The 288,358-nt window shown below is 34.3% G+C and overlaps 1 protein-coding gene and 1 long non-coding RNA gene across 14 annotated transcripts; one reads left to right on the forward strand and one right to left on the reverse strand.

The window, feature by feature from the left end:
* Positions 1 to 281: 281 nt before the first annotated feature.
* ct (homeobox protein, cut) lies at positions 282 to 172,835 on the reverse strand. Of its 12 annotated transcripts, XM_074143029.1 has the most exons (18): positions 172,350 to 172,488; positions 171,986 to 172,018; positions 109,040 to 109,092; positions 44,650 to 44,820; positions 17,066 to 17,247; positions 16,840 to 16,940; positions 15,981 to 16,139; positions 15,185 to 15,701; positions 14,058 to 14,329; positions 13,053 to 13,222; positions 12,401 to 12,564; positions 11,472 to 11,833; positions 10,306 to 10,541; positions 9,948 to 10,206; positions 8,356 to 8,717; positions 4,843 to 5,031; positions 1,538 to 1,803; positions 282 to 1,020 (listed from the first exon to the last, which is right to left on the reverse strand). In XM_074143029.1, exons 3-18 carry the CDS (start codon positions 109,040 to 109,042, stop codon positions 432 to 434), a joined length of 4,002 nt encoding a protein of 1,333 aa, XP_073999130.1. In that variant the 5' UTR covers positions 109,043 to 109,092; positions 171,986 to 172,018; positions 172,350 to 172,488; the 3' UTR covers positions 282 to 431. The 12 variants fall into 12 exon arrangements, with proteins under 12 accessions (XP_073999130.1, XP_073999131.1, XP_073999134.1 ...); XM_074143030.1 differs by lacking the exon at positions 171,986 to 172,018 and having other exon boundaries at positions 172,350 to 172,835; XM_074143033.1 differs by lacking the exon at positions 109,040 to 109,092.
* Positions 172,836 to 221,337: 48,502 nt separating this feature from the next.
* Positions 221,338 to 225,948, forward strand: LOC141461858 (uncharacterized). Of its 2 annotated transcripts, none has more exons than XR_012463040.1 (7): positions 221,338 to 221,555; positions 221,638 to 221,947; positions 222,070 to 222,257; positions 222,331 to 222,622; positions 223,014 to 223,203; positions 223,636 to 223,836; positions 224,921 to 225,948. It is a non-coding gene; the product is annotated as an uncharacterized lncRNA (long non-coding RNA). The 2 variants fall into 2 exon arrangements; XR_012463039.1 differs by having other exon boundaries at positions 221,641 to 221,947.
* Positions 225,949 to 288,358: the final 62,410 nt, after the last annotated feature.

Genomic DNA, 288,358 nt, shown 5'->3' on the forward strand with positions numbered 1-288,358 from the left:
TTACAAACCAATATCAGTCATTCTTTTAACAATTAAAATAATAAGAAATAAATCAACAACAAAAAACGCAGTGTAAAATTATCTGGCATTTATCTGGCAACCCAAAACAGCTCGTTCTTTTTTCAACTTCTAATTTAAAATTTAAGAAATTCAAAATTTATAAAGAACTTATGTTCATACCGATTTCAATTCTTTATTACTTTTATCATTGATAGAATTTTAAAAATTCATAAACTATTTAACATAACTTTTACACTATAATACATAAAGCATTTTTTTATTTCACTTTTGTCTTTTTATTTCTATTATATACCATCAGGTTTATTATAAAGTCTTGGCACCTTACACATATATATAAATATATATATTTAGTGGAAAAAGATGTCACGAATTTAATATATATTTAAAATTATATATTACATGAATTGTCTTTAATATGGGTTTTCCCATTTTTCATCGCGTACTTCTTGCTTAACTGGAAGCGAAGGGTTAAGAGACTCATCGGTCGGAGTCTCAGGGGTGCGTTCCGGAGTTGCTCGTTCCTCAGGTACCGGTGTCGGTTCCACTCTTACTGTTTCTTCGCGTCCTTCTCGATCGAAATCCTCTGTTCTCATTACGCAGACTCCATTGATTATGACCTCTGGTTCCTGTTGTTGCCAATCAGGATTTACCCACTGTGGAGCGGCCGGCTTACGTCGCGAAGCCCTAGGCTCAGGATTTACACGGCTTGACGATTCCGTCATACCAGAGAAAGAATCTTCCGAACCAGCTTGACTTTCCGTCTCTTCAGCTTCATAGTCGTGCTTGAGCGATAGGTCCAGTCCTTGTGGTTCACGCGGACTTCCAAGTTCACCACGGGACATGGCACCTGATAGTTCGGCAGTTGAATGAAAGAACGGTGCTGGAAAAGGAAGAGGAAGACCCAGACGTTGGCTCAGCAATATCCTAAACTGTACTGGGTCAAAACCCGAGCCCTGACCTTCTCTAGACAGAGACTCTCCTTGTGGGCTTTGCTTCAACCTGGAGACACAAACACACATTTATTACTATAAATGCGATATAGAACAGTTAATCTTATATTAACCTTATATACTATATATATATATATATATATACATTCTAAATGAGATTTATTTTTGAATTAATAAGTTCATATTTTTTGTTTTGTTTTTAACAATCAAATTTTACTTTAAATTGTTATTTATTATATTTCTGTTTTTATTGGCACAGTCTAATTTTTTCATCCTTGGTTTACTTGTGTAATGAGGCATCCGTAAAATGTGTCCAATAGATCTACCGTAGGCCCCTACTAAAAATCAATGAGCTTAATAAAATATTAAAATTGGTTTCTTATGGCATTTTTGGTGTGCAAATAAAGGGAATGACAAAGAAAAATATGAGTAAAAAAACAATCATGAATTATAAACATAATGCAATACATAAGAGAACTCAAAAGTCAGTGTTGTCTTCATGCACAAAAAAATTTGTAACCATCTTTTTTGATTGATTAACAAAATTTAAATGAATGAATATTTACCTCATTCTATGGTTGTGGAACCAATTAGTGATGGTCCTAGAGACGAGACTGAGTTCGTTGGCAAGAAATTCAATCGTTGCCAAACTTGGGTAAGGATCCAGGGCAAATGCCAGTCTTAATGCTTCTTTTTGTTCCTCCGAAAAGAAGACCCTGTGCTTCTTGGCCGACGGAGGACTACCGGCGCCTCCCCCACTGTGATAGAACTCTGAAGTATCGTTAGACGAGGTATCACTACTGTTGTCTTGCTGACCAGAACCTCTCCGCCGCTGGAAAACGTTTGTTTTTAATTCAACAAAATTATCATTTAACATATGCTTCAATTTTAGTATTATTGACAAACAAGAAAATGTAACGAGAAGGACAATTTTAAATAATTTGAACGCTGAAAAATTTAGCCTACAATCAAGATCGTCTGGAGAGTATCTAGTGTAGATACTAGGTACTAAACTAGAGAAAATGGTGTAGAAGAAGTAAAAAAAGAGCTAAAGGCAAGATAAGATATAGGCGTGGAAATTAAAGGAAAACTGGCATGGCTGGGGCATGTATGTTGTAAAGTAAAAAAATTGATGGTTGTGGAGAAAGTCTTAAAAAAAAAAAGGTCGTGTAAAACCCAACTAATTGGCAAGTTACTTGCAAATTATAAATCACAATTCAAATAAACGTTATATAATAGGAATATCTGTTGCAAATTAAAAATAATTATTGATCGAAGATCAATTTGATAAATCCAAAAGTTTGACCCCTTGAAAAAGTGCTGTATGACCTTCAATTAATTAGTTAATTGATAATATTGTAGATAGAAAAAGCCAGAAGGCACAGTCCATGCCATTCCATTATTTATTCCATAATTTATAAAAGAAGAAAATATTGCAGAAACTAAAAAATATATTTCTTTGTCAAGTCATTTTTTACCAATGTGTTATTTTTTCTCTTTAAAATAATTTTAGCTGCGAGCTTTGAAACAGCATTGTCTCTTTTTGTCTTGTTTATTAAAACTTTACCTGTCACTGCGAAACAATTTTTATAATTTATATTAAACTGAGGCGTTTATTAAGAGTTTTTTTTTCAATTGAACATTGTGGTCTGCTACCAGGAATCTTAGTGATGTGAGGACTTAATGGAAGTAGTTGCTCGAGATATGAGTTTTATTGTACACTTATTGTTGATTCTAATGCTCCACACTACCTTGCTGGTCAAGATGTTGTGTGTGACGCCAGAACATTGCACATGATGGTCCAGCTCGAAAGAGGTAAGAGAAAATGATTGGAGGCGTTAATGACCGCAGCAGTCGATGCACCCGAAAAAAAAAAATTGTTAATTTTAACCTTCTCTCCAGAATGAATATGCAATTAGGTACCTCCGCCACTTGAGGTGCCTTATTCAATAGTATCAATTGTAACCCTAATGTGGGTGGTAACGTCTCTGAGCTTGGCCTGTTCTTCACAAGCCATCATCATCCTAGATCCCGATGTGTTGCAGAAAGTATCTCTTTATATGAGACAGCTTTTGTAGAATTTGTGAAACAGAGAGGGAAATACGTCTATCTAGCTTTACTTATATGATGACTGTTTAGGTTGTGAAGAGATTAGGCTAGATGAACCTACTGTGGAAGAGTGGTTAGACTGTTCCCTTTAAGATGTTGTCTAGTTTGTTACATGTATTTAAGGGCATTAATTCTGGTCTGGACTCAGCATAGCAGTCCAGCAATAGTTCTTTTTTGGATAGCTATACAAGCTCTAGTGGGACACCATCCAAAGATGGCGTAGGGCTAACTAAACTTTCCCGCATAAGCGAACAATGATAACATTAGTAAAAATAATTTAAAAAAAACATTAAGTGTTCAGGTTTCAACTGAATTTATAATAATTTGTATTTTGTAATCCAAAATCTCACCAACAACAAACGTAAAACGAATTTCAATGCTGAATAAATTCGCATATCTAACTTAAATTCTATAGTGTAAAGCAAATATTTTTTTCATTCATTTCAGCATGCAGTGCAGGATAAATGTACAGTCTAGGATAAAAGTGACTTGAGAATTGCAGATTGAAAAGGAGGGATGGACAAAATAAAATAAAATATTAACGCCTACTGGTTATTAAACAGAAATTATGCATGCTATGTGGTATTTATGAAATTAATTTCAGAAATTATTAATTTACTATGCTATAAATGAGTCTACTTTGGAGACAAATTTATTTTTAAAATAAATCTCAACGTCTTACGACTTGCAATATAGTATTTGATTAAAAGTGGAAGTCCTCTGCACAAACCTGAAGAACTATATAATGTTTGAAAGGAAACGTTGTTAAGTGGAAGCCATTCTACACAAAGTTTTTGAACGCAATTTTTTGAGAGTAGTGTCTTACTGAAACTGTATAAGCAACTCTACACAAAATCTAATGGATACAATTTCTGTAAAGAATTTCAAAGAAGAGAAGACTTGCGAGCTTCGTTACCACTGCTTAACTATATCACATGTATACGAGCAGGTAAATTTGGCGACGAGTAACTAGATTTAGAATAATAATAATAATAATAGTAATAAAACAGAGGAAACGTCCCGTTAAACTGGCAACAAAAATAGATCCGGACAAGCTACCAAAGTGATACTATTGTTATTGTCGTCCTATATTAGTTAAACGGCTTACATCCTTAAACAAAAACAAACATTGCTAATGCTTTAGACTCAACAATACCCTACTTTTTACTTATTTCCAGCAAAAAAAGAAAAAACAAAACAAAAATAAGCTACCATGTTTTACCTAACTGGAAACCACTTATCAATGCCGCCTAACACTTCAACTAATTAAGCGAAAATAATATTACTGACGACTACCTTTCTGGCTGCGATCGACTCTTATTGACTTTATTGAGTAATCCTCATAACTTAGCCCATCAAAAAGGGAGCAGAGAAATAGTTTGACAACGGACTCCTAATTATTGCGGAAACGGTGGAAATGAATCCGATTGAATTAAATCAAAATATATCAAAAAGAAAGAGAAAAAGACGAAAATCGCCTATTCGTCAAATTACCCTCTTGCACAAATTGGAAAGAAATGTCCTTTGACAGAACACCGACATGAATGTTTTTTAATTTCATTATTTTATTTACAAATTAATGATTTAATGAAAATAAAATAAAACTTTTGCTCGTAAAGAAATGATACAGAAGTGAGATACTATTTTTGCAAAAATAAATAAAATAAAAAAAATTCTAAAACATATGATTCTAAAAAAGTAATAATAATCAAACAAAGAAGATAAAAGATAAAGCTGCTACCGCAAAGAAATAATTTAATACCTTATTGAGTTCTCTCCTCTCTGTTTTGATGGCCTGTAGTTTGTCTATGTTGTTCGAGTCGGACAGCCACAACTGCATCCTAATGAATGGTTCACGGCCTTTGATGCTGAGCATATGCCATGGCTTCGGTTTGGAAAGTAGCTCACTGACAGAGCCCTGAGAAAGGCCCAACACTGCCTCACCGAATATCTGGTAGCGAACAATTATAACCTTGCCATCACTAACATGCATCTAACGTTTGTTTTATTTATTTATTTTTTGTATCTATTAATAAGAACCCTGAACGCGTATATAATGTGAAAATTTTAATAAATGATCGCTATTATTAAGATAAAATACATATCTGTTTCTAAAAAAAGAGATATATACTTCTAATGGAAAAAATAAAATAAAATAATGTAACTTTTTTACCTTTTATGAATTTGTTAATAATACTTCATCACACTTCTCACGTAGAAAAGTCACAAACGAATAAAGCAAGAAAACAGTAATACGACTGATCGAAATTGACAAATAAACTGAACACTAAATGGAAACAAAGTTTTTCAATTCAAAATGACATTGTGATTAGAGCACGTTTCAACTATCCTATTAGCGAGCCTTCAGATCCTCAATAATACAAAGCAGTAATCACCATTGAAATGGACAACTTCGCAAGTGCAAGTATATTGGAAAAAAAGCCAGCCTATAGTGTAATTTTGAACATTCAGGCTTCATTTATTCGTAGAGCATGTTATTAAAAAGAATAAGAAGAAAAAAAACCTTTTATCACAGCTGTTGTTATCTGTTGTAAATTATTTATTGCTGCCATTTATTTGTTGTAATTTTAGAAAAGTCTATAGCCTCCCTTAATTATCTTTTCCACATAACAGACAAAAATAGTTTTTTTCGGTATAGCATTAGAAAATGATACAAGAAAAAACAAAAAATTAAGAAAGGAATTCTATGATGGATTTAAAACACCTATTTGATAAGAGAAGGCTAAAATTGTAGAATAGGCTGTGTGGCTAGCAGATAACCTAAATATCAGGAAAACTAAGAAAGTTCAACGGAAAGAAGCATTTGAACAAGAAAAACATTTTTTTTTTTTTTTTTTTTTTAAAAAAGTCCTAATGCCTTTCAAGAGAAACCACAAAAATTGTACGTTTCATTCTGAATATTTAAATGTTTTTGTAGTATTTTCTTATTAATACTTGATATTCTATAATGAAAAAAACATTTAAGAAGGGATATAATTAATTTTTTTTAAAGCAAATAATATGACTAATTATTGTGCAAAAGCAGGCTTATAGTGCAATTACTACCATTTGGTATAGTGTAGGAGTTATGTAAGTTTTTCTTATCTTTGAATTTAATTTTATGAAAAAGGAGGGCCAAAGGATTGAATTGGTTACTTTTCTTTATTTATTATACAAAAAAATGTATGTATTATTTAGAATATTATATTCCACCCTTCTTTGTAAATGTATTCTATATGTACTTATAGTCTTAGGATAGTTAAAAAACTCAATTTGGTGTTATTTACCTCTTGCTCTTGTTCATGACTATTATGAAATTATTCTTGGAGATCAAAATAATAATGATCAAAGTAACATTTCAATTACTTATTATTGATAAAGTAATTATGTGTAATAGTAATTTATTACTTTAAAATTTCAAGTAATAGCCAAACTTTTGTGTTAATCTTTAAAGACCATTTGAAAACAACATGCAGAAGAACTGGAACCTTACCAACTAACATCAAAGATTTAATAGAATCTGTGAATAACGGTCAGTAAACTTTAGTGGTGTGCTATAGCTATAATTCTCATCTGATTGGTTGAAATCAATCAGCTGATAGATTAGAAATATAATAGGAAAGGTTGTTGAGACCATCCTAAAATGGATTGTTTGTTGAGTGCATGATGAACCACAAATAAGGGCGAACAACATGAAGAAAAGTCTAAAAGTTTGTTAACTGAAGGAAACTTCTAGTTATTGGTGGAGAGTTGCAGAATTGTGAAAGGGATTTCCTGGCGAACCCTGAAAACAAGCACAATCCATCTTCTTGGCAAAACGAAGGTTGAGGTAACGAGGACCTGGTTACTGGGCACTATCGTTTAAGGAAACATCTACATAGATTTGGACTAACTGCGATACTCTATTCTATCTCCATGGCCATTGCCTAGATTACGCACGCTTAATTAATTATGATTAAATTAGAAGAATAATATATATACTCGTAAAATAATAATAATAGTTTAGAGGAGTTGTGGTAACCGAGAAAGCGCGGCACGCAAAGCTAAGTTGTATTTTGGTAATGGGCAATTCCCAGTCTTGACTTTGGATTTCATTTAATATGATAATAAGAGAAATTGAAGTTTAGTATGTTAACTATCAGCCTCCGTGCGAAAACGACAACTAATCGGAATTTGGACGTAAATTTCGCCTGTAAAAATAAGCAGGTAACTTGTTCTTTTTATAAAGAAAGGCACCGTTATAGTGCGAATCTTACTCTATATTGAGACAATTAGGATCCCCAACGAACCAAAACAGTCTATACTGAGTTAGCTGCCAAGCACAAAGCCATTCGAGGCATCGAGTAGGCCAACAATTTGGAGAATGTTAATGTCCAGACCTAAAATGAGAGTGATTCTTTTTAGTGCCTCCCACTGTCATTCAATCCGTAATGGCCTTAGACTTCAAAAATGAAAGCTTTGAAAGTACCTGAATGAAAGAGATTAATGACTTTAAAAATAAAGGAGAAAAGATTACAATAGATACCTGGCAAAAGGAGAGTTCCTGCAATGAATAGCATGGAACCATCTGCGTTCCCCATCCCTTTAAGAAATATTAAGGCACAAGTGAAGGCTTAGCGTAAGGAAGGATGGACGTTTAAAGAAAAAGAGATGGGAGTTGGAAAACTTTAGGTGAAATGTTTGAGGAGAATAGGAAAGGCTGAAAAATTGGCAAAAGAAGGGATCTTAACGCCGCTTACATGCTTTGAAACTGCATCTCGTGCGGAACTGCCTGCGAGACTATTAAAGCAGTGGCTCAGAAGGAAACATACCCTAACTAGAGTGTTTCTGGAGGCACCAAGTACGTTCCCGCATACTGCACCTCCTTTGCAAGAGTAAAAACGAATAAAGAGGATTCTAGAAGAGATACAGCGCCTGCCTCCTTAAGGAACACTCAATAGTATGGGCCTCGTGCAGGATCCATTTAGTTGATGAATAAGTTCTTGTTTCGCTCCTAGATAGAAACTGAGACAGATAGTCTTTTTCCTCAATGTTGGCACACATAAACCTTGACCGGATTATAATAAGATAAAAGCAGGGGTGCAAAAAGAGCCTACTTGTGGCGGTCCAAGTGTACACAACCTTTTGTGGTGGCCCCAGTCTTTAGAATTAGTTTAGAGTGGAGTACGTTAAGTCAAAATTGAAAGCTGTACAAAATCAAACTGCTAGAAACCATTGTGGTATTACTAATACCACAAATACTTATCATAAACACCAAATACCATATTTAATTTACCTTTTGGCCGATATTGTTGGCAAGCAGTGCCTCCTTGATTTTAGTGGTGATGGATTGTGTATCCAGATCTTGAGTTAAGGCAGCCATTTCATAAACCGAAGGTGAGACTTGTGGTAGACTTTTTAAGGCTGCTGGCGCACCAGGATACTGTTGCATGCTAACTGGCGTATGACAGGCCGTACTCTGGCTGCCTTGTTGCGGCGGTAATATACATTTTTTTACATCTGGTGGTGTAAGAGGGGAAACGGGCGGAGGCGCCGGTGTATGCTGTTGTGCAATGTGCATACCAGAATTGTGTAGGTATGCTTCATTTCCTCCAAACTTTCCGCAGCCACTTGGCATTCCTTTTGAATGTGGCGTACCTGTTTGGAGAAGTTTATTAATGTTAGCAATATTCCATAAAATTATATGAAATGATAGAAAATGTAATTAATTTGTTTATTTGGTAGAAAAATACAAGGTTGAGTAAACAGCGCAGGAATTGTTGAAGACTTATTGTTTTGGACCAAGCCAAGAGTTCCATCATGCCAAACCATGATCTAGCTGGTCTTGATGATCTTTGAAAATTGATTATAAGCCTGCGGGCCGCTTATAAAGTTATATAATATGTATATCTATTAGACTGGACCAACCATAAAAACCTTTTGCATTGAAAATTCATAATAGAATTAATTATTACTATTATTGTTTTAATTATTATTCATACCTATAAACATAGATAATATAATAATGACCAATTATGAGATGGTCGAAAAATATTTAATTTATTTAATTAGTGAGGTATTTGTTCCTCAACTCATTCACTTATCCGTTGCAAGTCGCTTTAAATTTGTTGAAAGGAGTTGCAGGTTTTCATCCATTATGTTCAAGCGTGATTTATGTTTGGTTCGGTAAATTTCATTTTCTAAAAAACTATTCGCAAAAGAAAAGTAGATCCAAAAGCGCTCACAATTTTTTGGGCCAGATTTCTCGAATTAGAAAATTTTTCGTTTGTGACATACATGTTACATTTGTGATTCTGATGTTTCGAAAATGGGTTTAGTTCATTATTACATTGTAAGTCAATCCGTTTGGAGGTAATAAACAAATTTTGTAAAATTAGGGTGAATCTCGCCGGCCATAAATTTATTCAAGGATGGCCATATATATGATTTCACTTTTAACAATGTGATTTGTTAGTACCAGTCTGTTATTGAGACCAATTTTTTTTATTGAATGGCTAAATTTGTAATATCCTAAGCAATAAAACTGAATTAGTCTACAATTATGTTGCTACAGCTTTGCAATCTATCAAGTTAATTCGTCTGTCCTTAAATTACTTAATTTTTATTAAACGGATCTTTGACTGTATCATCTATCATATTTTTCCTTTTTTTGATACTTTATTTATTCTACATTTCATAATTCGGGGCTGGTGTTGTTTCATAGTTTAGTCGCGGTTGTTTCACATTTGGAAGAAAAAGTAAAAAGGCAAAATCTCTTTCACATGTGCACGCTGGCACACAAATAGATCTGGTTTAATTCAAATTTATTGGATACCTGAAAACGTGATTTTCTAGTAAAAAAAAAAAAAATCAAATTGAAAGACTTACTAGGATTAATACCATAACCACCAGTCCTCATTAGTTTTTCCGGAGCAATCTTGTATTGAGATGCTACCAGTTTATGCACAGCATTTTCATCTTCTAAAAACATTTTCATTCTAATAAATGGTTCTCGGCCTTTTTGTGTGAGCATATGCCAAGGCTTCGGTCGCGCCAGCAAGTCAGACACACTGCCCTGGGATAAACCTAATACTGATTCACCAAATAGCCTTTGGCTGATGGAAAATTGACTTAGTTGTTCTTTTACCTGTAAAAAATAATGTTAAATTTTTTGTAAAATAAATAAATATGTTTAATAATAAAAAAAAAGTAGAAAGTGTTTAAATAAATGATTTACTTTCCATACCTTACGAACAATCTCTTCAGTGTTTAGATTATTAAACTGATCAAATTGTTGTTGTGTTATAGGTGGAAGCACAGCTTTCAGCGGCCGTTGAGATGGTGAATGATGGTGCTGCGAAGGAGGTTGCGAAATGAGGGCGTTTGTTATGGATGCCATCCTCTGTAGGGGACTAACGGCCGCTGCTCCTGATCCGTTACCCACATCTTCCGGTGGTAGGATAACATTACCAAGAGGTGAACCTTCAAAATTTACTGAATTAAAAAAAAAAAGAACCTGCATTTTCCATTATTTTGGCAACCATGTTACCCATTAGTGTCCCAGGACACAAGTCTGACAAAATCTCCCCATTCTAGACTTTGCTATTCAAACTGATACATGTAATTGGATGCGTGTTATTTTTTATTCTAAGAACAAAGCTCGTAAGAAAGACCTATTTTTATTAGCATTTCTTCGGTACGCACAACGGAATTGTTCGTTATATGTAAACCTATCAATCAGATGTACACAAGATTTAGAACCTGGATGTTACTATGTTGGATTCAATCTCGCAAGATGAGTTCTTGTAGATGATAAAGCACCCAGATGATCTACTATGAAATAAATGAAGTGATCTTAGGAATAGCAATTTGTTTGGAGATGACTGAAAGCAAGATAAATTTTGTACGGATCAGAGGATGATCTTAAAAAAAACCAAAGATATGAAAAGAAGAATCACACAAGAGATTGGGCTAAAGAGAGATAGCTGCACTACTCAGCTGTAGCTACAGAGATGATAAGGTGGGAGATCATTCTTCCAGTATGGACACAATAAAGTCCATCTTGTTGAATGGGTTATTTGGTCCTATGAATTTACTGCAAGATTTGATTGAGACTCCGTAAGAGATTTTGCCCTCTTTTTTGACCATGTCAAAAGAGAGATTTAAAGCCTGATCATGAGAGGAATCGAACGATGTACGTTACGGGTGCTTTTTTATTACATCCATACTTTTAGATATAAGTACTTATATTGCACAATGTAGGCTGCATAATTCCTACAGCACTATTTGGGACCGGCAACATGGTCGTACCCCTGTGAACGAACACTCTTGGGCAGTAAGTATAAATAAGCAAATGTAATCTAAAAGACTAAGTATCATCTTAACAAATTTCTAATACTTCATTAAGTTTACCTGGTTCCATTTTGGGTCTGACAAGCGAGAATGCGCTGCCACTGCCGCCGTGCCTTTGATCCTCTTTCTTATCATCATCTATACAACCACCACCACCTCCTCCTCCTCCTCCACTTCCACCATTACCGCTACTTCCGGTCGCACTTTTCTCTCTTTTAATTGGTTTAGGCAAGGATAAATCTTGCGCAATTCCGTTATGCGCAGCCTGTAAACTTTGCGCGTGTAATGCTGCAAGTGGATGGTGTAACGGCCCGCCCGGTGGACCAGCGTTCAATTTCGCTAGCTCTCTTTGGTATGCGTCCATTGCTATTCTTACATCTTCACCCGAGCCACCGCTACTCAGAAAATGTGGAAACACTAATCTGTAATTGTTATGTCAGCATTAAAAAAAATAAATAAAACAAAACGTATACAAACTAAATCCAGGAATTAAAAAAATCTGATTGACAGTATAAAACTTAATTATTTTTCATTCGCAATTATAATTAGTTTTGTTTTTAAGAATAAATATTTCATTCATTTTATGCCAGCATAAATTGAACTCCAGAGTGAGTAAAAAAAAGACTTGCAACCTCTTCAGGGTGTGGTATTATGTTTTTGATATCAGATTTGAAGCTGTATGAAACATTTCAGTTGCTTTATAGGGTAACCTTATAACATCTTTTATGGTGTATCACCTTGTAAGATACATGATATTTACAAATACTGCATATGAAGTGGTTTTTTCTTTTCATTTTAATTCTTTTAAAAGCGTTACTTCTGTGAGGATATTGATGAAAACCTAGGCTTCATTACAACTTCTTTTGTATGATGAGATTCCAGTAGCCAGACTAATTGAAGAGTGCTCTTTCATTTTTTTTTTTACTCAACCCATCATTCTAGAATGATAATTATATTATAATTAGAAAATATAAACAATTTAATAGTACTTTAGGTACCCTGGAAATGGTTGGTCTTCTAGCCGTCGACCCATTAATTTCGCCAGTTCTTCTTGATATATTCTTACTACTTGTTCTTGTGATATGTCATCGTTCTCGTATTTTTTCAGCCGGCGATTTTGGGAATTATCTCGGCCAAGAGGTGATTCAGAGCTCTGGAAAAATATATTTAAAAAAAGTGAATAATGATTTTTGAAGTGGCCACGTATAGGCTCGTGTAAAACTTTAAGGTGAGAGCACTGTGGTTTGGTAGAGATGAACACAGTTTTCTGTTTTGTGTAGGCAAGGACTACTGCTAGGGACGCTCATAATCGTCCAGTTGTTGACAATAATGATTTATAGTCGAATTTACACGTCTAACGTAAATCCTGACCAATGGATTATGTAATAAACTAGAACAGCTCGATGATCCTACACTCCTAAAATTATGGCAATTTGATTATAGGGTACGTGGTTTATCTGTCAACCTGATGGCACCAAGAAGGAGCCAACTCTGTGTCCTAGCTTGGCAGCAAGGATTGTGTATAATTTCGAAAACTGTGGATCCTATGACTACCACAGATCGAAATGTTCATTTTGACCCAACCGCTCAAAGGAACCCAAAAAATTAAAAACAAAAACAAAAAAATAAAATTTATAATACCTGAGGATGATTTGGTGACTTTGAATCATCATTACTGTGGGTATCCTCAGGATGTTGTGGTTTCATCATATGACTGGCTTCGCTCAGGATGTGCGCTATCCTTTCCTCAGTCATTTCCGCTTCGGCGCCACGTCCAGCGAGCACACTGACACCTCCACCGCTATCTTTACCTAGCACACCAGTGAGGAGTTTCAACTGGGTAAAGATAATTGAACGAGCCTCATCTGCTCGCGTTTTATGATTTTTTTAAAAAAGTTATTTTACTTCGAACTTGAGATAATAGTGAGCAAGATGCATAACTTTCAAAGAAAGTGAAATAAGAATGTAAACATTTTTTACACAATTGCCTAAGTCATGGACTAGAGCCTTAAACGGTATTTCTGTGTGAAATTAGTACTGGTTATAACTACCATTGTATTATTGTTAGGATTACTAAACGAGTTTCGCACAGGTTTTAAGAGTCTGTTCGATAGGGGAAGATACAGAAGCAAAAATCGTTTGGACAGAAAAGATGAAATACTACATTTCGTTTCAGGTCGGTTCAGTTATAGATAAGAAACTAATGAGCTGTTATTTTTGAAAGTGGTATAAGTCCAATTATTAAAAAAATGAGTTAATGGTAATTTCAGTAAGATATAGACACATTCTTTCCATATTTATAATAATACATTCAATAGAATACGATTTTTTTTATAACGTCAACAAAAGAATTTTGACTATAAAATGTTATCACAAAAATTTTTTTTTTTGAAAGTGGAATAAGCCCATTTCTAATAATTATAATTATAATTATAAATATCTCGATACATGGAAAAATGGACTTATACCACTTTCAAAAATAACAGCTCAAATAACTAAAACCAACTAAACTAAAGACACTGTTATATCGCAACAAAGCCATTGAAGTAGCCAAAATGCCGAAACGTTTGACAATTTCAACTTTTTTCAGTTTATTAAATTTAATGTTAATTTTAACAACAAATTTGTTAAAAAAAAGAGAGTCACCTTTTTTTGGTATCAAGGATTTTAGAAGCAGCACCGCATTCTCGTCGCAAGCCCATGCGTGCATCTTCCGATAGGAATCTCTGCCTTTTTCAGTCAGTTTATCCCAAGGCTTTGGTTTAGACAGAAGTTCCGAGACAGTACCTTGAGATAGGCCGAGCACATATTTTGCAAATAGCCTTTGACCAACGTTGTGTATGGATAACAGTTCTCTTACCCGCCTGGCTATACTTAAGGTGTCTAAATTTTGGTTGGCGTATTTGTCCATATTGTACCTGAAATGGTAATAATAATATATTAATAATAATAAAATGGGCGCTAATAACCTAAGAGGACTACCTACGGTAGTACAGATTGCCAGGGTACAAAGGATGTTCGATATTTAATATAAAAGTCATATTTAAACTGAGACTAGCCTCAGTAGATTTGGAAACAAAAGCTTTGTACAATACATTTGATAGAACATGAAAGCTAATTTGCAATATCAGGCTGAACCATAGTTCGCGTTTGACTGAAGTAAAATTAGCAAAATTGGACAAGACTTTGCCCAAGATTAAGGTTGATTCACTGATGTTTGGCGTATTGTCTCAAAACAACGTATTAAAAAATGCGATTAGGTTGAGAGGGTTTGTCACCACATAACCAAAGCATTGGGTGACATAATTGAAATTGCACCAATAACATCAGATGTTGACGCACCATAAATCATAAAGACAAAAAAAGGTTGGAATTGATGACAAAATTGCAGTTGATAGCTGCTTTGGATTTACTATTTGAATTGAATTAGATGTAACATATAATTGTAACAATTCTTCCTTGCATTTATTTCTTACAAGTAATGAAATAATACCATATTTAGGGAAGGGATTAGCTATGAGGTTAGCGTATTGGATTCCCCGCAAGGGTCCCGGGTTCGAATCCAGCAGCTATCTCTTAGATTTTCTCTTTTTAGTAACTTCTTACAGTTCATGTCCAGTGATGGACAGTGTTGTCTGTAACAAGAGAACACTGTCTGGAGGCCATCAGTGCACTGAAGAAAGCCACGGGCGCCAATAACCTCAGCTGTTTACGCGCCTTAAATCATAAAAAAAAAATTATTTAAGTTTAAAATTATTTAAATTGTATTTTACCTAAGCATTTCCTGGAGTCTAGCCTCCATTGGGTCTCCTTTAGGTATCAAGGATTCCCCAAATCTGCCAACCATACAGCCAGGATCTTCTAATCTAAAGGGCGATCTGTCGTCAAATCTGAATGGACTTTTTATCACATCGTTCAGATTAAGCGGACCGCCAGCTGGTAGGACATTGTTGTTCAGTCCTACACTCATATTAGCACACATACCATTAGCCAACAATGGATTGTTGTTATTAGTTGTATTATTATTATTGTTGTTATTAGTAGTGCTGTTATTATTGTTATTGCTGTTGTTATTGTTGGTGGTAGATGTGTTACTGTTGTTGTTGCTTCCAGAGATGCTATTATTACTACTCTTGTTGTTATTACTGCTGCTGTTGATGTTGTTATTATTGCTTGGCTGTTCTTGTTCATGGTTTGTCGGACTGGAGGTGCCGTTCACTAACGGGACATCTCCTGCTGGTGAACCTTTGTCGCCATCCCTTTCCCTCGGCTCTTCAGATTTCACTTTACCTAAATGAAAAATATTAATTTATTAATATACAATTTTGATACAACATTTTGCTCCCAAAAGAATATTAAGGTCTGAGTAAGCTTAAAGCAAATTATCTAAGTTTTAAATATTTTTGAACAATTTTAACCACTAATTGCAATGCGATAATATTAATTATAACACCTAGCTAATTGCTTCCATCAAGGCCAACTTTAAAAATTTGAATTGCAGAGTAACCGGTTAGATTTATTATTTAAACTCAGAAGAATTGAAACTCGTCCCTTTTATTTTCAGCCTACCTTCATATTGGCCAGGCCAGGTATTTGGAGGTGGGGTAGGCCTAGCTGACTGCGAGACGATCGTCCTTTCGACGGATCTCCTCCAGTTGGCCACTATCTCCTCTCCGAGAAATGAACCAAAGGTTTCCACGTTATGTAGAGTGGGAACGTCGCTACCTGCTACAAACAAATAAATAAAGAACAAAATTACTTAAATGAGACATTAACCTACCACCTCTATGCCCTAGTTAACTTCATTTCCTGAAGCCCTACTAGATTTTGTTGGGTCAAGAACAATAACTAATCATTCATTTTTTTTTTTATCTAGAGACCATTTGTCGGAAGGATCCAACGCTGAACTAGGTTAATAAAAAATTTGGAAAAGCGATCAAATCTTTTTTTGTTTTACTTTCCAGGTTACACTACTACTAACTGCCCATTTCAAATACCATGGTTCACCCTCCAATTTCTTGGTTTTCAGCGTTAAATTTGTAAACCAGCTGCTTCAGCTTCTTTTTTAAAAAAAATCAATCGAACATACTGTGGTCAAAGCATAGCATTTACTGCTGGGAATAAGACATCAAAATAAATGACAACTCATGAAATTTTTAGACGATTTGTGGCCCTAACCAGCCGGCGTTAAGATTAAATTGTTGTTCAGGTTGATTGTTTTTTTATTTTCGTTTTTTTTTCTACTCCAAAAATTCCCTGGTAATGACCAACTCAAGTAGTGATATAAGTTACCTTAGCTCTGACACACTAGGGTCTGTGTGACAATTTGAATTTAATCTTTCTACGGAAGAAAGTGCATGGTATGGATTAAAAGAATTTGATGATTATGCAATACTGTCCGATCTAGATATTAGGTAAATTTTCTTACTCTGCACTTCAGACGGCGTTATCGACGGTGGAGGTTTAGCTAGCTCCGAAGGGCACTTTTCTGGTTCCTCCTGCTTACACATGTCTTCTCCTCTTAGATTACTGGAATAAAAATAATTTTATAATTAGCTTTTTTCTTAAAATAAAGTAAAAACACGTGAGAATAATGAAACAAGCAAGGATAAACAATGGAAATTTAAAAAACAGAATCCATCAACCAAACTTACCTAACTTGCCGCTTGAGTTCGTTGTAATCTTTTTGGGCTTCGAGGCGAGCTTCCAGCCTACAGATATGCTGTCGTTTATGCTCTAGTTCTTCTTCAAGCCTAGCTATTTGATTAGCAGAATTTTCCTGCAATTTTCCAATACTATTTTGTAATCTTTGTACGTCTTCCAAAAGTTGGGAAATCTGAAACATAAATTAAAGATAATATTTTTTTATTTATTTAATTTTTTGCTAAAAGGAAAAATATGCATGGGTGAACTTTTAAAATGTGGTTTACATCTTGGGTATCAAAAAAACATATTTTGACTTTCTCTAAAGCAAAAAAGTAATTCTGTTTTATTATATTTTTTTGAAACTCAAGATTTCTACTAAATAGATGATTGTCGTCAATACTAATCAACCTGAGATCAGAACATTGGCTTTTACATAGTGATTTGTATGCGTATCTGTCTATAGAGTGTCTGGTGAGCATAAACTCGATAAAAATCTTCAAATTTGATGTTGGTACTGTTTTAGCGTGCCACTAACGAACCCTGACAATAAGTATTTTGACTAAATCAACCAATTGGAAGTGCCATCTTACTAAATCGATTTATCTAGTTTTTGAAATTTTCTTTAAAAAGAAATTTTGCTAGAAAAATTTGAGGACACTTCAAAGAGTGGGGCTGAGAGGGGGTATTAGTGCTTTCCTCTGTCTAGTGGGTGGTAAGCACTCTGAAGATGACTAGAGGTAATTATAAGAATCTTTAATTCTGTATTTCATTAGAAGTATGAAACCGGAAATATAACGTTCAAAACACGTTTATTTGGACATTTTTACGATATCAATTTTTATTGCATTATTCAATAATTTATCAAATACCTATGGGGGAAAAATTAGTAAAAAAAATTTAAATAGTGTTTTTCCTAGAAATAATTACCAAAAACGATTGGCTAATCTCATTGGCGAACGGGATGTGTGGAGTAGGCGGGCTGTAGCTGATGACGTAGTGACACCGTAGCCACTCCCTCACCAATAAAAGCACAGTTATCCAGCACATAAAATGGTGCTCTTTCACTTTCATTCAATCATCTAGATTTTACTTTCTTTTACTTCAGGAAAATATTTCGTTAACGTTTTTGATTCTGCATTACATTAGAAGTATGAAACCGGAAATATAACGTTCAAAACACGTTTATTTGGACATTTTTACGATATCAATTTTTATTGCATTATTCAATAATTTATCAAATACCTATGGGGGAAAAATTAGTAAAAAAAATTTAAATAGTGTTTTTCCTAGAAATAATTACCAAAAACGATTGGCTAATCTCATTGGCGAACGGGATGTCTGGAGTAGGCGGTCTGTAGCTGATGACGTAGTGACACCGTAGCCACTCCCTCACCAATAAAAGCACAGTTATCCAGCACATAAAATGGTGCTCTTTCACTTTCATTCAATCATCTAGATTTTACTTTCTTTTACTTCAGGAAAATATTTCGTTAACGTTTTTGATTCTGCATTACATTAGAAGTATGAAACCGGAAATATAACGTTCAAAACACGTTTATTTGGACATTTTTACGATATCAATTTTTATTGCATTATTCAATAATTTATCAAATACCTATGGGGGAAAAATTAGTAAAAAAAATTTAAATAGTGTTTTTCCTAGAAATAATTACCAAAAACGATTGGCTAATCTCATTGGCGAACGGGATGTCTGGAGTAGGCGGTCTGTAGCTGATGACGTAGTGACACCGTAGCCACTCCCTCACCAATAAAAGCACAGTTATCCAGCACATAAAATGGTGCTCTTTCACTTTCATTCAATCATCTAGATTTTACTTTCTTTTACTTCAGGAAAATATTTCGTTAACGTTTTTGATTCTGCATTACATTAGAAGTATGAAACCGGAAATATAACGTTCAAAACTTGTATATTTGGACATTTTTACGATATCAATTTTTATTGCATTATTCAATAATTTATCAAATACCTATGGGGGAAAAATTAGTAAAAAAAATTTAAATAGTGTTTTTCCTAGAAATAATTACCAAAAACGATTGGCTAATCTCATTGGCTAACGGGATGTGTGAAGTAGGCGGGCTGTAGCTGATGACGTAGTGGCACCGTAAGTCACTCCCTCACCAATAAAATTATCTAGATTTTACTTTCTTTTACTTCAGGAAAATATTTCGTTAACTTTTTTGAATCTTCATTACATTAGTGATATAAGTGTAATAATTACAATTAAATTTTCAGTCTCCAGCGGTAAATACGCACTATGAAGAAAACTGCAGGTAGGTATAAGATTTATTTGAGATTTACATTTATTTGTTAGTTATCTTTAAAACATTGTATTCCTTGTAGTATTAGGCCTTAGGCACACAGAAAGCTGTCGGGCAGCGATCCAGCGGTAGTCGCGGCGTTCTGCGATATGGGGACGTCACACAGGACGCGATTATTTTGTTAGAGCGGTCCACTTTGGAAGCTTTCTTCTTGAGAAGTAGTAGTGCGTTTTTTTTTTTTTTTGTATTAAAGCTATTACAGAATTACAGCTATTTGTTAATAGCTGTATCCTTTACTTTACACATTCATCTCTTCAGTATCAATTTTTCTCCATCTTCATCTACCCTCCATCTTTTGTTTGCCCTCTTTATGGCCCTGGCCCTTCTGGCCTTGACCCACGCCTTTGCGCGCTCATAATAAGTGTAATAATTATAATGAAACTATCTGTGTCTAGTGCAGTGGTTCCGAACCTGTGATCAGCGGACCACCATGGGTCCGCAAGAACTAAAATATGGTCCGCAAAAAACTTAACATTTTTAAAATAATAATTATTTGACATGCGTCCACGTGTGCGGCGACGGCGCGGTGATTGGGACGTAGAGCGTCTAAAAACAAGTCCAGGAGTCGACTAAAAAGCAAATGATGATGTGCGTGTCGCTTTAAACAATCTCATCAATCCCCAGGATTACCCATCTTCTTGTTAAGAAAATGAAAGCTCAAAAAGCACAATAATATAACTGAAAACATAATCACAATGTTAATTGAAGTTTATTTTTAAAATCTAAAAGTAGTTTATTGTGATATTGAACCTGTGGTCCCTGATAACAACAAAAATATTATTAAAAAGATCCCTGGTCTTAAAAAGGTTGGGAACCACTGCTCTAGAGTGATATATCAACGTGTGGCGTAAAACGTGTAAAAGTTAAATAGTTAATCGAAATTCCAAATTTGGAGCAAATTGGTTAAAGAGAACCATTCAACTTAAGACTTTTATTAACTTTTTAGTATTATTTTTTTATATACCTTTAAAGTGAACAAGTATTAATAGTGCACAGTACGGCAGTAGTATAAGATTTGATTGTCAAAAACTACTCGAAAAATATTATTGCTGAAAACACCCAACTAATATTGAAGTGAACTTCTTTTCATCCCAAATTTGTAAGATTCAAAATAAAATAAATTACGTAATCTGTGATAAAAGAAAGACAATGTGATTGTTAACCAAAAAAAATGAATTCCATCAATATATCTTGATGCAAACTAATTCTAGATGTAACTATTGTTACATAAGTCGTGAATTTTTATTAGTTAAAAAAATAAATAATAATAATTAATTAGGAACTGCAGATTCATTCAGTATTTATTTAATTACTGTCGCGTAACCAACACGGTTACAAAATCCTTAGTGTGCTATATATAATTATAGGAGTTACTGATAGATAAAAATTATAAATACTTTGTAATGAATGTGGTAATTAACTGGGAAATAATTCGAGCATTAAATTTTAATTAAAAAAAAATAAAAGAATTAAAAATCCATAAATCACATCAAACTATGTTCAACTCTCTTTATTAACAAAACCTTTTCCTTGTTAGATATCCAAAAAAATTTGCTATTGAAGACTTGCATGACACACTTAGTAATTACTATTTTTTTTTCCCCAGATGTCTAAACTACCAAATTAGATGTCGTGAACGAAACCCTGGTTCACTTCATCCTGGATATAATAACACAAATTATTGTTACCCATGTTAATGTTATTCTTTTTTTCTGCAAGCAAAATAGAGGTTTTTAGATGCTCGGGATATGTTACATATTCTTTACTGAAAGCCTAACCGTATAACTCCACCACAAAAACTGCCGAACATTTGAGTCTTACTTAATCCTTACCAATATTTTCTTTTAATCCTTACCAATATTTTCTTTTAATCCGTAAGTTAAACTATCCTAAAATGAATTTTATATAAGTCAAAATTATGAGAATCTATGTATAAAGAATGTATCTCTTTAACAAATAACTTTCAGTTTAAGAAGTCAAGTTGTAAGGGTTTATTAAAACGAGAAAAGCTAAATTAATCAACAATTCATAGTTCATCTCGTAATTTTAACCATTTAGAAACCTTCGAAAAAGCTTATGTGTGCACGATAAGTAGATTAGAAATAAATGAAGAAATTTTCAAAAAAACACAAACTTATTTCTATCAATTTCTCTTCCTTGGAGCTTCTTACAGCTTTCTGTCCGGTGATGGACATGGCTGTTTACATCGAGAGAACACTGTATGAACAATAAATACTCTCTAGATCAGATCTCCTGGATTATAAAAGCGAGAGGCGAACTTATGTATCTTAATTATAGAGTTTTTTTTTAGAGATGATGAAGGTTTCCCTCTGATCTTTGTACGATATGTCCTTGCCAGAGAATTACTTATCATTTTCTCGCTGAGTGTCCCGACATTTAAAGAGTTTCGCATTCGCTTTTTTGGAAAGGAGAGTTTCACAAAAGAGGAGCTAATAACATATCTAAATGGTTAACCAATCGTAAATTTTTGTAAATATGCGTGGAATTTTCGTCACAATTATCTGATTCAATTAAATTCTAATAAATAATGGTATAATACAATATATTCTGTAATATTGTAATTTTTGTGGGCCAATCGTGGGCGTTTTTCTTGCAGCTCGGTTTTCAAACGGTCCAATAACGATGAATAATATGCACCTGTAATAGTTTTACCCTTTTCCAGATAGTCGATGAGGATTATTCCTTGCGAATCCCAAAAGACAGTCGCCATAATCTTTCCGGCCGAAGGAACGGTCTTCGCCTTTTTGGTCACTCCGAAAATTTTGAAACCACTTATAAACTGTTCTAATCGAAGGTGCAGAGTCACCATAATGTTTATCAAGCTTCTCTTTAGTCTCCTGAGGCGTTTTGCCTTTCATAAAGTAGTGTTTAATCAACACACGAAATTCTTTTTCGTCCATTTTTTGAAAATCACTCGACTTCCTCGATTCAAACGAATGCCAAACACAAAGAAATAGACCGATCTGGCTGAAACTTGGTGTGTGTTCTTCCAAGAGATGCTACTAACTAAACATAACCTCGATACGCGCCAGTAGTGCTATCTCTCTGACTTTGCACGAACTTTTCAAACGACCCTCGTACTTCTCATAAAAATCTCAAAATATAAAATCTTCAAAATTACAATAGCTTCTGTTATTATACTTATTAAAATAGTGTAAGAGGTGACCCGGGATTTAGGTCTGTGAATCGGACGTTAGAACGTCTCTCTAAAAAAGAATCGAATTGGTCTAGTTAAAAAATAAAAAAAAAAATGAATTGAACGGTAGACTTGTTTTTATGAGCATCGAACTTGACAGCAAACATTTTTTGTAATATTCATTTTCTTTAATTTATTAACTTCATCAGATTTTATTTCGTTCAGAATTAACATTCATTGTAAATATAAAGTAAAAGTAACGTAAAGTAAAGTAATTGCCTATTTTTTCAGGCGGGCTTAACGTCCAACTACCGAATTAGGTGTCGTGGACGGAGGCGACTCATACTTTACTGTAAATTTCTTTTATTAACCATTAAATAAAAATCCAAGGCCTAAGACCGGGGAATCGAACCCAGTACCACAATGCATATTAGCTTTGCAGGTCTCGCCTCTAACCGCTCGCCTATATTGTAAATATAACTTTTAATAAATGTTTGATTTCAGTTTAAATTAGTTGGATTTTTTTTTTTTTTTTTTTTAATTAAGTTCTATAAAAACGACTTGCCTATAGTAGATGAAGGATTAAAGATAGTACCAGACAGTTAACCTCCTAACTTAATGCTTTACTTCGATTTACTTTGCTTTACATTACAATACTCAACACATCTTTGGTGTAAGTCTGGTGGAAATTAGAAGTTTACAGCTGAAAATCATTTGGGAATTACATCCATGGAACTATTTATGGACACAAGCGTGAACACTTCACTTTATCAGGCAGGAGGTACTCCTGAAGTTTGAATCCAAATGTCTGCGTAGGTTGGGGGAATTCTGTGATTTTCTATCGCTGATTATATTCCAGACATTCCAGGTTATTATTTGTCGCATCAACTTTTTAGTATCCTTTATTCTAGAAATAGCACTTATTATAATCGTAAGAATTTGTTTTTATTTATTTAATTATTTTTTTTTGAGTGTGCACCGAAAATATATATCTTTTAAGTCATGCTTAATAAAATTTGATCGGGGCGAGTGTTAGTGTAGTGATCACGAGCGAAGCTTTGTAACTGAGAGATCACCAGTTCGAATCCTAATTGGTCGTTAAGCCTCGCCTGGGGAGGAAAAAATTATAGACAATAACAATATTTTATTTAATTCATTTATTTTTAAAGTGGTGCCTTAAATTCTCTAGAAATAATCGCTTAAAATCAATTCTCTAGAATAAAGAGTTTTTTTTTTACAATTTTCTGTAACATTTTTTAGCAATTTGTGCCGACAAAAGGAATGTTTAAATCTGTGTAAATGGATTGATAAAGTGACAGATAAAGGGAACGTTAACTATGGAGGGAAGGATTTAAGATTGTAAGAACTGGATCCTTTAGAGGTTAGAGCATTTAGTTGAAACCCAAAGTTCGATGTCATAGTCACAGATGGGCTTTAAATAAGTATTTTGTTGTACTCAATGAGTTTTGATCTGTTTTCTAGACGGTAATATCTTGAAATCAACAATCTGCAAGACTACAACTTTTTTTTCTCTTTCTCTTTTTACTAGCTGAACAAGAGAAAGCAATATGGGGGTCTTATTCGATGGATAATTCGAAAAGTATACTGTTAAAAGCAGTAATGAAGTTACTGCTGTCTCTAGAACCATTTAATGAGCTGAAAAATAATTTTCTTCTATAATCAACTTCTTGGAAGATTAAAAGAGAACAAATTACCAAATTATTGTTGGTTTTAGAAATAGCTTAAAAAAAAAGGTTGCCTCAAATAATGTATTATTTTCTTTTGATGACAACTTTTTATTGTTATTTACTTCTTCAGGGAGAATAATGAAAGAGAAGTTGGATGATACAAGTTGAAAAGTTAAAGCTAACTGTGAAGAGTTGGCTCTACGTAGAGAATGCACAAGACCTAGCCCACTGCTAGCCTCTTGGAATAGGACCCTCGCGAAAGGGGTTGACAGTTAGAATCTAAAACTGGGTGCCCAACCCGTTTCCTATCATACAGCCCTCTTAGATCCATCATCATATACGGTCCTTCCACCAAGGGGAATATTTAATCGATAGATTGGGAAAGTTGGGGTGGTGTTCGGTTGTACGTACTGAGGACGCCGCGGGGATTTTAGTAAGAGAAGTAAGTAGAGAAACGCCCGGAGAACCTCCCCCGGATCTGCCTAATTGTGAGAGGGTGTTCCAACCCTGCAAAGACTGAGGAACCTTAATCATCCACGCACCCATCGTATAGAACTCATCTCTCTCCCTTTGTATATATATAATTCCACCCCTTCATCTTTTCGATCAATCAATAATAATTCTCAAATAAAGGGCACATTGTCTCCGGCAGAAAACCAAACAGAACTAAGTGTAATTGCATACTGAATTCCCTAATCAACAATTCTTAACAAAATAACGCAGCTTAACAAAAAAAATCTAATTGCGAAGAACAATGTCAATAACAAGCGCATCTCTGTCCATCTTTCTTGAGCAGAAGTATACTGGGACCAGAATGTGGAAGCAATGGGCTACTCCATAATCTTGGCCTGGCTCTGTTGCTAGTAAAGTCACGGCCCTGACCACTTCATACTTCAGATTTCCAGATAAAGGCTTTTTCAGAGCCAAAAAGAGAAAACTTGATCATTTAGAGAACGTCAAATCTAATTGCGAAGAACAATGTCAATAACAAGCGCATCTCTGTCCATCTTTCTTGAGCAGAAGTATACTGGGACCAGAATGTGGAAGCAATGGGCTACTCCATAATCTTGGCCTGGCTCTGTTGCTAGTAAAGTCACGGCCCTGACCACTTCATACTTCAGATTTCCAAATAAAGGCTTTTTCAGAGCCAAAAAGAGAAAATTTGATCATTTAGAGAACGTCAAATCTAATTGCGGAGAACAATGTCAATAACAAGCGCATCTAGGGAAGGGATTAGCTATGCGGTTAGCATACTGGACTCCCACGCGGAGGTCCCGGGTTCGAATCCAGCAGCTGACCCTTAGATTTTCTCTTCCTAGGAGCTTCTTACAGCTCACTGTCCGGTGATGGACAATGTTGTCTGTAACGAGAGAACACTGTCCGGAGGCCGGCAGTGCACTGGAAAAAGCTCCGGGCGCTAATAACCTCAGCTGTTGATGCGAAAAAAAAAAAAAAAAAAAAAAAAAAAAAAAAAAAAAAGCGCATCTCTGTCCATCTTTCTTGAGCAGAAGGATACTGGGACCAGAATGTGGAAGCAATGGGCTACTCCATAATCTTGGCCTGGCTCTGTTGCTAGTAAAGTCACGGCCCTGACCACTTCATACTTCAGATTTCCAAATAAAGGCTTTTTCAGAGCCAAAAAGAGAAAATTTGATCATTTAGAGAACGTCAAATTTAGTTGCTAAACTTTACACAATTTTAATCCCATTCCTTACTTTTAACAAAAAAAATTTAAGATGCAAGAAGTAATGGATAAATCTATGACAAAAATCAGAATGAAACTTTAGAAACAATACAAAATTATTTTTAGGTTTTCTGAAAGTCAGTAAGGAGTTGGTTTCAGTGTTAAAGTTACAAACAGCCTTATTTAATTTAAAGTTATGCACCAGTTTTTGATACATTAAAAATAAATGCAGCACTGGCATGTTGAAATTAAAATAAAGTAATACAATAAATTGAAATCAGAGTTTATAATTCAGGAACCCGCAGCCTAAACTCTCTAAAAATAAATTTAAAAAAAGAGAAAAATAATGCTTTTAATGTACTTTATAAAGGTAAATCTCAGTGAAGAATTACCATCATCAGTCATAGTCATCAGTGAAGACAATCATTACAAAGAGATGTAGAGAAGGTTGGAAATCCACTTTTGGCTAACGAGAGGTCATCCAACTTAAAGCAGACAGAATGGTCAGTCTAAAATAAGTGAATGCGACTAAATTATGCGTATCAAAGCTGCAAAGGTAAAAAAACGCAGTTTTAAAAAAATAAAAGAAAAAAAGCATTCAATAGCCATAGTTAAAAAGTTCTACATAAAATGAATTCAAAGCCTGTAAGAGAATCTTCTGTGATTAAACAAATTGGTTTAATATTTTTTTTGAAGATCTATTATATTCTTTATTAGCAGAATAAAAAACATAATCTCGACCAAATCAGATAATGTTACCTTATTATTTGTTTCTAGTTCTCAGAATATTAATTTATAATTAAATATGGTTATTTATACACAACTATTTGTGGAGACTTCTGGCTTTCCTAAGAAAGCTTGCCTCGAAGCTTGGAAGACTTTTCCTTGCGGTAGCCACTCTTTCACTTATCTCTTCATTCAGAGTATCTTTTTGGGACAGAAGGGCGCCCAGATACTTGAAGGTATCAACATTAACCTGTACCTATATGATGATCTCATTCCTTTGCTATCACCATGGTCTTAGTTATCTCTAGATTAAGCTGTAGCTTAACTTTTCCCAGCTCTTCCGTCAAAATTGCCATGTTGTACTGATGGCTATATCTCGTTGTCTGCGAGGATAAGGTTATCATCTGCAAAGGTAAACAAACTGTGCCCTGTCTTTTGTAGCAACCTATGTTCTAGTAGGAATTACTTCATTCTCTTGAAGCATTTAATTAATTACATTGGAACTCAGAGCACTCTGTATTAGCTGCTCTCAAAATATTTCTAGAGTTTTCTAGTGCAAGTCTCAGTCCAGTATTTACAACCTTCCTTCCTGAGGATATCCCAAAGTTCCTGCCTATTTACCACATCAAAGGCCCATTACCAGGTCCATAAAATACGATATAAGACTGTGTTCCAGATTCTTACCTATTTCAGCAAGTCCTGGACCCTGATGGAAAGGCATAAAAGCACTATCCAAGCTATGGAAATGCGATATTTGAGAAAAATAGAGGGAAAAAAAAATAAAAAACAGACATAGTCAGGAATGTGTATGTTAGGAGGAATATTAAAGTAAAGCCTGAAGTAGAGATTGTAGCAAGAACACCATGGAGAATTTGGAAATAGTATATGCAACAGAGTTTCCAAGGATGAGGTGTTGGAGACTGGAGAAGAAGTAAAGAGTTGGCACGGTATTGGGACGGTTGGAGAAAGCTCTGCAGGACCTCATCACCGCTATAGTCGTAAAAGAGGAATAAAGACTAAGAAGAATTAAATATGGTTGATAGTTTTGGAGTTTTAAAGAAATATATGAGCTTTAGCCATAAGAATTGAGTAAGAGAAAGCTCACATTAGATGTAAGAAGAAATGAGAAAAGATGAAAAATATAAACCTACTAAATTTTACTAAGTTAGAATCTTAAAAACTACCTAAAGGTACCAAACGGTTGTTGAGAATAAGGGGCTTATACAAGTCAATAAAGTGTAGTACTTCGTTTGTTTTTACTATTTTCTCTTTTTCCTGAACCTTTAAAGATGTGTGACACAAACAGTTTGGGGCAACACAATAAGAGAAAGAATTCTCAATATACAGCCAATCATATTACCCATTTAATGCTTTAAAATACTATTTATTTAATTATGAAATTAATACTTACATAGCGAAAATATTTAAACATATCATACGATTTCCCTAGTCGGCTATAAATCTGCCAAAGTATATGACAGTGAATGATGTCAGAATTTACTTAAGTTATATAAGCTATGTATCAGAACACTAGTATTACTGAAACAGTTTGTTTAAGTCATTCCCTTTAATGTAAAATAACTCACAACAATATTTATACAATTTTTAGATGCACTTGTATTCATCACAAGTGCATCTAAAAATTGCACTTTATCTATGGGATGCATCAAAAAGGAAATAAATTCATTATTCGATTTGGAAATTGCTAATGTTTATTCTTAAAATATAAGTACTATTTTGAATCACACATAAATCTAAATAAATTCTAAAAATTTTTTTGCATATAATAAAACAGGCGTAACTAAAAATGTATATTTTCTATATTTTTATTTTTATAATTGTATTATTATTATTTTAGACACCTAATTTTTGCCACCTGACAAGCCAACTTTCAATTCTCCGCACCAGAATAATAATAATAATAATAATGAAAAATGCTCCTCCTTGCTGTGAGAATATTCATCTAATGGTTGTGAAAAATTTGACCACGGCATTTTCCATTTTACAAATACATTTTTAGGGTGCCTTGAGTAGGTAAAAAAAAAAAAAAAATAAGAAAAAGAAATATTATTTTGAAATAATCACAAGAATTGCTTCAGAGTGAATCAATTGTAATTCCATCCTCATTTAATTTCTTTGAGGGCAAGTAAATCAACAAAAACACAAATTAATTATAATAAAAATAATTTCTGTAAAAAGGAGTCGTGAGAAATTAAGAAAAGAAAACTTCAAATATTTAATTGTTAAATATAATTTTAATGTAGTAAGGTTGAAGAAATTACTCTAACGGTCACACTGCAAACCAACTAAGTCCGTACCATTTCCAACAGATAGCACGCAGGTTCTCTAAACTGTAAACCCTATAGCCATATGTTGACGGTAATTAGCATAAAATGGAATTACAAACATAGAAAAGTTTTATTTAAAATACTAGTTAATGGAGTCGAAGGCATCCTGATAATCTATGAATACTGTACAAAAGATTTGTTGGTAATCTTCATGAACAATCTGCTAACAGTTGAAATAATAAGGTCTATAATTAGCTGTATGTCATGTAGGGGTCTCTTGTTTTTCTACGTAATAGTATTATAACTGAGACATCCTGGGTCCAGGATAATGGTACCTTCTTTTGCCACTAAAATCTTATTAAACAGTACTAACCACGACTCATTTAATTTGCTGAAAATGAAATCATACAACAATTCATTCATACCTGCCATTTTTGTTTTTATTTTTAAATTTGTAAACTGCTTGGTTTTTTTTTTTTTTTTGGACGATTCAGGTTATTGGTACCCGGAGCTTTTTTTTCAGTGTACTGTCGGCCTCTGCGCAGTGTTCTCTCGTTACAGAAAACACTGTATATTAGCGGACAGTGAGCTGTAAGATTGCTCCTAGGAAGAGAAAAAAATTAAGGGGGTCAACAGCTGGATTCGAACCCAAGACCTTCGCATGGTAATGCGATACGCTAACCGCATAGCTAATCCTATTTCCTGACTGCTTGTTCAATTTAAGATAAAGTTATTTCGAAAATTGCGTTGGGTGTTTCTTTTAATCATATTATTAATTATATTTTTAATTTAATCTGATGGCTGTTTAAAATACTGTGATGCTATATTTACAGTTATTTTTTTTTCTCGTATTCTTTTTCACATATTTATCTGCAGTTTTCTATGATGTTCCGGTAGTCTACGGTTTTTAGTACAGTTTAAGTTTTCTATTCCCCATTCTATTAATTAATTAGTATTAATTTATTATTATTTTTTTTTTGTACAATTAAATCTTTTCTTATATTATCTGGCAGCTCTACTTATAATCTTAAATTTTACTCTATCTTATTTTGTTTTGTTTTTCTCTTTGTCGAATTTGTTTCTCAGTATGTGATGATATAGCATCTTTTTCGGTTTTTAATCACGGTAAACTCGAAAAAAAAAACCGTTATAAATATGTAAAAATAAGGAATATTACTGCCAATTTCATTCGTAATTTTTAAATTATTGTTTACCAAGCTTTCGACCTAGAGACTAAGTAATCTTTAGGGCTAATACTTATGGACAATTATAATAATTTTTTTAGATTGTTACACCTAAAGTTGCTGTGTCTTTTGTCCTGACTGTTTAAGTTCTGAAGTAGTAAATGTCAGTACTATAATTCAAAATTTAAGGAAAATGAGTAATGGCGATTTTACAGAAAGAATTTTGAGTTTTTTGTGAATCTTCTCTTAAACAGAAGCCAACGATCATCGTTTAACTTGGTATATTCACTTCATTTGTAGGATTAAACAAAAAGTATTCCTTTTAATATGACACAATAAGGTATTATTTGATAAGTGAGCCTAGAATTAACTACCTCGCTATACTTTTTCAATGCTCTTATACTTATCACGGAAATTCGGAAAATTTTTCTCATTGCTCGAGGCTTTGCCGTGGAGTTCATTAGACAGTTGAGCTAAAAAGGGGTTACAATCGGCTAGGATGACATCTGGGGTAATAGCCCCAGATGAGGAAGGATATCCCCAATAAAAGTTCTGAATGGCTAATTAGTGGTGTTTGCCCAACCTACATTGACGAGTGGTATCATGTTGAATGTTGATTCAACTTCAAGTGTTTCTTTTCAATAACTTTTCTTTATAAGATGGCTTCCAGTTATACTGTAGTTATTGCATCCCAATTCTTCTATAGCCTAGCCCAGGGGTCCCTCAAACTACGGCCCGTGGGCCACATGCGGCCCTCGACGCACTTACGGAAGAGGCATCTCTTTCATTGGTGGTCAAGTGAGAGGAGCACTGTATATGCCGGTGCCGTACAGTACTACTTCCGATGAAGCGGGATGCACGCGTCACGGCTCCGAAAACAGTGTAAAAATCAAACAGCCAGAAGTAGGAAGAAAGGCAAAGCACTATAACTAAACCGGACATTGGACCATCTCATTAGCCAAAAGCAGGTCCCATAATTCCCACAGAAATAGTGGGCAGTTTGGTGATTTAAATTTACTTGTTCTTTATTTGAAATATTCTATTTGTTCCCATTTTGTTTTGTTGTGGTTTTACTTTAAAATAGTTTGTTTTATACTTCGGCTCTCCAACGGTCTGAGGGACAGTGAACTGGCCCTCTGTGTAAAAATATGGGGATAATAATGCCTTCCATACCAGGCACACAACATTATATCTAGAGAATGGAGAGACATTGATGTACACTTTTTCTTTTTTCGGTACCAAGTCAAAACCAACCAAAATCTTCAAGATGTCCTCAGGAGCTGAGCATTCTTCCTCGTAAATGACCTAATTTATCGGAGGATCTCTTTCTTAAACATTTATACAGAAGAAGTTTGTGTTTGGAGAGAGAAGGCAGGCCTTCAACTTAATGTACTTGTACCTTCTGTTCTCTACAAGGCCCTGCTAAGAGAATATTTAATCCAAAAAAGCACGCAACTAAATATGACTTGGATAGACAATATTTACTGTCAAAACTTTAACATTCAAGCACATTTCGTAATATCAGTACTATCCTAACCACGACTATAAAGTAAAATCAATCATAAATTGAAGCGCATTTATGAATCAATCAAACCATTCAGTTATGCCGGAAATTAATTTGTGGCAGACCTGCTATACCATAAAAGAAGAAATTAATAATTTATTAAATTAACTCAATATTAAAGAAAGTTTTGTCAATTAAACACCACTATAAAGTAAATTCAATCATAAATTGAAGCGCATTTATGAATCAATCAAATCATTCAGTTATGCCGGAAATTAATTTGTGGCAGACCTGCTATACCATAAAAGAAGAAATTAATAATTTATTAAATTAACTCAATATTAAAGAAAGTTTTGTCAATTAAACACCACTATAAAGTAAAATCAATCATAAATTGAAGCGCATTTATGAATCAATCAAACCATTCAGTTATGCCGGAAATTAATTTGTGGCAGACCTGCTATACCATAAAAGAAGAAATTAATAATTTATTAAATTAACTCAATATTAAAGAAAGTTTTGTCAATTAAATTGTAATATAATGCAATAAATGAAAGCTGGTTGAGTTCACTCTTTTTTTATATTTTGTTAAATCGTAAAAGAAAAAAAATATATATCATTTGGACGTACGTCAAACTAAAATTAAATGCAAGAAATATTAATACAGCAATAAAGATTGCAAAACTTGTTTATTTATAATTAGCTTTTGACGTTTCATTTTTTTTATTATTATTATTTCTTTTTTTGTAAGAATTTTTATTTCTTATTATTTCAAGAATTACGTAAAACTTGATGAAAAGGATGATTTATTGCATCAGTGAAAGAATGTGTATCACATTAACTGTGTCACAGAAATTGTATCATTATTTATTGTTCATTTGGAAATCTGATAAGTTCTGTACAACTTCTCTTGATAAAAAGATACTCCCAATTACAATAATTCAAACATTTGGGTTAATGATAAATTGAGAGTAGTTTTATTGGCTGATTTCTCGCAAATATAATCCCCAATTTTTTGTTTACATGTTAGCTAAATTCAGCAGGGGTGGATGAACCCAGTGTGGCCACCTTGACCATGATTGTAAGAGCTTATAGTGAGATTTTTTGGTACAAAATTGGCAGGTTGGCTGTCTGAGAATAGGCAATAAAAAATCAATGCATTAAAAGGGAAAAAAAAGAATCAGTAAATACGATATTGAAATAATAATATTCAATTGCAGAAAGATATAATTAGAAAAAGGTCGTCACGATTCACTTACTCTGCCATTGTCCGCTCGCCAAGAGGAAAACGGCTAATTGAGGCCTAAACTATAAACTTCCGTTCGCCTCTCGCCTAATAACGCTGACCGGTGGTGCGTGCGAACCAAAGCGTTTGCTTAATTTTTTTTACTTAACGTTCATTATTCAACTTTTTTTTGTAGATGTATATGTAAAGGGGGGATGGAATCAAAGTATGAGCCTTACCACGATCTTGCTCCTTTTTCAATAATTTAATGATACCTAAATTTTCTCATTTATTTCCCTTTAAGTATAAAGGATACTTAACTCGTAGGCAGTGTTTAGGCTCTAAGTCCGAGCAACCAGAAAAAAATTCCCGCAAATAATCCTCTACCAATAAAAAGTGAGTAAAGTAATCGTCTTTTTTTTTTTAGGCGGGGCTTAACGTACAACTACCAATTAGGTACAAGTTGACAGGGGAGCGCGGAAGCTTATACTTCACTATAAACACTTTTTTCTAACAAATAAATAGTAGCCATACGCGGGATTCGAAAGTGGGGGATCTCTCACTTACAAAGCCGCACTCATGACCAGTAGATCTGCCCTACCAATATTTTAACTTATAAAAACACAGAGCTGTAATAATAATAATAATAATAATAATAAGGGAAGGGATTAGCTACGAGGTTAGCATACTGGACTCCCACGCGGAGGTCCCGGGTTCGAATCCAGCTGCTGACCCTTAGATTTTGTCTTCCTAGGAGCTTCTTACAGCTCACTATCCGGTGATGGACAGTGTTGTCTGTAACGAGAGGCCGGCAGTGCACTGAAAAAAGCTCCGAGCGCCAATAACCTTATATATTGACGCGCCTTAAATAATAAAATAATAATAATAATGATAAACTATTCTCTTTATACGCTTTACTAAGAAATGAAGCGTAAACGTTCAAAGAATTTTACCGAAGACTGGCTACTTTTTTTTTTGCAGCCATCTGCACATGCGCAGTTGTCCAAAAACAAGTTGTTGCTTGATAGTAACTGATTGTCCCGAAAGTAAACCTTTCGGTTAACTTCGGTAGTTTTCGGAGTGTTGTGGCTCTCTTATAAAACACGCTATCATGTTATATTAGTCTTAATTCTCTCTGTTTCATCTCTCCTAGATCTTTTCTTCCTTCATAGTGCAAACATTCTTTCCAGTTGTTTAAAAATAATTATTTCGAAGCATTATCTATCTTCATAAATTTTATACTATTTACATATTAATTTATCTAATTATGACTCGTTATTTCTTTTTTTTTGTTTTTAATATAATTTATTAAACGGGTGACGCCGATGTGTGTCGAAAAGTAAATAAAATTTTTTATCGAGGTTAATAATTTAAATTATAGATAAGGTTGTAGAAATTTATTGTGGAGCTAACATCTTTGCCTTATCAAGCGCCAAGATATTGTAAGCAAAACAACATGTCTACCTCTGCTCTCCAACACCATAGATAAGAGCCATATCATAATTAGTATTATTGTGTACATTTTATCCTACAATTAGCTAATTGTGGTATTTTTACAGTGATTTTTTTTTTGGTTATTCAATTAAAATATTATTTAATTTTGTTGCTCGAAAATTTAAAGCGAATTAAATGAAAGCAAATTAATTTCAACAAACAGCAATTAAATAAAGTCAAACAAAATGATAAAAGGCTGTGCTTTTTTTTTTGTAATTTTAAATTTTACTGAAGTAAAATTTCTTTATTAGGTGCCATTTTTAATTTTTTTTTTAAATTTACACGTAAAAGGCTTTTACAATTTTTTTTCTAGAGAAATTGCTGTAATAATTGCTCATAAATATAGTTCAATAACTTTCATTTACATTTTGCCGGGAATTTTTCTTTTTAAGGCCCTCTTTTGGGCAAAGCAAGTGATTGGGCTCTCGAAGATCCATTTAAGTAAATGATTTTCTAAGGAAAAATACTCAAAAAAAAAAAATAGAAATAGTTAAAATTATGAGTATCAGTAACCCTGGACCAAGATTAACACAATTTCAAGACAACACAAATTCGCCTGCTTAGTACCCATAATGCATTAAAATAAACTGTCTCATCAGATTTCTTTATGACAATTTGATAATCTTAACTTCAAAAAGAAAACAACAAATTGTTAGACTCAATAGCTAAGTTAGTAACTAGTGTTAGAGAGGGCTCAGAATAATTAAAATATTAATGACAACCAAGTGTAGAAGTTTGGGTGTTTAGGTAGAAAAAGGGTGCATTCATGTGCACCACACATGGCCAAAACCTGAACGGAAATGTCTGGTCATAATTTGAGATTATCGGCTGTAATGGAAGCGCTTTATGGTCGTTTCCTTCTTCTATAATAAACTGTTTAGACTAATTATATTTCTTTATTTGTTAATAATATTTTCTTATATACAGAATTTAAGATTTAAATACTTAGAAGAAAAATTATTTTAATGAACTGGATTTGAAGAATATTTAAATGGTAGGTATTGGATAAGTTTGGTGATTTATTATAAAGAAATAATAGATTATTAAAACTGTCCGGTAGGACAGTTGTATAATGGTTGATCGTCAAAAAGTGCACGAAAAAGCGTAACTTTGAAAAACACCCAACTTTGACAATTTTTATCTCTTTTTCTACAAAAGATAAAATTCCCAAATTTTCTTTAAAATATTGGGCAAATCCTTCTTTATAACTGTAATTTTTTTACAACAACTCAGATCAAACAGATTTTGGAAAAAAAGTTGTTGAAAATGAGCAAAAACGGTATTATCAAAAATTGTTCTTGTTTCTTGTTCTTGTTGTTGTTTTTCTTCTTGTTCTTGTTCTTGTTGTTGTTTTTCTTCTTGTTCTTGTTCTTCTTCTTGTTGTTGTTGTTCTTCTTCTTGTTACCTTTTTTTGTAAACTGCGTATCGTAATATGAACTGGTAAAGGAATGTAATTAATATTTTAACAACAATTTTTTATTTTAATTAATTATTTTTTTTCAGAGATTCATTTTGTTTTATGACTATATTCCATTATGAATTTACATCATTTTATAAGGCGCGTCAATATCTGAGGTTATTGGCTCCCCGGAGCTTTTTTTTCACTGCAGTACCGGCTTCCGGGGCGGACAGTGAGTGAACTGTATGTAGATCCTAGGAAAAGAAAAATCTAAGGGTCAGCAGCTGGATTCGAACCAGTGATCTCCGCGTTGGAATCCAGTATTCGCTAATCTCTTCCCTGTCACTATATACATGTACAGTCGAACCTCTCAATAACGGACACTGGCTGGGGAAAACAAAGTGGCCGCTGTTTGGAGGTGGTCGTTAGAAGGAGGTAGGCAAGTTTCATAATGAAAAAATATGGGTTTTTTTCAAACATCTATTTAAAAATTGTTTATTGTTAATTGATTTAAAAACGTAGATAATTGCATAATTATTGCAGCTATATGATATGCATCAAAGTTTTCTTAATTATCCAAAAAATTTATCAAAAAACTACATATTATTGACTTAATTAATAATTTTTATAATAATCATCACATTTATTCATAACAATAATAATTTATGGTAAAATTATCATCATACTATCATCTATTATTAGAAAAATAGAACAAACCTTTCGGCAAGTTGAGGATGGCTCGATTTGGTTTTTGCAAAATCTTCTAACACCTTTATTTTCTCTTCTAGAGTTAACCACTTTCGGATAATTATTTTGATCACCGCGACAAAACGAACTTTTAAGAATAAGTTGGTCGTTGGTGGGAGGTGAAATATTTAATCCGTTCCCCAAAATCAATGCCCGCGGTCGTTATGTAGGAGTGACCGTTAGACGGAAGTTCTTTTATATAGAAAGTGTTTAGGGGTAAAACGGGGAAATCCAAAAACTGTCCGTAAATGGAGGTGAGTGTCCTTAATCTGAGGCTCGACTGTACATATTTATTTTTATTTTTTCCGTAAGTCAGTGACTAACCAATCAGGGACTTTATTATTATTATTACTATTTTGAGAGTGAAAGAAAGTAGTGCTTATGTTTCATGCTGAGTTTCATTTAAATATTTTTAGTTGAATATTTAAGGGTAAGATCATTAGGGTGCAGAAGGCTCAGGGTAGTTGGTTCGAAACTGAATATTTAATTAAAAACAGATAGTATGTGTATATATCATTCTTTCACACTGAATACATTAAGGTTATGTCGCCGCAAACAATGAAATGATATGAGAAAGAGTTTTAAATAAAGAAAAAAAACAACAACAACCGAGTGAGCATTAAATTATAAGAAGAACGAAGGTTGGCGAGGATGCGGAGATGCTGGGGTGGTAGAAGACACAACAGAAACGGGGTAGAGGTTGCACACACTGAGGACTGGTCAGCAAAACAAAAGCAATCCCCATTAAAATTCCCATATTGATCCTGTAGAGAAGAAACCTTTATTACGCAACTTTAGGACGGAGACGTATGGGTGAGAATTGGGATTGGCAAAGTGGGCAACGGCCGGGGGGGGGGGGGTTAGGTTGAGTGAAGGAGGTGTAGAGTTTTAGAAAATGGTAGAGGGCGAGATGACGGTCATATCGACTTGAGGATGTCGGTGAGTGAGGGGGCTAACGTACGGACTGTGTAGAAAGGAGGTACGACCGGCGAACGCCCCGGCCACATAGAATCGGCTTCGTTTTAAATGAGTCATCCCCCGTGGGAGAAGGGCTTCCAGAATCCTGGGGGTAAATCAAGCTAAAATATCTCCACCTTATAATCTTATACAAAAAGATATAAATTCTTATTTTTATTAAAATAAACTCAAAAAACAATTTTTGAACACAAAATTTTACTTTAATAATAATAAAATTTTAATAGAAAGACCATATTCCAGAGAGTCCTTCTATCCTATGTAGGATAAACAAAAATTTAGAGGCTATAAACTAAAACCAATTCGGCCTAACAAATATCTATTATGGGCACCCTAATGCATAAATGTAGGCGTCTGTTAAATATGTAAGTTGCGAATGATTGTATGCAAAATGGAGGGGCTAGTGTGTGTAGCTGGTGGGTTTGCTAAAAACACAAATACATTGTTACACACATATATCCAACTATCTGTGTAAATGTAGGTAGGCGTCACACGGATAGCCGAGCGGTTTAAAGGAGAGTGCTCCGCACTAAGATGTGTTTGTTGGTTGGTGGTGGTAGTGGGTTCGATTCCCTGGGTCTTGGCATTAAATTTTATTTAATGATTAATAGAAAGAAAATTTACAGGTAAAGCATGTTTTGCCTCAATCGCCACCGTCTACGACACCTAATTTTTTGGTAGTTTGACGTTAAAGCCTGCCTGAAAAAAAAAAAAAATAGGCAATAATTTTACTTTTTACTGTGCAAATTTTTGGGTTGTCAGTGGCCAATTTTTCGAGTTTTTTGGCTCGGATAGCCACAGGGACACCCACAAGATTCTTGAAGAATTGGCTTGTCCATCTTTCCCCCTACGGGTTTCGACTTTGTAAAAAAAAAGAAGTAGAAGTTGTTGTATTTTTCGCAATTTCGTTAAAAATAGAAATAAATGGGATCCCTGAATTAAGAATTAAAAAAAAAACACTCGATATAACCAAAGTCAAATGAAGATTATTAGCGAATGAAAGGAAATGGATTAGCTATGCGGTTAGCATACTGGACTCCCATGCGGAGGTCCCGGGTTCGAATCCAGCTGCTGACCCTTTGATTTTCTCTTCCTAGGAGATTCTTACAGCTCACTGTCTGGGTGGTGGACAGTGTTGTCTGTAACGAGAGAACACTGTCCGGAGGCCGGCAGTGCACGGAAAAAAGCTCTGGGGCGCCAATAACCTTAGATGTTGACGCGCCTTAAATAATTAAAAAGAAAAAAAAAAATTATCGAATGAAAACAATAAATGGCTAAATCGAAAAAGCCCTACTTTTCATCAATTAGGCATTACTATTTTCTCTTTAACGAGAAGACAATGTTCGAGAGCCGGCAGTGCACTGAAAAAAGTCTATTGAATCAAATACTGTTGCGCCTTAAAACAAAAAGGAAAGAATGTAACCAGTTCATTGTTGTTTTAATTGTTTTGAACGCCATTAATATGCAATGTAGAGAAAAGATTAGCTTCGAGGATAGCGCACTGGATTGCCTGGCGTAGATTCAGGGTTTTGAATCCAGCTTTCTGCCTTTAAATTTCCTCTTCTACGATATCTTACAGCTCACTGGATAGTGTTGTTTGTAACGAGGGATAAGATAGAGGTCTCCTGATAGAGTAGGCTCTACGCTTTGAGATATCCTTTTCGAAAAACGAGAAAGTGCCAGCAATGCATTGAAAAAGTTCGTCCGATGCAAATGACATCACATGTTGTCGCGCCTTTATTACAAAATTATAATAATACGCAATAATTAAAAATCAATTATTGCTAAACATAATCCCCCTACAGAAATAATCTTCACTTAGATAAACATGGAAACGTTGCGAACAATACTATGACTTTGCGTACCTAAGTTAGATCGCGTGACTCTATAGGACTGCCTAATGTATCAACTCCTACTTATTCTTTAACCTGTTCTTTCATTTACATAATTCTCCGTGACTCCACTAATACAACCAATTGTGACTGAATCGAATCATGGGCGATATCAAGGCTAGTTATCGATCAAGAAACTAAAGACGCTCTTATATAGTTCAGTTACAAGTCAATATTTACTATTTGCCACTACGAACAGTCTAGTTCAAGTTTAGTTATACTAAAATATTACACAGCCCGTATTGAAAGCAATTAAGCTAAAAATATTATAATTGTCCCATGGGAACATGATGGTTCATCTATAAATATTACTGCAAAACTCAATAGTTCTCTGGTTTGATTGCACGTATATATATTATTTTGATAGCAACTCTCAGCTCTATATTAGTGAACTTCAGACACTTATTTATCAGTTTTCACGAAATGAAGTTTTAGAAGAATAAAATACTGAATGAACAATCATGTCAATTCAAAACATTCAATACTGAAGACACCACATTACAAAAAAAGAAAGATTCATTATGGTAGACATTAAAAAATGGCTTCTACAGCACAAGATGCAGTTAAAGTTGCAACCAATAACGCTTCAACAAGGTCATCTGAACTAGGCTGAATTAATAAACCATGAACGAACATATTCACATCATTAATAATGTATGTTTCACAAGGTATACTCAAAAAACCCTGGAAAAAGGTGGAATCCCGACCTAGATTGACTAGAAAAGAGTAATTTTAATCTCAGACAACCATTTACTAGACCAGGGCTCGATGTTACACACTGGGTCGTCCTTGTTTCACAATGTATGCTCAAAAAACACTGGAAAAAGGTGGAATCCCGACCTAGATTGACTAGAAAAGAGTAATTCCAACCATTTACAAGACCAGTGCTCGATGTTACACACTGGGTAGTTCTTGTTTCACAATGTATGCTCAAAAAACACTGGAAAAATGTGGAATCCCGACCTAGATTATCTGGAAAGGAGTAATTTTAATCTCAGACAACCATTTACTAGACCAGTGCTCGATGTTACACACTGGGTCGTCCTTGTTTCACAATGTATGCTCAAAAAACACTGGGAAAAGGTGGAATCCCGACCTAGATTGACTGGAAAAGAGCAATTTTAATCTCAGACAACCATTTCCTAGACCAGTGCTCGATGTTACACACTGGGTCGTCCTTGTTTCACAATGTATGCTCAAAAAACACTGGAAAAAGGTGGAATCCCGACCTAGATTGACTGGAAAAGAGCAATTTTAATCTCAGACAACCATTTACTAGACCAGTGCTCGAGGTCACACACTGGGTCGTCCTTGTTTCAGAATGTATGCTCAAAAAACACTGGAAAAAGGTGGAATCCCGACCTAGATTGACTGGAAAAGAGCAATTTTAATCTCAGACAACCATTTACTAGACCAGGGCTCGATGTTACACACTGGGTCGTCCTTGTTTCACAATGTATGCTCAAAAAACACTTGAGAAAGGTGGAATCCCGACCTAGATTGACTAGAAAAGAGTAATTCCAACCATTTACAAGACCAGTGCTCGATGTTACACACTGGGTCGTCCTTGTTTCACAATGTATGCTCAAAAAACACTGGAAAAAGGTGGAATCCCGACCTAGATTGACTGGAAAAGAGCAATTTTAATCTCAGACAACCATTTACTAGACCAGGGCTCGATGTTACACACTGGGTCGTCCTTGTTTCACAATGTATGCTCAAAAAACACTTGAGAAAGGTGGAATCCCGACCTAGATTGACTAGAAAAGAGTAATTCCAACCATTTACAAGACCAGTGCTCGATGTTACACACTGGGTCGTCATTGTTTCACAATGTATGCTCAAAAAAACTGGAGAAAGGTGGAATCCCGACCTGGATTGACTAGAAAAGAGTAATTCCAACCATTTACAAGACCAGTGCTCGATGTTACACACTGGGTAGTTCTTGTTTCACAATGTATGCTCAAAAACACTGGAAAAAGGTGGAATCCCGACCTAGATTATCTGGAAAGGAGTAATTTTAATCTCAGACAACCATTTACTAGACCAGTGCTCGATGTTACACACTGGGTCGTCCTTGTTTCACAATGTATGCTCAAAAAACACTGGGAAAAGGTGGAATCCCGACCTAGATTGACTGGAAAAGAGCAATTTTAATCTCAGACAACCATTTCCTAGACCAGTGCTCGATGTTACACACTGGGTCGTCCTTGTTTCACAATGTATGCTCAAAAAACACTGGAAAAAGGTGGAATCCCGACCTAGATTGACTAGAAAAGAGTAATTCCAACCATTTACAAGACCAGTGCTCGATGTTACACACTGGGTCGTCCTTGTTTCAGAATGTATGCTCAAAAAACACTGGAAAAAGGTGGAATCCCGACCTAGATTGACTGGAAAAGAGCAATTTTAATCTCAGACAACCATTTACTAGACCAGTGCTCGATGTTACACACTGGGTCGTCCTTGTTTCACAATGTATGCTCAAAAAACACTTGAGAAAGGTGGAATCCCGACCTAGATTGACTAGAAAAGAGTAATTCCAACCATTTACAAGACCAGTGCTCGATGTTACACACTGGGTCGTCCTTGTTTCACAATGTATGCTCAAAAAACACTGGAAAAAGGTGGAATCCCGACCTAGATTGACTGGAAAAGAGCAATTTTAATCTCAGACAACCATTTACTAGATCAGTGCTCGATGTTACACACTGGGTCGTCCTTGTTTCACAATGTATGCTCAAAAAAACTGGAGAAAGGTGGAATCCCGACCTGGATTGACTAGAAAAGAGTAATTCCAACCATTTACAAGACCAGTGCTCGATGTTACACACTGGGTAGTTCTTGTTTCACAATGTATGCTCAAAAACACTGGAAAAAAGTGGAATCCCGACCTAGAGTATCTGGAAAGGAGTAATTTTAATCTCAGACAACCATTTACTAGACCAGTGCTCGATGTTACACACTGGGTCGTCCTTGTTTCACAATGTATGCTCAAAAAACACTGGAAAAAGGTGGAATCCCGACCTAGATTGACTGGAAAAGAGTATTTGTAATCTCAGAAAACCATTTACTAGACCAGGGCTCGATGTTACACACTGGGTCGTCCTTGTTTCACAATGTATGCTCAAAAAAAACTGGAGAATGGTGGAATCCCGACCTAGATTGACTAGAAAAGAGTAATTCCAACCATTTACAAGACCAGTGCTCGATGTTACACACTGGGTAGTTCTTGTTTCACAATGTATGCTCAAAAACACTGGAAAAAGGTGGAATCCCGACCTAGAGTATCTGGAAAGGAGTAATTTTAATCTCAGACAACCATTTACTAGACCAGTGCTCGATGTTACACACTGGGTCGTCCTTTTTTCACAATGTATGCTCAAAAAACACTGGAAAAAGGTGGAATCCCGACCTAGATTGATTGGAAAAGAGTAATTTTAATCTCAGACAACCATTTACTAGATCAGTGCTCGATGTTACACACTGGGTCGTCATTGTTTCACAATGTATGCTTAAATAACACCGGAAAAAGGCGGAATCCCGACCTAGATTGCCACATTACTTTATCGGAAGGTACTGGTTTATTAGGTCCAATTTAAATAGACCCAATAACTAAAATATATAGTCTCGGTTATCAAACGGTAAATGAATTTAAAAATATTTGGTGCGCCTATTAAAATACACATTTAAAATTTAATTTAATTTAGAATAAGTATTGTGATAATGATCTTAAGGCAGGTAACGACATCCATAATTTTAACTTCAATACACATTAAATTTTGCTTCCTAGCTCATCTATTGTTATTATTCTTTACTTTTCTTTGTTATTGCAAATGTTTCGACTTTAATTGCTTTTTTTTCTGCTGCTTGACTATACACACATGTTTTTTATTTTCTCTATTTTTAAAATAGTTACGTTATTTATTCCTTCTTCTGTGATAATCAGAAGTGTAAGCCTTTCTTTTTAGATTCATTTTTCATTTTGAGTTAATATTTTAAATAATATGTAGTAGAGATTTGAATTTTTATATCTTATAACGTTATCTTTATAACGTTACACACTGGGTCGTGCTTACTGCACAAAGTATGCTTAAAAAACACTGTAAAAAGGTGGAATCCCGACCTAGATTGACTAGAAAAGAGTAATTTTCATCTCATACAACCATTTATAAGACCAGCTAAATAAAGGACTAACTCCTTAATTTTTGTAAAAAAATGTACTTTTGATTTTGATATTTTATTGTCAATTTAATGTTGTTATAAGGTTACACTAATTGTGATTTTAACTTATGCACAAAATGAACCAAACATTAATTAAGTTAAAATAAATGAAACTATATTGACTGGTAAAGGTGACTGAATGAGGTACGTATAAGGGTTGATCGACAGTGATTTTGTCGTTTTGGTCAGCATTGAGTTAGTGACAGTGGTGCCGATGTCACAAGTTATCGACAGGCTTCTTTAAGTGCTCACTCTCCCCTAACTAAGGCTTACCCAAAGAGCCACAAACCTATCAATAAGAGGGGGAAAGTGATTCATTCTCCCCCAAAATACTATTAGTAATTAGTGTGAAGAATTTCTCGCATGTAGATTTAATATCTTGCATCTTATATGTGGAAGTTCTATGATCGTGTTGAGCTTTAATTTTTAGTTGCCGACGGAAATTTCTCTTTCGTGGAACCTTGAGTAAAGTTTTTGTGTTGTGTTCGAGAGCCTGCTTGCCGCTCTTTGTTCAGTATAATTCAAAAACATAACTCTAAAAATATTGCAAGTAGTTCATATTTGATCATAATATTTCAAAATCTGTAGTGAACACTCACTCGACTTTCTCTTACTACTATTCTCAAGGTTCTAACTCATTAATATTCTCCAAACTCGGAATGTGGAGTGAACACTCACAAGACTTTCTCTTACTGCTATTCTCAAGGTTCTAACTCATGAATATTCTCCAAAACTCGCAATTTTCGACTCATATTAATTCTCACCTACATTATAGTTTGTAAAACTGTATATTACACTGATCCTCTTCTTTACCGAGCTAATCCATTCTCGCTTCCGCCATTTCCACAATAATCTAGAACCCATTCTAATTCCACTCCACGAACCCTATCTACCCCCATCTATACCGACAATCCTCCATGTCGCCTATAAAGACATTTAGCCGCACGATCTTCTAAAAAATCCAGCTTCTAGCTTCTCTCAAAACACGCTCACTGATCGTTTGGTTGAGTTGAATTAGTTTCCTAACCTCTGATATATCATTTTAAAGTTTAAACAAAAAAATACCTCTTTATCCTTAGCCGAGAGTTCCAACTCTATGGACGACCTTGTTATCACCTCGTCTGAGCCCTGGCTCAGCTGAGAGGCCATCTTCGCGTCAGGTCCAGCTTGGCCACTGCTTGCCACAGCGAGCTGCTCCTTCAGTGCCGAGACTTCCTTCTCGGCCAGGGTCGCCCTCTGCCAACATAAGGAAACATCAGTGGTCAAAATAAGGAAATATTTTATTTTTAGATAAAATTATTTGGTGGGATATATAGTATAATCAAAATTAAATTATTACCAACAGTATTATGGGTAAAATATTACTATTCCTACAAAACAACGTACCTGCATTTTAATTTGTTAGTAATTCAAATGAATTATTTTTAAACGACATCTTTACAGCGCAGAGTCTTGTAATACTTTGGAAGAAATACAAGAGTAAAGCCGTTGTTTATAAAGCAAATAATTATCAATAAATATAAAAAAAAAAAACTATATTAATCGTTATCTCTAACGTGATTAGATATTATCGTTAAGTTCATTTTAAAACTATAATAAATAATGCTAAAAAACTATAGTTACAAAAACTAACTAATCAAAAGAGTTTGATCGATAAATTAATCACCAAATTGTGTTCATATTGAGTCATTTTGCTAAATATGAAACTAATCATTTGATTAGTTTTACTAATATGGCATATACACTGTTGATCAAAAATTGAAGATTAAAGGTGTTTTTTCTTTTAAAGGAAGTTTTTCGCTGAAATTTTTGAACATTATTTTGAGTACCTAATCTTATTAGATATATTGTTTTATCTTCAGAACTCTGTTCATCTCAAATTCATTAAATTTTATGACCAAACTCTCTGGCCATTACTTTGTCAAACTTACAATCACTTTTAACCTATAAAATTAATCCAAAAAAATCGCTGCCTTTTAAGTTTTTTTAATTGTACCAGAAACATTAATACAAATATTTTTATAAAGTGTCCATTGTATCAGGTATTTACAATACAGTTGAATATAACTGTAAAAAATGATGCTAATTCTGATTTTTGAAATCCGTTAAGTAATACTTGTGCATACTATGTACTATAACTATGTTTCTGGTTTTTCGTTTTTGTAAAAGCAGAATTATGTTATGTGTCATACAATTATTTAACAAAAATCTATTTGTAACAGGTTAAACATTTTTTCATATAATAATAAATAAATAATAAAAGTAAAAAAATAATATATTATTTTATGTAGCCATTTCTTCAGTGATCAAGTTGTATCTGCAGGTATCCCAGCCAAACAACACGCAGCGATACTGCGTTTTATATCTGTTTATGCCTGCAGAGATAGTTGGTTGTAGGCAACACTTTTGAGTTGGACGGAATCCCAGGCAAACTCTTAGCTAAGTCCAGTTTAATTGCCAATTGAGCCTACAAGGCACCCAGTGAGTCGAAGAAAGTGCCTACGAGGCACGAGGCGTTCTTCACCAGTGTAAATAAATATCTATGTTTGTTTCTTAGCATTTTTATTATAGCCATTTTTTTTCCCAGTTTAAATCCTTTTATTATTTAAAGGGACGTTTCGGATCATCCTGGGTATAGCCTCAGTACCTGATAAAGATATGTGAATTAGTGTATCAGTAGGCGCCACGGTAGCCGAGCGGTTAGAGGCGAGACCCGCAATGCTAAGATGCATTATGTGGTACTGGGTTCAATTCCTGGTCTAGGCCTTGGATTTTATTTAATGTTTAATATGAGAACTTTATAGTTAGGTGTGTTTGCTAGTCGCCTCCACCTAATTGGGTAGTTGGACGTAAAGACCGCCTGAAAAAATAGGCAATTTGGGAAGGCAATTATTACTACTTAGTAATAATTGAATTTTTTAAATGGTCTTGCGAATAGAGTACAGTATTCATTAACTTTTGAAAATATCTGTCACTAGGAGTGATTTGTGGTGCCTGTCAATTCAAACACATTGAAAGACAGAATAGTGGAATTGATTTTAAGAAAAACTTTGTCTTTATTATAAAAGGAAATATATTCAAAAACATTCACGATAAAATAAATGAAACCTACCTCCTGCCCAAAAGAGAGAAGATCACTTATCTTTTATTGTATTGCCGACATTAAATAGATCTCTAAAGTTTTAAGACATTTCACTAAGACAACTATATTGATCTTGCTAATACTTCGTAGCATTAACTACATTTCTCACAAAACAGACGAACATACACCTTTATAAGAAATGAATATAGATTTATAGTTGCGTAGCTGTACACCGATCAAACCAGTCTTGTACAAATCACGGAATGTAACCCTCTATCCTCGTACAGACTAGAGGTCACGCTAACTATGCATTAAACTTGTAAGTAACAAATAAACAAAAATAAAAGAAAATTGCATAGACCTATAGTGCAATAAGTCAATCAGAGAATAATTTGTATATCTATATCTGTTTTAGATAAGAATATAGAATTGCTAGGGGAAGGAATTAGTTAAATGGTTACGAGTACTGGAATCGAATGCGGAGATTAAAGGTTTGAATCCAGCTGCTGGCTCTTAGATTTTCTCTTCCTAGGAGCTTCTTACAGTGTACGGTGTTGGACAGTGTTGTCAGTAACGAGAGAACACTGTTCGGAAACCTGCAGTGCACTGAAAAGAGTTCCGGGAGTCAATAACCTGAGATGTTGTGACGCGTCTTAAAGTAAATAAAATATACATATATTTTAAAGGAAGAAAGAGAAAACTAAATTATACCCATAATAGCTGAATTAGATAACAGCGCATCTAGCTACTGTTGATTTAATAAGCAGAAAATTAAAATTTATTATCTATTGATTTTAAGAAAAATAATTGGATTGTGTGAGAGAATTTCTGAGTTAGTGCGTTGAAAATTTAAGTAAAGAGAAACCTTTATGAGCGAGTTTAAGTAAAGAGAAACGTTTATGAGTGAATTTAAAGTAAAGAGAAACGTTTATGAGTGAATTTAAGTAAAGTGAAACCTTTAGGAGTGAATTTAAGTAAAGTGAAACCTTTAGGAGTGAATTTAAGTAAAGAGAAATCTTTATGAGTGAATTTAAGTAAAGAGAAACCTTTATGAGTGAATTAAAGTAAAGAGAAACCTTTATGAGCGAGTTTAAGTAAAAAAACCTTTATGAGTGAATTTAAGTAAAGAGAAATCTTTATGGGTGAATTTAATTAAAGAGAAACCTTTATGAGTGGATTTAAGTAAAGAGAAACCTTTATGAGTGAATTTAAGTAAAGAGAAACCTTTATGAGTGAATTTAAGTAAAGAGAAACCTTTATGTGTGAATTTAAGTAAAGAGAAACCTTTATGAGTGAATTTAAGTAAAGAGAAACCTTTATGAGTGGATTTAAGTAAAGAGAAACCTTTATGAGTGAATTTAAGTAAAGAGAAACCTTTATGAGTGGATTTAAGTAAAGAGAAACCTTTATGAGTGAATTTAAGTAAAGAGAAACCTTTATGTGTGAATTTAAGTAAAGAGAAACCTTTATGAGTGAATTTAAGTAAAGAGAAACCTTTATGAGTGGATTTAAGTAAAGAGAAACCTTTATGAGTGAATTTAAGTAAAGAGAAACCTTTATGAGTGGATTTAAGTAAAGAGAAACCTTTATGAGTGGATTTAAGTAAAGAGAAACCTTTATGAGTGAATTTAAGTAAAGAGAAACCTTTATGTGTGAATTTAAGTAAAGAGAAACCTTTATGAGTGAATTTAAGTAAAGAGAAACCTTTATGAGTGGATTTAAGTAAAGAGAAACCTTTATGAGTGAATTTAAGTAAAGAGAAACCTTTATGAGTGGATTTAAGTAAAGAGAAACCTTTATAAGTGAATTTAAGTAAAGAGAAACCTTTATGAGTGAATTTAAGTAAAGGGAAACCTTTATGAGTGAATTTAAGTACATAAAAACCTTTATGAGTGAATTTAAATAAAGGGAAACCTTTACGAGTAAAAAGAGGAATTTTATTTAGTGTTGACATAATACTGAAGGTGATTATTATTTAATAAAAATGCTAATCATAAAGAAAATTTATTCTGTTTAACTGAAGAAGAGAGAACCAATTTAAGTAATTCAATCTTCCTTTTTCCTTTACGATAGCAATAAGCGATCTATAAGAGAAAGCGGAGAATATGCTATAAATAGATCTCTTTGAAGGAGCATAAGATACATAGAAGAAACATGTCTGAATGAGAAACTAGAATAGTCACCAGTTTTGGATGCAATCCAGAAGTATCGTGAGAAGCTATTATACTTAATTCTGAATGCATTGAAATCCTGGCCTTGAGATAGGTCATCTTCGGTAGTATATATGAGAAATTGTGAACATAAATACTACAAAAAGAGTAAATACTCCCTTGATATTATTGTTGGTGGCAGAGAGGGAGGTAAGAAATCAGAGAAAATATTCTTCAGGTAAATTAGTTTTAGGGTACTTTTAAGAGAGAGGGTTTTTTCCATATTCTGATAATCCAGTTTATCCATTTCAACGAAATACCACGCCACGAGAACTTTAAAAGTGACGAATAAAGGTAAAAAAATGGTAAATTCATTAAAATAAATTATTGCGATACGTGCACAAAATATTTTGGACCTTCACTAAAATAGGGCTGGGAATATTTCAACTTAAAGACCACTAAAATTTTAATAAAAATATAAGATTGTTAGAAAATATATCAGTTAAAAGAAGAAATATGGGAAAAGAGTCCCATTAAAATGGAGATTCGTTCAATTGAAATTGAAAATTAGAGAGAAAAAAATAAAATAAAATGTGGGATGATTGGAATACAGCAGTAAACAGACGATGAGCAGTGATGAACCAGTTCTCCTTGTGTGAACGAACATACACACTCGCTGAGGTAAACGACATGAGCTAGCCAGACAACCATTGCTAGCATTTAATGCAATAAATAAGTAGATTTAACTATATTTTTATATTTAGACAGCGCGTTGTCGTTCTTGTTTTGCTTACACCCAAAGTAAGAGTAAATATTGCATTCACGCATAGTTTTCATTTGGTTTTGGCGGTCCATCTGTGAGTATATGGTTACGAACCTAGACTAGAAATCAGGAGTAATATTTTTCATGATGAAAACGGTAACAAATAACACGTCTTAAAACAAAAATTAAAAAAAAGGTACTGTACTTGTTAATGAGTTACAAAGAATAAGGAAACACGAGGTATGGCTATTAAATAACGAGACTATTGCTGAAAAACATTTTATTTTAAATTTAAAAATATTTAGTTATTGTCATCTTCAATATACACCCCTCCCCTATCTCTACAACGCTCCATGCGAATTTACCATTGTTCGAAACAGTGCTGGAAGTCTTTTTTCTGTGAGCTCCTGCATGACGCGTGCCGCTTTTCCTTTCACAGCTTCAACGGACTGAAATCGTGTTCTTTTTAATGTAGATTTGATTTTGGGGAACAGATAAAAGTCACATGAAGCCAGGTCAGGCGAATAAGGGTGGATGGCCTAAAACTGGGATGTTGTACTCTTGGCTAGAAACGTCTTGACAGACAATGCAGTGTGAGCCGGCGCATTGTTTTATGGAGAACCCCATGACTTGTTCTTCTACAAATCGGGTCATTTTTTCCTTACTCTTTCACGGAGTTGAGCAAGCACCTCACGGTAGTAATGTTGATTAATTATAATCGATATTTTCATCCGTTTTTGGACGTGGAAGGGCGACGTGGGCGGTCATCATCTCCGACGTCTTCTCGGCCATCTTGGAAACGTTTGAACCACTCAAACACTTGCGCACGTGATAAACATTCATCGCCATAAACTTCTTTTAATAGAAGATAAGTTTCAGTAGCGGTTTTACCCAGTTTCATGTGAAATTGTCAATTCGTTGCTCTACTACAATGTGTAGTATCATGTTTTCGGCAAAACGAAACTAACACCTCTTACACAAACGACGGTTCCGGTCAGACAGATTTCTCTACAAACACATGAGACGCTGCAATCGAAAGAGAAGGCTTTACGCTGCACAGCTGTCCGGTCGTTAAGATTTGGTGCATGCATAGTTCTTCTGTAGCAGCATCAGTCTCGTTATTTAATAGCCACACCTCGCATTAGTACATTGTTAATAGTGCTTTCACATTTTTACACTTGAGAAAAATTGGCCAGTTACTTAATTGATTTCATATTGAATGCGTTACCATAGATAATCTGTTCCAGAATTACTATTTTGGATTTAAAAATGACGCAACAGCAAAAATAAAATCGTAAAAAGTACTTAGTCATGCAGGAAATTTGATTTTTTGTGAATCCAAAACCAAAACGCGAATGCGGTATATTCCGGACTTTGAAACATCTCAGCCAGGAAAAAAAAATATATTCAAAATAACGATTTTACAGATTACTGAAAAATGTATTCATTACTTTAAACATGGTGAAAATGTTTGCATATTGACAGCTTTTGATAATTACTGTTTCTTTTCTGGCCATAGCAATAAAATTAATAGAATTTTACATTCTTAACAATAACTGAACTACGCCTATTTCCTAATTTGATAAGTGGTTCAACTACGTCTAGGCTAGTCAAAAGTAGACCGCACTATTGAATCAGAGCTTGTCTTTTAAACTGACCTAAACTCAATAATACTTCAATTTTCTTTTTTTTTTGAATTTCAACCAATATTCAGTTACTTTCCCAAAACTTTTTAATTTCAGAAAATATTAGAACCGTACCCAATTTACAAAAAAAATCACATAAACATTCACTTTAAAACAGCAAAAGACAAAGTTAAAGTTGGTTACTGTTTAAATTTGAATCACAGAGTTAAAACAAAATTTGAATCTTCAATTCGTCTTATATCGTAGAATATAATGTTGACAAGAATAAAATAGGCTAGGGAAGGGATTAGCTATGAGGTTAGCATACTGGACTCCCACGCGGAGGTCCCGGGTTCGAATCCAGCAGCTGACCCTTAGATTTTCTCTTCCTAGGAGCTTCTTACAGCTCACTGCCCGGTGATGGACAGTGTTGTCTGTAACGAGAGAACACTGTCCGGAGGCCGGCAGTGCACTGGAAAAAGCTCCGGGCGCTAATAACCTCAGCTGTTGATGCGCCAAAAAAAAAAAAAAAAAAAATAGGCTAAATTTTTGAATTTAAAAAACAACCGTCTGACTGAAGTGACAATTAAATGAATACATTTTCCAGTATTTTGAGTTTCTCTTTCAAAAAAAAGACCCGCTGCAATTTTATTGAAACGCCGTAGTGCATTTTTAGCGTTTAAAATTTTATTAAGGGTACTTCTCTGTGGGGAAGATGAATAAGTATCTCTCTAAAGTATCACTTTTTTGTGCAATTTACAATTCCTATCTCTTGTTTACTGATAAGGAAGGTCATATTAAAATTCCGATATGGAAGAACATTCCATAATCTGGATTACGATGTCCTGGATTATGTTACTTACTTTTTGGAGATTTTCTGGTGTGAATGTCCATCACTCACCAGATTTTTCTCAAATCCAACCACTTATCTGGTGTTCTGCTTAGGAAGGGGTTGATTTGTGGCCATGACTAGAAATTGTATCTAGTATCTTAATACATCTTAGCTATACGTTCGGCTCTCTTGTTAAAACTAATTATACCAGAAATGTAAGTAAATGTTTACCAGAATAGATTTGTATCTACAGAAGATTTGGTTTATTATTATTATTATTTTATGATTTAAGGCGCGTCAACATCTAAGGTTATTGGCGCCCGGAGCTTTTTTCAGTGCAGGGCCGGACAGTGTTCTCTTATTACAGATAACACTGTCCATCACCGGACAGTGAGCTGTAAGAAGCTCCTAGGAAGAGAAAATCTAAGGGTCAGCAGCTGGATTCGAACCCGGTACCTCCGCGTGGGAGTCCAGTACGCTATCCGCATAGCTAATCCCTTCCCTTATTATTATTATTATTTCTTTCTCAAAACGCTTCGAGATTTTCCGATAAAGCCAAATTATTGTTCTATTCTGGCATCCGTTTGTCATCTCTTCGCAGTACAGTTACTTAATCATGCTGGCCAAAAATATCATTTTTCCCCCCTTTATTTGTGATAGCCTATCATTAGTACTGTCGCCGATGAGGCAACCCATATTCCTAACCTCCAAATACCGTCATATAAAGTAAACAGTAAAGAAATACCTATTTTTTTCAGGCAGGCTTTACGTCCATCAAATTAGGTGACTATAAATTACTTTACTATAAATTCATCATATTAACGATTAAATAAAATCCAAGGTTTCTAGAACGGGGATCGAACCCAGTACCTCTAGCTTTGCAGGGTCTCGCCTTTAACCGCTCGGCTATCTTGATACCTGTAAATATCGTCATATTTATACTATCGTTCAAGACAACTAATACACCCTTTTATGACTGAAATTTATTATTGAAGCAAAGCATACCAAAAAAGATGGGACTTCAAAAAGAGTTGGTATAAATAATTTAAAATGGACATATTGATAGAATGTTATTGAAGATTTCAACCATTCTTTTACACACTTATAATACTTATAATATATGCAAACATTCTAACATGTATAATATAAAACTGGACTAAAGGGAATATTTGGAAGTTAGTTGGGGACATATTATGAAGTAGTAGCAACCATTCTTATAAGAAAGTGAAAACAATGCGACCCGTCTGAAATCCCTGACGTACTACAAATATTACTGATGGGCTTGAGAACGAGGCCGTTATGAAATAGATAACACGAGGGGAACTGTTGTATTCTTACCAAAGGGTGACCCTGCCTAAGAATAGACTCCCGACAGTCAACAACTATTTGATGTCAACACTTATAATACTAGATGAATTTATATTATAGAAATGTGTTATAGATAAAAAAAAGAGACAAAATCTTAAAATAAAAAATATTCGATAAAGTGGCAATTTCGGTCAATCGATTTATTGATCAAATTTGGAAATTCTGTCTCGCATTTGATTCATATTAATATTATATAGGTGATAAGCAAGTACACTGAGACAGTACTGGGACTTTAGAGAGAAGCATAACCATTCCCCTCTCTCACAGAAATGCCTTTTTCAAAGGATGTGATTGAAGTAAAAGTTAAATTAATTAAAAAGATTAATTATTATTTTACTTTATTATTAATTATTTCATTAAAAATTATTATTATTATTATTTTAATGATTTAAGGCGCGTCAACATCTGAAGTTAGTTACAGACAACATGGTCTATCACCAAACAGTGAGCTGTAAGAAGCTCCTAGGAAGAGAAAAATCTAAGGGCCAGCAACTGGATTCGAACCCGGGTTTTTCGCTTGGGAATCCAATACGCTAATCGCATAGCTATGCCCTTTCCTCTTAATTATAATTCAAAAATTATAATTAACGCATTAAGTTAAAAGAAAATTGTAGGAGCCATTTTTTAGAAAATTCTTTTATAAAAAAAAAAAAAAACTTTAAAGCTTATTTAGTAAAGCGATATTTTTGATTGGACCAATTGTGAACAAAATCTTTTTGGAGCTTACTCTGTTCGTACCTAATCTAAATATCAAATTTGATTTTTCTGCTATTTTTTTCGGTTTTTTGATTTACCTTGAATACTTACTAACACAACTATATACACAGACAGACACACACTGACTAATTAAAAAAAAAAATAATCAGATTTAAAAGATCTAAAAAACGGACACTTTCAAAAGCAAAAATCTGCATGATTACGGCACCATCTTTTAGTAGAGTAAGAGAAAGTAAAAAAAGGTATTTTTTTTAAAGGATTATTGTAATTAAATGATAGCCGTTAATTATAGCCGGGTGTTGGTCTAGTGGTCAAGAGTGTGGCTTTGTATGTGGGAGTTCACCGGATCGAATCCTGCGTATGAATTACTTTTTATTTGTTAGAAAAAATTGTTTACAGTCAAATATGTGATTACGCCTCTGTCCAACGACACCTAATTTGGTGGTTGGACGTTAAGCCTCACATGAAAAAATAGGCGATTACTTTATTTGATAGTCGTTAATTGTATTCACCACTTAGACTCATTTGAATCATTCGCAAATAAAAGTAAGTTAAAGTAAAGTAATCGCCTAGTTTTTGTCAGGCGGAGCTTAACGTCCAGCTACCAATTAGGTGTCGTGGACAGGGGCGGCGGAAGCTCATATTTTACTGTAAATACAATTTTTTCTAACAAATAAAAAGTAATTCATACGCAGGATTCGAACTGGTGATCTCTCACACACAAAGCCACACTCTTGACTACTAGACCAAGCTCTCATTGCTCGTAAATAATATTATGTACGCATACAATACACAAATCTTGTATTTTTTCCTCTCCTATATCCTCAACCAAACAATGTTTAACAAACGTTTTCCTATTAGTAGCTACCCTCATTGAAATCTGTAGGATTAATAATTTTAGTCTTAAGTCTCATACGGGGAGGGATTAGCTATGTGGTTAGCGTACTCGATTCCCACGCGGAGGTCCCGGGTTCGAATCCAGCTGCTGACCCTTAGATTTTCTCTTTCTAGGAGCTTCTTACAGCTCACTGTCCGGTGATGGACAGTGTTGTCTGTAACGAGAGAACACTGTCCGGAGGCCGGCAGTGCACTGGATAAAGCTCCGGGCGCCAATAACCATAGATGTTGACGCGCCTTAAATCATAAAAAAAAAAGAAAAAAAAAGTCTCATACGATCTAAGGTTCTTTTACTAAATTGTCAACATTTAAACCTGTAAATTTTCAACAATTACCGAATTTCAGAAACGATAAATTCTCACTAAAATTTACAATTTTTTTTTTTAAACTGTACATAACTTTAAAACCCACAAGTGTGGATGAGGAGATTAAGGAAATTACAGGTGCCGTAGGTAGGACGTTTTTGTGTGTTCAAAAAGGACTTTCCCAGTACCAAGTGAAGTGTCAAAAGACTACAAAACTGGCTGTCTATAGGGCGAAATTTCCATCTAAACTCACATACTTCAACGGAGTACTTGGACATAGTCGTAGAAACATGAAAGCAAAATACAGGCAACTGTGGTATCTTGGAAAGATACAGGGGAAATAGTTAAGGAAAGGAATCCATTTCAAAAGGCAGCTTCGAAATTTTTATTTTTTACACATCTTTTTAAAAATAATATCGTCCCAAAAAAATGTTCCCGACAATTTGCTTCTGGTTTAATAAAAGGATCACTCTTATTTGTAAAAATTTGCACAGAGATTAATTTGTAACTTTCAAAATGGTAACGAGGTTTTGTTAAGTTAAAGAATACACAGTACATTGAACATTTGTTTAATCCAAAATCCTATCATAGACTGTTCCAATTTTATTATTACTATTGTGGCTAAAAGTATGTCGCTTACAATTTTACAATAATTGTTGTAAAAGTGACTAGTTTTTCTACTTTGATGTGTCCGAATCGTTTAATACGCCAAATTTTTTTGTTTTTGCGAAATTTCGGTCATTTCAACGAATTGAATGAATAAGTTTTCCAGTCTATATCCTAGTTCCCCCACATTATAATCACTTAAAAGTGCCACAATAAGTGCAGAACTAAAATAGAGAGATACACTTTAGTATTATAAGTATTATGCGGTGAAGAAGGATAGCAAAGGTGTTTGTACTGATGTCTGTTAAGAACATTTTTAAAAGCATCATCTTGTCTACCCTTTAGTATAGCTCAGTTCTGCGAGTCAGTGTCCTCATTCTGTATTGTGTACGGACAATCTTTTGTTGGTTGCCTCTTATTCAGATTATCTCACAACCAATCATATTTCCTGCCTTTTAATACCTCTTTTTTTTTATGTCACTTGATAATTTTTGTTTTAGGAGTATTATTTATTTATTTATTTTTCTAACGTAATATTATTGATTTTGTAATTTACTATATATTCAGTAGCGTTGAGTAAAATTTTTATCTGGGGATACTTGTAGGTGATACTGTATACTCGTATATCATCCAAAAAAGTTGCAAAAATATGCAAAAGGCAGACGACGTCAAGGCCAACAAAAAGAAAAACCAACTAAGGGAAACGATAAAACAATGGAAAATGCAAGTGAATTTAAGCTAGATGAACTTAAGCTTGAAGTTCAAGGTCACATCAACGATACTATACTCCCCCACCCAATGAACCTGAAACCCAAAGGTAAACCTATAAAAATGAATTAAATTTATTAATAATGATTAGAATTTCAACTGGCGGCTGCCTAAATTTTATTTTACCACTTATTTTTTGATTTTCAAAAACTAACTCCGTTTCAAATATGTCCCCCAAATTTAGGGTCTTTATTAAACGATCACTTTTTCGTATAGGGATAAATTTGTAAGTTGGGTGGGAATATTTTAAAAATATATAATAACAGCGGGTGCACAATTTATCGTACTAAAAGAACAGTATTTGTAATTAATATACAGGGTGTTCATTTTAAGACGGCTCAAATGCATTTCATGCTTAAACGGTTGATCTGAGCAAAAAATGGTAGAGGAAAAATTTGTTGCCCGTCACCTCTAGTTTCAGAATATGTAAAGTTGAGTAAAGTGCATTATTTGATAAATTAAGGAATAAGTTTGATCCTTTACATGAAAGATATTGATCACTTAAATATGTGGCAGGAGGTTTCCAATTTTTTTTTGGTAATTAAACGCAACTCTCCCAAAATTACCAAACCTTCTTGTTTGTAACAGATGTAAAATTAATTTTTAGCCATTTTGTGTATGCTTGAGAACATCTAAAGCTCATAACATTTGATTTTTCTTAGAAAAATCACTCGGAAAACGATTTATTTCCCGATATTAAGAAAAATACTAGCTTTTCTCCCTTGGCAATATTTTCAGTAGAAAGGGGATGAAAAAATACATAAAAATGAGACCTATTGTGTGCTCTTCTTTCTCTTTGATAACAAGTTAAAAAATTAAAATATGATTAATAAATACCAGATTTTGAAATGGCCTAGCACCTTTAATTTTGAAGATATCAAATTGCAGTTTCCGGTTTCTTTCATATAACTTTTTATAATCTTTAAAACGGTGTATATGAAAATGGGGGTCAACTGCAAACCCTTACTTTTGGTCGCGTGTTAGCTGCGTATGCGGGCAGGAATCTAAAGTCAAGTCACATATTCTGAAACCAGAGGTGACGGGCAACAAATTTTTCCTCTACCATTTTTTGCTCAGATCAACCGTTTAAGAATGAAATGCATTTGAGCCGTCTTAAAATGAACACCCTGAAAAATACGTATTTCTGTAAAATAAAAAAAGTCGAAATCTTGGCCACCATTGATTTGTAAAAAGAGTAATTTTAATCTTGGAATGACCATTTACTGGAAAAGAGCCGGATGTTTCATTCTAAGTCCTTTATTTTAAAGTAAATATTTGAAAAAACTGCAGAATAAGTCGAAATCTTCGTTATGATTGAGCAAAAAAAAAAATAATTTCAATTTAAAGTATTAATAATCATTTACTAAAACAATTTATTTCTTTATTTTTATACTCTCTAGATTCCGGAAGTGCTTACTTTATCTGTGCGGTAGGTGCATGATGCGATGTTACCAGATTACTAGAACGGTGCAAGGATTTGTTCAAGGTACAAAATCCAAATTTAGGTTATTCAGTCCTCCGATTGAAATGAAATATTTCTAATTTAACAAATGAACTGTAAAGAAATTAATGAAGGTATATTAGTATTAATACAAAATTCAGTAATGCATTTAATAACACAGGAAACAAAAAAAAAAGAAAAAATTACAGATCTGTCAAGATATTAAATATTCCATAACTAAACATACGGGAATGGTTGCGTGCGATCGAAGGCCTTGGAACTTCTATCTATTTCACCTTCCAGAACGCACAATTACAGTATTTAGTCATTTCTATTTTTATTTTTCTAATACATGGATTAATAATTCGTCTAGTTTTTTGCCTTGTTAATCATTATTAACAAAATTATTCACTTTTTAGGGAATTAGCTACATACTTTTATCGATTAATAAAAATTACAGAATCTGTCAACACTTTTTAGTTCCTTTTCTTTAAGTAAGCAGAAGTGTGGCAATCGTTTTAAATGTTCATTTGATTTTCAAAAGAAATAAGTATTTTAAGTGTCCCGTGAGTTCGAAAAAAAACATATTAGAGCATGTTTAGAGAAGAATAAATTAATTAAACTTAGCTTGTGGATTTGATGACCTCAATTGACTGAAAAAAGGGTAATTTTGGACTCAGACAACCATTTACTAGATCAGTGCTCGATGTTACACACTGGGTCGTCCTTGTTTCACAATGTATGCTCAAAAAACACTGGAAAAAGGTGGAATCCCGACCTAGATTGACTGGAAAAGAGCAATTTTAATCTCAGACAACCATTTACTAGATCAGTGCTCGAGGTTACACACTGGGTCGTCCTTGTTTCACAATGTATGCACAAAAAACACTGGAAAAAGGTGGAATCCCGACCAAGATTGATTAGAAAAGAGTAATTTTAATCTCAGACAACCATTTACCAGATCAGTGCTCGATGTAACACACTGGGTCGTCCTTGTTTCAAAATGTATGCTCAAAAAACACTGGAAAAAGGTGGAATCCCGACCTAGATTGACTAGAAAAGAGTATTTGTAATCTCAGACAACCATTTACTAGACCAGTGCTCGATGTAACACACTGGGTCGTCCTTGTTTCAAAATGTATGCTCACAAAACACTGGAAAAAGGTGAAATCCCGACCTAAAGTAATTTTAGTTTTGGTAGCAGATGTTTCTTTGTTATCTTTTCATATTGTCTAAAAAACGATCCGAAAGATGTTTCTTACACGTTCATCATTTCTAATATGTAAGAAAACCTTCTCTAGGCCACATAATGTACCAAATTTAAATAATCTAAAATTTAGTATCATTTTTGGAAATGATTTTAATTTAAAAAGGGTATGTATTTTGAGCGGTAAGTAGGTTTCATTCTATGTTGAGAAATAATGTTTCCACGCTGTGATGATTTGCATTATATTCATCTTTTTGTTTTTTTGATATATTGAAAAGAATACTACTAGCAATTTTCATTTCCTTTGCGAGATCCTTCTCATTATTGTTGCTAAATTACCTCATCCAGTTTATTTAATTCTTCAAATTCTAACTCTAAATATGTTTTATCCTCGTAGATATTACACCATTTGGTTTATTTATTCTAAAATTTTGATCAATAATGTTGAATCTTCTAAGTTAATTAATTCTTAACTAGCAATTTTAATACTAAAATTCTCTAGATCATTTTCTTCAAAGAATGAAGATATAATAATTTAATAAATAACTGGTTGGCTCATATACTAAAAATATTAACGCATACATGAGCTAAAGATATTCATAACTATCTGTGCGTTTGTTGATCAAAATTACCAGAATCACCTGAGCGTAGATCCTGGATTTCTTGTATTGGTTCCTCAACTCAGCTTTTGATCTAATTCCTCTCCAGTTCAAATCACCTTTTCTTCTCTGGCCCGAAAATACACAAATATTCTTCACCTAGACATTCACTGCTTTCTTTGCTGTACAACACTTGTGTTACAGTTCACAATTGCCAAGTGCTGGTCTAATAATTGTCTTTTGAAAATAATATTTTCACACTTTGGGAAGGTTCTAGATAGAGATACGAGGGTCGTTTGAAAAGTCCGTGCAAAGTCAGAAAGATCAAAGCACCACTGGCGCGTATCGAGGTTATGTTTAGTTAGTAGCATCTCTTGGAAGAACACACACCAAGTTTCAGCCAGATCGGTCTATTTCTTTGTGTTTAGCATTCGTTTGAATCGAGGAAGTCGAGTGATTTTCAAAAAATGGACGAAAAAGAATTTCGTGTGTTGATTAAACACTACTTTATGAAAGGCAAAACGCCTCAGGAGACTAAAGAGAAGCTTGATAAACATTATGGTGACTCTGCACCTTCGATTAGAACAGTTTATAAGTGGTTTCAAAATTTTCGGAGTGGCCATATGGGCACAAGTGACGCTGAACGTTCTGGACGCCCTGTTGAGGTTACTACTCCAGAAATCATTGATAAAATCCATGATATGGTGATGGATGATAGAAGAGTGAAGGTGCGTGAGATTGCTAGTGCTGTGGGCATCTCGAATGAACTGGTACATAATATTTTGCATCAACATTTGGACATGACAAAGCTATCCGCAAGATGGGTGCCGCGATTGCTCACGCTTGACCAAAAACGAAATCGTGTGAAGTGTTGCAAGGACGGTTTGCAGCTGTTCCAGAAGAATCCGCAGGACTTTAAGCGTCGTTTCGTCACTATGGATGAAACATGGATACATCACTACACTCCTGAGACCAAAGAACAATCTAAACAATGGGTTACCAAGGGGGAATCTGCGCCAAAAAAGGCGAAGGACCGTTCCTTCGGCCGGAAAGATTATGGCGACTGTCTTTTGGGATTCGCAAGGAATAATCCTCATCGACTTTCTGGAAAAGGGTAAAACTATTACAGGTGCATATTATTCATCGTTATTGGACCGTTTGAAAACCGAGCTGCAAGAAAAACGCCCACGATTGGCCCACAAAAAAGTCCTTTTCCATCACGACAACGCACCAGCTCACACCTCAGCAGTTGTGGTCGCAAAATTAATGGAAATAGGGTTCCAACTCGTTTCACATCCCTCCTATTCTCCAGACTTGGCTCCCTCGGACTACTATTTGTTCCCTAATATGAAGAAATGGCTGGCGGGAAAAAGATTTTATTCAAACGAGGAGGTGATTGCAGAAACGAATGGCTATTTTTCAGACTCGGACAAATCCTATTATTCGGAAGGGATCAACAAACTAGAGCAGCGTTGGACGAAGTGTATAAGGCTAAAAGGAGACTATGTTGAAAAATAAAAAAGGTTTACCCCAAAAAATTAAGTAGTTTTTATTTTTGCACGGACTTTTCAAACGACCCTCGTATCTCTATAGTACTAAGGGCTGGCAATATTAGTTAGCCATTCTTTGGCAAACAACACAGCTTCTTTAAAAGCTTTCCACAGTAATTATGAAACAAATTTGAAAGTGCCAGGTAATTTACGCGTATTTAAAGAAACATTTTCTGCCATTTTTGTGAGAAAAAAAAATTGAGTGTTTGGCTTATTTACAGATCCTAGAGGCCTGATCAATTAATAGAACTGAAACGATGTTTGTTTTGTACATAATTATAAAATATAATTCATTTGAGAAATGTCAATACATACATTTTTTTTAAAGCAATAAAGAACAAAAATCATAAAAATATGAACAAAGGAGTCAATTTAAAGAGGTAGGAAGACAAAGAGGACACAAAAAAAATCTGAATATGTGATATTGAAGTCCTAACATCGCTTCGACCCTTCTCACATCCGCCGATGAGTGCAGACATGAAGTGCCATCGAGGGTGTGAAGCGGAAAAAGAAGGCATAATAGTAATAAAAAAAAACGAAATGCACACGGGCGATGTATTGATACAGAAGCCCCATTGTTGGCCCTGATAATAAAGAAGTTTGAAAATGGTGAAAAATTATTACCCCCAATAGTGCGGATGTAGAAATGCAGAAGTACTAGGGCGCCCAGGCGTATTCGCAGTGACATCTATCCTGTTTTTATAGGACATATTTCTGACTGAGCACACATATTACCATTTCTATCATTTATGGAAATAGTGCATTAAAGTACAGTATAACAAAATTCTGTGCATCTTTTACCTTAAATTTTTAAAAATGGTTTATTTTTACCCATCTGTGAGCCAAAAATTCCATACTATACGAGGTCTGTAAATTAAGTAATGAGACAGATTTTTTTAAAAAAATTGTATTCAAAAAGAATAACAATTCTATATTGTCACCTTCAAAATAACTTCCTTCTGAAGCCACACAGCGCTGGAGACGTTTCTTCCACTCCTCATAGCAGTGCTCGAACTCCCGATACTGGAATATAGCCTTCAGCTGGTCGGTTACAGCCGTTTGAATGCTTTCGACTGTCCCAAAATGAGTTCCCTTGAGGTGATTTTTCAACTTATGGGAAGAGAAAAAAAGTCACAAGGACTCAAGTCAGGCGAATAAGGAGGCTGGAGGAGCCACAGGAATGTTTTTACTGGCCAAAAACTCTGGTTTATTGAAATTGCTGTGTGATTTGTTTTTTCAATATCCACGGAAATCGTCCACAAAGAGTTTCTACCTCAAGGTCAAACGGACTCAATCAACACTTTTACCGAGAGGTTCTTGAAAAAACTTCGAAAAAGGGTCATTCATTGTGAGACCAAAACATCAAGAACAAGTGGGTATTGCATCACGATAATGCTCTTTGTCACACAGCAATTTCAATAAACCAGAGTTTTGGGCCAGTAAAAACATTCCTGTGGCTCCTCAGCCTCCTTATAGCGCCTGACTTGAGTCCTTGTGACTTTTTTTCTCTTCCCGAAGTTGAAAAATCACCTCAAGAGAACTCATTTTGGGACAGTTGAAAACATTCAAACGGCTGTAACCGACCAGCAGAAGGCTATTCCAGTATCGGAGTTCGAGCATTATGAGGAGTGGAAGAAACGTCTCCAGCGCTATCTGGCTTCAGAAGGAAGTTATTTTGAAGGTGACAATATAGAATTGTAATTCTTTTTGAATAAAAAAATCAGTCTCATTACTTAATTTACAGACCTCGTACTAATAACAACCGCGCTAAATACTTCGGAACAACATTTGCTTCTGGTTTCAATTTGTTTTTAAAAAATACCCCCCCAAAAATAATTTTTTTAGCCCAAACTGTCAAACAAGGTAAACTTAGTAGAGTTCAAAAGTAAACATCCTAAAATTTTGAACCTCCATGGACACCAACAATAATTTAAATACCAAAAAAAAAAGACCCTAATCAGTGTTCTTACTGAATGGTTGCGGGAGAAACGAGTATGTGGAATCAGAAAGTGGTCTTGTGTGACGGTAATATAGGTGAAGTACAATTTTCTACACTAAACTGATTAATTACCTCTGATGATGCTTAAAACTACGAAACAGGTCAAGAATAATTTGCGTACTACGGACGCTAAAATCAAAGATATTATTCAACACTACGGATTTAATCACATTTTCACAATTAAATTAGTAATAATTATTTTGAACGGGGCCTCACATATATGGGGCTAACTCCTCTCCCATTCGATTTACAGCGTCGTGACCTCCATCTACATAAAATTCCAAATCGAATGACACCTCATTCATGAAAATCGGTTTAAGCGTTTAGGCGCTACGTTGTTTACAAATAAGGTAACAAGAAGAACATTTTCTGAAAATGCCGTTTTTACCCATTTTCAGCAACTTATTTCTCGAAATCTATTTAATCTATGCGGTTGCAAAAAAATTACAGTTATAAAGGAGGATTTGCTCTATATTTTAAAGCAAATTTGGGAATTCTATCTTTTATAGAAAAAGAGAAAAAAATTGTTAAAGTTGGGTGTTTTTCAACGTTACAGCTTTTTCGTGCAGTTTTTGACGATCAACCCTTATACAAACTGTCCTACCGGACAGTTTTAATTGTGGTTGCTTTCAATTTTTTGAGTATTTGTCACCAATCTGTAAAAACTTATTTTACGTACTAACTAGTTTCACTAGTTTAATAAAAGAATATCATCAATTAGTAACGAAAATATTAAAAAGTAATTCTACTGTGAGTACATTTGTTGTTTAGATCTTTTATCAGATTATCTGTGAGGCGTACCCTCATGTTTGAAAAATCGATAATTTAATTAACATTGTGCCATTTGTAAAAGAGATTTATTATTTCGATTCCCTTAGGGGTGAATTTGGGACCATGGTTCTCACTTTAAAATACGATAGAAATCAATAAATTTCTAGATAACTTCTTTATGAATAAGTTACTAAATGTAAGCAATTCACTATGACTCATACGTCGAATCTCATAGTACCATTCATAAAGTTACAAGCTTTTTTATAAACTATGCATTTTCATTAAAATTGTATATTGCTTCAAGGTCAGTATTACAAAAAGGCTCATAAAGTTTTAATAAAAAATGACAGCCTGATATCTCTTCCTAACATCAATTGTCCTTGAATCAAAGGCAAACCCTAGAATACATCCAAAACGATAGTTATGTATCTTTATCAGCAAAAAGACAGGGACAAATTTAATATAAAATTACATAAAGACAATTTTGGAACTCCTAACCAAAACCTATGCATCTATAGTGTAGCTCCAGTTAGTTCTAAAAAGCCTGTTTTACTAAAAATAACAGTAATATTAAAAAATTAAAATTATAAGAAAACTAAATTTCAAAATTCTCATATATTTTTAAGTAGAAAAGATATTACCTAGATGAGGTATTCATGGACAAACTGTTATGCCAATAAAATCTGTACATAATTATGTACACTTAGCACAACAAAATTTGAAAACCACTTTGAACTTTGAAATTTTGTTCTCATATACACTGCATTTTTCTCAGTTATAAGCTATAGTTCTTTTGTGTACACATCCATAAATATAGAAAATATAAAGGGTTGAAAATTTTTTGGGTCATGAAATTCTGTAAAATTACGGCCGTTCTATATCTCCCACTGCGAACCACGTATTCGTATTAAATTTTGTTCCCTTATACACTTAGTTTTTATCAGTTATAAGCTATAGTTATTTTGTGCACAGATCTATAAATGTAGAAAATATAAAGGGTTGAAAATTTTTTGGGTCATGAAATTCTGTAAAATTACGGCCGTTCTATATCTCCCACTGCGAACCACGTATTCGTATTAAATTTTGTTCTCTTGTACACTTTGTTTTTCTCAATTATAAGCTATAGTTATTTTGTGCACAGATCTATAAATGTAGATGATATAAAGGGTTGAAAATTTTTTGGGTCATGAAATTCTGTAAAATTACGGCCGTTCTATATCTCCCACTGCGAACTACGTATTCGTATTAAATTTTGTTCTCTTGTACACTTTGTTTTTCTCAATTATAAGCTATAGTTATTTTGTGCACAGATCTATAAATGTAGAAGATATAAAGGGTTGAAAATTTTTTGGGTCATGAAATTCTTTAAAATTACGGCCGTTCTATATCTCCCACTGCGAACCACGTATTCGTACGAAATTTTGTTCTCTTGTACACTTTGTTTTTCTCAATTATAAGCTATAGTTATTTTGTGCACAAATCTATAAATGTAGAAGATATAAAGGGTTGAAAATTTTTTGGGTCATGAAATTCTGTAAAAATACGGCCGTTCTATATCTCCCACTACGAACCACGTATTCGTATTAAATTTTGTTCCCTTATACACTTTGTTTTTCTCAGTTATAAGCTATAGTTATTTTGTGCACAGATCTATAAATGTAGAAAATATAAAGGGTTGAAAATTTTTTGGGTCATGAAATTCTGTAAAATTACGGCCGTTCTATATCTCCCACTGCAAACCACGTATTCGTATTAAATTTTGTTCTCTTGTACACTTTGTTTTTCTCAATTATAAGCTATAGTTATTTTGTGCACAGATCTATAAATGTAGATGATATAAAGGGTTGAAAATTTTTTGGGTCATGAAATTCTGTAAAATTACGGCCGTTCTACATCTCCCACTGCGAACCACGTATTCGTATGAAATTTTGTTCTCTTGTACACTTTGTTTTTCTCAATTATAAGCTATAGTTATATTGTGCACAGATCTATAAATGTAGAAGATATAAAGGGTTGAAAATTTTTTGGGTCATGAAATTCTGTAAAATTACGGCCGTTCTATATCTCCCACTGCGAACCACGTATTCGTATTAAATTTTGTTCTCTTGTACACTTTGTTTTTCTCAATTATAAGCTATAGTTATTTTGTGCACAGATCTATAAATGTAGAAGATATAAAGGGTTGAAAATTTTTTGGGTCATGAAATTCTTTAAAATTACGGCCGTTCAATATCTCCCACTGCGAACCACGTATTCGTACGAAATTTTGTTCTCTTGTACACTTTGTTTTTCTCAATTATAAGCTATAGTTATTTTGTGCACAAATCTATAAATGTAGAAGATATAAAGGGTTGAAAATTTTTTGGGTCATGAAATTCTGTAAAAATACGGCCGTTCTATATCTCCCACTACGAACCACGTATTCGTATTAAATTTTGTTCCCTTATACACTTTGTTTTTCTCAGTTATAAGCTATAGTTATTTTGTGCACAGATCTATAAATGTAGAAAATATAAAGGGTTGAAAATTTTTTGGGTCATGAAATTCTGTAAAATTACGGCCGTTCTATATCTCCCACTGCAAACCACGTATTCGTATTAAATTTTGTTGTCTTGTACACTTTGTTTTTCTCAATTATAAGCTATAGTTATTTTGTGCACAGATCTATAAATGTAGATGATATAAAGGGTTGAAAATTTTTTGGGTCATGAAATTCTGTAAAATTACGGCCGTTCTATATCTCCCACTGCGAACCACGTATTCGTATTAAATTTTGTTCTCTTGTACACTTTGTTTTTCTCAATTATAAGCTATAGTTATTTTATGCACAGATCTATAAATGTAGATGATATAAAGGGTTGAAAATTTTTTGGGTCATGAAATTCTGTAAAATTACGGCCGTTCTATATCTCCCACTGCGAACCACGTATTCGGATTAAATTTTGTTCTCTTGTACACTTTGTTTTTCTCAATTATAAGCTACAGTTATTTTATGCACAGATCTATAAATGTAGAAGATATAAAGGGTTGAATATTTTTTGGGTCATGAAATTCTGTAAAATTACGGCCGTTCTATATCTCCCACTGCGAACCACGTATTCGGATTAAATTTTGTTCTCTTGTACACTTTGTTTTTCTCAATTATAAGCTACAGTTATTTTGTGCACAGATCTATAAATGTGGAAGATACAAAGGGTTGAAAATTTTTTGGGTCATGAAATTCTGTAAAATTACGGCCGTTGTATATCTCCCACTGCGAACCACGTATTCGTATGAAATTTTGTTCTCTTGTACACTTTGTTTTTCTCAATTATAAGCTATAGTTATTTTGTGCACAGATCTATAAATGTAGAAGATATAAAGGGTTGAAAATTTTTTGGGTCATGAAATTCTGTAAAATTACGGCCGTTCTATATCTCCCACTGCGAACCACGTATTGGTATAAAATTTTGTTCTCTTGTACACTTTGTTTTTCTCAATTATAAGCTATAGTTATTTTGTGCACAGATCTATAAATGTAGATGATATAAAGGGTTGAAAATTTTTTGGGTCATGAAATTCTGTAAAATTACGGCCGTTCTACATCTCCCACTGCGAACCACGTATTCGTATGAAATTTTGTTCTCTTGTACACTTTGTTTTTCTCAATTATAAGCTATAGTTATATTGTGCACAGATCTATAAATGTAGAAGATATAAAGGGTTGAAAATTTTTTGGGTCATGAAATTCTGTAAAATTACGGCCGTTCTATATCTCCCACTGCGAACCACGTATTCGTATGAAATTTTGTTCTCTTGTACACTTTGTTTTTCTCAATTATAAGCTATAGTTATTTTGTGCACAGATCTATAAATGTAGATGATATAAAGGGTTGAAAATTTTTTGGGTCATGAAATTCTGTAAAATTACGGCCGTTCTATATCTCCCACTGCGAACCACGTATTCGTATTAAATTTTGTTCTCATGTACAATTTGTTTTTCTCAATTATAAGCTATAGTTATTTTGTGCACAGATCTATAAATGTAGAAGATATAAAGGGTTGAAAATTTTTTGGGTCATGAAATACTGTAAAATTATGGCCGTTCTATATCTCCCACTGCGAACCACGTATTCGTATGAAATTTTGTTCTCTTTTACACTTTGTTTTTCTCAATTATTAGCAATAGTAATTTTGTGCACAGATCTATAAATGTAGAAGATATAAAGGGTTGAAAATTTTATGGGTCATGAAATTCTGTAAAATTATAGCCGTTTTATATCTCCCACTGCGAACCACGTATTCGTATTAAATTTTGTTCTCTTGTACACTTTGTTTTTCTCAATTATTAGCTATAGTTATTTTGTGCACAGATCTATAAATGTAGAAGATATAAAGGGTTGAAAATTTTATGGGTCATGAAATTCTGTAAAATTACGGCCGTTCTATATCTCCCACTGCGAACCACGTATTCGTATTAAATTTTGTTCTCTTGTACACTTTGTTTTTCTCAATTATAAGCTATAGTTATTTTGTGCACAGATCTATAAATGTAGAAGATATAAAGGGTTGAAAATTTTTTGGGTCATGAAATTCTGTAAAATTATGGCCGTTCTATATCTCCCACTGCGAACCACGTATTCGTATGAAATTTTTTTCTCTTGTACACTTTGTTTTTCTCAATTATTAGCTATAGTTATTTTGTGCACAGATCTATAAATGTAGAAGATATAAAGGGTTGAAAATTTTATGGGTCATGAAATTCTGTAAAATTACGGCCGTTCTATATCTCCCACTGCGAACCACGTATTCGTATTAAATTTTGTTCTCTTGTACACTTTGTTTTTCTCAATTATAAGCTATAGTTATTTTGTGCACAGATCTATAAATGTAGAAGATATAAAGGGTTGAAAATTTTTTGGGTCATGAAATTCTGTAAAATTACGGCCGTTCTATATCTCCCACTGCGAACCACGTATTCGTACGAAATTTTGTTCTCTTGTACACTTTGTTTTTCTCAATTATAAGCTATAGTTATTTTGTGCACAAATCTATAAATGTAGAAGATATAAAGGGTTGAAAATTTTTTGGGTCATGAAATTCTGTAAAAATACGGCCGTTCTATATCTCTCACTGTGAACCACGCATTCGTATGAAATTTTGTTCTCTTATACACTTGGTTTTTCTCAATTTTAAGCTATAGTTATTTTGTGCACAGATCTATAAATGTAGAAGATATAATGGGTTGAATATGTTTTGGGTCATGAAATACTGTAAAATTATGGCCGTTCTATATCTCCCACTGCGAACCACGTATTCGTATGAAATTTTGTTCTCTTTTACACTTTGTTTTTCTCAATTATTAGCTATAGTAATTTTGTGCACAGATCTATAAATGTAGAAGATATAAAGGGTTGAAAATTTTATGGGTCATGAAATTCTGTAAAATTATGGCCGTTCTATATCTCCCACTGCGAACCACGTATTCGTATGAAATTTTGTTCTCTTGTACACTTTGTTTTTCTCAATTATTAGCTATAGTTATTTTGTGCACAGATCTATAAATGTAGAAGATATAAAGGGTTGAAAATTTTATGGGTCATGAAATTCTGTAAAATTACGGCCGTTCTATATCTCCCACTGCGAACCACGTATTCGTATTAAATTTTGTTCTCTTGTACACTTTGTTTTTCTCAATTATAAGCTATAGTTATTTTGTGCACAGATCTATAAATGTAGAAGATATAAAGGGTTGAAAATTTTTTGGGTCTTGAAATTCTGTAAAATTACGGCCGTTCTATATCTCCCACTGCGAACCACGTATTCATATGAAATTTTGTTCTCTTGTACACTTTATTTTTCTCAATTATAAGCTATAGTTCTTTTGTGTACAGATCCATAAATTTAGAAGATATAATGGGTTGAAAATGTTTTGGGTCATGAAATTCTGTAAAATTGTGGCTGTTCTATACTCCCACTGTGAACCACGTATTCGTATGAAATTTTGTTCCCTTATACACTTCGTTTTTCTCAGTTATTAGATATATTTCAATTCTGTTTAGATTTATAAATTGAGCTTGATCCCTCAAATAAAAAAAAAAAAATCAATTATCAATTATTAATGCAGCACTCGTCGTGTGCTTGTTTGAACTATAACGATGTGCAAGGAGTGGCTACATTTTGAAGGAACCAAAAATCTTTGAAACCTATTTTCTCGAAGGAAACTCATTTTCAAATCCAGCACTGATGTTGTACTTTTCTTTATTGAAATTGAAAAGATCAATTCTTATTTTCGAAGTGTTTTTGTTTTGTTTTTCATCTTGTTGTAAGTTTCTAGAAAATCTGTGCTTATTTGTACTTACTTAAAGTTGAATACCTCATTGATTTTAAATCCAATTTGTTAATTAGATGACAAAATCATCAGAATGATGGCCTGTGATTATTTTAATTCATCCCTTATTGAGGCCAAATCTAAACGAACTTATCAAAGGGAACTTACAACTTTTTATTAGGGCATTACATTAATTAAAATTGGAATGAAGTGAAGGGTTTGGATGAATACAAAAAAAAGCTCCCGCCCTTCAAGTAAGACGTCTTCTACACTTCCTGCGTTATTCCTAACACTGTGTTGCTATTAACAAAAGAGCAGATAGGAGTGTTTGTGCAAGAAATGCTATTGTCTCAAATAATTTAATCCATTTATCTTAATTTTAAATTAATAATCTTATTTATTGTGTTTAAGATTTTAATTGCACTAGTGCCATTATTATTTTATTGTGTTTAACCAAAATTTTGTCGCGAATTACCCCAAAATATGAGAACTTATTGGATTGTAGAAAGGGTTTACGATTTATTTGAATCACTTTGTTTATCAGCTCTCTTTTAAAAACCTCAGAAATCTATTAAAATCCGAATTAATCTATTATGTTCGATAAAACTGAGTTTAGTGATGGCCAGCATTCTTGCTGAATCCATCATGGCATTCTGAATCTAAATTATTCTGAATTGGTTACTGTTTCTTCTTCTTTTTGCTAGACAATACTTTGATTTCTTGCGCTAAACATGTCGAATATCTTTTAACGCTGGACAACAAATTGTGCTTATCAATTCATGTTATAAGTAGCAAAGAACAGTTGAAATAAGTTGCACAAACGATTGTAGTCAACTACTGCGTTTTAATGCTACTTTATTTTTTACTTCCGTTTTATAAAATAATAATTGTTCAAAACTAAAATGATTACTTCTCTTTTGGTTCCTTCTCCAAAAATTGACATTTGGGTAAATTAGTAGTGAAAAGTCGGTTACGCAAAATCCCAGTTTTCTGCATTTACACCCCTCTGTTCGGGGTAGGGTTTTATTAAAAACAAAAAAAATCCATATGGTCTTGAAGCTCAATAAATGCACAACTTCTTCTGTGATTGGGTGACTCCTTGATTCATTAATCATTGAATAAATACAGTTGAAAATTTTATCAAAAATCATCGAGAACGAATTTTATAGGCATTAAAGTAAAAATTTCATTGTTATAAGAATCGTTTTGAGGCTCTGTATTGAGCAAATTTATAGGAAATTTAATGCTCTTTCGTTTGGAATAAGCAGATTTGTTGTAGGATAAAGGATAGAAAAGTTACGGCCATTTTTATGGTGGAAAAAACGCGAATATCTACGGAAAAGTTAAAAATGCAAATATCTTGGGACACTATTGAGAATCGGGCCAAAGTGAATACTTTTTGTTGCATTTGAGCTGTTGAATCACCTCCCGAAGTTTCGACCACTCCTCCGTGTACACATTGTATATTACGTACTTTAGCAGCAACTCAGAGGAGAAATATTTGTTTTATTAAATTTATGTACTTTTTGTTGTCCTTAAGGGACTAATGTCCCAGGACATTAATAAACGTATTTCTATTTCTATTTCTATTACTTTATAATCTTGACAAGAAGATTAAGACTTGTGAGTGATCAAACATATTTCTACAGTCCAAATAAAATAATAATAATAATAATAAGACAACCAGGAAAAAAAAGGCAAAGTTTAAAATTTTGATAATTGTACAAATTGAGCAATGACTTAACAAAATTTTAGCAATAGCTTTTGTGTCAGTTACCTTTACAAAACATCATTTGCGATGATAGTTGCATTTAATCAAATATTACCTCCAGAATAGATCTTATTATGTAAAAAAAAAAAAAAAAAAAATGGGCAAAGTAAATTACTTAGTCCTTGCGCTTTAATAGAAATCATTGCTTGAGGCAATATAATCCAGAAATAGATTAGTCCATTTATTTGGTACAAGTTTAAAATTGGGCAATCATATGGACAGGCTCCATTAAAGTTAATATAATTTACAAACAATTTCAAAATTTGTAATCTACAATTTACTTTTCACTAACTAACTATTAATAAAAAGGAAGAATTCAAATTATTAGTTTTAAGTTTTTTGTGTGAATGCTTATATTATTTTAAACTCGGCCACATTATTTGAGTCGCTAAGGTTTTTAGAAAGCAACTAGGAACAGCTTATTAAAATAAAGAGCGCACTGATGTTGCAATCGTACGCGAAACGCATAATTTCAAATTAAGTTTCAGTATCACTGCAGATTTGTATATAAAGAAAGAAAATAAATTTATTATCCTGGGACTATTGTCCCCTAAGAATAAATACAAGTACAGTTTGGAGGCCCTATTAGTTAGGCCTAACTTTTAAATATTTATAAATAATGATTGCAAAACTTCCCCTTAGTAGATGTAAAAGAGCACAACGTGGCTTTAATGGTACGTAGGGGAGCCTTAACCCTTTCATCCTGCCAAATTTTATCAAAATCGGGCTAAGATTTACAGAGTTATTAGTAAATAATAATTTTGGAGGGAACCTCACATACATGGGGCTAACTCACCCCTCCCTTTCGATGTACAGCGTCGAGACTCCCAAAAAGGCACATCTACATAAAATTCCGAATCAAATGACACCTGATTCATGAAAATCGGTTCGCGCGTTTAGGCGCTACGCAGTTTACAAAAAAGGTAACAAGAACAACAACAACAACAAGAACAAGAACATTTTCAGAAAATGCCGTTTTTCCCCATTTTCAGCAATATATTTCTCGAAATCTATTTAATCTAGGTTGTTGCAAAAAAATTACAGTTATAAAGGAGGGTTTGCCCTATATTTTAAAGAAAATTTGGAAATTATAACTTTTATAGAAAAAGAGAAAAAAAATGGTCAAAGTTGGGTGTTTTAGAATGTTACAGCTTTTTCGTGCAGTTTTTGACGATCAACCCTTATACAACTGTCCGGACAGTTTTATATAATAAAAATAAGTATTTACAAAAATGAAAGATTAAAATTCATAAATTAACGGGATACAATTATAATTTAGGAGAAAGCTGGTTTAAAAGGAGATAGTTGAACACAAGGGACTTAAAGATGGAAAGGGCATGGCGGACATAGTAAGGAGTTCCAGAAAGAAGTAGCGCGTATTAGGAAGGATTTGTCGAAGGATGAAGTACGGTGTGAGGGAATATAGAGATCGGAGGAACAAGATCTAGTATTACGGGACTAGATATTTAGATCAAGTTCACGGAATGCTATGGTGTCCTCCAGAAAAGCCAATAGTATGCTTGTGGCTGACGAACTGAGATGGTGAGATGGTATTTAGAAGGCTTTGACTTACTTCAGGCGGCACCTATTTAGACTTAGAGTAGCCTCAGTAGCCGTATTTACCCACAATGTCTGCAGCAATGGGGGGACGCACATTACATGCGACCGCGGGTAGAATAGTCAAGATATGCTTCTCAAAACAAACTTACGGCCACCAAAGCTTCGCAAAATTACGAGAGTGTTGCGAAATGCTGAATAGAATGAATTTCATTGATGTTGGAATTATTAAAACGAAAATGACGTATACAGGATTTAAAATTATATTTTCAGAGTGAACTGTAAAGCAATATTTCTTACCATTAGTGTGTTTTTATTTGGAAAGCTTTGTAAAGATGTAATTGGCGTCCATTTCCGAACAGCGTTGAAATGTTCGGCTAGTAGGATGATCCTTACAAACCTTATTGACGGACCGACCAGACGACGGGTACATGTTGATGTAAACTACATGCAACAGGTTTCCTATCTCTACATTTAACAACTCAAACATACATTAAACCCAGTGTGGTTAATCTCTAAATCAATAGTTCACTCAAAATACATAGATAATGAAATTTCAGATTAATAGAAACATCTGCTTTCAGGTATAAGATAATTAAAACTGTCCGGGTAGGACAGTTGTACAAGGATTGGCCGTCAAAAACTGCACGAAAAAGCGTAACGTTAAAAAACACCCAACTTTGACAATTTTTTTCTATTTTTCTATAAAAGATAAAATTCCCAAATTTTCTTTAAATTATAGGGCAAATCCTTCTTTATAACTGTAATTTTTTTAACCACAACCCAGATTTAATAGATTCATTAATCGCGTTTTATCCAAATTTCGTTTAGTTCATTTGATCAAACTATTGATCTAGAATCAGCGATGGGAAATACTTAAATTTAGTGTAAACAGTCAGACGAAATTCACTTACTATTATTCTCAAAATTAATTCTAACTCACACATTTTATTCAAACTTCAAAAATTTGGGCCATATTTAATTTACATTATACAGGGTGGCCCAAGGTACTCGTATATGGATAACGACTTTTTCTCGGAAACTAAGATAGCTAGATAGAAACTAAAAATTACGTGTTCCCTTAGTTTTTTGTTAGAAATCCAAATTTACTTTGTAAATTTTTTTCGGTGCTTCCAGAAGCGAGATACAGGCACCAACTTCATTTTTTCAAATGGGAAGGTGCGGTTTTTAGTTAAGAAATAGATTACTCTATTTTTTTTTAAGAAAAATTTACTTGAACGGTTTTTTTCTGTGAGCGATATTTTACAAGTTATGAATGAAAACATGATTCTTATAAGAAATTTCAAAATGATAATATTATAACGGTTTTTTTGATTGAATAAGAAGAAAAGTACTATTTTATTATGAATTTTACTCCTCATTAATGTTACAGATCATGCTCGAAATGGCCTCCACCATTACGAGGGTCGTTTGAAAAGTCCGTGCAAAGTCAGAGAGATAGCACCACTGGCGCGTATCGAGGTTATGTTTAGTTAGTAGCATCTCTTGAAAGAACACACACCAAGTTTCAGCCAGATCGGTCTATTTCTTTGTGTTTGGCATTCGTTTGAATCGAGGAAGTCGAGTGATTTTCAAAAAATGGACGAAAAAGAATTTCGTGTGTTGATTAAACACTACTTTATGAAAGGCAAAACGCCTCAGGAGACTAAAGAGAAGCTTGATAAACATTATGGTGACTCTGCACCTTCGATTAGAACAGTTTATAAGTGGTTTCAAAATTTTCGGAGTGGCCATATGGGCACAAGTGACGCTGAACGTTCTGGACGCCCTGTTGAGGTTACTACTCCAGAAATCATTGATAAAATCCATGATATGGTGATGGATGACAGAAGAGTGAAGGTGCGTGAGATTGCTAGTGCTGTGGGCATCTCGAATGAACGGGTACATAATATTTTGCATCAACATTTGGACATGACAAAGATTATGGCGACTGTCTTTTGGGATTCGCAAGGAATAATCCTCATCGACTATCTGGAAAAGGGTAAAACTATTACAGGTGCATATTATTCATCGTTATTGGACTGTTTGAAAACCGAGCTGCAAGAAAAACGCCCACGATTGGCCCACAAAAAAGTCCTTTTCCATCACGACAACGCACCAGCTCACACCTCAGCAGTTGTGGTCGCAAAATTAATGGAAATAGGGTTTCAACTCGTTTCACATCCCCCCTATTCTCCAGACTTGGCTCCCTCGGACTACTATTTGTTCCCCAATATGAAGAAATGGCTGGCGGGAAAAAGATTTTATTCAAACGAGGAGGTGATTGCAGAAACGAATGGCTATTTTTCAGACTTGGACAAATCCTATTATTCGGAAGGGATCAACAAACTAGAGCAGCGTTGGACGAAGTGTATAAGCCTAAAAGGAGACTGTTGAAAAATAAAAAAGGTTTACCCCAAAAAATTAAGTAGTTTTTATTTTTGCACGGACTTTTCAAACGACCCTCGTAGAGATGCATAGACATGCTCTTTCCTGCCAATTGTCCCTTACTGCCGAAGAAATAGATTCGAATTTAACCGAGTTACAGGCATCTATTATTCTCTGCTTTAGTTCATCTACAGATGCAATTCCGGCTTGATTGTGATACACCTAGATTTAGAAATGCTTTTAGGTAAGCAGAAATAAGGAAAGAAAGAAAAAAGTTATGAATAATCACCTTGTTTTTCAGGAATCCCCAAAGGAAATAGTCCATAGGTGTCAAATCCGGCGAACGAGGTGGCCACTGAATCGGCCCCCCGTGTCCGATATAACACGCCCATCAAATTGCCTATCGAGATATCTCTTTACATGGTGATGGTGTTATATCGATACGGGGGGCGATTCAGTCGCCACAAATTTACAAATTAAATTTGGATTTCTAACAAAAAACTAAGAGAACGCGTATTTTTTAGTGTTTTTTTTTCTAGCTATCTTAGTTTTCGAGAAAAAGTCGTTATCCATATATCTTGGGGGACACCCTGTATATATTTAACATAAAGATTAATAGTTTTGTGAAAGATGATAGAATAAATTTGTAACGTCTATTTTGAAAAACCAATTACTTCTCATTTTAAACTATAAAATTTTGTTTAGATTTCGGTTAAAAAGTTATGTAAGTGGTCAGACCAGAATGCTTTTTTTTTTGAAATATTTAGTTCACACGTATACCGAAAATCTACTTTATAGTGAAAGCAATACTTCCACCTTTTTTTGATTAAGAAAACATTAATTACCCAAATGTTTAGCTGGCTATTGTTACAAGATTATGAAAAGATAAAAAAAAATATTCCATTTAACATTCTTATTCCTGTACCAGCTGCTAGTGAATGTTTGGGATTTTACTAACCCTTAGGGCATTGTCTCCATCCCATCGAATTTAGATGCATTAAATCAACCCCTTTTGCTTGATTTACATTATTAGTTAGTCGTAAGAAACAAGATCCATTTTTTTTGTATCTTTCGGCATCTTTACCGAGGGAAACTTCTACAAATTCGGCAGGTGTTACAGTCGTAGAATCGAGTGGCCTACATGCATTGTTATACATATATGCATATATTATGACAAAAAAATGAAATAACCGTTATAGGCATATATTACCAACTGAAGTTATGGAAATTATTTCAAAGGGGTATTGTATAGTAAGGTTGTCCTATCGGGAAATCTTTAAAGGGTACGTTTGGATACAATTCAGTGAATACATGAGACCCTGTCACGATTATTTTACAGCAATTAATTATTATTGAATTATAATGTTCATTCAATTGTTCAAAAATCATTCTAAAATTTCACACATAACAAAGATCCGCTGTGAACACTTTACATAACTTTATCTTACTTCTTTTCTCAAACTTCTAACTTATTAATATTCTTCAAAATTGAATATTTAAGATATAACGCTTGAGAAACAAGCTTCGCTCTCAAAGAGGTACCCTATATCTAGTTTCTCTCTAATCTAGTTTTATTATTTAAAAAAAATGTTTCTAATAACAGTAATAGAACAATAATAATTTGAAGAAAAGCGTCCAAAAATTTTTTTGGAGATCATTTCAAAATGAAAAACTGAAAAAATTGTTGTAATACTTCTGGTAGACGTTATATTGAGTAAAATCTATAGTGGCATCCTCTGCTGGCACCTAAACTAAATATCAAATTTGAAATTTCTGCTATTTTTTGTTTTACGATGGATACTTAAACATGAGAAGGCTAGGAAATTTTTTTTGAGAAATTCCGTACCCCCCAAAAAAAGGTAACACAGCGATTAAGAGTTTTTGTAAACTCATAAAGCTTTGCTCGGTTTAAATGTTGGTAATTAATCACAGCTAGAAGAAGCCCATCTAGCTTTCTTGCTTTATTTTTTGGAATTTACGAAATCATATTTCTCTTTGCGAATACTACTTTTTTCTTTTTTTCAAAAAAAAAAAAAATATATAAAAAGCTAGCAACCATTAAAAAAGAAATAGTAAAAGCGGAAATAAGCTAGATGTTCATTTGATGACGTGTGTGGTGACGTTCTATCTAGAAAATGGGTAACGTTCAACGGTGTTTGTTCAGTGCTCTTTTTTATAGATAGATGAGAACCTAAAATGGGTAGAATTACGAAAAATTTTTGCACGCTAAGACGTACAAAAAATCCACTGGCACTTCTGTAAAGAAAAAAAGTCCATGGCAACTTTACCAAAACTTTTAAAAGGTCCTATGGAACAATAATATATTTTTTTTTTAGTTTTCCTGCTTTAGAGGAAAGCTTCAAAATCCATCTCTTTGCTCCACCCCTAAAACAGTTCAAAGAAAATGGATTTTCCTAAGTGAACATAAAAATAAGTTTCGAGAAAAACAGAAGGATACATTTTGGTGAAAATCAGGAATAACAGAAAAAATTCTTTAACAAAAGCGATCATTTTTAAGGATTCACTGCGTACGGCGAAATATACGAGTATTCTGAATTGGATTGGATGTTTTTGAGTTTTTTGTTGATCCCCCTCCGCGATGGACACAATGAAATCGAAATTCCATATATTTTGAAAACTCTAAATAAATAATCTGGACGATAGCGAATCAAATTTTTTAAAAAAAGGAGTGAAAAATATGATGGAGAAAACTACCAGAACTTTCTCTTGCTGTAATTATTTTAAAGTTTTAATTGACTATAGTTTTCCTTACTGCTTTTGTTAGCTGAATAATTCTAGACCTGGCTGCTACCTACTGGTAAAATGGTAAACCAGAAAAATATGGAGCAGTCTAGACTCTATTCCCCACTTAGTACAAGGAGTCTTTATTAAACGAATCATCTAACCATGACGAACAACGTACCAAAATTAAAAAAACAGTACGAGTAATTTTTAAACGACTGATTATTCAGGTTTTTTCAGTACATAATTTTCAGCTTTGTGTACTCAGAATGATGGTTTAAGTATAGTTTCTATTGTTCAGTATATAATTCAATGGGTATGGTTATTTCAAGACTACAATTTCAAGAACAGGCGCCAATAACCTCAGATGTTGCTAAAAAGAAAAAGTGTTCTAAATATGATAATGAAATATGCCCAAAGTGGGATTAACTCGGATTGACTGGGTGCTCTAATTTCTTGCGAAGAAGTTGGCCAGTCTTTTTTTTTTTGGCAGGGAAAAACGTTCCTCGAGTCTTAAGCTGTCCGCTAGACGCAACATTTCTACGAAGAAAGAAATGCGCATCTCCTATCATAAATCCCATTTTCGTCAGGGTTAACCAGCTCACGGCCCTAACATGGGCTGGTTCATCTGAAACGTTATTGTAAAGCAGTGCTTTCCAACCTTTTTTCTGGTCCAAGGCACATTAGTTAAGATACGAAACAGTAAACGGCACACTGGTACTGAAACGCTTCCATTTCATTTTGAAAATGACGTATTATGCTCTCAACTAGTGCTGTAATAACAACACTATTACAATCCTACAAAAATACAAGTTTTCGTGGCAGGCTGTAACGTTAATAACAAACCCAATCATTCACCCGTCTAATACCGTTCTCTGTCAATACAATTAACTACATGTATTCAGTAGCAATTCTTTATTTTAATGCCACTATTGATGTCAAGAAGTGCCTGTATTCATGTAAAATTGTAAATCCCTAACTACAAAGAAAGTGATTAAAAGCCCCTCTAAATGAGATTAAAGTTACCAAAAACTAAACAGTCAATAAAGAAGAACGAAGAAAGCTATGACGTATTTTACTAATTCTCCATCTTGAATCCTCTTGAAGCAAGTTAACTCCAGTCTTCCATTGGTCAAGCTAGATAATGACTAAACTGCATTGCTTTAATTTTTAATATTTGACTAGCCTATTTTTGTTACGTTGTTAATTTTATATTTATCAGAGCAATTGGTAATTAGGGATAGTACTTAATGTTTGTAAAAGAAATATAGTTTTCTTTCTTCGAACCCCCACACTAGACTTAAAAGAATAGAACTAAACAGACGCTATCGACTACTTAAAAGACTCTTAGACGATAGATCAAAACTCTCTCTGGACAACAAAAGACTGATTTATACTTCTATTTTGAAACCCATCTGGGCGTATGGAATAGAGCTATGGGGGTTCAACCAAACGCTCCAATCTCTTCAATCTAAAATATTTCGAACTATTGTAAACGCTCTATTTTATGTCTCCCAACCTGGACTATACACACTGACCTTAACATTCCTTTTGTCACACAAGTTGCTGAAAACAAGATACAGAAAACTCCACTTCAGCCTGCAATCTCATATAAATCCTCTAGCTCAAAATCTTTCTACTAGAACTCTTCCTGACAACCCGGACAAGACGTCTTAAAAGACAGTGGTGGCCTCGTGATCTCCTCTCTAGTGAAGAGATGTGACTAATAGTCTAATGTTTTGGAGTGTTACCACTGGGTAACTTCTCCACTCATTACCTTATCATTTATTACTCTATTGTATGTTATCATTGTTACTTATAGCGCTAACGCTATAAATATAGTTTTGTTATTAACTGGGAAAGCTATCTTTTAATGATATATTTTAATAAATTGCGTGCCATTTGTACCAATGCGTTGGGTAAATACAGAAACTGGAATCAATGAACGAGTTGTTGGAATCGATTCCAACCCTGGAACTGATTCAAATCCAACGAATCCAAAGGCGGACTTGTTCTGCACATAGTGATACCATGCTGTGACCACCCGCTATTGAAATTGTTATGGAGCGCCACCGCCAAGCAGAACTGATGAAGTGAGGTTTGTTTTGTGTAGAAACTAATGGTATTTCCGCATCATTTTGTGTTTTATTTCATTGTAGGAATATGAGGTTATACTATTTTGACTTATAATTAATTTTAATGCAACGCCATTATAATTTTATAATTTTTTTTTTTTAGTTTTTGCCACGGCACACTTCTACCGTAGCTGCAGCACATACCTTGAGAAACAATGTTGTAAAGGCTACAATAATTACCTCTCTTAACCTGCAACTATATCGGCATTGGTCCATCAGTAACGAAACAGTAATCTTCATGGCAAATGTAAACCCTCATTTTCAACAGCTTGCCAGAAATCCAATGTCTTCACATTGTGGCGATAATAAATAACAGTATGTTGTATGGAACACTGCTCTTTATATTTTGTTCACATACCATCAGAAAGTTGCAACAATAAATTTTAAAAAAATATAAAATGAGAACTTACAGTTTTTACTGACTCGATTAATCATCCTCTTTTAAAGAAATTATCGAACATGGCTCCTGTGTAGATCTCCAACGTAGATATTGAATCAGTTTCAATCAGGAAAAATTTAGAACCTTACCGTTGTATGGAGTAGAGTGGTTATGTTCTAAAAGTACTATCGGAGCATAATTTACTCAAATAAGTTTATAAGAACAGCGAACATCATAACTTTCTCTGAATATTATCTTTTTAAAATTGATTACTATGAATTCGTGCACATTAAAAACTCTTTTAAAGGTAGCTACAAACTGATGTCCATGAAAATTCTCATTTAAGAATGTTTTGCAGGAGAAACTACATATATATTTTAGACATGCTTCTAATGTGATGAATTTAGGAAGAGGATATTTGAGGCGCTCAGCGCAATAGTGGCCCAATCCACAAAAATGTGATAACTGAGATATCAACTTGTTTGCACTCACCATATGCTAATCTATGAGTGTAATATTGGCCCAACCATCCTTCTCAGTCTACTCAACAGATGACATGGAAAGTGTGTTATTGCACAGAAGAAAATCACAGCATCTGGAAGGCAACTAGAGAATTGCAAAAGTTCAAAAAGAACTTCATTTAAGAAAAGCTTGAGTCCACCAGAGCTGGAATGAAGGCCGATGCTGGAAGTAGGCAAACCAGTGAAATGTCACAGTTATAGCGTTTGATCTAATGCAGCATTTCCCAACCTTTTTTTTGGCTCGCGTACCACTTGGTAGTACATCATGCTAAATTGTACCACTTCGTGCAAATGATTGTATTTCGTGAAATTTATTATTCCAAGTGTGTTATTTTATTATTATTATTATCTTTATTTGCAGAGAGATACAATGTATCTGTTTCAAAGGAGTTCCAAGTTTATGTTCACTTTATGAACTTTGTAAAGTGTACGATCTTAGTTTTAAAACTTTTTTAAATTAAATTTAATGTTGCTTGGATAGAGCTTACTCCATTACAATCAGTCTCTTTAAGCAGATCTTTACACAGTTATCATTTAAGTTCTGTCACATGATAATTCTATCAAATTTTCTTTATCATTTATCGATAATGATGTAGCTTTTCCTAAATTTTCTTAATAGAAGGGGTGTTTGAAATCCAATTATCATTTGTGTATTCGGGTTTTGGAAAATACTCGCTTAAAAGACAATTTTAATCCTGTTAAATGTGCTATTATATTTTCTCGTATATCTTGAGACAGACTTACTTTATTACTGTATAATATTATTAATTAAAATAATTTTTATGAATTATAGGAAAAAACGTATCTATGATTTTTTTTATGATTTAATTTTTTATGTCCGCCATTATTGATTATTTTTCGCGTACCACAGGTTGGGAAACGCTGATCTAATGAAAATTTTGTCTACACCAGTTCTCTCTGTGGGTATGTACTATTTGTAAAAGACAGCTCTGGCTCACGTATTGTCTAGGGATTCACAATATCAATAACCAGGGATGCTTGCATGTATGTCCAAGGATGAAGGCTTCAAAGGGGTCCTCAAGAAATACGGTCTTGCACCTTTGTACTATAATAAAAGCATTTGTAAAGACAAGCAAACTTATATATGTACAGTGATCAATGTGGAGGTCATAAAAGGGAAAGAAGTGCAGCAATAGAAGACCCTGGTTTATTACTGGGAAGTTCTGATGAAGAAGAAGGAAGTGGATACGATGTGAAAAGTATTCATAAAGTAGTGCTGCACGAGAGACCGAGACCGAGACCGAGACGAGACTTGAGCAACCGAGACCGAGACCGAGACGAGACTTGAGCAACCGAGATCGAGACATGATATATATCTCATCGAGAAATCTCGGTCTCGTCTCAGTTTTTCAAATATTAATTTTTAGCTACAAAATTATAAAATTGTGTTCTTCATTAATAAATAATCATTACAGGTATTGAATTAATTAATAAAAGTTACGATTTTATTATATATTTTCAATATTACTACATCTATTTGACTTCGAATTACATAAGTAAAGTAAGCAAAGTAAAGTAATCGCCTATTTTTTCAGGCGGGGCTTTACGTCCAACTACCAATTAGGTGTCGCGGACGGAGGCGACTAGCAAACATACTTTACTGTAAATTGCTCATATTAACCATTAAATAAAATCCAAGGCCTAAGACCGGGAATCAAACCCAGTACCAAAATACATATTAGCTTCGCAGGTCTCGCACCGCTCGGCTACCGTGGCGGCCCCCTTCGAATTACATAATTTTTACATAAATTCACTAAATTTCACTATTCATATCATTCATTCATTCAATTTCATAAATTTCACTATTAATAATCTAATACTTTGAACTTTGATATCATTTGAATTATATTTTAGAATTTTGGAATTAGTGAATTTGAAAAAAAAGACTATCTATGCACCTAAAAAATATTGCCACAAATTTTCGTTTTTAAGATACACTTTGCCCAAGCATTGATACATAAAAGAGCTTTTACTGAGACAGAAGTTAGAGAAGATCTTCTATTGGTCATTATCATCTTTCCGATGGCACTGAAGTTGCACAGATACTAAAAATATCTTTTGCCATTCTAGACAAATTTTTGAAGGAATCCTCAAGTGTTTTCCACCATTCTAAAATGTCAACGTCTACTGGTGCTTGGTCTAATTTGGTGTAATTAATTATTTCTGTCTTCCATGCTTCGGTGATATTTGCTGATTTTTGAGCAAATGGTGCAAAAATATTGTTGCAGTCGTTGTCGTCGTCAAAAGGTGAATCATCAGATTCTTTATCTTCACCAACAGCCATAACTAATGGAGCGGGAAGTTTGTTGGGAGGTGTATTTTTCATTTCACGAATCGACTTGTTATAGGAGGCAGATATGTTATTTGGGTCTTTCATTTGGCGCGTTTTTAACATCTTTTTGAAATTATATAAAGATATATAACAGTAATAGTAATATATGATGCATTGAAGTGTAAGTAGTTGTCTTCTTTTACACACATTTTCATTACCAATATATAAATAAAATAATTATTAGAAAATAATAACATTTTTTGAAAAGATTATTAATAGCAAACCGCTTTTAATACTTAAACAAAAATTCAAAAAACCGAGACCGAGACCGAAATATCTCGACGAGACCGAGACCGAGACTTGAGCGACCGAGATCGAGACTGCATAAAGTCTCGCCTCGTCTCGGTCTCGTGCAGCACTATCATAAAGAATATAACGTATTATCTTCTTATATTACCGGATTTTTTAGCATTATAATATGAGCCTATCCCACATGTACTAGCAAGAATTGTTTGTTTTAATGTACCAATTTAATGTATAAGTGAAAACTAGGTACTTACACTGCAATGTATAATAAAGTTTTGGAATTTACTTGAAATATCACTGCCATAAATAAATCGTCAAACTTTCTACTATCTACTTTGCCCAATAAGTACTTCAGTGGGCTTTGGGCCAGTATTGCGCTGAGCGCCTCATTTATGTTCTATTATTGTGCCATTTAGATTCTAATATTTTTTTATTAAAATTAATTTCGTGAAAGTAGAATTCAATGAGAGTTCTGGGACACTGAAACATCACGCCACCTTCTGAAATACTGTTTTATTACAATAAACCTATATTAAGGCCAACTTACTGTCTTTAAACATTTGAAGTTTGAAGATTGAGTCAGATTCTTGAGAATTGTGCTTACAGAATGTTGTGTAATACAGTATTAATTTATTATTATTATTTTGATAAAGTTTAAAATATGAAACAAGGTGAGAAAAGAAGTTAAAGAATAATACATTTCTCTTGTGATTTTTAAAAAGGTTGAATCTTTCTCCAACCCTATTGGAAAAAGTATTTATATATACATCATATACATATATTGGAGTGGAATACCGATAAAAATGGGAATAGATTTTTATTGGCCGGAGAGACGCCAGTGGGTCGGTAAGTTGTGCCGAATTGGTGGGGAGTAAACCACGCCCAATCGGAGTCACTCACCAGCTTCGGGGTGGTGGGATAAAGCACACATTCACACACAAAAAAAAAAACTGGTAATAATAACATATAATACGTATACACACGTATTGTCTGTGTGCAGATGAATATTTTTTTTTTTTGTATCTTTGTATGTGTTTTATATTTTGTTTTGTATATGTGTATTTGTTTGTGTGTCTGTATATGTATATATAAAAGAAATACGTAAATAGGATGTATACGTATGCGCGCGTGCATAATCTTTGTGTTTGTATGTGTATGTGTGTGTGTGCGCGCGCGCGCACGTTGTATGCGCTCGTTTGTATGTTGCTACCCACACACAACCACAAATAACTAAATTATCGAATCCATTTATCTGTAATGTTTTGTATGCGTTCTGTATTATTTGTTTCATTTTTAAATGTACATGTATTAACAATCCAATTTTGAAATAGCATTTAAATAAATTTTTAAACGGAAAATTAATTTCAAGTAAATAATAACCGAAGGAACAATCCATTTCATAAATTTTTTTCAAGTTTTCTTTCATATTAAGATAAATTCGGAGCGTTGTCATACAAGTCATAGGAGTTTTTGTCAGATCTATTGCGATAGTGTCAAATTATGTTAAAGGTTTTTTTTTTTGTTAGCATGTCAAATAATGTATTTTCAAGAAGTATACAAAATTTTGAAGTTCTCATGATATTAAGGATTCAATTTAGCGAGAGGAATCGGTCCAGAACCAAAACACGGCCAAAAAAAGCAAAAAGAACGAGTTGTTTTTTTTTGTTCTGGACCGATTCTCAACTAAATTGAATCTATAATATAAATATTTTACGGTCACTAAAAGCTAATATAAATTCCATGTTCTCATGATAAAAAAAAATTCTTAATTTTTTAAATAGAATATCTACAGATATAAATCCAGCAACCGTAAGCGCAATTTTTCTTTTAGGATTTAATTAAGTTGTTTATAAATTTGGGGGGGAAGGGAAATTAATTTCTTAGAAACGGTTTTTCAGGAAAATGGCCGTGTGGAAGCTTCCCCAAAAAACAAAAAAAGATTCAAATTTTTACATAAAAAACTAAAATATTACTGTTTAAATATTTTCACGCAGCTTTGTTAATATAGAAATAATTGTTGTTCATTCTTTTTGGTGACTGATTCATAGTTTCAATAGGATGAAAAAATAACTGCCATTTCAGTCGTGATACATTTATTCTGCCGAGCTTTCGACCTAGGGACTAGCGTCACACAGACCGATCACGCTCAGTCCATGAACAGACAAGACAGAAGACACACCAACCCTGTAATGTAAAAATATTATTTTGTAAACTAGTTAAATAATTTGTGTAAATTTCATTATATTATACATATTCATTTTAATAGAATCATTGTTAACAATCTGTAAACATGTTCCACAGCCCTGAAGATGGACCTAGTCCCTAGGTCGAAAGCTCCGGCAGAATAAATGTATCACGACAGAAATGGCAATTATTTTATCATCCTATAGAAATAATATTGTTAAAAAAGAGGTTACCAATATTCCAAATCTGTGGATAAATTGGGAAAAATCGTGAGTGCGATTTTATAGATTGGAATCTCCTCGTCCTTTTTTTTTGGCAGACGATTTTTGTGAAATAAACGATTAAATTTAATGTGGTAATTGCTTATATTAGAGAAACAAAATTGACAATGCTGGTTGTCTTTTACCATTACGCTATTTCGTGCAGTTTTTGACGTTTAATTCTTACTTTAATTTAGTTTTATTCTATCGCTTTAATTTGCCTTCTTTTTTTTTCTGAAAAAATGATTCAAAAGTTGTTCTAGTAAACAACAGGTAACCTGAAACTATATTGTGATGTACGAGGGTCGTTTGAAAAGTCCGTGCAAAGTCAGAGAGATAGCACCAGTGGCGCGTATCGAGGTTATGTTTAGTTAGTAGCATCTCTTGGAAGAACACACACCAAGTTTCAGCCAGATCGGTCTATTTCTTTGTGTTTGGCATTCGTTTGAATCGAGGAAGTCGAGTGATTTTCAAAAAATGGAAGAAAAAGAATTACGTGTGTTGATTAAACACTACTTTATGAAAGGCAAAACGCCTCAGGAGACTAAAGAGAAGCTTGATAAACATTATGGTGACTCTGCACCTTCGATTAGAACAGTTTATAAGTGGTTTCAAAATTTTCTGAGTGGCCATATGGGCACAAGTGACGCTGAACATTCTGGACGCCCTGTTGAGGTTACTACTCCAGAAATCATTGATAAAATCCATGATATGGTGATGGATGACAGAAGAGTGAAGGTGCGTGAGATTGCTAGTGCTGTGGGCATCTCGAATGAACGGGTACATAATATTTTGCATCAACATTTGGACATGACAAAGCTATCCGCAAGATGGGTGCCGCGATTGCTCACGCTTGACCAAAAACGAAATCGTGTGAAGTGTTGCAAGGACGGTTTGCAGCTGTTCCAGAAGAATCCGCAGGACTTTAAGCGTCATTTCGTCACTGTGGATGAAACATGGATACATCACTACACTCCTGAGACCAAAGAACAATCTAAACAATGGGTTACCAAGGGGGAATCTGAGCCAAAAAAGGCGAAGACCGTTCCTTCGGCCGGAAAGATTATGGCGACTGTCTTTTGGGATTCGCAAGGAATAATCCTCATCGACTATCTGGAAAAGGGGTAAAACTATTACAGGTGCATATTATTCATCGTTATTGGACCGAGCTGCAAGAAAAACGCCCACGATTGGCCCACAAAAAAGTCCTTTTCCATCACGACAACGCACCAGCTCACACCTCAGCAGTTGTGGTCGCAAAATTAATGGAAATAGTGTTCCAACTCGTTTCACATGGCCCCTATTCTCCAGACTTGGCTCCCTCGGACTACTATTTGTTCCCCAATATGAAGAAATGGCTGGCGGGAAAAAGATTTTATTCAAACGAGGAGGTGATTGCAGAAACGAATGGCTATTTTTCAGACTTGGACAAATCCTATTATTCGGAAGGGATCAACAAACTAGAGCAGCGTTGGACGAAGTGTATAAGCCTAAAAGGAGACTATGTTGAAAAATAAAAAAGGTTTACCCCAAAAAATTTAGTAGTTTTTATTTTTGCACGGACTTTTCAAACGACCCTCGTATTCTACGTTCAATATCCTACCTAATTTTCAGCGGGTAGCCTTCGTTTAATTTAAGAGTTTTATCTTTTAAATAATTGGAACGGTTGCATAAAATAATAATTTTATAAAAACTTAGGGAAATATCTAGTAACATCCTCGTTCAAGAGTATTACTTTTAACTTTCTTAACTTGTTCAATAAAGTGCTAATTTTTTCTCTCTGAACGAAGGGAACACAAAACTTGTTTTTAATAAAAATAATATTAATAAATGTCCTAAATAGTGCGCCATATTGATTTATCAACGATAAAAAAATAAAATAAGAATACAAAAAAAGAAAATAGAAAAAATAAAAAAGTAAAGTACGGCGTGTTTGGGCCCTAAGTAGGACAAATCAATGAAAAAATGCACCTTATGGTGCTAGAGGACGAGTGAGGTGATATGATAACGCGAACTGCCACAAGACTGCAGCAGTAGCTACAATTCCAGGCTAGGTGGATGTACAAACTGGCCCGCTGTTAAGGCCATATACCCTGACTGAGATCCCAGTGCCTCAATTAAAACGATAAAAATACTTGTATTAGAACCAGTTATTTTAAATTATTCTACTTATTCAATTTTAGACTATTTTTTTTTTTTTTTTAATTTTCTACAAGGTATGATTAATATGTTAAACAAATTACCATTAACAGTTTTTGGATTACCATTTTTAAAAAAATTAAATGTATTATGAGAACTCAAACGACTTCTTGTAACTGCAATATTCGAAGTTAACATCACCCTTCGCTCTGAACTTAACTAAAAATTACTTGTAGCTGGCATTAAATATTTCAAATAATATTGGCTTTTTCACATGTGGCCTTTAGGCTTCAAAAGGCTAGCCTACACCTAAAATATTTTTTCCAAAAACATTGCTTTTATTAAGTATTGCTATAAGCATGATCAAGTATAATTTTGTTTATTTTTGAGCATACAAAAAAGTATGCTACGATTAAAAAAAACGAAAATAAAAGATTTAAATTAGGGTGGTTCTGCGTAATAAATGAACTTTGAACGCTTAGGAATTATACTAAAGGTTGACGGTTTTCTTTTAAGCCTCCTGCAATTTGTGCAGTTGCCCAAATTGCAGTTCTGATCATTGCTTTTCAGTAGTGAGAGCCTGAAAGATACTTCCGGACAACTTCAAAGAGTTGTCGAAGTTATATAGTCCTAATTTAATGACATTTTGGACTAAATGTAATCTAACTAAATGTAATGACTATGTAATCTAAATGCTGTGTTTATAATAATCAGTTAGTATAGTTTAGGGATGGCGAACCTTTTTGAGACGTGGGTCAAATTTTGTTCATTTTTGTTTTTGTTTTTTAGTACTAGCTCTTGGGTCACTAATGCCTATTTGCACAAGAGTTAAGTTTAAAAAATTTTAAACTGAATATTTTCAAAACTAAACATCTTTAAAATTCAGTTGGCTTAACGGGGTAAAACGGGACGAAACAAGTGGCTATGGAAGCTCTTTTTACAAACATAACTTGAACAAAACCTTGCAAAAGAGTGTATTTTATCTGAAGAAAATTCTGAAAAATATGGTTATTTGCTTTGGGTTGTCGATTTTTTTTAACAAACAAAATATGAGAGTAAAATTATACATTTTATTTGATATTTTGTAAACACTTTTGCTTTATTTCAAATACTACAAAAAGCATTTGTCGTCATTTGCGTTTTAGAACTGTAATGATCAAACTAAAGTTTATAGATAGCATTTAAATTGCTTTTGTATCAATGCGTGATTGAAAAAAATACAGATAGAATATAAATTATCCACAACAATTAGAAAATCTAAATCAAACCGCGTAAACAAACAAATGGTTGCCTAGCAATTGTGGGTCAGTGAAAAAGCTTCCAGTGTCTGACCCACGGGTCATAGGTTCGCCATCAACTGGTCTAGTTAGTCTGTTAAATTTCGGGAAAGGGTTCTTGCTATTATTTTGGATTAGTTGTTTGCTTTGAGTGAGTCCGAAAATTTGGTGGATACTTTAATTGAATCTCCTTCAACATGTTCCGTATTTTATAATTCTAAGTCTGAGATTCAGAGGAATTGATTAGAAGTTTTACTGACATAAAATTAAAGATTCATCCTGGCTACAGGCTATCCAAATAAAATAACTATGCTACACTAATGCTTATGTGGTCTGTGGTCCTTCGGGTAATAATCTAAATTCTTGAACAAAATTTAGGAATAATTTTATATGTAATTAATACTTTCTTCAAATCGAAGCTACCCACAATTTGATGCGGAATTTTTAAATCTACTGCTTAATATATATATATATATATATCTGAATATATATTATATTGAGTGCAGAAGTTCTAAAACGAAATGTCTTTTGATTTGTGATCAAATCCATTGACTGCCCACCTTTTTTTTTTAGGATTTCTCTATAATGGAAATCCATTTCTTATCACATTTAAGATAATTTTGTTACACTATCTTATATCATAATCTTCATCTTACCTTTTTGCCATAGTGTATACAAACGGTGGCTAGCCATGTCTTTAACTGTTCTGCAAATTTCTGCAGCAGCTAAATTAGGATTTTGATTCAGTAAATCCTCAAAAAAAATTTCATTTATTTGCCGCTCAGAATTTGTCTTTAATTTTAATTGTCCAAACACAATCTTGTAAATTATTTAAAACAAAACTGAAAAGTAAGTGGCCAGGGTATGAAGATTAATGTAAAAATCATGTTTTGTAAACATTGGACTTGGAATTTAAGCTCCATGAACTGCAATTTTTGATGCAACTCTCTGTTTAAGTTAAAAACTTCTTTAAATTCACTACAATACGCTTTCTCGGTTACCATTTTTATTTCAATCTGATAACTGAAAATAATGCAAAATTAATTATATTCCTTAGAAGATAATAGTAAATACGTCAATAGAAATTAGGTGCATCAAAGAATGAATTGCATTCTTTAGCGTGAAAAAGAAATGAGCTTAATTTTTTTTTTTTTTTTATAAGATTCAACAGTTCCAATGTCTATAGCACCTGGCGTAAACGGGACAAGGTTGTGGAAACGAGGGTGGTCAGCCCCCAATTTAGGACACGCTACTAATTGTAGCCACAAAAATGCTGATAATTTTGTCAACCTCCCCATCCCCTTACAAACTTAGGAGGGGACCTGCACGCGCCAAAGGTTACTACAATAACCTTTATGGGCTTTATGACTAAATGCTGATCGAATATCATGATAGTACCTACTGTAGTGTAAATATGCTTCATTAGCGCTCTTTAAATGAAATCCAAGCCCCTAGACCTGAAACCGCTCTCGTACCCACAATGCATCCTAGCTTTGCGGATTTCGTCTCCTTAATTGTCTCCATTTAGAATAGATACATCTAGTTTCTGGGACTGGGTTCGATTCCCGGTCTTAGGCCTTTTTATTTAATTTTAATTAAATGGATTTTAATTAATGGCTAATAAAAGAAATTTACAGTAAAGTATGTTTCCTAGTCGCCTCCGTCCACTACTCCTAATTTGGTAGTTGGACGTAAAGCCCCGCCTGAAAAAATAGGCGATCACTTTTTATTAGTATTATTTTCATTGTTTCTTTTTTATGATTTAAGCCGCGTCAAAATCTGAGGTTATTGGCGCCTGGAGCTTTTTCCAGTGCAGTGCCGGCCTCCGCACAGTATTCTCTCATCCATCAATGGACCGAATGCAATAAGAAGCTCCTAGGAAGAGAAAATCGAAGGGCCAGCAGCTGGATTCGAATCCGGGACCTCCGCGTGGGAATTCAATACGCTAACCGCATAGCTTATCCTCTCCCTTATTATTATAGTTATTATTAATATTATTATTATTATTTATAACTTAGAAATTAGGCTATAGGGAAGAGGTGATTATAATTAGAGGTTGCCAGGTTTGGACTGTTGGCTAGGGGTGGTAGAAGCCCCAAAATCTTCCATTTATGAGCTAGATTTGACGCAACATGTTTTGAGTTCAAGAGGATGCTTCTATATATGTATTGTAAGAAATGGTTTCTACGAATTTGCCTGTTAGGACATGTCCGTTTATTTGTCTGTAGAGGGTTTTGACGAAATCAGCCAATCAGAAATAGCACTTTAAGACAATGATTTCTTTTTGTATTTTTTTTTTTTAATTTGTTGATACTTTTGGTGATTACACGATGGGAAAAGTATTATTTTGGCGAACGAACTTGTAAAAAATGCGGTAGAATGTAGTACTCTACTATTATTTAATTTTCGTAGTTTAAGGCACGTCTATATCCTTAGGTTATTAGCGTACGGAGCTATCTTCAGTGCACTGCCAGATAGTGAGCTACATAAAGCTTTTTGGATGTGAAAATCTGAGGGCTATCAGCTGGATTCGAACCCACAATCTCTGCGTGGGACTCCAGTATTGAATCCCTTTTTTGCCGCTACTATTAATGATAGAAATAAACCTTTATTCTCAATAATTAATTTTAGGAGGTCTTAGTCCCTCAAGTCAGCTCCTAGATCCACCAATGTCACTCCTATATACTCCTATGGAATTGCTAGTTTAACGTGGGGTCTCCCAAGGACACATTATTTACTGTTTATAAAGAAATCGACAGAAGGTATAAATGCATACGCCTTCATATCTATCCATGCCCAAATTAATTTGTTTAGATTATATACGCCAACTTTATCGGCTGATGATGGAGTCTAATTATATGTTTCGTCACCAGATAGACATCGTTGCGTAACTTGGATTTCTAATTATCATTTTGCAAAGTAATTAATCATTTTATAACTAGGAATAAAAATTTCTTTTATTTTTTTGCAGCTTTTATATTATATGGTTGCAACTGATAAATAATTCACTAAAATTCAAATATAACTGTATCAGCTTTACCGATATAACTTAATAAAAATAGAAAAAGATCTCTAAAATTATGCCAATTTTAGGCAAAATCTTTTTATTTACTTTTATTTTTAGTCAAGTTTTTTTGACCTAAGGACTACGTCATCTTTAGGGCTTATACTTATTAACTATCATAATTTGTTTTACAGTATTAACATTAAAGCCCTCCTGTTCTGACTGATTAGGTACTGTAAACCTAAGCAATCTACAGAGTCCCTATGAGTCGAAAGCTTGGCAAAAATTATGCCTGAAATTGGCAATAATCTTTCTACCCTTTGCATTAATGAATCAGTCACAAAACAACAAAGAAAGATAAACAATGCGCAGAAATTTTGTCCCCCAAACTCCCAAAATTCGAGTCATATTTTAATTCTTATCATTTTAGAAAGCAATCTACCCATTTCCTTTTTTAGAAGTCTCGGTTTTTTGAATTTTTGTTTAAGTATTAAAAGCGGTTTGCTGTTAATAATCTTTTCAAAAAATGTTATTATTTTCTAATAATTATTTTTTTTTTTTTTATGATTTAAGGCGCGTCAACATCTAGGTTATTGGCGCCCGGAGCTTTTTTCAGTGCACTACCGGCCTCCGGACAGTGTTCTCTCGTTACAGACAACACTTTCCATCACCGGACAGTGAGCTGTAAGAAGCTCCTAGGAAGAGAAAATCTAAGGGTCAGCTGCTGGATTCGAACCCGGGACCTCCGCGTGGGAGTCCAGTATGCTAACCTCATAGCTAATCCCTTCCCTCTATTTTCTAATAATTATTTTAATTTATATATTGGTAATGAAAATGTGTGTAAAAGAAGACAACTACTTACACTTCAATGCATCATATATTACTATTACTGTTATATATCTTTATATAATTTCAAAAAGATGTTAAAAACGCGCCAAATGAAAGACCCAAATAACATATCTGCCTCCTATAACAAGTCGATTCGTGAAATAAATAATACACCTCCCAACAAACTTCCCGCTCCATTAGTTATGGCTGTTGGTGAAGATAAAGAATCTGATGATTCACCTTTTGACGACGACGACGACTGCATCAATATTTTTGCACCATTTGCTCAAAAATCAGCAAATATCACCGAAGCATGGAAGACAGAAATAATTAATTACACCAAATTAGACCAAGCACCAGTAGACGTTGATTAACGTTATTAATAGTGAAATTTATGTAATTGAATGAATGAATGATATGAATAGTGAAATTTAGTGAATTTATGTAAAAATTATGTAATTCGAAGGGAGCCGCCACGGTAGCCGAGCGGTGCGAGACCTGCGAAGCTAATGTGTATTGTGGTACTGGGTTCGATTCCCGGTCTTAGGCCTTGGATTTTATTTAATGGTTAATATGAGAAATTTACAGTAAAGTATGTTTGCTAGTCGCCTCCGTCCGCGACACCTAATTGGTAGTTGGACGTAAAGCCCCGCCTGAAAAAATAGGCGATTACTTTACTTTGCTTACTTTACTTATGTAATTCGAAGTCAAATAGATGTAGTAATATTGAACATATATAATAAAATCGTATCTTTTAATAATTAATTCAATACCCGTAATGATTATTTATTAATAAATAACACGATTTTGTAATTTTGTAGCTAAAAATTAATATTTGAAAAACTGAGACGAGACCGAGATTTCTCGACGAGATATATATCATGTCTCGATCTCGGTCTCGGTTGCTCAAGTCTCGTCTCGGTCTCGGTCTCGGTACCGAGACCGAGACCGAGATTTGTCTCGTTTCTCGTGCAGCACTAAATTTAAATTCTATACATGATTCTTATTAATGTTATACGAGTATAGGAGGTTAGACCGTACAATGTACAAGAAAAATGACACGTTAGAGGGTTGTATAACTATTTTACTCTTCTTATAAACTTATTAAATTAGCAGTTTTCAATTTACCAAAAAAAAAAAGAAATCTCAAAAGTTGAAAACGCTTGAATTTGTACAAATTTGGGTAAATTTAATTTTGCGTTACGGTGAATACACCACACCTTTGGGAAGCTTTCCCAAAAACAATATTATTTTTGGCACTAAGGTTATTTCAAAACGGATGTACAGTACAACCTCGATACAGTACAACCGGGGCTGACCTCCGGCTGTACCCGTCCCGGAAAACTGAAATCCCGGTTAAACGGAATACACAGTATTACATAGTAATACGTACATTACTGTTTCGTCCCAGAGATCAACTCCTATCTTAGACGGCAATCCTTTTTTCAGTATTAATTGCACCATATTTTGGGTTTTTACATACATACATACATACTGACCCTTCAAGAAAATCAGGTATAAAAGAGTTACTGCCACGCCTACAATTATGTTACATCGGAAGACCAAAAAATTTTTCTGCCGCCACCGAAAATTAACTTTTTTTTCGGCGCCGATCCAGGTGTTCTTATGATGACTCAATATGATCCCGCGGTTAATCCGAATCCCGGTTAATCGAGGTTGTACTGTACAAGATGAAAATTTAAAATCCAAAATCTGCGCACTTAAAAAAAGATTTGAAGTTTGTTTGCTTTTGTTTTGATTTTTTCCTACCCAGGGTAACCCCCAAAAACGTGTAATGGCATTTCAATACTTTTTTTGACAAGCTCGCAATATTTAAACATAACGATATTTATAGAAAATTTCTCGCATTATAATCTATCTATAAATATATACCAGATGAATCACTGTAATTAACATAATTCGCTAATTTTATGTAAATGAATGTATTTATGTGGTCATTTCTCATTACATATTCATTAAACTGGATAATACTATAATAGCAGTGCGTGTACGACGCATGCTTGGAATAAAAATTTATTATTGTAAAGGTACTCAAGATAAATTGTACAATTTACAGCTATTTAGCAAAAAATTTCGAAATAAGCTGCAATCAAAAATTTAGCTTCATTTTATTTAAAGGAAAAAGTGACCTACATATAAGAGTTTTTGTCCTTATTTAAATTATTATATTAGTTAAAAGAAAAAAATTATAGGGAAGAGGTTAGCTTAGTGGTTAGTGCATTGGATTCTCTGACTCCTCAGTCACCAATGATGGACAGCGTTGCCTGTAACGAGTCATTTATTGGATCCTAGCGAAGGAGGTTGCTCAGCTGGGATGTATCCGATTTCAGTCTTAACACACAGTTATTATTTACTGCCTGTGATGAAGAAAGAGTTCTGAAGCAGAAGTAATGCCCAATTGTTCACTGATATATAATCGAGCCTGCTATAAAGGACACTCTCACTAGCGACCACCTCCATTTACGGACAGTTTTTTGGATTTCCCCGTTTTACCCCCTATACACTTTGTATATAAAAGAACCTCCGTCTAACGGACACTCTACATAGCGACCACGGACATTGATTTTGTGGAGCGGATTAAATGTTTCACCTCCCACCAAAGACCACCTTATTATTAAAAGTTCGTTTGACGCGGTGATCAAAATAATTATCCCCTCTCAAGTTTTTGTTTTTTTTCTGGGTTTTTCCTAAAGTTTCCTATATAAGCTCCATACATCTTGTACCCATTTTAATCATTTTTCAATATAACTTTGGACGAACAATATTATTTTTTCCGATATGTCTCTCAAACGAAAGTGGTTAACTCTAGAAGAGAAAATAAATGTGTTGGAAGATTTTGCAAAAACCAAATCGAGCCACCGTCAACTTGCCGAAAGGTTTGTTCTATTTTTCTAATAATAGATGATAGTATGATGATAATTTTACCATAAATTATTATTATTATAAATAAATGTGATGATTATTATAAAAATTAATTAAGTCAATAATATGTAGTTTTTTGATAATTTGTTTGGATAATTAAGAAAAACTTGATGCATATCATATAGCTAAATAATTATGCAATTATGCTCGTTTTTAAATCTATTAATAATAAACAATTTTTAAATAGATGTTTGGAAAAAAAACCCATATTTTTCATTATGAAACTTGCCTACCTCCTTCTAACGACCACCTCCAAACAGCGGCCACTTTGCTTTCCCCCGCCGGTATTCGTTATTGAGAGGTTCGACTGTAATAGGAAATTCCATTTCATTCAGGAACAAAGATAAATTGTTCAGATTAGACTTGAATCACGATCGCAACGAACGAGTTCCTCATTTTATATTTAAAGTTTTTTTTTACATAATCGTATTACAATATAATAAAACAATAATCATAAATATTATACTTTCACTTTTCTTGAAATGTTCCAAATCGTTGCACTATTATCTTTAATATCTTCGCGCATTCATTATTGATATTGTATAATTTGAGCCTCAATTACAAGTAGACAAGAAAGTATTCTTTCTTTTTAGTAATTTTTTCTTACTAAGTAAGCAAAAGTGAAGAGTAAAGTAATGGCTATTTTCGCAGGCCAACTACCAAATTAGGTGTCATGGACGGAGGTAACTAGCAAACGTATTTTACTATGTATTTCTCATATTAACCATTTAAATAAAATGCAAGGCCTAGAGACCGGGGAATTGAACCTACTAAACCAACAATAATAATTCTTAGTTTTACAGGCCAAGCCTCTAACCTCTCGGCTACCGTGGCGCCTTAATTTCCCTTACTAATAGTAGACGAATCAATTCAAATTGTGATTTAAAAATACGCATGTTATGAACTTTTTTAACGCTTCGTCGTTGTGTAGTACTAGTTAAAGTATTCGGTTTGGACTAAACGTAGTTTAAACCTTCGATTGTTGTACGAGGGTCGTTTGAAAAGTCCGTGCAAAAATAAAAACTACTTAATTTTTTGGGGTAAACCTTTTTTATTTTTCAACATAGTCTCCTTTTAGGCTTATACACTTCGTCCAACGCTGCTCTAGTTTGTTAATCCCTTCCGAATAATAGGATTTGTCCAAGTCTGAAAAATAGCCATTCGTTTCTGCAATCACCTCCTCGTTTGAATAAAATCTTTTTCCCGCCAGCCATTTCTTCATATTGGGGAACAAATAGTAGTCCGAGGGAGCCAAGTCTGGAGAATAGGGGGGATGTGAAACGAGTTGGAACCCTATTTCCATTAATTTTGCGACCACAACTGCTGAGGTGTTAGCTGGTGCGTTGTCGTGATGGAAAAGGACTTTTTTGTGGGCCAATCGTGGGCGTTTTTCTTGCAGCTCGGTTTTCAAACAGTCCAATAACGATGAATAATATGCACCTGTAATAGTTTTACCCTTTTCCAGATAGTCGATGAGGATTATTCCTTGCGAATCCCAAAAGACAGTCGCCATAATCTTTCCGGCCGAAGGAACGGTCTTCGCCTTTTTTGGCGCAGATTCCCCCTTGGTAACCCATTGTTTAGATTGTTCTTTGGTCTCTGGAGTGTAGTGATGTATCCATGTTTCATCCACAGTGACGAAACGACGCTTAAAGTCCTGCGGATTCTTCTGGAACAGCTGCAAACCGTCCTTGCAACACTTCACACGATTTCGTTTTTGGTCAAGCGTGAGCAATTGCGGCACCCATCTTGCGGATAGCTTTGTCATGTCCAAATGTTGATGCAAAATATTATGTACCCGTTCATTCGAGATGCCCACAGCACTAGCAATCTCACGCACCTTCACTCTTCTGTCATCCTTCACCATATCATGGATTTTATCAATGATTTCTGGAGTAGTAACCTCAACAGGGCGTCCAGAACGTTCAGCGTCACTTGTGCCCATATGGCCACTCCAGAAAATTTTGAAACCACTTATAAACTGTTCTAATCGAAGGTGCAGAGTCACCATAATGTTTATCAAGCTTCTCTTTAGTCTCCTGAGGCGTTTTGCCTTTCATAAAGTAGTGTTTAATCAACACACGAAATTCTTTTTCGCCCATTTTTTGAAAATCACTCGACTTCCTCGATTCAAACGAATGCCAAACACAAAGAAATAGACCGATCTGGCTGAAACTTGGTGTGTGTTCTTCCAAGAGATGCTACTAACTAAACATAACCTCGATACGCGCCAGTGGTGCTATCTCTCTGACTTTGCACGGACTTTTCAAACGACCCTCGTACAATATAGTCTTCTTCTAAGCGACAACTTCTGAACAACTTAATGTAAGACTTTGCAATCAGCTAGAAAATACAATAGGATATAACGTGTTTAGGAAATGACGCGTAATTACCATTTAACAAAAATGGCGAAATGGCGAATAAAAGTTAATATTTAAAAAAAAAAACGTGCCGTACCAAATTTTAGTAAGTTATTTTATTCTAAGAAGGTTTTGAACTCACGTAAGTACTTATGACGTTAAGAATTTATGATTTGAAATCACAAACTACTGAACTAAGTGAGGGTATCTGTTGAACTTATTCCTGCAAATTTTCTTTAACAGTGTTTTTCAACCATTAATACTGTGCAAGTCTACAAACTGTATACCAGTAGTACACGACTTCTTATTTTATAATCTATAATTTCGTCAGGATACTGTATATACTCGAGGATCAACTTGGTTGTACATTTAATGGATATATAACTTAAAAAAAGTTACGTTTAGCTACATATATTTATTTAAAAATTTTAAACACCTGTTGTTAAAAGGCATCTGTGATAAATGCAACCAAAAATTATAAAACTACATTATTCAGAATAAATGTTCGCTTAAATATAGAGATAGACTACTTACCACTAAATATAATCAAAAATAGTCCAAAGAAAAGGTATATTGCTACTAAATTTCAGGACAACATAAAGTAATGACTGTTACTAAGTATTAAGTACTAATCTTTACTAGTTACTAGTTATAAAAGGGTTGATCGTCAAAAAAGGGGCACGAAATAGTGTAACGTCCCATAACACCCAACTTTGACAATTTTTTTCTCTATTTCTATAAAAGATAAATTTACCAAGTTTGCTTTAAAAATATAGGGCAAATCCTCCATTATAACTGTAATTTCTCGAAAAAAATCCAGATCAAATAGATTTTTGAGAAAAACGTTGCCAAAAAAAATTGTGAAAAATACTAGCATTTCCAAAAATTATTCTTGTTTGTAAAACAAAGTAGCGCCCCAAAACGCGTGGACCGATTTTCATGAATGAGGTGTCATTCGATTCTGAATTTCATGTAGTTGAGTCTTTCGGGGGTCTCAACGATGTACATACTATGGGAGAGGGGTTAGCCCTATTTATGTAAGGTCCCCCTTCTTCTTAAACTATTATTATTAATAACTCTCTGTAGATCTTTAGCCCCTATTCATACAGGATTTCTGTAGACAATTTCGTTCTTCTTCATCTTTTGAAACCTTGGCAGTCCTTTATAAATTTAATGCGGCCTTAAGATTGTAAAACGAGGATCAGAATCTTAATAGCATTTATTTGAAGGGAACTAAAAAGGTTTGTAGATGATTTTTCCACTTATTTACCTAATAATTGGAGTTCAAGATGAAGGGTTATTTTTTAATGGTGAATCTATAATATATTGAGAGTAAAAAAACTATTTATCAATTAGAATTCTTAAATTAAAGAAGTAAAAGTCAAATCAACAAATAGTTATCTTGAGAAAAAAAAAGGAAAATTTAAAAAAAACAAAATAGTAGTTTGAAGGCATAATTAAAGGAATAATGAAGTTGGTTTGGTGTTCATCTGGCGAGATTACGAAGTCCCCCCTCTTTGGATGCTGCGAGGGTTCTTAACCTTGGGGCTGGTGAAATGCCCAGCTGACTTAAACCAGTGCTATCTATTCACCCCCCCACTTCTCAGACTAACTCTAATAGTCTTTCAAATGCAATTGTTGCTTGTCTCACGTTCTTAACAAAATACTAGTTACGAATATTACTTTTCAAAAACTAAAAAATTTAATTGACTAAGGTGTAAGAAAATGTTTTGGTTATCTCCCACTGTCTTAATCATCACCCTTACTTCGCGCTGTTTACTAAAGGTTATTTATTAGATTCTTAAAACTTAATATACTTGAACCAGGTTTTGGGATAAACGTATACATAAGAATAATTGGTTAGATCTAGCCCAATGATAGAGCAAACTACGGCCCGCGAGCCAACTACGACCCAGTGAAAGGTTCCATCCGATCCGTCACATATTTTATAATAATAATTAAAAATAGCAATTACACTTCCAATGTAAACTTTCCAAGTTTTTAAGGCGAGTTGAAAAACTGCGAATTTAAACTACGAAGTAGTGAAACCTTACCAGCAGCTTGAATTAATTGAACTCCAATCTAATAAACTTCTTAAACAATTATTTCTGAATGTTCCAAAATTATAGTTCTACAAGGTGAGCTCATAGAAGCTTGGTGCAGAACATGGAGGATTAAACTTAACACTACCAAATGTATACAGGTGACATTCACATTACGAAGACAGACCTGCTGTCTCCACTAACTATTAACTGACCTACCGACTTCCACAAAGGTTCGTTATCTAGGGCTCTACCTAGACAGCCGTCTAACCTGGAAACCCTCACACACAAGACTTAAAAGGATAAGAACTGAACAGACGTTACGGACTACCAAGGAGTCTCCATGAACGTACAGAAACAAACTTACACTTTACAATTACGACAAATATGGGACATATGGAGCAGAATTGTGGGGCTCCGCTAAAACCATCCAACATCCAACCTATCAAATCTTTCCAGTTTAAAGCCCCTCCGCCGAATCGTTAATGCACCATTCTATGTGTCTCCAACCGCACCCTCCATCATGATCTCAATATTCCTGTATGTAAATGAAGTTAATCCACACCCCGATTCCTGAAATTTCCACAGCAAACTCTCTGTGATCACCCCCAAATCCTCTGGCTCAATCTTCTATCCACATCGTCCCATCCTGACAATCCTCTACGTCACTCTTAAAACGGCGTTGGCCACGTGACCTCATTGCCTCCTAAACCCCAGTAAGTTCCTAGAGAGTTCCAGCGCTGGCTGGTTTCTCTCATCCCGTCATCCTGGTTGTGGTACTGAGCCAGCTCAGTGGCACAATCGAATGTTTCTTTGTACTACACATTTACTAGATGTATTTTTTGTACAGTTGCAATTTAATAAATAAAAAATGTCTACAAGGGCTTATCGAAATCCAGTTTTTCAAATTTAATATCTTATGCTCGATTTGTGCAATGTTTGCATCTTCATATTATTTGTGAGCAGCTTTTTCCCAATAATGAAACTTAGAAGAAGCTGTGCCAGAAATAGATTGACGAATGAACCACAAAGTTCACTCTTAAGAATATAACTACGTCCCCCAAATTGGACCAAATTATGGCGGAACTATTATTAAAACACTCGCAGCTTCATGCTTTGTAATAGTTTAATTTTGATTTTATAAAAACGACTCACTTACTGCATTTGTTTTTTTAAATAAAAAAAAAATTATTATGGCCCGCCAAAATTGTGTTCCTTTTTAGTTTTTGGCACGCACCTACAAAAACATTTGCCTATCACTGATTCTAGTCAAACCAAGGTGATGAATCTCGTGCTGAAAAATATGATTTGTGGGAGTGTATGGTAGAACTACGAGAATTACAATTACATTAAAGTACGTAGTTCCTGAAGGCCTGCAATTACATCCAAACTCTCGATTACAATTCCATTTTTTAATTATTTTCTGTAATTTCCACAACTTGCATTTAAATAGCTTACAACTACTTTTTTTTTGTAACTTACTCTACTAATAACATGAACAAAGGTTTATCAATCTCATGACCAAAATAAAGGACCAATCGTTTATTCAGTGTGACAATTATATGATGAGAATTACGAGACCTAGAATTTATACTTTTGAACCACAAATGTCTGAAAGTAAAGGTAGCCAATACTTTTGGCCCATGGTGAATCTGTTAATGCTAATTCATTAAAAATTGTAATTATTTGGCAAATTAAGTAAAAAAATCGTGATTTGGAGAAATTCCCTGCTAGATAAATATAGGAATAAAGAAAGACTAAAAAATATTCAACTTTCTCCATTATTCTATTAATTCGTAGTTAAATAACCAATTGTGAAAGTAATTTATTAGAAAGGTAATTTAGTTGACAATTTCATTGTCATAGGAAAGCTTATTTATGGTGTAATGCACCAATCATGCTCTAATTAAACTCTTCTTCGCAGCGTGTCAGGCGTAGGCAATCAGGCGGCCGAGAAAAAGAAATTTCAGCCCATAATGCTGGGGGAGCTGCTCCCCCTGAATACATGCTGCTTGCCGACACCATAACTATTTTTTTTTGAGGAGATATACTTTTGCCCGGACGGCACAGATGAATTGACGTGAGTATACAGTCATATTGGCAAAGTTGCGTTGATCTTAAGATCCAGGCAGGTGAAGTTCTTAAAGGGACGACCTTGAACAGGAAAAAAACCTGTCGAAACAGAGAGTGAGAGCCAGAAAGAAAAAAAAAAAGAGGGGAACATCTACCCAGAGTATAGGTGCTTGCTTCTACAAAAAAGAGAAGTTCCTTATAAGAGGAACATGGGCTGGTTGCTCGGCTCGAAAGAAACCACCCCGAAAAGAACCTACGGATAATCCACAAGCGTTCATTTTAGTTCATTGGCTCTACTAATAAGGCAGTACACAATATTTTAGTCTAGTGGTTAGAAGAGTGGATTTGTAAATAGGAGATCCCCAGTTCGAGTCCCGCGTATAGGTACTTTTTATTTGTTAGAAAAAATTGTTTTTAGTAAAGTATGAGCTTCCGCCCCCCGTCCAAGACACCTAATTGGTAGTTGGACGTTAAGTAATCGCCTATAACAATAGGCGATTACTTAACACTATTAACTCCAATAATCACAATAATGAATGACAATTTTTCTTTACACATTCACAGCCTTCTATACAGGGTGTACTCGGAGGAGAAGTCGAAACTTCAGGAGGTGATTCAGCAGCTCAAATGCAACAAAAAATATTCTCTTCACTTTGGCCCGTTTCTCAATAGTGTCCAAGATATTTGCATTTTTAACTTTTCTGTCGATATACGCGTTTTTCACCATAAAAATTGCTTTCTATCCTTTATTCTACAACAAATCTGATTATTCCAAACGAAAGAGCATTAAATTTCCTATAAATTTGCTCAATACCGAGCCTCAAATCGTTTCATATAAACAATGAAATTTTTACTTTAATGTCTACAAAAATTCGTTCTCGATCACATCAAGGAGTCACATAATTTCAGAAAAAGTTGCGCAATTATTGAGCTTCAAGACCATATGCATTGCTACTTTATTTTTTACTTCCGTTTTATAAAATAATAATTGTTAAAAACTAAAATGGTTACTTTTCTTTTTGTTCCTTCTCCAAAAATTGAGATTTGAGTAAATTAGTAGTGAAAAGTCGGTTACGTAAAATCCCAGTTTTCTGCATTTACACCCCTCTGTTCGGGGTAGGGTTTTATTAAAAACCTAAAAAATCCATATGATCTTGAAACTCAATAAATGCGCATCTTTTTCTGAAATTATGTGACTCCTTGATTCATTATTTATTTAAAAAAATGCAGTTGAAAATTTTAACGGCAATCATCGAGAACGAATTTTTTAGACATTAAAGTAAAAATTTCATTACTTACAAGAAACGTTTTAAGGCTCTGGATTAAGCAGATTTATAGGCAATTTAATGCTCTTTCGTTTGGAATAAGCAGATTTGTTGCAGGATAAAGGATAGAAAAGTTACAGCCGTTTTTATGGTGAAAAACGCGAATATCGATGGAAAAGTTAAAAATGCAAATATCTTGGACGCTATTGAGAATCGGGCCATAGTGAATAGAATATTTTTTGTTGCATTTGAGCTGCTGAATCACCTCCCAAAGTTTCGACCACTCCTCCGTATAATCCCTGTATAATATCCAGAAAAACCAAAATTTCCACTGTGTAAATAGTATAGAAAGTTCAAGAAAAATAGATTGATGGTAAAAAAATTGAACTGAAACTTAATTAACAGAAACGACGACATAAGCAAAAATGGTTATCTGGAATTGCCCTGGATGAAAGGTGTTGTATCAGTGGATTTGCTGTGAGATTGAAGACACGAACAATTTAAACAACATATACGCAAACTTACTACAAAATACTTGACAATTGGCAACACTGACTTTCACACAACCTAACACATATTACAACACAGACCGATCACACTCAGTCCATGAACAGACACGACAGAAGACACACCAACCCTGTAATGTAAAAAATATTACTTTGTAAACTAGGTAAATAATTTTTGTAAATTTAGTTATATTATACATATTCATTTTAATAGAATCATTGTTAATAATCTGTAAGTATATGTTCCACAGCCCTGAAGATCACCTAGTCCCTAGGTCGAAAGCTCCGCAGAATAAATGTATCACGACTGAAATGGCAATTATTTCTTCATCCTATTGAAACTATGAATCAGTCACCAAAAATAATGAACAAGAAAAAGTGACAACTTTATATCCGCAATAATAACGCGGTATTTGTCGTAGTGTAATTGCGATATTAACAAAAAAATATAAATAAAATAACGCTATTTCAAACTGTTTTTATTATTTTAATTTTAACTAATTTGACTAAAAATTTAACATACATATGTGTTTAACAGACCGATATTTTTGGGTTACAGAGAATGCTTTAGCATTAGGATGGTACTGTCTAAACAAATAGAATGCTTTGTTAACGAAGACAAGTCAAGGCGAACTTGTCTTCAGACGTGGTTGTTGCCTACAGACGGCAGATATAAAGCAGTTCCCTTACCGGCAGAGTATCATTAGCTCATTTTTGCTAGTAATTTAATGGCAATTAAAAGACGTATGGTACAGTTTTTCTTTTGATAAAAAGAAAGACAAAAAGAAAGAGAATAAAGATTCTTTTTATCTTATGTTTCACTGACCGTTTTGTTTTTTATTTTTTAATTTCCCTTACTTCTATTAAGTGGAAGTCTTGCGGTCGTATCAAATTTTCGATATTACGTTTTGAGGTTTTTCTACTTTTTATGTTACCTTGAATCAAAAAAAAATTTATAAAAAAAAGATGTGCGAGTCTACAATGCTCTTTTATTAGTCTTTTAGAAGTCTTTTATTCTACCAGTGGACTTAATACATGAAGTGCCGGCACTTAACTAAAATACTTTTTTGTTATAAGTTTTTGTGTGAGCGTTTCACTATACTTAATGAATTTTTAAGTTTCCTCACTTAATTGCCATTTCGGTGAATTGTCTGGGTTAATTTAATGAAATTAACATTTTTATAAAGATAAAAAATGAAATATGTAGCCTAAATTTCGCATTTCGTAGAAATTCCTTAGATTTTATGCGTGTAGCTTTCAGGGCTGCCAAAATCAGAGAGTGGTGATTACAAGAAATGGTGGCCAACTTAACTCTTGCGGCCCAATCGAAGAGATTTTTATAGAAAAATGTTAAACCTAAGGAGTCTTTAGAGATATTCACGAGATCAGCAAAGATCTAAGGAACATTATATGTTAGTTGTTGTTCATTCTTTTTGGTGACTGACTCATTGTTTCAATGGGATTGAAAAAATAACTGCCATTTCAGTCTAGAAAAATTTATTTTGCCGAGCTTTCGACCTAGGTCATCTTCAGGGCTAGTTTAGAAAGTAATACTATTACATTTCAGGGTTGGTGTGTCTTCTGTCTTGTCTGTTCATGGACAGAGTGTGATGTGAGTCCATGAACAGACAAGACAGAAGACACACCAACCCTGAAATGTAATAGTATTACTTTCTAAACTAGCCCTGAAGATGGCCTAGTCCCTAGGTCGAAAGCTCGGCAAAATAAATTTTACTGGACTGAAATGGCAGTTATTTTTTCAATCCCACTATATGTTAGCTCTGATTACTGGGACATCCAACCAATCAATGGCTTGCCACTTGTTCAATATAAAGATAATTCAACGGGCACAGGATCAATGTGGAATTGGAAAAGAGTATACAGAGTTGATAGCCACCATTTTTGGGAGAATGGTGTTCAGTTTGACAGAATCTACAACCAAAAAAAAACCTCTCCCTGGACCGGATTTGTGAAGGAATATTGTAATGAGACTGAGGAGCGACGGTAGCCGAGCGGGTTAGAAGAGTGGCCCGCAAAGCTAAGAAGTATTGTTGGTTTAGTGGGTTCGATTCTCCCGGTGTAGGGCCTTGGATTTTTATTTAACGTTTACAGTAAAGTATGTTTGCTAGTCGCCTCTGTCCACGACAATTAATTGGTGAGTTGGGCGTAAAACTCTATAATATCCCAATAAAATATTGTTCCTCTGTGAAAAACCTTGGTATCACTTTTGGACCAAAACCTATCCTGGAAAAAAACCATGTTTCCCCTAACCTCTCGCCGCTCAATCCACATCCTAAACCAGTTTAATAGTTCCAGTCACCAATTAAGGACCCAGCAACTCCTAGTTTCCTCTCTTATTTTCCCCCCATTTCGGACTATGGTTGCTTAGTGTATGGCCGGTCTTTCTGGTGATCTCGAAGCTAAGCTCAAGCGCCTCTCATGAACTGCTTTATAAGATTTATTTTCAGCATTTCCAGAGACTACGATGAATTGAAGTGGCTATTTCCTGTCTATCGCCGCCAGTATTTTTTGGGCTTCATTCCTTTTTCAAGTCATCCAGTCTCAAAGAACATCCTATATTTTCCAACTCTTTAAGTTTAAATCCTCGGTACAGTCCCGTAATACTAGATCTCGTCCCCTCTGATCTCTATATTCCCTCTCACCATACCTCATCCTTTGACAAATCCTTCCTAATACGTGCTACCTCTCTCTGGAGCTCCTTGCCATCATCTGTCCGCCATGCTCCTACCCTTTCTATCTTTAAATCCCGTCTATTCAGTTATCTCCTTTCTATTCAGCTTCCTCCGAAATTTTAATTGTTTTAATTTATTTCCTTAATTTCTGCTGTTATTTTGATTTTCACTTTTTGTAAATACTTATTTATTTATTTATTTTCTGTTTAATCACAGGCCAAACTATTAAGGCCTCTATTTGTACCTGTATTTATTCTTAGGGGACAATTGTCCCAGAATAATAAATTTCTTTTCTATTCTATTTTAAAGCCTGCCTGAAAAAATAGGCATTTATTTTACTTTTTTGTTTTACTTTAACGAGACTGAGTTTAGAAGTAAGTTACTAGTGTGAGCATTGAATATGAGAGTTGCATGTCATTGAAGGTTGTCAATCAGGTAGAATAAGGGTCCTAAATGCACACTGTGAATTGAACATTTTTCTCCCCTCTCCTGCAGCTTTTAATTGCCAATTTTTTAATCAACAAAACTAAATTCCGGAAGTCGTTCTACGTTCATGCTTTAAACATTCATGGTTTGATGACAAATTTGAGGATTATAATTATTTTTTTGTTTAGTTTTCATTATAATTAATTTTTTTAAAATTGCTTACGAACATAATTTTTCTTGAGCATTTTTTTAATTCCTAAAGAAACAAAAAATAATACTCGCATAATCACACCTTCTTGCACACCATGCACAAATTTAAAATAATAAAAGTAAATAAATAGCTTGTTTGAAAAAAAAAAAATTATATCTTTACCATATCTGTACGGCTAATGGTAGAGGTAGGAACCGCAGCGTACTGTCCAATCTCTGTAGACAATTTTTGCAAAGTTAAAATAAAAGTATTTATTTATATAAATTTGTTTTTTCTTTAAGGTATTCAAAATAAACAAACAAAAATTAAAAATTAAAATAAAAGAAAGGGAGAGATTATTGGGATAAGTGAAAATCAAAATTGGGTCTCGGTCAATTTAGATAAGAAGGATTTAAGGATATTGGATGGAAGATTAAAGCAAAATTTTTAGATCAAATTCCTGGTTCGAAACCCTTTTTATTACTGTCTCGCTTTCAGTACCTTTTCAAAAATAAGCGTAAAACTTTTCTCTGTTTTTTTTTTAAATTAAAATGCTTTTCATTTTCTCCGACAACTACCGGAGATAACCGAACGACTAGCCATCGAAGAACCTTGTGACAATATTCATGTAGTTATCGCATCCGTCCTTATTTTACGGCGTATCCCCCAATTCTTTCGAGTTATATCGTGTCTACCAGTCCAATGCATAGTATAAATCTTTTAGATGGAGACACGCTTTCATTATCTACCACTATTTTATACTAAGAATAAAAACAATGTCTTAGGCAAAGAACACTGGGCACTAACCCAAAAAATCTAAGGTCTTAATTATATTTAAATTAAGCCACTGATTAGGCAAAGTGGTTACACAGTATCTTGAAAGATGATCGACCATTAGTGCTGGCTAAAGACAGCAAAACAGCAATCTTAAAAACTGTTCCAAGTTCGCAGCGCCAGCCCTTTATAATTTTCGAACGTTTAGGTTTAGGTTTAATTCGCAGCTGAATTTTTGAAAAAAGTAATAAGTGATATATTTTTTCAAAATATTTTGCGTAGGCTAAGCTTACTTTGTGGAGCTTAAAACTACTAACTGGAACTAAGTGAAACTACATCACAGATTATACACAGATATCTTATTCATTAAAATCGGTTTGCGCATTTTGGCGCTACGCAATTTTCAAAAAAGGTATTGTGTGACGGTAATATAGGTGAAGTACAATTTTCTACACTAAACTGATTAATTACCTTTGATGATGCTTAAAAGTACGAAACAGGTCAAGAATAATTTGCGTACTACGGACGCTAAAGTCAAAGATATTATTCAACAGTACGGATTTAATCACTTTTTCAATTAAATTAGTAATAATTATTTTGAAGGGGGCCTCACATTTATGGAGCTAACTCCTCTCCCATTTGATGTACAGCGTCGAGACCCCCAAAAGGCACATCTACATAAAATTCCGAATCGAATGACACCTCATTCATGAAAATCGGTTCACGCGTTTAGGCGCTACGCAGTTTACAAAAAAAGGTAACAACAACAAGAAGAAGAAGAAGAACATTTTCTGAAAATGACGTTTTTGCCCATTTTCAGCAACTTTTTTCCCAAAATCTATTAAATCTAGGTTGTTGCAAAAAAAATTACAGTCATAAAGGAGGATTTGCCCTATATTATAAAGAAAATTTGGGAATTTTATCTTTTATAGAAAAAGAGAAAAAAATTGTCAAAGTTGGGTGTTTTTCAACGTTACAGCTTTTTCGTGCACTTTTTGACGATCAACCCTTATACAACTGCCCTACCGGAAACAGTTTTAATTATTTTCATCTGAAACCTTTTTCCTGTCAAAAAAGAGATTCTTTTTTTTGGCTTTTCAGAAAATTAGTTTGTGAAACTTCGGATTTAAATTGTAGAAGGTTAGACGCATGGATCAGATTAGTGGTTTCTGACATAATAAATGCGAGAGAAGCAACTGTAAACCACAGCTTGTGCCTACTTTAAGGAAATAAAACGCTAGAAAAAAAAAAAAAACAACAACGAAAATTATAACTACAATAACCTAGAGGAGTCAAAGAAAATAGCTTGTGAAGTGCTGCAAAAAGATATGTATTTCTTGTCTTTCTAAGACGGCTGTCTGAACTTAACATTAAAAACGTGCCGAGAATAGTACTGACCAATTAGTTTCTCGTGAAGTTATAACGAGTAACGTAAAGTTATGGGGACAGATAAAATGACAGTGTAAGGAATGGGAAACGCTAGTTGTTTAGTCTGCAGTTAATTGACCAAACCTATGAGAATACATCGCCTAGCCTATTTAAACCATCAATAGATTGCTATTTGGATGGATAACAAAACATCAGTGATCTAGTCGCACCAATAATCACCAACTTTTTGCTAACTACAATCATTGTAATTCTAAAATTTACAAATTCTCGTAAAACTAAATTCTCAAAAAAATTGTAAACCACGTAAATACAGAGACAGGGTATTGTATAATAGTTAATGGTACCTCAAATTTATTAATGGTGTAGAAGTTAGCAGGTAGCAAGGGCGCTCTATATAATCTGTCATTCTCTTGAACTTATACGTCACCTAAACAAACCCAGAACTCCCCAAATTTTTACAAAATAATTATCAAAATTATCAGAATAATCAATTTTTTTGTAGAACTTAAAATTTTGTCAATATTTGTAATGTCCAATAGATATTGTGTAGATGGTAGAACAGTAAATTATTCTAAAGCAGTACTTTAGAGTAGTCTTTCCCAAAGTGGGCGCTGGTGGCCTACTGCTGGAGCGGTAAAGGGCCCAGAGAAAATTTGGGGGGGTGTTGAAGCGGTTTAAGGGGGGGCGAAATGGCTGATTTGTTGTTTTTTTCTAATATTTTAAACTAAAATCAAAACCAACCTACTACAACTACCATCGATTATTTCGTTGTTTTTTCCCGCTAATTTTGGGCTACAAAAGCTAATTCCGCGATTGTACCCTGAATTGCGGTCGATTTGTTCAACGTTTACTTTTTTTGATAGCATTCCCATCGTCGTATTTATGTGACCGTGGATTTAGTGCTGTGGCAACGCTGCTAACTAGAAAGATAAATCGTTTACATGTTACCGAACGCGGTGACTTACGGCTGTTTTTTGAGTAAATTCGAGCCTGATATTAATCAAACTTGTTAAAAATCATCAGACTCATCCTTCACATCAGATTAGTTTTAAAATTTAAATTGATTTTTTTTTTTTTTTAATTTGAATACAATTTTTTCTAAATATCATTTATAAAGTTTCCTTTTATTGCTCTCATTAGAACAGTCTCATCTAATATGTAAGGTTTGAACTCAGAAACAGGATAAGACTCATATGGTACGCTATAATTAAATTAAAGTAATGATTGCGATTGTGATTTTTAAGGTGTGGTAAAGTTAAAAATTTTAGGGAGCGCTAGAAAATAATTCGATTCTCAAAATGGGCGATAGATGAGATAATTTTGAGAACCTCCGCTTTAGAGACAAGCATTAATATAGCTATACATTATAGGCCCACAGAAAAACCAATTTAAACGAACTATATACAGGAAAAACAAAAAAACAGACTAACTTAGTGCATAAGATTTAACTGCAACTTCTGCATAGACTCTTGTACTGTGGACAGATTTCGCAACATTTGGTGAAAAGAAAACAAAAAAAAACATAGCAAGTGAAACTTGAAAAACAGAAAGGAAAATTCAGTCATAGTTTTTCACACTCAGCTCAACAACAATCCTAGAATTATGGACAAAAAAATTAACAAAAATCTAACTTCGATTAACTGTAGAACAGACTTGTATAAACCCACATTATCGAAAACTTAATCAAGAAGGTGCATGGCATATGCCATTACAATTATCTAATTGTAACCACAAACAGTTAATAACCATCATTCTACTTCTTATGTGTAGTACAACACCGTATCATATCGGCACATCACTGATGACGGTACACATCATCCTGTGCCGATAACCGGTTGGCATATGGGGGAACGACGGCTATTTACTTACACCTAACAAACCAGATTTGAAAGCTTCTAAGAAGAAGAATATAAAATGAATTCAAGTAAGCAACCATCATTAATAGCATTGTTAGAATTCTAAATTTCAGTGAGATCGGTTAAACCAATGTTTGCAAGTTTACTGAATTGAAGAGATTGACCAGTTTTTTTAGTTGAATGGGATTTCTTTGATAGCAGCATCCATCTCCTATTAACTGCGCCATGTCTCACACCTTCCTTTGAAACATTCTTTGCTGCAAAACCTATTGCAAGAGGTACTGGAGAATGTTTTTAAGTGTTATCTCAAAAAAAGATACAGGAAAAGAGACAGGGGACAGCCGAAGATGCTAATACCAGGGTGTGATCATATCGATAAGCTTTCGGTAAACTGGCTTTTCAGGCATGGCTAATCGTAATAAAGGCTGCTAAGATTATAAGAATCTTCTCAAACATGCAGGCGGTTTTTAACTGGCCATGAAATCGTATGAAGTTAAGTAAACCATGGCGAGACTTTCTGATTAAGGACAGTTCTGATAAGTCCCACTTGTCTGGATGTCCAAGCATTCAGAATGAAAGCGTTAAAGACCATGATTTGCCCAATACTTTTACGGTCTCATCAAAAAAAGACAGGAAATGGGAGAAATGCTCCGTCTTGGCGGTGCCACCAAAAAAATTCCTGGGTCACGATGGAATATACTGTTCCAGCCAACCTAAATCCAATTTTTAAGGCACCGCGGAAGCCGAGCGGTTTAGAGGCGAGACCTGTAAAGCTAATATGTATTGTGTGGTACTGGGTTCGATTCCCCGGTCTCTCTAGGCCATTTTTAAAATTAAAGAATTATTTTTATCGTACAGACGGATAGATTCATCTTTCAACAGAAACAATTTCTGAAAATACCGTTCTCACCTATTTTTGGATACTTCATCTTTTTTTTTTATTTTTTTGAAATATACTTAATCTGCGTTAACCACAAAAAAAATTACAGTTATAAAGGAGGATTTGCTCTATAATTTAAAGAAAATTTGGGAATTTTATCTTTTATAGGAAAAGAGAAAAAAATTGTTAAAGTTGGGTTGTTTTTTAACGTTACAGCTTTTTCGTGCATCTTTTGACGATCAACCCTAATAATAATAATAATAATTGTTATTTACTTTCAGCTATATAAAAGCAGCCTTGTCCAAGTCGAAAGCTAGAGCTCAGCTCCCTCAACCCTTATGATATAACCGATGTAGAAGAGTTAGGCAATCTTGAAAATCCGAAATAATGTGTGCAGTCTACATTAAAATTTCATTTGTTTCAGCCTATTATTGAAAAAATAAAAAATATTTATTTCCAATAATATCTATTTAGAAGGGGAGGATCAACCCATAAAACTCCCCCTGGTTGCGCCTATGCCTGCTGAATAACTAAACGTAAAATTGAAATTCCTCATTTTTAATTGTCTTTAAATTAATTATAAAAATGTAAAATGAAACAAAAAGAAGATTAAATATCTAAATAAAGATGAAGTTAAATGAAGGAGTTTTTTTTTTTGAGAAGAGGACTCCACCCAACAGTAATGTTGTACGTTTTCTATAAAGACCAGGAGAAGGCGGGCTCCATAGTTTTTGCTTCGGGTACCAGCCTTCTAATATCTTGTCTAATGACAAACATATGTCTCAAACTCACACAGCTGTTACGAATCATCCAAGGGGTCCCCTCCTGACTAACACATGAACACTGGCTACATAAGCACACGGTCCACAGTACGTGTGATAGTAACTCTAAAACCAAATAGAAAATCTAAAATTTTAATTATGGAAATTTATATATTCTATTTTAAATTATAGAAGCGGGATAGATCCTAAATTTTGCGCTTTAATTTGAGACAATTAAAAAAGTTTTAAGGTCTCTCAATACGAAAAAAAAATGGGTTTCACAAAGTAAGTCTCCCAATTTGAGAAGCATAATTCAAAAAATAGGTAATCTAATTTGATTTATCTTTTTTAGATGCTAACATGGTCGATCTTTGGAATAAGGTTTTGATTAAAATCAACTTAGAGGAATGGTACCCCTTATACCTTGAAACGGCACAGTTTTCCTCAGTATAATTTGTGTTAGAATAATAAGGTACCCAGTATTCTGCGATTTAGCAAACCTTACTTCTCTCCTCGTTTCTTTCGCACAAACTAACTGTGGTTCTTTGTGATAAGGTCCACCTGATAAGAACCTTTTCTTTATTTAGATAAGGCTGATTATCAATTATGTCCCAAGAATTTTAATTCGAATCTTATTTCTCATCTATTTCTTGACACACTAGCCATTGGATCAAAATTAGAGGATTTCCGTTTAGATTGTTATTTTAAAAAGAATTCTTTTTTAGATTACACTGGAGGTGGTTTGTATAAGCTAAAAAGAATAACCAAGTGAATAAATATTCTTTAATAAGTAGAGTAGTGCTCATCTTTTGATGACTTGATTTATTAATCCAAAGGGAAGACAGATTATGGCCAATTTGAGGCATTATTTTTTGGCCAAGCCTCCGACCTTGACTAGGTCATTTTCTGGGATTAATCATGGTGAAAATTATAATTTAAAAAAAATATTAATGGTTGTTTTGTCTGCTTCGAGACTCCCTTTCAGGTGATCCTCAGATCGAGGACAGAATGGAGGGTAAACTGGACAGAACAGTGCTGGAAGGGAGTCATGTGGTTTAATGGATGGCTCCAAGATGGCCTGCGGGACCGGAGCTGGAGTGTATGGAGTTAAACCTAAGGTACTCATTGAGAGAGCACTTGGGAGATACGCCACCGTCTTTCAGGCCGAGGTTTTTTGCCATTAAAACTAGCGCTGGGGAAAATCTGGCGAATGAATCTTAGAAATAGGGAGATTTGCATTTTTTCGGACAGTCAAGCGGCACTGAAGGCCCTCTCTTCCTTCAGAACTACCTCTTCCCTGGTCTGGGAATGCAGAAAGGCCATAGAATGAACTGGCCGTACAATAAAGTACGGCCGGAATGGGTGCCGGACCATGTGGGGATTAAGGGGAACGAAATAGCTGATCAACTGGCCAGGAACGGAGTACTCCTTTCATTGGCCCGGAACCTGTCCGGGGATCACCAAGAGTTGATTCGTACGGCTCTCAGAGGCTGGATCTGGAGAGAGCATGAAAAGAACTGGGTGATGCTTCTTGGGGTCAAACACAGTAAGAGTATGATGCCTTGGCTGTGTAAACAAATAACCGAAGAGACTCTAGACTTGGGCAGAATGCAGATTACTCTGATTACAGGCCTATTCACAGTGCACGGTAGGTTCAGAAAGCACCTGCACAAGATAGGGCTTATCATCTCGGAACCGTTGTTCAGATTGTGGTCAGGAAGAGGAAGAAACGGCCTCTCACCTGTTATTCGATTGCGTTGCAATCGAGCGGCTGCGCTACCGATATCTTTGGTACCTTGAGACCAAAGGAGATTATAGCGCAGAAGGAACTGGGTAGGGAAAGCCCTCAACCTTCTTAGAAGGGGAGGTTTCATCTGCTAGACTTAAAGAGGAAGGCACAATAAGCCTCTGGTGGCTGCGGTGCCGTGGGGCATGGGTTCCGTCCCGCCGTTCAAAATCTAAAAAAATGTAAAAATTTTGTCTGCTTAGTTTAGGTTAACGATACGTCTGCACTCAATGGATTCTTGACATTGAAATTTCCATTAAAATGGCTCCTAAAATTTTTCTGAATCATTTCTGTATTAAATTACATACAAAAAAAACAACCTTTTTTGGAGTTTAGAACCTCTTTGGAGGTGTAAAAAAATGTCAAATTTCTCTTAAGCTGACTTTTTAGTTTGCGATTACTCTAATACGAGTAATCAGAGTAAAAGTAAGAGTAATAAGAGTAAATTAAGATGGTGTCATATTTTGAAAATTTACTTTTTTCTCTGACATATTTGGTTCCTTCCGACAGCAAAAATTGATCTATTTGCGCGTGTATTTTACCACCACAAAAATGTATATAACTGGAGGTTCAAATACTTTTATTTTGTTTAGATATAACCAGGGACGTAATAATAAATTTTTAGTCAAAACCGATCAAACAAAAGTTGCTTAAAAAGGTTCACAGTTAAACAAAATTAATAACAAAAATTGAACCTTTATAGAAATAATTATAAGAATTCAATGTAAAATTAAACTTCTAAATTTGATAAAAATCAGTTAACAAGAATTTGCCACTTTATAGTAAAAATATGGCCAATTTTTCCGAATAAAAATTGGTTCAAAAATGTGCAAGTTAAATGTAAATTTTTTTTTTTGAAATTTTCAAGGATATTTTGAACTTGGACGATAAATATGTTAAAGTTTATCGCTTAAAACTTGTTCTCTCTTACGCCTGTTTCGAATCATTTTATTATAGGAAATATTTTTTTAATATTGAGAATATTTTTAGTAAAAATTCTAAATTGCAGTATAAAAATATTTAATTACTAATATTAAAGTTCTAATTTTATTAACGATTAATTTATTTTGAAGCTGACGTCATTTATAGTATAATTTTATTTTGGTTGTTTTATTTAGCGAAGCGCTCTATTAATTTTTAACTTGAACTGTTATGTCAGTTAGGTGTATTCATTTTAAAATTTCAATGGAAAATAGTAAAACCATCTCAACGGCTAAGGGCAAACGAATCCCTCTTTCTTATAAGAGGTCGTTAAAATTATTTTTAGTCGTTCACCGTGCCAAATGAACTATACAAACCACAAAGTATCAACTTAGAATGTTTTTTCTCTAAAAACAAATGAAAAGAATATTTTTTCTTTTTGAACAATTCTTCTGCGGTAATTTATTAGTTATGGTTTATTTTGTTAAAAATCTAATGACAACTTTGAAAATACCACTTAGAAGTTTTAACTACTTTTCTTGTTACTTATTTTTTGTTTTTAAATTAGTTGGCTTCATTATAATTTAAGCTAGTAATTTTGAGAGTACATGATTGCCTCCCTTTCTAGCCCCCAAAAATCTGTCATCACTTTCGATTGTAGACCTAAATCGATGTGTATCTTTCATACATCATCATTTCAAAAATCATCTCCAATATAGTCGGCCGTAAAAATGATTTTATTGTAATTATTCTCCGCAATTAGACCACATTCTTGAACAATAACTAGCTTAATGAAGCCTTCTAATGTGAGATAATCTCTCTATTACAAGATTGGCCTAAAATTGATTGGCCTTAATCTTTGAACAAATTTTTAAGAGACGCAAAGAACAACGCCTATAGACTTTGTAGTTTAAATTATGTTCTTTGAACATGGTTCGGTTATATTCTATCGTTTATGAACAGCTCTTTGTACCATGAATATCAGATTTTATAATTTGATTACACTAAATCAAACCGAAATAAATATTTGTGTTTGCGACTGCCAGGTTCTACGATAAAGTATGGCTGTGTACATTTTGAGAGTAAGTAAAGTAATCGCCTATTTTTTTTTCAGGCGGATCTTAACGCCCATCAACCAATTAGGTGTCGGGAACAGGAGGGTGGAAGCTCATACTTTACTGTAAACAATTTTTTTTCTAACAAATAAAAAGTAGCCGTACGCGGGATTCGAACTTGGGATCTTCAACACATAAAGCCAAACTCTTGACCACTAGACCAACACTACACAATATTATAGTTGAAACTCCTGTCCTATCTTCATAATTTGAGAAAGTTGTTCTCGTTTTTGCAGCCATATTTTTCACTTCTTGAGTTCTCCACTTTTTTTTTTGTTCATCAGCCATCATCATTCTTTCATTTACTTCTGACATTAAGTCAACTTAAGGCCAAAAAAAAAGGGAAAAAATGTAATGAAAATCTTATATAGCTAGTAAAATCATCACTTCCGGTCCTGATGTAAATTCATGCTCGTTCAACTAAGTTGTACAGCCTCACTCACGTTTGGACAACCTGTCTTAACATTTATGAGCCCCTTAAGCTGAAATAGCTGTCCAGTCGGCTGTCCAGAAGGAGGCTCCAGGGCATACCAAAGCTGGAAAGATCTAGACTTCTAAGTGAAAGGCAATGCTGCATGTAAGCAAATTAAAAAAAAAAAATTATTGGTTCTAGAATTGGGCTGCCACTGCAACCTGGCTAAGTGACTGGCCAGTGGATTAAATAATAAAATTCGAGCCTGGGAAATGTCCCAGATCATTAAATCACTAGTTACCATCAAGAAGACTGCAGTGAACAGTAAAAAACATCTTGCTGTTACGCTAAAATAAAATAGTTCTTAGTCTTTCTCAGAATTATAGTATTCTTAATAATATAAACATGAGTGTAACCATCTCTAGTCTATGGCGGAAGTAAAAATTATGTAGAGGAGCTACATGAATTTAAGCCACAGAATTCAGGTGAAGAAATGGCATGTAACGCGTTGCGGACTTACTGGAGAAATTGCTTTGCAATCAAATGGCACTCTGTAGAGCCAAACTTAGCCCTGGCAATCACGAAAAACGATTTAGTAACAGCATTGTCATGTCAGGAAGTAGAGGAATTTGGAGAGATTCTAGAATGGAAATATTTTCAGGCTAAGAGTTGTTATAGATGTTACTGGCTAGATCTGGGTAAGGAACAGCGAAAAGAATTCTGGTGTTGATGATGACTGTACCATGCTTGAGTGGCTGGGCACCCTGAATACCATCAAAAAAGGGAGAGGACGAACGCCATCTGTTCATGCGGGAAACTATGTATCATTATTTGGCACAACTCGTTTCCTGCTGGCCAGGTTCAGGATATTTGGTCAGATATTTTTTTTTTTTTTTTTAGGAGGATCTCAGCCAGTTGGTGAATCAGTGAAAGACTCGAGCCCCTAATTCCAGTGTTTTTGCACCAATAATAATCGTCGCCATTATAGTGTTTGAACCAGTTTAAGTCAACTAACATTTAAATAAAACTTTTTAAATTAAAAAATATTCAAAACAAAAAAGGCTGTTAGTTACATTTTATTGAAAAAAAATATGTTGAGGGTATAAACCACATTAATAATTCCGTTTTTGATATTTATAAAGTTTATCTCTGAGAATTCAAAGAATATCTATTTTGTTATTAATCTTAAAAGAGAACACAGTTAAGAGTATACTTTTTGACAGAATAATTACAGTTGATGTCCGTTCTACAGTCAAAGTAATTTATGCAAAAATGAGATAGAAAATAAATTAAATCCTAATAATAAATAGAATAAAAACTAAATCTAAAAATTTAGTCTGATTTTAATTTCTCTGACTAATGATAAGAGGAATTATTGCAATCGTATTCAATTTTCAATATTTAGTTTTCACGTAATAATAATACTATTCAGGGCCCTCTAAATCCAAAACCTATTTAATTTTAAATAACATTTCAAATCTCACAAAAAATCGTTCCATTATGTAGATCTATAATTTCTATTTGACACATTTTTTATAGAAAAAAAACAAAAACTAATTAAGGTAACTTTTGGGAGAAGAGAGGAGGTTAAACATTCATTTAAAGTGCCATTACTCATTAATTGCACAGTCTTGCCAACTAAATAATGTATTAACAAAAAAAACATTAAATGGGTAGATTCCCAAATTAAAACGAAATCAAGTCTGACCAAAAACGCCACACATTACTTACTAGATTTTCCATTATTTTGAGTTTTTAATTAATTGTATTTTTAATCAAATGTCGCTGGTTTCGATTATTTATCGATAGATGTAAAACTCGATATACAGGGTGGAACCGGATAAGTGACGAAAATTTTTTTCTGTTAAACTACATTCAAAATGTAGTACAACGCCGCCTGAACGAGTGTCCTATCTCTATCTGTTAGAAAGTTATGATTTTTTCAGGTTTTTTTCGACTAAACCCGACCTTACGTCATAAACACACTATTTCTCAACTTGTGCCTCACTTATTTACATTTTTCACCTCATTTTCGGATTCAGCATTAAATTTCCTATAATAATAGATTATTTTCGTAGTTATTTAACTTTAATCAGATTCATTTATTACAATAAGAACGTTAATTTTTTTAGGAATTTAGAATTTTCATGAATTTTCAAAAATTAGCCTCCTCGACAAAATTGGTCTTAGAGGCTGTCAAATTTCACAAAAAACTGCTCCTTTTAATACTCTTTCCAATGGTATAATAATCAGTTTCAATAATAGCTGTTTTCTTTGGTCTATTACTGAGAAAGTGCTGAAAAACACAGAGTTAGCGAAGGAAGCAAAGGGGACTGGATGAAGCGTACTCGCATATCAAAATTATTATTTATTAACAAAATCATTTCTTTAAGCGTGTAAAATACATAATTACTTAGTAATTATTGACGTATCATGTTCTCAAAATGCCGACCTCGATTCCTGACGCATAACCGAGCGCGTTTTCGCATTGCTCCCACTGTTGCTGAAAATGATAATCGTTCTTTCAGTTTTTCTGAAGCAGCAATTACCCGTCTTCTCACCTCTTCTTCACTGTTGACCTAAACCTTATAGACCTCACTCTTAAGAAAACCCCATACGAAGTAGTCCGTAGGGTTGAGGTCAGGAGATCTCGGTGGCCACGCGGTAGTTCCACCACGCCCAATCCATTCAGGAAAACGTTGCGACAACCACAGAATAATCACCTGACGTTCGCCGAATAATGAGGTGGAGCTCCGTCTTGTTGATAAATTAAATTTCTGCTAACGTTGTGAGGAAGATTCAACAACTTCTAGAAGATGAGTTGAATAAATTAACCTTTAATAAAAAAGTATCATTTTTTGTGTGATTTACAGTTCATTATCTCTTACACGCGACGATAGCCGAGCGATTAAAGGCGAGGCCCAGCAAAGCTATTGAAGTTGGTACTGGGTTCAATTCCCGCTCTCTAAGCCTTCGATTTTTATTTTAATGTTTAATATGAGAACTTTTTGGTAGTAAAGTATGTCTTTGCTAGTCGCCTCCATTGACGGACCCATAATTTGTGTTTAATTGGACTTAATAAAGCCCGCCTTAAAAAGAAAAAACAGAATAGAGGTATTAACTTCTCCCTTGGTTCTTTTACTTGTTGACTGTCCAATCAATTGTGTACTGGATAAGCAAGGTTATTTAACTGCTGAATGTATAAAAAAAAATCCTCAATCTAAAGTCCGTCCAGAAAATGTGATTACATCGATAAAGTTAGCGATACGTCTTTAAACAATCGATTGTTCACATTTTTTGTTTTGAGATTATCTCGAAAATGGGTCCTTAGATTATTCTATTCAGCAAAATTCGTGTATAAATTACATACATTCATATTTATAAGATTCACTGTGTAGTAGATTTCCAGTAACGCGTCTGTCTAATGTATTACAAAATTTATGATGTTGGTAAAATAAATAAATATAAATATTGTTTGATTTTAAATATATGCTCAATCGTTTCTCTACGCGGACGATGTAGTACTATTAGCGAGTTCCAAAGAGCATCTGCAGCATTCAGTAGCTGAATGGAATGAATGCTCAAAGAAATGGAAAGGAATGGCGCTGAACGTGAGTAAAAGCAAGGTAATGCACGTTGGAAGCACACAGGAATCAATTCGGGTGGAGTGTGAAGGGGCATTCATGGAACAGGTAGAGGAGTTTAGGTACCTAGAGAGTCTTGTTTAGCTGGGATGGCCGGAATTGATAAAGAGATGCTGAATCGGGTGGGTGTAGCCAATAAAGCCTACGGTCTGATCAGGAATACTGTGGTCGGTAAAAGAGAGGTCAGCAAAAAAAAAGTGAAATTGACCGTCTTCAAGACAGTATGGGGCAGAATCGTGGACTATGGGTTACAAGCTGCTGAAATGTGATTTCTCCGCCGGGTCGAAGGGAAAACTAAGCGTGATAAAATTAGAAATGAAACAATAAGGAGCAGCTTAAAGATAACCAAGTAGGAGAATCGGCAGTTGGGGTGGTTTGGCTACGTCTGCAGGAGAAGCGTAGAGGAGAAGATTAGGGGTGCTTGATGGAGGCCAAAGCTGAAGGCCGCAGACCAAGATTGGGCTATTTGGATTACACAGGGCGATTGGGACAAAAGCGAGGTCAGACTAGGTCTTCTATCCAAAAATTGGCCAACAACAGGGAAGAGTACATCCGTTAGTTAAGGGCCTAAGTTATCTAAAGCTCGACGCTGGAAGGCATAAGACCATTAGACGAAGACAAAGAAGAAGAAGAAGTAAAAGAAATAAATATAAATATTGTTTGAAAGAAATTTGGTAATGTTAGAACAAATTCTCTGGAGAGTTAGAGACACGTGTGTGTTCACATCAGATTTGATTTCGATTTTTTGTAATTTCCGATTGTAATTGTGATCAATAATGGATTATAATATGGCCTTGCTTTTCCACAGAGTAAAGAAGATAGATCCATTTCTTTCTTTCTCTTTTTGCTAGATGCATTTGTTGCGTGTAAAAAAGATTTGGTATACTATGTTATATTCTTTTCTAAAAGAGAAATGAACAAATTACTTGCTACCAATCACTCCATTTTGTTCAAAATAATGATTCTTCTTCTATGTAATCAAAATATAGCCCAACGAGTTTCACCATAGAGCTATATTCTCTCCTGTTCAAGTATTCAATACCTCGTTATCTGGCAACTTCTACACATACGCGCCACACTTTCTTGTGTAGAAAACATAGAAGGCATTAGCCTGTTATCATTTTCTATTATCAGGGCTCATTCTAAGTTCTACAGCGAGAGGGAGTGAATAGTAACCGACTGTACTAGACAAGGAGTTCAACTCCCCAGCAGTTCCCGTCTCTTTTAGTACTGCGTTCTAAACATTTCAGCAACAGCTGGTTCTCTCAAACCATTTCCACAAATGTCGCTGGTATCCAATTTATCGATAGATGTAAAACTCGATATATCTAAGATTAACCGGAAAGAGATACACTTCGAAAATCATGTTTCTTATTCCTAGTTTTATGAAAAGTTGATCGTCTAAAAAAAACGGCACGAAAAAGCTGTAACTTTGAAAAAAACACCCAACTTTGACAATTTTTTTCTCTCTTTCTATAAAAGATAAAATTCCCAAATTTTCTTTAAAATATAGGGAAAATCCTCGTTTATAAGAGTAATTTTTCCGAACAACTTAGATTCAATAGATTTCGAAAAAAAAGTAGCCAAAAAATGGGCAAAAACGGCATTTTCAAAAAATCTTCTTCTTCTTGTTACCTTTTTTGTAAACAACGTAGCGCCTAAATGCGTGGACCGATTTTCATGAATGAGGTGTCATTCGGTTCAGAATTTCATGTAAATGAGCCTTATGAAACTCACAAAGCTCTACATGCACTGGAAGTACTTACTGTACTGCTTATTTTAATTCTTGGGTGTCGGGTGTTAGTCTAGTAGTTAAGAGCATGGTTTTGTAAGTAGGAGATTCCCAGTTCGAATCCTGTGTATGACAACTCGTAGACTAAAAATGATTGAATACGTATTTTTTTATTTTTTTGAAATTTCCCGCCGTTAAAAAAAAAAAAATGGGTGGAGCATATAACTCTGGTCACCCTATATAGTGGGGGTACTTAAGAGAATTAGCAAATTTTTAGGGCTCGATGACCAGAAAAAGTTTGGCGGCCCCTGCGCTAACATCAAGTCCTTACAATTTAGACAGTAAGTTTGGTCGTTTGTTTATTCTATACAGGGTTTATGTGGAAGAGTGGTCGAAACTTCGGGAGGTGATTCAGCAGCTCAAATGCAACAAAATATATTCTCTTCACTTTTGCCCGATTCTCAATAGAGTCCAAGATATGTGCATTTTTAACTTTTCCGTCGATATTCGCGTTTTTCACCATAAAAATGGCCGTAACTTTATTAACACATTGCTACTTTATTTTTTACTTCCGTTTTATTAAATAATGATTGTTAAAAACTAAAATGGTTACTTTTCTTTTTGTTCCTTCTCCAAAAATTGACATTTGAGTAAATTAGTAGTGAAAAGTCGGTTACGCAAAATCCCAGTTTTCTGCATTTACACCCCCTCTGTTCGGGGTAGGATTTTATTAAAAACCAAAAAAAAAATCCATATGATCTTGAAGCTCAACAAATGCGCAACTTTTTCTGAAATTATGTGACTCCTTGATTCATTAATCATTGAATAAATGCAGTTGAAAAGTTTAACAAAAATCATCGAGAACGAATTTTTTAGACATTAAAGTAAAAATTTCATTGTTATAAGAAACGTTTTGAGGCTCTGCATTGAGCAAATTTATAGGAAATTTAATGCTCTTTCGTTTGGAATAAGCAGATTTGTTGCAGGATAAAGGATAGAAAAGTTATGGCCGTTTTTTGGCGAAAAACGCGAATATCGACGGAAAAATTAAAAATGCAAATATCTTGGACACTATTGAGAATCGGGCCAAAGTGAACAAAATATTTTTTGTTGCATTTGAGCTGCTGAATCACCTCCCGAAGTTTCGACTTCTCCTCCGTGTACACCCTGTATAGAAGGCTGTGAATGTGTAAAGAAAAATTGTCATTCATTATTGTGATTATTGGAGTTAATAGTGTTAAGTAATCGCCTATTGTTATAGGCGAAGCTTAACGTCCAACTGCCAATTAGGTGTCTTGGGCGGAAGCTCATTCATTGCTATAAACAATTTTTTTCTAACAAATAACAAGAAGCTATACGCGGGATTCGAACCGGTGATCTCCTATTTACAAATCCACTCTTCTAACCACTAGACCAAAATATTGTTTATAGCATTATTAGTAGAGCCAATGAACTAATATGTACGCTTGTGGATTATCCGTAGATTCGTCTCGGGGTTGTCTCTTTCGAGCCGAGCAACCAGCCCATGTACCGCGCCCAGAACTCTTATAAGGAACTTCTCTTTTTTGTAAAAGCAAGCACCTATACTCTGGGTAGATAGTAAAGTATGAGCTTCCGCGCCTCCGTCCACGACACTTAATTGGTAGTTGGACGTTAAGCTCCGCCTAAAAAAATAGGCAATTACTTTAATTTAGTTCTGCAACATTTATTTAAAACATATTGCCCCAGAAAAAGTTCGATTACGCGAACTTCTGAACGAAAGTAGGTGATAGCGGCCATTTTAATATAAAATATGGATTTGACCCTTATTAAATATTTATAAAAAAGCTTAAATATGCTAACAAAAATCGCAAATTTTATGCCAATTTCCTGAAAGATTTTTTTTTTTTTTTAATTCGCAAAAACCGTACATTGTTCGGAAGTGGCAAGTAAGTGGAATGCTCAAGATTTCAAACCTAAAAACAAGTATCATTTATAAATATTTTAGGATAAAAAAATGATAGGATTTTAAATAGTTTAATTATAATTAAATGTTAACAATAAAATTGCGTAAAACTGGTAGAGTAAAATCTCGAATAGTTACAGATATTGTTATTCCAAAACTTACTGCATATCGACAAACTCTAATTAGTTTGTCTTAACAACTCACTAAACAGAAGAAAATAAAAAAAATACAAACTATAAAAATAGTAGAGTAGCTCAAGTTGAAGGAGATAGCCCATAATTAGCTAAAGGTTTGCTGTTATCGGACATATGTAAACACTTCGCCACTAATTATCGCTCCTATTACCGTAATTACCGGGTATTTAATATGTTAACTAATGAATTATATGGTTGCAAAAGTTGTGGGGATTTTGCACTCTCTTTCATTTTTTTTTGTGCACTGAATGCATCCTTTCTTTATTGCATCTGTGTCCATTTTTTTTTTTTTTTTAATGTTTTTCGTTTTTAATAGAACAAGTTTGCAGGAAGAATTATTCACACCTTGACCAAGTTTTATCCTTCCATTTTCGCGACTAAGGAATTTGTGATGTCACGGAAAATATTGCAAGAATAAGTTTTCAACTGGAGGAGGGTACGGCTATGTGTGGACTGCGGGTCCATGAAGAAAAAACTAAGTATATGGTGACCACAAGAAATGGAAGAAGGCTCTGCGACCTCGAGGTCGGGCAACACCGTTTCGAAGGAGTGGGGGCTTTCAAGTATCTTGGAACTACCCTCACATCCAAGAATGAGGTAGGCCAGGACATTAGGAGCAGACTGACGGCAGGAAACAAGTGCCTGGGTGCTCTGAAAAGAACGCTCCGGAAAAAAGATGTTTCCAGGAAGGCCAAGATCACCATATACAAAACAGTGATTAGACCTGTAGTGATGTACGGGTCGGAGACTTGGACCCTGACAGTGGCAGAGGAAGCCAGATTGGACTGTTGGGAGAGGAAAGTGCTACGATGCCTATTCGGCCCAGTGAGCGAAGACGGGGTTTTCCGGATTCAGAAAAACACGGAGCTATACCAACTGTTCGGAGAGGACACCTTGGTTTCATGTGTAAAATTGAGAAGGCTCCAGTGGTTGGGTCACCTGCACCGGATGGAGAGGGAGAGATTGCCCCGCAAAATATATGAGGGACATCCTGGAGGGAGAAGGCCAAGGGGTCGCCCGAGGCTGCGCTGGCTGCAGGATGTGGAGGCAGACCTCCAAAGACTCCGTATTGGGCAGTGGAGGAGGAAAGTTGGGGATCGTTCCGAGTGGAGAGATTTGTTGATGGAGGCCAAGGCCCTTAATGGGCTATAGCGCCAATGATTAGATTAGATTAGAAGTTTTCATAGCTGTTTGCTGTGGGAAACCCGGAGCTTACTATGATTGGGGCCGCTGTGGATGGCCTCTTGGGCGATCATTGTTCGGCTTCCAGCACAGGGCGTATCCACTCGGGCCTAGTGTCATACTCTTGGCAGCTGTTCTGTAGGACTTCACGTGTTTTGAGCTGAAGATAATTTCTTAAAGAGGCGCCACAGTAGGCGAACAGCAAAAAAGACGGAGACCCGGAAAGCTAAGAATTATAGCGGTACTGGTTTCGATTTCCCGGTCTAGATCTTGGATTTTTATTTAATGCTTAACCCTTTGAGTTCCGGGGAACACGATCTAGCCCCTCTTAAATTTTTTTTTTTATAAACTTTTTTTCAGAATGTGCCCTTTTCTATAAGGTTTGAAACTTAATATATTTTGCATCCCAAATTATACTCTAATATGTTACGTATAATATGTATAAATTTTCTAACAGAATTCTTCAAAATTCACTTTCATAGAAAGTATTTCCGTACCACTGCCAAAAGGAATAAAAACGGTCGGTATTTTTCCGCGTATGTACAGAAAAAATATCTGGTACTCAAAGGGTTAATAAAAGAAATTTATATGAAACTACGTTTGCAAATAGCTTCCGTCCACAACACCTAATTTGGTAGTTGGACGTAAAGTTCGCCTCTAAAAATAGGCTATTACTTTACTTTTAATTTCTTAGGATCAGCAAACGGTCGAAAATTTCTTCAATCTTTGCTGCCAAAACAAATGAAGCACTTCCAAAGCCGATTCTGCTGGTAGCTGTTCGCTTTACTTGACATGAACTAGGCTGACTGTCAGCCAAACCTTAGGAACATCAGGCGTTTATTATTTATTGGAACCATAGGCTCAGGATCACCTCCTCAGGGTGGTGAATCAGAACGAGAGGAATACGGCCTCGTTTAATCTCGAAGTAGAAGTTATTTAGCCCAATTTGTGCGAACCCTATTAGTGATACCCCCAGTTGTTGAATAGATATTAAAGGTCAAAGAGAAAAATTACAATTTTTCTGGTCATATTTGAAGACAATTTCTTATTTCATTTTTTACTTTTTAAATGTAATAGCTTTCTCAATTGCAATATGAGACCCTAGATCACAAATAAAGGAGATATTTTTTCCAACCAGACTTACAAACGGTTCAGTGTCTGCTAGACTTTTCTCACAATTTTTGGCAAAGGAAATAATAATTTAATTATTAAAGGTATTAGATAAGTGCTGGAGGGACTCAGAAGAGATGCATGCAAGTTGAAAGGGACTTAAAATGAAGAAAAACTGAATATAAATTGTAGTTTAGCAGTAATTGTTTGCAACGATGAACTGCAGGACCAGCTGAACATTGTTGCATACATCAATTGAAGAGCATGATGCAAAAAGGAGTTATCTACAGTTTTTTTAAAATTTTTAGTAGGGACAAAAAACTAAATATGCTTGAAGATGTATTCCTTATGTTGTGTCTGCTGTAAGGATTAGTTAATATATTGTGATGGGGGTCATTTGGGGCTCAGTTTTGAACTTTCTAGGGCATTTCTTTAAGCTTGCTATAAGCAAAAGTTATTTTGCAGCTAAAACTCTTTTTTGCGCACCAAAAAGTCATAATTTTCAGTAAAACTTGAGTACATATTAAGTACTTTAGTCAACAGATTTCTTGTTTTTTGAGCTTTTAATAGGCATTTTGTGTCTTGTCGAAGCGAATGTTAAGATATATTATTATGCCTGTCAAAAAGAAAAATAATAATATCTACCTAATATAAACATTTTGGTTTGATTGATTGTGTCATCTTTTCTGTTTGAAGCAAAAGAAAGTTATCTGCAGTAGAAAACTCATTTTTGCTCCAAAATCTAACCTAGGTTAGAGAATAAGTAATAATAAACGAGTCTGCATAAAGACTCGTTTATGCACCAAAAGATGTAGAATTGAACATCCGCAAGATGGGTGCCGCGATTGCTCACGCTTGACCAAAAACGAAATCGTGTGAAGTGTTGCAAGGACGGTTTGCAGCTGTTCCAGAAGAATCCGCAGGACTTTAAGCGTCGTTTCGTCACTGTGGATGAAACATGGATACATCACTACACTCCTGAGACCAAAGAACAATCTAAACAATGGGTTACCAAGGGGGAATCTGCGCCAAAAAAAAGGCGAAGACCGTTCCTTCGGCCGGAAAGATTATGGCGACTGTCTTTTGGGATTCGCAAGGAATAATCCTCATCGACTATCTGGAAAAGGGTAAAACTATTACAGGTGCATATTATTCATCGTTATTGGACCGTTTGAAAACCGAGCTGCAAGAAAAACGCCCACGATTGGCCCCACAAAAAAGTCCTTTTCCATCACGACAACGCACCAGCTCACCACCTCAGCAGTTGTGGTCGCAAAATTAATGGAAATAGGGTTCCAACTCGTTTCACATCCCCCCCCTATTCTCCAGACTTGGCTCCCTCGGACTACTATTTGTTCCCCAATATGAAGAAATGGCTGGCGGGAAAAAGATTTTATTCAAACGAGGAGGTGATTGCAGAAACGTATGGCTATTTTTCAGACTTGGACAAATCCTATTATTCGGAAGGGATCAACAAACTAGAGCAGCGTTGGACGAAGTGTATAAGCCTAAAAGGAGACTATGTTGAAAAATAAAAAAGGTTTACCCCAAAAAATTAAGTAGTTTTTATTTTTGCACGGACTTTTCAAACGACCCTCGTACAATAGGGGGGCGCCACTAAACACATTTTCTGGGGAAAAAAAAATGTAGATAACTCCTTTTTGCATCAAGCTCTTCAATTACAAGCAAGCCTTATTTTTTGTTCATGTAATGTGTGTGTTTTTTCAGGCTGGAATAACCAATAGATACGCTAAGACCTCTGAAATAGTATCTAGTCCATTTCTCACATCTTTTTTTTTAGCAAGGATTACAGCTAAACGAAAGTGGATTTTTTTAGGACGTGCTTGGCGAAGAAAAGACCCGAGTTACTAGGGCAAAGGGATTTTGCCTCTTATCTCAGCAAAATTCTGTTTAGGATGTACAGGAAATGACAGCAATTTAAAGGGTAAATAACATTCGGTGACTATCTTATGAGACAGTCCAACCAACAAACTAATGTTCATTTATTTTTGCTAAAAAAAAAAGTAATGCTATAAACTGTAAACGATATTAAAAAACAAAACAATATAATTTTCATAACTTTACAACTAAAGACAGTATTTATTAAAAATAAGAACTAGTCTCATTATGATTAGTTCTTATATTTTATTTTGTATTATAAATTATGGATGGATAACGATCTGTGTTTACAAGACGCAACACTCGTATATGATTTGATTCTATCTTAACACATAACTTTAAATAATATTTAAGATTTTTTTTTTGTATTTATTTTTTTAATAATAGAAATAAAATAGAATTAAATTTAAAAAATGGAAAATTTCCTATCATAATATTCATCTATTTTGTTAGTGAACTTAAAAAATTCTTCCACAGTTTTATAAGTAAGTTTAAAATAAATAATATCATCTCACATACTGTGGATATCCCTACAGATATTTTAATACTTTACAGAAATATTAAAATGCATCAGAAAAAGTTAATAAAAACCAAAAGCTAGGAAGAGAGTAATTTTCTTCTTTGTTGGCTAGTCTTTTTATTCAATATTTAAATCTTTGTATATATTTTATAGATAAAAAGTCTAACTTTAATTTATTTTCTATTAAAATGAGCAAAGTTTTCTTCTTCATCTTTACTTTTAGTTATTTATTTTTTTTTAGATTTTTCTCCCCCATCAAAACCACAAATACCAGTAAAGCTGGTTTTATTTTTTTTAAAAAAATGTTATTGAACTATTTTTTTTATTCTTTACTATCATCTTAGTGGAGATCTTTATTTTGAGATAGCTCCTTGCTTCATTTTTGTGTAGACCATCGACCGGTTTCTGGTTTCTTGAAAAAATAAAAAAAAAATGGTGTGCTTAAAAAAAAAAAAAATGTAAGCTTAAAAACTGTCTGAGTATAAAAAAAAAAAATTATTTGAAAAAATTCGTTACCTCTCTCCCCCCCCCAAAAAAGAGTTATCGTAAATATTGTAAAGAAATAATCTGGTATATAACAACGAATCACACGGCTTGCTCTTAATTGAAATTATTACAATTATTCGAAAATTATGGTTCCTACAAAGTTCATTTTTATCACAACAACACTGGAGATTGATTCAACGAAAGAGAAACTGATGTTAATTAAACAATTTGATGTAAGTGGAATGTTTTGATATGAACATCCAAAAATGTTGGCAAAAATATGGAGAACCATCAAAATGGTTAGAAATTGTTGGTTAAAACGGTAGCGAATAAAATTAAAAGATGTGAACGAGGAGGAAGAAATCGGTGAAGATAAAACAGGAGTTAATAATAAAAAAAAAACAAAAAGATGCTGAAAAGGGATAATTGGAAGAATATGAAATTGAATGACATAAAGAAGGTGATGGATTAGCTATGCGGTTAGCGTACTCGTTTCCCACGCGAAAATCCCGGGTTCAAATCCAGCTGTATGGCCCTTAGATTTTTTTTCTTTCTAACTGCTTCTTACAGTTCACTATCCGGGTTTTCTGTAACGAGAGTACACTGTACGGAGGCTGGTAGTGTACTGAAAAAAGCTCTGAGGCGGTCAAATAACCTCAGATGTTGGCGCGCCTTAAATCATTTGAACAAAACAAAAATAGTACAATAACCTATAGAGTAGAACAGGGATGGCGAACCTTTTTGAGACGTGGGTCAAATTTTGTTCATTTTTTGTAGTACTAGCTCTTGGGTCACTAATGCCCATTTCACACAAGAGTTAAGTTTAAAAATTTTAAACTGAATATTTTCAAAACTAAAACATCTTTAAAATTCAGTTGGCTTAACGGGTAAAACGGGACGAAACAAGTGGCTATGGAAGTCTCTTTTTACCAAACATAACTGAACTAAACTTTATAAAAGTGTGTTTTATCTGAAGAAAAATCTAAATATAGTTATTTGCTTTGGGTTGTCGATTTTTTTTGTAACAAACAAAATATGAGTAAAATTATACAATTTTATTTGATATTTTGTAAAACAATTTTGCTTCATTTCAAATACTGCAAAAGCATTTGTCGTCATTTGCGTTTTAGAACTGTAACGATCAAACTAAAGGTTATAGATAGCATTTCAAATTGCTTTTGTGACAATGCGTGGTTGCAAAAAAAATACAGATAGAGTATAAATTATCCACAACAATTAAAGTAATCTAAATCAGCTCGCGTAAACAAACAAATGGTTGGCTAGCAATTTGTGGGTCAGTATAAAAAGCTTGCGTGGGTCATAGGTTCGCCGTCACTGCTATAGAAGAAGGACGAATATATCCAAAGATGCAGTGTTGACCTTAAGCTTAAGCAGGATGCAATTGAACTATAAAGCTTTTGGGCCTAAAGGAAGCATGAGTAGTTTGGGGAACTCGATAACCGCAAAGCTAAAACAACAGATGCCAGGGAAATTGGTGTTTAAAACCAAAGTATCACTGCCATCAATTTTCAAACTAACAGAGAGAAATGTTTTATTGATTTTGTTCTAGATATAGTTTTGGGCATTTTACTGACTTAAAATAAAACTATTAGCAAATAGTTAGGGTTATTTAAGAGGGATTATGACCGTAGAATAACCTGAACAGATATAACCTACGAAACACCAATAGTTAACCCTCTGAGATTAACTTTTAATTAAATATTCTAAAGAAGTGGCTAGTTCAGTTCATCCCTAAACGATACTTACAGTAAGAGACAGTCGTGTAAGTTTGTTTACACCAGATTTGGGTTTTTAATCAGTTGAGGTAAAAACAAAAAGTATTAGTAAATATAAAGTTAAAAATAAAAACGGATGCATGAAAATTGACTTTAATAATTCTCTTTTATTAATTACAGTTGAATTACGTTACATTGGCTCATTTCTTTTTTTTTAGTTTCAATTCTTTGTTGAGATAAATTTACTGAATTGATTCTTTCTCATGATAAATTCAACCATTAGCTAGTGTTTTCTTCTATTTTTCTCATTCTTCAAAATAATTCTTCTCTGTATTTTTAATTTCCTTGTAGATTCTTTTAGTTGATAAACTGTAAATAATTCTGTCTTTTATGTTTCTTTATAATAAAGTGAAGTTTCTTCATGAAGAAGAAATGAATGGCTTTTTTCAGTGACATTGAAATAAAATCATTATTTCTTAATATTTAAGTAACTATATCAAATTATATAAAATAATTTTTGCAATAATTATAGAAAAGACAGAAAGATATTGCAAAATTTTATTAAACGAAATTTAGCTTTATTTTTTCCAAAACTTAAGTCTTTCTTGAAATCTTCAGATGTGTAAATTTTTTTGTTTGTAACTAAAATCAATTAATGAAATATTGAATTTAACAAAACAATTAATTTAATTTACTGAATTTCTTGAGTTCTTCCAAGCTGCATCACAGCGTACCCTTGGGACAAGTTCAACATACCAAGGCGAGTCAAAAGGTTAAAAAAGAGGCTATTTTTTTATTTTAATTTTTCTCAATATTCTTATTGTTCGTAAGACTAAGGATTATTCTAATTAGGATACAATACTTTGTTCATTTTTAACAGAATTTATTATTATAAATTAAAGTGTTCATAAGTGTTCATTTTAAGACGGCTCAAATGCATTTCATGCTTAAACGGTTAATCTGAGCGAAAAATGGTAGAGGAAAAATTTGTTGCCCGTCACTTCTAGTTTCAGAATATGTGACTTGATTTTAGATTCCTGCCCGCATACGCGGCTGACGCGCGACCAAAAGTGAGGGTTTGCGGTTGATCCCCATTTTCATATACACCGTTTTAAAGAGTATAAAAAGTTATGAAAGAAACCGGAAACCGCAATTCGATATCTCCAAAATTAAAGGCGCTAGGCCGTTTCAAAAATCTGCTATTTATTAATCATATTTCAATTTTTTTAACTTGTTATCAAAGAGAAAGAAGAGCACGCGATAGGTCATTTTTATGTATTTTTTCATCCCCTTTCTACTAAAAATATTGCCAAGGCAGTAAAGCTAGTAGTTTTCTTAATATCAGGGAAATAAGTCGTTTTCCTAGTGATTTTTCTAATGTTAAGAGCTTTAGATGTTCTCAAGCATACACAAAATGGCTAAAAACTAATTTTACATCTGTTACAAACAAGAAGGTTTAATAATTATTTGGTAATTTTGGGAAAAATGGAAACCTCCTGCCACATATTTAAGTGATCAATATCTTTCGTGTAAAGGATCAAACTTATTCTTTAATTTATCAAATAATGCACTTTACTCAACTTGTGAAGCATGTACTGTGCCTTCAAAGGTGTCTCCTCTGGCTCGCAAGCCAGGTTAGCCTGGAGTTTATCAACTGCTCTCTGTATCTGAGGAGGCAACTGCGAACCCTCACTTTTAGTCGCGCGTCAGCCGCGTATGCGGCCAGGAATCTAAAATAAAGTCACATATTCTGAAACCAGAGGTGATAGGCAACAAATTTTTCCTCTACCATTTTTCGCTCAGATTAACCGTTTAACCATGAAATGCATTTTAGCCGTCTTAAAATGAACACCCTGTATACGAGCCAATATTCGCGAATCTCTAGTATAAAAGAAGCTCTAAAATATTATTTGCGTTTAGAAAAGCAATATTTTCTTAAAACCAAAAATGGCACGCGCTTGAATGACCGCAGTAGTAATTTAAAAAAAAAAATACCAAAAACGGAAAATGCGATTAGGACCGCAAAAATTGTTATTCATTTTTATCTGACATGAGGTGTTTGATTTTATTTTTTTTTAAAGTTTCTGACCGGTTTCAGATATTCACTGATAATCAGTGATTTGATACATCAATTAGTTATAGAAAATTTCACGTAGAAAACAAAAATATCCTAAACTGATAAATTAATCTCTGGTGATGGTTGAAAATACACTCAGCAGCAAAAAAAACCGGACACTTAATATTTTTTATATTAAAAGCTGATTATCAGTAATGTGTTTGCTTTTGTGGGTAATCTGGTTATTACAGAGAAGGAAGGGTCTAAGTCCATTGAACTAATCCCGTCAGGAGTAGTAGGGCATGAGATAAGACTCAGATGTGGCTTATTTGTCTTGAGGCTGCTTTACCTGACGGAACTCTTCTAAACTGTAAGCAGGTTTTCGCACCTTTAAAGATCTTTAATTTATTAAGCACGCCTCTTCTGTCATTAATAGACGTGTATTTTTTAATTTTGGTCCAGAATAATGGTTCTTTCGAATGTAGACGTTGCCCGAGCTGATGCCTTGGTAAGAGAAGGCCGGAGCGTCCGATCTATCGCAGAAACGCTTGGAGTAGCGAAGCCCACCATTAAAGATGCACTCCGGCGTTTCCGGGAGACTGGCAGTTACGAGCGGAGGGCTGGCAGTGGCCGACCAAGGGCCACAACTGAAGTGGACGATCGATTTATCACGCTATCAGTATTAAGGGACCGCCATTTAACTGCTCCTGAGGTTCGGGACAGGCTTCAAGTGGCGCGAAATACGCGTGTTAGCTCGGACACAGTACGGCGGAGACTGAGGGAGCGTGGACTGGAAGCAAGGCGCCCCGCGACAGGGCCCCAACTCCTGGAAAGGCATGGTAGAGAAAGGCGATTATTTGCCGACCAGCATTTTCATTGGACTGTAGAGCAATGGGGAAAAGTTTTATTCACAGATGAGTCTCGCTTTGGTCTATACCACTCAGACGATCGAGACAGAGTGTGCAGACGATCAGGGGAGCGATTTGCTCAATGCAATCTTCGCGAGTCACGATCTTTCGAAAGGAGATCAGTTATGGTTTAGGGTGGAATCAATTTCCACGCCCGCACTGAATTGATTTTCATTGATAATGGCTCTGACTGCTCGGAGGTACATTGAGGAAGTGCTCCTAGAGGCTGTGATCCCGTTTGCTCCATTTATTGGTGACCAATTCATTTTGATGCAGGATAAAATGCTCGCCCACATACCGCCAGAATTGTTACCGAGCAAGTGGGAATCACAGTTCTGGGACTGGCCTGCACGAACTCCCGATATGAATCCCATAGAACATTTATGGGATAATTTAGGAAGGCGTGTTAGACATCGTCATCCTCTTCCTAGTGACTTTAATCAGCTCCAAATTGCTCTTCGTGAAGAATGGGATGCTCTGCCGGTGGAGTACGTCCCAAATTTAATTTCATCAATGCCTGACAGGGTTAGGGCCCTTCGCCGTAGAAGAGGGAGAAATACCCGCTATTAGAAGAACATCCTTTGTCAGAAAACCTGTTAAAAATGAAGAATAAAGTTTAAAAAAAAGGTGTTAATTTCTTATTTTTACTTTATTTTATAATTTTTTGTAATTAATTAATAAAACTTATTCATTTGTGGCAGATTTTGTGTAAATAACTTATAAATAAACCAATTCTTACCATAAATTAAAAAGATTAACGTATTTAACAAAATTATGAGACCAAATCTGAGTGTCCGGTTATTTTTGCTGTTGAGTGTACAAAACTAGACAGAAACTGGACAAAAAAAAATCGAAAACTTTTTGACTCACCCTGGTAAAAATAAAATTTATTTTCAAAGTTCATAGAAAATAAATAAAATAAATAGTATAACTAAACATAAATATTTGGGAAGCTAGGTTATTTGGTTTAGAAATCTTTCGAAGCTATAGGAGAATTGTTGAATATGGAAAGCATAAAAAATAAATAATAATTATAATAAGGATGTTACATGCATTGAGTAAATAGAGCAAAAGGATTGCTGCAGAACAAAGTTAGAACAATATCGGACATTAACAATAAGTGAAAACAATAACAAGGAATGTGAATCAACAATCATCATGGAAGATTTCTGGGTCCAAATAATGGCAATACTAAATTTTGGAGAGAATGAAATTAATTTCTCTTGCTGCAATCTATAATTTACTAAATTTCTTTGTAAGTTTAGGGAAGGGATTAGCCGAGTGGTTAGCGAATCCTGGATACCAACACGGAGTTAGTGAGTTCAAATCCAGCTGCTGGAACCTTAGTTTTTTTTTTCTCTCTCTCTCTCTTCCTAGGAGCTTCTTACGGCTCCTCTGTCACCGGTGGATGGACAGTGTTGCCTGTAAAGAGAGAACACTGTACGGAGGCCGGCAGTGCACTGGGTGCCAATAACCTCAGATGTTGACGCGCCTTAAATCATTAAGGAAAATAAAAAAAAATACTGTTATCGATATATTCAGTTTGTACAACATCAATCGATACTTTAACTGGAATCGCGCTTTCCTATTTGAGGGAATACTAGACTGAAGATACCAAAGCTTAACGGCCACTGCGTCTTACTAGTGATTAAAGCGAAGACACTCGTAACTATCTTCGATTATAACGAGATATTTGACCAAATTTTATCTATCGATAATACTAAAACAGAAATGAATAAGAAACTTTCTAGTTTATAATACCTTTCTTAATTTATGAGAGGCACAAAACCAAATTCTAAATTAAAACTATATTATACATTTTTATTTTACGATTCTTAGAGACTGTATTCGTGCAGATACTCGATTTTTTTGAGACCTCACTGGAAACAAACCGTTTTAAACGTTCCCTTCAGTCTGAAAAAAAGTGTCTTTTTATAAATTTGTCTATGTGGGTTCTTTGTTTGTCTCTGGTATGTGCACATAATTGAGCCGTACACTGCACAACTCGATTATTAACTCCATAAAACCATAAAAGTGGAGAAATGCGATGAAATGATTGGTACATTATCTTTTAAAATTCCTGTTTATAATATAAATTCAAATAAAGTTACTGATATCATTCAAGCGCCTGCTACATGAATCTGAGTTGAATTATTACAACGATTTACATTAAAGCACGGAGTTAATCAAAATGGCTTCTGAAATAAATTATTTATTATTTTAATGACCCAAAAATTGTTTTATCGTTTACCGAGTGTTTTAATACTTTTAAGATATTTCAAAAAGTGGAGTTAATCGATTTGTGCAATAAACGGCTCACAAAGACAAAAAAACTCCCAATGAAATCCGAATTTCATATTTCGCTTAAATGCTAAAGAACTTACACTTCACCCAAATAGATTAGTTATAAATAAGTAATAAGTTAGTATGGCACTAGTTGCATTTACGTAGATCAATAAGTTTTATTTGGAATATTGTTCTGTGATACTTGAATTAAGTGCACTACTTAGAAGAGTATAGGTAGGCTTTCTCTATAAAGTGACATTACTATTTATTGTACTGTTCTTACCACCTGTACGAGGGTCGTTTGAAAAGTCCGTGCAAAGTCAGAGAGATAGCACTACTGGCGCGTATCGAGGTTATGTTTAGTTAGTAGCATCTCTTGGAAGAACACACACCAAGTTTCAGCCAGATCGGTCTATTTCTTTGTGTTTGGCATTCGTTTGAATCGAGGAAGTCGAGTGATTTTCAAAAAATGGACGAAAAAGAATTTCGTGTGTTGATTAAACACTACTTTATGAAAGGCTAAACGCCTCAGGAGACTAAAGAGAAGCTTGATAAACATTATGGTGACTCTGCACCTTCGATTAGAACAGTTTATAAGTGGTTTCAAAATTTTCGGAGTGGCCCTTATGGGCACAAGTGACGCTGAACGTTCTGGACGCCCTGTTGAGGTTACTACTCCAGAAATCATTGATAAAATCCATGATATGGTGATGGATGACAGAAGAGTGAAGGTGCGTGAGATTGCTAGTGCTGTGGGCATCTCGAATGAACGGGTACATAATATTTTGCATCAACATTTGGACATGACAAAGCTATCCGCAAGATGGGTGCCGCGATTGCTCACGCTTGACCAAAAACGAAATCGTGTAAGGACGGTTTGCAGCTGTTCCAGAAGAATCCGCAGGACTTTAAGCGTCGTTTCGTCACTATAGATGAAACATGGATACATCACTACACTCCTGAGACCAAAGAACAATCTAAACAATGGGTTACCAAGGGGGAATCTGCGCCAAAAAAGGCGAAGACCGTTCCTTCGGCCGGAAAGATTATGGCGACTGTCTTTTGGGATTCGCAAGGAATAATCCTCATCGACTATCTGGAAAAGGGTAAAACTATTACAGGTGCATATTATTCATCGTTATTGGACCGTTTGAAAACCGAGCTGCAAGAAAAACGCCCACGATTGGCCCCACAAAAAAGTCCTTTTCCATCACGACAACGCACCAGCTCACACCTCAGCAGTTGTGGTCGCAAAATTAATGGAAATAGAGTTCCAACTCGTTTCACATCCCCCTATTCTCCAGACTTGGCTCCCTCGGACTACTATTTGTTCCCCAATATGAAGAAATGGCTGGCGGGAAAAAGATTTTATTCAAACGAGGAGGTGATTGCAGAAACGAATGGCTATTTTTCAGACTTGGACAAATCCTATTATTCGGAAGGGATCAATAAACTAGAGCAGCGTTGGACGAAGTGTATAAGCCTAAAAGGAGACTATGTTGAAAAATAAAAAAGGTTTACCCCAAAAAATTAAGTAGTTTTTATTTTTGCACGGACTTTTCAAACGACCCTTATTATATTAATAAGAATCAAACGTGGAACTGTTTCCAGATTTTAAAGAAAATCAGTGCCAACTTTTTGCCCGTTTCCCGTTTTTTGGAAATTTTCTTGCAAATAGCGTCCAAGACTTTTTTTTTAAAAAAACTATAGTATAGTGATTAAAAAAACAAAGAACAAACATAAATTTACTAAATCTAAAACATTTTTCGCGTTAAATATCGATTAAGGTTACTTCTAAAAGAGAATTTACATCGTACTTTCCTTCTTAAGTGATTATAATTAAATATGACTCAAAATCTCGAAGTTTGGAGAATATTAATGAGTTAGAACCTTGAAAATAGTAGTAAGTCAAAGTCATGTGAGTTCACCGCAGAACTTTTTTTTAAATTATTAATAAAAAAAGAACAAGAATAGTAAATTTAAATAAATTAATATATAATTGGTAGTTGTAAATATTAAAGATTTATCAGTTACAACTAATACAGCATCAGTACTCAAAAGTTCTGTGAGTAATTCACATTAGATAAATTTTTATTTGTGGGCTTGGAAGGATTTCAAATCCTTGTACAAAACTTGATGAACTTATATTGTGAAAGCATTCAATTTGTGAAAGATATAGAGGCAAATAAAACAGAAAAACTTATTGATAAAAGTTTGTTGTATGGTTACAAAAGAATAGAGGAGAACAAGGAGAAGTTATTGAAGCAGAGTGAGAAGATATGGAAAGAGGATGCTGTAAAGGAAGTAAGTAAGGAACTGATGGAACTGAAAGAAGCAAAAAGGATTGTAAGGAACGCAGTTAGACAACAAACCTCTCTTCTACTGACCGTATCAAAAGGTCCTTGCACTTTCTAACAAGCCTGTGCTAATTTATGGCAAATCGACATCTTTGATTAAGCAACAACACTCGAATGACAATTAAAGCATTATGCAATAAATGCGTCAGATGTTAATAGGTATGGTAATGAAGTCACTTGAGCAATAAAGGATTGATTATATTGTCATGAATGCCAGGAAAGGTGGAACAATTTAAAGGATTTGGGGAAGCCATTATCACTGATAAAAAAAGGCTAGATGGAGGTGGCAGTTGATCTAGCCAAATCCCAGGTACATCAAATTCCATTCCTGACAATACAACCCGCTTATACCGGTCCCAAACCGCTCTTTACTCGTATCCTTCAACTGATCACATAATACAGAACGGCATCCTTCGAAATCATTGTCGGCCCTCTCCTTCGTCGGTTATCATGTGCTAGCCAACTCAATCATGATGGTCAACGTTAGATGAATCAGTTCTTTCATTATCCACATTCAATTCTTTCAAGCCATTTACTTATTTATGTATTGTAACCATAATTGTTCCCTATAGGCTGGTGTAAATTAAATAGAGTTAATAATAATAATAATAATAAGGGAAGAAATTAGCTATGCGGTTAGCGTACTGGACTCCCACGCGGAGGTCCCGGGTTCGAATCCAGCAGCTGACCCTTAGATTTTCTCTTCCTAGGAGCTTCTTACAGATCACTGTCCGGTGATGGACAGTGTTGTCTGTAACGAGAGAACACTGTCCGGAGGCCGGCAGTGCACTGGAAAAAGCTCCGGGCGCTAATAACCTTAGATGTTGACGCGCCTTAAATCATTAAATAATAATAATAATAATAATAATAATTGTATGGAGCACTTTAGCAGACCCAGGCTCCACCCTACCTTGTTAAGCAAGGTGTAGTGTATGGAAGCTATGGGTCTACACGTGTCTTTCCCAGTTCGTGTAGTATAAGGAAATTAGAAGAACCATGATAGTGGGCGCTAATGACCGTAGAAGTCGATGCGCCGGGGGAAAAAAACAAAAAATATTTGTAGAAGGTACCTCACAAATATGGGGCTAACACCTCTCCCATTGCATGTCCAGCTTTGAGATCCCCCCCCCCAAAGGGCACATCTACATGAGATTCCGAATCGAATAACACCTCATTCATGAAAATCGGTTCACGCGTTTAGGCGCTACGTTGTTCGCCAAAATAAGGTAACAAGAAAAAGAAGTAGTATTTCCAAAACTCCCTTTTTTGATAGGCTAATGTAGAAAAATGAGACTAATAAACGAGGATTTGCTCTATATTTTAAAGAAAATTTGGAAATTTTATCCTTTATAAAAATAAGAAAAAAAATGGTTAAAATTGAGTGTTTTTCTTCAACGTTACAGCTTTTTCGTGCAGTTTTTTTGTGACGATCAACCCTTATAACAACTGTCCTACCGGACAGTTTTAATCTTTCCACATCACTTGTTTAACATTTAATTTTATAATATACTAATAATATCAGTAAAATATACGTAATACGAGAATATACATATTTTTTTTTTGGTATTAAGTACGTCAAATCGTGTATTTCGTGAGAATTAGTCACAATCGCAATCCTTCCCCTTATTACGAGTAAGACAAGGGTAATATAAATGAAATTATACTTAATAATAAATGTGAGCCATTCATTTTTTGTTTTGTTTTTTAATTAATGAATTCATAAGCCAATTATAAGAGCCACATGTGGCCACGTTTGACACATAACGCCACATGTTTGGGAAGGCTACATAGCCCCGTCCACTATCTACAACTTTTAATACAAATAAAACTACATGCAACTAACTCCTTAATACCTATCCCTAACAAACACGCCAACTACCGTCCTCTGACCTCATCTACAAAACTCATTCATTTTAGCTTTATGGGTTATACAGTTTTCAGTGAATTTTTCACAAACACAAAAAAAGAAAAAGAAAAGGAAAATCTGGTATTAACACTCCAGTAGTTTTTCCTTATAATACGTAATTTAATTTTCTTCAATTTTCAACTATTTCAAAACAGTAATTGACAACAATATTAAACATGTCCATATTAAAGGTACCATTTTCCACCAAATCACTAAAAAAACAACTATAAAAATCTTTTCAGTGAAATGATGCTTTCATCCAGCCAATTTTCCCTAATTTAGGAATTTTATATTACGTATTTAATCTTTATTAAAATGTATTTGATATGGATTAGTCCATATAACGTTACTTTAGACCAAAGACCAGCCTAGAAGTGCCTAAAATCGAATATCCCAAAGAATATTTTAAAATAAAATTATCGAATTTTCTACAGTAAAATTAATAAAAGACAACCGGATAATCAAACGTTTAAGATATGGCATTTCCTGTTTTAAAAATTATAGGTAGTTGTTGCGAGCATGGACTTAGAGGCATGCCATACAAATCACTACATTAATTGATAAAAAATTAACTTAGCTTAGGATTCAAGATTGGCAAGGAATCGGTCAAATAAAACAACTCGTCTTTTGTTGTAATTAGTCTATTGTATCTGTCCCATTGTCATTACCAAAATTCCCGTGTAAGTCCCGCTATATCTGTATACGAGGTGTGTTCAAAAAGTAACGGGAATTTTTAAATTTCGCGGGTTTGGAGAGTCTGATTGTAAAATTTTTTTTTTTATTATGTTGGTACACATGCCCCTGAAGTACGATAAAATTTTCAGTAATATTCATTGTTTACTTCTTAAGTGGCAGCCGTTAAGGTTAGACGTGTTTTTCGAGCTTGGGGATTTTTGTTTGTTAAAAAAAATGGATCAAAGAATTTGTATTAAATTTTGCGTAAAAAATGAAATAAAGTGTAATAAAGTGTGTGAAATGTTAATAAAGGCATATGGTGAGTCTGCTATGAGTAAAACAAGGATTTACGAGTGGTATAAGCGTTTCCAAGATGGCCGCGAAAACGTTGAAGATGACGAACGACCTAGACGTCCAAGCACATCAACAACCGATGAAAACGTGAAAAAAGTGAAAGAAATGGTTATGAACGATCGCCGAATCACAATCAGAGAAGTCGCTGATGATGTTGCCATATCAATTGGCTCATGCCATGAAATTTTTTCGGATGTTTTGGGTATGAAACGTGTGGCAGCAAAATTTGTTCCAAAATTGTTGAATTTCGAACAAAAACAGCGGAGAATGGAAGTTGCTCAAGAGTCACTCAATGAAGTCGACAACGATGCGGATCTACTGAAACGTATTATAACAGGTGACGAAACATGGGTTTACGGATATGATGTCGAAACTAAGGCTCAATCGTCCCAGTGGAGGCATTCTGGATCGCCAAGACCGAAAAAGGCTCGACAAGTGCGGTCGAATGTGAAGGTTATGCTCACTGTGTTCTTCGATTTTAATGGCATAGTGCATCATGAATTCTTGCCACAAGGTCAAACAATCAATAAGGAGTACTACCTACAAGTTCAACGCCGTTTGCGTGAAGCAATCCGAAAAAAACGCCCGGATTTGTGGCAAAACAATTCATGGATTTTGCACCACGATAATGCACCTGCTCACACTTCATTGCTTGTTCGTGAATTTTTGGCCAAAAACAAAACTTTAACGATGCCCCAGCCTCCATATTCGCCAGACATGGCTCCATGTGACTTTTTTCTATTTCCAAACATAAAGAGAACATTAAAAGGCCGTCGTTTTACAAGCATAGATGACATTAAAAGCGAATCGCTGAAAGAGCTGAAAGCTATCACAAAGATCGAGTTTCAGAAGTGTTTCGAGGATTGGAAAAAGCGCTGGCACAAGTGTATTGTATGCGAAGGGGACTACTTTGAAGGCGACAATATTAATGTAGATGAATAAATAAATATTTTTTTCAAAAAACGAAAATTCCCGTTACTTTTTGAACACACCTCGTATATATATGTACCTGTTCTCCAGTTCTGGCTCTCAGTTTTCTGTAACTCAACCAACCCGCATAGCCACGTAAGTTTTCAATAATTATAAAGAATTTATTGCATTTTACTGTTTATTTTTTTAGTATTACTGATTTTCTATGTTACTGACTCTGTTAATTGTTTTATATTTGTAATATCCAGGCCCTGAAGAAGACAATATATTTGCCGAAACGTTGGCAAAAAGACGAGTTTGTTTTTTATTTGACCGATTCCTCGCCAATCTTGAATCTTAAGTTTCAACTATTTACGGTCACGAAACCTATATATTCAATTAACTTAGCAAGAAAATTTGAATGAATTACTCAAAATTACGTGCTAAGTTTAGAGTAAATCATTAGAAATTTAAAAAAAAAAAAATGCTTCTGCCAAAATTTTCACTGATCAGATTAAAACTATTCAGGTAGGACAGTTGTATAAGGGTTGATCGTCAAAAAAAAGTGCACGAAAAAGCTGTAACGTTAAAAAAAACACCCAACTTGGACAATTTTTCTCTCTTTTTTAATATATAAGATAAAATTCCCAAATTTTCTTTAAAATATAGGGAAAATCCTCCTTTGCAACATCGCAGATCTTATTAGGGCAGTCAATGATAATCAACCTGGTCGAGATATTAAAATAAAACAATACAAAAAATTGAAAAAACAGCTGAAACCATCATATTTATAGATAAATATAATATATATTCTCTTGAAGAAGCAATTAACCGAGCTAGAAATTACCAAACGGATAGGGTAGTGGTTATGCAAAGCCGGACAATGTGGAGTAAGTCTCGTTTCGTTAGGTAACACATATTATTGTCTAGAATTTCGTAACCGCATCACAATATCTTTCTTCTTCCTTTTGTGACTTGTTAGCATATGCAAGAGTGCATCCCATTTATTATTATTGTTATTAAAACTCCCCTATAGGGCTACCAATTTTTATACCCTACGATTGCATTCTAAAGATTCTTGAATTCTAAAGTATTCTTGATTTGGTTACAATTTATATTCAGATAACATTTAAACCGCTCTTCTTTAATTTTAATTTTATCAATTTAAAGAATTTTTATTTAATTTTTATAATTTACAATGCTTACTTTCTTTTACTTAATAAAATGCAAAAAAGTAGCGTAATTATTTAATATTATGGCGCCACAGTAGCCGAGCGGTTAGAGGCGAGACCTGCGAAGCTAATATGTATTGTGTGGTACTAGGTTCGAATCCCGGTCTAGAGGCCTTGGATTTTATTTAATGGTTAATAAAAGGAACTTTACATTAAAGTATGTTTGCAAGTCGCCTCCGTCCAGGACACCTAATTGGTAGTTGGACGTTGAGCCCTGCCTGAAAAAATAGGCGATTACTTCACTTTACTATTATTTGATATTATTTAATCTTGCTAAAAGTTAGAGCTGAGTCTAATCTCCAACTTTAGATTAGTAATCTTCTGATCTGTATCATGGTAGAAAAGTACTAGTCATGAAAACATGGTGGCAAATGTCTCACTGCAAAATAACTCTCAGTAAAATTTTTAATTTATCAGAAAAAGCTGAATAAAAGTTTTTCAATTTCCCGACAGAACTGCACAAGGAAATGTTTTTTAAAATTAGAGTGTTAATTTCCCATCAAGTCCCCTTAAACGAGAGATAACAGTAGATCTTAAGTTTTTTTAGAGAGTGAAGTAAGTCAGAGATTTTATTAAAAGAACAGTTTTCAAGTAAAACCAAGATCTAATACAGTAAGAACAAATTTTCAATTTAAACGAGAACTTTGAGTGCAAGTTAATAGCTAACATAGACAAAAATTAAGCTAGAAAACTTGTCCACAACTGACGGAAGAACTAAATTTTAAAATTTAGAGAATATCGGCTGACCAAAACTATAATTAATAATAGATTACAAACAACACATAAATCTACAAATTTATCTGAAATATTTCCATTTCGGAGAGAGGGAAGTGGGTGGTTTAGATTCCTTCGAAAATGACCAGAATTAAATTGTAACTCAAACATTTTTCGAGTTAAAAGAGAATTTTGTGAGTTAAAACTTCGAAAATTGCAGTAAGACAAAGTCGTATGTGTGTCCACGCCAGGTTTTTTTTTGTACCAATAAAAATGGCGTTAAATATGTTGTTTTAAAATTCAGTTCAGTTGAAATTTTTTAACCAAAATTAACCACCCTTTACTCAATGGATTGTCCTGTTCTCTCAAAAATAACTTCTAGGCTTTTTTTTTTTAAAGTTTTGTAAATAACTTTTTTTTGTGGAAAAATTCGTTTGTTTTTTTAATTTTTTTAGAGTTGTTCTTGGGGGTTGTCTTGCCTGTAAGGATAGATTTCGGTGTAATTTATTGTTTTACAAAGTTTGTAGTAAAGTAAGGTAGGTAATTGGCTATTTTTTTTTTTTTTAAGGAAGCGCTTAATGTCCAACTACCAATTAGGCGGAAGCTTATTCGTACTTTACTGAAAACAATTTTTTCTAGCAAATAAAAAGTAGTCATACATGGGATTCGATCCGGCGACCTTCTTCACACAAAGCGAATATTATAACCACTAGACCAGTAGCTACCTCTGAATAGCTTATATTGTTGGTAAGAATTAAATATAGCTCAAAAGTTTTAAGAGTATTTGTATGAGTATTTTCACTAGTTTTTTTTATTTATTTCTGGGAGAGAAAGAGATATTGTAAAAGAAAGCTTATTGTAATGAAGCAGTAGTATAATTAGATGTTACAGAGTGTAATAGCTATGGAGGGGAGATCAAGCGTCTCCCCACTGCTGTTGCAAGTTGGAAAACAAACGAGCAAGGATGTTTCGATTGATGAATTTCAGAATCTTCTGTTTCATTCTCATTTGGCTATACTTTACCCAGCTCATGTGCCCGTTAAACTGGTGGAAATGCGGCCTGGGGGTGATGGTTGGGTTTATAGTTACCACCATGCCTCATCCAAAAAGCCTGGGCGCCCTAAAATATGGAAGACGTATTGAAGAAGAGAGAGCACGATAATGCAAGAGAGTGCCTAGGCTAAGGGCAGATTTCCCACTATCAGATAGCGTGGAGGGCATGTGAAGGGGTTGAATGGGGGTGCCTTAGAAAATAAGGGCTGGCGAGAGAAGTATCAAAGTGAAGAGAATGCGTATGCCAAGGGAGATAATGTGAACAGGGCGGAGATGGTATGATTGAAGCTGTTAACTGTGGCAAAGTTAATCAATATCTTTACTACACAATACCAAATGAAACATTATATTTATATATATATATATATATATATATATATATATATATATGAACACATTTTACATATGCGATCGTGTGTGTTTGTGAATATGTAGTGTGTTTCTTCAGAGATTGGTAGAGCTGTACTCTCTATCTGCGAGCATTTCTCTTTATAATTTCGCTTCTCTTTGTGCCGACCCTCATTGCAGTTCTAATCCACCTCGAACAAAACCACTTTTGCCCAACACACTACTAATAAATAAATTAATATAAAAAAAAACCTTTAAGCAAATCGAACTGTACACTTTCATAATTTTAAATCATCATCCGAATGCACATTATTCAACTTTATTCATCAGTCTAAAAATCTGCTTTGAAAACACACATGACTTTTTAAAACCACAGTTTACGTGTAATTTGTACTTTTAAAAAAAAGGGTCGTTGAATTCAGTATTACAAAAGTTTATTTCAAAGAAAACATTCTCGGAAAAAATCTATTAAAAACTAAAAATATAATTTCAGTAAGTGGCCCTACTGTCCTCCCAATAATCTCCAAATTTGGCATTTGGCAGCTACATAATTACAGTCGGGCTTCCCATAAAGGACACTCTCACTAGCGACCACCTCCATTTACGGGCCAGTTTTTGCATTTCCCCGTTTTACCCCTATACACTTTCTATATAAAAGAACCTCCGTCAAACGGACACTCTACATAGCGACCGCGGACATTGATTTTTAGGTAACGGATTATATGTTTCACCTCCCACCAACGACCACCTTATTATTAAAAGTTCGTTTGACGCGGTGATCAAAATAATTATCCCCTCTCATTTTTTTCTGGTTTTTCCTAAAGTTTCCTATATAAGCTCCATACATCTTGTACCCATTTTAATCATTTTTCAATATTACTTTGGACGAACAATATTATTTTTTCCTGATATGTCTCTCAAACGAAAGTGGTTAACTCTAAAAGAGAAAATAAATGTGTTAGAAGATTTTGCAAAAACCAAATCGAGCCATCGTCAACTTGCCGAAAGGTTTGTTCTATTTTTCTAATAATAGATGAGATAGTATGATGATAATTTTACCATAAATTATTATTGTTATGAATAAATGCGATGATTATTATAAAAATTATTAATTAAGTCAATAATATGTAGTTTTTTGATCATTTGTTTGGATAATTAAGAAAAACGATGCATATCATATAGCTGCAATAATTATGTAATTATGCACGTTATTAAATCTATTAATAATAAACAATTTTTAAATAGATGTTTTGGAAAAAAACCCATATTTTTTCATTATGAAACTTGCCTACCTCCTTCTAACGACCACCTCCAAACAGCGGCCACTTTGCTTTCCCCCGCCAGTGTCCGTTATTGAGAGGTTCGACTGTAATACTTGGCAGATGATTATGTACATATACCATAAAGTTTCGAATCGAATGATACGTCATCCATGAAAATCGGTCCCACGCGTTGATAATTTTAAAACGATTGCAATACTTCCCCTTAGTAGAATGTAAAAAGCATGTTGTTGCTTTAATGTTTACAGGTAAGGTAGCTCTAACGTACTTCATTATGGCGATTTTTTTTTTTTTTTTTAAAGCAAAATTGGTCTAAGATTTACAGAGCAATTAGTAAATAATATTTTTAGTAGGGGGCCTCAAGTACATGGGACTAACTCTTCACCCATTGGATGTACAGCGGACCCGAGAGACCCCCAAAAATGGCACATCTACAAGAAATTCTGAATCACATGATACCTCATTTACGGAAATCGGTTCACGTGTTTAGGCGCTACGTTGTTTACAAAACAAAATGGCGACAAGAAGAAGGAAAAGAAGATTTTTTGAAAATGCCGTTTTTGCTCATTTTCAGCCAATGTTTACCTCGAAATCTACCCAGTGATAGCCAGACCTATTTCTCAGTACAAACCTTCGCTCCGGAGAAGGTAGTCACAGATTATAGCATACACTGCGGAGATCACAGAGAGCTATGAAAGAACTTTTTTGAACGGTGCAAGGTGCGTATGTAGCATTAATGCTCGCAAAAATAAAGTACATGGTGTCAAGTTGTGAGAATTTCTTAATGGTTGGCCCACAACATCTTCGAAACCGTAGAAAAGATATCTTTGTACTGGCAGAAGCTGTTGGAAGAAGGGACAGGTTGCAGAGATGGGTTAGTATAATAACAGCAGTTACAGCAAGTTAGGAATTAGCGAATACTGGATTCCCATACAGAGATCCCGGGTTCAAATCCAGCCTACTTAGATTTTCTCTACATAGGATCTCCTTACAATTTACTGTCCGGCAATGGAAAATGTCGACGGTGCATTGAATAAAGCTACAGGCGCAAACAACCTTAGAGGTTGAAGCGCCTTAAAAAGTAAAAAAAAAGAAGTGAAAAGTTGTCAGTAACAACACGTTTGGGTTCTTCTTGCGTTTGTAAGAAAGAAGGACAGTATCTTTTGAAAAACAAGCCAAACACGCATCTCTCATCTTGTTCGCCCTTTCACATTCAAAACACGAAAAAAAATACTGGTATCTTTGATAAAAACAACCCCCCCAAAAAAACAGAAATGGAGGCCCCACGTCACTACAAGGGAACCCCCCACTGTTTAAATTTTCCCGAGTTATCAATCAAGGATAATTAAGCACGATCGATCCGAACATGAACAAACATGTATCATCCTGGCTTTCCATTGTCTGAAGACTCAAGTTCAGCCTAGACAAAAACTTATAAGAAAAATATTAAATTGTAATATAAGTTACACGCAAATTTAATATCTTCCGAGGGAAATGAGCTCTGAGACATCACTTCCGGGTTGATGCAAATGAATATATAATATTGAGGTTACCATATTTTTTGTATTGATTACCTGTGAGCAGGAGATACAAAGGAAGCTTTTAAACTAACTCTCAATTCCGGATAAACGATTATCTCAAAATACATTTTTTCGAAGCTTTAAATATATAGAAAAAATATAAAATAACGCAATTAGAGAAATATATATACATAAAAAATTAATTACAAGAAATATAGTTAATGATTAATAAAATCTCGTGTTATTACAGTTCGCAATTAAAAAAAATAAAAAAAAGATGAAACTGACATAAAAGGATTTAACCATTACTGCCGCCTTGCGGATATACTTGGAACTAAAGCTCGCCCCATAACTTGTTCAGAAGCAAGGACCCATCAGTTGAATTCACTTGACTTAGTCGAGAAGTGTTTGAGGGACTTCAAACCAGTTACAAATCGATATTGTTACTTTATTCCTTCTCTGTGAATTAATAAATAAATAATCGATTAATAATTTCAATTTTGTTTCATAATAACTTCTAAAATGAAACAAAACAAAGCAAAAAAAGTGAAATTTTTATTTTTTTAATTGCTTAATGAAGACATGGAAGTTGGATAGGATTTCCGGTCCACTGGTGACATGTCCAAGCAGTTTAACCATGCAGAGCAACACCAGTTGCTCTACTCATTTGTTCGTACGTTCTTTTTAGTTTTTTATGTCTGAGTAAAATAAAAATTAAAAATGTTATTAAAGTGGATCGTTTCTTGTTGTTTGAAAAGTTTCAGATGAAAATTGAGAGTCATTTACGAAAGTAAAGCAAAAAATAACTCGAAGTTTCATTATTTTGCAATTTATTTGTTCTGGTTTTTAACCATTCTTCAAGCTTTAAAGTTCTATCAACGATTTTAATGCCGCATAATATAAAAACATATACCATTTTAGAAGTTCAGCTATTTCTCGAAATATTAAAAGAGATCTGTTAAGACCGTATTCATTTCTAACACATACCCTAGAAACCCAAAAACCCTAAAATAAAAAAAAACGTGAAGAAAATACTAACTTGAGACCTTTCTAACTTTTTTGATTTTTCAATGGTTCTAGTTTTAGGTAAAATTGGTAGTGCTGCACGAGACCGAGACGAGGCGAGACTTTATGCAGTCTCGATCTCGGTCTCGGTCGCTCAAGTCTCGGTCTCGTCGAGATATCTCGGTCTTGGTTTTTTGAATTTTTGTTTAAGTATTAAAAGCGGTTTGCTATTAATAATCTTTTCAAAAAATGTTATTATTTTCTAATAATTATTTTAATTTATATATTGGTAATGAAAATGTGTGTAAAAGAAGACAACTACTTACACTTCAATGCATCATATATTACTATTACTGTTATATATATTTATATAATTTCAAAAAGATGTTAAAAACGCGCCAAATGAAAGACCCAAATAACATATCTGCCTCCTATAACAAGTCGATTCGTGAAATAAAAAATACACCTCCCAACAAACTTCCCGCTCCATTAGTTATGGCTGTTGGTGAAGATAAAGAATCTGATGATTCACCTTTTGACGACGACGACGACGACTGCATCAATATTTTTGCACCATTTGCTCAAAAATCAGCAAATATCACCGAAGCATGGAAGACAGAAATAATTAATTACACCAAATTAGACCAAGCACCAGTAGACGTTGACATTTTAGAATGGTGGAAAACACTTGAGAATTCCTTCAAAAATTTGTCTAGAATGGCAAAAGATATTTTTAGTATCTGTGCAACTTCGGTGCCATCGGAAAGATTATTTTCGCAAGCTGCGATGATAATGACCAATAGAAGATCTTCTCTAACTTCTGATTCAGTAAAAGCTCTTTTATGTATCAATGCTTGGGCAAAGTGTATCTTAAAAACGAAAATTTGTGACAATATTTTTTAGGTGCATAGATAGTCTTTTTTTTTCAAATTCACTAATTCCAAAATTCTAAAATATAATTCAAATGATATCAAAGTTCAAAATATTAGATTATTAATAGTGAAATTTATGAAATTGAATGATATGAATAGTGAAATTTAGTGAATTTATGTAAAAATTATGTAATTCGAAGGGGGGCCGCCACGGTAGCCGAGCGGTGCGAGACCTGCGAAGCTAAGTGTATTGTGGTACTGGGTTCGATTTCCGGTCTTAGGCCTTGGATTTTATTTAATGGTTAATATGAGAAATTTACAGTAAAGTATGTTTGCTAGTCGCCTCCGTCCGCGACACCTAATTGGTAGTTGGACGTAAAGCCCCACCTGAAAAAATAGGCGATTACTTTACTTTGCTTACTTTACTTATGTAATTCGAAGTCAAATAGATGTAGTAATATTGAACATATATAATAAAATCGTATCTTTTAATAATTAATTCAATACCCGTAATGATTATTTATTAATAAAGAACACAATTTTATAATTTTGTAGCTAAAAATTAATATTTGAAAAACCGAGACGAGACCGAGATTTCTCGACGAGATATATATCATGTCTCGATCTCGGTTGCTCAAGTCTTGTCTCGTTTCTCGTGCAGCACTAAAAATTGGAGAATTTGGGATTTTTCAATTATAGTTTTGTTTAACAGTTTGATTGCAGTCGATGATGTTTATCAATGTATTCGTTTGCCATGTCTTTTGTACTGAAAAATAAAAAGATACTTGTCCGGAGATTCAACGGTCTCGAGGAGGTGATCAGAAACAGTTAGTGTCTCGACGAATATCTGTAATTCTTATAGTGTAATAAACAAAATGAACCCAATTTCGCTGATAGCAGTTTAGGTATCCGTGCCAAAGCGTTTGACACTTTCTTAAAAATTAAAAAAATCCTAGACAAAGCAATTATTGTAGAGAAATAGAAGGCATAGAATAGCTTTTAGAATATTTAAGTCAATCAACAAAAAAAATTCAAATCAATAAAATTAAAAAGCTGCACTTCAGGACTGAAGTAATTGGTGTCTATCCTTTTTCTTTTAATTGCTTTCAAAAGAAACAAATAAACTACAATTAAAATTGATCTAACGAGATCCCAATTAGTATAATTAGTTTAGCTGAAGCTACTTTGTGAAAAAAAAAAAAATAATAATTAACTACTGTACCAAAAAGTTAAACAAATATAAGTGTGTAACCATGAATTATGTATGTTGATTATTATTATTTTGAGCAGAACTGCACTTAATTCGCATTTATTGTGGAAGTGAATATCTCAAAATATAGAACTGGCAGAAAGTTGTAACAATTTTTACACGATTTTGGTATTAATAATAATAAAATTAGTGAAGGGCTATGCGAATAGCGCAATTGGATTCCCGTGTGGAGGATCCCGGGTTCGAATCCCAGCTGTTGGTCCCTTAGATTTTGTTTTTTTTCTCTATTTCTTCCTAGGAGCTTCTCTTACATAGCTGCACTGTCCGGTGATGGACAGTGCTTTTGTCTGTAACGAGAGAAAAAATTGTCCAGATGGCCGTGAGGGAAGTGTTTTAGAAAAAGCTATGGGCGCCAATAATCTCTGATGTTGGGCGCCACGGTAGCTGATCGGTTAGAGGCGAGACCTGTATTGTGGTACTGGGTTCGATTCCCCGGTCTAGAGGCCTTGGATTTTATTTAATAGTTAATACAAAGAAATTTACAGTAAAGTATGTTTGCTAGTCGCCTCTGTCCACGACACCTAATTCGGTAGTTGGACGTTAAGCCCCGCCTGAAAAAATAGGCGATTACTTTATTTTTACTTTAATCTCAGATGTTGTATGCGCCTTAAATCATTTAAAAAAATAAATAAATAAATAAAACAAATGATGACCAAAATTGGCATAATCTTTCTCATTTTTGTATGAAAATTACAACTCTGTAAGTACTGAGTGAGAGAAATTGGACACTAGTGCGGAAGCGATTTTTAAGGTATGAGATATTTTATTAGGACTAGAACATACACACGTACAAACATTTAAAAAAAATGTATATATACATCATATTCGCTATACTTAAAATATACAGGGTGTTCATTTTAAGACGGCTCAAATGCATTTTATGCTTAAACGGTTGTTCTGAGGAAAAAATAGTAGAGGAAAAATTTGTTGTCCGTCACCTCTAGTTTCAGAATATGTGACTTGATTTTAGATTTCTGCCCGCATACGCGGCAGACGCGCGACCAAAAGTGAGGGTTCGCAGTTGACCCCCATTTTCATATACACAGTTTTAAAGAGTATAAAAAGTAATGAAAGAAACCGGAAACCGCAATTCGATATTTTCAAAATTAAAGGTGCTAGGCCATTTCAAAATTTGGTATTTTTAATCATATTTCAATTTTTTTAACTTGTTATCAAAGAGATAGAAGAGCACGCGATAGGTCATTTTTATGTATTTTTTCATCCCCTTTCTACTAAAAATATTGTCAAGGCGGTAAAGCTAGTATTTTTCTTAATATCGGGAAATAAGTCGTTTTCCGAGTGATTTTTCTGAGAAAAGTCAAATGTTAAGAGCTTTAGATGTTCTCAAACATACCCAAAATGGCTAAAAAATAATTTTACATCTGTTACAAACAAGAAAGTTTAATAATTATTTGGTAATTTTGGGAGAGTTGCGTTTAATTACCAAAAAAAATGGAAACCTCCTGCCACATATTTAAGTGATCAATATCTTTCATGTAAAGGATCAAATTTATTCCTTAATTTACCAAATAATACACTTTACTCAACTTGTGAAGCATGTACGTTGCCTTCAAAGGTGCCTCTTCAGATACAGAGAGCAGTTGATAACCTCCTGGCTAACCTGGCTTGCGAGCCAGAGGAGGCACCTTTCATAACACAGTTCATGCTGCAAAAGTGCATTATTTGATAAATTAAGGACTAAATTTGATCCTTTACATGAAAGATATTGATCACTTAAATATGTGGCAGGAGGTTTCCATTTTTCCCAAAATTACCAAATAATTATTAAACCTTCTTGTTTGTAACAGATGTAAAATTATTTTTTAGCCATTTTGAGTATGTTTGAGAACATCTAAAGCTCTTAACATTTGACTTTTCTCAGAAAAATCACTCGGAAAACGACTTATTTCCCGATATTAAGAAAAATACTAGCTTTACTGCCTTGGCAATATTTTTAGTAGAAAGGGGATGAAAAAATACATAAAAATGAGACCTATTGTGTGCTCTTCTTTCTCTTTGATAACAAGTTAAAAAAATTGAAATATGATTAAAAATACCAGATTTTGAAATGGCCTAGCGCCTTTAATTTTAAAGATATCTAATCGCGGTTTCCGGTTTCTTTCATTACTTTTTATACTCTTTAAAACTGTGTATATGAAAATAGGAGGCAACTGCGAACCGTCACTTTTGGTCGCGCGTCTGCCGCGTATGCGGGCAGAAATCTAAAATCAAGTCACATATTCTGAAACTAGAGGTGACGGGCAACAAATTTTTCCTCTACCATTTTTCGCTCAGATCAACCGTTTAAGCATGAAATGCATTTGAGCCGTCTTAAAATGAACACCCTGTATAAATATGGTGAAAGTAAATTATAAGTAGACTTCCATTTTTTAAAATTTTATTTATTTTTTTAGCGAAGAATGTAATACATATGTATATATATATAAAAAAATATATATATAGAAAAAAAAGAGAAATATTACGTGTTTTTAGATGTTATATATACAATCTAATATCACGGCCTTTATTAAATTTTGATTTTGGCTAGATTCCATAAGGAATTAGAATCAAAGAGCGTCCAGTACTAGACCGAACTGTGGAGGTAGGTCACCCCTCCTGTATATACCATCTCTATTTCACTCTGTCTGTGCGCGTTTGTTCGTAGTGGTTACACTCAGTTGGACGAGTTAGTTACTATGTGATGTAAACACAAAAGAAATGTAGTTTCAAAACAAGAAACTTAACAATATGTTCCGGCGCTGTTACTCGAGCAACTGTGACTTTTAATCTTTCCCTACTAAGTTGTTAGAATATAGTAAATGATTACAAAATCACTCATTGGATTTTGTTCCTATTTACTTTCTACTTAGTAAGGTAATTGTAGCGATTTCTATATAGATTTACCATTTACAAAAAAAAATCCTTTGTAAGGATTCCTTGAGTCCAAGAAGCTGAGTAAAATATGTGGATTTTTGTTTTTTGTTTTCTAAATTTTCTTGAATGTGGATTTTGTCGATTTTCTTTCAAAATTGTAGCACTCATGATTTTAATGTTGTTCTTTTAACATATTTGTAATATTTGTTTCTTTTTATTGTAATTTGTTTTTAGATGCCACAATAGCCGAGCGGATAGAGGCGTAACCTGTAAAGCTAATATGTATTGCGGTATAGTGGGTTCGATTCCCGTTCTAGAGGCCTTGGATTTTTTTTAATGTTTAATATGAGAACTTTACAGTAAAGTATGTTTGCTAGTCGCCTCCGTCCACGACACCTAATTGGTGGTTGGGCGTAAAGCCTGCTTGAAAAAATAGGCAATAATTTGTTTTTAAATTTAAGGCCCGTCAACATCTGGGATAATTGGCGCTTGGAGCTTTATTTAGAGCACTGCCGGCCTTCGGACAATATTCTCTTGTCACAGATAACATTTTCCACAAACTGTAAGAAGCTGCTAAAAAAGAGTAAATTCAAATGCCAGCCCCGCTAGTGTTGTTCAAGAGCTGAGCTATAAGGTTTGAGCCTTGAGCGCTCGAGCTCTCAGGGCTCAGCGGGTGGCTCGAGTCAGAGCTGGAGCTAAAGCCTCACAGAGAGCTCGGTGAGCCTCTAAGGCTCGGCTCAAAAGGCTCGAACTTTTTTATATGAAGCATTTTATTTCTAATTATTAATAAATTCATTTCTTAACATAAAATCAAGTTATAGCAGCAGCTAATGAATTTTTCAAACATATTTTTGTATAAATTAATACAATAATTTTTAAAATGTTCGTTAATCATTGATTACTAGTCATTCCTTAAGAATTTAAAAAAGGCTTGCACTTTGTGAGAGCCTTCAACTCCAGGTTTGTAAGCCTCCAACTTGAGCTACACGGCTCGAACTTCGAGGGCTATAAGGCTCAAGCCGTAAAGGCTCGAATCGAGGTTGAACCCGTTGGATTCAAACCAAGGATCTACGCGTGAGAATCCAGTATACGCTAACCAATTGGCTAATCTCTTACCTACTTTTATTATTATTATAATTACTATAGTAATTTAGGTTATCCTTTACTATTAAGGGCACCAAAAAAAATTTCTTTGCATAACCCCTTTTAATAACTGTCTCCGTCCCCCTATTCGGGGCATCTTTCTCACGCAATCCATTTCTGTGAATACTTTCAATGACTCTCAGATCTCCACTTAATTCTAAATCTGTTTTTTTTTCCGCATCTAGTTTTAGAATTGATTCTTTACCCATTCCTCTTGAATGACTTCTTTCTACAGTCTGCTGAACATTGCATTTCATTGGCGTTTTGTTCTCGACTTTCTGGTATCTCGAAATCTGTGACATTGGTAAGCTATACTCCAATTTCACTGAACAGTAATTCTTTTCCAGTTCATTATTTTTTAATAATTTTTTCCATGCCTCCACTGCATACAGCATTATGCCCTTGTTAACAGACTTGTAAATGAGGTGTTCTTTTTGTATCTCATTATATTGCAACTCCACAGGACCGAGTACAGCAATGCAATCACCTTCTGTACCAGGGTCATTCTTAGCTCCACTTCATTTTTTTTTTGCTTTTGTTTTTTTTAATGCATTTATAAATTCACTTCTTACAATTTGTGTATACTTCATACTTCTTTCCTCACTTGCCCGTCTTACAGAATTTCACTTATTTTAAACCTAAGCTTCTGTTCTACGGCACAATGGTACCGTACCAGAAATGTACAGAAATAATAAAACTTTGTGAAGTAAGCTAACTTTTCACTGTCAAATATTCAAAAATAATGTTCTATGTAATTTTAGGCTTCAGAAAAAAAGGTTTTAAAACCTTGAAGGCAGACAAAAAGGTACTATCAAGAAAAGTACTTAATTTTTTTTAAAAAAAAGTTATGGTTGTAGAGTATATTCCAATCAAATTGAATGTTTAAAGTAAATAGCCTAGAAATACGATAATCAAAGAAGGTTAAAAAGTCATTTATAAATACGTTTTCTTATTAAAAAAAAAAAAAAATTGATACCCAAATGGGAAAGTGGACTAGCCACTTTTTTTATGGACTTAAGCACCACAATGGTTATTATCAAACACTAACACAATAATACTCATACGAGTCTACAGACTGTGTTGTGTTATAACAATTTGGGTTTAGCGACCCACAAAGAAAACATTTATCTAATTAATCATTCACACTAACATATTATGTTTTTTAAATATTAAAATAGTAATGTTTCATTATTATTAAGTTTTCCAAAAATCTAATGTAAATAGCCTAATTAATTTGTCCTAAAATCTATGGTAAATAATCTAATTAAGTTGTCCTAAAATCTATGGTAAATAATCTAATTAAGTTGTCCTAAAATCTATGGTAAATAACCTAATTAAGTTGTCCTAAAATCTATGGTAAATAATCTAATTAAGTTGTCCTAAAATCTATGGTAAATAACCTAATTAAGTTGTCCTAAAATCTATGGTAAATAACCTAATTAAGTTGTCCTAAAATCTATGGTAAATAACCTAATTAAGTTGTCCTAAAATCTATGGTAAATAGCCTAATTAATTTGTCCTAAAATCTATGGTAAATAACCTAATTAAGTTGTCCTAAAATCTATGGTAAATAATCTAATTAAGTTGTCCTAAAATCTATGGTAAATAATCTAATTAAGTTGTCCTAAAATCTATGGTAAATAACCTAATTAAGTTGTTCTAAAATCTATTGTAAATAGCCTAAAATAGGATTATCAATGCTAGGCTTCAAGTGTTGATTTAGGCTCATTTATTTTGTTGGTTTTTTATGGAAGTTCTAATAAGAGAATAGATAAGGGAAAGTGGAGTAGCCACTTCTTCAGGAATACTAGTATTTTTTTTTTCTTTAGAATATCAATAGCCCCATCGAATCCTAAGGTGTTTGTCTCTGACACTCATGAAAATAAGACATTTTTGGCACTAATTACCTCAAAAAAAAAAACCTTATCAGCATTTTAATACTAAGTATACTTTTAAATTATATACTTAAAAGGCGCCACGGTAGCCGAGCGGTTTTTGGGCTAGACCCGCAAAGCTAAGATGTATTGCGGTACTAGTCTAAGTCTTGGACCTTATTTAATGGTTAATATGAGAACTTTATAGTAAAGTATGTTAGGCTAGTCGCCTCTGCTCGCGACTCCTAATTTGGTAGTTGGATGTACAGTTCGCCTGAAAAAATAGGCAATTACTTTACTAATTTTAATTTATACTTGAAATAAAAACTAAACATTAATATAACTTTTGAGTGATACGAAAATTTTACTTAGTGCGTTACAGTAAGAAAAAGACGCGCTAGTATATAATATTAGCTTTGTCCAACTCTTAATTGTATAATCTAAATAGTAATTAATATCAAAAAAACTATAATAAATACATCGATAAAATTATGTTTAATAATTTTGAGATAGTATATTTCTAATTTGGGAAATCCATTCGATACGCCGACAGCTTCAATGTTTAATGGGCTGAATCTAATTATTGAGCAATTTCGTCGTAGTAATGGGAGAAGGGCATTGGAGAAGCAAGAGGGCCGCATTATAATGTGATTTTGATGAGGAGTAGCTTGATCGTATTGCCTTAAGGTCAAATCTATCCAACTTACCCGCCACTGAACACTCTCCCGCGCGCGCGCTCACAGCTACAGATATATATATATATATATATATATATATATATGGCCAACAACTTCTATACAAGCGCAAAACAAATCACAGCGCTTAGATCTCTTAACAATCTAGACAACTTGATCACATTTCTAATGCTAGTCTACCCCCCATTCTAGCCCCAATTTACCTCATTAACAAAATAAAATGTATTGATTATTATTACTTATTTTTGTTTTTTTTTATAAATAATTTAAATGCACCAAGATTTGAGGTCACTGGTGCCCATAGCTTTCAGTCAGTGCACCAATACTGGCCTTATTCTTAGTGGTGCAAACAACACTGTCCATCAACGGGCAGTGAGCTGTAAGAAGCTCCTAGGAAGATAAAATCTAAGGGGTAGCAGCTGGGATTCGAACCCATGATCTCCGCGTTGGAATTCTGAAGTTTTAATCAAAATTTAACAAAATGAAAATGTATTAAATTTGAAGAGAAAAAAAGAGAACGCATTTTCGTGCCTACATTTCTCATAGTATTCTCTATGATAATGAATTTTTACTAAATGGTAATTGCCTTTAATATAAGTTCATCATAATAGAACATGACATCACAGAATTTATCATTTCTTGAGGAGGCTTTTACCTGAATAAACGGTATTCGGAATCTAAAAATGGTATCGTTCTATAGATTTACATTCAAAATCAAGCGATTTTCTTAAAAATTCGAAATTTTAGCAGCAAAAAGTAAAGTAAAGTAATTGCCTATTTTTTCAGGCAGGCTTTACATCCAACTACCAAATTAGGTGTTGTGGACGGAGGCGACTAGCAAACATACTTTACTGTAAATTTCTCTTATTAAACAGTAAATAAAATCCAAGGCCTGAGACCGGGTAATCGAACCCAGTACCACAATACATATTTGTAATCAATTGATTTATTTAACATTGAAATGTTTGAGTTTTGAATTGGGGCTTCGAGTTTGTCTTTAGGCATAATTTGAGATTTTTTCGCTGATGGCTAAGCCATATAACGGACCTAGGTACACTTGCGACATATCGGAGGACCCTTTTTAGCAGCTAATTTTTTACTAACATTACAGATCAAACATGTGAGATGTAAGAAAGATGAACTCCTCATAATTGCCCTAATTATATAGTGGCAGTACAAGCTAGGATTAGAGTAATCAGTAAGCATAATGGTTTTTGTAGAAAATAAAGGTAAAATAATCGCCTAATTTCTCAGGCAGAGTTTAACATCCGGCTTACCAATTAGGCGAAAGCGGTTGACTGGCGAAAGCACATACTTTACGATACTATAAAATATTTTTGTGACAAATAAATGTAACAACATTCAGGATTTGAACTCAACAACAGCTACCATAAACTGCATTTCAAATCTCACTATATTGACATTTTAACAATTTTCGTTAAGTATTATAACAAAAGTACAGTCCAACTAACAATTAGGTGGCTTAGACGAGGGAAGAAGCACATGCTTAAAGTAATTAGTAAAATTTAATTCCGATTTCGTTTGCATTGTCCTAAAAACGGGAAGATGTCAGAAATACTAGATATTTTAAGCTATAAAGATGCCAACGGTTGAGTTCCTAAGCATCATTTGAAGAAGCTGTAAATGAAGAACTCAAAATAAAATAAAAATAAAAGAAATCGGATCCGGGAAGCCATAATTCAATTTAAAGGATTTTATTCAAAAAACCATTCGATCACAATCGATTATACTATCAAAATGTTGAAGCTTCTAGCGATTTTTTTTGTTTCGTGGTTATTTCAGTCCAAAAATAAGTATACTCGCCGTCTGTTAGCGATAAACATTATCCCACAGTCATGTATTTTGGGTGAAAAAACTCAATTTAAAAAAAAAAAATTTGACGACTCTTTTTTTTAAAATACTTTCACTTATATAATAATTAAAAATATATTTGTCTAAAATATTTTTAGATCCAGAGTTCTGCAAGGTCAGTTCTTCCATATATGAACGTATGTGTGTACGACATTCCACAATTTTATACAGGTCCCAATCATAATTATGTCTGATGAACAACGACGAATGCGGCCGCATATTTTTACTATCCTTAACTCAATCCTGATTGCCCCCTTTATGTAATTCAAAACCTGTTTGTTTAAGATATCCTTAGAGTCTAAAATGGAAGCTACGAATCTAGAAGCTAAAATTAATTTGGTGAAGCTATGATCTTCACACTAAGTAGATCCGAATTCATCTAAAAACAGCCAACCATGGCAAGATGAACGATTTAAAGTGCCCGGTTGAATCGCTAAGATATTCAAGAATATAGAGCGTCTTATTTGGAAACCAGTCATACGCATTGTCACTTCTAAATGTATTAAGAACGTTGATACTTGGGTCTTATTATTGCAGCAAGATCTATGCGGAATTAACAGCTACACCTAAAGAACTGAAATCTTCAAAAAAAATTAGCAGAATACACCCCGTAATCTCTACAAAAATCTCGAATTCTTAAGCAATAATTTGATCTATTGAATCGATTGTGTTTGGTGAATATTAAAGAGCTTACTAGAACTTTAAGAATCGTGTTTAATTCTAAATGAAAAATCATGCATTTACTCGTACTATGAAAATAAAAAATAAAAGCTAAAATTTAATAATTAAAATAATATAAAATAAAAATAAATTGTACAATTTTAGACTCCCTCTGAAGAGTTTTAATTGTGCATATTGCGAGTTTAGAAGGTGTTCAAATGACGAGGTAAGTTTGATTGTATGTGATTCACTTTCCAACTCCACATAAGCCCCAATTGCACATCTCCCCAACTTTTAATATATCTTTTGAGGGTTCAGTTCATCAAGTGAGTTGTGGCATTGCTTTTTATTTTTTTGTTAGTATTTTTTTTAGACCCTTTATTTTTTTAGCTTTATTTGTTAAGAAGGGCTCTTTATTGGAGTGTTGTCTTTATTTAAGTTTTAAAGTGAGTGCTTATTGTGTACTAATATTTGTTAATTCCATTGTTTTCATTTTACTTAATATTATTATTAAAGTAAATAGTAAAGTAATGCTTATATTTTCAGGCGAGCTTTACGTGCGACTACCAAATTAGGTGTCGTGGACGGAGGCGACTAGCAAACATACTTTACTATAAATTTCTTTTTATTAACCATTAAATAAAATTCAAGGCCTTAAAGACCGGGAATCGAACCCACTAACACCAACGCTTCATAATCATTGCTTCTAAACCATTTGGCGGCTATCTAGGCGCATAATATTATTATTATAAATTGTAGTAAATAAAAATAAGAGAAATCCACAGCAACCTGAATTAGCCCTATTTTGGCTAATGTTTTTTTTTAAAGTACTTTTTAGGCTGGGATACCCACAGAAGCGCCATAATCTCGGGAGAAGTGACTACTAGCCCTATTTTCTATTTACTACTTATTTTCAAGGTTATTTACTCACGAATTTTCTTACAATTCCGAAAGGTTTTTAGTAATATTTAATTATCATTCATTGTAAAAATTGGAATCTACAACGATAATCGTATTTCTGGGCAAAAACTGTTTAGTTAATTGTTATTGACAATATAAATGGTTTTATTAAATTTAATAATAATGATTGGAAAACAAGTACAAAATAGCTACATCTAAATGACATTGATGAAGTTCTTGCGCAAAATTGTTGAATTCAAATTCCAACCAAAACATATTCGTACGTTTGTTTTCAGTATTGGTTTTGCCTAACCGTACCATGGGGAAACATAAGAGACAGATGTAAGGGTTGAGTCACATGAATGGATGGATTATTGCCAACTTGTTTTGGCAAAAAATAAAAAAAAAAATATACTAACACACGCTTCTACAAAAGAATATTAGAATGAGATCAACTGGGATTTATTTCGCAAAAATCCTATGGCAGGTGGTCAATTAGTTGGATCTCTGTCAAAAAAAAAACAAAAAAAAAACACCATTTCTGGTTGGTTGCATGAAGAGAAAGCAATAAAATTGTTAGGAAGAATTATGAATGCACTTAGAAGTAATTTCATCTCAAATGAGCTTAAAAAAAATCTTTCCAACCTAAGTGAAGTCGAATTTCTCTTTAAACTAAACTTTAACTCTGAAAATGGATGAATATCAGAAACCTGACAATGATACAATGGCTATTAACCAGCACTATGAACCTAACCACATATTATCTAAATATAATTTTCTTAGGAAGGTTTTTTTAGGATTAGGATAGAGCAAGTAGAATTGTTTTGGGGATTGCAGAACATGGTAAGATCGCAGGTGGCGGCTATTTCAAGGAAGAATGGGTAAGAAGCAAAGTAAGGAAGGACTTCGTATGGGATTCGATCGATTCCCTCTCCTTAGCATAACTTCAAATAGTCAAATCAATATTCCTTTAAAACATAGAATTGGTTAGCACATTGGATTCCCACGCGAAGATCCTGGGTTCGAATCCCATCTGCTGGCCCCTTAGATTTTTTTCTCGCACTAAAAAGTTTTTTTTTTACAACTCACTGACCTGGTGATGGACAATGTTGTCTGTAACGTGAGAATACTGTCCGGAGGCTGGCCAGTACAGTGAAAAAAAAAAAAGCAAAAAAAGCTAGAGGCGCTAATGACCTCAGATGTTGATGCGCCTTAAGTCATAAAAAAAAACAAACAAAAAACTTAATCGACGATCTTTAATTTTAATCTATAAACGATTTCAAAAAATTTAAATGACAAAACAAATTGTGTAAAGTGAAAAAATTTGATTTTAAGAAAAATCTTCGCAGATGTTTTCAAAAAATAACCTGATAAATAAATACATAAAGTGGTAATTTTTGGATTTTGATGGATTTTTAACAGTCCTATTCACTGGTTTACCTTTTTTGATTTATAATGAAAGAGTGGTTTGATTATGGTTGAGTATTGAGATCATAAAACTCAATTTTTCATATAATCAATGGAGAGCTTAAATTGAAGAAAGGTACAAAGAAGATAAATCTCGAGATTTTTTTAAAAAAAATACACTTAGTTCTTTTTAAAGGAAAAGTAAAAAATATAATTAAATTTGTGCTTTTTTAAACCCAAAAACAAAAAAAAAACGAAGTAACGCGTATATATTTTCAGCAGTTATCAAAAAGGTTTCGAACGAAGGTCCTTTCAGATATAAATCCATTCCTACAAATACTAAACAAAACTTATTCCGAAATTGCTGCAAATTAAATGGTGTAAAATAAAAAATATAAAATCCTAAACTATAAAATAGAACTTATTCAAAAATAAAAAGATATTTATATCTGCGAAGAAACGAACCATTTTCTCTCACTAAAATTATAAGATTAGTTTAGTCAATCTACTTTCTTTAGATAAAAGTTGTGTTTAATTACTCAAAATTACATTTAATATTACACAAATAAGAGAGACCCTTTTTTGCCACTACTGCAGTACATTTCTGCAATAAGTGAAGCTGGGACAATATGATAGATGGTATAAACATGGGTAACGTGAGGGGAGAATTCATCCATTGGTGGAACTACCAAAGAAGTACAGTTCACTAACGTCTTGGAGGATTTCCTGGTTGAGTAGTAAGTTGGGATACTAGAGGATGAGAATGTGTGGTAATTGAAGTGTAGAACTTAGCGCTACAGGATCTTGCAGCTTCAGAAACTTAGGAGAACAAAGAGATCTCGGTGCAAGGTAGAATTAGAAACAAAGTAAGGAGCATTAGCAATTGGACGGAGTATTTTTGGATTTTTGTAGATATTGGAAGCTTTGGCTGAGCCCCAAAGTTCCATTCCAGTAAGTCCAGGGGCAGGTTTCAGTATCATGGTGTAGATAAGTCGTTTGTTGTTTAATGAAAGTTTAGATCGTTTGTCGAGAAGTCTAGAGAGAAGTTTGAATCGTCTGTTTAGTTCTTTCCGTTTGAGTCTAGTATGTGGGATTCTCCAGGTTAGGCGTTTGTCCATGAAGAGTCCTCGGTACCTAAGACAATCAGGAGTGAGGTTTAGGTTAACGGGTGGCTTTAGGGAAGAGAATGTAATGTAATTAGATTTGTTTTCATTTATTTTAATTCTCCATTTCTTTAGCCAAGGCTCAGGAGGTTCTATATGGGATTGAAGGGAGCGATTGGCAAGGACCGGGGTCTTTATGAGGAGAGAGGATTGCCTTATCATCGGCATAAGTAAAAAGTATGAGGATTGGTAGGAATACCAGCGGTGTATATGGTGCAGAGTACAGGCCCAAGGACACTTCTCTAGGGAACACCTGCACTCGTAAAGAAGAGCAGGAATTACTAAAGACGACACTAAAAGAAGCGTCCAGAAAGATAAGATTGGAGGATGAAAAAATATATCTTAGGCAGGTTGCTACTTTAGTTTAGTTTGGTCACAAGAGAGACCAAATTAAAGCGAAAAATAGCACCTCTGGATGGTTATGTTAACCAGCTACCTACCGCAAAATTGTTAAAATCAATTTTCCCGCCAAAAAAGAAAAGAAAAGACAAATTTTGACCAAAAACAAAAGATGTTTTATCTTTAGTTCTCGGGAAAGTCAATTGTATTAAAGGAATTTTTGTTCTCGTCTTTACTGAGAAAAACCACTAAAAACGAAAGCTTATAAACCAAAATTACTTTAAATTGAAATTTTCTTTTATGAATATTTTTTTAGTTTTTGAGAAATTCTTAAATTTTTGAAAATTCTACTCCATTTTAAGTAGGCACTTCCGTGCAAAAAGTGTTACTTACTAAATCCTAATTCACTAATTTTGGTAGTACCAAAAATATATTAATTTAAAATTTGAGTAATAGATTGGGTAACCACCGAAATCTGACTACTGGAGGAGGTCAGCAGCAGGTAGATCCAGAAGGGAAAAAATCCGAAATGCGGACATTAAAACAGGACTTGAACGTCCAACAAAATATCTTACAATTTACTGAGGAGCATAAGCAGCTAAAATGATTGGGGCTTTTGTTAAGGATGTGGTGGATACAGAATCCCAAAGGCAGAGATGACGGTTGCAGGTAGAAGAAGAAGGGTAAGACCTAGAACCAGATGGAAAAACTCCGTATTAGAGTCCCTGGTAGGATACGGTTAAACGGGAGGCCGTTCCCGCGAAAAAGCAGAAATGGAAGAATCGGCTCATTAGGTTGAGAGTAATCTACTAAAAAACCTCAAAAAAAAAAAAAAAATTGAGCTTCCTTGTTTTGAGCTCATCCTACAAATAAAAGGTAAAATTTTTGGTTCTCAGGAGCCCATAAAACCCTGATTTTCTTGCTAGCAACTTATTACCAAAAATTGACTTATCCGAAAAGTAAAGATAACGTAAAGATTATTTTCTCACAAGTTTATTAGAGTTCAAAATTATAACTTAACGACAAGAATTTATCGCTAAATATTGCGATAACTTTAAATTATTTATTATTTCACAATTAATGAACATTTAGGATCATTTTATGTGCTTTTTTATGATTGAAAACTTTTGGTTTTTATCATTTGAGTATTTGAAAAAATAGCTATTTAAATTACCTAATAAAAGTGATGAAACAAATAATTCTTAATAGTACATCGTTTTGTATACTTCGCTCTTAGTTTTATGTGTTTCGCTATCAAACTATTGGAGCTTATGATTATTACCATTTTTATAAAAACTGATACATATATATGTGTCTCAAAGGATCAAGGTTAACAAATGTAACTAACTGAAGGTCTCTTAATGTAGGGGAATTTTCAAATCCATCCACATTGTTTTAGAGTATTTACAAACATGATTTTTATAATCATCTTAAAATTTTTAAAGAGAGTTTCTTTAAATAAATGCACAACATCAAATAGTAGAACTGAATTTTTTTTTCTTTTAAAAAATCTAAATGCTAAACGTTTGCTTTAAAGTAGAATCGTAGAGAATGACGTCGTTGAACTGCCACACTGTCTGCCGATAATTTCTACAAGTTCAAAAATGGTGATCAACTGAATGAAAAGCAAAAAAAAAAAAAAAATTCAGGACGTGGCTATCGTAAGGAAGTTCAGGAGATTTATTAGAAGCAGCTGATAAGTGAAAACTAATCACAAATATTCGGACATTTGCAGTAAAAACTTGGTGTCATCTCCTTAGTCAGCACTGAGAAAAAGAAGCCAAAATCAACCTCTTCCGCTTATGTCTTGGACTTCCGCTTCTAATAAATGTAAAAGAATAACGTGTAGTATAGATAAAACTAGAATTTATTAAGACAAAATTCTGAAATCAGGTGATCACTGCTTCGACAAGAATTCAACGCCAAAACTCGATGTTGGTGTGTTGTGTTAAGCTGGAATTGTAAAAACAAAATAATAGAGAAAACGCTGGTTAGCAAAATTAACACTTGACCAAACATACGTTTTAGACAATAACAACAACAACAAAGCAAAAAGTTTGTTGAACGTTTAAACGCCACTTCTATAAATTCCACTTCAGTCAAAAGTGCACTTAACACAATCCAAGCTTGCAGTTGTATTTCTACTATGTACAAGAAAAAACTTTTATCTTAAAAGAACCCATTTAAGGAGAAATCATTTTTGATGATGAACTTGAAAATGAACTGAAACAGTTTCTTAAAATGAAAGTTCTCCCAAAAACTTTAGAGTAATGGGCGAATTGAGCGAAGGATGATAACAGCTGGCCAAAAATTCAGTCTATGGTGTTAATAAAAATAATTTTCAAAGTAGTGAAAACAAATAATCTCAAAATTATCAGTCCAGATATTGTTAATTAAAAAATTTAATCTACTTAGGTTAACTGTTTTTAAATTTTACATGTAGGGTATACAAAGTTTTACAATGACTCCTTCAGATTTAAAAAACTAAAATCATTTTTCAAAATTTTAATAAATAAATAGAATACTTGGGTAACATTCTAAGTTGTGCGCAGTTTTTGGAAAAAAATTCAATTGTCAATTTTAAATCGAAATTCAAAATAAATTTTCGTAAACTTATGAAACAATTTCAATTAGAGAAAAGAAAAAATATAAATTACTAGCAAAAATAAGTGGTTAGATCCGCTTAGATAAATTTTGAGTTTTTTTATTTTTTTAAATTCAAAATAAACTTTTTGAAAAAAACTTTTAAACTGTTTTCTGTAAGTAAATAAGGCGCCACGTTAGGCCTTGCGGTTAGATTGCGAGACGCTGCAATGTGGAATATGTATTGTTTGGTACTGGGTTCGCGATTTCTAGTATTTCTAGGCTTGGATTTTATTTTAATGTTTAATATAAGGACATTTTGTAGTAAAGTATGTTTTGCTAGGTTGCCTCAATTTCTGACACCTAATTTGTTTGTTGGACGTAAAGATAGCACGAAAAAAAGAACAAGTACTACTTCACGGAATGTCCATTGTTATTGTAAAATTTTTACTAAAATCCCAAAATTATAATTTAACTGAAGTGCGAATGAACAGAATAATTTGAAACCCATTTTTTGGGGGGGGGGGTGAAATTATTACCAAATATAATAATAACTGCCGTGATTTCTTTTGATTTTCTGATATACCGATAATCTACGAAGGCGCTTCACTTTTTTAAATAAAAACTTTTGTCTTTTATAAAAAAAAAAAAAACTACATTTTCAGAACGTTTTATTGAAGCAAGGATAAAAGTAAATTGCAGTCAGAGAAATCCCTGAATGTATTATACTTTAAATAAAGAAATAATCAAACATCTATTTATAACAGAACCTGAAGAAGGCACAAAAATACGTGCCGAAACGTTTTCAACCATAAACAAAATTCAAAATCTCAATACCCAATAAAGATCAAACCTTTTAACATATACAAAAAATTTGGTTATACAACCGATAATTTTTTCGATGCTTTTTTTCCTTTATTTAATGTTTTTTGAAGCAGTTCTGGGGCAGCATTAATACTTGATAACTATATAATTTTGAGGAAAAATCGTAAACTTGCGTAAAGTTTAAATTGTTATTGCAAAAAATGGTTTTTTGTTGGGTATATTTTGGGTATATTCATTTTAATATCGCGCTATAGAAAAAGAAAAGTAGTTATTTTCACTTAAATTTTAATGTAAGATTTATTTAAAATTAAGAAAATATGAACCGATTTGGTTGTAGGTTGAATTATTATTACCATTTTAATGAAATCATTAAGAATTTTTTTAAAAAATCTTCAAAGGAAACAATATCAAACAAACACAAAACCCAACCGGCTTGTCTTGTTTACTGGGTGTTTAAAAAAACAAACAAAAATCTTCATAAATTTGTTGGTGCTCGTGATTTTATTCCCTAACAATTCCAATAGATTTAGAGACATTTCGAGAACATTTTAAAAATGAATGAGAAATGACATTTGGTTAAAAAAAAACTGGTCGTGATGATTTATGAATTACTAAGTGTAAATGTAGCTGAAAACATCAGTTCAGTTGTTTAAAACAAACTTAAATCATCAATTCATTTGCAAAGACTGTCCCATCAAACAACACGAAGTTAGAATTGAATACAGATTTACAAAAATGTAATAAAGAATAACAGATTCAACTGAGATGAACACCGAATACCTATTTTAGTGAATTTTTTTTTAAAAATGGTTTAAGGCGCGCATCAACAACTGAGATTATTTGGAGCTTATTTTTTGCTTTTCAGTGCACTACCAGCCTCCGGACAAGTGTTCACTCGTTATATAGACAACATATTGGTCGCATCACCAGTGACAGAGTAAGAAAAGCTTCTAAAAAATCTTAAGGGGCCACAACAGCTGGGGATTCGAACTCGGAATTTCCGCATGGGAATTGAGAATACGCTAACCGTATAGCTAAATCCCTTTCACTGCCGAATACCTATTATTGTTATTATTATAAAATATATTACTTGCCGGAAATACATTAACAAAGCATGTATATTTTAAGTAGGCAAACCGTGATTTCATTTAATACGTAGCTGTATAAAAGTTTTGGGTTATTTTGAATTTGATTTGATTTTTTTAAATTTAATTTTGGGTGACCGAGAAAAGAAATTTGAGTGGTTAAAAAAAAAAATAATAATAATTTAGAAGTGCGGACACATGAACTTAGTTTGAACGTTCACGCACTTCATTTAAAAAAAAAAAAGAAAAAAAAAATTAAAAATAAAAATATAAATATAAATGGAAAGCCAGCGCAGAAATTTGTACGTCCAAATTAGTTTAACTTCTCGTACAAACGTATTTTTTTTTCTTTTTTTTTTCTTTAAATTTATTTAATTGGGAGGAAAGCGCGATTTTTTGGGCACATTATGCGGGTGTTAGTGTATTTTTTTTTTTTTAATTTTTTGAGTGTGGGTCATTCACATTTAAAAGACACTGGGAAGGATTAATTTGAATAAATAATAAATTGGGTATAATTCGAAATTAAAGAAAAATAAATAGCGAAGAAGTATGAATAAAATAGAAATAAAGAAAATTTAAAAAAACTTAAAACAAAAAAATAAAATAAATAAAATGATAATACCTTTTCTTTTTCTGATTAATCAGGAAAATTCGTCTTGAAAACAAAAATCAAAACAAAAAATTATCACATGCACTGGAAGAATTTTCTTTTTTTTTAAATTTTATTTTGGTTTCACATGGAGCACTTCACTTGTTCCAGTCTTGGACGAACCAACTCTTCGACTTAACACGGAACCACTCAACATTTGTTATAAACAATTTTAAAAAACCCAAAAAAAAAAAAACAAAGAAAAATTAACAAACTAAAACAGGAAAAACTGAAAACAAGAAATAAATACACGATACACCGTTCAATTTTTTTTTGGTTTAATTCAAAAAATTTGTTGTTTGCGATATGTTTTGTTTTGTTTTTTTTAGCCACTCACCTGCTGCCAAAACTGGGCCAATAGATAGATTCTTTCTTTCTTGAAAAGCCAGTCCATTGACTGCATACCATGGATATCCATAGCTGGGAGCAGCTGGAGGCAGAGGGGCTGGTTATATATAAAGGGTATCAGTTCGGTCAGGTCATGGTGTGTCCATAACTTGTTGTTTTCCGGCCAAGAAATCAAATTTTGGTTGTTGCGATGAAAGTTGAACGTATCACGAACCGATAAACACTTCCTTTTTTTTTGTATCAATTAGTTATGTTGTCGTTTTACAATTGATGGAAGAAAAACAAAGTTGAAAATATTGTGAAATTAATTGAATCTTTTTTGGTTTTTATTGCTTGATTGATTAGTAATTTTATAATTAATTAAGAGATCAATTTTAATTAATTTGTTACGATTTTTTTTTTTTTTTTTTTAAAAGACGAACCCGAATTTTCAAATATATTTCTCTAAATGGCTTTCACACGAAGCCAGTTGGAGCACGCCCCGTGGTCGCTAGCGGCAGACTGAAGGCTAACTCCTATAGCCGGTTTTTACTCACTCCCCTCCCCTAGTTTACAAAGGGGTTTGGCCCGAACTCTGACGGCTTTATAGGTAACTAAAAGTTTGTAGCGGCGCTGTAGTATACTGGCACGCCAGTTCCGCCTCCAAGGCCCCCTACCACTACGGCCTTTTTTACCCTTTCTTCTTACATGTACTAGGTGCAGAGGGTATTTTGTGGCCCACGCCTCCCGACGCCAGACGCGCAGGACCCCCTGTAAAGGACCCACTGCCCCCTCTCGACTCTTTCTCCGTCTCGGCTGATCTCTGTCTCTTAGCCCGCTTCTCTCTGGTCACTCTTCGATACCTCTCGATCGCACGCCCATTTTTCCTCCTCCATCGTTCCCTTTTTTTTTTTTCCCCAGAAAATGTTTCTTGCTCACACAGCGTCCTCTGGTACACAGGAGCCAGCGAGAGTGAGGTACCCCCCGCGAATACAACTTCTCCAAACTCCCATACACAAACCCCCCCTCTAAAAACCCCGCCAACTCCCTTTCTCGCAGGTTTTTCCCTAATTTTAAAATTGTAACAAAAGGAAAGTACCGCTCAATACCCTCTTCACCAAGGCGGCTGCCTTAAAATAAAGAAATCCAATACACTACCCACTCACATCCATATATCAGCCTCATTTAGGCATCAAGGCTGGCCTGCTTCACAAATATACCTATCAAAATCACGTTCTCCTGATTCATTACTTCAATTTATTTAATTATACTCTCATAATCATAATGGGCGCCGGGTCATGTGGGTATTGAAGGGAATGAAAAAGCTGATCATCTGGCCAGGAATGGAGCTAACACTCCTTTCATCGGACCGGAGCCTGTCCTGCGGTTCGTGTGGCTCGCAGAGATTGGATCTGGAGGGAGCACGAAAAGAACTGGGTGATATGTCCTGAGGTTTAAACACAACAAGACCATGATGCCTTGGCTGTGTAAGCAAAGAACCAAAGAGACCCTGTTCTTGGGTAGAAATCAGATTACTCTGATTACAGGCCTATTCACGGTAGGTTCAAGAAGCATCTGCACAAGGTGGGGCTTATTAGCTCGGAACCATTGAGCAGATTATGTCAGGAAGAGGAGGAAACAGCCTCTCACCTGTTGTTCGATTGCGTTGCAATCGAGCGTTTGCGCTATGAAACCTTTGGAACGCTGAGGCCGAAGGAGATAGTAGCGCAAAAAGAACTAGTAGGGAAAGTCCTCAACCTCTTTAGGAGAGGAGGGTTCGCTTACTAGAACTAAGAAGGGGCTGGCACAATAAGTCTTCTGTGGCTGCGGTGCCGTGGGGCGTAGGTCCCGTCCTAATCATACAGAAAAAGAAAAACCAAGACTGGAAGATGGACATAATACAAAGAAAAGTACAGACTGGGTGGCTAAGAGATTGAAAAAGGAAGAGAAGTAGTCAGCGAGAGCCGATGGGATGCAGAGATACAGAAGATATTTGGGAATACAGTGGTCAAAAAAAGTATTCATACACTAAGTTTTCTTACTTTAATCTACTGAACTTTTGTTTCTAGGATGACTATTTCTTCAGCACTGAAATCGATGATAGAGAATTGATAAAGAATTGATTAAAAAGCAGCAAAATAATTTATTGTATGCAAAATAAGTATTCAAACACTCAGTCTGAATGTTATAATTAACGCAAAACTAAAGACCTAATATTTTGTAAGCAATCCCTTTGCATTTGTTATTGCCTGAAGCCTCCTTGGCATAGATTCCACCAGGTTTAGTGTCTCTTGAGATGTGATTTCTGCCCCATGATTTCTTTAAATTGGTTATGAGCTCTTTTCTGGAAGAACATTTCAATTTTCGAATTTTTCGCTCCAAACAAGACCATGAATTTTCAATAGGGTTTTATTTTTCTGCTTTTTATTCAATTCTTTATGTTTATAAAAGAAAATGAGAGCATTAAATTCATTGTCACTATCTTCGATTTCAGTGCTGAAGAAATAGTCATCCTAGAAACAAAAGTTCAGTAGATAAAGTAAGAAAACTTAGTGTATGAATACTTTTTTCTGACCACTGTATGTCGTGCTCTACAGAGTCTAAAGTGGTAGAAGCTAGTAGGGTGAATGTCCCAGTTAGGGTAAAACGAGTGCGTTTCAGACACCATGCATTTAAAAACTGAGACAGAATTGGACATCATATCGAACAGTGTATTCCTAGAAGGTGCATCTGAACGTGAACTATACAAAAAAAAAAATATATATATAATAGGCGACTCTAACGAAAGGTTTTGATGGCAGAGAGCCATTGTGACGAGTGTTCATGTAATTTAGTCAGCCGACTCCATTCTCCGTCTGACAAGAAGCATTGCCCAGGAACAAGTACTTGGCCCTCAAGACCAACTGCCAGCCTTCTTTACAGGACGAAAAAAAACTCTTAGCATCCCGCAATCTACGTCCAGCTCAAATCCCACATATCACAGCAAGAAACTGGTAGTTGCTACTAATTCTCTGCTATCTTAGAGACAGCATTGTTATCCAGTAAAACCGAGCACTTCTTCAGCAGTCTTTTCCGCCCAGATTTGATCTGAATTATAGACTTCGGATGCCCACTCTATAGCAGCTTAGCTTCCGTAACAGAGGATTTCTCGCTTCACAATTCCAGTTACTGAGGGGAAGATCCTAGCACTTAAAATTAACTACTAAAGCTGCTAAAACTTCTACAAGGAATGACATTTACTTCTATAAGAATGATTTTGTGGACTACTTCCGGAAATCTAATCCCGATTGGCTGGACATTTTAAGCTAACAGAGCTAAGCCCTGGAGTAACAACCTCAAAGGACTGAGCCAGGAGTAAAGTATTTGTCCTGACGATTACAAATCAAAAAGTTCATACAATGCCTTGATAAAATTAGGCTTCCAAAACTATTGGAACAGTTTTTCTCGCGGGCGGCCGAATTGGAAGACAGGATCGTTACCATCTGTGTGAAGAGAGTATAATCTTCATAGAGCCCTAGAGGATTTAGTTAGAGAATACTATGCTGCTGAGTTGAATTTGAAAAACTGTAAAGGATGTGATCCAATCAAAAGATGTACGATCTGTATGACAAGATTTACTTAGTCCAATAAATCATAAATCAATAGATGGACACATTGCTTACCTTAGAGTCATCAACAATTAAACTTGATGGTAATGTAGATAGAAGGAGAACAATTGGAAGTCCATAGTTATGATAAAAGGATGGAGCCAAATCGCTGCGAATGCAGCTGCATTTTCTCGGAGCGAGCGATAGATGTACTGACAAGTAATGTTCGGCTTAGACTATCCTGATGCCCTGTATTTCAATTTCAAAATGTCCTGATTGTCAATAGATTTCAAAGCAGAAAACTAAAAAATCAGTCGAAAACTTTTACCTTGTAAACAAAATGATAGCTGACCTTTATACATGAAGCAAGACTCAGCTTTCCCTTTAATAAAATCCATATTCACTGAGAAGAAGTTTCAATCCAAAGTGATAAGCCTAAGAAACGTTTATATGAAGTGTCCATTTCTGAAAGGATGTTCACCCAAAAATGTCCGAAATCAATATTAGTAATCACACTAATTTCAGAAAATTCTCCTCTAATTATCCAATTAGATTTTACAGGACCGAAACTAACCAAATCTCCTAAATATAGGAATGAACCTGGCCATTTCCTGTCTGATAAATAATAAACCTTTTATTAAAAAATACTTCTATTCATTCTAGAAAATTCTGTTCTCTTTTCATAACCATTTCGTAGCAATATCGACACTTCGTAGCAAAGTCCACAGTACAAGTATTCAAAAAAAGGTATACTTATCCAAGTAAATAGCTCAATTTTTTTCGCAAATATTATCGTTATGGAGAAGGGATTAGCTAAGTGATTACCGTGAACTGGATTCCTACGCGGAGATCCCAGGTTCAAATCCAACTGCTGACCATTAATTTTTTTTTTTTTACCCTAATATACAAGAATTTCGTAAGAAACAATGTGCCCATGTTTCGCATTTAAATTATTCATTTGTTTATTTAAATAATAAGTTTTCCCGCATTTTGAACCACACATTTCTACAAAGTTAGGTTTCAAATTTCGGGCTATTTTCCCCTAATTTCGAGAATTAATGAACGTATAGCTTTGACTGATAAGCTGGGCTCATTTCTTTTTAGATCACTAATTATATATTTTTAATACAAAAGATATAATTTATGATACATCAAAAAAAAAGTTTAATAAAAAAAAAAGAGATTAATTGGATTAATTAGTTATAACAATTCCAAATTCAACAGCTATTTCTAGGGAAGGGAATAGCCATGCGATTAGCGTATTGGATTCCCACGAGGAGAACGTGGGTTCAAATCCAGCTGCTGACCCTTAGATTTTTTTCTTTTCCTAGGGAGCTTCTTACAGCTCACTGTCCCGGTGATGGACAGTGTTGTCTGTAACGAGAGAACACTGTCCGGAGGCCGGCAGTGCACTAAAAAAAAAAAAGCTCTGGGCGCCAATAACCTCAGATGTTGGTGCGCCTCAAATCATTTATAATAATAATAATAATAATGAATTAATAAAAAGGATATTTTAAAAAAAAATGATTCTAGTGAAAATTGTAACGTAGTAGAAAATTTCTTTTTTGGGTTCAAAAATTTAAGCTAGACGAAATTTTTTGCAGTTACACATTGGATTCGCATTGATTTTAATCGGTTACAAAAAAAATCAAAATAACTTCTTTAATACTTGTGAATTTAAATTTGAAATTTAAAAAATTCATTTCTTAGCCGGAACACGTATTTTAAATGTAACTCTTACAAGTTTTGTGAATATTTAATGCAAGATTTTTGTTTTCAATGCCCTATTATTGTAAATATAATAAGAGTATAAACGAAGTATTAGTAGAGATTGCGCGGAGCTGAGTGGTTGACAGCCACTAGTATTAGGATGTGATGAGAGCATTAAGAGAGGAGTTGGTGTGTTTTGTTATAGGAGTGCATGAACCTCCAGACAAACCCAACAGCAACAAACCTCTCTTAGACCTCGTCCCATTGCAGCGCAAACTTTCACTAAATCCTCTCTTTTAAATGTACGTATTAATTGAGGTATTGTACTTAACTTCTTTATTTTTTATTTTAGCACATTTTAATTTTGTTTCATGTTTCTCTAAACGTGTCAAAAAGATTTAAAAATGATCGTATTTAGCCTATTATCTATTAATTTAATCTCCTTGACAAAAACTTACAGTTTAAAAAGTAGATTAAACGCCAAAAGGTACACAAATCAGCAAGTACCCAACATTTCATTAATACTTCTAGTATCATAATTTCAGCCATTTAGAAACGTACGTAAAAGATGGTATTTTATTCAAATTTTATAACAATTGATATTATTTAAGTAATTTTACTGCATTAAATTTCCATTAATATTTTTTAGCATTTATTAGATGTCACACAGACCCTTATGCTGGCCATTTTCAAATTCAAACCATTCAAGAAGATACAGAACAAAACAGATCAATCAGGAACTGTGCACTAGTGCTGCACGAGACCGAGACGAGGCGAGACTTTATGCAGTCTCGATCTCGGTCTCGGTCTCGGTCGCTCAAGTCTCGGTCTCGGTCTCGGATTTTTGAATTTTTGTTTAAAAGCGGTTTGCTATTAATAATCTTTTCAAAAAATGTTACTATTTTCTAATAATTATTTTAATTTATATATTGGTAATGAAAATGTGTGTAAAAGAAGACAACTACTTACACTTCAATGCATCATATATTACTATTGCTGTTATATATCTTTATATAATTTCAAAAAGATGTTAAAAACGCGCCAAATGAAAGACCCAAATAACATATCTGCCTGCTATAACAAGTCGATTCGTGAAATAAAAAATACACCTCCCAACAAAACTTCCCGCTCCATTAGTTACAGCTGTTGGTGAAGATAAAGAATCTGATGATTCACCTTTTGACGACGACGACGACTGCATCAATATTTTTGCACCATTTGCTCAAAAATCAGCAAATATCACCGAAGCATGGAAGACAGAAATAATTAATACTATACCAAATTAGACCAAGCACCAGTAGACGTTGACATTTTAGAATGGTGGAAAACACTTGAGAATTCCTTCAAAAATTTGTCTAGAATGGCGAAAGATATTTTTAGTATCTGTGCAACTTCAGTGCCATCGGAAAGATTATTTTCGCAAGCTGCGATGATAATGACCAATAGAAGATCTTCTCTAACTTCTGATTCAGTAAAAGCTCTTTTATGTATCAATGCTTGGGCAAAGTGTATCTTAAAAACGAAATTTTTTGGCAATATTTTTTAGGTGCATAGATAGTCTTTTTTTTCAAATTCACTAATTCCAAAATTCTAAAATATAATTCAAATAATATCAAAGTTCAAAGTATTAGATTATTAATAGTGAAATTTATGAAATTGAATGAATGAATGATATGAATAGTGAAATTTAGTGAATTTATGTAAAAATTATGTAATTCGAAGGGGGCCGCCACGGTAGCCGAGCGGTGCGAGACCTGCGAAGCTAAGTGTATTGTGGTACTGGGTTCGATTTCCGGTCTTAGGCCTTGGATTTTATTTAATGGTTAATATGAGAAATTTACAGTAAAGTATGTTTGCTAGTCGCCTCCGTCCGCGACACCTAATTGGTAGTTGGACGTAAAGCCCCACCTGAAAAAATAGGCGATTACTTTACTTTGCTTACTTTACTTATGTAATTCGAAGTCAAATAGATGTAGTAATATTGAACATATATAATAAAATCGTATCTTTTAATAATTAATTCAATACCCGTAACGATTATTTATTAATAAAGAACACAATTTTATAATTTTGTAGCTAAAAATTAATATTTGAAAAACCGAGACCGAAACCGAGATTTGTCTCGTTTCTCGTGTAGCACTACTGTGCACAGCAAATAACCTCAGACAGAAACTAAAAAAGGACAATCGAATATGAACTTAAGCGAACAAAGGCAACTCTACGGTCATTTTAACACGCTTAGAGTATGTTAACAAAACGATTTCATAAATAAAAACGGACAAACCCAACTTATAGGACGACCCAACAACACGAGTCCCAATAGCTAATCAAGACCGAAACCGAAACTACCTTCAAACAAAATTGCTTTAGATTTAACAATAACTTCTACCTTGATAATGACAAATTAGGAATGGGACACTCCTCCATCGGCAATATTGTCTGAAATATTTCTGCAACATGAAGAAAGACCTCTGTGTAACATTTTACGCACGTTCTGTAGACAATTTAATGTAGTCCATTTACTGATCATACTCAAACTAGATGTAGACATATGAAAATTATTTTCTTAACCATACAGACATCGCCCTAACATAAATTTCACACATGAATATGAGAACGACAAATCTCTTCAACTTCCTAGATATCACACTTACTGTAAGAGACAACAACTTAGAGTTCGAAATATTCAGAAAGCCCACGTCCACTAACACTATTATACCGCAACAGTTCCTACCATCCTATTCAACATAAACTGGTCGCTCTCAGACACCTGATAGATTAAAACTAAACATCTTGTACTGACCCAACTATGAGTGAGCACTCAACAACATTCGCACAAATAGCCACAAATAACAGTTATACCACCAACATTACTTATAAATTGCCAAGTACAAGGAAATAATAAACTACCCAACATATTCGCCACTTTTACTTACATCGGAAACGAGACATACAAACTATGTAACCTTTACAAGAAACTAGGCCTCAAAACCGTGCTTAGTACCAACAACAAACTGGGAAACAGTATACAAATCGAAACTAGCAACCCTTACGACAACAGCGGTATTTACAAACTAGTTTGTCCAGACTATGATAGTACCTATACTGACCAGAGCGGGAGCGAAATCCAAGACAGATACAAAGAACACATCCGCTCGTACACACACAACTTACGTAAACCTCCTTATCAAACACAGTCATCAACTGGACAGTATCAACGACACAATGACTCTGTTACATTCAGGAAAAAAGGAAAACTTACGGTCATCTTAGAAAGAGTAGAAATATACAATTAGAAAGCCACTTACGAAAGACCAAATTAACTATAACTCTGATACACTCTTTAAAGTCATTCCGCACCGAACACACCGACACAGCCGAGACAACCTCACAAAAAGAAGCATGAATGTAACCAGCGTGTGGCATGTTCTCTACTATTCAAAGTATTCTATCTAAGATTTTATTTATTTACACATTACTTGTTAAACGACTAGAATCAATATTCATCGATATTTAACTTAACAACAATCATTTCCCAATACAAATGAACTACATAGGTATGATTCAGTTTTTCCTGCTTACGTTCTCACATCATCCATTTTACAATTCTAAAACATTGCCAACGCACAAAACACGCATATCCCTTAAATATTACCTACTAGGATTCTGTAATATTATTTCACCATTTGTACAAAAAAAGACGTTCACATAGAAGGATAAAGTACCAACTACTTCCGTCGTGTTCAAGGATCGGAAATTATTTATTTCAGGCATATCGAAAATCTGCACGATTGTACTACTTCCACATAGAAAGGGTGAGACAAAGTAAAAAAACTTGAAATGGTTAGAGTAATGTAACCGACATAAATTGCTCCTTTCGACAATCACTAGTAACTCAAACATTGGATATTTATGTATTAATTTAAATAATTACGGTTGGACAAATTTATCTGCTAACAACTATTACCTAACTGGACTGACTCAGGCAAACTACCATCTCCCCAAATCGAGCTCAGGTCAAAGCATTTATCAATAACATCAAGTTAAGAGAGTTAATGAACATATCATGAATAAAGTAGAAAACAGAAAGTACACAGCAGCTATATATCTTGATTTAGCTGATGTATTTGACAATTTGTACATGCAGGACTACTTTACAAAATTAGGTAGACTTACACTCTTAATTACGTTATTCAAATCATACGATCCTTCCAACAAGACCTAACTTTCTGGGTAAGATTCAATAACATTTACAGTACTCAACGACAATTTTCGCGAGCCTGTCTCAGAGGAGCAATAAGTCCTATACTCTTCATTTTCTACCCTATGAACAGAACTAAACCTAGCATAACAATGTTAGCAACTTACGACACAATATCATTAACAAAAGATAACCATATAGACATTAACCAAACCAACACTGACTCACAGACATCAACTAATTTTATAACTAACTGGTTCAAAAAATAAATGGAAATTGAATTTAAACCAATCGAAAACATAAACAAAGACCTTCCCTGTAAAAAGGTTACGAAATGAAGATCTAAGTTCCCTATAAACAACAGAGAAAAGATCAAGGAGGGTGCTAGTCGACATAACTCTGGACTTCGACACAACACAAAATTGCAACAATCATAACCCAAACTGAGTCAGTTATAGCCACTCATTAACATAAAAACAAACACTAACAATAACGTACAAGACATTACTAAAACCTATTCTGGCATACCCCTGTCAAATTTGGATAATAACTAGCAAACGACTGACCAAACAACTAAAGACATTACAAACAATAGTTAAGTGATTGTCTCACCGTTGACAAATTCAAGTAATAGATTTCGTGTTGTGTTAGACAAGAACACTGTTTTATAACAATTACACAGTTGCATTTTTACAAGAATTACACTTAAAAGAAACTGATGTAATTTAGTAACTTGGTTAGCAGTGGTTGACTTGATTGACTTGTTAGTAGTTACTTCTTGTAAAGTTTAAGGTGATGCACTTGTGATAAGATTTCTCGACTTGTTACTTACGACATTAATATATCAAAAAGGTTCAGACATCAAATTCAAAAAAGGATTTGAGGAAAACCATAAATATTAATTTTAAACTTACAGTAGATCAAAGAGAAAATATTAAAGAATACAAAAATGGCTAATAAATCAATTTGTGGAAACAAAAACGCTATTTTAGAAGTTATAGACGATTAAAAAGAAAAGATTAACATCAAAAACGTTTAGAAATAAATTCCAAAAAACCACTTCCAAAAAAAAAAAGTTTAAAGAAAGCATCAAAAAAGCTAGAAAAACCTTTTAGGATACAAAAAATTGCAAAGATTAATTAAAAATAAATCTAGAAACCAATTTCTTAAAACAATTTGAAGATACAAAAAAATGATTATTTTGAACTTAAAATCTAATAAAAAAAAAGAGATGGGAGAAAAATTAAAAAGTTTTAGAAATTCATCCCAAAAAACAAATTGAGGAAACAAAAATGCTAAATTAGGACATATAGTCGATTAAAAAGAAAAGATCAATGAAAACGGCTAAGAAAACGATTTTAGAAAACAAAAACACTAATTTTGAACATATGTTCTATTAAAGAGGAAAGATTAAAGAACACATCGAAAAGGTTTAGAAATCAATTCCAAATCAGTTTAAATACTTTTTGTGGTGTTCAAAATTAAAGAATTAACCAACACTGAACGTAGCCAAGACAAAGCATTAATATTAATTTGTAAGAAATAATTAAATGGTAACATGCTATTTTCATGCAAGAATAATAAAAATATAATTGACACTTAAAATAAGTAATTGATAATAAAGTCTTACCTTGTTTAAAGTATATCCAAGTCCATCAGCATCTCAGTAGATCACCAGTACAATAGCACTTGACACTTGACACTATTTAAAATAATTCACAACACTATTCGCACTATAACTGTATATCACGTACTAAGTATAACTTAAACACAATTTATAAAACCGAACTTCACTTTAACACGCACTAATATTCACTTAAAAAATCACGTTAATAAAGAGACACGATTAACGAGTTAAAGATGGCCGCCGGTAACTGGTCAGCTGATCAGCTGGTAAAGGAAGGTTATCTAAACAGATGACCATCTTTTTTTTTTTTTATTCTTATCTTCAAAAATAAAATTTAATGATTTAATAAGGGATTTCGTTATATTGATTTATTTTAAAGTCGACTTTAAAATATCAAAGACGATTTTTATTAAATCAATGCAAATAAAGAAGAAACTGGTCTGTACACTCACTCGATTTAAATTTTATTTCAGCTAAAAATTTTGTAATTAAAATTCTCGGATTACATTTTATTTTGGCAGATTTTGAATTGTAAACAATGGTCTCAAAATAAAATATGGTCACTCTGCCTAAATAACCTTAATTTACCAGCTGATCTGCCTAGCCAGTTTCCGGCGGCCTTTTCAAAAATCTTTTTGATGCATTTTCTAATTGTTTCTCTTTAATCGTCTATAACTTCCAAACTTATCAAGTGGATAAACCTTAAACCTTAAAATTTTGGTTCTACAATAGCTTCTAGGTGGCCATTTAGTGACATGTGGTCATAGCCACTAAATCAGTTCCATATTATTTTTAATACAAAATATAAGACTTCCGAGCAGTAATTGGTCATTTAATATAGAAATATTTAAGATCTGTTAATACAGTTTACTCCAAAAATTGGTTACAGTTAGAACAGTGTTCACTTAGGCGAAAACAACGTTCGGGTAACACAGTAACAATCCGACTGCATCACCACAAAAGCTCCCATCATTGTATATTGGTAGATTATTTTCGGCTAAGAAACAACCAATCAATGAGAGTGTATATCAAGACAGCAACTTTTTTTTATTCTAAACAAGACACCAAGAACAGGTAAGACATACAAGACTTATTTTATACGCAGTAATAAATAAATATTAAATCTTGACAGTAACATACAACTCTATATGGTGAAATTGACAAGTAACTGTGTTAACAAATAGATTTAACATCAAAATGAAATTCCATTGTAGCAAATAAGATATCCAGTGACGCTAATGGTATAACTGGGTAGAAATGTAGAATAGGGTTGGGATACTGAGGAATCATGCAATGAAGGGAGGAGTGACTGCAGTAACTAACATAGAACACTCGATTTGTTATTGTCAGAGCACATAGCCCGTATCAATACAATTTCTTTCGCTATATCATCTATATGTGCCCAACTATCATATAAATTGCTTCGATCATTAGTATTAATTTCCAGATTTTAATTTGATTGATTAACCGCTATCAAATATTTGTCATCATTCCTATATTCAATCATCCAATTTCTTAGCTATTAGATTGTCCAAAAAATAGCAGAGGTTCCAGAGCAAGAAAAAAAAAAAATTAATCAAATATTAATTAAATTAATCAATCAATTTAATTAATCAATTAAATTAGTCAATCAATTTAATTAGTCAATCAATTTAATTAGCCAATCAATTTAATTAATAAATTAATGTAATTAATCACAATCAATATAATTTTGCCAACGTATTCAAAGCTTTTCCATACCCACTGAATGAAAATTAATAACCTTAGTATGCGTGAATTCTAAAAAGGCTTTTTTCTCCGCTTTTTAATCATTAATTTTTTTCTTATGAACAAAATTTTTGGATTCTGATTTTATGCGATGTTCTAAAGAGTGAAAAAAACACAGATACAGGCAAATTTGAATCGATTATTTTTTTGATTTCTTGTGAAAATTCGAAACAGAAAATTTGACGTAGTTCTTTAATTTTCATTTAGTATTATAAGTGAAAGAAAGACTAAAGTAAGACTTTAGTGGTAAGACTATGATTAATCTAAACAGATCGAAAACGGCTTGAAAAAAAAACAAAAGACAAATTAAAAATTAAGTAATAATTCGGATAATATGGCTCCGCACGAGCGCGCGATGTATATTTGTAAACATTGATATATATGTATAAAATGAAAGAAAACTTTGAGGCAGATAATTAAAGATGGCTTAAACATAAATAACAATATGTTCACATACTGTGCCGAGGACAATACAGAAGAGATGTTGGCACAGTTCATATATCACCCACAGTCGCCATATGGCGCGTCCTAACACATTATTAGCTATATATATATATATACACCTATACATCGCTACACACATCAAATATCACAGTAGACTCGCAACATCAACGCACAAGCGATTCTTCAATGGTTATACTTTTGGTTACTGTCTATAAGTCCTCGTTAGAGGTAAGAGTTGCAGTCGAGATTTTTTAATTTTAACCTTAACGCCAGAAATTAGACTATTTATTATTAAATTGGTCTGTATATGGTATAGTCTTTTAGTGCTTGTTCAGTATAATTTGGCTCACATTATAAGTTTAAATTAAAAATATAATTTGTATATTTTTGGTGTTGTTGAGATATATATATATATATTTTTTTTAAATGCATTTTTCAATAATTCATGTAAATACCTAAGAGGAAAAATTATTAAGAACAATTTTAATAGCATCTTTCATTGAAATAATTAACAATAAAGATTTGACCAATTACAGTAGCGTATTGGAAGCATTCTATTGGACGAATAGAAAGACGGCCATAACTTCTTTTAATAGGCCACGCTCCTACCAATCAGAACACAAATCTAGTAAATAAAATGGTGGTTTACTTTTACTATTCTTTCAAAATTCATAATTTCTAATTACTCCTGGAAATTTGAATTTATACAATTTTTGGGAACAAATATATTAGAAATTGTGAACTCTCAATATTTTTTTAAAATGATTATTTTATTTGTAGTAACTTTTAGTGACCGCAAACTATTAATATTTAGGATTAAAACTAGCGAGGATTCGGTCAAAAATTAAAAAAATCAAAACAGCAACTCCGTCTTTACGCCAAAGTTTCGACAAATTTATTTGTCATCTTCAATCCATTGTTACGTGAGTTGGTTTTGAGTTACAAATAATAAAAAAACTGACAGTTCACTGCTGCAGCAGTGGGATCCTTGCATCAGCATAACCCTACTTTCTAGTTAATTAGGCGTGACGCCACTCAAGGTGGCACGTGCGAGCTTGCTGCTAGAATCATCAGGAAACCATATATGACCCAGCAATAGCAACTGTCCACGGTATGGAAGGAAATTTAATTACTCAAAGGTTATATGAGTGTTCACAGGAAAATTTTTAGATATGGGTTGACGATGTGGACTTATGTAAAGAGTTAGGATTTTTTTGTTTTACTTTTGTGGTGAGAAGAATGCAAGAGGTGCTGAAGAATTGCAACGCTTGTGCATTGCCTTCTAAGGCTGCCTAGCATGCGTAACGTGGTCTAAGCTTAACGCTTCTTTGGTCAGATAATATCATTCCATTTTATTTCCCTAGATCAGAAGATAAACATGTGAAATAATAAAGTTAAAAGTTAAAATTATTTCCATTTTTTATTACTACATTTTTATTTATTTATTTTTTCTATAAAGTTTTTATTGACACTTACTAAAACCCATTAACTAAATCAAGTGCTCATTTTGTAGCTCTCAGCAGTGTCCGATGTTCTCGGAGTAGTCCGGAGCAGTTTACTTCAAGGTCAGCCTTACTTTACAAAAGCAAACTTTAGTCTTTAAAAAAAAAGAAGAGTAATGAACCTTTGTCTGCTTCCTTTTTTTAATTTTGTGGAATTTATTAAATGGATTTTTTACATTTCTTTGTTTTTGAGATTTTCATGGCTTCTAATATTTACAATTAACTGTTTATTTGTAGATATTATAGATTATAAAAATAATGGAAACAAGCCAAATACATTGTGACTTAAAAAAACCTATTGTGGCTTTCTATTGTGTCGATGTTTGTGCAAAAATCTGTGGCTGAGTGGGTTTTGGGATTAGTTAAAGTTTGTCAATAGGTTCGTTAATCCTAAACAGTTATACACAATAACTGCACCAGGAAAGGGTAGCTATGCGCTTAGCATATTGTATTCCCACGCGGAGGTCCCGGGTTCGAATCCAGCTGCTGGACCCTTAGATTTTTCTCTTCTTAGGAACTTCTTACAGTTACACTGGATGGACTGTGCACTGAAAAATAACCTCAGACGTTGACGCGCCTTAAGTCATTAAAAATAATAATAATAATGACTACCTTCTGTGGAAGGTGTTGTATGTGGAAGCTAGAAGGTTAGGCGTGTCCATCCAGCTCGAGTGGCCACAGGAAGCGATAAGCTTAAATGATTAGAGGCGCTAATGATCTAAATAGTTGATGCGCCAAAATCAAAATCCAAAAACTATCCTCGGCAGGCGCAGTATAATGTTTAGGCTGGGATTTCCGCAGGAACGCCAAGATTCCTGAAAAAGTGGCTAGTCCACTTCTCAGTATAGGGTAATAATAATAATTATAATGCGGGGGATTAGCTATGCGGTTAGGGCATTGGATTTCCACGCGGAGGTCCCGGGTTCGAATCAAGTTGCTGACCCTTAGATTTTCTCTTCCTAGGAGCTTCTTACAGCTCACTGTCCGGTGATGGACAGTGTTGGCTGTAACGAGAGAACACTGTCCGGAGGCCGGCAGTGCACTGAAAAAAGCTACGGGCGCCAATAACCTTAGATGTTGACGTGCCTTAAATCATTAAAAATTAAAAAAAAAAAATAATGATAATAATAAGCACTATAACCCATTGCTGAGCCTTGGCCTCCTCAACCCGCGTCCGCAAGTCATCTCTAATTGTTGCAGAAATCTAGTTTTTTTTTTACGTAGAACAGTTTTCTGGCATCCCATCCGACGATCTAAATTTGGGTCTGCCCACTCGCCTAACCCATTTGAACTGCCTCTTCCATGCGCGTTTTTGGGCGCTTTCTCATTCTAAGTGACTCGCCCATCTGATCCTGCTAGATTTGATCATTTTAACCTTGTCTACTTTGTGGAACGTAGAGTCTCCGAATTCTTTTTTTTTTAAGGCTTGTAGCATCTTTTCATTTTTTTTTTGACATTACCCTAACCTCAGAACCTAACCGGCCGGATTAGTGTTTTATAGTGGGTAACTTTTGTCCTTTTTGAAAGTAATTTGCTCTTCGTTTGCCTATTCAACCCAGACTAGCTCCTATTACCTAGCATCACCCTTCGTTTCACCCTGTACAGGGTAAAGATCTATAATATTTATTTGAAATATGAAAGACTCCTTTCTTAATTGCCATTTTTATGGAATCAATAAGTTTTCTGCAAATATAAAGCGTTACTATTGCGTATTAACGCTGGTGTTGCAACAATCCGTTAATTAAAAAAAGGACAGAGGATTAAATAGGGGTTGTGCAGCCATGGAGCCTAAGCTCGAGCCAAATTTAAATGGTTCTTAACATTATACTAATAACATTCAATTTTAGAAGAAAACGTATGATTGCAACAAGAGAATCTTGCGAGTGTAACTAGCCAGACAATTTTCTTGAGTAACCTTTGGAAATATTTGTAAGAGAGAGATGGAGTCAAAGTATTAGAAAAAGAAAGAAACTCCAAAAGTGGTAGAAAGAAAAGAATATAAATAATTAGTGGAGTAGAGAAACCGGAGGCCTTAATTTGAGATGTCTTGTTAGGGAAGTCGCAGGCGTGCGGATTATTGTTTGCGATCCTTTCAAGTTGAGCCCATGGGCAGTGCAGCGAGAGGCCTGCAAATACGCTAAGACTACTTCTGCTTCTAATTATTGCCAAGCTATGTACTGTAAGTACGCCTGAGTGCTTCATTTTGCCGGAGGTAATAATGAGTAGTCTAATACTTGACAACTACCCCAACACTTCTCGACTTCACTGTTATTACATACCTTTCCTTTATCTTAGAAATAATCTGCTATGAACACTCTTCTTAACTTTCTCTTCTGTATTTCTTGAACTTGGAACTTTTACTACATACTAATTGGAATTAACACATATTTTCAATAAATCGACTTTGGTAAGAAGCGCCACATCACGGAAACCCACTTTAAAGTCTGTTTTTATCAACAAGAAAATCGACAGACCATAGATAGATTCCAGTAAAGCGGCCTTCAAAACCTACGCCAACGCGACCCTGTAGATCTATTGTGGCTCCCACCACTCTAGAGCTTGCCCTACAGACCTGTCCTTTTAATCAGACTCCGTATCCTGGAGAGCGGCTCCTGGGTGTCGCTCGAAGGCCTTGTTTTTCTTTTTTTCCTCCCCGACTAGTAACATCCATAGCCAAACTACGTAGCCCTTCACACTGACACAACATATGCAGAACCTACAGATGCTATCATCACATGTAGTAGAGCAACGAATTGTCATGAAATTTCACATGAAACTGGGTAAAACCGCTACTAAAACTTATCTTTTCTTAAAAGAAGTTTATGGCGATGAATTTTTATCACGTGCGCAACTTTTTGAGTGGTTCAAGCGTTTCTAAGATGGCCGAGAAGACGTCGAAGATGATGACCACCCGGGTCGCCCTTCCACGTTCAAAACGGATGAAAATATCGATTATAATTAATCAACATTACTACCGTGAGGTGCTTGCTCAACTCCGGAGAAAGAGTAAGGAAAAAACGACCCGATTTGTGGAAGAACAAGTCACGGGGTTCTCCATCAAGACAACTGGCGCCGGCTCACACTGCATTGTCTGTCAAGAAGTTTCTAGCCAAGAGTACAACATCCCAGTTTTAGGCCATCCGCCCTTATTCGCCTGACCCTGGCCCTCATGTGACTTTAGATCTGTTCCCCTAAAAGTCAAATCTACATTAAAAGGAACACGTTTTCAGTCCTATGAAGTTGTGAAAGAAAAAGCGGCACGCGTCATGCAGGAGCTCACAAAGAAAAAGACTTCCAGCACTGTTTCGAACAATGGAAGCTTTAAAATAAAATGTTTTATAGCAATAGTCTCGTTATTTAATAGTCACACTTCGTAGTTATAGTCTAATGCAAATCAGCAGCTGGATTCGAAACCCTGATCTCCGCGTGAGAACCCAATACGCTAACCGCATTGCTAATCCCTTCCTTTTTTTTTGAAATTTATTATATGTATATATTATATATCATTATATTACACTTTATTAATTATATTTCATTGTAACTGGGTGATTGCCCGTCTTGTAAATAAATAGATGAATAAATAAGATACCTGAGTTGGACGAATCGCTGACTCCATACAGAAGTGCAATATATAAAGTATACTGTTCATTAGAGACTTATAAATTAAAACTGTCCGGTAGGACAGTTGTATAAGGGTTGATCATCAAAAACTGCAGGAAAAAGCGTAACGTTGAAAAACACCCAACTTTGACAATTTTTTTCTCTTTTTCTATAAAAGATAAAATTCCCAAATTTTCTTTATAATGTAGGGCAAATCCTCCTTTATAACTGTAATTTTTTTGCAACAACCTAGATCTGATAGATTTTGAGAAAAAAGTTGCCGAAAATGTGCAAAAACGGCATTTTCAAAAATTGTTGTTGTTCTTGTTCTTCTTGTTGTTGTTGTTGTTGTTGTTGTTGTTGTTGTTACCTTTTTTGTAAACTGCGTAGCGCCTAAACACGCGAACCGATTTTCATGAATGAGGTGTCATTCGATTCGGAATTTTATGTAGATGTGCCTTTTGGGGGTCTCGACTCTGTACATCGAATGGGAGAGGAGCTAGCCCCCTTTATGTAAGGCCCCCTACAAAATTATTATTACTAATTACTCTGTAAATCTTGGCCCGATTTTGATAAAATTTGGTAGGATGATAGGGTTAGGGCTCCCCTACATAACATTAAAGCGACGATCTAATCTTACACTTGTTAAGGGGAAGTATAGCAATCGTTTCAAATTATCGACACGTGAACTGATTTTCATGAATAAAGTGTCATTCGAATCGAAATTATGTACAGATTTGCATTTTAAAAGTCTCGACGCTACGCCTCATAAGGAGGGGAGTTTGCCCCACCCAAGTAAAGCCCTTTCTAAAACTATTATTACCAATATTTCCATAACGCTTAGTCCGATTTTGATAAAATTTAGCACGAAGAAGTGATTAAAGGTCCTCTACGTGGCAGTGAAGGTGCCATCATGCTCTTACACCTACTAAGAGGAAGTCTTGCAACTGTTAAAATTATCAATGGGTGAACCGATTTACATCAATGAATTGTCGTTCGATTCAAAATCTTTGCCTCTTTGCCTTTTTGGGAGAAGTACTGTATTCGCAGTTTGTTTTTCTTACTCCTCTTGAAAGGAAGTACTGAAATCGCAGTTTAATTTTGCTAGTTACGTACAAATACCTTCCTATTTTATTCAAAACGCTTCCTCAAAAAAATTGTTATTGAGGATGGCAACTATAATCATTTTTTATAAAGATCTCTCCAGTGGTAGTTACAGTTCCGACTTAACACCTTTTCAGGTTATAATGATAGAATTCCTTATTCCAAATTTTAAACAAATCTGTAAAGCAGATATGTAACTTTGCAAAATAGACAAAAATGAAAATCTATCCAAAAGGTACAAAAATCTCCTTAACAAAAACTTACAGTTTTAAAAGTTAAGTATAAGGGTTGATTAAACGCCAAAAGGTACACAAATCAGCTAGTACCCAACATTTCATTCATGCTTAGTTCATATAATTTAAGTAATTTTGCTGCATTAACTTTTCCTTCACATTTTTTAGAATTTATTAGATGTCACAGACCCTTATGCTGGCCAGTTCATTCATAATATTATTTTGTTATAATTATGATAAAATGTATATTATATCCGTTTTTAAATAGGAACTTTATTTTAACTCTATTCCGAATTATTCTTCGGATTTAGCTTTAATTTGCCCTTTATTCTGAGATGTCACATATATATGCAAAAGTAGAAAAAGACAAAGTTAGAGTCGGCTACAGTTTAAATTTGAATCACGGATTTAAAAGAATATTTCAGTGTTGAATTCGTTTTACCGAAATATTCGTGAGCACAAATAACACACAGTTAATAACAAGTAGATTATTCAACAATAATGATTCATTTCTCAATTGTAATTTAATTTAGACCCCCTAATTTTACTTATAGTAAAATACTGGAATAATTAGATGTCCTAAACGTATGCATATCTCATTTATTTTATATTACATGTATACAACATTGTGGGAAGAACACCTAGATTGAGAATGTAATTGAAGAAAACCATATTACTTGCGATGAAGCCAGATAATTATTACCTTTAATTATAAACGTTTGGCTACTACATAAAATAACAATTACTTTAATCGAAGAATGAACTTAAACAGACGATTTAAAAAAATAAATAAAATAAAATAAATAAATAAAATAAACAATATCATTGATGTATGTTGATGTAAGCATTTTTTTAAAAAAGTTTTTGAATTTTTTAGCCTCATAATTTTTTTATAATGTTTTCTTTTTAACCTGTAATTAATAGTTTGATTATTATAGATTAATAGATATTAAAGTCAATCTACAGTGCTACTTGAACAAATATTTTGTAGATAAATATGGCCAGCATAAGGGTCTGTGACATCTAATAAATTCTAAAAAATGTGAAGGAAAAGTTAATGCAGCAAAATTACTTAAATTATATGAACTAAGCATGAATGAAATGTTGGGTACTAGCTGATTTGTGTACCTTTTGGCGTTTAATCAACCCTTATACTTAACTTTTAAAACTGTAAGTTTTTGTTAAGGAGATTTTAATATAGGGTTCCCAGTATCTCATTTTGAATTGCCTCCTAAGTGGTATTGTGGAACTAGTGATTAGCCACTTTTTATTGGAAACTACAATTTTTTTAAAGGCAGTTCTGAGAGAAGCTGGATTAGGTTTCCCCCTCTACATTACACTGAAATATCTCTGGTGATAAAATGATAAGTCGTAAAAATATTTAAAAGAAATTTCTTTCTTAGAAAATGGTTTTAAAAAGGAAAATTTTTGAAAGCTTTCCTTGTATGGAAATGTTAATGTCAAATATGATCTTAGAAGTACGAATATAGTACTTTACATTTCTGCCGTCCTGAAAACAACCTTTCCCCATGCCAAGATCTCTGTGCCTTCATAGGAATGCCCTACACTGGAACGGCGGCCCCTTTCTAGAAAATGTGCAAGGAGTGAGGCCGAATAGTACAAGGTACAAGGCAAGCACATAGTTTCCCAATACATTTTACTGTACTGGCAGGAATATACTTCGCTTTCCTTTCTGGCTTTTCCCAGAGAAAACCCATATGTACGTTCCTGGTAAATACCATTGCTCTTACATAGCTTTCTTACCCATATACTAACACATATACAAACACATATTTGCATTTAAAGTTTACAATTGCTTCTTACATAACAAATACCTGCATATAGATTAGATTTGCTTACCAGCGTTATTAATTTACACAAAACTCTTGAAAATTTTAGCCTAAACTCTTAACTACACCCAGAAAATCTTATTGTATTGTTGCCTAACAGTTAGCTACGCTCCCCAAAACGTTTATAGACCCTTCTATCAAAAAATGAGGGATTATAGGAATCTAATTAAGTAATTTTCAGAGTATTTATATTGTGTACGCTGCAATGCCAATCCGAAGTCACTTTGACTCCAAAAAAATTAGGAATGGTCTCCGTTTCCCCACATCTCATAGCTATCCCGAAATGCTCTTAGATATGCTATCCCCACTCTCTCACCATTTGATAGTCACGAGCTGAAGACCGTGGAATTCTTAGTTTCCTTTTTGCAGATTAGTTTACTTCAATCATAGAAGTCATTTTCAACTCCAGATTGGCATTACACGTAAATATATCGGAGTCATTTCAACACTTGATTAGTAACACAAGTAGATTTTCTGTTATTAACTTGACTCCAGATTATTGCCTAAATGCTTATTTGATAAATTTACATAATTTTCATAGAAAGTATCAAGGCACAAAAAAAAAGCCTCTTTCTAGAATTGATTTTCTATCCGAATTGCAGCAAAAACTTGCAGCGAATTGAGTAATTTCCGATCCGTGTCAATAGCGCACAGTAATTAAAAAAAAAAATGAAAAAGTCCCTGATCAGAAGGAAGTCCAGTCAGGGTTCTAGAAAATACTGAAATTACTGCGATCCTTAGTTGAAATTAATTCCTTCTGCGTGAAATGTTGAAGCCGATTTTGTGGACAAAATTTGGTTTTTCATTCTTAATTCCTATTCTTTCTCATCCTTTAATGCAAATTTTATTATTAAAATTGAAATCAATATAAAAATAAATTCTCAAAACAGCAGTTGATTACAGTTTTGAGAAGAGATGATATTACAATTACGCTGAGTAATTCAGTTAATCGTATACACAAAATTCGGTCTACCCATGTTTAATCAAATCCAAAATTCCGGTGAAATATAAAAAAATCTGCAGTACTTTTATTAAAGTGCGTAGAAGGTAAAATTGTGTAAGTTAGGAAACATTGAACGTGATTATTGTGTGGTTAGTCGAAAAGTTATGTTCTTTATAAGAAAATTGTTTCGTATTCAGGCGACCACAAAAGTTTGATTTACTGTAATTATCTTAATTTTGTAAGATCTCAAATACTAAAGGAGTAGGAAAAAGTAAAATAAAACAGAATAAATATTAATCCAAAAAAAACAAGATGAGAATATAGAGGCTAGAATACAGAGGGTTGGATTATGCGTTATCTGGGACGAATAGCAGCAACTTCTCGGCATGCCGCTATCTTATCTTTACATTTATCTTTTCCTGCAATTGATTTATTCTTATTTACACAATTATTATTACAAACAATGCTGGTTGCTTGGGTTGTCTAGCTTTTTGTGAGTTGTCTAATTTGTTTTTTCTATTTTTTTTTTTTTTTATAAAACAAATTTCCTGGTTTAAAAAAATAACGTTACAGGTGGAGATAGTTTGGCGATAAATCACTGGTTACCAAAAAGAAAAATGATTTGGTGTGAACAACTATTCTCAATGTTCTAAAACTCACAAATTCTCTACGGATTTCGAACGTTTTGTGTCAGTAGTTGAGAGGGAGGCACATTTGAACAGAATTTACATTTTCTGTTACCGAGTGCACCAGAATCGTATTATTGAACCTTTCTATTTTGTTTTCTACAACTTTCAAGTCTTCTTAACAGATCTATATCAATAAACAGTTGGTACTTTACATACATATCCACATTTTTTTAATTTAAAAATTTTGTGTCAAATGTTAATATCTGCCCCACTGGTGGGGGTAGCTTTGAACACAATATAAAATAGAAAGAAATGATATTACTTTACTCTGAATCTACCTTCTATCAGTTATTTCTCTCGCTACTACATTACTTTCTCTTTTAAACCACTGAAATCTAGTTCAAAAACCAAGTGTACCCTAAGTGATGGGTGAACAAAATATTCGGTTTGTTGCGCTTCTTAATGTAGGTTCGGACCACTTTCCCCTTCTCTGCAATTGAACCAAAAAAATGTCACAAACTTGCAGGTCGGTAGGGGCAAATTTTAACTGGTGATGTTGAAATGTGCCCCCTCTCCTTCCATGTTCCGAACAAATTAATTTACTGTCGAACAATTTCCGAAGGAACTTCACAGATTTACTAATCTGGAACACAAAGTTCAGGAGATGAAAGATATTAATCCTGAGATTCTAATCTAGAACACAAAGTTTAGGAGATGAGAGATATTAATACTGCGATTCTAATCTGGAATACAAGTTCAGCAGATGAGAGATATTAATCCTGCGATTCTAATCTGGAATACAAGTTCAGGAGATGAGAGATATTAATCCTGCGATTCTAATCTGGAATACTAGTTCAGAAGATGAGAGATATTAATCCTGCGATTCTAATCTGGAATACAAGTTCAGGAGATGAGAAATATTAATCCTGCGATTCTAATCTGGAATACAAGTTCAGCAGATGAGAGATATTAATCCTGCGATTCTAATCTGGAATACAAGTTCAGCAGATGAGAGATATTAATCCTGCGATTATAATCTGGAATACTAGTTCAGAAGATGAGAGATATTAATCCTGCGATTGTTCCTCTATGACTAAACAAACAACTATGTCGGTCTTATTAGAGTAAAGAGGCGATTCCTTTTTCCTATGTTCAAGTAATTTAATTATGACTGAATGTATCCCCACCTCAACTAAATTTATATTAAGAGCAAGTAAACGTTAATATAGACAATATCTACATTTGTTTATTTTCTTTTTTGTGTGTTTTTTTAAAGTAAATGATTCCTAAGAAATATTTACCTGGACCATAGCGCGTGGGATCTAGAATGAGGCTGAACGACTGGATGGCCCCAAGCGATTCTTTGTAATGAATTTTACGACCGATGGTTAGGCTCAAATATAAAGTTAATGACGTTTATTTTCCTGCAATAAAAGCCGTGAACTTTTATTTTGTTTTTTAATTTAGGCCTGTTGATGAGGGGTGAGGTTATTTTGGCTAAACCTTCCTCGAGTGGATTGTGGATTTCCTGTAACTGGATATACTCACTGTACAAAAAGTAGTGCTACAAATTTTATTTGAATAATTTGCAAGGGAAAATCCGAAAAATGGCATTTTGTGGCTGAAGGGAACTTTAAAGCATTCTTCTTAAATCCATATTTCATTGTACTATATGGATTTATTAGGATTAAATATTTACTCAAAATTCCATCTTCAAAGAAAATTAGCTGGGTGCGAGTCTCATTTCATTGAATATATATCTATAATTTTTTAATTTTAGTAATCGCCTATTTTTTTTAGGCGGAGCTTAACGTTTAACTACCAATTAGGTATCGTGGACGATGGCGGAAGCTCATACTTTACTGTAAACAATTTTGTTCTAACAAATAAAAAGTAGCCATACACGGGATTCGAACTGGTGATCTCCCACACACAAAGCAACGCTCTTGACCACTAGACCAACAGCCGAAGATAAGTTTTTGAACACTGGAAGTGCCACTTTTCCATTTTCTATTTCAGCCACTGAAATCGTGGATGCTACGATTAAAAAGAAATTAGGGTTTCATCCAAACATTGAAACTGAATCAGCAAGTGTTCATCCCCAAGATGTAGACTAGTCGTAGGGTTCGCTTGCTTGAGATATCGTTTTTAATGGAAGGTTTATACCAATCTGTACAAACAGATCGCTAAATTTGCCAAGCCAACTGAATACCAAGCAAATACATTGAATATAGTTTCAAACTTGCAGGTAAGTAACCTACTTGTGCCTCTCCTGCATCGTACCAGTAAGTTCAAAAAACAGTGGAAAAAGTCGGATTTCCAGTCTTGGTTCACTATAAAAAGCAATTTTTAATCACAAGAAGTCATTTACAAGAACAGGGCTGGATGTTACAGTCTGGCTCGCCCTTATTTCATAATATAAGTTAAAAAAGTAGTGGAAAAAGTCGGGATTCTAGCCTAGATTCACTGTAAAAACTGGTTTTGAATCTCATATAGCCATTTACAAGGGCAGGTCTGGATGTTACAGACTGGGTCGTCCTTATTTCATAATATAAGTTCAAAAAGCAGTGGAAAAAGTCGGATTTCCAGTCTTGGTTCACTATAAAAAGCAATTTTTAATCACAAGAAGTCATTTACAAGAACAGGGCTGGATGTTACAGTCTGGCTCGCCCTTATTTCATAATATAAGTTAAAAAAGTAGTGGAAAAAGTCGGGATTCTAGCCTAGATTCACTGTAAAAACTGGTTTTGAATCTCATATAGCCATTTACAAAGGCAGGTCTGGATGTTACAGACTGGGTCGTCCTTATTTCATAATATAAGTTCAAAAAGCAGTGGAAAAAGTCGGATTTCCAGACTTGGTTCACTGTAAAAAGTGATTTTTAATCTCAAATGGCTATTTAGGAGAGTTGGGCAGGATCTTACAGACTCAGTTATCTTTATTTCATAATCTAAGTTGAAAAAATAGTAGAAGATATTGAAATTCCAGTATTGGATCACTGTAAATAGTGATTTATAATTTCAAATAACCATACACAAGAACAGGGCTGGATGTTATGGACTGGATCGTCCTTATTCATAATATAAGTTCAAAAAACAGTGGAAAAAGTCGGATTTCCAGACTTGGTTCACTGTAATAAGTAATTTTTAATCTTAAATAACTATTTTCTACTGGTGGTCTGGATGTTACAGATTGTTGTCTATACTTTGTAATATAAATAAATGAATAAGCCATTTTTTATTGAGCTATACAAAAAAGAGCGCATACATTTAACAATAAAAATATCATTCTTTGACTCAAATATTAAAGCCTTTACTTAGGCTAAGAGAATATAAAAACGCTTGGTAAACTATTTCTGATTGACGGATTTCGTTTCTCTTATCGCTTGATCAGCAATAAGTTTGCTTGATTTATTAAGCCAACAATGAGAATCAAATAATTATGTTTATCAATCATAGGATTAACTATGATTAACTTTCATTAAATAAACACTTTACCAAGGGACATAAATAATTTACTACCATTGTAAACAATTACAATTAAATAAATAACAATAAACAACATTGTAATAAATAAACAGGGAATATTCATAATTATAAATAATGTTTATGAGGCTGAAGGATTGATTATGAAGATTTCGGATATCTGATTCAGGAATTAATTGTTTAAAATTTTTAATAGCAAATTTTATAACCTACAAAATTTCTTTGAATAATCTCCTTATTCATTGATTTTTTTACTTAAAAAGTTTGACTTCAATTGGTAATAACCTAAATTGGCTGTAACCTTCTATTTACACCGTCTTTTGTGTGACAAGTGCAAAGACGAAATTAATTGAATATTAACTGAATCTCTAAAAAGTAAAGTAATGCCTATATAGGACAGGCTTTACGTCCAAATACCAAATAAGGTATCGTGGTCGGAGGCGAATTAGTAAACATACTTTACTACAAAAGTGAATTTTATTTAAACATTAAATAAAATCCAAGGCCTAGAGACCGGGGAATCGAACCCAGTACCAGCAATACGTATTAGCTTTACAGGTCTTGCCTCTAAAAGCTCGGCTACCGTGGTGTCTTACTGAACCCTCTGTTTTATTAAAGGGAATTCCTCCAGAGAGGATATTTTGGAGCCGAGCGGATCCATCTTGGAGCTACGGATCTATGTGACTCGAGGATTTTTAGTTAATGGATTAAGCCTTTTTTCGATAATTATTTTGAGCCTCGATACTATTTTTCTTTCGGCTGTGCAGCCAAATACTAAACGAAGACTACAAGCCGTTCATTCTGCTCTGTAGCAGATCAAAAACTAATCTCTTCCCCCAACACTATTGGTCTGCCTGGAGCAGAGTGTGGGAAATCGAAGAAATCGACATGAGATAGCGCCAACTTAACTCTCGCGCCCAATCAAAGAGCCTGTTGAAAAGTACTAAGCCTACGCATTGTCTTGAATTTATAAAAAAATGGATCAAGAAAAATCTGAAGGAAAATTATAGCGCTGATAATGGGCATTGGTGGCCCCCGCCACTGGTTCCAACATGAAGGTAAGTCGGGATAACTCAGGGTGGAATTAAAGAGTGTACAGAGTCGATGAAGTATTTGTTTGGGAAATGACCGCAATGTAGATTGTGAGAGCCAGTGGACTTGCGGCGATTCAGAAGGAATCCAGCTAACTGTCTTTAGCTTTTCTCCTTCTAAATGGTTCTTACAGGTCACTGTCAAGTGATGGATCCGGCCAATGATTTCAGATGTCCAAGAGCTTTAAAAGTAAATAAATAAATCGAATAAAAGTTCATGACAGTAAAGCGTAACTATTTTACAAGCATTGCGGTAAACAGTCAATGGTATTTGCAGGATTATTTCTTAGATTGATTAGCAAGCTGAAACCATTCTTAGGGTTGCATAAATCTATTACAACAAAAATTATGAAACGTTGTAACGAGTTACATGTTACATGAGCCTTGATCTGATAAGAGGAATTGACCTAAGTGTTCCGAGAACTCTGCCACACATAGAATTATCATCTTGCTAGCTAGAGTTAACTTATTATCACAATCCTAATTCACAAAACTATCTGTTGTTAATGTTAAATTTTACTGAACAGTCAAAAGTCAGTTGAACATTGAAAGAATCGTTTTTAAGATGACTATATTTCGTTGCTTACATTATTACCATATTCAGCGCTACCATAAAATCCTGGTTAAAAAAGACTTGTTCAAATTAAACAAAGTTGCTCTAGGAAAGACAACTTAAGTCTTTCTAATTGTCCTTTCTGTTCAACCTTTCAGACTATTATATTTCCTAAAAATAAATAATACCAAAAATTTCTTGCTCTGTTATGAATTGATATAAATTGATATTATTGGTACCTGATATGGAGAAGATATGGTTGCAGTTTTCAGAAGAAGTTTCAGGCTGAAGTGGGTACTTAAAGCTTACTAAAACAAAAAGAAGATTTCCAAAAGATCTACAGGAAATCATCACTGCTTAAGGGGGATGCCTGATGTAGAAATGTAGACGTCATTTCCGCAAATAGTTTTATATAATAAGTAAAAACAATTGACTGTATTCCTGCCAAGATATTGTAAAATGTTATTTAGATTTCTTTCTGTTAAATTAAAAAATTTATAAGGATACCTCCTTGATAGTTCCAACCAAGTTTTCATAGACCAATGACATACGAGGTGTGGCTATTATAATAACGAGACTGATGTTGCTACAGAAGAACTATGCATGCGCCAAATTCTAACGACCGGACAGCTGTGCAGCGTAAAGACCTTCTCTTTCGATTGCAGCGTCTCACGTGTTTGTAGAGAAATCTGTATGACCGGAACCGTCGTTTTGTTGTAAGAGGTGTTAGTTTCGTTTTGCCGAAAACATGATACTACACATTGTAGTAGAGCAACGAATTGTCGCGAAATTTCACATGAAACTTGGTGAAACCGCTACTGAAACTTATCTTTTATTAAAAGAAGTTTATGGCGTTGAATGTTTATCAAGTGCGCGAGTTTTTGAGTGGTTCAAGCGTTACCAAGATGGCCGAGAAGACGACGGAGATGATGACCGCCCGGGTCGCCCTTCCACGTCTAAAACGGACGTGAAAATATCGATTATAATTAATCCACATTACTACCGTGAGGTGCTTGCCCAACTCCGTGAAAGAGTAAGGAAAAAAACGACCCGATTTGTGGAAGAACAAGTCATGGGTTCTCTCCATCAAGACAACGCGCCGGCTCACACTGCATTGTCTTATCAAGACGTTTCTAGCTAATAGTACAACATACCAGTTTTAGGCCATCCGCCCTTATTCGCCTGACCCTGGCCCCCATGTAACTTTTATCTGTTCCCCCAAATTCAAATCTGCATTAAAAGGAACACGATTTCAGTCCGTTGAAGCTGTGAAAGAAAAAGTGGCACGCGTCATGCTGGAGCTCACAGAAAAAAGACTTCCAGCACTATTTCGAACAATGGTAAATTCGCATGGAGCTTTGTAGGGATAGGGAGGGGTGTATATTGAAGGTGATAGTAACTAAATATTGTATAAATTTAAAATAAAATGTTTTACAGCAATAGTCTCGTTATTTAATAGCCACACCTCGTACATAAGTATAGTAGTTGGTGGAGTTATTTTTTATATAAAATAACAAGATTTACCCCCAGCTACACAGATAAAATAAAGACGCTACGGCTACTGGTTGTTTTATGTATAATCAGTTTGGTTCTCTCTAGTTACCAGAGGACCTACTCTGTTTTATTTTTAAGAGGATAAAATATTTTCAAAAATGCAGTCCTGGGAAAACAGACTCTGCAAGGATCGTAAATATTCCCTCACACCAATCTTAAGAGAATTTAATAACCGAAGTAGTAATGGTTTAAATAATTGCAATTATAAAACTAGGTAGGGATAATACAAAAAAGAAATGCAATTTAGTGCTTTCATTGCTTATAATGGATTCATTTGATTGTAAAATAATAATAATATAAAAGTGACGGTAAATGATTTATGGTTAGCTGTATGGAGATAGCAAATGAAACAGAGTGTATATATAGATATAATAGAGTTCGGTGGGAATAGAAAAACGTGGACTAGCTCAGAGCGAGGTGTTCAAGGTTGCCATTTCCTTTAGCAATTAGACGCTACTAATTATCAATTCTATTGCCTACAGATGCGTAACGCAACTCAGTAGGGCGGAACCGCATAGCATCACAATATAGTTGCTCTGGCACCTTTACTCTTTACAACTCTTTGCAAACATGCTTTCGCTAAAAAAAAAAAGAAAAACCAAATGTAAGCATTTTTTTTTTGATAGATAGATCTTTGGAAGAAGGTTCTGCGTCCATTTTGGGTAGATGAAGGTTGTGGGCAAAACTTTTTTATCTGTTGTTTACCCAACACATTGGACTTAAAACAAGTTGCAGGTCTCATCAATAAAAACTAAATTAGATTCTCGGATATTTGAGAAAAAAACTGCAAAAAAACTGAGAGATAGCACCACTGGCGCGTATCGAGGTTATGTTTAGTTAGCAGCATCTCTTGGAAGAACACACACCAAGTTTCAGCCAGATCGGTCTATTTCTTTGTGTTTGGCATTCGTTTGAATCGAGGAAGTCGAGTGATTTTCAAAAAATGGACGAAAAAGAATTTCGTGTGTTGATTAAACACTACTTTATGAAAGGCAAAACGCCTGAGGAGACTAAAGAGAAGCTTGATAAACATTATGGTGACTCTGCACCTTCGATTAGAACAGTTTATAAGTGGTTTCAAAATTTTCGGAGTGGCCATATGGGCACAAGTGACGCTGAACGTTCTGGACGCCCTGTTGAGGTTACTACTCCAGAAATCATTGATAAAATCCATGATATGGTGATGGATGACCGAAGAGTGAAGGTGCGTGAGATTGCTAGTGCTGTGGTCATCTCGAATGAACGGGTACATAATATTTTGCATCAACATTTGGACATGACAAAGCTATCCGCAAGATGGGTGCCGCGATTGCTCACGCTTGACCAAAAAGGAAATCGTGTGAAGTGTTGCAAGGACGGTTTGCAGCTGTTCCAGAAGAATCCGCAGGACTTTAAGCGTCGTTTCGTCACTGTGGATGAAACATGGATACATTACTACACTCCTGAGACCAAAGAACAATCTAAACAATGGGTTACCAAGGGGGAATCTGCGCCAAAAAAGGCGAAGACCGTTCCTTCGGCCGGAAAGATTTTGGCGACTGTCTTTTGGGATTCGCAAGGAATAATCCTCATCGACTATCTGGAAAAGGGTAAAACTATTACAGGTGCATATTATTCATCGTTATTGGACCGTTTGAAAACCGAGCTGCAAGAAAAACGCCCACGATTGGCCCACAAAAAAGTCCTTTTCCATCACGACAACGTACCAGCTCACACCTCAGCAGTTGTGGTCGCAAAATTAATGGAAATAGGGTTCCAACTCGTTTCACATCCCCCCTATTCTCCAGACTTGGCTCCCTCGGACTACTATTTGTTCCCCAATATGAAGAAATGGCTGGCGGGAAAAAGATTTTATTCAAACGAGGAGGTGATTGCAGAAACGGATGGCTATTTTTCAGACTTGGACAAATCCTATTATTCGGAAGGGATCAACAAACTAGAGCAGCGTTGGACGAAGTGTATAAGCCTAAAAGGAGACTATGTTGAAAAATAAAAAAGGTTTACCCCAAAAAATTAAGTAGTTTTTATTTTTGCACGGACTTTTCAAACGACCAATCTCAAGCTGGCTGAACGATTAGGTCAGTTCAGAAAGCATCACTTTATGTATACCTAACGTACAATGTACTCAATAAAAAGTTTTCTATTGAATCAGAATCATTTTTTATTGACTGTAAACTATAAAAAATCATTTATTGTGATTATTATATGATTTTGTTTTTTTTTGAATACTTTTAAAGTAGGCTATTAAAAACCCCAGTATTTTTTTAGACTCAAAAAAAGACCACATATTCTCGAAATTATTAAAATAGCGAACTCTCATTGAGTTGTTATTTCCCTCTCTCTTTTTTTTTAGTGCATTGATGCAGCCTGAAGGAAGATTTTAAGAAAGATATACGGTGCCAAATTGGTAATGGGAGAGTGGAAAATACGAACGAACAATCAGCTTTATGAGATGTATCAGGAAAATGACATAGTGGCAATTCATTAAAGCAAGAAGAATAGAATAGAAAAGAAATTTATTATTCTGGGACAATTGTCCCCTAAGAATAAATACAGGTACAAATAGAGGCCTTAATAGTTTGGCCTGTGATTAAACAGAAAATAAATAAATATTTACAAAAAGTGGAAATCAAAATAACAATAAAAATTAAGGAAGCTGAGTAGAAAGGAGATAACTGAATAGAAGGGATTTAAAGATGGAAAGGGTAGGAGCATGGCGGACAGATGATGGCAAGGAGTTCCTGAGAGAAATAGCGCGTATAAGGAAGGATTTGTCAAAGGATGAGGTACGGTGTGAGGGAATATAGAGATCAGATGAGCGAGATCTAGTGTTACGGGAATGTACCGAGGATTTAAACTTAAAGAGTTGGAAAAATATAGGTAGGTCTTTGAGACTGGATAACTTGAAAAAGGAAAGAACCCAAAAAATATTGGCGGCGATAGACAGGAAAAAGCCACTTCCACTCATCGTAGCAGTGCGAAATGCGGCAGAGTCTCTGGGAATGCTGAAAATAAATCTTATGAAGCAGTTCATGGAGGCGCTTGAGCTTAGCTTCAATATCACTAGAAAGACCGGCCATACACTGTGCAACCATAGTGCGAAATGGGGGAATATAAGAGAGGAAATTAGGAGTTGCCGGGTCTTAATTGGAAAAAGGTGACGGGAACTATTAAACTTCTTAAGGATATGGATGGAACGACGAGAGATTTGGGAAAAAAACTGAATGGTTGGGTCATGTGGTGCGAATGCTGGACAATCGGATGCCCCCCCCCCCAAAAAAAAACTACTTTTCTCCAAAATGGAGTGTACAAGAGGTACAGGGCAACCAAGAAGGCGTTGGATGCAGGATGTGGAGGCTGACTTGCTGAAGCTGAGTGTGACTGATTGGAAGAGGAAGACGATGGACAAAGGGATAGGTGGTTCGAGGTTGTCAGGGAGGCCAAGGCTCGATTAGAGCTGTAGAGCTATTTAGTAAAGTAAAGTGATGCAGCCTGAACACGCAACGATTACAAAAAAAATAAGACTATAATTGATCGAAAAGAAATGGTCAATTTGCTAAGACTTGTTTACTGTAATTTAAAAGATAATAGATGTAATAAAACTATTGTAAAACGTCACTTTAAAGAAAAAACTGAAATCTTCTTGGAAAGCGTAAAGAAAAACTAACAATAAAAGACTCAGTACAGATACTGAATACTTCATTATAGTATCCAAATTATATTTGAATTCACTTTATTCAAATTAACTGAAGCTTTATTAAAATACTTTACTGTAATTTAATAGATAAAAGATATAACAATCTTAAAACTTCACTTTTAGAAAAATTAAAAGTTCTTATCAAGTACTCGTATACAGGGTGTTCAGCATAAGACTACCGTAACTTTGGGAGGCGATTCTGGGCATCATTTGCAACAAAAAATTCCATATAAACTATGGCTCGATTCGGCTCCGTTTTGTAGATATGTTTAATTTTATGTTCTTTCAAGATACTACTACTTTTTAGCAAACAGTTGTCTATATTTCTCAAACTATTATAGCTGCAGCAATTTCAATTAGCTCATTAGAAAGAAGGTTAAATTTCCTTTCAAAATAAGCTAATTTATATTTCAAAATAATAATATTAAGTATTTCAAATTGTAGCCCAAACATAAGAAATAATAAGTTTCTAATTTTTTCCTCAAAACTTTGACTTCATTTTTCTCAAAAACATTTTATATGAAAAAGTCGTGCACTATTCAGGAGAAACATCTACATACAATCACCTTTCGAAAGGTATACAATGCATTTGGGTTATTTTAAAAATTGATGCAGAAATCTGTGATTAATTGCAAAAAAGTAGGCCTCAAAACGGCGTCGGCATTATGAAAGGAATTCACCTACTATAAGAATATTATTGATCAGAATCATCAAATCCAGTACGATTTTTTGCAAACGTGTAATTTAATAATTTATTTATTTAAGAACTATATTCAAAAATATATAATTTACATTATAAATAATAAAATAGAAAGAAGAAATTGGTGTATGATGTTAGATGAGCGTTAGGTACCAATTCCAAAAGAAAGGATTTTCCTTTAACGAGTTTAGGACTGTGTGCTTTTCTTTAGTTAATTCACAAATATGCTAAATAATTTGAATAAAACACAGATTTTTTTGAACTACTCAAACAAACGTTTGGAACTAGGCGGTTGTGGAGAGCTAATAAATAGTCGTGAAAAGTCTAAAGATAAATAGTAAGTCGTGTTATTAATACTTGATTAAATTGATCAACAAGTAATTGTCTATATGCTGAAGCTTGCTTAATGTAATTTAAAAGATAATTGATTTAATGCAACAATTGTAAAATAGACTTTTAGAAAAAAACTGAAGTTGGTTTAGACTGGATAATAAATACTTTTTTTGGGGTTTATTTTTATTTTTTTTCTTAACTAGTAAAAAAAAGTTATTTGCTGAAATAACAATATGTATTAAAATAAAAAAAGTTCAGGAAATTAACACTTGAAAAACTAATGAAAGTCAAAGTCAAAATATAAACAGGAAGTCAGTAATTAATAATTAAATTGATCGGCAAGAAGTTCTTTGTTAACTAGAGCTTCTTTAAAGCGATTTATAAAACTGGATTAATCACAACTATTCAGCAAAGCTATCAAATTCTTGTTTATTCTAAATTAAATACTTTTATCCTATGTAGCAATAAAATAAGACAACGACCAAAGAAGTGAAAGAAGTCCTCAGCCTCTTTCAAATTGCAAATATAACAGATATACGAGGTGTGGCTATTAAATAACGAGACTATTGCTGTAAAACATTTTATTTTAAATTTATACATATTTAGTTATTATCACCTTCAATATACACCCCTCCCCTATCCCTACAACGCTCCATGCAAATTTACCATTGTTCGAAACAGTGCTGGAAGTCTTTTTTCTGTGAGCTCCAGCATGACACGTGCCGCTTTTTCTTTCACAGCTTCAACGGACTGAAATCGTGTACCTTTTAATGCAGATTTGACTTTAGGGAACAGATAAAAGTCACATGGGGCCACAGGTCAGGCGAATAAGGCGGATGGCCTAAAACTGGGATGTTGTACTTGGCTAGAAACGTCTTGACAGACAATGCAGTGTGAGCCGGCGCCGGTTGTCTTGATGGAGAACCCCGTGACTTGTTCTTCCACAAATCGGGTCGTTTTTTTCCTTACTCTTTCACGGAGTTGAGCAAGCACCTCACGGTAGTAATGTTGATTAATTATAATCGATATTTTCATCCATTTTGGATGTGGAAGGGCGACCTGGGCGGTCATCATCTCCGACGTCTTCTCGGCCATCTTGGAAACGCTTGAACCACTCGCGCACGTGATAAACATTCATCGCCATAAACTTCTTTTAATAAAAGATAAGTTTCAGTAACGGTTTCACCAAGTTTCATGTGAAATTTCGTTGCTCTACTACATGTGTAGTATCATGTTTTCGGCAAAACGAAACTAAACACCTCTTACACAAACGACGGTTCCGGTCAGACAGATTTCTTTACAAACACGTGAGACGCTGCAATCGAAAGAGAAGGCTTTACGCTGCACAGTTGTCCGGTCCTTAGGATTTGGCGCACGCATAGTTCTTCTGTAGCAGCATCAGTCTCGTTATTTAATTGATACACCTCGTATTCCGTATACATTTTGGACATCTCGTGAAGGTGTCGAATTAAGTGTTAGAGAGGGATAATCGCAGGGACGCTAAAATCTCTGAAGAAGAAACTAGTTCCAATTTCCAACAATTCCGTAAACATAAACTAAATGAACTTGTTTTGTTATTATTATTTATTTTACTGCAGTCTTAATGTACTCTTTTCCTGAGGGGGACATTATTGGCTGATATATTTGAAAAGGTGCCAAATTGACTTAGGGGTCAGCAAGGGTTGCGTAGTAAAAGCGTTCACCGTAGAAGAGTAATGAAGTACTACGCGAGTGGAAGGCAAACAATAATTGAGGCTAATTGAATGGCCGATACTGTTTAAAATATCCGGAAGGAGTTTAGTTAGCTGCAGGTGGGTTAGGTGTGGTAACCTGGAGGGTCAGGGATGCGGTTGCTAGTGGGTAGATGGCCAACGATGGAGGTGTAATTAATTGGTGGTGAAAGATAGGGAGGGCAAAATACAGTGGCTTGCCGGAGTGTTGCTAGGGGTCCCAGGCGCTGGGCTAATTGTAGTCCAAGGGATCTATTGTATCATCGGACCGATCTGGGTCCGTCTACAATGACCTTAATTGTGACTCCTGCTCGTGCAGAGTCTCGGCTGACCCAAACCTTGCCTAATTAGCCTCCCCGCAAACCCTCTACTCGGGCATGCCGATCGTCTATCCACAAGAATAACTTGCCAACTTACAGTCAACACTTCCAAAACTCATCGCTCTATTAATAATCCCTCTTAACATGAACTGAACACTTAGTACTTAATCAACTCCCACACAAACTTTTCTCAAATGCCTCTACATTCTTCTTTAGCATTTGGATTGTTTGTGTAGCTCCGCAAACTAACTAGCCATAATTGAGCAACTTTAGGCACAAACATCATCAATATAATCGGATTTATAAAGAAAACTATGTTGACATGTTCTGCATTAAAGATCTATTGTGGATTTCCTAAAATATCTGTGATTTATATATAAAAGTAGACGTTTTGAAAACGTTGACTGTGAGATTGCTAGCTCGAATTAGCCTATGGGTTCGCTCGCTCGTGCGTGCAAACCCTGCCTCGCGTGAGGAAAAGTACTACTTTCCACACTTGTTAAATAAATAACTATTTTTCTGCAACCATTAGGATTATTAACTAAAATAATTAAAAATTTCATTTTTACAGTCTACAAAAAGTAATTTATTTATTATAAACATTTATTGTTATATTACAATTATTTACATTACTTACGTATTTACATTACTTATTACATTTTCTGCTGTTTCTTTTATTGATGGAGGAGTGTTTTCTAAACAGGAATCACTAGAATCCATTTTAAATTTCTATAAGGTAACACTATAACCTTTTTAACTGTTATAATTTAAAATATCTAATTATTTATTAAAATATTATTTTTATTTCTATATTCCTTTCAATTTTTATTTTATTTTTTTAATATTCGTTTTTTAATTATTTAGTTACGTAAAATAAGCTTATTAAAGTTTTACAGAAAATATTTAATAACAAAACTTCTTATATCAAGGAAGCACAATAAAGTTTTTCCACTCACTAGTGAGGAAAGTGACACTAATGGGAATTTTTCCCCACTAGTGTGGGAAGTTGGGCATTACACAGCTGATTTTAATTGAGTAATGAGAACTTCCCTACATGGTTGCAGAAAAATATAATATTTAACTCGAGTGTAAAGTATTTTCCTCACACTCGGCAATTTGCACTTGCACGAACCAGCGAAGCGAACCCTGCCTCGCGTGAGGAAAAGTACTACTTTCCACACTTGTTAAATAAATAACTATTGGACACATGAGGCTACACAAAAAAAATGTTACTAAGTTTAAACTACATTCTCCATTTTAAACAAATTTTAGAAACAGTAATTTGGGGCATTAAATCCTAAAAACATATTGAAATAAATATTTATCTCTTTGAGCAGCATATTTTAGGCATTCAAAAAATAAAATGAAACAAATCATCAGCCATTTTTAGCGAACATAGCAAGTATTTGTAGGGTTAAATTCATATCTTCCTTTTTTAATTATAATTCTACCACATTTTTTACCCATTAGACGCATTTGTGCTATTCTAACTTACTTTTTATAAGTTCGAATTCAATAAGAGGTAATTTTCTATTGGTAAAAACGAACAAATGTTTCTGAAAAATACAGTAAATGAAGAATTGTATACAAAGTCATTATCTGTACTAAAAAAAAAAGTGATTATCGAATGCCTGAATTATGTCATTTACATGGTAAGAAAAGTAGAAGACGTTGTTATTTAATAATATAATGGTCAAAGCTGGTCGTGGAAATGGTTCAACGATTATAAAAGTGGTAATCAGTTGAAACAATGAAGCGCTCGAAGAACTCTGGGGATTTGCCTTCGACTTTACTCAGTCTTAGGCATTGGCCATCATTGTTACCTTCACCGATTCGACCAGTAATGTCTGGTGATTCCAATTAATTAGTGCAACTTGTGCAGTCGATGTTTATTTTTTCCATCTTATTCAAGTATAATATGATTTAGACATACCGGAAGAAAATAAGAAGAATTATACGTACATATAACTTATATTATTTCTGCTTTTTGTTAGGATGATGTACCTTGAGATAATGAACTATAATTACACTTACAACAAGAGATAGTTGCACACTAATGACTGAGTGAAAACATTAATTTCTTTTTTATAGTACTTTTTTTTTAAAAGTATAAGTCTCTCTAGCATTCCCCTCGCGTTTGCCCAAACTATAATGCTTTAGAGCTACTGTCAAAACAATCAACAATGTTTAAGGAAGACTGAACAGTTATTGTAATTAACCTGATAGCTCTTTGGTTCCGTTCTTATTTGCTGGGTAACCATTGTGTACCCTACCCAGTCACAATGAAGCCAAATCTTAGTTGTAAAATATTTTGCCAAAATTTAGCCTATTTTGTGCGTTTTAAAAGAAAATTCTTTAGTAGCTGCGTGGCACCAAAATTTTTAGTATTCACGTAGTTAGTGATGTGATGTTAAATTTTAGCAAAATTAATTTTTTTTTCATATCCCATCATTAGGGTTGCCAACTGCCCTTTTTTATTGGAAAGGACAACCCTTTTTTAACACCTAGTTGTCCTTGTCCTTTCTTAAATTAGGAAAGGACGCCTTTTGTCCTTTTTTTTCAGATATTATTCACACAAATCTAATTTATTTTATTGTATTTTTGATTTAAGTTCTGACTTCCGAGACTTCTTCATTTGGCGTGTTGTTTTTCTGTTCTAACTGAACTGAATAGGTCAACAGGTTATTGGATGTAACGATGAACAAAATGCAAAAAATGGTACTGGATTTGATGTTTCTGATCAGTTATATTCTTATGGTAGGTGAACCCCTTTCATAGTGCCGACGCTGTTTTGAGGCCTACTTTTTTGCAATTAATCAGAGATTTCTGCATCAATTTTTAAAATAACCACTATTCATGGTATATCTTTAGAAAGGTGTTTGTATGTAGATGTTTTTTATGAGTAGTGCACGTTTTAAACTTATATAATATTTTTGAGAAAAATGAAGTCAAAGTTTTGGGAGAAAAAATTAGAAACTTGCTATTTCTTATGTTTGGGCCACAAAATGAAATACTTGATATTTTTATTTTGGAATATAAATTAGCTTATTTAAAAGGAAATTTAACCTTCTTTCTAATGAGCTTATTGAAATCGCCGTAGCTTTAGTAGTTTGAGAAATATAGGCAACTGTTTGCTAAAAGAACCTCTCGGTAAAAGTGTGGACCGTTTGACCTTGGAGGTAGAAACTCTTTGTGGACAATTCCGTGGATATCGAAAAAACAGATCAGCATGCATTTGATCTTCGACTTCGCCATCCTTGCTTTTTTGGGCCTTGGAGAGGTTGAAGTGTGCCATTCCATGCTCTGGCGCTTGGTTTCTGGGTCGTACTCAAACACCCAATACTCGTCACCAGTAATGGACACGTTCCAGAAAATGGGTGTCATTTTCAATTGAATCCAAAAAGTCAAGGCACCTTTCCTTCCTGATGTTCTTCTGGTCTTGCGAAAGGTTTTTTTGTAACCATTTTTTTGCGCAGATTTTTCTCATCCCCCAATTCATTGGTCAAAATTTGATGACCGTCATTCGTGTGAGACCAAAACATCAGGAACAAGTGGGTGTTGCATCACGATAATGCTCCTTGTCACACAGCAATTTCTATAAACGGAGTTTTTTTGGCCAGTAAAAACATTCCTGTGGCTCCTCAGCCTCCTTATTCGCCTGACTTGAGTTCTTGTGACTTTTTTTCTCTTCCCGAAGTTGAAAAATCACCTGAAGGGAACTCATTTTGTGGCAGTCGAAAACATTCAAACGGCTGTAGCCGACCAGCTGAAGGCTATTCCACTATCGGAGTTCGAGCACTGCTATGAGGAGTGGAAGAAACGTTACTTAATTTACAGACCTCGTATTTAAAGCGCATGCAGTTCAACCAAGACAAAATAAAAAACATAAACTGTTTAATGGGCCTCCAAATGTGTATTACTGGTGATTCAAACTAAATTTCGAAAATCTGGCACTATTACAGCTAAATTTAACCAAGGGAAACTTTCTGTTTTTTGTCTGTAAATCCTACGAGCGACAATTAATCAAACAATCAGAGATAAAGTTGTTTTGTCAACGGTAAACTAGAGTTTTGAAATGAAAAAAATGGTAACTAAGTGAAACCAAACTTAATTTCAAGGATTCATTGTTGATTAAAACTTACTGAGTTCTGATAGCACATTGTACAAACCAGAAAAAAAATTGAAATTGTTATTTTAGCAAGAGCCACATTGCATGGTGTGCAGCTCAACAGGGGTTCCGCCTTTAAGTAAACACAGAACAGCAATTTGTGAGCGACCCCTCTCACTTGGCCCCCTTTTGCAGTACCAGAAAATTTATAGAAAATTATTTTCACCAAAAATGTATTTGTTCCTTTAGAATTAGAAAAGTTATTTACAGTTGATGAAGAAGCGAACCGCTTCTATCTGCTTTTATTTCTGCAATGAGCCGTGCTCAGTTGATGACGTAATAACGTGAAGACCCCCATCCTTACTTATAGTCATTCAGTTAACAACGCTGTATACCAAGAGAGAAGAGATTAGCTTGCTGGTTAGTGCCTTCAATTCTTCCACAGAGATCCTGGGTTCGAATCCAGCTGCCTCGCTTTAGATTTTCACTTAAGAGTATTTTACTTTATTTCGTAACTGAAGACGAGTAGTAAGGGTGAGTTTTATGGCGATTGCCTGGTCTATCGGTGATTTTTCAAGATACTGCCAGCAGCTAGTTGATAACGCTAAGATTGGTAAGGAGATGGTATTGCAAAAGATTAGATAAATTGGTCTTTGTGATTAAGATGCATTTTAAAAACACTTTTTTTGTGTCTTTTGTCTATTTTGGTGTCCTCACGATTGCAGCAAAAACAATGTAACCTGTTTGAAAATCAAAGAAATGCTTGCATTACGGTGGCCGTTCGCTTAGGTGCACTTTATTGTAAACAACGTAGCGTCTAAACGCGAGATCCGATTTTCATGAATTAGAATAGAATAGAATAGAAAAGAAATTTATTATTCTGGGACAATTGTCCCCTAAGAATAAATACAGGTACAAATAGAGGCCTTAATAGTTTGGCCTGTGATTAAACAGAAAATAAATAAATAAATATTTACAAAAAGTGAAAATAAAAATAACAGCAGAAATTAAGGAAATAAATTAAAACAATTAGAATTTCGGAGGAAGCTGAATAGAAAGGAGATAACTGAATAGACGTGATTTAAAGATAGATAGGGTAGGAGCATGGCGGACAGATGATGGCAAGGAGTTCCAGAGAGAGGTAGCACGTATTAGGAAGGATTTGCCAAAGGATGAGGTACGGTGAGAAGGAATATAGAGATCAGATGAGCGAGATCTGGTATTACGGGAATGTATCGAGGATTTAAACTTAAGGAGTTGAAAAATATAGGAAAGCCTTTGAGACTGGATGACTTGAAAAAGGAAAGAAACCAAAAGATATTGTCGGCGATAGACAGGGGAAAAGCCACTTCAACTCATCGTAGCAGTGCGAAATGCGGGAGTCTCTGGAAATGCTGAAAATAAATCTTATGAAGCAGTTCATGGAGGCGCTTGAGCTTAGCTTCAATATCACCAGAAAGACCGCCATACACTAAGCAACCATAGTCGAAATGGGGGAATATAAGAGAGGAAACTAGGAGTTGCCGGGTCTTAATTGGGAAAAGATGACGGGAACTATTAAACTGTTTAAGGATATGGATGGAACGACGAGAGATTTGGGAAACTTGGTTTATCCAAGATAGATTTTGATCAAAAGTGATACCAAGGTTTTTCACAGAGGAACAATATTTTATTTGGATATTGTAAAGGAAAAGATTAAGGAAGAGGAGCCAATGATTTAAGGAGTGGGTTGGAGCCAATAACAATTGCTTTGGTCTTTTCTATATTCAGGGTAAGCTTATTGTTCGTGGCCCATACTGAGATATTATTGAGGTCTTCTTGAAGTTTAAACACAGCTTCAAACAAATCCGACGGGGAAAAGGATAGGTAAACCTGAAAATCATCAGCATAGAGGTGATAGGTATTAGTCTATTCAAAATTTTATCTAGATGCACTTTTGAGGAGACTGGACGCTGAACATCTTATGGGAGAGAAGATAGAATAGTATCTATACAATTAAATATTTTGTTTTCTACAAGAATGCAGAGGTACGCGACAATTTCTTATGAAGGTGTGGAAACTGCAGAAAGTTTTGACAATCACTGGTTTACAGTTAGGGTATTGCAGTGATGGTACTTCAGAATCAATGAAATTAGGGACATGAATAAGTTCTTGGCAGATAGTATCACATAGCAACAAATACCCATGGATACAATAGCAGTGAGACATTGGTATTTGTTATTAGTGAGTGACCTTAGGGACAGAGTCGACATTTCAGTGCGGACAAATGGGCTGGAAGAAAAGAGCAAACTATGGAAAGGGCAGTGTGTGTCCGGGGGCTGCATGCCGATGATGCACACCAGGGTGGTGCCCTTCCCTAAAGCTAGCCATTCACTTATCAAATGCCGAGTTAATTTTTATTGTCTTTTTATTTCTTCCCTATTTTGTAAACAACAGTTTAGTGAATTTACTGCAATGCTACCACCATTGCATTATACAGGAACCTGTGTGAGTTACAGTTGGACTGCCTGTTAAGTAACCTCGCTTAAATCTGCATCTTTTCGGACAGCCAGGCTGCACTGAACGCCCTTATTTTCTTCAGAATCACCTCTTCCCTAGTCTGGGAATGCAGAAAGGCCCTACTAGCTTTGGCTGGAATGGGTGCCAGGTCATGTGGTGATCAAGGAGGAATGAAACAGCTGATCAACTGGCCAGGAATGGAGCTAACACTCCTTTCATTGGCCCGAAACCTGTCCTAGGGATCACTGTTCAACGTTCAGAGACTGGATCGGGAGAGAACATGAAAAATAACTGGGTGATGTGTCCTAGGGGATCAAACACAGCAAGATGATGCCTTGGCTCTGTAAACAAAGAGCCAAAGAGACTCCTGGGCTTGGGTAGAAATCAGATTACTCTGATCACAGGTCTATTCACAGGGCATGGCAGGTTCAGGAAGATGGGTGTCAGGAAGAGGAGAAAACGGCCTCTCACTTGTTGTTCTATTGCGTTGCTATCGAGTGGTTGCGCTATGAAACTCAATTATACCAAAGGAGACAGCAGAGGAAAAAGAACTACTAAGGAAAGTCCTCAACCTCTTTAGTAGGGAAGGTGGCACAATAAGCCTCTTGTAGCTGCGGTATCGTGGGGCATAGCTCCCCTCCCAGTTCAAATCTTAATCTTAACCTCGCTTAAACACTTAAGAACACCCCTGCAGTCCAGTTCTGCGGTAATCTTATGTTTTGGAACTTAAGATGAGTTTAAGAAACTAGCGAACACTGTACTGCATGTGGCAGTCTCGTCGTTAGTCATCCATCCAGGCACCACGGTAGCTGAACGATTACAGGCGATAAGCTAATAACTGAGTTATTGAGTTCGATTCCCCGGTCTTAGGCCTTGGATTTTATTTAATGTTTAATATGAGAACTTTGTAGTGAAGTATGTTTGCTAGTCGCGACCGTACAAGACACCTAATCGGAAGTTAGACGTAAAGCCTGGCTGCAAAGAAAAATAGGCTTTACTTTTACTAATAATCCATCTTGGGCAGCAAGACCTCACAGGATAAAGGCACAGATTATTACCTGAAGGCGTGATTTATGGCAAACCCACACCACCTTTAGTTAAATTGTAATAACAAGCGAAGAATATAAAAAAAAAAAAAAAAATGAAAAGAAAAAGTTAGAGCCCAAAAGTTAGAGCAAGTTACCCTGAGGTCAGAAAGAGTTGTCCGCCAAAGGAAATGGAGGTATTTATACCTACTGGGACGGAACTTAAAACTAGGCCCCGGTAACCGTCTGCTCTGCAACTACCCAACAGCATACAATGGGTCTTTCGCATGAAGGCCCGACAAAAGAGGAGCTAATCGAATTAACAGTGGATAATGCGCTGAAAGAAATGGTTAGAAAATAAATATCACAATTAAAAAAAACGCGTTTTTTAACAATGTATACAAGAGTACACAAAAAACTTTTCCCTTTTTTTTTAATTTTTATTTTGGCTAGGGTTTTAAGGTTACTAAAAATGAAAAATATTTTTGGTTACATGATTTTTCCGGATGAGGAAATACTAGGGGTCAGCATTTTCTTACCCTCGAGGAAGCGATAAATTGCCCACCTGACTTCTTTTCAATTTTTTCTTATTATTTTTAACAACGAAAATTTCATTTTAGTTTTAACTTCCGTTTCAGTTTTTTATTTAACTTTTTAAAAATAATTTTTCTTCATTGCTTAAACTACCTTAAAATTTTTAGTATAGTATAGGAAGTGGTGATAATGTGGAACCCTGCTGGTATTATGGAACCCAATAATATTTTGGGCAGCAAGTGATCTTGTATTAACAGTATCCGGCTCAAACTGTAGCTAGATAGCGGTAGTGTGCAAAGCAGGGTGGTTGGTTCAATTGCTACTGTATGTTCATTTTGAAATTTTCAATTTTGGTTTTTATCGATTCTCGAAAACTTTAAGAAGGCAAGTTTAAACTGTTATTTGTTGTTTTGTTATCAAAATAGTGGTAGTTATCCGCACTATACAGGGTGACCAAAGTTATATGCTCCACCCACTTTTTTTTTTAACGGCGGGAAATTTCGAAAAAATAAAAAACACGTATTTAATCATTTCTAGTCTAGTTTATTTTCAGTGATTGACTCATTTTTTTAAACCCTTGTATCTCGAGATACAGCATCCAACTTTTGTTTTTCAAATGGAACGTTATTTTTTGTTGCATATTTTTGTAGTATTTGAGCTCCTAAAAACAACAAAAATTTTTTTTTTGAAATCAGTTAGGTTTTTCAAAAGTTATGGGTATTTAAAATATGAAAAACAAATTTCAGTTTACTGTCAAAATTACGTTATTTTTTTTTAAAGAATCTATTCAAACTGGGCACAACCAACGGATAGGCAAGCCAAAACTCTGGACTCCCACGCTTTGCTTGTAGCAGCACTTATCGTGGCGAAGTCAAGATCTAGGCAGGCTAGAGTAATACTTCTAAATTTCCCGCCGTTAAAAAAAAAAAGTGGGTGGAGCATATAACTCTGGTCACCCTGTATATTGCTTCAAAAGGGATGTATTGCAGCGACTTTCATTTGTGAATCAGTTCTTATGTCTCCCAATTTTTTTTTTATGACAAATCAAATCCAAGATAGTGATGCTTGCAATATGGAACCCCATGGGTGCCTGTCCCACATTGCATACACTCGCAGTAGAAAAATTTCATGGTGTTCCTTATTGCAAGCATTACAAGCAAATCACTTATATTTCTGGCTGGAAAAATGGAGAAGAATCTAAAATGGAGCTAAAAAAAAAAAGCTGCAAAAATATTCATTGTACCTAAACCCCACTCTACGGCGACTTGCAATGAAAACACTAAGGTGTTCCATATTACCCGCTCCTCAAGACAGAGGCACCACTTTCCACTTTTTTCCATAAAATTGAAGGTTGCTCATCTGGTGGTTGGAGGAGAGTGAATTTGAATACAATAGTGCAAGACTAATATATAAAGCTAATAATTACCAGAGAAAGCAATACAATTTTTTGGAATGTCTAGCATTGGTAAGTCAAAAACAAAGAAGGCTTCCATATTACCACCACTTCCTCAACAGTGCAGGGGTAAGGATATTTATCAAAATTATAAATTAAGTATGAAAATAGTAGTTTTTTGAATTGTAGGGGAGAAGGGGGTCACATTTGAACAGAATTTACATTTTCTGTTACCGAGTGCACCAGAATCGTATTATTGAACCTTTTTATTTTGTTTTCTACAACTTTCAAGTCTTCTTAACAGATCTATGTCAATAAACAGTTGGTACTTTACATACATATCTATATTTTTTTAATTTAAAATTTTTGTGTCAAATGTTAATATCTGCCCCACTGGTGGGGTAGCTTTGAACACAATATAAAATAGAAAGAAATGATTTTACTTTACTCTGAATCTACCTTCTATCAGTTATTTCTCTCACTACTACATTACTTTCTCTTTTAAACCACTGAAATCTAGTTCAAAAACCAAGAATCTAGTTCGGGATGTTGTACCCGAAGTGTGATGGGTTTAGGAAGTTTGAACAAAATATTGGGTTTGTTGCGCTTCTTAATGGTAGGTTCGAACCACTTTCCCCCTTCTCTGCGATTAAACCAAAAAAATGTCACAAACTTGCAGGTCGGTAGGGCACAGTTTAACTGGTGATGTTGAAATGTTCCCCTCTCCTTCCATAAAGGAAAATATAATATCCAACATTTTTTGCAAGCAAATAGACTTTTGTAAATACTAGATTTAAAAATACGAATTCCAAATGTGGTAATATGGACTAACAATACTTACACCTTGTCCACTACAAATCTTCATAATACGCTTCCAAAGCTGCAACAAAGATGTTTACTTCCACCTTACAAAATATAACATTCCTCAATTCTGGACTTTACCAAACAATGAAAACGAAGGGAAACTCTGTCAATTATACAACAGGTCTACCACCAAAATATGGAGAAAATTACCAATCATAAATGTTTAATATTTGGCGAGAAATTAAAACTGTTCAAAGGTGCCCACCTCTCCCCTATATCTTTTAAAAATTGTTTTTAAAGGCTCTTTTTTTTTTAAAAAAAAAGAAAAATTTCATTGTTAATTAAATCCATCGGTGTAACTTATTATTCACCTGTATTAAGAAGAGTTTAGAGTTAAGGATTAATTTCTATTGTGAAAGAAACAATTAAAAGTTAAGTTTATTACAGCAGACAGGCAACTGGGGCCCCCTCGATGTGTCCAAGACCGGTAATTGCCTTGAGCTCGTTTCCTCCCTATTGTTTCAATTTACAATCTACAGTCGAACGGACGGCAGCCGATGCGATAAAGCATACAGGATGTTCTTATCGGATTGAAATTGAACCGGAAACAAAACTCTCCGCCTACATTGATTATTGTAACATTTGGAATGAGCCCGTCGCCCCCACCATCACGGGCACAATCTTTGACTAGTTCCTAATCTTTGGCTTTGCTTCCTCAATTTATCGAAACTGTAATTATCAATTTTCGATTATTCAGTAAATTTGTTCTATTATGGTTAATAATAGGAAGGCTTGTGATAACTAGAGACAAGTGTTTTTAGTCGTAGTATTCTCAAGAAGCCCCCTCCAGTTTTATTTCCTTCTCCCCTCGTTTAGGAGCACTGATGTTGTTTTATCTTTAAACATCTATTAGCTAAAACAGCGTTTCCAATAATGGTTAAATCATAAAAATACCTTAGATACATTTTTTCCCCTATAATACTGTACATAAAAATTATTTTAATTAATAATATTATACAGTAAAGTTATTAATATGTACAGTAATAAGGTTAGTCTTTCTCAAGATATACCAGAAAATACAATAGCACATTTAACAGAATTAAAATTGTCTTTCATGGAGTATTTCCCAAAACCCGAAAACACAAATGATAACTGGATTTCATACCCCTTCTATAAAGAAAATTTAGGAAAAACTACATCATTATCAAAAAAAAGATAAAGAAAATTTAATAAAATTATCACGTGACAGAACTTAAATAATAACTGTGTAAAGAGACTGGATTGTAATGAGTAAGCTCTATCCAAGCAACATTAAATTTAATTGGTACTTACAGGTAGTTGAAATGCTTAAAAGAAATTAATTTAGAAGATTTGGGCACAAATATAATAATCCTAAAGAAGAACTCTGTAAATTAATTAATAATTTAGAAGAGGAAAATATGTACGCAATTTTTAATTATTTAAAAAGAGTTTTTAAAACTATGATCTTACACTTTCACAAAGTTTAAAAAGTGAACATGAACTTGAACTCCTTTGTTACAGATACATTGTATCTCTGTACAAATAAAGATAATAACAATAAAATAAGACTCTCGGAATAACAAATTTCACGAAACACAATCATTTTTACGAAGTGGTACAATTTAGCATGATGTACTACCACGTGGTACGGGAGCCAAAAAAGAAGGTTGGGAAACGCTGGGCTAGAACATTCTGTTGATACTCACCGAATATATAATTAATAATCTATATTTATTATTATTAATAATAATCTATTATTTGAACCATTGATGTAGAGAAAACTCGTTTTATGCATTCCTGGGGAACGGTTAAAAAGATAGATTTCCCTCCAAAATTGGCATTTCAATTTAAGGCGCGCTTTTTTAAAAACAGTATTGTTGGTGTGGGGAAAAAAAAGAAGAATAAAGAGGAGCGTCGTATTTGGTAATGTAACCTGCAGCGAAGGAAGGTTATATAGTTGTTGGTGTAGACGTGGATTTAGAGGTTAATTTTTTTTTTGTCTTTTTAATAATTAAATAATATTACTAATTGTATGTTGGATTACTTTGTGTTCTTCTTTCACCAAAGATAGTAATGTTCTCTATAATGTTAGTAAAATAGAGAATTTCGACAACTTTGTGGGAATATTAGAGTGTTGACTCCAAAAAAAAAACCACATTTTCGAAAGGAGCTGTGAGTTACAAAATTCTGTTGCTGTAATTTTTCAATTCTTAAAAAATTATTTATCTGTCACATTAATGAATAATATTATTAGCAGGTTCATGATCAGCAAATATAACACATGCAATTAAGATGCTTCAAATGTGATAACGCAGCAATCAGTGGAGTCATCAAAGAGAACTAAAACAAACTGTCCATCTAATCTTTTGTAGAATTAAATCCATTGAGAGACAATTGTCACAGTTCTGATTCAAAGTTTTTGCTAAACGTTAGTTAACATCAATGTTTTATACACTCATCATTTGCTCCTTTACTGTCCAGTATTTTTATGACTTGGCCTCATCAAGAAAATCAGCAAGGTTTCCCTGTTTAAAGAAGTGTATCTTCACTTTTTTTGCTTACAGGTAACTCATTTGTTTTTCAGAAAAATTTTAAAATTTAATTTCTTATCACCAGTCACATAATTTGACTAAAAGTCACGTAAAAAACGAAGAAGAATAATGTTCATATCTAATATTATGTCTAGTGTTTGTTCATGAGAATGAAGACCGATTGTTTGCCACTAAGAAATGCTTTAAGAAGAACTAAGCAGAAGAAGAATAATATGCAGGTTCCATCTTCAAGTGGCTCTACGATCTAGAGAAGTGGTTCCCCATCTTTTTATGACCAGAGGGACCATTTTAATAATTTTTTTTTGTTAGCAGGGACCACAAGGTTCAATATCACAATAAACTACTTTTAGATTTTAAAAAGTAAACTTCAATTAACATTGTGATTATGTTTTCAGTTACAATGTGCTTTTTGAGCTTGCATTTTCTAAACAAGATGGGTAATCCTGGGATTGATGAGATTGCTCAAAGCGTTACGCATATCATTTGCTTTTTAGTCGACTTCTGGACTTGTTTTTAGACGCTCTACGCTCGCTCGACGTATCACTCATCGCGCCGTCGCCGCATGTCAAATAAATATATTATTACTTTAAAAATCTTAAGTGTTTCGTGGACCATATTTTAGTTCTTGCGGACCACAGGTTGATTCAAGAGGAAGCAGATGCAAGGAGCTGGCATACCACTGATTTGGTGAGCGACTAATGGTATATTTATAAATTTTTGTTATTTCATTTATTTATTTTGCCAGTACACAGTTATAAAATGTAAAAGCCGGTTAAACATACTTACAAAACTTGTAGAACAGATAATGCTACATATTCTTCAATTGCTGCGATATTTAAAATAGTTTTTGAAAAGAAATACCTTCAGTTCATTTAGATGATGTTCAGCATTCAGAAACTCAAATTTTCCATACTCAAATTTGACTAATTACATGTGGGACGTATTTTGGGCAACATTAAGTTTGAACTTAAATTTGACTTAGCCAATGTTAAGGGTTAAAAGTTGACTTAACTTTTATTTCGTATATTTTATATGAGTTGCATATATCTTATTCCTTTGTGCTAACTTTTTGTTTCAGAGCATGCTTATAAATACTGTTGCTCCTGCATTCAATTTCTGAAAAATTGGCATGCAGCAAATCAAAAATTATTTTTGAATCAGTTTAGAGCTCTCCACAACTAAGTACTGTAGGTCATCTAGCATAGAATGAGCCAAATAGTGTGATGGTTTTTAATACACAAAGAGGGACGTCTCAATTTACTCCTAAGGTGAGTAAAATTTGAGAGTTTACTCGGCTAATTCATGGATATGTTTTCTCCATCTTTTTTTTTTTTGTGTATCCAGAAATAATCCTAGGATTATTACAGCTTTCTCATCTAATTGTGTCTACTGATTTTTGGTACTGATTACTTGATTTCTAGTATTCTGTTGATTTAATAATTAATTGGGCGCCAAGGTAGCCGAGCGGTTATAGGCAAGACCCGCAAAGCTAATATGTATTGTGGTACTGGGTTCGATTCCCGGTCTAGAGGCCTTGGATTTTATTTAATGGTTTATAAAATAAATTTATAGTAAAGTATGTTTGCTAGTTGCCTCCGTCCATGACACCTAATTCGGTAGTTGGACGTAAAGCCCGCCTGAAAAAGTAGGCAATTAACTTTACTTTAAATAATTAAAAATTTTTTGTTAAAAAATTTCAGTCTTCAAGAAAAGCATTATTTTCATCGGCAAGTTCCGTAACCTCTTCAATATTCTGGCATCCAGCTGTGGGAGACATCTCATCCTCAACAAGGTGCACATCCTGTAACATTTAATGTTTGAAAGAAAGAGCAGTAACGGTGATAAACGATCCTCGTGGCGCATTTCGCTCCGTTATTAATTGAAGAGACTCCTAAGACCAGGTAAGTGAGTCAAAGGATTCGTTAACCCAACTTATATTTAGCCTTACCATTTATTGGGCACCATTCTGCTTTGAAAATGATGCCTTGAAATCATGGCGACCTTTAACACAACTATTTGCACTTGTTCATTATGGACAACCATTTAGGTTCCAACTGTGACCCTATCCAGAGTGTCAAATTAAGTTAGCCGAGTGGTACAAGCAAGGCCAACTAAACTAAGATGTATTGTGAGACTGGGTTAGATTCCTCGTCTAAGCCTTGGAATTAAATCGTTAACATTAGAAAAAAAGTAGAATTTTCTTACTGTTGTTGGGATTACAAAACAATCGCAGGTCACATGTTAATAAGCTTTTAGAGACTGCGCTGCCAAATTATGAACTCTGCCATGCATTGAGAGCAGAGCACCCGCCATTAAGAGACCAGGTAAGTGAATCAAAGGAGTCAAAAGGGTAAAGGAGTCAAAGAATAACCAGTCAGACTGATTAAAAATGCGTGACAAAACTATAGTGAGCTGCACGGCAAAGAATGGCTGAAATACCTAAGTCGTGGATGCAGGATAAAAATTTTAAAAAAAAAAATGAAAAACTTGCTCTAGAAGTACGAACCTCGCTTTACTCTTCAATGACGGTTCAACCATGTGTCGTGGGTCCGGATTTGATAGTTCTTCACGCCTTTCTATCTAGCAGCCATTGTCCAGTTAAAGAATCTTGATCCAGTGATACTCCGTTTGCCCATCACCTCCTTTCCTGTCTGCTCTTTCGATCGGGAATTTCTTGTAGCAACTTAAAATAGCTTTCGTTCCAAAGAATCCGACCATTCCAGTATAATCAATAAGCGCAAAACCACTATTTTGTAGTCTATTGACGTCTCTTACAAAAAACGAAGTACAATTCCTGTTTCTCTAAGTGTATTCGCCTTTCAGATACAGAAAAATCCTACGAACCCTTTATTCAGTACTGGACATTTAAGCGTTTCACAGTGAAGTAGCTTCTTTTTTTAGGCTTCAAGTCTGAGAATACCCTAAATTTTTTAATTATCAAACATTTTTAACTTTATTAGCCTTTAATAATTTTTTATGTTTCAGGGAACCAATGCATGCACTACGAATAGACGTACAAGAATTAGCCCAAAGAATGGCGTTTTTCACAAATTCCAGTTTTACTACTTGGTAGTATTGAAGGACTGAAGACAATGCTTTTGGCTCCCAGCAGGAGATGTCGCAGAGATTAGACTTACAAACCACACTGTCATTTTGGACTGAAAAACGTAAAGACAATAAATAAACTAATTAGGTTTTTCAGTCTAAAATAAAGCAAAAGGACATTTAAATAAACTAATTAAGTTTTTCAGTCCAAAATAAAGCAAAAGGACATTTAAATAAACTAATTAAGTTTTTCAGTCCAAAATAAAGCAAAAGGACATTTAAATAAACTAATTAAGTTTTTCAGTCCGAAATATAGCAAAATAAAGCAAAAGGACATTTAAATAAACTAATTAAGTTTTTCAGTCCGAAATATAGCAAAATAAAGCAATAGGACATTTAAATAAACTAATTAAGTTTTTCAGTCCGAAATATAGCAAAATAAAGCAAAAATAAAGATAATAAATAAACTAATTATTTTTGCTTTATTTTTAGTCTGTAATTTTCTACTTTAATTTTTACTTGTAAAACATGATCAGGTAGAAAATGAAAATTAGTTGTTAATAGATAGTTGTCTTATTTCTGTATGGCCAAAATTTTGGCTTTAATTGAAAAGTAGAATTTAATAGATATTTTAATAGAATTATCATTGTTTTTTACACACTAAGTAATAAGGATAATAATAAATAGGGAAGGGATTAGCCGAGTGGTTAGCGAATGCTGGATTCCAACGCGGAGATCGTGGGTTCGAATCCAGCTGCTTGCTGGAAAAAGAAGAGTTCCAAAAGATCTATTAGCAATCACTCTTTAACGTCATTTCCGCAAATAGTAAAAACGATTTACTGTATTTCTACCAAGATATTGTAAAATGTTATTTAGATTTCTCTTTGTTCTTCTCCTTAACTGGCGCTACAACTCATGCAGAGTCTTGGCCTCCTCAAGACGTGCCCGCCAGGCGTCTCTTTCCTGCGCAGCCGCCCTCCAGTTTCGGAATCATACGGCTATTTCATTTTGAGATTTCATGATATCGGCCCTCAGCATCCGAGTTCGATGGTAGGGCTGCTACCTTAGAGCCTTCGAACCGACTCCCCCGTCCGGGGTGGTTTCCTAGGGGACGGTGGCCCTAGGTTGTGTACTGTCCATGAGCTTGTCTGTAGCGTAGGGTGTGCTTGTAAAAGTGTGTAGTGTACTGTCCCGATGAGCGAACATGTTGTACTGATCTGTGGTGACCCGTGGGGGCGCTGCTCCCCAGGTGGTTGCATGCATCAACCACCCCTTGCGGGAGAGATTTCTCTTTGTTAAATTAAAAAATTTACAAGGATGCCTCCTCGATAGTGAGCCATCTTCCAACCAAGTTCTCATAACTAGACTAATGTTTTATGATCTCCACACATGTAAGTCTGATATTCGGAGGAATTCGTTTCGAAAAGTTTCACTAAAATGCAAAACTAGAGACTACAGCCAACACAGATTGCTATATTACTGCGACCTACCATTGATATGCAAAAAGTGTGATGCGAAAATGTTTTCTAGCATATAATTTATGCATCTTGTGCATTCATTGTAGTGTATCAATTAAAAAATTTGCAATAATCTAAATTCTTTAAATAATCCTATTCTATTGGTTCCTTAAATTGTTTATCTCTTAATTGTTTTCCTAAAATTGCAAAAATTAATGTTTTTTATGTCACAATGTAATAAAACATTTTATCTACAAAAAGGTGTAAATTTTTGCATAATTATTTAAACTAAGCACAAGATTAATTGACTTAACACTCCTACATCTGTGTGTAAAAACATAAATCCATCTGTTCTCTTCATTTTAAACATTTTTTTTTTCTAATCTAAAAAAAATTAAATGTAAGTTTAGATTAGAGGAGATTCCTTGGGGAATTGACGATGAGGATCTGTTGAGTTTAGGGTACTATTCCTGCCATGGTCTGTTTAATTAAACCGACGTTCAGAGCTGGACTCAAAGTATAGCTTGAAGAGCATCAGTTTTCTGTTCCTAAGAGGCGAACTTCCGAACACTTATTCGAAAAATGTTTATTTTCTTTTTCTTCCTAGCAAACGATCAGAGGCAATACGTTGTCATATCCAAGTGATGCATCTAATTTTACTCAGACTACAATGTCCCTGTCATTTGGCATACAAATAATCTGTGGCCTATCCGATCTTTTTAGGCCTTTTTATCTTAGGTAAGAGCACTTCTTTTTCGTGTGTTCATTATAGTGACATAATCATTATAAAAGTGGGGTTCAAAAAAAAAACCCAGAGCAAAAACAAAAAAAACTGTGTGCTACCAAAAGTCTTAATGTTGGTGTAAAGTAGATCGAGTAAATGGTGAAGGTACTTTTTGCCTTTGTACTTTTTTGAGTAAATGTGTGTTAAAACTGTCCCGATTTGGACCGTCAAAAAAAAATTGCACGAAAAAGCGTTATATTGAAGAAATACGCTCAACTTTCCCATTTTTTGGTTTTTCTTTCCATTAAAAAATCAAATTCCCAAACTTTCTTTTGATATAAAAAGAGTATATCCTCATTTTTTGGCTGTCCCAGAAGATGGACTTGGAATTGATTATTCTTCTATTATAATCCCCAGAAGTAGGAGTGTATTTGGATTTTACGCTATCTGAAACCCTTAAGCGTTTTCTTGGCTTACATCTTATCGGATTAGCGCTCTAAATAACGGATGCAACCTCTTTTTCTGCTTTAGAGCGGTCTAAGAACTACAAAAATCATAAGGTAATATTCTGACTTAATTGTTAGTGACTATTATTATTATATAGCACCGAGGAGTGGATCAATTTAAAAACACTATTGCTTACAAGTGTTTTTTTGGACATTTGCTTAGAAACGTTTGCTTGGCTGTAGCCAAAATGGAATTAATAGTTTTTAAGTACAAAACAAAGTTATGCATTAGTTTCTCAAGCACAAAACTGCATAGGTGGGCCACTGATTAGGAATATAGCCTAAAATAAAATAAACAGAATCTAATCCATATTTTTTAAAGAATATTATTGATTGCTACTAAAGATCTTCTAAATGATAATGAAAAATAAAATACGAGAGAGCCCGAATAAAATTGTAAAAACTGGGGCCATTTCTATTTCTATACAGCATTTCTATTAATTTTTCAATAATTTACTAATTTTCAATGAATTGATAATAAGATGCAATTAATAAATTTTAGATGCAAATGAGAATAGAAAATTGCAATTTAAATAATTTTTTGAAACTAAAATATAATTTAAAGAAATTTACTGTAAATTTCCAAACAATAGCCTAATGTACGAGCAAATTTTTGAAAAAATGAAAAACATTTATTGATAAATCGGTATTTCAATTAGTTAATTTTAACTAAAACCAATGTCCTGTAGTAACAGAATTATAAAAATCTAAATTTGCTAGTTTTTTCTGCTACAAAAAAGAAATAATCAATATTTCGATTCGAGTAGGGGCCTTTTTAATATTGCAACCATTAATACAATATCTATTTAATACTATATAATTTCCTACTTAAATAAGAGATTATTACTATATTTAATTAAATAAACTTAGTTTATTTTTTCTGCACAAATACAATGTTTAAATTTTTGAATTTTTAATTTGGGGAAATAATTTTTTTTTGTATACTACATGAAAAAGTGCGTTTTTTTTTTTAGCGCTTAAGTAGTGGCAGCCATGATTGATTAGATGAACATTTTTCAGAATTTTTGGCTAGCACATTTGTTCGTCCTTTTCTACTTCAACTATTCACCAGGGCAGACCTCTCCTGAAGACTTCCAGAGCTTAATCTTATTCTAGATTTTTTATTTTTAAATATTTAATTTTTGTGTTCATTATTTTTAAACAGTGAATTCGAGTAGTAAAATAGATTTTCGGTTTTTTGCTTTGTTCTTTTGGTTATAAACTGAGCTGAAGATTTTTTTTTTTGTTCTGTAAAGGTAAGTGGAATTTCCAAAAATATTTTTAGCGTTACTTCTGGCCATTTTGTTTTCTTATTAAAACTCTTTTGTTAAATTTTGCCATAAGTTTTGCTATTTTGAAAAATGCATGCTTTTATCTTCTTTTATAGATATTTTTGAATTTTCAGTATGTACTATTTATCTATTTTTTTAAATTTTGTTATTTATCTAACATTGCGCAATAGCTAATACATTTTTTATAAGGTGTAAAAATTTTTTTTGAATAATAATTTTTAGCGTCTTGTAGCGGGAATTTATTAAATGTAGACATTTTTAAAAGATCTTAAAAAAAATAAATTCTAATTTCGTTCTAGAGTTAATTTTCTAGAAAGCAAATATTTAAAAATTTGTCAGTTAACTTTAGCATTTCCCTTCATTATTTTATTTTTTTTTATAGACATTTTTATGTTTTCCATTTTTTAAAAAATCATTAAATTAGTTCAGTAACGTTAAATTATTTTATTTTTTAAATGATTTATGAACATTTCAACTTTATGCTTTAAACAGCCATTTTTAGTTCACTTAATTTTGTTTTAATATTTTATATTTTTGAATTCGGACACCCCAATTTCACTAAGCTATTAAATTTAACCCAATACTTATTAATGTTAAAATTACGCCATTAATAAAATGAGGCTATCCACTTTCTGTCTTGGTAACGGTTCTAAAATTTTATTATTTATTTTTTAAACGATTTAAGGCACGTCACAACATCTGAGATTAATTGTCACCCGGAGCTTTTTTCTTTTTTAGTACGAAAAAAAAAATTTAAGGGGTCAGCAGCTGGGCTTCGAACCTGTGATCTCTGCGTGGGAATCTAATATGCTAACCGTATACCTAATCCCTTACCTGCTTATAATTTTTTTTTTTGGCGCATATACAGCTGAGGTTATTAGCGCCCGGAGCTTTTTCCAGTGCACTGCCGGCCTTCGGACAGTGTTCTCTCGTTACAGACAACACTGTCCATCACCGGACAGTGAGCTGTAAGAAGCTCCTAGGAAGAGAAAATCTAAGGGTCAGCTGCTGGATTCGAACCCGGGACCTCCGCGTGGGAGTCCAGTATGCTCTAACCTCATAGCTAATCCCTTCCCTTATAAATATTATTAATTTTTAATCTGTGTGCTGATTACATTATTTTATTTTAGTATCCTTCATTTATTTAACCCTCCATAATTAGGTGGTAAAATTTTTAGTTTTTACAAGAAATTGGCGTGTTCGAAAGTGGGGCGAAATTACTTGCAATTTTTTGTTTTTTGTTTTACAGGAAATAATTTAAATTGTTTCATTTTGAACACTAATTTTGCCCCCCCCCCAAAAAAGGTGGCTATTAGTTTTCTCTAATTATTTTTTGTTGTACAAATTTATTTTTAGAAGGGAGTTTTGAGTTGGAGATATTTCTGCATTTAACTCTAATATCCTATTTCCATGTCGTTTGTACCTTTTAACGAATCTTTTTTGGTTTTTGTCTCCTTACTCTTTAAAAGCAGGAAATGGTAAATGTCAAGAATAGCGCACCAGGAAGTGTTGGCCTAATTCGAAGTGATTCTTATTCGCTGTTACCATTAATTACCCGCCATATTCAAATATAAATATAAAAATATTTTTCTTTATTTTATATTTACATTTAAATCGAATAAGCGTTCCAACTCACTACGCCTCCTGGCATTACAGTCAAAAATACTTCGAAAACTTCTTAACGCTCCGTTCTATGTATCTAACCTCACTATCCATAATGACCTCAAAATCCCTTTCATTACAAGTTCTTGCTAACACTCGTTTCTTCAAATTTCATTCCAATCTACAGCAGCTCGTCCCTAGCCCTCTCATAGAACCACCTATCTTCCTCCCACATTACCAGGTAATCCTCTAAGGAGATTGAAGAGAAGATGGTCTCGTGATCTTCTCTTAGCGTGAGAGCAAAGCACGTTACTGGAGTGGGACCACTGGGTGACTTCTCCACTCATGATCTCTTCTATTTCTTTTTTCTTATACCATATTTGCTTGTTGCAACAACTGTTGCAGTGGTAAATTACAGTAAACGATTAAAAAAAAAAAAAAACATTTAAATATGGCGGGTTATATGGTAACAGCGAATCAGAATCATTTCGAATTATTAATTCAAGATTGGTAATTTTATTTAAAAATTTTTTGTGTGCGCTTTACCACCACGCCCCCTGATCTATTTTTTATTTTTATGGGGGCTTCGCCCCCACAACCCCCTCTCTACCCAACTGATCCACATACACAACTCTAATTTGTAATTCAGTCACATGACACATTACATAACGAAAAAGAAAAAAGTAGCCTATCTTATTCAGTGCAATTCCTATCCTGTTTGTACACTTTATTCGCTCCCTCAAATAATGCTCTCATGTGATCGCCCATGGAAGAATGACTCCTTTTCATACTTATCATCTCTCCATCCTCACTTCAGACTACATTCATGCTTTAAATAAAAGAAAAATTGTAAATTCGAAACGCTCATCTTTTATGTAGTTGCAAAAAAAGGCAACTAAAGTAATACCCAGGTCACTGGCGGGAACTGATAAATACAATTGAAAAGAGAGCAGTGTTACTGTGCCAGTAACTGTACTGCGCAAGCGCGCTAAACATAGGTAAAAAATTCAAAAAAAAGTAAAAAGTATATACAGGGTGTCCCAAGCTATATGTATAACGACTTTTTCTCGGAAACTAAGATAGCTAGAAAAAAACTAAAAAATACGTGTTCTCTTAGTTTTCTTGTTAGGAATCCAAATTTACTTTGTAAATTTTTTTCGGTGCTTCCAGAAGCGAGATACAGGCACCAACTTCATTTTTTCAAACGGGAAGGTGCGGTTTTTATTTCAGAAATAGATTCCTCTATTTTTTTAAAGAAAAATTTACTTGAACGGTTTTTTTCTGTGAGCGATATTTTAGAAGTTATGAATGAAAACATGATTCTTATAAGAAATGTCAAAATGATAATATTATAACGGTTTTTTGATAGAATAAGAAGAAAAGTACTATTTTATTATAAATTTTACTCCTCATTAATATTACAGATCATGCTCGAAATGGCTTCCACCATTAGAGATGCATAGACATGCACTTTCCTGCCAATTGCCCCTTACTGCCAAAGAAGTACATTCGGCTTTAACCGAGTTACAGGCATCTATTATTCTCTGCTTTAGTTCATCTACAGATGCAATCCCGGCTTGATTCTGATACACCTAGATTTAGAAATGCTTTTAGATAAGCAGAAATAAGGAAAGAAAGAAAAAAGTTATGAATAATCACCTTGTTTTTCAGGTATACCCAAAGGAAATAGTCCATAGGTGTCAAATCCGGTGAACGAGGTGGCCACTGAATAGCCCCCGTGATGGATATAACACCATCAGACATGTAAAGAGATATCTCGATAGGCAATTTGATGGGCGTGTTATATCGACACGGGGGGAATTCAGTGACACCTCGTTCTGAATTTGACACCTATGGACTATTTCCTTTGGGGATACCTGAAAAACAAGGTGATTGTTCATAACTTTTTTCTTTCTTTTCTTATTCCTGTTTATCTAAAAGCATTTCTAAATCTAGGTGTATCAGAATCAAGCCGGGATTGCATCTGTAGATGAACTAAAGCAGAGAATAATAGATACCTGTAAGTCGGTTAAAGCTTCTTTGGCAGTAAGGGGCAATTGGCGGGAAAGAGCATGTCTATGCATCTCTAATGGTGGAGGCCATTTCGAGCATGATTTGTAATATTAATGAGGAGTAAAATTTTAATAAAATAGTACTTTTCTTCTTATTCTATCAAAAAACCGTTATAATATTATCATTTTGACATTTCTTATACGAATCATGTTTTCATTCATAACTTCTAAAATATCGCTCACAGAAAAAAACCGTTCAGGTAAATTTTTCTTTAAAAAAAATAGAGGAATCTATTTCTGAAATAAAAACCGCACCTTCCCATTTGAAAAAATGAAGTTGTGCCTGTATCTCGCTTCTGGAAGCACCGAAAAAAATTTACAAATTAAATTTGGATTCCTAACAAAAAACTAAGGGAACACGTATTTTTTAGTTTTTTTCTAGCTATCTTAGTTTCCGAGAAAAAGTCGTTATCCATATAGCTTGGGACACCCTGTATACAGCAAATTAAGCGGGAAGTTGAGAAAATTTAAAAAGAATATATTGAACATTGGCGGGAAGTAGTTTAAAAAGTTAACGGTAACTGCGCTGAAACTGCGCATGCGCTAACAATAAACAGGCCACACTTCCCGGGCGCCTATTCTTGTCATTAGCCCCGGGAAATGTTACGATTTGACCGGGAATGCCCCGATTTGAGGTCCTCTAAGTTCGATTTTTTTTTAGATAAAACAGAAAATTTTAGGAATTGCAGCTCATGTGAGATAATGTTTTTGGTTTTGTTTTGTTGTTTGGCCTGTTTCGTTTTTTTTTATATTGTCAAAAATTTGTTTCATTTGTTTTTTTAATCCATATCTATTGTTAAGCTAGGTTTAACTTTTCAGTTTTTTTGATGTTTTTGATATTTTTTACATTAAAAAAATGTGAAACTTCTTTTTTATTCCTTGGATTTGTTTCTTTTTTTAAACTTAAGAATTCTTTAATCCTTTTGTATTTCTATTTTATTATTTTTTTTTTTTTTGTTAAGGATTAATATTCAGTTTAGGGTTACCTTATGTTACAATACTTAACCGAACTTAAATTATTGGCTTTATAAAATTAGATATTTATTTATTTTTTGTTTTCTACGATTTTTGCTCAGACTTTTCCTTTCTGTTTTAAAAATAAAAATTATGAATTATTAACTATATTTTCGAAATACAGTTTCCATCGGTAATATCTAGTATTTAAGGTTCCCTAAGTTCGAAAAAATGAAAACGATTTTTTGTATGGGTAAAAGAAGTAGTTAAACTTAAAATCACTGGAATTCACATAATTAACTTTAAATTTTGGCTACGCTAGCCTTTTAATGTGACCTTTTTGAACCCTCAGCCACCAAAATTTTGAGCTTCTTGCGCCCAAATCTCGTAAATCCTGCTCAATACCGTCGTGAGCCATCTCTCACTCATTGCCTAACTCTCCTCCTAGCCCTTCCCTAGATGTTATTTTGAGCCCAAGAAAGAGAGACGAATGGTACCAGATTTTACTGAGGCGGCAAACAAGAAGAAGACATTTTGAATTTATAAACAATTATGTGACCGGATGTAAGATTTTCCTTTTGTAGAGTTCTTTAAATTTTTCATAAGTTTTTCCCCCAAAACCACTTAAATTGATTTATTTTAATCATAATATACAGGGTGAACCAGTAAGTATTGTCCATAGGCCTACTGTGTATAGTACATCTAAAGTGGAGTTCAATGACGTATTGGCCAACTTCATATTTTCCACTGTTCTTGAGTGACGTCACTTTACATTTTTTTTTTCTAAAATCATTACTTTTTTCCAATAAAAATGTTATTACTCAGAAAGTTTTAGTCCGAATCCGATTCTGATGACACGGTTAGAAAGACAGATAAATTTTCTAAAAATTGATACCATTTTGAAGCATAAGTTATTCTCCAAACAGCCTCAATCTCCCTCCGAATGCTGGGAAAATAAAAGTAATCGCAATTTTAGAAGAAAACTCATTAGGCCCTTACGTGATCATTATCAGACCTAGGTGCTGGCACTTTTTCTTAAAAGTTTCCTTGTCTAATGGGTTTACAAATGGTATATCATTTTCCAGGATTCCTTTTATCTTCGTACGAGAAATTACGTTTGTTTTACAAGAAAACATCTTCACGAGCATTCAACAGTGTTAGTTTATCAAGTTGTTTAATTCATTGAAAACTCTTTTAGATGGACCAGTAGTCAATTTTTTAAAGTAGATTGTCTAAAAATAAGGAAGTCAAAGGTTACAAATTGTACTTTAAACATTTACTTCTGAAATATTTGAGAAAATGTTAGGAAATATTTTTTCCCAGTATCCAGAGGAAGATTGAGGCTGTTTGGAGAATAACTTATGCTTCAAAATGGTATCAATTTGTAGAAAATTTATCTGTCTTTCTAACCGTATCATCAGTATCGAATTCAGACTAAAACTTTCTGAGTAATAACATTTTTATTGGGAAAAAAGTAATGTTTTTAGAAAAAAAAATTAAAGTGACATCACTCAAGAACAGTGGAAAATATGAAGTTGGCCAATACGTCATTGAACTCCACTTTAGATGTACTACACACAGTAGGCCTATGGACAATACTTACGGGTTCACCCTGTATACGAATTCCTAATTTTATATTATACACTGGAAACAAAATAAGTGCCAAACTGGATTCATGATTATTTATCTTGCGTTTTCATTTCAATTTTGTTTTATTTTTACCTTTTAATTCTGAAATTTCCTCTTGAGGAGATGCACCTCACACTTTAAAAAAAACAAAGATACTCCGAAAGCTGAGCAATTTTTTGGAGTGAGTTCAGTTTTTTAATTTTGTCCAATATGTCTTTTTGGAGCAATCATTGCTAGTGACTTTGTCAAAGGAAACCTATTCTTGAAAATGTTATTTAGATTCGTAGCGCTGGAGATAGTATCTTTGATTTTATTTGTGGTAACACATATTTTTATTGTTGCCCAAACCATTTTTGGAATTTTATCCATCAACAGAGTATAAGATTAATTAGTTTGGAGTAGAGATTTCTAATTCATTTACCTTTCCATCTCGCACTGATTTGAGTGAGTGATGTAAAATTAATGAAATCTAGTAATTGTAGTAAGAGTTCTTGTACGTTTATTTTAAAGAAATAATATATTGCAAATTAAAGAATATTTCAGTTAATTTCTATCGTCAGCTCCTCCTCTGTTCTCAAATGGTGTAGAACATTTTTTTTGTTCTCAAAAATTGCTCTGAATAAACACAGTCCTTTGAATAGGGTGACAAAGCATTTCTTTTGAGTATAATTAATACACCAGCTAATCAGTCTCCAAACTAACTATATATATATACAGATACTTGAGAAAGAATCTTCAAATGTTGCATCAGCATTACTTCCTTTTATTTAGAACTAATGTTAGCTCTAATAAATTGGGCTGTGTTGAAATCGTTCAAGCTCTAGATGACCATCAATGACTTAAGTGAATCTTATTTTGTATCAGTATATTGAAAATATGGTCAGTTCCCGCTGTGTTGGATAATTAGCAAGTCTTCATCCACCATCAGAGGTAGATTTATAATGTACCTCGTAAAATGAGTCAACCGGAAGTACGATCTAGATGGATTCATCACTTTATTGTGATTCTCTAGGAATTTGCTCCCAGAATTGTCTGTAAACTTCTGATTTAAATGTATACATATCTTAAAACATTTTTCTAGAAAAATTAGTTGTAGGGCAGAAGTAGGCTTTACTGTATGGTTTTTATTTTTAGAGTAAATATAATGTTTTACAAACTGGTATATTGTTGTTAAGGATTGGTCTTTTGGTCTTACTCTATTTTCGCTGCCATTAAATCTTAGAAAATCTCGTCAAAAAGTCTAAATCTAACTTAGAAATATTTAACATGAACTATATCAATTCCTTGCTGTTCATTATTTTTTGGTGACTGATTCATAGTTTCAAATAGGATGAAAAAAATAAATGCCAATTACCAGTCGTGATACATTTATTCTGTCGACCTAGGGACTAGGGTCATCTTCAGGGCTGTGGAACATATTTACAGATTGTTAACAATAATTCTATTAAAATGAATATGTATAATATAACGAAATTTACAAAAAAATAATTTACCTAGTTTACAAAGTAATATTTTTACATTACAGGGTTGGTTGGTGTCTTCTGGTCTTGTCTGTTCATGGACTTGAGTGTGATCGGTCTGTGTGTGATATGTGTTAGTGTTGTGTGGAAGTCAGTGTTGCCAATTGTCAAGTATTTTGTAGTAAGTTTGCGTATATGTTGTTTAAATTGTTCGTGTCTGTTTTGAAATTTAAACTGTTTTCTGTCTTAGATATGCATATCATTTCCTAGCACTTAGTATCCTATTTTTCATCCTATATCAATTCCGTTCAAACTATTTCAGAATTTCTTTAAAAGTTACCTTTAGCCACCCAGTTGTTGTGTTCTGTTATTCGGAATGCATTTCTACCCTCCGTTTTTTCACTCAGATAACTACAGAAATCCTAACAATTGCACCCATTCATTGTAATAAATACTTATATGTCAGTAAATGTTGCCATCACTCAAATATAAATGGAATATAATATATAATTTATATGTGTACATACCTACATCTGCGGTGGTGGCTTACCCAACATTCTTCGCACCCCGATAAGCCTTAATACTAAACTAATACCAAATCTAATACTTTGCAAGCCTAAATCTAAATACTCAAAATTTACATTTAATAGTTTTAAGTATGTAAATAATTAGGCCTTGTAATTTAAACCTTGATGTAATAAGTCTTCTGACTCTACAAGGCAGAGCTACTCTATCTCGGTACCCTTACAGATTGCCACTTTCTTCTGAAGTAATCAACTCTCAACGATCAAAGAACCCTTTAAAATCTATATTATCCGCCCAATTTGCGTGTAATGCTATTATTTACAATTATTCTTTTAAATATGGCGAGTTTTGAGTAGCCAAGTTATATTTAACATAAATATTTTCTGTTTTTTAATAATTAAATTTTGTTTTTTGGTCTTCAAAGTTTTGATTCGCTTTAAATATTTTCATGTCCATCAACTCCTGAATTACTTTACGAGCCGAAATTGTGACTTACATCCGTTGGCTTTATTTCTTAAGTGTTAGGTTAAACTAATGCTAAATATATTCTATATTCAATAATAATTTCAGATTATCCAATTATACAAGCTTATTAGAATTTAAAAGATACGCCTTCACATTTACAGCCAATCAGAGTTCCTGATCTCTCCTTCTTCATAATTGGTGACAAAGATTTTTTTTCTAGCCTTCATGATTTTATGTTTTATTTATTTATTTTAAACCAAAATGGACCTGTAAATTGACACGAAAACGCTTTAGGTCTAGAAACCCCTGGGTTTATAGTATTTATTAGTTGGCCTTAAACCAGTTATTTCTGATCCGAACTCAGTCGCGTTAGCAATACCTCCTCTTTTACCAGAACTACGAGAACACATTTTTTTTTTAAATTTAAGCAATGCTTTGCTCAAAAAACTAAACCCATTTTTTGGCAATGAGTCATGATGAGTCATCTGAAATGTTTATTCAAAGGACTATTTATTTAATTGTTTATCCTTATCATTTTTTACAATAAATTCTAATAAACATATCAAGTGGCACCATTAGTAACCGGAGCGGTATGACGTCAGAAATAAACATTAATATAGTTTAATAATTATAATAATGTTTATACCTGAATTTATACACAAAAATAATAATAAAATTAGAAAAACATAATATCACTTTGAAAGGTATTTGTTCTCACCTAACTGTCAAAAAATATTTCCTGTAAAGTTATAGATTTATGGGTCTGTAACCCACTATTCTAAATTTTACTAAATGGGTTCTTAGACTTTGAATAATCTATAATGATAAAATTTTGTAAGTTCAACAGTTAAATGAGCGTGGTATTATTGACTTCTTTGTTGAGGATTTATTCCTGCAAAGGATTACTTATTTATAATCCTTCCATAACCGCCATTACTTGGGGAAGACCTAAACGGTAAAAGAAAATTAGAAAAACTTCCTCTTGTGTAACGTGTGAAAGAAAAAAAAAACATGAATTAAGAACAAACTTAAAATATACTTATAAAAGGGGCGGAGTGTTGGTCTAGTGGTCAAGAACGTGGCTTTGTAAGTAGGAGATCCCCGGTTCGAATCCCGTGTAGGGCTACTTTTTTATTTGTTAAAAAAAAATTGTTTAGTAACGTATCAGCTTTCGCCCTTGACCACGACATCTAATTGGTAGTTGGACTTTAAGCCCCACCTGAAAAAATAGGCGATTACTTTACTTAGATTAGATTATCAGGTTGGGACCTATGCCCCACGGCTCCGCATCCAAAAGTGGCTTATTGTGCCACGGATCTAGTAGACGAAACTTCCCCTACTAAAGAGCTTGAGGACTTTCTCTACAAGTTCTTTTTGCGCTACTATCTTCTTTGGGCTCAAAGATCCAAAGGTTTCATAGGACAATCGAAAAGCCAGTGAGAGGCCGTTTCCTCCTCATTTTGACACAATCTGCAAAACAGTTCCGAGCTAATAAACCCCTCTCCTTGTACAGATGACTATGCCCTATGTGTACTGTGTAAATGTATTGGAGGTGTAACAGTATAAGTAGCTCATGTTCATGTTGTTCAGGCTGGGACCCGCAGGGACGCCAAGTACCCTGAAGAAGTGGCTAATCCACTTCCCCCTACGGGGATTACTTTACTTACTAGACTTACAAAAAAAAAAAAAAATTCAGATTCGAACTAATAGAGTATATTATAAATATTTTTCAAAAATGTATTTTTCGGGTTCCTAGTTGGCCTTATACCATTATTTCTGATCCGAACTCAAACTACAGCATGTTAGCAATATCTCCTCTTTTACCAGAACTACGGGAACACAATTTTTAAAAAATTTAGGTACAACCAATGCTTGCTCAAAAGACAAAAAAAAAAAAAAAATTTAGGTAATGAGTCATGATGAGTCATCCGAAATGTTTATTCAAAAGAATTATTTATTTAATAGTTTGTCCTAGTCAATTTTCACAAGAAATTCTAATAAAAACATATCAAGTGTCACGATTAGTAAGCGGAACGGTATGACTTCAGAAATAAACATTAATACAACGGGCGAGTGTTGGTCTAGTGGTCAAGAACGTGGCTTTGTATGTAGGAGATCACCGGTTCGAATCCCGCATATGGCTAACTTCTTTTATTTGTTAGAAAACATTGTTTACAGTAAAGTATGAGCTTCCGCCCCCGACCACGACACCTAATTGGTAACGGACGTAAAGCCCCGCCTGAAAAAACGAGATTACTTTACATTTGACTTAATACAGTTAAATGATCAAAGTTGGGTGTTTTTCAACGTTACGCTTTTCCGTGCAGTTTTTGATGGTCAACCCTTATACAACTGTCCTACCGGACAGTTTTAATAATAATAAGGCGTATATTTAAATTCATAAAACAAAGAAAACTTTAGTTAGTAACTTTTTGAATTTTAATAATAGTAATAATAATGATTAGAATTTCAGTACGAATACATCTTTGAATAGTATAATACCAGATTTTTAATTAAAAGTTAACACAAAGGAGACAATTTTAGTTCCATATAATTTAAAATTAACCCTTAAAGCAAAATTGGTAATTTTAATCAAGTATTATAATAGGAAATATGAAAATTTAGCTATGAACCCTTTATAAGGCACATCATTCTTTCAAAACAATTCCAAAATTAGTATTCAAAACCGTTTAATAAAATCTTAAAAGAAGTTAAAAAAACAATTTTAATAACATTCTATATTTTTACCAAATTTATAAAACTTTTAATTTAAAAAGACTTCGAGATAAATTTTCTAAAATTAAAAGAAATGTTTCTTTTTAATAAAAAGCACCGAAAGTATTTGTAATTCAATGTTTTAAATTGAAGAGCGTTTTTTTTTTTTTTTTTTTTTTTAAAAAAGAAGCTTTATCTGGTACAAAATTTAAATATGTACTAATAATTATATATGATTTTGGAACTTTTCTCAAAAATAATGATTCAATTGAAGTTTTAGAACTCAAAATGATTTTGTTTGGTAAAACTGTTCTTCTCGTTTTCACTTAAATGGCTATATTTTTTGTAAATTTAACATAAATTTTATTTTAACAAACAACAAATTTTGTTTACAAACGCTTAAAATCGTTTTAATCTTTTAAAATAGTTTTATCACTTGTAAATATCATACTAGATATAGTAAGCACTGCATCTCTTTTCTTATTTATTTAAGATTATACAAATCTTTATTTTTATTTTTTGCTAAATTAGCGCTTTTTAGTATAACCTATTTCCGGTTTTAGTGTCTATAAGTGTGTTTATTTTAACTAACTTAATCTATTGTTAAAATTATTAAAATGGAAGGACTTCTGAGGGAAGCGTGACGTAGTAGCAACCCCCTTTTTTAAATAAAATTGTTTAAAAAGAATTACAAACAAATACGATATGATTTCGATTTGCTTTTTTTTTTTTTTATTGTTTCTCTTAAAAATACAATCAAAACATTTGGGTTTTAGAAAGAAATCATATAATCTGAAATGGATTAATTTTTTAAAAACTTTAAAACAAAAATTACAGCTTTTAATTTAGAATTAGTTTCAAATTTTTAAGAAATTTGGGAAAAAAAACCTTCATTCTAATTCTTACTTTAATTGTTTGGCTAATTTCCCTCATAACCGGGAGTTTCAGCAACTAATTTATGTTTTATTATACAGGGTGTTCAGCATAAGACTACCGTAACTTCGGGAGGCAATTCTGGGCATCATTTGCAACAAAAAATTCCATATAAACTATGGCTCGAATCGGCTCCGTTTTATAGATATTTTTAATTTTTTGTTGTTTCAAGGTGTTACTACTTTTTAGCAAAAAGATGTCTATATTTCTAAAACTATTAAAGCTACAGCTATTTTAATAAGCTCATTAGAAAGAAGGTTAAATTTCGTTTTAAATAAGCTAATTTATGTTTCGAAATAATGATATTAAGTATTTCACTTTGTGGCCCAAACATAAGAAATAGCAAGTTCCTAATTTTTTCCAAAAACTTTGACTTCATTTTTCTCAAAAACATTACATATGAAGAAACCGTGCACTATTCAGGAAAAACATCTACATACGATCACCTTTCGAACGGTATACAATGCATTGGGGTTATGTTAAAAATTGACGCAGAAATCTGTTATTAATTGCAAAAAAGTAGGCCTCAAAACAGCGTCGGCATTAAGAAAGCAATTCACCTACCATAAGAATATAACTGATCAGAATCATCAAATCCAGTACGATTTCCAGTACGAGGTTCGTTTAGTATTATTTTTGTTCATTTACCTGTTTAAACAAACCTAGACAAGATAAATCTTAGCTAGAGCCCCGAATTTTGAAGGATAATAGATTGAAAAATAAAGATAAAAGCTTTTCCTAAATGTTAACCCATTTTTTAGGTAAAATTTTATAAAATTTAATGGGAAATCTGGAAGTCGAATCACAAATAGCTGGGATCTCAGAGCACAGATCCAACCAATCACCTGAAAGACCGCAACTGTCAACGACAGTTGTCTCCTCCACGTTGTGAGACACTCTATTCCGTTCAACTTGTGTAACGTTCTGTCCATTTTCTGTCATCATTTTGAGAGGTTATGTGACGAATACAAAACAGCAGCGCCGACACGATTCTAATTATGTTTATTTTTTTGTGGGACACCCAATTTTATTGATCTTTGATTTTCATTCTTTATACCCCTAAGTTGTACAAGCTGTACTTTTATTTAATTTTTCTTAGCCCGTTTGCAAAGTAGTTTTTCCAATTTTGAAAATTGTCTATTTTGAGCGTACACCTCAATTACGAAGAAATATTTTATTTTAATGCTCCTTTAGTATTCTAGTTCACAAGGTTACCAAATATTCAAACTGAAACACTATTCTTTGAAATATTTTTATTTGTGTACCATTTTAATACATTGTAAATCAATGAAAAAATTTCAATGCCTGGACCGGGAATCGAACCCAGTTCCACAGTTCATATTAACTTTACAGGTCTCGTCTTATAAACGCTCGGCTATCGTGACGCCACAGCAAATTAAAACATTTAAAGTAAAGTGCCTATTTTTTCAGGCGGTGCTTAACGTCCAACTACCATTTACTAGGTGTCGTAGACGGAGGCGACTAGCAAACATACTTTACTGTAAAATTCTTTTATTAACCATTAAATAAAATCCAAGGCCTAAGACCGGGAATCGAACCCAGTACCACAATACATTTAGCTTCGCAGGTCTCGCCTCTAACCGCTCGGCTACCGTGGCGCCCTAATTAAATCAATTATACACAAATGTTTAATCAATTTTTTAAATAAACTTATAAACAAAGGTCGTATTCTTTCTTAAATATGGAAGTTATTATTTTTCGAAGAAGAAAAGCTGGAAATATAACTTTCTCTAACTACTATTCCTAAAGTTCTAACTCACAAATTTTCTTCTAACTTCAAACGTTTGATGTTATATTTAATTTCTTATCATTTTTGAAGTAAAATTTTCTGAAACCTAACTTAATATAGTTTCTAACTTCTTTATGAAGGATACAACAACAAAATCATGAACCTAGAAAAGAAGGTAATTAAGAAATAAGGTTTCATCACTATCACGCACGGTTCACTTAGGTTGATGATAATACCAACCTAGGTGGTCCGTGTGACTTAGCGCTGATGTCCTACTCCTGCAGAACGCCATCAACATCATTATCCAAGTTGGTTTGACTGCATTTCTTTAAAAAACTTAATAACTGCTTAGCAAAGTTTCTAGTAAAGGACTGGCCTTCATCAACTCGTATGAAGACTTTAGGATCAGCTAGGTGGACGTTGCTTTATCACTTGAAAATCTGCAAATAAAGAGCTTCATCGAGATCTTCACGCCCCACAATTTTGTGTAAGTAAGCGTGTTTCATTCATAATTACATTTTCCAGCTTGCTTACTTCACCACCAAGAAAGATCCTCCAAGAAATAATGATTTCATCGCTGATTGACACGCCCACCTAGGTTGATGATAAGACCAACAACCTAGGTGTGCCGTGTCAATTAGTGCTGAAGTCCTTCCTGCCAGAACGCCACTAACATTATCGCAAGTAGTTTCTTCGACTAAGTTTCACCCAATCAACTTACTAACTTCTTAACGAAAGATTCTACTAAAGGACTGGCTGGTTCCAACAACTGTATAAACAACGTTACTTATTCAAGAAATATAGTTTCATTGCTAGAAGGCACGGCTCACCTAGGTTTGATGGTAAATATCAACCTAGGAGAACCGTGCCTCATAGTGCTGATGTCTTATACCTGCAGAACGCCACTAATATCATCACCTAAATTGATTCCTCTGCATGGTTTTATTAGCTTACTAAATTGCAATGTTGATGCTTTAGTTATTGTGCTTTCATGTAACTTAGCTAGTATCCACTAAATGCACTAAACTTTTCAGTTCAATCAATTTAAGGCTTATTCAATTTCATTTGATTTGATTACTTGTTTATTTTTTTAAATTTAATGCGAGTTATGTGTTTAGCTGATGTATTCTTTGTATGAATCTTAAATGCCGCTAAATTCTAGTATGTTCGTAAATTCTGAATGATGTTCCTATAATTTCTGTGCCGTGCTTTCAAAATAGGGCACCAACTTCTTCTGGGCCCATGCGTAAACAGAATATGGAAACAATGGCGTACAAAGAAACATCAACTTAAACACATACAATGCTAATAAGTATACAACTGGTCATGACTTGATGCCCGCAAGATGACCTTCTCTCTATTTGGAAAGCTCGGTGTGGTTAGGTATACTATACCTCATTTACTCAGGCTCACTGGTCTACATATGCGCCAACGTCATATTATAAAAAGGGAGTTATACTTCTTTTATTATACTATATTATTAAAAAATATTTAATTTGTAAAAAAAATGGTGATATTACGTTGCTTTATTTTCATATTTTCTTATAAGTTTAAGTTCTACATTCTATTATGTTTGTTCTATGATAATGGTACAAGATGTCGATAGTTTTTTACTTTTTTAAAGTGATGGTTTCCATAAAAACTGCGATATCATCCTATATTGATCAGCATCTTCTAGAATACGAGTATCTTAACATCCTATGATGAACATCATCTATAAAACTCGGATGAAAATGTTTCCATTGTTAGGTAGCTAAATCACAGTATTTGGATATAGTCGCCTAATGTTGGAAACATGCTCTTTCCAGCTGTTCAGCATTTATGCGAGAGCATTTTATCAGAGATGGAGGCGAATGCCATCGTTTGATTGTCAGTTATCTTAGAATGGGGGGTATACGAGGGTCGTTTGAAAAGTCCGTGCAAAAATAAAAACTACTTAATTTTTTGGGGTAAACCTTTTTTATTTTTCAACATAGTCTCCTTTTAGGTTTACACACTTCGTCCAATGCTGCTCTAGTTTGTTGATCCCTTCCGAATAATAGGATTGTCCAAGTCTGAAAAATAGCCATTCGTTTCTGCAATCACCTCCTCGTTTGAATAAAATCTTTTTCCCGCCAGCCATTTCTTCATATTGGGGAACAAATAGTAGTCCGAGGGAGCCAAGTCTGGAGAATAGGGGGGATGTGAAACGAGTTGGAACCCTATTTTCATTAATTTTGCGACCCACAACTGCTGAGGTGTGAGCTGGTGCGTTATCGTGATGGAAAAGGACTTTTTTGCGGGCCAATCGTGGGCGTTTTTCTTGCAGCTCGGTTTTCAAACGGTCCAATAACGAAGAATAATATGCTCCTGTAATAGTTTTACCCTTTTCCAGATAGTCGATGAGGATTATTCCTTGCGAATCCCAAAAGACAGTCGCCATAATCTTTCCGGCCGAAGGAACGGTCTTCGCCTTTTTTGGCGCAGATTCCCCCTTGGTAACCCATTGTTTAGATTGTTCTGGTTCATTGTTTAATATTCAAAAATGTTCAATTAGGATATCATTGAAGAATGTTAAAAGTTGCAGTGTCGTAGGATATGGTGTGAAATTTTAGGATAACAACGTCAGCAACCTGATGGAATATTCCACTTTCACCGGAATATGGTATTTTTGAATAAGCTAAAACCTTTCAACATTTATTCGTGAAATTTTGTATCGGCAAAGCTGCATTTCAAATTCAAGTTTTTAGTAAAGAATTCTGTATTTTAAGGCATGTTCTATTACACTGTTTTGATTCTAATGTACTTAGTTTTGATGTAAATTTTGTCGGACTGTTAAATACGCTGACTGTTATTTACTGTGGACCAACGTTGCCTACAAGAATAGGATCTACCCAGTGGATGTTGCTTTACTCCTTGAAAATCAGCAAATATAGATCTTTCGAGGATTTCAACTCAAATTAGCTGTAAGTAAGCGTGCTTCATTCATAATTACATTTTTCAGCTTGCTTATTCCGCCACGTAGATTGGTATTTATAGAAATATGATTTCATCACTGGAAGGCACGATTCACCTAGGTTGATGGCAATATGAACCTGGGGGAATCGTGCCTCATAGTGCTGACGTCCCTCCAACACCTGCAAAACGCCAGTAATATCACTGCCCTAAATTGCTTCCTTTGCATGATTTTTAGTAGCTTAGTAAATTGTAACATTGATACTATAGTTATTGTGCACTCATGTAAATTATAACTTGCTTCCACTAAATGCACTAAAACGTAAAGAATCTTTAAGCAATTTATCAGGTTTCTTTAATTTGTATTTCGTTATTAAAATTATGTATAACCCACATACATGCCATTGTAACCTCCTTTCAGTAGGTCAGGAAATGTAATGCTAACGTTAGTGAAACCTGGAATCACTACACCAAACTGATTATTTTACCTCTAATGATGGATGTAAGTCCAAAGCTGGTCAAGAATACAAGAAATCTGCGTGCTACGTCGGATAAAACCCAAAGGTATATTCTTGAAAAGAACAAAATCCAAATTGGCTGTAAGTTGTCGAGTTTTGTGATTTGGTAGTGTAAGGCGCTGTATTTATGTATTTTTAATGATTTGATAATAATCAATAACTTTTTTAATGATAATGTGATTGAAATTTTGATTAAACAATTTGACATAAATTAAGGCTTATTACTTTGTGTTCAATTCCATTTTGATTTTATTATGTTTCTATTATTTTAAATTTTTAAATTCAATATGAGTTATTGTGTTTAGTCTAATGTATTCTTTGTATGAATCTTAAATGCCGCTAAATTCTATTATGTTCGTAAAATCTGAATGATGTTCTTATAATTACTTTACCGAGCTTCCAAAATAGGGCACCAACTTCTGGACCTTAACGTAAACAGAATACGGAAACAATGGCGTACAAAGAAGCATCAACTTGAAACACATACAATGCTAATAAAGTATACACAAGATGACCTTGTCCCCTATTTGGAAAGCTCGGTGTGGTTAAGGTATACTATACCTCATTAAGACAGGCTCACTGGTCTAACCAAAACGCGCCAACGTCACATAAAAAGGCAGTTATACTTCTTTTATTATACTGTATTATTAAAAAATATTTAATTTGTAAAAAATGGTGATATTACACATGCGGCAATGTCTTAGGTTAATGGGCGAACTTTGAGATGGCATCGTCAGTAACCTAGCACAACTGGCGTAAGCTCATTTTTTGAATAACTTAAAAACCTTTATTTCAACTTGATCATGCTTTTAGAATTGACTTCCAAATTTTTATGCTGTTTTATTACACTGTTATGATTTAGTACTATTTTGTTTTGTACTGCATTAATTTCTTGTGTTATAAGATTTAAGTTGTTCTACATTCTATTAAATGTTATATTCTATAATAATGGTACAAGATGCCATAATTTTTTAACTTTTTTAAAGTGATGGTTTCTGTAAAACCAATGATTAAGAGATATTGATCAGCATCTTCTAGAAGACCTCAAGATTTTACTATTACATCATCTATCAAACTCGGGGCGAAAGTGTCACCAGCATTAGGTAGCTAAATCGTCGTAATATTAGGATATAGCCGCCTAATATTGGAGTCATTACCTTCCAAACTGATTAGCATTTTTGCGAGAGCATTTTATCAGAGATGGAGACGATTGTCATCGTTTGTGGGTTGATTATCGTGAAAAGTCATACACTGTGATTTCGGACACATTTTTTACTACACAGTATCGGATTATGTATGCTTAATAAGTGAATTATGTTTACATGTCTATTATAAATATAATTATGTTTTTTTGCTTGTGATGATTTTAGCAGCATCCTTGAAATATCTCAATAGGCATTTATCATAGTAATTCACAGCATCATAACAATATCATGTGAGTAAATCCTGGGCTATCATTATTGTAAAATCGATTTAATTAGGGGTGGTTCATTTTTTAATATTCAAAAATGTTCAATTAGGATGTCATTGGAGAATGTTCAAAGTGAGAGTGTCGTAGGATATGGTGCGAAATTTTAGGATAACAGCGTCAGCAACCTGGTGGAATATCTCACAGTCTCTGAGGTAAGTTATTACCTAAAAATTTTTAAGTGTACACTAATAGCTCTAGTTATGAATTTGTACTCTACTATTTGGGTAAAGGTTGTAATGATCTATTATGCAGCCATGTTTTATTATTTTAAATGATTGTTAATCGAAAGACAACGCATATCTTATATAGGTTAGCATAGGTAGCAGATGATCTGATTACAAGTTGTTGCAGCATCCCATCAATATCGTGTTAGTAAATCCTGGCGATCATTATTGTAGAATAGATGTAATTAAGTGTGGTTTATATTTATAATATTCAATAATGTTCAATTAGGATGTTATTCGGAGAAGATTCAAGCGGCAATGTCTTAGGTTAATGGGCGAACTTTGAGATGGCATCGTCAGTAACCTAGCACAACTGGCGTAAGCTCATTTTTTGAATAACTTAAAAACCTTTATTTCAACTTGATCATGCTTTTAGAATTGACTTCCAAATTTTTATGCTGTTTTATTACACTGTTATGATTTAATGCTATTTTTTTTTGTTTTTATGTAAATTGTTCGATGTTTAGAGAGACCTGTATTTATTTGTTAACTAACGCCTGAACCACTGAACAATATAGAACCTAACGTGTTCATCTCCTTACAGACCTCAATACTTTTACGTTTATTTCAGCTTATCTTCGATTTATCATCCTAGACAAACCACTCGTCACAGACAATGTTGACAATACAAACGCTTGTGCCATGATGTGATTTCAACTGCAAAGATGCAAGTTCTAGTAGCTTAACAGATATTACAATCATTATATTTTACAAGATGACTGAGCTTTACTGTTAATACCTTAAAATAAAAGTTAAAAAACTATTTGATGCTAAAATAAAATCTCTGCAATAAGCGCCAATTATTTTAATATGTGCTTTACGTTAAGAATGTTATTTAATTTATTTATTTTAATTTCAGGTGCGTCAAGATCTGAGAGGGGTTGGCGTCCAGCTTCTGTATATTGTTCTCTCGTCAAAGACAAAACAGTCCATCACCAGATAAGTCAACTATAAGAAGCTCCTTGGAGAGTATATCTAAGAGCCAGCAACTGGATTCGAACCGGGTATCTCTGCGTAGGAATCAAACAGGTTAATCTTTTGGTAATTATTATGTATTACACTATAATAATTATTCATTAATTCCCAATCTTTTATGAATTAACTCTTTTAATTATTATTTTTTTCTATTTTTATTGTTTTTTTGCCACTTTTTATTGCAATAACTATTAAATTTCCGTCTCTCTCAGATTTTTTTTTGACTGAAATATCAATATTTGTTACGATATTAACTTTACCACATACTTGACGCGTTTTGTGAAACTATAACTGCTCATATTTTGTACTTTTTTTGTCCCAAGCTTTCGACCTAGGGACTAGATCATCTTCAGGGCTAATTTACAATGTAATATTTTATATCATTAAAAGGTTGGTGACTCTCAGTGCATGAACAGACAAGACAGAAGACACACCAACCCTTTAATGATGTAAAATATTACATAATGAATCAGTCACACCAAAAATAATGAATAGTAATCACGATATTTCAAGATATTTTGTGGTGCTGGGTTCGATTCCCAATATTGGACTTGCAGATTTTCCTTCAACTTATTGCATTCAGTTGCATTGGAAGTAAATCTAGTAACTTTTATTTCAAATATTTTGCTAGGTAACCTCAATTAAGAGCACTTCTAAATATCAGGGGTCGGTTAAGATTTGTTCTTAAGAACCATTAATATATAGGTGCGAAGTTATGTGAAGTTATTGTGTTAAAAATAACTTGTTAGAGCCGGTTAGAAATTAATAACACTGTTGACAAGTAGTGATGTCAATTTGTCTTCTAAATCCAAAAAAAATACTGAAACCAAAATTCATGTGAAATATCCCTACTAAGCGGCCGAAAAGGGTAATCTGGTCATCGTACTGGTGCTGTCCGTCCATGAGTCACTAATTTGGGCTTTGAAAGTGTTAGTTTTCGTTCTGCTCGTATTAGTGATATGTGTACTGGTGATGGTACTAATTTACTGTGCACCTAGACATAGCCGTACACTTTTCTTTTGGTTCTTTGTTGCAAATTACCACCTGCAACGTCATTAATATTTCATTTCCGGAAATGTTAAACGATTTATTTTAAAACTTAGCCTTTAAATTTAAACCTACGCCGATTGAGAATATCCGCACCTATTCGCCAAATAACTCCTTCAACGAAAAATTGTCATTTTCTTAGGGATAGTCCACTGGAAATCAAAGACATTAAGGAGCCAAGGTTTGTGAATGGTTCACCAATATAGATGTTTAATTCCTTTCCAGTTGGTGGACCATTCGCAAGCCTTGACACCTATTCCAATCAACTATAACAACATCTTTGAAGAATTCTTACAGCTTGAAGTGTGAATTGTGAAGGAAGAAGATCCATTAACTCTGTAAGTCAGCATCTGCAAGGTATGAAAAGCCTCCATATGATCAATCTTGCCAAGAATAATTTAAGAATAAGAAACGAAACAGTCTTAACATTAAATTATTTTTGGCGTATTTATTTAAGAAATGTAAGGTATTAATGGAATAATCCACAACATTCGGGACATTGCCGGAAACAAACCGTTCATCAAGATTGTTGATGCTGGTTCATTGTTGCTAATATAGTAGATATGTGTACATGACATCATCTCTACAGCAAGAACGTCATTAATATTTCATTTCCGGCAATGTTCTCAATGAATTTCTCTAAAACTTACCATCTTTAAATTTGTAAGATTCTGCATAGCCCCAACCTAGACTGACGCCAAATAACATTTTCTTCGCCAGTGAGAGATCCACTGCAAAATATAAGTATTCGGCGTCAGGATGTGTAACTGGTCCAGCAAGCTAGGCAGGTTTTGCTTATTTCTGCCTAGTTGGCTGTACCAGTAGCACATCTTGATGTCTAATCTCTGAATCAACTATAAAAAAAACATCTTGGAAGAATTCTTACAGCTTGTAAAGTGTGAAAGAAGTAGATTAATTGCCTCTACAAGTCTATATCTGGAGGTAAGTAAAGCAAAGTAATTGCCTATTTTTGGGAGGGTTTTAACATCTTACCAGAAGTCAGGTGTTGTAGACGGTGATAGGGACACATACTTTACTTTTAACATTTTTTTCTTTTGTAACAAATGAAAGAGTAGCTACACGCGGGATACGAACTGGGGATCTCCTACCCACAAATCTGTGCTACACAATTCTTATATAAAATATGTATCTATAATTCCTTCATCGCCAAATTGCCATTTTCAGTCACAACGGAGTCAGGGTGTGTTAATGACTCACCAACCTGAGCGTATTTAATTTCTGCCTAGGTTGTTGAGTCATTAGCACATCATGATCCCTAATCTTGGAATCAACTATAACCAAATTTTCTTAGAAGAATCCTTGCAGCATGTGAAGTGTGAAGGAAGAAGATCCATTACCTCTACAAGTCTGCATCTGGAGGTATTGTAAAGCACAGTAATCTTCGATTTTTGGGCGGGGCTTAATATCCAACTAACAGTCAGTTCACAGTAAAGATAAATGCGATATTCGGCAGCACATTGAAGATTCATTCTAGCTACAACAACCACAGATTTTTGGGAGCCTAGCAATTTCAAGTGAGTCTAAGTACGATTATTTGGCATGTCACACTGTAATCCCGTAGGGGGAAGTGGACTAGCCACTTCTTCAGGGATTTTAGCGTCCCTGCGGGCACCCAGCCTAACACCACTTACACTCACAGTTCCTTAATTAAAGAAATACCTTTGACATAGAACTGGTAGACGTAGGGATTTTTGTGTTGCATCCATTTGCTGCAACCACTGACTTATTATCACACAAAAAGAAATCTACACACACCAATCTTTACAGAAGTCTGTTTCTTTTGTTATACTTTTAGGATGCAAAGTCATATACGAGTAGTGTTTTCTGTCATGATTACGAAATACTGCATGCATTTTTTCTGATTGAGACATAATTTATGGTTTTATTCCATTGCATAAAGAGAAGTTTTATTTGATCGATTCTGGAATCATTTGGTGTTTTGATTTTACTTATTTTACTTAATGGCTTTTCACCAGGAAGCACACATTAGTTCGATGGTAGCTGCTACGATCAATATCAAGGATTACTCTCCTGGATCCTATTAAGGACACTGCTGCAGTCTTGGTGCCTTTTGCAGTCATCATAATCTTAGCGAGATCAAGAATGAAATTTGTGGACATCCTATCTTGAAATTGCAGTAACTTGAGCTTACACCTGGACAGGTGCAAAGGTATGTGAACCATTGTGCTTAAGAGATCTTGCTATCTCCTGTCAGAAATCAACAGCATTGTTGACAAATTGTGATATTGATTCTTTTACAGGTATTATGACCCATAAACTTCTGAAAATAGAGTTTACTGTTAACATTTCATACTATAATCTAAATCAAAAAATACTGAAACCAAAATCATATTAATAACCACGCTACGTTGCTGTCTATTAGAGAAGAGAGCAATCCAGTGCGCTGCCCCGTGCCTGTGTCACTAGTTTGGGCTTCGGATTTTTAATTTTCATGAAGCGCTTATTAGTGACACATGCACTGGCAATAATTCTCGTATCATTTTTCATCTGGTATTCACAATTTGTGTTCTTTGCCACAGTTTATTGTAATCTTTTTTAAAATCTACTTAAATTGTGCGCGTCGATAAGGAAAGCTAATTCGCCCAGAGCAATGTTTAGTGTGCTGTCGACTTGTTGAAAGTTTGTACTCTTGACTAAACATGCGACATTCCCACACACTTTTCTCGATTTTGGGGTTCGTTTACAGTCTTAAAAATTCAAAAGAAATTTTCCCCGTATACTTGTTCAAAAAACAAAAAACATTGATTATAATTTCCCCAGTTAAGAGAAAATTTGAAGGACATTCTAGAATCGAGAACAATCTATTGAATAATTTGATTCCCAACCAACTTAATCTGCTTTTATAATTTTTTAGCCAAAATATTAAATGATGATTAGAAGGTTCTGTACAAGAAAGCTAAACAAAAATCCAGAACCATATTAAATATTTTAATCCCTACTCAACGGAGAAAAATTAGACAGATACAATCTAAGGGTAACATTGCAACTGCTATATTTGTGGTTGATATTGTATTTTATACCTGATATGTTATTTGTAACCCATTCTCTATAACCAGTTGCATTATTGTCCTAAGTACATCATGTGAAATAAGTTTTTCTTTTGGTTAACTTCTTTGTCTGTAATTCTAGAGTGGTCGTAGATAGTACATTGAGTTTGTTGATGTAAAATGCTAAGGCTGCAATGACTTCTTGTTCATTTTAATTTATTACCAATTGATGTAAAGTTGGTTAGATGTTTTGGACACAGAATCCTTTAAAATTAAGTTTAATTCATCGATCAACTACAACTACAAACGGTGACATTTAGCCAACTAACCTAAACTTTGATAAAAATAATAAATAAATAATAATGAAACTAATCAAGAATAACTTACGTAACAAGAAACTAAACCGTCTTAACATTAAATTATTTTTGGCGTTGATGTATAAAGTACATGTTAATATTATTTAAGAAATATAAGGACTTAATCGATAATCCACAACATCCGGAATATCGCCGGAAACAAACCGTTCATCAAGATTTTTGATGTTGGTTCATTGTTGCTACTGTAGTAGATATGTGCCTATGACATCAACTCTACAGCAAGAATGTCATTAATATTTCATTGATGTAAACTTACCATCTTTGAATTTGTAAGACAGTTCTGCATAGCCAACCTAGACCAGATGAGAACATTCGCACCAACTCGTCAAATAGCTCCTTCATCGTTTGGAAGAGTCCGTTGGAAAACAAAGACATAACGGAGCCCGGGTTTGTGAATGGATTGCCAATCTAGATGTTTAATTCTTGTCCAGTTGGTGCACCATTCGCAAGCCTTGACTGCCTATTTGAAACTACATCTTGAAGAGAATCCTGACTGCTTGAAGTGTGAAGGAAGAAGATCCCTGATCTCTATAAGTCTGCATCTGGAGGTAAGTAAAGCAAAGTAATCTCCTATTTTTGGGCAGGGCTTAACATCTAACCAGCAGTCAGGTGTTGTAGGCAGTGATAGGGATATATATTAATAATTGACAAATACGGTGTAACTACGCGCGGCATTTAAGCTGGGGATCTCTTTACCAGCAGCACATTGAAGATTCATTCTGGCCACACCAACCCCAGATTTTTGGGAGACAAGCAATTTCAAGTAAGTACATTATTTGGCATTACCTTACTGTAATCCCGTAGGGTGGAAGTGGACTAGCCACTTCTTCAGGGAACTTGGCGTCCCTGCGGGTACCCAGCCTAACAGCACTTACACTCAGTTTCTTCATTAAAGAAATATTTTTGTCACAGAACATGCAGACGTAGTTATTTAAGTGGGCATCCATTTCGGATCAGCATACCTGCTGCAAGTTCTACTTTGTTATCGTACACTTACAACAGATTTACACACATCAAACTTTACAGAAGTCTGTTCCTATTGCTATACTTTTAGGATGCAAAGTTATATAGTCTTTTCTGTCATAATTACAAAATACTGCATCCATTTTTCTGTTTGAGACATAATTGGTTGTTTTTATTCCATTGCATAAAGAGAAGTTTTATTTGATCGATTCTGGAATCATTTGGTGTTTTGATTTTACTTAATTTTGTTTCAGCTGCGAGAACACGTCAATTCGATGGTAGCTGCTACGATCAACATCAAGGATTACTCTCCTGGATCCCTTTAAGGACATTGCTGCAGACTTGGTGCCTTTTGCAGTCTTTATAATCTTAGCGGGATCAAGAATGAAATTTGTGGACAGCCTATCTAGAAATTACAGTAACCTGAGCTTACATCTGAACAGGTGCAAAGGTATGTGAACCATTTTGTGCTTAAGATATCTTGCTAGCTCCTGTCAGAAATCAACAGCATTGTTGACAAATTGTGATATTGATTCTTTTACAGGTATTATGACCCATAAACTTCTGAAAACATTTCATACTATAATCTGAATAAAAAAAATACTGAAACCAAAATCATATTAATAACCACGCTACGTTGCTGTCTATTAGAGAAGAGAGCAATCCAGTGCGCTGCCCCCGTGCCTGTGTCACTAGTTTGGGCTTCGGATTTATAATTTTCATGAAGCGCTTATTAGTGACACATGCACTGGCGATCATGCTCAATCACTGGTCATCTGTGATCCACAATTTGTGGTCTTTGCCACTGTTTTATTTTACAGGTTTTTTTAGTTTACTTAATTTTTATTTTGGGCGCTGTCATATATGGTAGATATTTATATTATTTATGAAATGTAAGGTCTTAATCAATAATCCACAACATTCGGAACATCGCCGGAAACAAACAATTTATCAAGATTTTTGAAGTTGGTTCTTTGTTGCTAATGTAGTAGATGTGAGCACTTGACATCATCCCTACAGCAAGAACGTCATTTATATTTCATTTCTGGCAATGTTCACAGTGAATTTTTCTAAAACTTTACCATCTTTAAATTTGAAAGACAGTTCTTTACAGCCAACCTAGTCTGACGCCAAATAACACCTTCATCGCCAGAATGCCATTCTCGTTGGGATAATCAGCTGGAAAACAAAGACATAACGGAGCCAGGGTTTGTGAATGGATTGCCAATCTAGATGTTTAATTCTTGTCCAGTTGGTGCACCATTCGCAAGCCTTGACGCCTATTTGAAACTACATCTTGAAGAGAATCCTGACTGCTAGAAGTGTGAAGGAAGAAGATCCATTACCTCTACAAGTCAACATCTGGTGGTAAGTAAAGCAATCTCCTATTTTTTGGCAGGGCCTTTATTCTATGGATTCACTTCAGGTACTCGGCCGACTACGATGGAAGAGGGTAATCCAGATAACGTGCATGCGCTGTCTTTTCATAGATCACTAATTCGGGGAATAAACGCGTAACTTTTCGTATTTCTGATTGTTAGTGAACAGATTAATCACTGTTCATCAGGAACCCCACAATTTATGTTTACTGTCAATGTTAATGATGATTATAATTGATTAAAAACTAAATTTTAGTGTTGGACTTTTGCTGCACTAGAGCTTCCGTTGAAAAATAGTGCATTTAGTCAGATGCAATAATAAGAGGTCTGGGCCAATTTTTTTGGATCATGAGCAAATTCAAAGTAAGTGTTTGAGTACATTATTTAGCATGTCTTCCTGTAATCCCGTAGGGAGAAGTGGACTAGCCACTTCTTCAGGGAACTAGGCGCCCCTGCGGGTACCCAGCCTAACACCACTTACACTCACAGTTCTTTCATTAAGAATAATATTTTTGTCGTAGGACTTGCTGGCGTAGTTCTTTTGAGTGTACATCCATTTGGGTGTAGCGAACCGACTGCGACCACTGCCTTATACATTTTTGGACATCGTTTGTCCGGATTGCCGTAACTTCAGCTAAAATGTGGACTGGTGCCAAAGGTATGTGAACCGTTGTGCATAAGAAGTGCCTGTCAGAAATCAACAGCACTGTTGACAATTAGTGAAGTTGATTAGTCTACAGGTTTCAACAACTGAAAATAGAGTTTACTGCTAACATTTCACTCTGCAGTCTAAATAAAAAAAAAATACTGAAACCAAAATCATATAAATAACCACGCTACGCTGCTGTCTAGACTAGAGAAGCGAGCAATCCAGTCGACGTTCAGGCGTTGTCCGTGCCTGTGTCACCAATTTGGGCTTGAACATGTAAGGTTAAGCGCTTATTAGTGACACGTGCACTGGCGATGATGTTCAACCACTGTTCTGGGATCCACAATTTGGGTTTACTGCCAATGTTTATTGTAAAAGTTTTTGTTATGTACTTAAATTGTTTTTAATATTTCTAGTTTCATACAGTTATTCCTTTTTTAAGTGCGCGTTCATAAGGGAGATTCATAAGCCGCCCAGAGCGATTTTTAGTGAACGGCCGACCTCTAAAGTGGGTGTAGGTTATAAATATACCATTATAATTTGAAGGTTCTCTAACAGAAAGCGAAACATAATCCGTCCTTAATAAATGTACCTTGGAAACTGTTTAAAATAAATATTTTAGCACAATTCGAGAAGTTTAAAACTTACGTACGCTGTAGTTTTGGCTAAAAATTTATTTTTATTTATAAGCTTTTTATATTTCGGATTCAGCGTACCTTAAAACGGATAAATGCGCTGTGAAATAGGAATCGAAATTTTAGAATACTTTTAATTTTATACTGACAAAAAGAAAGCAATAAATGAACTAATAATCCAAAAACTTTATAAACATTTGAATCCCTCCTTAACAGAAAAATTAATAGAAATTAGGCGGATGTTATTTAAGAGTAACATTACAACTGTTACATTGTTTGTATTGTATTTTATACCTGATACGTTATTTGTGACCGTTCGATAACCAGTTGCATTATTATACTAAGTACATCTTGTGAAATAGGTTTTTATTTAGGTTAACTTCTTTGTCTGTAATCCTAGAGTAGTTGTAGATAGTACATTGAGTTTGTTGATGTACGAGGGTCGTTTGAAAAGTCCGTGCAAAAATAAAAACTACTTAATTTTTTGGGGTAAACCTTTTTTATTTTTCAACATAGTCTCCTTTTAGGCTTATACACTTCGTCCAACGCTGCTCTAGTTTGTTGATCCCTTCCGAATAATAGGATTTGTCCAAGTCTGAAAAATAGCCATTCGTTTCTGCAATCACCTCCTCGTTTGAATAAAATCTTTTTCCCGCCAGCCATTTCTTCATATTGGGGAACAAATAGTAGTCCGAGGGAGCCAAGTCTGGAGAATAGAGGGGATGTGAAACGAGTTGGAACCCTATTTCCATTAATTTTGCGACCACAACTGCTGAGGTGGAGCTGGTGCGTTGTCGTGATGGAAAAGGACTTTTTTGTGGGCCAATCGTGGGCGTTTTTCTTGCAGCTCGGTTTTCAAACGGTCCAATAACGATGAATAATATGCACCTGTAATAGTTTTACCCTTTTCCAGATAGTCGATGAGGATTATTCCTTGCGAATCCCAAAAGACAGTCGTCATAATCTTTCCGGCCGAAGGAACGGTCTTCGCCTTTTTTGGCGCAGATTCCCCCTTGGTAACCCATTGTTTAGATTGTTCTTTGGTCTCAGGAGTGTAGTGATGTATCCATGTTTCATCCACAGTGACGAAACGACGCTTAAAGTCCTGCGGATTCTTCTGGAACAGCTGCAAACCGTCCTTGCAACACTTCACACGATTTCGTTTTTGGTCAAGCGTGAGCAATCGCGGCACCCATCTTGCGGATAGCTTTGTCATGTCCAAATGTTGATGCAAAATATTATGTACCCGTTCATTCGAGATGCCCACAGCACTAGCAATCTCACGCACCTTCACTCTTCTGTCATCCATCACCATATCATGGATTTTATCAATGATTTCTGGAGTAGTAACCTCAACAGGGCGTCCAGAACGTTCAGCGTCACTTGTGCCCATATGGCCACTCCGAAAATTTTGAAACCACTTATAAACTGTTCTAATCGAAGGTGCAGAGTCACCATAATGTTAATCAAGCTTCTCTTTAGTCTCCTGAGGCGTTTTGCCTTTCATAAAGTAGTGTTTAATCAACACACGAAATTCTTTTTCGTCCATTTTTTGAAAATCACTCGACTTCCTCGATTCAAACGAATGCCAAACACAAAGAAATAGACCGATCTGGCTGAAACTTGGTGTGTGTTCTTCCAAGAGATGCTACTAACAAAACATAACCTCGATACGCGCCAGTAGTGCTATCTCTCTGACTTTGCACGGACTTTTCAAACGACCCTCGTAAAATGCTAAGGCTGCAACAACTTCTTCATTTTAATTTCATTTCCAAGTGATGTGAAGTTGGTTAAGTCATTTAATATTGAATTCTTTAAAGTCTTGTTTAAAATTTGCGCAGTCTAAGATTTCTATTTATCTTGTGCCATCAAATAAATGAGATTTTGTTTTGAATAAAAATTGTCTTATTCTTTAAGCCAAACAATACCCTGTAGAAATATTCATTGTTAACCCAAACCTATGCCCAGTCTTAGCGTTGGTTGCATTTTTGAAGCGCAACGCGAGTTTGCTAGATATAACCTTCCAATTTGGCAAACCTAAGCACGAGCTGGCCTCTGTTGTTCAGTAAAGCCCTAGTTAACGCTCTACACCCAATATACAGCAAAAGTTAATTCACCGATCAACTACAACTATAAACGGTGACATTTAGCAAACGAACTACACATCAGAAAGGAAAAACAATAATAATCTAATGTAGAATAACTTACGTAACAAGAGACAAAACAGTCAACAATAAATTATTTTTGGCATTTTTGTATTAAGTACATGTTATTTAAGAAATGTAAGGTCTTAATCAATAATCCACAACATCCGGAACATCGCCGGAAATAAACCATTCATCAAGATTTTTGATGTTGGTTCATTGTTGCTACTGTAGTAGATGTATGCACTTGACATCATCTCTACAGCAAGAACGTCATTAATATTTCATTTCCGGTAATGCTCAAAGAATTTCCCTAAAACTAGCCAACATTATCGTATTTGTAAGACAGTTTTGCATAGGCAGATTAGGATCGCCAAAATGCTCTTATCGTAGGGAGAGATCGCTGAATAGTATGGACAGACGGCGTCAGGTTGTGTAACTGGTTCAGCAAACTAGGCTAGTTTTCTTATTTTTGTCTAGTTGGTTGGACCAGTAGCACAGTTTGATGCCTAATCTTTCACTATCAAGCATGTGCTGCCTTTATGCATCTCTAATTTGGGGAATAAACGCGTAACTTTTTGGGTTCCTGATTAGTAGTGATTCTTGCACAGATTAATCACTGTTCATCAGGAACCCCAGAATTTACGTTTACTGCTAATGGTTATGATGATTTGTAATAGAATAAAAACTAAATCTTAGTGTCGCGATTTTGCCTCATTAGAGCATCCGAAGTAATGAACTGCTATTAGTCAGTTACAATAATAAGACGTCTGGGTCAATTTTTGGATCATGAGCTAATTCAAGTAAGTGTTATGAGTACAATATTTAGCATGTCACACTTGTAATCCCGTAGGGAGAAGTGGACTAGCCACTTCTTCAGGGAACTAGGCGTCCCTGCGGGTACCCAGCCTAACACCACTTACCTGCTGCAACCACTACCTTATTATCATACAATACTCAAAGAAATCTACACACACCAATCTTTACAGAAGTCTGTTCCTATTGCTATACTTTTAGGATGCAAAGTTATATAGTCTTTTCTGTCATGATTACAAAATACTGCATGCATTTTTCTGTTTGAGACATAATTTATAGTTTTTATTCCATTGCATAAAGAGAAGTTTTATTTGATCGATTCTGGAATCATTTGGTGTTTTGATTTTACTTAATTTTGTTTCAGCTGCGAGAACACGTCAATTCGATGGTAGCTGCTACGATCAACATCAAGGATTACTCTCCTGGATCCCTTTAAGGACATTGCTGCAGACTTGATGCCTTTTGCAGTCTTTATAATCTTAGCGTGATCAAGAATGAAATTTGTGGACATCCTATCTTGAAATTACAGTAACCTGAGCTTACATCTGGACAGGTGCAAAGGTATGTGAACCATTGTCCTTAAGGGAACTTGCTAGCTCCTGTCAGAAATCAGACTTACTGTTGACAAATTGTGATGTTAATTCTTTTACAGGTATTTCATACTACAATCTAAATCAAAAAAACTAGATAAGGGAGTAGTACAGTCAAGGAACAAGCGTTGTCCGTGCTATTGCCACTAATTTATGCTTCGAATTTGTTATTTTCATGAAGCGCTGATTAGTGACACATGCACTGGCGATCATGCACAATCACTGGACGTCTGGAATTCACCATTTTGTCACTGTTTTTGGTCTTTGCCACTGCTTATTGTAATATTTTTTGTAATGTACTTACATTTTTTGTTACGAATAATAGTTGAATAAACTGACTGTTTCAAATCTGTTGAAGCCGGAGCAGAAATTAAATGTTATAAATCAGTACATCTTTCCGGCTCTAACCTACCCTTTTCAGTGTGCACCTCTTATTAAATTGCCAGCAACACTCTTGGAAGGCATTGACACTGTAATTCGAAGGAGTGTTAAGGCTATGTTAGGTCTCCCAGCTAACTCTAACACTGCCATGTTCTATGCCCCTCGACGATTTCGTGGCCTGGGACTACTACGGTGCCAGTGGGAGGCTCCCCTACAACATCTTTCAATTGCGCAACGCTTGGCCATGGTAGATGACGCTATGTTCCAGGGAATATTCGATTATGCTGCAGAAGTAGACGAGTGCGCCCAGAGGCTTAATCTAGAAAAGTATCCTACAGAAGAGTTATCCAGCGTCAAAAAGTTAAGTATGTCTCTTCGTGAAAAAGCTTTTGAGGATTGGGCGGCATGTAAGTGGCAAGGTATTGGTGTCCGCCATTTTAAAGAGGAGCCGAAAGCCAATAAATTCATCAACGATAAGCAACTGCTCACTGGCTCTGAATGGTCAAATGCCCTCAAGCTTAATATAAACTACGCCCCTCTGCGAGGAGTACCAGGTGTTGGTGGTAATGTGACGGGAAATGTTGGGACCCTCTGCCGCAGATGCGGCCGAGAGACTGAAACTGTAGCCCATGTTTTGGGCAAATGTCCTTACAACATGCTTCTAATCACCCGCCGCCATCACAATGTGAAGCACTGGATCTCCGAGAAGCTGAGGGAGCGGGATTATGACTGCCTTGAGGAGGTTTTCTCTATCGATGCCGATGGGTCGACAAGGTTCGCCGATATTTTGGCTTTTTCTAAGAAGGACAAAAAAGCGCTCGTAATAGACCCAACGGTAAGATATGAAACAAACGACCCAAACCAAGCGGAAAAGGTGGATATTGAAAAGAAGGGAATTTATGAAAAGTGTATTCCCTTCTTCAAAGAAAAGTTCCGCGAGGAGTTCGGTGAGAGGGAGTATAGGGTAATGGGCCTTTGGTTCGGAGCCCGGGGAACCCTGCCAAGGCTTACGGTTGATTTTGCGAGAGAGATGGGTTTTTACTCTACCGGCCTCCACAATCTTGCTGAGTCAATTATTTTGGACTCCTTGGGAATTCTGCATCACCATATCTACGGTGCTTAAATCCTAAGGTGACTGTGTAATTATGGATTAGTGACGAGGTCGATATGTATGTCTTTTATATTGACTGGGCATTCCCCTCATTGTTGTTTTTATATATATTTATTTATTTATATGTTAGTTGTATATTTAGTAAATTTTATCTACATGTAAATAGTGATTTTATTGTTATTTATTTAATGCACTACAAGTTGTCTCCTTTAAATTAAAAGTTACCCGCAAAACGAGATGCAAGATTATCAGGAGGATTGATATGTAAGCTGTGTTTTAGCAACCTCACGGAGTTAGGCAGCACCGTTTGTTGTTCTTGCAACGAATTGTTTCTCTATTTCCATAATATTTTTTGCAATTTAATAATGCACGTCATGGGGGTTCTTACGGCCGGAACACTCTAGAGTTCTTTCCCGTACACTTTTCTCGAATTATTGGATCTTCTGCCAACAAAAAAAATACCCAAACCGAATTTTTTAAGACAAATTTTTAATATAAATTTTTTTATTTTGAATTCCACAGTGAAGGGAAAATTTAGGAGTCATTTCTGAATGTAGGGAAAGCGAACAATCCGACGAATAATTTGAAAGAACACATTTAACCTTCTTTTATAATGTGTAGGTTATAAATATACCATTATGATGTGAAGGTTCTGTAACAGAAAGCCAAAAACATAATCCTTCCTTAATAAATGTATCTTGGAAACTGTTTAAGAACAATATGAGCACAATTCGTGTGGTTAGACAAACATGCTAAGCATTTTCTAGAAAAACCTACTTCTGATACAGGGAACCTTAAAGCGGTTATATCCTTTGAGTACTCGAAGTCGGCCTGATAGCATAGTTCCAATATTTTCCAAAACTAACTAAGAGAAATCAATAACACAAATATTAGGAGGATATAATTTTAAGAAAACATTACAGCTGCTATATTGTGTTTGATATTGTATTTTATACCTGATTTGTTATTTGTGACCGTTCAATAACTAGTTGCATTATTGTCCTAAGTACATCATTTGAAATAGGTTTTTGTTTAGGTTAACTTCTTTGACTGTAATTCTAGAGTGATCGTAGATAGTACATTGAGTTTGTTAATGTAAAGTGCTAAGGCTGCAATGACTTCTAGTTGTTCATTTTAATTTCATTTCCAATTGATGTAAAGTTGGTTAGATGTTTTGGACACAGAATCCTTTAAAATTAAGTTTAATTCATCGATCAACTACAACTACAAACGGTGACATTTAGCCAACTAACCTAAACTTTGATAAAAATAATAATAATAATAAATAAATAATAATGAAACTAATCAAGAATAACTTACGTAACAAGAAACTAAACCGTCTTAACATTAAATTATTTTTGTGCGTTGTTATCAATATTTGATTTTCGGCAATGTTCACAATGAATGTTCCCAAAACACAATATTTAAATTTGTAAGACATTTTTGCACAGCCTAGACTGATGAGCACATCCGCACCAACTTGCCAAATAACTCCATCGTCAAAATGCTTTTAATCCTTTGGGAGATTCCGCTGGAAAACAAAGACATAACGGAGCCAGGGTTTGTGAATGGATTACCAATCTAGATGTTTAATTCTTGTCCAGTTGGTGCACCATTCGCAAGCCTTGACCGCCTATTTGAAACTACATCTTGAAGAGAATCCTGACTGCTAGAAGTGTGAAGGAAGAAGATCCCTTACCTCTACAAGTCTGTATCAGGAGGTAAGTAAAGCAAAAGAAATCGCCTAATTTTGGGCTGGGCTTAACATCTAACCAGCAGTCAGGTGTTGTAGACGATACTTTACTATTAACATTTTATTCTATTGTAACAAATAAAGAGTAGCTACACGCGGGATTCGAACTGGGGATTTCCTACCCACAAATCCGTGCAACATAATAACTACACCAAACTAACGCCTCAAGTGTTTAAGTGAGGAGAACCGCAAAGCTAAGAGGTTCTGTCGCAGGTGATTTGGTTCCCGGATTTTGGCCTTTTTTAAGTAGATCTTGGAATTGTTTAGATATTTTTGAATCTTCACTATCTTTAATTCTAAATTTGGGCGATTAAGAAAATACGGTAGAGTTTTGTGGTGTGATATACCAAGGCACTAATTTTGAAAATGAACGCTTAAGTTTTCGTGGTTATTCTTCTGAGTGATTCATCCTCAGGCTGTAATGCGCACCAGAAGCGGTTTTGTAGTCATCTTGAGCTGAAATACTTTTTCAATTTAAATAGTGAGATACTGTACTGTCTCTAAGTTCAATTCGTTCTTTATTTTCTGGTAAACCTTTCTTTCCTTTTAATTTTCATTATGTATTCTTTAAATTAACGAATACCTAGGTAGAATTAATTTTTTTTTTATTCACTATAAAAAATTAGTAGTAAAGGATCTTCTAGTAATCTATCCTCAAGGATACTCGATAGGAAATTAAAAAATCGCATCCATAGAACGGTTACTTGTGTAGTAATAAACAATTACACAATATCTGTCTAGAATTTAAAAAATGTAATTTAGAATTCGCTGCCAAGTTAAAATTTTACAGTGTTTTCTTTTGCTGCGAGGCATCTACAACTGGATCTCAAATGCGAAATTTCGGAACAGTTTTACCAGCAGCACATTGAAGATTCATTCTGGCTACACCAACCCCCAGATTTTTAGAAGACAAGCAATTTCAAGTAAGTCTAAGTACATTTTTTTTTTTTTGGCATGTCACACTGTAATCCCGTAGGAGGGAAGTGGACTAACCACTTCTTCAGAGAACTAGGCATCCCTGCGGGTACCCAGCCTAACACCACTTATACTCACAGTTCCTTCATTAAGAATATATGTATATCTTTGCAGAGGACTTGCAGACGTAGTTATTTAAGTGTGCATCCATTTCGGATTAGCATACCTGCTGCAAGTTCTACCTTGTTATCGTACACATACTACAACAGATTTACCTATACAGCAAACTTTACAGAAGTCTGTACCTTATTACATACTTTTCTAGCGCAAAGTTATATAATCTTTTCTAATGTCACGTTTACAAAATACTGCATGCATTTTTCTGTTTGAGATATAATTTATAAGTTTGTATTCTATTGCATAATGTGAAGAGAGAATTAGTTTTATTTGATCGATTATTATGTATAAATATCTGAAAATGAGAGTTTACTGTTAACATTTCATACTGTAATCTAAATCAAAAAAATACTGAAACCAAAATCATATAAATAACCACGCTACGCTGCTGTCCACTAGAGAAGAGTGTAGTCCAGTCGACGTACAGGTGTTGCCTGTGCCTGTGACACCAATCTGGGCTTCGTACTTGTAAGTTTTTGTGAAGCACTTATTGGTGTCACATGTACTGGCGATGATGCTTAAACACTGTTCATCTGGGATGCACAATTTGTGTTCACTGCCACTGTTTTATTGTAAAAGATTTTATGTACTTTGTAAGTAGTTTTATGGCCATACATTTGTACACTTTTTATGTTTTGCTTGTCAATAAGGGACAAGTGATTTTTTGATAAACGGCCGACCTCTAGTGGGTGTTCTTTCGTTGAAACTCCGGACTTGAGACACTTGTCTCGACTTAGTCGACTTTTTACACATCTAATAAAAACTATGCCGAAATGCTGTTATCGTAGTGAGAGATCGCTGCAAAATATAAGTATTCGACGTCAGGGTGTGCAACTGGTCCAGCAAGCTAGGCAGGTTTTCTTATTTTAGCCTAGTTGGCTGTACCAGTAGCACATCTTGATGCCTGATCACATCAACTGTAGAAAAACATTATGGTAGTTAGAAAATTGAAGAGTGGTCTTACAGAATTGTTGCATTCAACCGGCTTTTCATTCACTTCAGCTACTCGGCCGTCTACGACAGAAGTGGGTAATCCAGACAACGTGCGTGCGCTGTCTTTTCATAGATCACTAATTTGGGGAATAAACGTGTAAATTTCCGTTGTTTCTCTTATTAGTGATTCATGCAGAGACTACAATGGTCAGTCGCTGCTCAGCAGAGAGCAACAATTAATGTGTACTGTCACCTTTTATGGTAATTATAATAATTAAAAAAATTAAATTTTAGTGTTGCACTTTTGCCTCAGTAGAACATCCGAAGTACTTTACTGCATTTAGTCAGTTGCAATAAAATCAGACGTCTGGGTCAATTTTTGGATCATGAGCAAATTCAAGTAAGTGTTAAGAGTACAATACGATTTAGCATGTCTTCCCACTAGCCACTTCTTCAGGGAACTAGGCGTCCCTGCGGGTACCCAGCCTAACACCACTTACACTCACAGTTCCTTCATTAAGAATATATCTTTGCAGAGGACGTGCAAATTGTATTTATTTTAGTTTGCATTCATTTCAGATCAGCATATCTGCTGCAAACTCTACGTTGTTATCGTACACATACTACAACAGATTTACACACATCAAACTTCACAGATTACAAAATACCTTACGCATTTTTTATATTTTGTCTACAATTAGTTACATATATTTGATCGATTCTGTAATAGTTGGTGTTTTGATTTGACTTAATGTTGTTTCAGCTGCGAAAACCCGCCAATTCGATGGTTGCTGCTAGGTTCAACATCAAGGATTACTCTCTGCATCCTATTAAGGACATTTCTGCAGACATGGTGCCTGGAGCAGTCTTTCTACTACATGCATACAATTTTTCTTGATCATTCTCTCTTGGAATGGGGCAGTAACTGAAGTTCATACCTGGGACAGATGCAGTGTTATATGCACTATTGTGCTAAAGAGAATGTGTAAGCGCCTGTTAAAAAAACAACAGCCCTGTTTAAAGAAAAACTTTCTACTAGAGAAGAGAACAATCCAGTGCGCTGCCCCGTGCCTGTGTCACTAGTTTGGGCTTCGGATTTGTAATTTTCAAGAAGCGCTTATTAGTGACACATGCATTGGCGATATTGCTCAATCACTGGTCATCTGGGATCCACGATTTGTGGTTTTTGCCACTGTTTTATAGTAAAAGCTTTTATAATGTACAGTCGAACCTCGCTTAACGAGCATAATTCGTTCCAGAACCTTACTCGTTACGCGAAATACTCGTTAAGCGAAACAATTTTTTTATATAAATTAAAATAAAAGGGGATAATTGCTAGATCAGCCACACTTACACCATTTTCTCGTTTCTCAATGATTTTACGTTTCAATTCTAACGTTATTTTAATTCTTTTCGAAGCCATTTTGTTAGAGGGATAACAAAATAAACACAATAATATTTAAACACAAATATCACTATATGGACTTCCCCTATACACCACTCATTCGGTGAAGTTCGGTTTCGACTGTATCAATGCATTAGATACGTGGAGAATATGAAACGCATATGCGTAAACAGGAATGACTAATCGAAGAATGCGCAGTTTTCGATGAGTCAGCGAAAACTGCGCAGTTAGCGAAATGTCATTAGAAAACTATCGTTATGCGAAACATCGCTCGCTATCAATTTGTTTTACTCGTTATGCGAATTACTCGTTAAGAGAGGTGCTCGTTATGCGAGGTTCCACTGTACTTATATTTTTTGTTTTAATACTTTATTTATTTGTTATTTATTATTGTGCGGTAAATATATGACTTTTTAATCTATATTATCTTAGTTATTTTTTAAAGACAATGAATAATCTGTAGAAATAATTTTCTTAACGCAATTTGTTTGCCCAGTCCACTCTAATGTTCTACACCCATTAGTAATAATTTTTTGTTAAATGAGATATTTAATTATTAACTAAATAAAATCTTTGGAATATCTTTTAATAAAAAATTAATTATTTAAAATTGAATTTACTGCCCAGGCTACTTAAATAATTCAACAGTTTATAATGAGATCTCAATCAATAACTTTAACCTTAACTTCCGGATCCACTGCCGGAAACCCATTCACCAACACTGGTTGATATCAGTTGCAGCTACTCAGAAGCAATTGCCAACCATACTATTAATGCTAACGATGAAATATAGTTCAAAGTTGATTATATTATGGCTAGGTAAGGTGCTTTCATTTAATTTTTACCACTGAAACAATCTTGCAAACGCTGTGAATGTTCATGAAAAACTTATTTAATCATGCATTCAACATTTTTATTAGTTTAAGATTACCTTTACAAAATAAAATCACATTATCAGCCACTTTTGTTACAATCGGCCATGAGAGAGAAATACAGTGTGCTGGAAAATACAGTGTGAGCCATTAAGTATTGTCGATAGGCCTACTGTGTGTAGTACATGTAAAGTGGAGTTCAATGACGTATTGGCCAACTTCATATTTTCCACTGTTCTTGAGTGATGTCACTTTAATTTTATTTTCTAAAATCATTACTTTTTTCCAATAAAAATTGTTATTACTCAGAAAGTTATAGTCCGAATTCGATACTGATGACACGGTTAGAAAGACAGATAAATTTTCTACAAATTGATACCATTTCGAAGCATAAGTTATTCTCCAAACAGCCTCAATCTTCCTCTGGATACTGGAAAAAAATATTTCCTAACATTTTCTCAAATATTTCAGAAGTAAATGTTTAAAGTGCAATCTGTAACCTTTGAATTCCTTATTTTAAGACAAACTACTTTAAAAATTGACTACTGTCCATCTAAAAGAGTTTTCAATGAATTAAACAACTTGATAACTAACACTGTTGAGTGCTCGTGAACACGTTTTCTTGTAAAACATTACGTGATATACCGTTTGAAAGCCCATTAAACAAGGAAACTTTTATAGAATGTGCCAGCACCTAGGTCTGATAATGATCACATAAGAGCCTAATGAGTTTTCTTAAAAAAAATCGATTACTTTTATTTTTCCAGCATCCGGAGGAAGATTGAGGCTGTTTGGAGAATAACTTATGCTTCGAAATGGTATCAATTTTTAGAAAATTTATCTGTCTTTCTAACCGTGTCATCAGAATCAAATTCAGACTAAAACTTTCTGAGTAATAACATTTTTATTGCAAAAAAGTAATGATTTTAGAGAAAAAAAATGTAAAGTGACGTCACTCAAGAACAGTGGAAAATATGAAGTTGGCCAATACGTCATTGAACTCCACTTTAGATGTACTACACACAGTAGGCCTATGGACAATACTTTCTGGTTCACCCTGTATAGTCACTGTTTGCCCTTTTTTAATTGTTGCCCCATGTTGGTTGTGTAGCCTTGATAGACCTTGACTCTAAAAATCACTTGAACTTTTTAAATAATCCGAATGGCATTCCAAAAGTAAGTTAAAGTAATTGCCAATTTTTTCAGGCTAGCTTTACGTCCAACTACCATAAATTAGGTATCGTGGACGGAGGCGACTAGCAAACATACTTTACTGTAAAATTTCTTTTATTAACCAATAAATTAAAATCCATGGCCTAAGACCGGGAATCGAACCCCAGTACCACAATACATATCAGCTTTACAGGTCTCGCCTCTAACTGCTCGGCTACCGTGGCGCCTCATTCTAAGAATATAAAAATCAGATTCATCAATATTACAAATGCTTATCTATAGGCGCTATGGTTGTAAGGCGATTAGCGACGCAGACCACGGAGTTAGCACTTATCGGCAGTTGGTAACTAAAATGAACTTTATTTTATTTTGATTAGAAAAAAATCTCTTTTATTTTAAACAAGTATGATAGGGACGATAGATAAAATCTCCCTTTTTTTCCAAATTTGGCGGCTCTTTTTAGAGGGAAAGTGAAACTGTCACGTTTACTTACTAACGTAATAAAACAAAATAATTGCAGTCAAATTCAGTATCAGTAAAACAAAAAGTGTATGTGTTCACACCAAATTATAATTTTTTAAAAAATTCTTTGTTTAGATGAAATAGGGTAGGACAGCTGTTTAGGTCAAGGTTTTTGGACTTGCCCTTATTAAATAATATAAGGGTGAATTCAGTTGGTGAGACATTCATAAGAACCAAACACACATACACATAGAAAAAGAAAATACTCTTCATTGATTACCATAAGAATAGATTCCCTAACATGTGATCCCTTAACATGGAAATCTTAACCCTTTCTATAGCCTTCTTTATTCAATTTTGTCAATAGGACAGGCCCTGTGATATCGTTTTGGTTCTAAACAATAATTCTTTGAACCCTCGAAGGTTCATCATTCTTTAAAAGGATAATAATAATAATACAAATAAAATATTCACATTACCTGAAAGTAATGGAAACTGCCTAATAAGGGACTTACTTGTTTTTAATGCACCTGGTAACCGTTACGTTTATGTTCGTAAACTTAATGTGGAAGCTGTATTCTAAATATGATACCTAATTTATGTGCAACATTGACGTAGGCGGCGGCTGACTAGAAAAAACAAAATAAATATCTTAAGTTATAATTCTAGTCCCTTTAACAGTAGGTAATCAATGGAAGATCGACAAAATGTTCTACATTAAAATATTGACTATTTTCTTTCGAATTAGTCGCTTGGAGATGTGAACTAGCCTCTTGGTTGAGAATAATACAGCCTGATAATTACACGATTATAAAAAATTATGGTTTTGGTTTTTTCGACCGTCGTCATAACTGTTGAACTGTTATGATGATATACTCGTAGCTCTAAATTGAACTTCACAAACTTTTTTTTTATAATACTCTGAAGAAGGTAGTAAAAATTACCGAAACGTTGGTATAAAGCAAAAAAAGTTGTCTTTATTCAAGACCGCACCTCGATATTCACCAAAAATCATTATATAAAATATAAAACAAATACCTGATTTTTTTTTCGTACTCTTAATGAAATTTTTAGAAAAATATCGCTTTTATTTGCTTTTTTAAGAAATTTTTTGGCGCTTTAACATCTGAGATTATTTTTAAAACTGTCCGGTAGAATAGTTGTAAAAGGGATGATCGTCAAAAACTGCACGAAAAAGCTGTAACGTTGAAAAACACCCAACTTCGACAATTTTTTTCTCTTCTTCTATAAAAGATAAAATTCCCAAATTTTCTGTAAAATTTAGGGCAAATCCTCCTTTATAACTGTAATTTTTTGCTTCAACTCAGATCAAATAGATTTCGAGAAAAATTGTATAGCTTTTATCAGTGCGTTACCGGCTTCTGGACAATGTTGGGTGGAGACAATGGGTGCATTCAGCAAACAAGAGCGCTACCAGATCGCTCCCAAAGAGAGCGCTTTATTTCTCTGAACGCTCTGCTACTAATATAACCTAAAATAACCTTTTTTCGAATTAATATTGGCAAGGAATCGGTCAAATAAAAAACAACTCGTCTTTTAAATTAAAAGGAGTTAGGCCATTTCAAAATCTAGTATTTATTAATCATATTTCAATTTTTTAACTTGTTATCAGAGAAAGAAGAGCTCGCGATAGGTCATTTTTATGTATTTTTTCATCCCCTTTCTACTAAAAATATTGCCAACGCAGAAAAGTTAGTATTTTTCTTAATATCGGGAAATAAGTCGTTTTCCGAGTGATTTTCTAAGCAATAATCAATTGTTAAGAGCTTTAGATGTTCTCAAGCATTCACGGAATGACTAAAAAATAATTTTACATCTGTTACAAACAAGAAGGTTTAATAATTATTTGGTAATTTTGGGAGAGTTGCGTTTAATTACCAAAAAAATTGGAAAAATTTCAAAATTGTTTTTATAAATACACGTATTTTGCTAGTAGCGATCACCGTTCCGTCGAAGTAGCATAGAAAATTTCCGCTCCATAAGATGGCGTCCGCTGCCACAACATGTTGTGAGAGCGATGCTAAAAGTGCGCCATTCAGCGGATAGTTCCGTAGCGCTCTTGTCTGCTGAATGCGCCCATTGTGTCTTCATTACCAGACAGTGAGCTATAAGAAGAGAAAAAAAATCTTAATTCAAACCTTCAAATTCTCCGGATGAGGATCTAGCATGGTAACCATTAAACTATAATCTCAGCCTTACTTTTATCAGTGCTTAGTAACTTACTAATATTTTAGCAAACAGAGCTTTGATGCAAAAAAAAATCATTGAATAAACGAAGTCTAAACGTTTAAGGATCACAAAATGAATAAATAAATAAAATAAAATGAACCTTACAATGAAACCACATATTAATACAAACCTTTTTTCAAAAAAATGGTAAATAATGCCTATTTTTCAGGTGGGTTTTATTTAAATCCAACTACCGATTAGTTGCCATGGACGAAAGCGATTAGCAAACCATACTTTACTACTAAGTTCTCATATTAAACATTAAATAAAATGCTAGGTCTTTGTAGACCGGGAATCGAACCCAAATACCATAAATAAATATTAGCTTTTTGCAGGTCTCGCTTCTAACCGCACGGCTACCGTGGCGCCTAAATACGTACAGATTATCACACAGAGCGTCCAAAAAATGGTGAATTATTGGCCAAAATTAAAATATTACTAGTTCTGAAGTAATCCAAGATATTGCACTTTATCGTAATTGTAATCCAATTTTTCCCTTATTTAATTTAGCATTTTGAAATTAATAAAAACTACTTATACGCATATACTCGTACTTATTCAAGCAAAACATATGTTTTACTTAAAGTGTAGACAAAAAAATCCAATCTAACATGCCGGACGCGATTCTGTAAAAGTTTTTTTTAAAAAAGGGGTACTTAATTCTAAAATAATATACAGGGTGTTCATTTTAAGACGGCTCAAATGCATTTCATGCTTAAACGGTTGATCTGAGCCAAAAAATGGTAGAGGAAAAATTTGTTGCCCGTCATCTCTAGTTTCAGAATATGTAACTTGATTTTAGATTCCTACCCGCATACGCGGCTGACGCGCGACCAAAAATGAGGGTTCGCAGTTGACCACCCATTTTCATATACACCGTTTTAAGGAGTATAAAAAGTTATGAAAGAAACCGGAAACCGCAATTCGATATCTTTAAAATTAAAAGTGCTAGGCCATTTCAAAAATCTGGTATTTATTAATCATATTTCTATTTTTTAACTTGTTATCAAAGAGAAAGAAGAGCACGCGATAGGTCATTTTTATGTATTTTTTCATCCCCTTTCTACTAAAAATATTGCCAAGGCAGTAAAGCTAGTATTTTTCTTAATATCAGGGAAATAAGTAATTTTCCGAGTGATTTTCTGAGCAATAATTAATTGTTAAGAGCTTTAGATGTTCACAAGCATACAGAAAATGGCTAAGTATTAATTTTACATCTGTTACAAACAAGGTTTAATAATTATTTGGTAATTTTGGGAGAGTTGCGTTTAATTACCAAAAAAATTGGAAAAATTTCAAAATTGTTTTTATAAATACACGTATTTTGCTAGTAGCGATCACCGTTCCGTCGAAGTAGCATAGAAAATTTCCGCTCCATAAGATGGCGTCCGCTGCCACAACATGTTGTGAGAGCGATGCTAAAAGTGCGCCATTCAGCGGATAGTTCCGTAGCGCTCTTGTCTGCTGAATGCGCCCATTGTGTCTTCATTACCAGACAGTGAGCTATAAGAAGAGAAAAAAAATCTTAATTCAAACCTTCAAATTCTCCGGATGAGGATCTAGCAAGGTAACCATTAAACTATAATCTCAGCCTTACTTTTATCAGTGCTTAGTAACTTACTAATATTTTAGCAAACAGAGCTTTGATGCAAAAAAAAATCATTGAATAAACGAAGTCTAAACGTTTAAGGATCACAAAATGAATAAATAAATAAAATAAAATGAACCTTACAATGAAACCACATATTAATACAAACCTTTTTTCAAAAAAATGGTAAATAATGCCTATTTTTCAGGTGGGTTTTATTTAAATCCAACTACCGATTAGTTGCCATGGACGAAAGCGATTAGCAAACCATACTTTACTACTAAGTTCTCATATTAAACATTAAATAAAATGCTAGGTCTTTGTAGACCGGGAATCGAACCCAAATACCATAAATAAATATTAGCTTTTTGCAGGTCTCGCTTCTAACCGCACGGCTACCGTGGCGCCTAAATACGTACAGATTATCACACAGAGCGTCCAAAAAATGGTGAATTATTGGCCAAAATTAAAATATTACTAGTTCTGAAGTAATCCAAGATATTGCACTTTATCGTAATTGTAATCCAATTTTTCCCTTATTTAATTTAGCATTTTGAAATTAATAAAAACTACTTATACGCATATACTCGTACTTATTCAAGCAAAACATATGTTTTACTTAAAGTGTAGACAAAAAAATCCAATCTAACATGCCGGACGCGATTCTGTAAAAGTTTTTTTTAAAAAAGGGGTACTTAATTCTAAAATAATATACAGGGTGTTCATTTTAAGACGGCTCAAATGCATTTCATGCTTAAACGGTTGATCTGAGCCAAAAAATGGTAGAGGAAAAATTTGTTGCCCGTCATCTCTAGTTTCAGAATATGTAACTTGATTTTAGATTCCTACCCGCATACGCGGCTGACGCGCGACCAAAAATGAGGGTTCGCAGTTGACCACCCATTTTCATATACACCGTTTTAAGGAGTATAAAAAGTTATGAAAGAAACCGGAAACCGCAATTCGATATCTTTAAAATTAAAAGTGCTAGGCCATTTCAAAAATCTGGTATTTATTAATCATATTTCTATTTTTTAACTTGTTATCAAAGAGAAAGAAGAGCACGCGATAGGTCATTTTTATGTATTTTTTCATCCCCTTTCTACTAAAAATATTGCCAAGGCAGTAAAGCTAGTATTTTTCTTAATATCAGGGAAATAAGTAATTTTCCGAGTGATTTTCTGAGCAATAATTAATTGTTAAGAGCTTTAGATGTTCACAAGCATACAGAAAATGGCTAAGTATTAATTTTACATCTGTTACAAACAAGGTTTAATAATTATTTGGTAATTTTGGGAGAGTTGCGTTTAATTACCAAAAACATTGGAAACCTCCTGCCCCATATTTAAGTGATCAATATCTTTCATGTAAAGGATCAAACTTATTCTTTAATTTATCAAATAATGCACTTAATTCAACTTGTGAAGCACGTACTGTACCTTCAAAGGTGCCTCCTCTGGCTCGCAAGCCAGGTTAGCCAGGAGGTTATCAACTGCTCTCTGTATCTGAGATATAGAGATATATTTTATTCAAGTAAAAGAATTATTACATCAAAACAACCGTTTTTAAATCATCAAAAGATAACCAAGGAGCGGTATCTCACACCGATTAAAATTCGCTTGTAACTATAGTACAACTTAATACTTTTCTTTGTGATTTAGCGCAAATTCAAAAATGGCAACAAAATATAGATTAGGATTAGAGCCAACCACATTCTCATAATGCCGCACTATAATTTGAATAAAACCTCACTATAATATTGTTGAAACATAGTATAAACTATTTTGTAAACTCCTTATTTTTTAAAAATAAACCATCAAATGGTAAAAGAATTAAATAAATAAAAGATAGGCGATTGTTAATGAAAGCACTGACGTTTTACTAAGAAATGAGAAAAACCTTTGCGTGTCCGACGCGATTATTTAGCGCTATTCAGTATTGATTGAAAATGCAAATTAGATTAATGTTATATATTATCGTTGGGAAGGGTAATACAGAAATGGAAGAGGGACGTAGAAACGTGGACGTTGAAAAATAAAACCAAGTGTTTTAGTCTAAGTAAAAATGTCCATCGATCGAGACCATATCGGTTGGCTTTATTAAAGAAATAAAAATACTTAAATATGTATATTTTCACAAATAATATGAGAAATTGCACAAAAGGATTATTTACACTAGAACAAGAACTGTATTTTTGATTGTTTCGCGTAAACGATATTTCTTGAGTAGTTCTCAAAACGTCTGCTTTTCAAAACATGCTCTGTGCACTAAATAAAACCATATATCTGTTCATCCAAGTCCATTCCTTCAAACTTAACTCCTTATAATCAACTTTCATAGAATAAATTTCAAATTAAAAGCATCAGATCTACGTGTAAGTAACAAATGTTTACTAAGTGATGCAAAAATCGTGTCATTTTCGACGGAATAAACAGAAAAACATTCTTAGACACTATACGAGTATTTGTTCATTAGAGGAAAACCTGCACATTCCTTTCTCACAAAGAAGAACAATTAATCTAATTTCCTTAAAAAAACATTTTGAGTGAAAGAACTATAAAAGTTATATTGCTATAGTTATGATAATAATAATTAGCTGGTTGGTAATAAGTAATAATTAGTTTGGTTAGCGAACACTGAATTTAAAACGCTGAGGTCGTGAGTTCGAATCCAGCTGCTAGCCCTTATAGATACTTTGAAGATCTCCTTACTGAACAAGAGAGAAAACTATATTGATGAAGTTGTGTTCTCACCAATTTGTAATACTAATTGACTCTGGAACCGCTTGAATGATGAAGAAATACAGGAACCAATAATAAAGCTTAAAAATAATAATGGCCCCTCTGGGGTTCGATGAAATCCCAGCCGAACTATACAAATATGGGGGATAATGAACTAACCAAAACCTTGCGCGAATTTATTTTTGAATATCTGGACATAGGAAACAATGCCTAAAGAATGGAGCAGGTCAGTGATATGCCCCTATCCGACAAGTGGACGATGACCAAGGTAGATGAATGGGGCTCTTTCGTTTTTTTTTTTTTTGAACGGAAGGTACTTCGTAGAATCTATGGTTCTGTAGGGCAGAATTGGAGAATTAGGAAAAAATCAGGAATTGTACACTCTGTTCAAGAATCCTGACGTAGTAAACAAATAATAAAGCTAGGTAGACTGCGATGGACAGGACACAGGATGAAAGAAAATGAATTTCTTGGGAAGGTACTAGAAGGAAACATGCAAGAAACCAGGTGGGTAGGCAGACCAAAGCTGCGCTGGAAGGATGCTACATGTATGATAGGATTTCGAAACTGGAGGGCAGCTGCGCAGGAAAGAGATGCCTGGAGGGCACGTCTTGGGGAGGCCGTTTCCGGTGATTGAAAACGAGAGAAGGCAGTGATCTGGAAAAAGCTCCGGGCACCAATGAACTCATAAGTTGACGCTCCCTTTAATGAAAATAAAATGGGGCATTATTTTAATTATTTACTCTTACTTAACTGAAACGTATTCCAGCGAATAATTCATCAATGGTTGATACTTTATAGATGAATAAGGTGAGTAGAATATACGAGGTGTGGCTATTAAATAACGAGACTATTGCTGTAAAACATTTTATTTTAAATTTATACATATTTAGTTATTATCACCTTCAATATACACCCCTCCCCTATCCCTACAACGCTCCATGCGAATTTACCATTGTTCGAAACAGTGCTGGAAGTCTTTTTCTGTGAACTCCAGCATGACGCGTGCCGCTTTTTCTTTCACAGCTTCAACGGACGGAAATCGTGTTCCTTTTAATGCAGATTTGACTTTAGGGGAACAGATAAAAGTCATATGGGGGATCAGGTCAGGCGAATAAAGCGGATGGCCTAAAACTGGGGATGTTGTACTCTTGGCTAGAAACGTCTTGTCAGACAATGCAGTGTGAGCCCGGCGCGTTGTCTTGATGGAGAACCCCGTGACTTGTTCTTCCACAAATCGGGTCGTTTTTTTCCTTACTCTTTCTCCGGAGTTGAGCAAGCACCTCACGGTAGTAATGTTGATTAATTATAATCGATATTTTCATCCGTTTTGAACGTGGAAGGGCGACCTGGGCGGTCATCATCTTCGACGTCTTCTCGGCCATCTTAGAAACGCTTGAACCACTCAAAAACTTGCACACGTGATAAAAATTCATCGCCATAAACTTCTTTTAATAAAAGATAAGTTTCAGTAGCGGTTTTATCAAGTTTTGATGTGAAATTCCATGACAATTCGTTGCTCTACTACAATGTGTAGTATCATGTTTTCGGCAAAACGAAACTAACACCTCTTACAACAAACGACGGTTCCGGTCATACAGATTTCTCTACAAATACGTGAGACGCTGCAATCGAAAGAGAAGGCTTTACGCTGCACAGTTGTCCGGTCGTTAGGATTTGGCGCATGCATAGTTCTTCTGTAGCAGCATCAGTCTCGTTATTTAATAGCCACACCTCGTATGATCTAGATGGAGGTCCAACTCAGTTGACTAAAATAGGTTACTGTTTTCTGGATTCAGTTTCCACTATCTGCTTCTTTATATAGTATATTTGGTTCGTTATTTATGTGTTCTATAATTAATTGGGTTAGGATATTTGACTTTGTGTATCATCTTTAATAGATTCATTTCCTTTGTCTATAACTCTGGGTTTGCTGGTGGTAGAGTGTTGCGACGTGCAATGTGCTCTTTCTAGTGATGTTTTATTCTGGCAAAAACCTTTGAACTCTTTCTAAGATATCCATCCATTCATTTGTTCCTTACGAGAATTTGCCACTTCTAAACATATTTTTTTTTTATATATATATTTACAAATGATTGAGTTCTGTCCATTGTACAGTAATTTATGTTCTTGTATAAATAGAATTCTGTAAGAATATGGGTGTTTTTAAACAAGACGCTATGGTACAACAGACCCCAGATTTACCTTTGTGCATATGTCTACGGTGTACATGGAACATTGCCTCCCTTCTTCACATATTACAATGGCCAGGCTCTGTTCCTTCCTTCTCAATCTCATTATTACTGATCTATTATGCATCAATGCTAAATAAATAATAGATACAGCGACCTGAGCCCCCTTATTCTTCTGTCCTGTTTGAATAACCGCTGCCGTAGTTGTTCAACCAATCCAGTACACCCGTCCAAAACGGCAGCTCCCCCTCGTACTTAATTCTACAGCTCCAGAGCAAACTAAACATCAAGTAAAAATATTAAAAAATAATTGGGATTCTTTTGTTTTATTTTTTAATTTTATTCTTCAAACAATTAAATTTATTTTTTGATAAAAACAAGAAGTAAGATCAGTGGTACTATTTTGGGAATCCAATACGCTAACCGCGTAGCTCTCCTTTCAATTATTGTTAAATAAAAGTTCGGCTAGGAATAGCGCTACATTAATTTTGTTTACGCCATGTCAATGAAGAAGATCTAGATAAATTATTTGATCTAACACACCATACTTTGCTGAGTTAACTAAAAAATTGTTTGATGTTCCAAAAATAAAACAATGTTAGTTAAAAATAAAAATAAAGAATTTTTAATCATTTAAATTATTTACAAAGTAAATTCAATTTAGAACATTCATGAAAATCGGTTCACGCGTGTAGGCGCTACGTTGTTTACAAAAAAAGGTAACAAGAACATTTTTTGAAAATACCGTTTTTACCCATTTTCAGCAACTTATTTCTCGAAATCTATTAGATCTAGGTCGGTGTTTCCCAACGAGGGGCCCACGCCCCCCAGGGGGGCAATTTGATAGTTAAGGGGGGCAATTCGAAAATGGACTCGACACGACTTTAACACTTTCGCTCCGGGCCATTTAAATGCAATGCAAGATATCGGTGCCAAATTTAACAAAAAAAGCAAATTCTTAAATAATTGCGATAAATAATTATTAGGTATAATTCCGTTTGACAAGACCAAAATATCAACTGGGTGATTGGCGTCGTTAAGTAAACTTCGTCCGGGGTTCACCGCGGAGCGTGCAGTCTGCCGCGGGGAACCCCGGACGTTTTAAAAACTCGCTAAACAGCGCAGTTGTTGGCACTTAATTGGCCCATCGCTGCATATCAAATATGCAGTATCAAGAAGAACTCGCAGAATTGCAAAATGATGAGTCAGTTAAAACTTTATTTAATATAAAAGGAGCGATGGCATGGCTTTGTGAGGAAACAGAAATCAAATATCTAAATTCAACCAAATGTGCAAGAAAACTATTGCTACCGTTTCCATCTTCATTTTTAGCTGAATGTGGATTTAGTGCTGTAAATGATTTACTGGTAAAAAAAAGAAATCGGCTGGATATAACACAACGTGGAGACGAGACTGCAGCTAACCAAATTGGAACCTTACATAAAATCTCTGTGCAGCAAGCATCAAGCGCAAGGATCTCACTAAATTAAAATAATAAATTAATATAGAAAAATCTGTATTAAAATTATTTGGAATTTGAATTTCAGTTTTTCATTATATGTTTTGAAATTTTACTTACTGTGTTTTGTTAACAATTTCAGAGTGATTTCTTCCTAGAATCTATCATTTATGTTTCTTAAGTGAACGAATCAATTTTTTAATGTTAAATATTATATATGTTACATGGGGGGGCATAAAAATTTTAGAAAGGTTAAGGTGGGGCATGACACAAAAAAGGTTGGGAAACACTGATCTAGGTTGTTGCAATAAAATTACAGTTATAGAGGAAGATTTGACTTATATTTTAAAGAAAATTTGGGAATTTTATCTTTTATAGGAAAAGAGAAAAAAATTGTCAAAGTTGGGTGTTTTTCAACGTTACAGCTTTTTCGTGCCGTTTTTGACGATCAACCCTTATACTCGTACAACTGTCCTACCGGGCAGTTTTAATACTATTTAGAGAATACTATATACTGTTCTTTCGGGTTTAACTCACAAATGTTTTTTAAACTAAATATAATTCTTAACAATTCTATTTAGTTTCTAAGTTTACATTAAAAATGTAATCTTACAGGGAAGCCTAAACAGATAAAAAATAAACTAGGAGCTTTTTTCGACTATGTGATCGATAAAAATCAATGTGAAATGATCAATCGATTTATTAAAGAGGTACTTACGGTTGATATTTCTTTTAACTAGAATTTAGCCACAAAAACCTTGTTTTTTCTAAAAAAAAAAAAAAAAAAAAAAAAAAATGGCTCCTTAGAGGGTAAACTAATCACCCATTTTCTCAGAAGTGTCCTAAATCAAAATTTTCTTGAGTTTTCGATCTACATATTGGAAATCACTAAGCTGAATTTAAAGGAATCATTGGAAATAATTGCAGTTATAAGTTCTTACGTTACAGTAAATTACGCACACAAACGTACAGTTTTTTGTAGAAACCATAAATTACACTGAAATAACAGTTTAGTGTAAAAGCCTGCCTTGAATCTCAAAAAAATTTTCTGGTTTTTGAATAGATCTCTCTACATGTGTGCAATGATTTTTTGTGACAAAATTTATTTTTCTAAACAAATCGATTTAAAGAAAATCTCGTATATCTAAACGATTGCAAGTACTTCTCTTCATGAGATAGTAAGAACACACAGAGTTTGAGAATAATTTGAAGTGCGAGAAAACGGCTTGAATATTTCAAATCAGTATCTTTAAGTTTTTTTTTTTTTTTTTGCGACCAGTAAATATTTATTGCAGACCTATAGAATAATAATTATATCTGTTTTTATGAGCCCCATCTTTCTTAACAACCATAAAAAACAATTAAGGCAGACTATTGTTTAAGTGCTGTTAGAATACAAACCGCACCCTACATCTCCCTCGATATTAATACGCTAGCATATTGGTTTGGAAAGTGTAATCAACTTTTTGTGCAAGTTTGTTTGAAAAACAAACTTAAATTAGATGTATCCCCCAGCTACAAAAAAAAAAGAAGCTTTTATTTGCAGCTGCATTTTGCACCCGTCTGCATGTGAGTATGTTTGTTCATCTTTATGTACTAATCTCTTACTCCTAATACTGAAACATTTTGTTATCGCTTCAAGTTTTCAAAATTCAATAATTGACGGACGATACATGGAAATTTGAAAGTAAAAACCATTTTCTGTTACGATAATTCTTAAATTTCCACCGACTTTGTATTTCATAACTCACTAACGTTTTAAATTTCGTAAAACCCAAAATAACTTGGAAAAAATTACAAAATTACTCAAAAATTTGTAATTTTAATCCTTATCCCTAACAACATATCACTATGTTTCAATTTATATTACTTTGAAGGCCTACTTTGAAGAATGTTAAGTTGTAGTTCTGGAATCGCCTCAGTGGGAGCTAAAGGTAATAGCTCTAGAAACCATTATTAATCGATATCCTTCACCCGATTAGTTTCATGTCTACACTGACGGTTCAGCCCTAGAAGCAAGACATAATGTGGGAGCCGGTGTGTACTCTGAAGCCTTTCAACTATCAGCACCTGTGGGGAAAGTATCCACTAATTATGATGGCGAGCTTACCGCAATATTATTAGCTCTTGACAAAGTGAAGCGGGGTCCTTGGTGCCGTATTGTAGTATTTGTTGACTCGCGTGCGGCGATTCTACGAGCTATGCTCTCATTCTCGTAGCTATAGCTGGAGCGAGCTATGCAGAGTCGGCAGTCTCAGCGAAATGCAGAGCAGCGATTGAGGCTGCCAATGAAAGCAATAAGACTATAGCGCTACAATGGATTCCGGGGCACTGTGGGCTGTTTGGAAACGAGAGGGCCGATGAATTGGCAAAAAGAGGTGCGCAAGTGGATCAACCTGAGCAACCGATCTCTATGCACGCTTTTAAAAGAATAACTGCTTCCTGTCTTCAAACAGAAGTGAAGTGCAGACAAAAAGCAAAAGCGGATGGAAAACGGTGGCAAGTATTGGTTGAAACAGGTGGAACTCGTAGTTCCACCTAATCTGAAAAGAAAGGACGGCGTGGCCTGCTTCAGACTGCTCACGGGCCATGATTATTTGCAGGCCCCACCTATATCGCATTGGGTTGGCGGCGGACCCGACCTACACTCTGTGGAAGGGAAGACATGTCCTCCGAACACCTGGACGTGTGTCCTTCTATCGAGGACATAAGAAGACATAATCCTATTTTATCGGACGATATCTACAAAAAAAAAAAAAAAAAGCATTTGTGAACTGGGAAACCCGACGTCGGATGGCAGAACTGCTTTAGTTCTGGAATTAATTGCAATAAATAGAAGTTATGCAAGTATTCTCATTCAGATCATTCCTATCTCTAGCTCTAATAGTAACAGATAGATAGTAATATAATCGTAGTATAATGTAGATTTTTTGTGCATATTAGGGCCAGAGCAGTAAACCTCAAAAATCCTAGGTCCTTCAAAGCAAGGGTCGAGCATAGGGTTTAACAGCCCTATCTTGTGAAGAATTAAATTATTCTTAAGAATCCTAAAACAAAACTCATGACTGTAGAATGTATTCCTTAAGAGTCAAATTCTACATATTCTATACTCTATAAAAAGGCTTTAGAAAAATTGCATACGATGCAGCATTAATTTTAGCAAACATTCACCCCGTACTATTGAAATTAAAAGAAGCAGTATAGCTTTAGATTTTACCCAAGTGTGACAAGGAAGATTTTGATAGAGAGGTCAGTTTGCTAGATTCATCTCGGGACTAAACTTTGACATTGACTAACAAGATGGTGACAATTTACTTACAACATCTTTACGAACAGAAATAAGACTACAGATGGAGTTGGTAGCGCCTTTGCCGTGTTCCAACGAGACAGATACATCTAAAAGTTGCAAATATAGCCGAGTAGCTAGCTATATACAAAGTAATGTTATGGAACAAGATGGAGGCAATTCTGTAATTGAAGAGCTTGGTGCAAAAAGGAGTTATCTACATTTTTTTCCAGAAAATGTGTTTAGTGGCGCCCCCTATTGTATGTTCAATTCTACATCTTTTGGTGCATAAACGAGTCTGCATAAAGAAAAATTTTTATATTAGGTTTATTTAATGTTTATATTAGGTAGATATTATTATTTTTCTTTTTGACAGGCATAATAATATATCTAACATTCGCTTCGACAAGACACAAAATGCCACTTAAAAGCTCAAAAACAAGAAATCTGTTGACTAAAGTAATTAATATGTACTCAAGTTTTACTGAAAATTATGATTTTTGGTGCAAAAAAGAGTTTTAGCTGCAATTTAACTTTTGCTTATAGCAAGCTTAAAAAATGCCCTAGAAAGTTCAAATTGAGAGCCCCAAATGACCCCCATCACAATATATTAATTAATCCTTACAGCAGACACAACATAAGGAATACATCTTCAAGCATATTTAGTTTTTTGTCCTTACTAAAAATTTTAAAAAACTGTAGATAACTCCTTTTTGCACCAAGCTCTTCAATTATAGATACGAACAGTAGAATGACAAAGAAATAGACAGATATCCACTGACAGAACAGATTAGACAATAACAACGAACAGACTGGGACTTGAAAATAAGAGAGGTTAAAGGCACACGCTGGGATTGATGGGAAAGAGTTGGCAAATGGATTGACTTTAGGATGCTTTGGCTAGCAAGCAAAGAAAGTCAAGTTCATCAGGAATCTCCAAAAATATATTGGGAACATCAATTTGAAATGGAAATTTAAAATTGTTGTGGACGAAGAATGGAGGATAGCCACAAGAGGAAGAAGAGAAACTGAACGAACCCTCTGTAAAGTACCGGAAACCACTAGACTGCAGTCTGATACTGCTTGTGTCAGATGATAGAAGGACGCAAAATTACAAAGATTTTTCATTTTTCTACCTTCTATTGCTTTTGACGAACGAAAGTATTAACCAATTTTTACAAATTTTGAATTTTTTTGCTACAGAAGTATACGAGAGCACAAATTACACACAGTTAATAACAAATAAATAACTACTTGTAATAATAGATCATTTCTAAATTCTAATTTAATGCAGCCCCTTTTATAATTGAGTACTTGTAAAGAAGTTTTATAACCAAATAATTAGTAAACACTTAAACAATAATGCATTCCCTAAAAATATGCATTTCTTTATCTATTTTATACTACACATATAGTATAACAATGTGAGCAGAACACCTAGATTAAGGATGTAATTGAAGGAAACTACATTAAAAAATTAATTATTACCAACTAGATTACATATTAATTACATATTATTTTTATCGCTTAATTACTGAATCGTTAAATTACAATTTACTTAATCGTTAAATAACAAAAATGGAGATGAACAATAGCTAAATCTACTTCATAACAAAGAGATTGTCTCGATCGCATCAGAGTGTTTTATCGAAACATTTAAAAACCCAAAAAGGCCAGGAGACTTCCAAAAATTTGGGTCTAGATCGCGATACTTCCATTTACTATGTGTAACAGAAAATGTTACGTAGGATTGTTAAAAGGGAAAAAGAATATTTATTTATTTAATTTTTTTTTAATCACGTAAGTATTTAATGGCCTCACTTAATTTTGATTATTCTTGGCCATACGTAATCATTTACGCTGTGAACGCTTCCTAAAGGTTTCTTTCCCAATTAGTAACCTAATTAGAGACCCCAGAATGGACAAGAACCAAAGTCTTGTTCAAACAAATATCTCCTCCATTGTAAACAAAGTATAAAATGCTTGACTAAACGGAGATATATTTTATCTTATTTTTACACGTTTTTTTTTTTGGAAATAGAAGTTGTAATTAAGCAAATTAGGGAAGTGATTAGCAGAGTCCTTGCCACCGGCGCTTCAACCCGTCTCAGAGGATTTCCTGGTCATGCAGTAAGCTGGGAAACTAGAGGAAATTGAGACGTGAAACTGGGCATAAGATGGATCTGGGCAGCTTCAGAAACAAGGGAGAACAAGGAGATCTCAGTGCAAGGTAGAGTTTGATACAAAGTAAAGGAGCATTAGCGATTCGAAGACCTGTTTTTGATTGAAAAGTTTGGATTCTTGTAGATATTGGAAGCTTTGGCTGAGCCCTAAAGTTCAATTCCCGTAAGTCCAGGGAGGTTTCAGTATCATGGTGTAGATAAGTCGTTTGTTGTTTAATGAAAATTTCGATCGTTTTATCGATAAGTCTAGCGAGAAGTTTGAATCGTCTGTTTAGTTCTTTCCGTTTGAGTATAGTTTGTGGATTCCAGGTTAGGCGTTTGTCCATGAAGAGTCCTAGGTACCTAAGACAATCAGGAGTGAGGTTTAGGCTAACGGGTGGCCTTAGGGGGCATGTAATGCAATTATATTTGCTTCCATTTATTTTACTTCTCCATCTCTTTAGCCTAGGCTCAAGAGATTCTGTATGTTATCCTCTATTCGTAAATGAATTACAATAGTCACCTCCTTGAGTACCTTGCTCAACCTTTAAGAAAGCATAAATCAGCCATCCATCGAATCGGAGTTGCTGTAAGTCCATTACGTCATTTGTTCTCGGCTAAGACAATGTGCGCTAGCCAATTTAACGTGTGTCCTGTCTCTGCTCAGGACATTAGATGAACATCAGCAGGAAACTATATGGGCTACGAGGTTACGCAATCAACTTGGTAATGGTTTACAGTCTGGTAAAAAAAAATGTATATTATCTAAAGTACTTTTTATCTTGTAACAAAAGAAATTTGCGAGCAAATTAATCCACCTTGTAAAAGTTTATGTTTAAGTTTATATATATAAAATGAACTAATCAGAAACAAGTGGTGAATTTGTCGTAGTATAGGCTACAGGATAGGCTACAGGATGGGCTAGCATCGGACGAAGGCAAATAATAATAATAAGGGTAGAATATAAGGTCCGATGAGATGCAGTCTGCATGTTAGTGCGTTCTCTATGCGTAATTAACACAGGAAATAATCGTAAAGGGATATGAGGCATATTATGAAGAAAACAGTGGACAGCGTTAAGGGACTTGTACAGGAGTATGTGTACGCCTTCTAATATCACCGTAACACACCGTACATACTAGAACTATATCCCAAACTGTTGGATGGATAGAGGGGGGCTGTTGTAAACATGTTTGTACAGACATACAAAACATTACAAATAACCAGAGTCCATTGGTCCAAACCCATCCCAAAAATACACTCTACCGCTCGTCTAACTAAATGCACCCGCTTGGTTATGTATAAACCTTCTACCATCATTTGTAGGTATTTTAATACACTGCCATACCTTACTAAAACTTTCACGGCCCTCCTCCTAGCAATTTACTTATTTGCCCTCACTGAGAATTACCCGTATATCTAATTTCAAATTCCTCAAGTTTGGAATGCAAGAATCACAATTTGCCCTTAATATCTAAGTGGAGAGGCTTTAAAGTAAAGAAACGCGTTAAAAGGTAAATCGTTTTCTATAAATAGTGGCTAGCATCATCTTTCCTTTACTACGAGTATAACGTTCCATCTCCGTATAATGAAACATTCATACTTCGCATTCATTTACAGATTGACTATTGTAGAATGTAAGTTTGCTTTTAATAAAAGATTTGTCATTTAGCCAGAAAATTTAAAAATGTAATAATTTAGATTCAAAATTTAAAAATGTAATAAATAAAAAATTACTCGAATGCTTTACACGATCAAAATAGTTTTTATTTATTAATTTTTTTAAAATTCCATATTATAGAAGTTAATTCTAAAATTCTGGGTTCTAGATTCCATGCCATCAACGACTGCCCCCTCTTCACGATCGGATATATTAAGATAACCATTAATCTTTACAACCTTCTCTTCCTTTATGGTTCCCCAAGCAGTATTATTTTGAGAAAATATGGTGTCAGTTATTGCGATAGCAAAGTAGTGTCTTGCCCAACTTAGTCTCACTAATTAGATACCAAATTCATAATATAGACTAAGTATTGTCCATCGCTCTTGTATCTGATTAAACCAGATGGGAGAAAGGATATTGCCAATTTCAGTCATTATTTGTTGCCAATCTTTCGACGTAGGGACTAGGTCATTTTCAGGGCTTATGCTATTGACAATTATATTTTTACTATTGCTTTAAGGTTGATCTTTTAAAATTGGCAATAATAGTGTGTAACAACGATATTAGCAATAATCTTTCTTTCTTCTATTGTAATTTATCGTTTTAACATATTTCTTTATCCTGTAGCTGTAAAATTTGTTGAAATCGAGATAGGTCACACAATAAAAGCCAGTAAAATTGCTGTTGGTTTTTTTGGTTGCCAGTAAATAGTACTTCAAGAACTATCGGCGCCTCTTTTAATTGGTTGATTGTGGTGAATAGTTCCAATGTTTGTATGAAATTCTAAATGAAAGAAATAGATGTTCTATTCAGAAACATTCCGCATTTTAGTGACAATTAATGGGCACACTTATGCTGAAACTGCCTAAATAACTACAAAACACTTTCAGTACTCGATAGTCTATAACTATCTATAACATTTTAATTTAACGAAGCAGCCAAAGCAAACGTATCGTTATTTGAGTCAATCTAAAATCTATTTTCCCCCAATTATAAGTTTTAGAAAGAAAAAGGCGATTT

The sequence above is a fragment of the Rhodnius prolixus genome, unplaced genomic scaffold (assembly GCF_049639745.1).
Source record: "Rhodnius prolixus isolate KJV_2025 unplaced genomic scaffold, Rpr scaffold_12, whole genome shotgun sequence".
NCBI classification, from domain to species: domain Eukaryota; kingdom Metazoa; phylum Arthropoda; class Insecta; order Hemiptera; family Reduviidae; genus Rhodnius; species Rhodnius prolixus.

Excerpts from the sequence above, each read along its gene's own strand:
- ct (XM_074143022.1), bottom strand. The coding sequence starts at position 172,430 with ATGGATATCCATGGTATGCAGTCAATGGACTGGCTTTTCAAGAAAGAA. Across the intron at positions 16,140-16,839 it reads AACGCCGTCTGAAGTGCAGA|CAGGTAGCGACGTTCCCACT; the intron begins GTAAGAAAATTT and ends ATTTGTTTGTAG. Across the intron at positions 5,032-8,355 it reads CCAACAATATCGGCCAAAAG|ATATTCGGTGAGGCAGTGTT; the intron begins GTAAATTAAATA and ends GTTCGCTACCAG.